Source organism: Emydura macquarii, unplaced genomic scaffold (assembly GCF_026122565.2).
Source record: "Emydura macquarii macquarii isolate MOO-44397 ecotype Brisbane River unplaced genomic scaffold, CSIRO-AGI_Emac_v2 contig_2988, whole genome shotgun sequence".
In the NCBI taxonomy this organism is placed as follows: domain Eukaryota; kingdom Metazoa; phylum Chordata; order Testudines; family Chelidae; genus Emydura; species Emydura macquarii.
Window position 1 is genome coordinate 3,395,157 of NW_027133125.1, and position 288,358 is coordinate 3,683,514.

A 288,358-nucleotide genomic window follows, 5' to 3' on the forward strand; every position below is an offset into this window, starting at 1 on the left:
CAAATGCCCTACACAACAAACCAGCTTATAATGAACCCCTCTCCCCACTCAGAAATAAACTTTAGCTAGACTGTGAACGCAAACGTTTCTGCTGGGAAAGCAGTCTGATGAAAAGTGACTTTGCGGACACTAGCGAAGAGAAATCTAGCTATGAAATATTAGGTAGGAGGCAATCCTGTACTTGTACATAATTCACAGAAATATATCCAGCAGTGTTCAGGATCTGATACGTTACATTTCAGTTTTGTATAGCTTCCTTGCTGCACAGAGCTCTTTATGCAGAGAGTGAACCAAAACCCAAAAGAGAAAAGGAAGGTTCTGTGAGAGGATTTAAACAAGCCAAATGGCTAGAAAGACAGAAAAAGAAGCTTAGATAGATAAGCAGGATAAGTGAAAGAGTAACCTTTAAATGTTATGAGTCAAGAGAAGGAATGTAGAGAAGGCCAAGACTGAAAAAGCATATGACATTATTCTCCCAGACTAGATTATAAAATCATAGCATTTCTGTTTGTAAGCATAACCTGCGTTAATATCAGTTTTGATCTTTGTCCCTCTCTGGAGGCTGGCTTATGTAATGAAGTTTGAGTCTGCTAGCGCCTTAAAGCTGATGGCTCTTTAGTTCACACTGAAGTTGCTTGTGCTTTTTAGATCAAGAGGTCCCAGGTTCAATCCTAGCCAATGATAAAGGGGTGCTGTGACAAGTGGTGGTACTTTAGCAGTAGTGTTTTGGGACCTATTTAAATACTTTTGGGTGTCCCACATATGCCAATTGCTGGGGCATTTTCTTATTTCTATACACCTGTGACACTGGTGATCAATGATATCAGACCCCAGGTGTCCCTCAGTGGAAGCTGTTCTAAGTTTAAAGAAGCTGAATGGAGTGGGCCTTGCTGACCAGTCCACTTATCCCTGAGCTCCTTCTTCTTCTTCTTCTTACTCACAAGTAACAGAGAGTTAGAATGATGAACTGCAATCTGTCCTGTTTCTCCAGCCTGTAAAGAGATCCACGCTGTAGGCACTGCTATTAGTGGCCCTGGCTGTCCGGGTTTATACTGTGTTGTTGAGGAAGTAGGTGGATATGAATACGAAGAGGCAGGGTGGACTAGTCCCTAAAGAGATTTTAGCACCAGGAGAGCAATTTCCAGTTGGATTCCAAGATGACTAGGAGATGGAAGGCTGAGGTGATTTGATTTTGGATCCTGGAGCTGATCAAGAGCTCAACTGGTTATATACGAATTGCAGCCGAACAAGACTTGGTTTAGATAACATCCACAATGAGTTTCTCTCTCACTTTAGACCAATTACCAAAAGCTGGCTGCTTCAATTTCTGAATCAGTGTACTTAGAATTGCAGCATCCCAAAAGTCTGGACAGAGCAAAGGTCGTAGCTGTTTCCAAACCAGGGAAACCACTGAGAGACCCAAAGAGCTACTGACCGATTTCTCTGCTGCGTGTTACCTACAAATTGATGGAGAGACTAATCCTGATGCAGATGAACAAGATAGTTGGTCCTCTGCTGCCATTGATGATGATGCACCCAAGATCAAGTAATTGGTCTCAATCACGACAAAGAAAACATATCTGAGTCAGGAAAGAAAGTTGGTGAAGTCCTCATTGGTCTGACGGTGGCATATGACGCTGTGTGGCACATCAGGCTGATTGCCAGAGTGCTGCAAGATATTCCTCGTAGGCCACTGGTGTGGCTCACCCACGAAATTATTAGTTATTGAACCTTCATCCTGCAAGATTGAGGTGACTGATTTTCTCCCCAACATCTCTGTAATAGCCTTCCTCAAGGGTCAGTTTTTGCTCCCTCTTTTGTTCAATATATACACTGCATGGTGCACAGCATGCACAAACTTCCTGAAATGCAGGCCAATGAGTAGGTGTGGGCTGATGACATTGAATTGCTGACACTGGAAATGATTGCCATAGGATTGAAGGGAATCTCAGTCAAGGCATGAACATTTTGACCATTTACTCCCAGCTAAGGAGATTAATTCTTGATGAAACCAAGTCAGTGGCAACTATTTTCTGTCTGAAGAATTGTCTTTGCAATTGACCCCTTTCAATTCATGTACAAGGACGGTTACTGCCATTCCAACCAGTGGTCATATACTTGGGAGTAAAACTGGGACTGTGGCCTCATGTGGCCACATACTGGCCTCACATGGAACATCTGAAAATGAAGCTCTCTTCCTGTACCACCTCGATAGGACAACTGTCGGGAACTCTGGGGGAGCAGATCCTTCGTACATCTGTATTGCCCTCATGTTTATGCTAGCTGAATACTGCTCTGTGGCCTGACACAGTTGCCCCACACAGCTTGTTAACAAAGAGCTAAATTTGGCCGCTTGTATTATTAGTGGCTGCTTGAATTATACACCAACCCCCAGTCTGTAGGTGCTAGTGCACATTGCTCCGCCAGACCTTCGATGAGATGCCATTACTGTTTAGTCTGCCTTGAGAGCTGCGACAGATGAAACCAAAGCATTACATCTCTGGTGGACTGATGCCCTGCTTTCAGACAGGAAACAATACATGGGGCCAACTCGAAGGTCTGCTCAGATTCAGGGGAGGAATCCCACTCCTACGGTCTGGGGTGTGATACCAGGCTGGATTTCTCGATACCCCTTTGCTATGGCAGCTCACACATTCCTGGACAAGAGCATTACTGGCCCTTTATTATGCACAGATGATCAGCACCACCAGGGAGCGGAAAACTACGTTCTTCCACAGTGGAAGTACCGGTGGGAAACAGAGTGTAACACACTAAGTAAATACAGGAGTCTTTTGCTGCACCTGCTTCCTTGTCCACTTGATTGCAGATCCTCAACAGAGTACTCGCTGGCTGGTCCAGAGTTGTTGCAACTACAGGCCGATCTACACTGCCGGCAAAATTCAGCAGCAGTCGACAGGGATTACTCAAGCTATGCAGAGTAGCTTGTGTAATTCCCATCGACTTCATAACTTCCCTTTAGCGTGCCGTCTCCACTGCGCTGCGCCGACAGGAAATGCGTTCCTGTCGACACAGCGCTGCGCTTTTTAGGGAGGTGGTTTTATTAGATCGACTTCTGGATCGATTGAGCATGTCTTCACTGCTGCTCAATCAATCCGGAAAAATCGATCCGACGGCGGCGAATTTGCTGCCGTCAGTGTGTACATAGCCTATGTATCAGCTTGATCTGGTTCCTCTCCATGGTGACTATGGCGCAGTGTTTCAGACAATAACTCGTGATGGAGGAGTTTCCAACTCGACATCCGGAGGGAAGTTAACACACCTAGACTTGCTTGATACAGAGGCCATCCTCGCGTTACAGAACCAGGACATTGAGCTCTGATGTAAGCACATGAAAGGATTCCTGGAGCTGAAGAGGGAGCAGCCAGGTCCCAGCATTTTGTTTGTACGTGATTTCAATACGTTATGGAAAGAAAAGGGGTATTTTCTGGCAAATGAGAAATTTCACTCAAGGAAGTAAACTTGTCCCTTTCCTCAAATTCATAGCCAGTGGCTTCTCTCTCCTCCCCCACACCATGTGGGGCAGTGCACTTAGCATGAATGTTTAATAGCAGCTTTATGTGGATCAGAGCCTTTGTGTCTTCATGGGGGGGACTCTGCAATTGGATTTCAAGCTTATTTCTTTCCTTTTGTGAGAAAGCCAGGTCTAGTCAACTGAGAATGGAACTGGGAGCCCAGATGATCAGAGTCAGGGAGCCTCAGATCATCTAATCCCAGCTCTGGCACTGATACAGTTTGTGACCTTGGGCAAGTCACTTCAAAGTAAATCAGGAGGCAGGAGCCGTGGCCAGGAGGCCAGGGGTAGAGAGGTCCCCAAAAGCAATGTGGTGCACTGATCAGAAAGAATGTTAGAACTTCTTTCAGTGTCTCCAGGAATTCATATTTGAGAAGACTTCCTTTGGTTTCTACACAGCATTATGTCCCGTGGAAGTGTCCCTCTTGTTACACTGATGTAATTTGAGTGCAACATTAGTTATAAACCCCTCCTTTCTCATGATTATAGCATGCAAAGTTTTCCTTTTCCCTTTTCCCTTTTTCCTTTCTTTCACTTTGAAAGTCTTGGGGCTAGGAGGTGCTGAGCACTGTATAGGATTGGGCCCAAAGTATATCCCACAACCTTTTTTTCTTATCGTCCTTGTCTTTCCCATCCTTGCTCCCTTTGCTGGTCCTTTATGTGCTTGCAAGTTCCATGTTCATGGAGCTTTTGGTTTAATTGTCTGTAAAGTATCTTCTTTATCTAGAATATGGGGCTAGAGAAATAACCAAAAATTAGAATTCCTTACCTTCAGGAAATATGAGAGAGACATTTCCTTTCCCGCAGCTCTGCAGAGGCCTTCTTATTCATTTTGACCAGAAAAACCTCAGTGCTTGGCCTCCACTTTTTGTTTGCTAGTTTATTTTTCTTAATTCATCATTCACAAACCACAGAGCCATAAAAGAATCAACTGACAATGTCTGTGGGAAAAAACCGCCTTGAAAAGGGTCCTAGAAATGCTGCAGCATTCACAAACAATTCCAGGGCTAATGCTTCAGTGAGACGCAGTCTCCGTTATAACTTTTCTTTCTAGGAACAAGTCTGCATCTGTTTGGCAATGCCATATTTTGTAGCGTCAAATAAACCCTTGAGAACAAACAGCCCAGCTTATATGGAGGGTAAACGCCTGGGAACAGAGCGCACTTGTTAATCCTAAAACTGTCAGCAAAGGCCCAGTGGAGAAATTATAGCTGGCCACTGACACTAACTCTGCTCTCCTGACTCTCCCTGCTTCCCGCACCAAATCAGAACAGCTGTAAAATCTTCTTTCTTGTTCTTCTAGAGCCCGAGAGATTTAAAAAGAGGTCTCCTGTTTTAACGTTGCATGACTGCATCAATGAACAGTGGCATCAGCAGCACAAGAAACATGGGAATCTATTGTATTTGCACCATTATTCTTTGGCTACAGCCAAAGAAAAAGACATAAATAAAAGGACAGTGGCCCAAGCACCTACTAAAGAGGCATATGAACAGGAAATTCTGGTTCATTCCCACATCTGATCAGTATACGGTTTCTTTCCCTTCAGTATCATTATGTTTAATGTCATCCTGTAACACAGGCAGCTGTACCTCCACTTTGGCTCCCCCATCCCCCTCCTCCCAACAGATTTAAGAAGCATTCTGTGGAAAGATGATTTGTGCACTCTATACCTAAACAATTGTTTTCCCCAGGCATTTGTCACTACCAGTAGTTATTAATGGTTTGCTAGCCAATGCCCACGGCAAAATGAACCGTTGCAAAAATTAAGTGTACGTTGAAAAATTGGTTTTAAATTGTCCCCTTTTGCTCACCAAAAAAAATGCAGGATTTGTTCACTGTATAATTAAGTTCAGGCCATCTCTTTTACACATCTCTACCCTTCCCCCCCACACAAAGACAGATGCTATCTAGTTATAAGTTAAAGGGCCATGTTGCCTTTAAAGTATCTACCATATATCACAGCAGTATAACATTTGTAATTAAAGGGATACCTCCTTTGAAAACTTTGAAGCTTCAAAATAAAGGTCCATTAGGCAAGTGAAAATATTTCATTTGACCCAAATATCACTAATTGTATAAAAATATACAAAAAGACTTTTCCACTATTCCTGGGGAATTGTGAGTGTGAAGTTAAATTCATTTGCTACATTTTCTATTGAACATCTGCTTGAATATAGACTTTAAATGGGGGTTTTGAGTGGGTTGCATCTGACTTTTGCATCCCCTTCCCATGATTTATGAGAATCACAAAGCAAAGTCTGTGCTGGGGTATTTTTTGGTTTTGTTTTTGTTTCTGAAAGAGACATTCTTAAGTAGCATAGGCCCCAGAATTTAGGTTTTGTAATTAAAAAGGGTTTCTGTAAAACGAAACTTAATAGAAATAATTTCATTATTGTTTTTAATATCAGTGAAAACTTCTTTGTTGTTGTTGGCTTGGATTTGAGGATTCCTCATGCACTTTCGGCAGCCCAGATGTTGCAATGCAATGCTAGTGCAAGAGAACTAGAAAATGAAATTGACTCTCCAAGATGAAACTGAAAAGTCTGGATGCATTGTCCTTGTTGAAGGAAGTGCAAAAAAACCCAAAAACAAAACATGAACTGCATGCATTTGGAAAAGCAAATTAGACCTTGAAAATTCTTTCACTTTTAATTATCAGAGGTGCTGTTAGTGCATGGTTAAGGGAATTTGATTTATAACATTATAGGAATGTAACAAACAGTTAAAATTGCAGGAAGAATCATGAAAAACAAAAGTTGAGTTTCCAACATGAATGCTCTCTTGGTTTCTCTGCACACTGCATGTGGTTTATGGAATATGTCTAATGTCACAGGCCTAGATCTTGCAAATGTTTATGCACATGGGTAGTCCTTTGCTTAATGTTGTGCAGATAGGTAAGCATTTGCAGGATCAGATTCATAAATGGGACACTGTATTGAACTACATATTTAATTTGAAAAATAATATAAAATATTACCATAGTGCAACACAGTTATGTTAATGTTGCTGTTGGAACTAAAAATTCTTCATTTCCTTACTTTAATTTTAACTATGTAACCTTAATATTGTATTAATGGGGGATTGGGTGGGGTGTTTGTTTACATTTAATTTATTTGTTTTTTGTTAAATAAATGGAAAAAATAGATTGCCTTTGCTTAATAATGTTACTATTTAAAAGGTCCCATGTAAACTATGATGTTTATACATCACTGAGGTGAGTGTAATGGGGATTTTTTCTGTTTTACATTTTGATGGCTGTATCTTCAAAGTGGAAAATTTGTCCCTGTAGAAGTCCCGATCCTGCTTAAAATCTTTTTGCCTGAGCCTGTCCCAACCTGTCATGTGAATATCTCTGACTCATGAGTAACACATAGCACAAACATGGTCAAACTGAAGAGCCATTTGTAATTCTCACAAATGTTCGTGAGCACTGTTTTTTTTTCAGCATCAGATCAGTTTTTAATACTGAAATCCTAGACAAAATGTCTGTTTATCCTTCATATTTGAAACCAAGATGCATTGCTTTCTCTCTTTAAGACCTGGAAATCACTGCCTGTTTGATTTGGGTTTTCAGACACCAGTGCAGACTGGCTGGATAAGGAAAGGCCTTAGAACAGGACGGGGAATTTACACCATGGGCTGTTTCATGGACACACTATACTTCATTTCTGACAGTTGGAGCACTGAGATCTCATTGACAGGAGTTTTGTTTCGGTTGTCCAGGGGGAGCACGAACCTACTAAAGATCTTGATTTAAACCCATCAGTGGAACACCAGGGTCCTTAAATCAAAGAGGACAATGATGATACAGAGAAGGGTTTTGTCTTTTCCTCTATTGTCAGAAGGACTCAGAAACACAAGACCCACTAAACTTTCATTCACCTGTGATGGTACATACATGAAGAAAAGCAGCAATAGCTTCTGAATTTGCTAGGGCCGACTGAATTCGGTAGGAAAGGATCATAGGTGCAAGTACAACTGTAACTCACTGGTTGGTGTATGTTGTGTATCCTTCTCTGTGCCTAGTACACAGAAGATGTGAGGCTGTTTAGCTCAGGCTGCAGTGATTTATGCTTTCAGCTCCAGAGGCCTCTGATTTAAGTCTGGTCTACACGACAAAGTTAGGTTGACATATGCCACCTTGCATTGACCTACTTGTGCATGTATCTACACTTACATTTGTCTCCCACTGATGTAAGTGCTCTGTTACCGTGACGCAGTAACACCACTTCCCTGAGCGGCATCGAGCCATGGTCGATGTACTGAGATTGATGCAGCACGAGCATAGACATTGCATTACTTATATTGACCCTAGCAGTCCTCCAACCACTGTCCCACAATACCTGACACTGACCGCTCGGTTCCAAACTAGGAATTCCACTGCCCAGAGGTCACGGAGACTGGAAGGCCCCCTCCTCTTAAAGCCTTGTGAATTTTTGAAATGCCTTTTTCGAATTGTCCAGTTTGGTGAGCACACCTAGCAGCTCTCCGTTGTTGTGTGCAACTGCCCAGGTGACCAGGTCGACTACACATTCGAGACGTGTTCTGGCTTGGAGTAGACAGGAGACATTGGATCTCCAGGGCCTGTGGGAGAATAGGCTGGGCAGGCACAGTTACGGACCAGCCATAGAACTGTGGACATCTCTGAGCAGATTACACAGGGGATGCAGGTGTATGACTGGGATGAGTAGCTGAGTTGCATGAAAGTGAAGGCACTGCGTCAGGCATATCAAAAGGCCAGGGAGCTGAACAGTTAATCTGGTACTGAGCTGTAGACCTACCGCTTTTACTTGGCGGAGACCCCACTATCACCCGTAGAATGACACTGATACCCCGAGGAGCCTGAGTTACAGGCCCCTAACGTGAACAGTGAGGATGACGAGGAGGATGTGAAGGAGGATGGGGGACATGCGACCGGAGGGTCCAGCTATGCTGTGAGCCAGGACCTCTTTGAGAATCCCCTGCAGACTGACTGGATTCGAGCATGGATGAGCCTGATGCAGGGAAAGGAACCTCAGACAAGTGTGTAACTATTTCTCATTACAATGATGTACTGATGGTGCCACCAACTTAACTGGACCCAGCTGTCGACTTTGCATTCATTTACTCCTGCTAGAAGAGGTAGCAGAACAACAAGAGGAAGCGTTGTTATCTGCTTTTCATTCTCCTCTTAGTTAGGCAGGGGGACCATGCAGAGTAGTTTGTTTATGTTCACACTGGTGTCCTTGGAATCCTCCTGAGATCTCAGTTTAACTTTAATGGAGGTACTCGACAATCTTCTGCCGAAGGTGTCTAAGGATGGCTGCCTTATTTCTTCCTCCGTGGTAGGACCTATCCCCACACCAGTCAGCAATAACTGTGGCCGGCACCATGCAGCACACAGGCTACCAGCGTATGGGCCTCGGTGCTTTTGGGACACCAGTAGCAGCTGTGCTGTTAGTGCCTTTGTTACCATCAGGAGTGAGAGATCAGCTAAAATCCCCACTGCCTGTGGAAAACGGGGCCAGAATTCAGTGCCCTTGCCCTATACTCATAGTCATGCAACCAAACAATTCTCCCTTCATTTCCCTCACCCCTGCTGGGCAATACTCTCCACGGCTGGGACTGGAAGTGGCGCTGGGCACAAGCACTCTGAAGCAGAAGTGTCGATAAGCATGTCTTGTTTAAAACTTTGGGGGAGCAAGGGAAAGGAGTTCTGAGTCTTAACTTCACTTTCTGTTGTGACTGTACTGATAGGGATACCTCTGTGTGTTTTATCTGCAGCTGCTGGGTATCCTGAATGGCTGAGCCAGATGAGGAGGAGAAAGAAGAGGACATGCTCAGTGAAATCCCGCAAGCCAGTGAGCAAAGGGCTTGGAGGGTGGACATGGCAGGGAGCCTGGAGAAGGAAAGAGGGGAGAGGAGAGAGGCTGAGGAGTCCCAGCAGAAAATGGAGAGGGAGATGCACCAGGACATAATGGGGCTTCTCTGGCAGTAAACACAGATACTGCAAACTCTTGTGGACCAACAGTCATGGGCTCGCCTCCCGTTGCAGTCCAGGGAGAACTCCACTGCAGCAGCTCCCTACAGCCCTCCTCAACAGACCATGTGGCATCAGGGGCCGCATCGCTACCCCTACCTCTCCACCCTGCTGGACATTAAGTACAACCACAGCTTCGCATAGAGTGAACTGTGAGAGCCACAGTTGCTGTACGTGTAGGTGTAGTGAGGCAGAGTGGCCTCCCTCCAAACCTTGCCGGGGAGGGATCACTCCACTCTCCTTGGTGGGTGAAGCCACGCCGGGAAGTGTAAGAGGCAGGCCCTTGCACTCAGTTGGATCAGAGCCAGTGAAGGAGGCTGACCTCTCTAGCCTGCTGTAGGACTCCAGACCAGACCCCAAGCCGGGCGGTGCCCTGCCCCTGTAGGAGACTGAGAGTGGGAAATTGTTGCTGGGGCTGCCATCTGCCACTTACCCCGAGGAGGCCGAGGACCCTCAGACTATGGAGCCACACCAGTGGACTGTGGTAGGAAGTAGCTTAGGGGAACCAGACATTAGTCAGTCTGTGCTGTTGCAGTACGAGTCAGCATGTTTCAGCAGAATCCCCACTGACCCAGTGGTGTGATCCGCCGCCACTGTTAGTGCCCTGAGCAGGGCCATGGTGGAGTAGGGTGGGCCTGGGTTCCCCTACCTCTCTGCCGCCAACCCCAACCCTGGGTGGTGATCCACCGACTCTTCCACAGCCACAGAGAAGTAGTCCTTTCTGTTGATGTACTCTTTAGCAAGGTGGTCTGGTGCCAAAATAGGGCTATGCGTGCCATCTATTGCTCCACCGCAGTTTGGGAACCCCACTGCTGCAATCCGTCCACTCTGTCCTGCATGTTGCAGAAAGTCACAGTCCTGTGTAGCTGGAGACAATTAATGACCATGCATACTTGCATGACAGTGGCCCCCACAGTGGGTTTTCCAACTCTAAAATGATTTCCCACTGACTGATAGCAGTCTGATCTTGCAAGTTTCCACAGTGTGATCATCACTCGCTTCTCCACTGCCAGTGCAGCTCTTGGGGGTCTCTCTGGTTTGAAGGGTTGGGGCAAGCTCAGTGCACAGATTGAGGAATGTTGCCTTGCACATGCGAAAGTTTTGCAGCCACTTCTTCTCATCCCAGGCCTTCATTGTGCTGCAATCCAACCACTCAGTGCTCATTTCTTGGGCCCGGAAGTGGCTCTCCACCATCTGCAGCTGCTCCATGATTGCTACAACAACCTTGAACTGGTTCTCGCTATGTCTCTCAGCAGCCTGTCCTCCATGATATCATCACATTCCCCGCTGATTCGGTTCTTCTTACGACTCCGCAAATATGGGAGGATCATGCATCCTGTGCTTGTAATGCTCATGACAATAGTGCAGAGCTGTGCAGGCTCCATTCTGCTGTCAGAAATGGCTGGCAGCAAGGAGAGATGTGGGCTTGGGGGATATTTTAAAAAAGTGTGAAAATTGTGAGATACAGATGACATTATGGGATGGAGACAGTTGCACGCTGACAAGTTGAACCCTGGCTCTCAGTCAACCCTGTGCGACTCATTTCTGCTCCCCCCTGCATTGCCAAAACTTCCCAAAAGACAGTGCATGGGATGGTGTGGGTTGCACACTGGGATACCGATGGTGCGCTGCACTGTGCATTGACACAAGTGCTCCTGGTGACCACATGCAGTGCCGATGCAAGTATTCACATGCGTAAGTGATACACTAACTGCAGCGGCTTTACACCAACGTAACTTGCATTGACCAAAGTTTGTAGTGTAGACATGGCTTTAGTCCCTAATATGTTGCCAGGATGGCATCCATCACACAGCAACTAGACACGTGTTGCTGCCGGCCTGTGCCGGCCAACTGAGGCTCGCAGGGCTCAGCTTGCAGAACTGTTTCATTGCTGTGTAAACTTTTGGGCTCGACTGGAGACCGAGGGTCCCAGAGCTCAGGCTCCAACCCAAGCCTGGAAGTTTACACTGCAATGAAACAGGCCCCCAGCCTGAGCCCCATGAGCCGGAGTCGGCTGGTGCAGGCCAGCTGCGGGTTTTTCTTTGCTGTGTAGACATACCTAAGGGTACATCCATAACATAGGGCCCTGATCTTGTTTGAAGCCTCTAGGTAGCGACTGCAATAGAAAGAGTAATAATATAATTGCCGTTCTTCTCTTGCTAACTTTGTCTGGCTGAACTAGGGAACGGGTGAAATTACAAATGACCGCCCCCCCCCATTGCAGTGCCTTGACTTTTCTTGGAGAAGAGAGGATTGTCCAAGAGCTAGGGCACAAGTGTAGAACTTGGGAGACCAGAGTTCTGCTCTGCCACAGATTTCCAATATAATCTTGGGCAAGTCAATTGGTTTCTGTGCCTCAGTTCCCTATCTGTGCAATGGTGATATTAATACTTCCCTACCTCAGAGGGGTGTTGTGAGGAAAAATACATTAAAGATGGTGAAGCGCTTTGAGATCTACTGATGAAAAGCACTATAAAAGAAAAAGGTATTTTTAGATCTGCTGGGTACTCATCTGGAGTAGTAACTGGGTGAACCTCCAAAGGTTTGGAGGTTTGGTTCCTTAAGAATCAATATCTGGATGCCTCTATGAACTTCTGGAGTCTGGGAAATCTCACAAGGAGAGGGTTTTGGTCATGTGGTTTGGCGCTTCCAATTTCAGCTGGATACAGCTATGCCTTTCTGTTGCATCTTGCATCTGAGAATCATTAAGTGCATTACAAACACTGAGGGACCCATGCAAAGTAGGGAGTGGATATACAGAGTATATCTCCCTTATTCAAGACTTGCTAAATCACATCTCTCGGGGAACTTATTTAAGACCACTGATATTTAACAGCAATGAATGCTTCTTATGGACTAGAGAAGAAACATGGTCTTGTGGTTAATCCAGGAACCTGGGAATTAGGAGACCAGGTTTATATTGCTGGCTGTGCAACGGATTTGGGATGTGACCTTGAGGAAGTCACTTAACTTCTCTGTGCCTTAGTTCCCCCCTCTATAAAATTAGGATACATCCCAGAGTGTTGGGTGCTTGGAAAGAAAGTGCTATTCGTAGTGGGTGTGGAAATTCAGCTTCCAAGGTTTCTTTAGGCAGCACTATGGTGCTGAGGTTTCTCATGTATGGCTCAGCCTCAAACAGATTCTGCCTACCCCTTTAGCAGTGGGAGCAGCTTTCAGTCCCTCCATCGCTGTGATCCAGACAGAAGGGGCCTGGTTTCTTTCAGCTCTGCCTGTCCCAGCTGTCAGTTTGCTCCTTCCACCCATGCTGGGCATATCTCAGCTGGTGTGCAGAAGGGGCAGCCGGTGATCCCATGCATATTCACTCTTCCAGACTCCAGAGGCTTGGCTGACATGGAAGCAAACACCAGCCGGATTCCTTGGCACAGGACTTGGAGCAACCCCCTAGCCTGGCACTCCTAGAGGGCGGGGGGACGGGAGCAGCCCCCTTGGCACCGGGCACCCTAGCCTGGCAGCCCCGGCAATGGTGGGCAGTGGCGCCACCCTAGCCCAGCCCCCCCGCACTGAGTGGGGCAGGAATTTAGAGTGGTCCCCTGACAGTGGGGTGGCTGGCAGTGGCCAGGGGGCTGGGCTCGAGGGCTGTCAGGTTGCTCCCCGAGTCCAGTCCCCAAGCACGGGGCGGTGTGTGTTTGTGTATGTGTGTGGGGGCGGGGGTAGCCTGGTCCACCAGCACTGGGCTGTGTGTGTGGGGAGAGGGGGGAAGAAGGGGATCCCGGTCCCCCAGCACTGGGCTGTGTGTGGGGGAAGGGGATCCCGGTCCCCCAGCACTGGACAGTGTGTGTGTGGGGGGGATCCCGGTCCCCCAGCACTGGGCTGTGTGTGGGGGGGATCCCGGTCCCGCAGCACTGGGCTGTGTGTGGGGGGAAGGGGATCCCGGTCCCCCAGCACTGGACAGTGTGTGTGTGTATGTGGGGGGGGATCCCGGTCCCCCAGCACTGGGCTGTGTGTGGGGGGAAGGGGATTCCGGTCCCCCAGCACTGGGCTGTGTGTGTGGGGAAGGGGATCCCGGTCCCCCAGCACTGGGCTGTGTGTGGGGGGGATCCGGTCCCCCAGCACTGGGCTGTGTGTGGGGGGGGGGATCCCGGTCCCCCAGCACTGTGTGTGTGTGTGTGTGTGGGGGGGGGGGATCCCGGTCCCCCAGCACTGGGCTGTGTGTGTGTGGGGGGGGGATCCCGGTCCCCCAGCACTGGGTGTGTGTGTGTGTGGGGAAGGGATCCCGGTCCCCCAGCACTGGGCTGTGTGTGGGGGGAAGGGGATTCCGGTCCCCCAGCACTGGGCTGTGTGTGTGTGTGTGTGTTGGGGGGGGGGGGGATCCGGTCCCCCAGCACTGGGCTGTGTGTGTGTGTGTGTGTGTTGGGGGGGGGATCCCGGTCCCCCAGCACTGTGTGTGTGTGTGTGTGTGTGTGTGTTGGGGGGGGGATCCCGGTCCCCCAGCACTGGGCTGTGTGTGTGTGTGTGTTGGGGGGGGGATCCCGGTCCCCCAGCACTGGGCTGTGGCGGGGGGGCGGAGGAGGGAGAAGGGGAGCCCGGGCTCGGCGCTGGCCCGCCTGGAGGCGGGGGCAGGCCGGGGCGGGGCGGGGCGGCTCTAGGACCCGGCGGGCGGCGGGCTCCCCGGGGGGCCGGGCGGAGGTTGCCACCTGCCCGCTCGCCCCGCCGCCCGGCACTGCCGCGATGATGCTGCCGCGGCTCGGTCGCTGCCGCCCGGCTCCGTCCGCTCCGCTCGGCTCCGGCTGCTGCCGCCGCTGCTGCTGGCGGCGGCGCTGGCGCTGGCGCGGCCGGCGCTGCCCGAGGTGCTGTTCCGCTGCCCGCCCTGCAGCGCCGAGCGCCTGGCCGCCTGCGCCCCGGCCGCCGGGGGCTGTGCCCGGAGCTGGTGCGGGAGCCCGGCTGCGGCTGCTGCCCGGTCTGCGCCCGCCTGGAGGGCGAGTCGTGCGGCGTCTACACCCCGCGCTGCGCCGCCGGCCTGCGCTGCTACCCGCACCCGGGCGCCGAGCTGCCGCTGCAGGCGCTGGTGCAGGGCCAGGGCACCTGCGCCCGCCGCCGGGACGCCGCCGAGTTCGGGGCCAGCGCCGAGCACGGCGCAGGTGAGGGGGGAGCCCGGGGGTGGGGGGTGGGACACAGCGGGGCAAGGGGCTGCGGGGGCTGGGGGCAAAGCTGCCGGCCCGGGAAGCATGGAGGGCGGGGGTGGGTCCGGGCTGCATTGGGGGTGTTGGGGAGCCCCGGGTCTCCGGTGCCCGGGGGATGCTCAGGCCGGGTGAGACGCCGCTTCCCCGCCTAGGCACCGGGACCCTGCCGGGGACAGAAAGCGGCTGGAGCAGAAGGGACTCCGCCAGCGAGCGAGGCTAAACCCGCCTGCCCTGCGGCTGGGAGGATCGGGGGAGGAAGCTGCGCCGGGGGGGCCGGTTTAACAACGTTTCCCTCCGCTTAGAAACGCTCCTTCCAGTTTTTAGACACTTTCTCCCTCCGAGTCAGACCCTGAAAGCGACCAGACCATGTCCTGGGGAGGGCAGGACGCGCTCCCCTTTGTAAACATCCCTCCCTGACTTGGGGCTCTTTTGCTTTATTATTTATTCTGCCCCTTCCCCCCCCCCCAATGAGGGGTCATGGTAGAAACGGCCCTTTTATTTCTGTAACACTTTGACCTTGTTTGCATAACGACTTTAGCAGTGCCATTTGAAGCTCCTTTCTCTCCCTTTTCCTGAAACTTGCTGTAAATCAGCCTTGAACATAGGAGCATATTCCCCCCGCTTGGTTCCCGCAGCTGGAACAATAAGAAATGATTGGTACACACAACTTTTCACTTTACAAACTGCGATCTATGTGAAAACCAGCTTTAACTATTCTAGTGTTTCCTTCCCCAATAAAGTGTGTAAAGATCTTTAGAAAGCCAAAACTCTCGAGAACACTAGATGTGAAATTGTGCTCAGCTACAGAAAACAAATGTCAAAGGTCTGATTTTTACACTCTCCAGAAAATCGCAGACATTTAGGTTGAAGGCATCTGGAGCTGACTTTCTAGTTTGTACTTGTGTTGTTAAAAGTAGGGGGAGGGGGAGAGAAAAAACCACAATAACTTCAGTACAAGTTGGAGGGTCAGCCTGGATTTCCTGACTGAATGCTGTTTTCTTGCATTTGTGGGTTTATCTCAGAACTTTTGTTACTTAGTGGGGTTTTTTGTTTGGTTTCAACTTCCTTGTTTCCTTGCAGTGTGTGTAATTACACACACACACACACATTTTTAAAACACTTTAGTGTTCTGGATGTATTACTGTGTAATGTCCATAGAGGTGAATAATGACAACAATGGCAAATCTTTAACCAGAGCCATATAGAGCGTGTTGTTGTAATACTCAGGGCTGAGCACATCTTCATGCAAAAGGGGTCTGACATCCTCTTGCACCGAAGAGAGAAGGTTTCCTTTGGAGCTACATAAGTTTTAACAGGTTGTTGCAATGATTAAAAAAAAAAGTTCCCAATAGCAAAAAACCTCTCAGCTCCCCCTAGGGTGACCAGATGGCAAATGTGAAAAATCGGGACAAAGGCTGGGGGGTAATAGGTGCCTATTTAAGACAAAGCCCTGAATATCGGGGACTGCCCCTTTAAAATGAGGACAGCTGGTCCCCCGAGTTTCCCCTCATGATTTCTTGTTAAAATTCATATTGTATCTTCTAGCTGCAACATACACCCAAAATAGGGGTGGGAGAAGATTCCCCCCCCCTTCCATTTTAAACAGTGACAGAGAACCAGGAAATTCATTCTGGGCAGTGCTCAAGTTTGAGGAGCAGGGAAGAATCAAATTCACTTTCAGATGCTGATGTAAAATAGTTTGAAACATGCTGTGTTAGGGGAACAGTTTTCTCCTGCAAAAATGCAGGTGCTGATCCTTTCTTTTTATGCATTTCAAGGAATTCGCCCTTTCTTCACCCTTCCTGTTTGAAAAGTCTCCTTTTGCTGATCGGGGATTGGAATGTGAAATACGTTATTCTTTAAATTAGGGGGTTGGCAAGTTATTTTATCTCTGATGAGAGGCAGGAAGGTTGCTCAAGTGAAACAAGGAATAAGACTGAGAATTCTCCTGCTGTGGTCTCCACCATTGTTTAGTCTTCCACTTAGGTCTGCGATGTCAATCCAGAAATGGTTGTAGGCAGAAAGAAACATAAACCACCACACAGCTAGGGAACATGCAACATTGCTCATTGCACAAGGGGTTTTGGGTATTTTGAAGATGTTGGAAATGTTGGAACACAATAACTACAGTCCGTGAAAATCTGAGTGAGAATTTATAAATTCACCCTTGGGGCCTGATGCCACAAGGTGTTGAGTGCTCTCAACTCCTACAGAAGTTGGGGTGCTCTGCACCTCTCAGGATCTGGTTCTCAGAAATAGTTTTGATGCCATTGAAATTGCACTATTTTTTACAGTTTATTTGACATCATTTTATAGTAAATTTTACACTCAACCCACGGAAACTGTGTAAGCTTGAGTCCAAAAGTTGTTACCATCCATCTAAAGTGCTTATATGGCTTCCATCATATAGTATCTGAGGACTTCACACTCTTTAATGTATATATCCTTACAATGCCTCTGGGAGGTAGGAAACATGCCGTTATCCCCATTTTATAGATGGGGAACCAAGGTACAGAGAGACTAAGCGACTTGCCCAAAGTCACTCAGGAAGTCTGTAGCAAAGCAGGGGTTTGAATGTGGGTCCCCCAAAGGCCAACCTAGCACCCTGACTACTAGACCATCTTCATTCTCTGATTGCTGTTCTAAAGCCTACATGAAATGAGTTGAAGGATTTTAGTCTATTTCCTAGCGGATGAGTTTCCAGATTGTTATTTTTATTGAAATGTCTTTAGCCTTCCAGATCTTGCAGAGTTTTCCAAAGGCAGTAGCAACTAGTCTGATTCTTATCATCTTCACAATTCTCATTTGACAATACTAATTCTCCAAGGTACACAATTTTTTCCACTTGTTCTAGTTCTTTGTCTCCAAGTTTGACTTTATCTCTTTCTTTTATCTTCTAATTGTCATAAATTTTGTCTTTTTCATGCTGATCTTCAAACAAAATGTTCTGCTTTCCCAGTCTATCTTGTCAATTATTATCTGTAAATCTTCCTTGGTCAAAGTTGTGAGGTCAGTATCATTTGTGAATCTAAAAACAAAGATCAGCATACCGTATATGAGACGACTGTCATGCTGTATGGGTTGGAATGGTGGAGTATGAGGAAAGCCAATGAATGAAAGATTTTGTCTGCAGAAATGAGTTGAGAGCTTCAAGACTTCAAGAAATAAAAAATGAAGAGATAAGAAAACAGAGCAAGAAATAACACTGTTACAAGAGAGTCAAGAAAGACGACTGCGCTGGTTTGGACACGTGTGAAGAATGGACCCAGAAATGATACCATACATGGCAATACATACCAGAGTGCAAAGAGCTAGGAATAGAGGAAGACCGAGAAATAGAGGAAGCCGTGAAGCTGGTACAGGATAGAAAGTGTTGGATAGATTTAATTTGGCCCCATTGCCGGTGTTGAGCTGATGGATGAGAATCAAAGAGAAAGGAAAGATGTGTTCCGATCACACACACAACCCAATCAAAATAATTGGCTTCCTCTTAGACAGTTTTAGAGAGCCCAAGAACTGAATGGGCCATGGAGACTATGCTTTTGCCTTTTTACCGGTAAAGGTGATCACTCCAGGGAAGGAGTGAGGTTCACTGGTAGGGAGAGGGGAGGGGCTGTTTAAGAGAAAGCTTGCTATAACAGTTCAGTGCATAGGACTATGGGGATGAGTAATACTAATTTTAAATTGTTATTGGGATACCGGTGCAGTGCCTTCACTTGCTGTGTTCCTAATTGGTGTTAGCTAACTCTAGGCAAAATCTTAGCTAGTTTGTAGTTTTCACAGGTTAGCAGGTTGAGATAAAGACTATAGGGGAGACTAGTCTTTAACTTGAGCAGCTAACTTGTGTCTTGTCTTCTTCACTAGGATTTGATGTTGATTAGTTAGTTTGAATTAGCTGACCCAAGTGGAGAAAATATCTTTTTTCCTTACTGCAGATTAGGCTTGAAGGTTAAAACATGCTTCTAATGCTCAAAAGCGGCTTTAAAGAGGGCGCTGTGCATTGTAGGGTTCCTTGTTTGTGTCTGAATTATTCCAGCTCAAATTTAGCAAAAAGACTGTTTTTCTAACTGTCAGAGCAGCACAATCAGCTTGGGATCATGGGACGTAAAAGTCAACCTATGTTTTTTCTGGCTCATGTATCATTACTAGTAATCAGGGCCTTGTGTACTTTGCCATTCCAAGTCCGTAGAAATTGTCACGGAATCCACCCTTTGCCACTGACTTATGCTCCAGAATATCAGCTTTCATTTAAAAAATAAATTTCTAGGTCTTATGATTGCAAAGAAAACCTTCCAAACATTAACTAAGCATAACAAATGGAGTGTAGTCTGCAGAGAGCCTGAAACAATATCTCTGAGAGGTGGAAACTGGCCCATTCCCCTCATTCGGGTGTTAACTTTGAAAGCTAATAATACAAATGTCAGCATCAAAGTAATTAACTGTTTCCATTGAGGATCGTTGTAACATCCAGCTATAGGGTTTATTTGACAAGCCCCAAATGCCTCACATCCTCGAGGGCCAAAGAACTCAATGTCAAAAATCTCCATCTTCCCCCTGACAACTGCTAGAAAGAATACAGTGAAGAATTTTCAATCCAGGCTTCTACCTCTCACATGGACAGTTACAAATATAGAGGCAACATGGTGAAAACCTCTGTGTATTAATTTCTCTCAAGCTGCTGAATCTCCAGTCTGTGGTGCTGAAGAGCTACAGAATGCAGGACTCTTCTCACAAAAATTAGGTTACACTTTGTGTGGACCATACATGACTTTTCTGGAAATTAATATAACTTCAAGTGGAATGTATTTAACAACAAGAGTTGTTAAAAACACAGTTCATTCTCTCATCATTGTTGCTCTGGGCTGCTTGCTGTAGGTTGGTCGTCTTCTCCGCATGACTGATATGGAGGTAGAGCAACAAATATAATTTTACATTCAGATGGTTAAGCCAGATAGTTGCGTCTGGAGTAGCAGAGTGTATCGCTGTTATGCCTCCTTTTGTATTTATGAATCAGGCATTGAGTTGTTGTAGGTTCCATGGTCTGTTCTGGGTGACCACAGTCGCACGCTGGAGAGTTTAATTTTCCATTTGTGCAGCAAGAATCTGCATCTGCCATGATTTGTGCGGATGCGGTTTAGGGTTGCCCATGAGCTTCGCAGGAGATGAAAGCCAGCGATCTTCTGCGTCAGGTCTTTCATGAGGTGTTTGTTTATGGCTTCTTGTTAACTCCCTTCAGCTTTCCAAGCTTCATCAAAGTTGAAGTTGCATTGGTGAAGGTTAAACACCAAAAGGGTGGGTCCAAAAGGGCTTACATGACTTCAAGTGGTAGTCAGGGATGTTGTTAAGGTCCTGGTGGATGGGGAGACGTTCATTTTCATGATCCGCTGGAATTCACGAAGGGTTGCGGCTTTTCCATGAATGGATGGGGGAGCAATGTACGACAGCATCAGCAGCCAAGGTGTTGCGGTCAACTTGAGGATTTCAGGGATGCACCACATTGCAGTGTTCAGTTGGACATCAGCTATTCTAGTATGGCTACTTCTGGTCCATACTGACGCACAGTATTTGGCTATGGAGTACAGAAGGGTCATCGCTGATGTTCGTAACACTGATGCTCCCCAGCTTGTGCTTGCCAGTTTCTGGACCAGGTTGACCCTTGTCTTCGTCTTGGCAGCTACCTTCTTCAGAAGGTCTTGGCAGGTTAGTGTGCGAGCCAGCTTCACTCTGAGATAGAAGTAGGTTGGTTAATCTATGTATGCTCTTTTGGAGCGGGTGTGTCTGTACAGGACCTAGCACAATGGGGTCCTAAACTGGTTGAGACCCACTGGTGTTATTGTAACAAATAAATAATTATGAAGCAATTCGTTGAATATAACATAGAATTTTCTCTCTCCACACACTTTCTTCTTATTGAGGTGATAGTGGTGGTTTGTAGGAAGGGGAGAGGACTTCAGGACGCTTACTAAAGAAAAAGAGTTTTATTTTCTCTCTCCACACACTTTCTTCTTATTGAGGTGATAGTGGTGGTTTGTAGGAAGGGGAGAGGACTTCAGGACGCTTACTAAAGAAAAAGAGTTTTATTTTTGTCCTGTCCCTTGGCAAATGTTATGTTTCCTCCTTGTCCCAAGAGGCAATTGTTTCTTTTCCTCTTGGTTCCAGTTTGTTGCTAATTGAAAGCGGTATTTGCTGAGGGAATAGTTAGAAGTTCTGGCTGAGAGAAACTTTATGTAATTTGTTTTATCCACATCCAAGAATTGAGCTCAGATAAACAATGCAGAAGAGAGAACAGTGAAAAATGGAGCATAGGGGGTGTATTTATTTATGAAACTGTGCACTAGAACTTGTCAAATAATTAGCTGTGGCTTATTTATCTGACTAGTTTAGCTATTGCATTTGCTCACAAAATATCCATGAACACAAGGTGATTTTTACAAATTTGTTTTTTTAATTTTAGTTGTTTACAGTCTCTTTTGTACAAACATTTTAGCCGATAGAGCTTCTTGTTGATGACTGTTCTGAGTATTTGCTATTTGTGTTATATGCTAGCCCTTGTAAATCAGACAATATTTTTTCTGTTCTGGATTGGCTGAGTTTAGCTTTATGAACAGGAGGAAGGCCAAATCAACCATTGGCACTTTGATTCTTTCAGAGAGATTATGTGAACACCTTGGGAGGGTTGGGGGGGGGGGGAGGAGGAAGAGAGAGACAGAGACAGACAGACACACACACACACAGGTAGAAATGAAGTTTTAGGACATTGTAAAGCTTTTCTTTCATACAAGAAAGAACATTAGATCCGGTTATATACATAGATCCCCGATTTTAAAATACCTGGGTTTCTTTCTCTGACTGAGAAAGATATAAGCCATATCTTTAGGCTTTTTAGCCGACTTTGCATTTATTTGTTTCTTTCTATAGTGGCACAATGTAATTGTGGTTGTGTGTGTAGAGCTGTTTGTAAAGGTGTTTTCAGACGTATACACCTGACTTTTTCTTGGTTGCTGCTGCATGTACAACAGTATTTAATGCATCTGCCAAGAGTATGAATTGAATCCGTTGGTCTCTTTTATGTCAGATTATCACCAGCTGTTTGCATCTGTTAATTGTTGCGTACATGTGTTCAGTTTCAGTTGCCAGTCGAGGCTTTAAATATATTGCTTTGTCTTGTTAGGTTAGCTGTATTCATTAATGCCAGATCTCTGGCCCAGGTAGTTTGGGAAAGTGCTCTATTAATTGTCCCACTCCTATACAACAACATGCTGTTTCATATGTCTGCCAAATGCATGTATTTGCTCTAGGACTCTCAGACCCCTCTCACCATTCACAGCAGTCATTTGTGTCAGCAAAACTTAATAGTGCATGTGCATGGTCAAGTGTGAGAAGAGTGAAATCTCTGTCATAACTGCCGTGCAGAGGTTAGGGGACAAACCCTTTCCCCAGTGGTATTAATAATAATAAGCAGTGTCTGATAGTAACTGCCAGAACTGGTTGGTCAATAGCACGCATAACGAGTAAACAAGGCAGTTATAGCAGAACTGGAACTAAAGTGAGGTCTGTGCTTTCCAAAAAGATATGATTTGTCCCTGAAAAAGATCCTGGGGGACAACCTTAAGATGGTCAACTCCAGTACAGCTTCGTCCTCACACTCTGGTGGGGTTTGTGGTAGTGGCAGAGCATAGCGAACTGCTCTCCAGAAATACCAGGCTTATTCGCACAGTTAGACTGTGAAAAGCAGGAAGTCAGGGGCTACGGGAGCCTTGTTTTGAGTATTTGAATATAGAGGATGTGGCAAATGTTTTTGTCTCGATACAGGAGGAGGCAGCAGGGTGTATTTGCAGCTGAGCCCAGAAGGGGTTAAATTGCTGAGAGAGAAGAAGATAATGTTGTTACTACCACAGTGCCAGTTCCTCCTAAGAAGCATGAGAGTCATCAGCAGAATGGCCCTGGGCATAAAAATTCTGGCACTTGACCTGCTCCCCTAAGAGCTTCGGGAAGTGGGTGGCTGCTGCCTCTCCACTGCGAAGGGTTCCAAGCCGTTCCTTTATTCCCTTTACAAAGGCTGCCAGAGTTTTGTCAGGATCTTTCTTGTAAGTGAGCAGTCTCACTTGAGCTGCATACAGAGGTGCTATTCCCCGCCCCTCCGTCCAGGGACTGGCGCTTCTTTCTCTGCATCGCAGCTTCACACTGACATATTTTTGCTGCCATCTCACAATGCAGAGTTCTGACCAGTTTTATGCCTGCTGTCACCTCTACACCGCCTTCGCCAAGCACTTGCTTTAGAACTGGGTAAGAAGCAAGTCAAACGATGGCTGCTAAACTTGTACAGTGTCCATATTTAGTCACTTAACGGTAATGCCCAAGAACGTATGTTCTGGCCACATACATATTAGGGCAGACTCCCTTGAAGGTGCTTTCTGGGTGACTCTCCCATTATTCATTGGCATGAGAAAAAGTGAGAGCCATAACTTTTCCTCAGAATTTATCCTCTGACCTGATGGTATGCTGCCTTTCACCACAGAGAGCTTTACAGCATGCATTAGTGGCAATTTCTTCACTCCCCACAGATCCGGGTAAATATGGTAGCTAGTTCTATTGGAGTCACACAGTACAGGCAGGTTTTTAGGGGTGGGCTCAGAGGAGGAGGATGATCTCTCCATATGAAACTATAAAGGGGATTTCAGGAAGATAGAATGGAACTTCCTGAGTTGGAATTTGTCTGGGACATCAGAGCTGCTTTCCCCTCTCTTGGTGCCCCCAGACATTTTATATCTTCTGTAGGAGTGGCCCATCTACTAGCAAAACACCAACCCTACACCATCCCCAGCGCTACCACTTCCAGCATCACATTAAGATTTTCCTTTGTAGTTTCCTGTGCAAGAACCCTGCCTAGCTTCAGAGCTCAGCTACAGAAACATGCCAAAGTGACATGGCTGCTGTAACATGATGTTAATGAGGCTGAGGTGAAGGTTTCTTTTTAAGGTTACTTAGAATTTTACACTTGCTGCTTCGGTTTGTTGTTTGAAAATCCAGGAAACATTGAAAATGACTATGTGTTATTTTATTGTATTTATTATTTTATCACCTCCACGGGCTAGCTAGGTCCTGTGTAGAGAGAGACCAGCAAAAAGCAAGGGCCTTTCTTTGTGAGACGGCAATAAAAGTTAGCTATTTTAAAAAGAAAAGAGTTAGCAATCAAGTTACTCTCTTGTGGAAAGAGATGGAGTATTGGGAGAAACAACAATGAACCCAAATCACTTTTGCAAATGTTAAAATGATGTTTCAGCATTTCAGCCATTATCAAAGCCTATTGGCTGGTAAAGTTACATATTTGCTGCCTAGTCTCCTGTCTAGTCAAAGATTCATGTGGTGGTAATTCTTTCCTGGGGAGTACTTTCTTTGTTTTTGATTACGGAGCCTCTAACTGGAGTCTGATCAATAGGCTCTTCATAGATTGTGCATGAGGGAATTGGACTATGTGGAAATTAGTACTGTTTAGTCTTGCAGTTTTCTGTGAATACAAAATCTCTGGAGGGATTACAGAAATAAAATGTTTTTCTTAGAAATTAATAATGTGTCTCCAACATACTTCTGTTGAAAGACAATTTTTCAAGAATTTTGTGTGTGAGTTATAGCTTGTTCATGTCATTCAGTAGATGTGCACATACATAGAGCAAATCTGTGGATATCCGTGGACCATGTTTACAGATCACGGATTGATGCAGACCCAAATTTTATATCTATTGTCCTGCAAATATCTGCTTTATATCTGCAGACCATGTTTGTGGATCACGGATTGGATGCATCTGTGCAGGGCTCTGTACATACAGTACAGTTACCTATTGTTGCAGATCTTTGGCCACCTAACACACCATATTTGTCAATATGTCACATATCTTGGACACTCAGAAATTTCACAGTGGGAGAGAACTCGGATTCTCCTGCTCCATAGGTACAGGCCTCTGCCACTTTAGATAAAGGAGAATCATCTTTTACTGCTACAAATATTGGATCCATCATGCACAGTTGAGCAGTTCTGATTCCATGCAGTGAACAGTGGTCTCACACAGAGAGATTGAACCGCTTCCCTACCCCAAAACCCTCTCTCCTAGACACACCAGTCCAACCGTATATTTATATGTTTCTAAACTCATCTTTGATTTAGGCAACTGTAAAGACTGGCCATTTTGAGCAGAATCACTGTGGTATTGGCAGTACTGGATGCAGAGTTTGACTTCATTCAGTTGGTAAGGAATTAAACTGTGGTGAGGTTTGTGGGGAGATGGTCTGCCAGACCCTATATCACAGAGTCACAGAACCTCGAGAGAGAAAAATCTGTTCGGTCCCACCTAGTCCATCTCTCTGGGTTCAGTCTAGGGCGTCCCTCTACCGTATATTCTGAAGTGTTCTGTCCATCTTAGCTTTCATTGCCACAGTGATGGAGCCCCCTTACTGCCCTGGTGCAGCCAGTCCACCCTACCAGATTCCTCTCACCTCAGTGGTAGAAGAGTTTTCCTGATAGCCACCCTGCATTTTCCTTTGTCATTTAACAGTAAAACAGGATGGGCCCCTAAGTTCTCAAAGCACTGAAAATATGCTTGTCTCAACTGGTAAGATGGTGCATCATGCAGTAGAGTGAGCTATCAAACTCATTTTTGTTCTTTTCTGGGTGTCCTCCGGACCCTTATCAGAACCTAAAAGGTCATGCACATACCTCTATTTTCTCTCTGCTCATACGTTCCTTCTTCATCCTCAATCTAGTGGGTCTGCATCACAACCCCTGTCTTTCTGGAGGTGAGTATGAGGCTCCCTCCAGAGCTTGTCAGTGCGGCCCTGTAAAGTGTGATTATATCTCCACATGTGACTCTAAAAATGGCATGTTTACTGGATCGATTTTTCTCAGATTCTGAGTAGAAAATATTTCTTTTTTCTAATTGCCAGCCCTGCAAATTCCACCTAATACGTGAGAGTCAAGGTTGGGTCTTGCATTATCACCAGCAATAAAAGATTCAGCAATTGGAGCGTAGCCATTTCCGATATCCAGAGTAGGATCTGGCTGCCTCATGCAGGGCTCTGATTACTCTGCAGGGTAACAGGAGTAAAGCTAGTAAAAAAACTATTTTTGGCAGTAAAATCAGCAGATGGAACTCAGACTATACACATAAGCAGCAGACTGACTGAGTACGAAGATAGCGTTCTGCATACTCACTTACCTGACGGTAACCACAGTTGAATTACCTGGAGGGATCACTGCTGACTAAGTGAGGCACTCCTTTTCTCTTCTTCCTCCTCTACCCCATTAGTGAAGTTACTATGGATTTATGCCAGCATTCCTGAGATCAGGACCTGGTTCACTGGGCCTGAGTCTCCTCTTACTTACTGAGTCACTGACGTCAGGGCAGATGCTCCTGATTTGCGTGAGCGTCAGGGAGAGGAAAATCAATCTGACTGTCTCTGAATAGGATTCAGTTCAGTGTGCCTGTTCCTTCAGAACACAGATACGGGCTTGATGGTGTTCTGAGTTTTACTGGGTGAAACTCTGTAGAATTCATTGGTTGTACCAGTGCAGTGGAGAAAAAATTGCTTCAAGATGTGCAGGGAATGTCGTTGTAAGACCTAAATGTAACTCCTGAGGCTAATGGAACTACTCTGGATTTACACCAGTGTAACAGACCAGAATTTGAACCTGTAGAGGGTTACTTCAGAGTTTCCTTCCGTTTGAATTGAAGAAAGTGTCTTCTGAGTTGTACAGCTACTGAGCTGGGAGGGCACAGAGCTGAAGGCAGGTCTCTGTGACGTGTGTGTGGCAGTACACACTATCTTAGGGGAACTGGAGAGAGAGACATGTATCAGACTCATGGTAATTCTCCCACACACCCACTCCTCCATGGATGTGCCCACCCCTTCTTTCTTTTAGTTACCGCTCTTCATCTCCATCCCAGGCCTTTCACCTCAGACCTGACACTGGGCCCTTTAAAATCTAACCAGTGAAAATTAAAGAGAATTTTCTAGTAACAAACAAGAAATGTATGAAAAATATCAACAGCTTATTCCATGGCCTTTCCTTGCAAACTAAGAAGAAGCAACAGCTGAGGTCCCTTCTTTTTGTTAGCTGCTCCTATTCCCTGTCACTTCTCCCCTCCTACTCACCAGTGTCTCTTTTCAGTCTTTGCTAAATTATCTATCCAATTTAGATTAGAATTTGTTTGGAGATGGGATGATAAGTTCTTATTTCTCTATACAGCACCAATGACACAATATACATAAAGGAGTCGTCTGTCTCTGTTGAAACTGTTCCACTGCATGAATGGTCCCAGGTTTCCTCCAACCTAAATTTTAGCAGGTTAGCCACGGCAGTGTTATGCTTGTCTAAATATCCCTTCATGCTTTTAATGAGATGTTCCATGTTATCTCACTTGTAGGAGATCACCTGTCACCAAACTAGCCATTCATATGCCTCTTTAGAGATGCTTTGTTTTTTTTGATGTGCAAGGAAAGTGGACAGGTGGAGATAAAAATAATAATGCTGATACTGCAATGTATTGAATAGTGTGAATTTATCACCATTGCCTTCTACTGGATGGAAACAGAACTGCTCTTTTTTGTCATACTCCCTATACTGCTAATGGTGATTCCCCTTTTGCTGAAGTGGTATAGATCTCTTGCTTTGTAGCAGAAGGATCTTACTTCTCTCCCTGCTATCACTGTTTGGTTCCAAGGGGTTCATAATGACAGCCGTTGTCTCCTAGTTGGCCATGGGTTTGTTTCAATATGTGACACTTATATAGAAATGTTACATAATTAACTAAATGGGGAGATCACTTTCCCCCACTCTGCTTTCTGGGATGTAACGAGTCCATCTGGTTGCCGAAATGCTCTCATTGCAGTTCTAACTGGGTAGTTAATAATACACCATCCTGCAAGATTACATGTTGTTGGGCCCCGAAGCTTAAAACAATTGAATAGCATTGTAGCTAAACACTTTTATTGACCTGAATGAACAATGTCTGCCTGGCTTGCACTGAGGTGTGTGGGGTTTTTTTAGGAATTGAGGATGATGCATTTAGTTCATTAAACAGGGACCTTCTCTGCAGTCTGTAGTCCTTAGGAAATTTAGCTACATTCCTTGTGCGGCTGATTGTGTTAAGAAATACAATTGTTTTCTTTGGATTTATTTTTAGACCTCAATATTGCAAAGGAAAGAAGGGTTACTTTGTTCAGTAGTCACTGTTATAGGTACCCATGTGGCTTTGTTGGTAGTACTCACCTCTTTTGGATCAGAAAGTCTTGGCTTCTAGTTCTGTACCAGGAGAAGGTCATACCCAGTGCTCACAGCGAAGGATGGAGGTAGGTGCTGTAATGTTGGATCTTTTGGCTAAACCATTAAACTAACACTGTCCAAGTGGAAGTAAAGTGCAGTTCAACTCAGAAAAGTGACAGCGTAAAATATTGCAAGACAAGGGGGTGAGATAACATATTTTATTGGACCAACTTCTGTTGAAAAGAGAGAGACAAGATTTCGAGATTACACAGAGCTCTTCAAGTCTAATAGAGGTATTACCTCACCCACGTTGTCTCTCCAATATCATGGGACCAACCTGGTTACAACTATACTGCTAGAGCGTGTGTAAAACACCACTTTCTTACTTACTAGACCTGCCCTCTGCATGTATTCAGAGCCATTTTTGTTGATTGTAGTGATTAAAATAAAGTGTTTACAGCATTTTACTCCTGTTACCCTGCAGAGCCTGCACAGCTAAGACAGAGTAAAAGGGATTTTATTCCTTCTGGTGCACTATTAAGAGAATATGCTACATTCCAGTTCACGGGCCAGTCATTTACACATATTCAAATATATTGGTGGCAAGGAATTGTACCGGTGTCATTGAGAGCGTAAATGGAAGACAATCAGATAGCACAGGTCTAAGTGAAGGCACAATTGAGTTTGAAGAACCTTTAATACCAGAGATGATGTGCGAGAAAGAAAGAAAGAAAACTCGGCTTGACTCTGGCTTAGTTGGTAGGGCTGAGAGTTAAAAAACACCTTTTTGCATTCAAACTGAGCGCATTTGATTTGGAATCACTGAGAGAACATGGTTAAACATGGAGCTTCAGGATGACATTTTCTAAAGAGTCATTTGGTGCCTTAGTGACACATTTTAAAACATTTAAGGTTGTGTTTAATTGCTATTGAGCAAGTAATGGCACCTCTGATTGGTCTGCACAGTCACTCACATACACAGTCTGTTTGGAGCCTGTTCTTGCACCACTGAAGTTCAGGGGAAACTTGCTACTGACCAGAGCCGGATTAATGACCAATACTGGCAGTTTTTCACTGGTGATGAAGCTTAGACATTTAGCTACTGTGATAATATAGTTCTTATGAATGGCTTAATTTTGTTATAGACTGTGAACGTCCATTCTGCTGCTCCAGTGCTGCCTGAAACATTGAACAAATTATATAGAAAAATTCAAACAGTATTAAAAATACTAATTGGTACATAAATTGTTTGTAAAAGGAAATCCAGGACACTCTAGGCACATTAAACTAGAAGCTTTTCCTTGCTCCTGGCCTTGGGTGTTAGTCACCCTTTCAAATGAGGTCCTGACCAGCTGTGGCCATTACAAATTCCATGGCATGCCCCATAGAGGTATTAGCTTCCAGTGATGTGGCTAAATCCCAGGTCAAGCAAACCCATCCTGCCTTCCTAAATTCCTCCTGGAGTTTCAGGTTGAGATGGTGTTCAGTTCCTGGCCTTAGCAGTTGGGCCATATGGCTGTGTACTGTTAAACATGTAACACTTCCCAACCCAGAGATGGTGCATTTCAATAACTCCTTGCCTACTTGTGTTGTGTGAGACTTCATCAACATTCGTGAAGTACTTTGAAATCCTCAGACTAAACACTGAATAAGTGCTTAATAATTTAGTCTTAGTAAATTGAATGCTATAAAAAACAGGAGCATGAGACTTTAGCTACTAATGTGATAACTTTGCAATTGTATTAAATTGTAAATCTGTGTACGTCTAACGCTGTAAGCTGTTGCCCAGCATTATGAACAGAGACTCTTTACATATTTAGTTTGTCTGATTAGATTTCAGTCTGTTTTTACAAATGGCAACACTTTTTTTTATGTGGCATAGTGTAGCCGTGTCACTCCTAGACAAGGTGGGTGAGATAAGGTGGGTGAGGTAATATCCAGTAAAAGATTATTAATTACCTCACTCACCTCATCTCTCTAACACTTTCTTTTGGAATTTGCATTATGTTAAGGGGCATTATGCAAAATGCAGTTGGCTTGGCCAGTCCATTTCAGTGTTTGCTGTGCTATTATTACTTCAGATACTTGTGTTTGGACAGGAGTTTTCTCCATTTGAGCCCAGCTTCCCCTTCTGCCCAATCCAGCAATGAAGTTAAAATCCATGTTTGTGATATGTCTGTCTGCCTTGGAAATGAAGGTGATACACCAAGGTCAGTGTTACGGGCCTGAGCCAAGGAGGGGCTGAACACCTGTAAGTCCTGTTGAATTTAATGAATGTGGTGTGTGCTCAGATGCTTTTAAACCTGCACTCCATGGCCTCACTGTGAGAGCTATTAGAGAGATCAGCTGAGCCGAGGAAGGGGTGAAATGTAAATCTTCAATCATTAGCAAAATGTGCCCAGAATAATAATGAAAAATAAAAGTGAAATAATGTGTCTGTTCTAAGATGGACCCATTTGTAAGTTTCCCCCTGAGTATGAAAGTCCCTTTTAGTCACTATTAATTAGATTTCCTTCATCTTTCTCTATTTTGTTTTGTTTTTTCCTGATCTCTCTCTCTCTTCAGGATGTTTTGAAGATATATCACTTAAAGCCCCTGGCCTCAGCTTTATTCTTGGAAATACTTTACAAGGACTTTAGAACAACCAAAGAGACTGCCTTCCAGAGAATGCATCCCTTTACATGGAGCCCAATGCATGCTGAGAAAGGATTTAGGGAATTTCATCCATGTTGTGTGAATGCCCGTGCAGTGCAGATATGATCAATAAAAGACAAGTTATGTATCTCATTATTGGGTCTCAGGGCTTCAATTCAGGGAGATCTAGGGTGACCAGATGCCCCAATTTTATAGGGACAGTCCTGATATTCGAAGATTTGTCTTATATAGGTGCCTATTACCCATCATCCCTGTCCCAATTTTTCACACTTGCTATCTGGTCACCCTCGGGAGATCCCACTGTCTAGAGACATAACACCAGGCAGAAGACTGCTCTTACAAGATTTCCAGTCCAGTTTTCTTGACCTCAGAGTGAGCGTCCAAAAAGATTTGTGCTTAACCAAACTTCCAAACGCTTCTACGATGGACCCATAAGTAACCTAGCATAGCTGTTTTCGTGCTGCAGTGTCCTGCCTGGAGGCAGAGCTGAATAATGTACTAGCTACCTTGACACTGGTCTCCTCTGGAAGGTCTGACCTTCTGCTTGTGCAGCAGCCTAGCTCTCTGGACAGGAGGCAATCTCTGCTCTTTCACCCCCACGACATGGGGCTTTGTTCTAAGACTCCCAAACAAAACTGTCTGCACCCGCCGTGCTTTCCTGTCTTCCGATGCGTGCTTTGGGTGCAGCAGACGTGGCAAGTGAAGGGACACTCTGATTAGCGGGGCTGTAACTGGAAGAACATAGCACCAGCCCAGTCTGTTATTCCCCTGTGTTATCAACTTGGAGAGGTTTGAATTCTCAGTTCCAAGGTGTGTTTGTGTTTAACCGTGGAATTCTTTCCCGTGAAACTAGTCTGTTCCTGCAGAGCTGAAATGTTCCAGCTGACCTCAAAAACAGCTCAGAGTTAAAATGTGAGTGAGCGCCTATAAATGTTTAACCAAGTCTGTATTTTTTCATATCTTCACTTCTCTCTCTCTCTCTCTCTCTCTCTCTGTGTATAGAATGTCAGCTGAGTGTGTAACCCTTTTGCATTTTAAGTATAAATCTTCCTTGCTTCCTCTGAGCAAAATTACCCTTGTGTAGGACTGATATCAAGCTAACTGACCCCGTTGCTCCTGGGGGAGTGTCTGTGACCTGTTGGTCTTTTCATTACCATCTAAATTACACCATAAGAGATGTGCAACACCAAACAGCTGGAATAAGCTATTGTAACTGTCTCGTTGAAATAGGCTTCCATTTTGGATTTAAAAGCTATTTAGACAAGGGATTCAGAAATCTTGACAGTTTCTAATGAGATGAAATTGTGATTGCTGAATGCTGCTGTCTGCTGTTTGAAATATAGGGTTCTGCATTATATTGTGTGTGTTGCACTGGAATAATATGATTTTTTGTTATTTGTATAGTGATGGAGGTGCTGTTTTTAGCACCTTAGCACAAGCCTGAGTTTGTAGATCTGGGCTCTGAGACAGATCTGCAGGTTTTAAAACACAGTGTAGAGGTACCCTGTTTGTCCTGGTCTAAACTTAAATCACATTGAACTTACTGTTTTCTTTGCTGCTTTTTATTTCCCTTTTTCTCTGTCCCTTTCCCCCTTCATTTGTTTTTTTCCATGGTGCTGTTTTCTTCTTTACAAGTTGCTATATTCTTTCTTTCTTTCTTTCTTTCTTTCTTTCTTTCTATCTTTCTTTCTTTGTGTCACATTTTCTCTTCACGTTACCTTTCCTTTCTGACTTTGCTTTCAGAATTATTCTGTATGTTCTCAGTAAGTCTCTGACATGGTGATTCTGACTTGCATCACTCAGTGAAGAGCTGCTCAGACCTGTTCTGCCTTCTGAGACATCAGGACTCGATGGCTGTCCTGAGGGGAGAAGGGTCAGGTTCAGTGTGCTGGGTGCATGCACATTTGTTAACGGTGAAGGTGGCCTCCCTGTTCCAATGTTTGGATTCAGTGTAAAGCAGCCCTGTGCTGCTCACACTTCTGCACAGGCAGGTGAATTTCATTCAGTGAAGTCGATGGCAAAACTCCCGTTGACTTGAATGGGAGCAGAAGATAATTTTATTCTAGAAACGTAATTGTTCTCTGTAAAAGAAATATCACCTCATTATCCTTATCACCACACTCTGCACTTGTTTAAGATGATCACTTCTTGTTCTAGAATTCGATGCGCTGTAGCTTTTACTCTTCCTACTTCTTGTTTGCTTGAGGCCTGGCCATACACACCAAGAAACTTGCACGGACCTTAAAAAGAAGCAAAGGGATGGAGAGTGGGGGTGTGGATAAGAGGAGTCGATAACCCCTGTGTTGAGACCTTGGTTAAGCGGCAGATCTGCCTCTCTCCTTCCAGTAAAACTAGTTCTAACTCCAGCTGCACGCCCAGATTCGGAGACTTTCACACAGGGATGGTTATCACACCAATGCACACCAAGATTTGTTCAAAGCATTTTACCTGTTTACAGCTGTTAGCACTCACCGGAGAGCATTTGGGGAGAACTATAGCTACATTTATCTTTCAGTTACTCTCAGCTCCCTTCCTTTAGGAATAAGCAATAGAATGAATGTCAGGAGGCTGCAGACAGATCAGATACTCTTGAGGCAGGAGATGCTGTGGGCAAACGGTCACAGGCCATATGCTACCCGATATGCATGTTTCCCAAACTGGGATGACAAAGTGGGGAAGAAAGGGACAGAACAAGTTTGTGCCGGTGTTTTTCCTAAATCAGCTGATTTCAGGACACCTGCAGGGGGCAGGATCATCCGTGTGGAAGCTCACTGGGGCGCCTAGCCACCATGGTGGCATGGCTCCCTGCTGCTCTAGAACCCCCATTCAGACAAGAAGGGTGGAAGGGTTACAGTCGAGTAAGGAAATGACTGACCAACAGGAATCCAGGGGAGCATGCTATACAGAGCAGCTGCTCCACATGGAGAGTCTTTGCTGGTGGGCAGAGGGGGTTTTCCTCTTCTCCTGTGGGTTTGTCCAGGCTTGCCCCAGTTTGCTTCCCTCCAAATCTTGCAGCACAGGGCAGCCTTTGAGCCCATATCTTTATTCCTGGATATCAGAGACTACTAAACAAAGCTCTGCCATTTAATTTTGCATGGGTTTGTCTGAACCTTCTCTGGGGTTTAGATATGTAGGAGTTTGCATTCCTCAGAGATTGGGTTCAGCCCTCCCCCCCACAATTAATTCAGTACATTTGAGTTCTTTGCAGATTTCCAGGCAGTCCACAGAAAAGCATGAATTTGGTAGATTGGCATCAAAACCACATGGATCAGTTCAAGTTCTGAAACTTATCCATGAACCACGTCTAAGTTTGTCCTGAAACCCAGCAGATTTCACGGGTGATGGATTTTGTAAGGAAAGTTTCCAGAGCTGCTGAATCAGCTGATTACAAGTGCACTCAGTGTAGAGAGAGGAAGGAGCAGTTGCTTTATCTTTAGGCTTGGAAAGATTAGATTTTTATTGGTATATGTCAATAAACATAAATTTCAATGTATACACACAAACTGATGAAAAAATATTTCTATTAATAACAAACAAAATTTACAGATAGCAAAGTCAGGAAAATGCTGCTTGAGAACTTATTCGATTGAATGAGCTTTACTTTGTATATCTTGATATGTCGTGTTGACAATTTGTGTTTTAATGGTTATAAAGCTCTAACTTTTTGAATCTCAATGTCTGCTGTCATTAAATCAATATTGTCTGACACTCCCCCGGTTTCCTACAACTGAAAATTTAAATGGATAACAAATTAAATAATGCTTAAACCCCATAATTTCATGCAACTGCAAATATTTAAATGGATAAAAAAACAAAATAATGCTTAAAATCAACATTGATATAATCAGCTGAAATTATAAAAAAAGTCATATTCTGCCAAGCCTATTTATTGTACACCCTCCTGTTAGCTTCTTTTCCTGATACGTCCTCCCACTTACTATGCCTGCAGCATATAAATTACACTCGTTTTGCATCTCAAAGAATTCAGATTGGTGCAAATTAGGCTATTCTACTGCTCATGCTGGTTTTCTGATTTACCACTTATGCCACCACTGAGTTTGGCCCATACACTTCCATGGGGCTGGCACCCACTTACACTGGCTCAGAATCTGGCCCTTTGTGTTCAAGCTATTTGCAGTGTCTTGTGAGTTTTTACTTCCTTGTCTTTTTGTTTCGCTAATGTGTCCTTTTTCTGGTGGCGAGAGATTTAGGGGTGAAGGGGAGGTGAGAGCACTCCTTGTGCTTAGAGAAAAATGATGAATGACTCTCTTGTGCTCTGAACAAAACCAGGATGTAGTTTAAAAAAAAAGAAAAGGGAAATGAGAAACAGTAAAGAGGCCTCCCCACCTCCATATAAGCACTTGCTCCACAACATCTGGAGCCCAGCTAAAGGGCGGTTCCCCAGAGAATCCTCACTCACCATTTACACAGACCCTCTTTCTTGAGAGCCATCAGGACTGCATTCATACCCCACCCCCACTGCCCTTAGGTGCTTTTGTACATAGGCAAATTGACCAGCAGAGCGGTAGCAGAATAAACTATCCCACTGTCTCTGTGGAGGATTAGCTCCCTGGTGTGGACTCTTTATTCCGGAATTAAAGGTGACTTGATTCCAGAGTAATGATGCCACTTTCAAAGTCATTATCCCAGAATGAGAGCATCCACCTGGGGAAATTGGCTGGCGTAGCCCCACATGGGGTTGCTCTTATTCCAGAATAATTACTTCAAAAGTGGCACAATTACTGTGGAATAAAGTCACCTTTAATTCCAGAATAAGATCATACACACAGGGAGTTCTCTGGTTGATTGCCTTGTGTAGACAAGCCCTAACAGCAATTTAATCAATTAATAGACTCCAAGGCCTGAATGAACCATTGTGATCATGTAGTCTGACTTCTTGTTTAACCAAGCCATAGGATTTCTCCAGAATAATTCCTAGACTAGAGCATAATTTTTAGAATAACAGCCAATTGTCAGTGATGGAGAATTCACCACAACCCTTGGTAAATTGCGCCGATGATTAATTAATTACTTACTGTTAAAAATTTAATCCTTTATATCCAGTCTGAATTTGTCTAGCCTTTGGACCATGTTGTACCTTTCTCTGCCAGTTTGAAGAGCCTGTTCTTCTTTGAGTAGAGTCCCTGCGTGTGCTCCACTTCAGGTGCGCCTATGCCTTTGGTTGGAGATTTGTGGTGGCAGTCCCCATGTACCCTGTGCATAAGTCCACACATCCAGGTTGCCAACCGGCCCTAAATTTGTGGACAGTCAGTAAAAAAAAATGTACAATTTTAACACTCAGTAGATCTGTAAATAAATGAAAATGTCCATAAAATTGGGTAGAAATAAAACATATTGTATTTTGACATTGATTGTTGTCGTTCAGAATCACTTGTATCATAAAACTACACTGATGGTGAAAATGTCCTGTTTTCTATTATTGCACACACACAAAGAACCCGATTGATCAATTAACCACAGCTAAAACAATTGCGTAATTCCAAATTCCTGTGTACAGAATATCGCGAGCGAGTACACACTTTTGTGACACAATTGTATTGTTTCTGGTATTTTTAGTGATGTCGGTAAAAAGTTTACTGTGTCAGTAAAAAAAATCAACTTCAAATCTTCATGTCAGTAAAAACTAAAATGCAAGGTTGGCAACCCTGTCAGCCGAGGCAATATGGGGCTACGCAGGCAAACTGCCCTCAGTTGCTTCTCCACCTCCTTGGGCGCAAAATGGAGTCTACTGTGTACCTGTAATCTAAAATGTATCTTTTTCTCAGATAGTTACCTTATAGTTACTTATCTTATAGCGCTATTGTTGTTGGAACAATTGTTCCCTTTGTTTTTTCATTTCTTTCTTAAAAAAAACACCCCCAAAACTTTTTATTCATAGAGAGAGTTATATAGTTAAGGGGGTTAAACTTTCATTGGTTTTGCTTGGGAATGTCAAGGTCCCTGGGATTCCAGAGGTACCTCTCCTGTCACAAGGCCGTTCTCATACATGATAGACACGCCTAGTGCCTCTGCTGTCTGGGTGATATTCGTGTCCCCAGTAAGTGCAAGATCTGCCCTTCCTTCAATGGTTGATCCTAAAAAAATAGAGACGATAAGTTTAAACTCCTAATGATGGAGCAAGCTTTACGTCCAGTTTTGGATCCAGGAGCAGAGGACCCCCCCGCTGTACATAGACCTTCCAGCACAGCTCGTGCCCCGTCCACATCGACATCTCAGTCAGTGGAGACTGGTAGAGATGTAGGCAGCACGGTAGCACCGAGTATATCTATGGTACCAAAGTCCTCATCTACATCTGCCTGTAAGTAGAAGGAGATAAGGAGTAATCTACAAGAAGCTCTCACTAGAAGGCTATAGAGACCTCAGGTCCCAAAGGGAGTTCCATGCAGGCTCTGCGTGAGGCTGGTACCACAAAGGCGAACAGGAGTTGGTCATCTGAGATGAACTTTGTACCAAGTTCAGATACCCATACCCAGAGCGGCAGAGACTGGGTTGAAAAGTCCAAGCCCATTCCTGGACAACACTCAGTACCAGTAACAAGAAAATCAACGGCATCAAAGACCTACCTAATGTACCAAGGAAAACCCGCACCAGACACTTGGTACCAGGTGCATCAGTACCAAAGCCATCCTCCACAGGTTCCCACTTGGCCCAGTCTTTGTTACTGTCAGTACCACAAGAGTTCAGGTACTCTAAGGACCTGTTAACATCTTCTAGGCTGGAGTCTCCTCTGTTAATGAGAGCTGGGAGTGGAGGCCAGTTTTAGACCTCAGGTCTCTAAACAAATATGTAAAGCAACAAAAATTCAAGATGGTGACTCTCGCAGCAATAATTCCTTCATTAGAAATAGGAGATTGGCTTGTGACTCTTGACGTAGAAGACACATATTTTCATGTCACTATTCACCTGTCACACAAGAGGTTTCTTCGTTTTCTAACAAACGACGAGCATTACCAGTGTAAAGCGCACCCTTTTGGCCTATCTTTAGCATTGAGGGTAATTTCAAAGATTCTGGTAGTAATTGTCTCCCTCCTATGTCGTTTTTGGATCTAATGGTTTCCCCATACCTAGATGATTGGTTGATCAGGGGCACATTGTATCAGGAAGTGTTGACATCAGTAAAGATCACATGTTTCCTGGGCCTTCAACCTTGAAAAGTTCATTTTGACTCCACCGCAGTTGTCTAGATTTCATAGGAACTTCCCTGGATACAGTGACAGGCAGAGCATTCCCACCATCCAGAAGATTTCTCACACTAGTGAATCTCTTCTAAAAAAATTAAATACAGTCCTCAAGTAACAGTAAGAGATTGTCATCAGCTGTTGGGACACATGGCAGCTTGGTGTCTTTATAGTTCAGCGTGCCAGATTACACCTCAGAGGTCTGCAGGGATGGCTCTGAATGCTTTACAAACCAGGCAAACTGAGGGTATGTCTACGTTGCTGGGGCTGCATGGATCGATGCAGAAGGATCGATTGAGCGGGCTGTGGAGACCTGCTCAGTCGATCCCGGAAGTGCTCTCTGTCGACAACATAAATCCACCCCGCCGCAAAAGAGTAAGGCTGCGTCAACCAGAGGGTGTCTCCTACTGACGCAGCGCAGTGGAGATGCTGCAGTATGGCAACATAAGTAAGTCGACGGGAGATATGCAAGCATCCACAGAGGGACGCATCTCAAAGAACTCCAGTTCCTGCACAAGGTGGGTAACCTCTCCCTATTAAATATTTGTTCCCCATGTAGGTACTTACAGACTGCAATCAAGTCACCCTGCAACCTTCTCTTTATTAAGCTAACTAGATTGAGCTCCTTGAGTCTATTGCTGTAAGGCATGTTTTCTAATTCTTTAATCATTCTCGTGGCTCTTCTTTGAACCCACTCCAGTTTTTCAACATCCTTGTTGAATTGTGGATACCAGAACGGAACATATTATTCCAGCAGCGTGGCACCAGTGCCAAATACAAAGGTAAAATAACTTTTCTACTCCTATTTGAGATTCCCGGTTATGCATCCAAAGAATGCATAAGCCCTTTATGTCACAGCGTAGCACTGGGAACTCACATTCAGCTGATTATTCATCACAATCCCTAGATCTGTTTCAGAGTCACTGTTTCCCAGGATAGAGTCCCCCATTGTGTAAGTATGGCCTACATTCTTTGTTCCTAGATGTATACATTTACATTTAACTGTATTAAAATGTTTGTTGTTTTCTTGAGCCCAGTTTACCAAGTGATCCAGATTGCTGTGTATCAGTGACCTGTCCTCTTCATTATTTACCACTCCCCCAATTTTTGCATCATTTGCAAACCCTATAAGTTGATGATTTTATGTTTTCTTCCAGGTCATTCATAAAAATGTTAAATAGTGTATGGCCAACAGCAGACCTGTGTGGGACCTCACTAGAAACACACCCGCTCAATGATGATCTCCCGGTTACAGTTACATTTTGAGATGTATAGGTTAGCCAGTTTTTAAACCATTTAGTGTGTGCCATGTTAATTTTTTATAGTTCTAGTTTTTTAATGAAAATGTCATGCTGTACCAAGTCAAACGCCTCACAGAAGTCTGTTATATCAATGCTATTACCTTTATCAGCCAAACTTGTAAAAATTGTGAGTTTGATAGAATCTATTTTCCTTTAAACCCAGGTTGATTAGCATTAATTATATTACCCTCCTTTAATTCTTTATCAATCGAGTCCTGTATCAATTGCTCCATTTTCTTGCTCAGAATCCCTGTCAGGCTGAATGGCCTTTGATTACCTGGGTCATCATGTGTACCCTTTTTAAATACTGGCATAACATTAGCTTTCTTCTAGCGTTCTGGAATTTCCTTAGCGTCCCAAGACTTACTGAAAATCAGCATTTAACAGTCCCGCAAATTTCTCAACCAGATCTTTTAAAACTTTTGGGTGCAAGTTATCTGGACCAGCTGATTTAAGTATCTAACTTTAGTAGCTGCTGTTTGACATCCTCTTGAGATACTAGTGGAATGGAAAAAGAGTTATCATCATCATATGATAAGACTTCATCATCTGATTTTTTTCCCCAAATACAAAACAGAAATATTGATTGAACACTTCTGCTTTTTCTGCATTTTTATTGATAATAATTGTGCACCCTCAGGACATGTACATTAAAGCAACTAAACAATCTTGTTGCAACTCTTGTCCTCTCTCCCACCAGTGTTTGTTACTATCTCCCATCAAGCCATGTCTTAATTTAGGTTGTAAACTCTTTGTGGCAAGGATGTTGGTTATATTTTGCTCTGTTATGCAGGTGTATCTCCAGAGTAATTTCACTGGATTACTCTGGATTTATGAGCAGAGCTTGTCCTTTGATTCTTTGTCTGTAAAGTGCTATGCCTGTTTATGGCACTGTTGAAATAATGTCTAACAGTACGATTTCAGCTTACACAGGTGTGGAGGACACTTTCTGCCTTCCTAACATTTTTCTGGCAGTTTTAACTGATTCCAGTATTCTCCTTCACTTTCTGTCCTGTAATTTTGTGTAGTTTTACAGTATGTGATTTACCAGCCACCACCTTCCAATCCAGAGGTGCGTGAAATGATTCTTACACCAGGGTTGTAAAGCTCGTTGGGGTCATTCAGTGTGAAAGGCACCACTGAAATGTAAGTTCTTATTATTAGGACTGGTCCAGACATTGTAGACTCTTTGGCGGGAAGAGGTATAATAGGTACTGGGATTTTTTTTTATTATGTTCAAGGCTTGTGCTTTTCTTCAAGTCATAAAATTCTGCTCTCAGTCTTTAATGACCTATTGGAATCTTGAATTTCCAGGGCTTTTGTTTTAACAAGCCCAGAGGGTTTTGTATGTGTATAAACATATATATTGTCATTCACCTCTAAGGAGATGGAGAGAGAGTTTCCTTTTGTGAAAAAGGGATACAGTTTAAATGGCTATCTAGTTTAAAAGGCTTGTTGAGGTGTGTGTATCAATAGCTAGGGGAGGGAGGGCAGACTGAGGATAGGCGGCAGAGTTGCAGAAACCTTGCTCTCTTGGGGAAGGATGGCAAACAGGATTAGATTGTTCCTCAGCAAACCACCATCTTTAGGCTTTTCTAAATGGTTAATCATGGCATTTTTTGAAATCCTAGGAATTCAGACCTCTTGGCTGGTGTGTGTATTACACAAAAGCTCACTGGGTTCAAGGGCAATAGCAGTATTGCCTTTGGGTTTATAACAGTCCCTGGGATTGTGCAGTGTAGAGCTGAGGACACTGTTGCACAATCTCCAGTTGTTTTGTTTTGAACCCAGAAGATAATATTTTATTGCTATTTCTCTTGAACCTGGTCAATATTTATTCAGTCAGCTCTTTGGATTTTTCTCAGAGCTGGCTGTGCACTTGGAAAATATTGTGGGAAGCAAGCAAAACATGCCTGGTCACAGCTAATGGCCTGTTCTCTGAACATGGACTAATGACCTGTTAGGTCAGTTTGGAAGCAATCGTCTCAATGCATTTTGGTCAAGTAACAACTTTTGAGCCAATGATAATGGTTCAAACAATCCAAAGAGTCCCTGGATGTGAGAGAAACCAAACCCCCTGTCTCTGAAGCCTGAACATGCTAGCCCTGTGTTAATTAGTTCTAGGGTAATGATTTGCACGTTGAATGTCTGGTAACTATGTGTTTTTTGGTTTGTGCAAACTTGGGAAAGAGACATGAATATACAAGAGGGACAAATGACCAATGACCTTCCTGTACCGATGATGCCCACTGCAGTCTGGTGAAGGGTGGGTGTTTCATCCCATAACCTCTCTGGGACATTATTCTGGGCAAAGTAGTTCACTTTCCAAAGGGAAATCTGTTGGTGGCCTCTGAGGGGATGTGCTGAATTAGCAGTCACTGCTGCCCCCAAATCAGACTTTAATGGGTGGGTATGATGTTGCAAACACCTAGTGACAATTTATCCCCCCAATTGACTTTTCACTGTGGTAGACCTTACATCTTGATTAATGCTGGCCAAAGCTAACATAAACCAGGGTGATTTTAGCCCAATAGGCTTAATTTATAAAGTGGATTTATGGGAAAGTTTCGTAATCAGAAATCCAAGTATCATTGTTTGGTGAATGTTTATACACTCCTATGCAAATGTAAAATGTGTTAATTATACCATGTGAGCCCTACCACGTATGTTTGGGTTGGATCACTGTGTGTGTGTGTGTGTGTGTGTGTGTGTGTGTGTGTGTGTGTGTGTGTGTGTGTGTGTGTGTGTGTGTGTGTGTGTGTGTAAAACTTCTGGGTATTAGGATAGTGATATTAAAATAGAAACATTTGAACTCGCCCTCCATGGTGATAGTTTCTTACCATACATTTACTAATCCCTTTGGAAGATTCATAGCAACAGATTGTTGTGTATCTAAATATCCTGGCATTATTAACTTGGCATTGATGACTTTTGCGAGTTAGTTTTGTTAACGGCCAAATTTCATAATGACGAAGGCTGTAAGAAAGTTGTGATTTTTTGATTGAAAAGTTGCAGCCACAGTTGGTGAAAATCATGGTCCCAGTTTGTTAAAGTTGAGGTTCGAGGCATGCAGCCTACCTTCCAAAGCCGGGCAGCAGCACAGAGGAGATGCCATGTGTCCTACTTGGCTCTTGAAGACAAACATGATGGAGGGGCAGCTAGGCTAAATTTGAGTGAGTGGCTTTGTGACCTGGCGCATGGTGCTGCAACGCCACTCACATTTTTGGCAACTATGAAAGGTTGGGGGGGGTGTTAAAAGTTGTGGGTTTTGCAACAAAATTAGAGCCCACAATTTTCTTACAGCTCTAATAATGGCTGGACACTTTGCTTAATTCCCTAAGAAGAGTAAAAGTAGCTGGGTAAGTTGATACGTTGTGAAGGGACTGGGTGGCTCCAGTAATAGAAGATTGACTTTGTTCCAGGGTGTATAGTAATCAAATGTCACCGCCTGCCTGGTCTTAAATGAGTTGTCCTCTCCATTCCAGTTCCTGACAGAAGTGTGTCTGCGTCTCTCACGCAAACCTGTCATCACAATTGCTCCCTTTGTAGACAGTCTCAGGAGGGAGGCAAAGGTCTCTCAATGGGCCATGGAGACTGAACTTCCCTGCCACCCTTAGGTCGATCCTGGTGGGTGCAGAGGTGCATTGGCAGCGAACACTGTGAGATTTCAGTAGTTTAAGTCAGAAGGGGCCATTAGATTATCTAGTCAGACCTCCTCATTGGCCATTAAATTTCACTCAGTCACCCCTCTACTGAGCCTCGATGAGCCTGAGAGAATGTTAGAATACAAGAATGGCCATCCTGCAACAGCCCATGGTTCATCTTGCCTAGTATCCTGTCTCCAATAGTCGTCTGTACCAAAGCTTCAGGGGGAGTGTACGGAACAGGCCACCCCCAGTCTTACACTCCCAGCTTCTGGTAGTCAGAGGTTTAGGGTCACCCCGAGCAAGGCATTTTGTCCCTGCCTGTCTTGGCTAATAGCCATTGATGGACCTATCCTCCATGAACCTATCTAGTTCTTTGTTGAATCCAGTTATACTTTTGGCTATCACAATATCCCATGGCAGTCCACAGGCTAGTTGTGTGTCCTGTGAAAAAGTACTTCCTTTTGTTTATATTAAAACTGCTGCTTACTGATTTCATCGGGTGACCCCTGGTTTTTGTATTGTGTGAAAAGGTAAATAAAACTTATAGTTCATTTTTTCCACACCATTCATGATTTTATAGCCCTCTAGCATATCCCCCCTTCTAAGATGAACAGTCCTAATCTTTTTACTCTTTCCTCTATGGAAGCCATTCCATTTGCCCTTCTCTGAGCCTTTTCCAGTTCCACCCCCCAGATATGGGGTGACCTGAACTGGACATAGTATTCAAGTGTGAACACACTGTGGATTTACATAGTGGTATTATGATATTTTCTGTCTTATTTTCTATCCTTCTCCTAATAGTTCCTAACATACTGCAAGGTTTCATACTGCATTTGTTGTGTGGATAAATAGAGTACTTTGGTCCTCACTTCTCAATCAGGTGCTTTTTAGCAGCACACACAATATTTTGCATTTCTGTAGTGCTTTTCACTCGATTTCAAAACTTGTTACAAGCATTAATTGAGTCTCAGAACAACCTCATGACATAATTAGGGGATATATAGAAAGATTGATTTAGCTACATCTGGGGTGAAACACAGTTCCTGTTGAACAGCTCATCACTCTGGAGCTCCATGTGTTAATTACAAACCAATACGAATTTATTTTGTGTAGGGATTCCATCTCCCACAAAAAATAAATGTTGCTGATCAGCTCTTTTCCTTTGCTGCGGCTTTAGTTGGTACAATATGTGTGTAACCACTGTCCAGGCTAATTTCAAGTGAAAAGTATCAAACTTCAGTGGCCAATAAAAAAAAATTGACCTATTTCAGATACTTATTTATATATAAGAAGCGCCTCTCCTCTCTCTCTGTGTAGAGTTATTGTTACTCTAATATTGTTGCTCTAATTTTCTTCTATAGTTTTAAAAAAATACAATGCACTACAATAAGTAGAAGGCTTGTATATCTATTTTACATTACTCAGAATAAATCTAGTTTTATTTTAAGTGTTTTTGGTGAAATTTTTCTCAGAAGCTGATTTTCCATTAAAGGTGGCTTTGGGGTTATGCTCCCAAATCTCTTTGGATGCATTGTGACAGAATTTTTACATATAGCTCTGTTTAAAAAAAAATGTCATTAATACAAAGTTTGCTTGAGAACCAAATGCAAAAATGACTAAATGTCACTGCTAGCCGTGAGCTGTGCATTGCAAAAAGATCTTGTATTTTATGATTACAAAATGTATAAAGAAATTAAAGAGAGAGAGAAAGGAAAAGTCCAGTTCCATTGTATCATTTATTGACTGTTTACCATAGTGCCAAGTGCTATTTGCTCTTGTAATGAAAGACCTGATTCATATGGTGCTTTCATCCCATTTTACAGCTGTGCCCATGCAGGTGTGTATATATACAGTTACATAGATACTAGAGTTATTTTATGCTCTCTATTAAATGGAAACGATTTTGTGTTTCATGTTAAGATTGCACTGTTAAAATCATGAAGCTAGAAAAGCAAAGTTAAGGTGTCCATGTGCGGTAACATTAACTAGCTACATTCCCCATTCTGTATGTTTTAGGGCTTAGGTTTTCAAAGTGTGGGGTGTACCCTTCTGGGGGAGTGTGATGAGGTGATCACAGGAGCGTGGGGACCTGTTGGGGCCACAGTGAAGGGCCACAGTCAGCACTGGGTGCTGTCCTGCAGGGAAAGCAGATGGAGCTCTGTGCAGGTGGTCTTTTCTGCCAGGACCAGGCTCCCCGCCCATTAGGGAGGTCACTGTCCCATCCCCAGAATACCAGACAGTCTGGTACTTCTGGAAGCAGCGTGACCCAGCCCTTGCTGGTGTGACTCCACCCTCACCAGCATGACCTCGCACACACAGTGTGTGTGAGGTCATGCTGCATGGAGGACGCCATTTGGAAGAGTGCATCAACCCGTCCCCACAGGCGTGACTTTGCACACACCCTGCATGCGAGGTCATGGGGGCAGGGTGTGTTTACTAACCTTGCTCCCGGACAGAGCCCCCTCTTGATCCTGGCCCTTTAGCATGGTACACAGCCCCATCCACTTCCCCTGCTGGACAGAGCCTGTGCAGGGGAAGCGGATGGGGCCATGATGAAGGGCTGGGCTCAGAAGGGGGCTGTGTCGGGTAGGGGGGCCAGTACTCACAGCAAACAGCCTTCCACTCCTCTCCTCGCCCAAGCCCTTCAGTGTGGCCCTGGTCGCTTCCTCTGTGCAGTGGAGGAGTGAGACAGGCGGGGTCCTGGCAGCTGAGACAGCGCTCCCGCACCCCATGTGTACTGAGCACCCCTTCCCACTGCAGCCCCTGTGAGGACAGGGCATACCTGGCCCCCGTAGGTAATGGGCATCCCTTCCTCCCACCTTCTGGCTCTCATAAATATAGGGCATCTCTTCCCCTATGTTTCTTAGAAAAAGGGGTGTGTGCATGGGACGTGAATCTCCGAAGAGGGGGTCAGCAAAAAAAGTCAGGGAACTTCTTATTTAGGGTTTGCCTTTTACAATGTAAACAGTAGCATCATAAGCTACACATTTAACTACACAGTCTTGGCAAATACTGCATATGTACAGTGCATCTGAACCAATATTGTTCTAACATTAACCCTTTGCATTTCCTGATTGTTTCAACGTTACATTAACGCAGAGGAATCTTGTATTTAATTTCTTACTTTTTTTTTAAGATCTAAGGTAGCAAGGGAGAAAAAAAGAAGCAGCAAACAAAGGCAAGAGCTACTTGATTGATGGGAATTACAGGAATCAGAAGCCAAGCCTGCAAGTTCATTGACTGTACCAACATACAGTTAACTAACTGTGTACACACTGTGCATCTGTATGAGGGCCATATCCAACCTCTAGTCAAGTCAATGGGAAACTTTCCGTTGTCTTCAGAAGGAGTTGGATTGCACCCAAAGTGTGAAGGATTTGGGAAACTTTCTACACACACATACTAGTATGCAATTTTCAAATCCATCTGATCTGTATTCTTAGATGGCACACAATACTGTCTCCTACAAGTATAACAAGGTGTCTCTGCAGTCATTCAGGACTGGACTTTGTTTCTATTGTGCGCTTTTAATTTTGCGGAGTTGGTTTTAAGTGTGGTGTGATGAAGGCCAGGCTCGCTCAGAGAAGTGGGCATTGTATCTGGCTCTGAAGACTGCTCTATTTGTGGTCATCCTGTTCTCTTCTGGCAGTGAATTCCATATTGGGAGGCCAGTTTCCAAGAAAACTCAATTTCCTGCCCGCTCTTAAGGCTGACAGTTCTGTTGTTCCAATGGAGAGGAGCTGTTCTGGACGGTTGTTCTCATGGTCAAGATAAGACAGTCTGTCTGGTAACTAGGGCCAGTCCCATGAAAAGCATTGAAGATGGGGCCCGAAACCTTGAATTTGACCTGTTACGCAGTGCAGAGATTGGGGGATGAAATGCTCATAGTGAAAATTAGACTTTTGTGTGTGTGGCTGAGCAGCTGGGGCTGCTGTGTTCTAATGTATAGCTTTTTCAGAGTTGGTGGTTTCGTACCTTCGTGCAGAGAATTGTGACAACCAAGCCTGAGGTTCTGAAGCTGTGAATCGCCGTGTCTGTGTGTGGATTTGACAGAGGATGTGGGGTACCCTGGACATCTATACAAGAAAAAGGGCAGTTTTCCTGGCTGCAGCTATTTGGGTTCTAAAAGCAGTGAGATGTCCAGGGGACACCAAGGCGGCAGATTGTCTATGACTCTATGATTGTCCTAACGATTCAAGAACAGAAGTTCCTCGTGGAGGGCAATGTTACAGACGTGGCAAATTCTTCTCCCCACCAGCAACATCTCCTTCATCCAGCTGCTGATCTCAGCCAAGCCATTGGAGAGCTCAGAGATGGTGCTGTTTGTCTGCTGTGAAAGTGATATAGAGCTGCGTGTTGTCTGCATGTAATATATAAAGTGAGTGGAATTTTTTTCAACAGAAACAGTGGGAGAGATCCTTGTTTGGCTGCCCATATAGAGATTATTAATACTCTGACGTTGAGAAGAGAAGTCAAATCCAACACTGTGCAGCAAAGCCAAGGAAAATGACCTTTCTAGTGACATAGAGCACAACCTTGAACTCCTTATGTTGTAGAAGATATTAATTTTCTACCATTGCGATATTCAGAATCTCCAGTTATCAATGCTCATGTGTGTTTGCTGTTTTGTAACCTCCAATAGCGCACTGGTAAATTGCAGTTAGTTCTATGCTCTCTGAACCTGTAATTCCAAATATGAGTGCTTAAATCTTAAGTCTTATTGACTTATGTGGGAGCCATGGGTCCTTTGCACCTTTGGGAATTAGGCTTTTTGTGTGTGCTTAAATATGGAGTAGGTACCTACTTTTAGATAATCATGTTTCAAAATTTTGGGCTAACTTTTTGGTATTCTTGGTTATGGGTCTTATTCAGAGGCGGGGGGGCCTTGAAGATCAGACTGTGATTTGATGATTAGAGAGGTAGGATATTGGGACTAGAAGAAAACCCTTACTGGACCTGCTTTCTCCTTTGTGTGTATTGGTCTTTGCATGACTTTTGAAAGAGGCAAAGTGGTTTACATTACCTTGTGCTTCTGATTTGCCAGGCATATGGGCTTCAGGAATCAACAGTGTATGAGTTTCACTTTCCAGTGGCAGGAGTTTCAGCTTCCATAAGTTGGAGACCTGGCTGGATACTGAATATTGTGGAGTTCAGTGCCGTATCTCTTCTATTCCCTGGATCATCACTTTGGTGTTTGCATCAAGGCAGCGGGGCTCTGATTAAATTCATTGCCAGGTGGTTAGTGTCTACATAAAGCAGCTCTATAAAAAGCTTCTATTAGTTTTGACTTTTCATATTTCCTTTATGATAGAATTGTAATTATTATTACTTGTAATTACAAGTACATTACAGTCATGTTCCGAGAGTTGAGGAAGAAGCATCTCTAGCCCCTGGATATCATCCTAAATAAGTACTCTATATACTGCTCAAAATTACCTCTGAAGGTTGTCCAATTTTCATTCTGTTTTAACGAGTTGGCGAGTAGGTATGTGTGTCACTGCCCTCTGTTGGACAGAATCAGAACCACCTGTGTGTATCATAGGGTTGCCAACTTTCTAATTTCTGAAAACTGGACACTACAGAAGGAGCACCAGAACCTCCCCAAATCCCCTGCCCCGCCTCTTCCCTCCAGGCCCTGCCCCTGCCCCGCCTCTTCCCTCCAGGCTCCGCCCCCACCCGCTCCTCTACTCTTCTTCCCTATCTTTTTCGCTGTTCTCCCTTCTCCCCCTTCCTCCTCGCTTCATCCTCTCTGGCTCTCTCTGCTCTGGGGCTGGGACAAAAGCTGCAGCCCCTGACTTGGAGCCTGTCTGCCCATGAGATGCAGGTAGGAGGCGGCCCCAGCTGAGGAGGGGCTGGCGTGGGTTGATGAACCTGGCGCCTCCCCCCCACCTGCAGCAGCTGGACTTTCGGTGTTCAGTCAGTACATCTGACCGGACATTGTACAGGATTTTCCAGTCCAGAACCCAACACCTGTAAATCCTAGCCATAGACTTCCTATACCGCAAGACTGAACTGTGTTTTCTTTATGTTCGGCATTACTATGCTTTAATAAGAGATTCAGATGAAACATTTGATTCCACACCTTGCATGCCGGGGGATAAACTAGAAACAGAATGCAAGGGAGTCATTGGGAGTACAGTTGTCTAGCTGAGATATGACAGCTTAGATATTTAATAGAACATCTACTACACTGGGTTCCAGAGAACTATAAGTCATGAGCAGGCCGGGTGAGTTACAGCAGGTCACAAGACACGTGCCACCTGGTTCCTAGAGGAGAGTTGTCTTTTAACCAGTGACGAAACATTAATAAGGCTGTGATTTCAGGGCAATAGCTGGGTTTGCCACCTTGCTATTTATCAGTTGTCTCCTTGGCCATTTTTCCTCCCCCTCTCTGTTGGCCTAAGAGGACCCTCAGTTTAATGGGTTTGTTTTGATTTTCTGGTAAGCTATCAGACAGGCAATGGGGCCCTCGTCCAGGAGAGCAGTGCTGGGATTCCAGGAAGGACCGTCTGTTAAGGAGCAGCATACCAGAGAGTGAAGGCAGGGTGGCCACTTTAATGAGAGTTTCTTTTTTTTTTTTAAATTAACCTTTGTTTTCTGTCAGGAAAGCTGTCCTGAGGCTTGACTGACTGAGATAAACATGCCCAGACAATCCGAGCGCTAAGCATGCATACAGGGGAGATGGTTATACCTCTAATCAGTGTGCGTGTGTCTGTAATTTCCCCCACCCCCTGTTGACTGGCTGTTGGGTCTTGAAAAGACTTGCAAGATGTATTGTGTGATTCACAGTGACTGATCAAGTTCTTAGTGAAACCTGAAGGGAGAGGCAATCTTTCTGGATTCTGGCGTGGGTTTGGAGGCTGATGGTAGGGATTAGTCAGAAATATTTAGGTCCTGAATCAGCAAAGCATTTAAGTCAGTGGGGCTACTCATGTGTTTAAAGTTAAGCACTTGCTTAAGTTCTTTGATTAATGGGGCGGGTGGGGAGGGTAGAGCGAAGAGGAGCATTGCTTTTGTTATCATTACACAGGGCCTTCTGCTGCAGCAGAAAACTGGTAGCGTGCGAGCTGCTGGGTTTTTGTTTTGTTTTGTTTGTTTTTTGACTTTTCATGAGGATGCTCCCAGATACCAAAGTGATGGGCAGAATATTGGTTCTTCACTCCTCTTTCCAGGTTCAGGCTAGGTCTCTTGGGACAGGAGGCTGCTGAAGGGATGGATGTAGGCTGGTTCTGGGGTCAGCCGCCAGTCCCAGGACATAAGTGTGCCCTGAGTGTGCTTGGGAACATGTGGAGACAGCTGTTGGCAGTGGACTCAGGGTCTGTAGCTAAGCAGAAAATGCACCTGGTGCACAGCAGAGGCAGGACCCCTAGCCAGCTTCAGCTGCTGCCCGTGGGGTCCACTCTGATCCTTCCCAGCGTAGGGGAGATTCCAGAGGAAACAGGAAAAGAGGCCAGTCAGCTAATAGCCTTCTCTTGTGCCTCAGCCCAGCTGCAAGGCGTGATGCGAGATGCTGGGCTCTCTCCCACTCGAGCAGTAAGCATCAGCCCCCACTTCCGAACTAGCCAGGCTTCCATCTCTTCGTGACTCCTAGCCCAAGGAAGGGAAGTTTTGCGGTGAGACAGTGGGTGTTGGGTTTGCTCGGGGAGAGGGGGCTGTACACGTTAAATACATGTGGGAATAAGAGATGAAAATAGCGATCAGAGGTTGTGGTGGTGTAATTAAAAGTGCGGGTTGTGGCCAGACAGAAGAGAGGGAAGGGAAGAGGAAGGGATTGTCCAGTTGGAATGGGGCTGGCATTGACTTGAAATGGGTGACTAGGGCTCGGGAGGGAAGTTGTTTGAATGAGGGGGATAGATGTGACATAGCATTCAGAGCGTGATGGAACGCCTCGTGTGGGGGCAACGATGGACACGATGTGCGGGGAGAACACGGGTCATAAAAACACTTCTGAAGAGAATATTTTTTCCTTTGGGATGCACTGGATTGGGCCAAAACTTTCTCGAAGGAGCATCACCACAAGGTCTCCTACACAAAAGCTTTCACCACCTCATTGGCTAATGCCCTGGACTCCTCGGGCCTCCTTCCCCTTATGTCTACACGTTATTCCGTGTAGAACCAGTTTGGCTGACTGCTGAACACTCTCTGTTTGTTTGTTGGTTTTTTAAAAAGTGCTGGACCCTCCGTGGTCATTGAGCTCAGTGCTGATTGAGTGCAGAAGGCACTCGGCACCTCCCTAGGATTAGCTCATGTTTAGTGGACTGGTCAAATGATATTGTCTGGATGAGTTTGGCCTGCTAGTCTGCTCTGCTGCCACAAGACCAAATACGCAATGAGTGAGCAAGGTGTGCTGCATTAGCCTGGTGGAGACAGGAGACCTCCCCGCCCCCTTCCTCAGTGCCTGAGTGTCCCGTGTCCTGCCAGCAGCTAAGATTTTGTAGAACTATCTAGTGAGCTACATTTAAATGCATCACCAGCAACCACCTGGCCCTGGGTGAGACACTTAGGGTTCTTTTTCCTCTCACCTTACCTGTCACTCCCACTGCTGAGGTCTCCTCCACAATGCCCTAGCAATTGCGGACAGGATGCTATCTGCTACACATACCAGAGGCTGTCCCAGAACCATCCTCGCTTTCCTGACAGTTGTCTACTTGGAAACTGTTGCACAACTCAAGACTTCTTCCCTTCCCTCCCTCCCCAGCCTACTTCTGCAACCCGACCTCGCTCTGGGGAGCATTAGCCACATGGGCCTGCAGAAGCCCAGGATGTTCATGAACTGGCCCTGACTCTGTCCCAGGTGTGGTTGTAGTGCTGTAGAGCCTTGGACATCCTTCTGGCTGGAGGGCGCTATATGAATATCAAGGCCATTATTGCCTGGCAGCTCATTCTGTAAACGAAATGGTAGCATAGCTTCTTCTAAATCTTTATTTAATCCAGGTGTACTCAGCACAATAGGGTTTAGTGCAAGGCAGATGAGAGAAAAGGGAACTGGAGATTCTCCTGGAGATGCAAACAGGCCCCTGTCTGACAAGTGCAGGTGCTTCCCCCAGATTTTCTGAAAGGGTGTAGGCAAGCCAACAAACGGTCTCAATGGTCCCACCAATACTGGCTAAAATTGGAAAGGTTTTTCCAAAAATCCTGAGATAACTGTTTCTGTGCATCACTTTAGGTGACCATAAATCTATGCGTGTGCGTTGGGGTGAGCATGCATGGAAAGGAACACAATGAGATGTTCCTGGCCTGAAGTTGGGTTGAATTATTATTCATAGGGTTGTAACATGGACACGAAGATACCCGTCCCACCAGCCTGAGCAAATGGAGGGTTCTTCCCTAGATTTCTAGAGCTTTATCAAATTTGCTTTTAAATGGCCTGACAGAAAGAGCTTCCACCCCTCCCTTCTAAAAACCATTTCACAGCCTGGGGCTTACTTTTGGGACATTGTTTTTTACTATTCAGGCTACATTTCTCCATCTGTTTTCCCTATTGGGAGATTATCCCAAATTCTAATAAATCTCACTTAACTATTTGAAAGAAAATATTTATCAGATTTTCTCACAGTGACTTTCTCATTTTTCTTTTTGTTTTATTACAAAGATGTAAAATGGACTCAATTAAAATAAAATGGGCATCTCGGCCATTTATAAGTAATTCCTCCCTCTGCCCCGCTGAGGAAATCTTTGTCTCCAGTGCCATTTCGTTGGCCGGGAAGAGCACTGGGAGACAAATAATGGGCGCTCAGTTGCATCTTGAAGACTGCAACCGGGATATAAGCAGTTTCTTTAGGAAAAAAGTAATCTAGAAGCCCTTTCACTCGCTAACACTGAGCAATTGCAGCAAACCTCAGCTCTTTTGCAGGAATCCCTTTAGTTTCAAAAGAATTATTCATGCCGTTACGCAATCCATGTTGAATTTTCAATTTGCCACAGGTTTTTTCCCCCTTTTGTTCACCAGCTCGACTAAGCTTCTAGTGAGTCACTTCACTGACTGACGTGCTTTAGAAACAGTAATCATCTGAAGAGTCTGACAGTCCTGCAGCCCTTACTGGGATCACTCATGTGAGTAATGGCCGCAAAGCCTGCAGTGCAGAAGCAAGCCTGAAGTCTTTCAGAAAGTTAATGTTAGCCGCACTGAGAGAAATCATTTTTCATGGCGAATTCTTTCCCTAAAGCAGGCGGTTGCCTGGTGTCTCAGCTTCTCTCTCTGGATCTGTGTGTGGAAGCCACTAGCATTTATAAGTGGGTCTTGTTCCCTGCGTGAAGAAATTGCAGAAAATGAGAATCGTTGCCATTCTCTAGAGCCAATACCAGTTCTGATCCAAGGAAAAAGGACATTAGATAAAGCTTAGGAGTCTTCCCTCCCCTCCAGTAATAATGTTGGCTTGCATGGGCAATGGCCAGGTATTGTATTTTTACCTTGATCAGGGAACTTCACACCAGGCCTAGAGTTGCTCCTTACTGACACCCTGTAAGCGAGGTCCAGATCTGGTCTACTGGATGGAAGTCCTCTGTCTGTCTAAGCAAAGTGTTTTTAAAGCCTTCCTTACCCTAGGAAATTTGTCCATTGCTGGCAGTGGGCGTCAGCAGTGGGCGCAGCTGAGTCAGTGCGGAAAATGGTTTAACTGCAAGCCTGAACCAAACTCTTTGTGGCATCATTTTAGAAGGCATTGTTGAACCATGACTGTGCTAGGAATTTTTATCAAAAGTTTCCTCTGGTGATAGCATAATTGTGAGGAGCCCTAGTGGGTTTCAGCATTGTTCTCTAGCTCTACGGGGTGCTGAAAACCATGCTGGCACCCCAAATCATGTCTACACTAGAGTTCCTAACACCATGTGGTGGTAGCACCGGAAAGACTTTTGTGTAGACAAGGCTAATCCGTTTTCAGCACTGTCTGCTGCACCTGTTGCTGACATCCTTTGCCAGCAACATGTACCTTTCCTCCTACAGGGAACCTTAGGGCATGCATCTGCCACATTAGGTTCCAATATCAAGCTCTTTCAGTGAATTCTGGCCTGTCTGTCTTGTGGCCTCCCTTCTCTGCTCTGCTCGCAGAACAAGTGGCTTGGTATTTGGAAAGGGAGGGTATAGTTGGAGTGCTGATTTTTTTTCTTTTTAAGTCCAGCCAGCCTGTGTTGATCTGGGTTGGGAATAGCTTTTTCCTTGGCACCTTTCGTTTCTTTTTGCTGTTAGAGGCTACGTACTGTCCCAAAGCACAGACTTCCACCTAAACGAAAGGAGGATTTCTATTAGCTGTGGTCGGCATAAGGCCAATGAAACACAGCTGAGCCGATTCTACCCCAAATAGACAGCACCGGTGATACACAGCCACGAGCTGATGCTTTGCAATATTTGTGATATGTGAACTGAAGGTTGAACATTCTTGAGATGGCGTGTGTGTGCGTGTTCTTATTCATCATAAGCCATGCAGTCAACACTTGGGGGAAGGCTTTGCAACGGGAATGTGTTTCAGGGAGAGTTTTGAAAGCAGAAGGGGAGGTTAACTGAAGAATTCTAAGTTGTTAAAAATGTGAGTTGTTGTTCACTAAAGTGTTAGTTTAAACACTCCAAAAATGTCCGACAGAAAATATCCACTTGCCTATTCCTGTTCCCATTCCTGTTCTGCTTTGGTGATACATAGAAGTTTTGTAACTGCAGGGTCTAATAACTTGCATCATCCCATTATATTGCCATCAGTTTTTTTGCAGCCAGGTGGAAAGAGCTTAATGTGAAATCATCTGGAAAGTGTAAAATCCAGCTCTGGTTTCCTGTAATCTTGTGCATCTTTTGTTGAGAGCTCATGGCTTGGGAAGCAGCACGGCCCAAGTCTGACACCCATCCCTCTACATAATGTTTTCTGTTAATCATTTTTTGCAGCCCCTCCAAAATGAAGGTTATAATTAGTGTTTAAATCCCAGCTGCTAGGCAGCAGGCATGGACTGTGTTTCAATCCCCCACCCCTTCACAGAGGCTGTGCTTGTATCTTTTGTGCTTGTCCTGTCTCCTGACACAGCTCTTTTCTCTCTCTCTCTCCCCCTCTTTAAGGGTCAGGATGGGGGCGTGACAAATTTTAGGCCCGTCAACCTTGACAGTGTCCCTTGGAAATTACCCTAGCAGTAGGAGAATGGAAAACTTCTTGGAGCATTTAAATTGCTGACTGGTTTGATGGCCTGCTGGGTAAATGTGACAATGGCAAATATTGCTTCTTCCAGACTGGGCTTGATTGGAAACAGCAGGTCCTTGCAAGTGGAAACTATCCCCCGAATACATGGTTTGCAGTGCAGCAAATGAATGTGTCAGTCAATCAGTGGGATCAGGCCGGATCTCGTTAGTGCTCCACTCACTCTGAATTAGATTTTTCTTCTGTCTTTTGTTAATAAAATCACTTTCAGTTTATTCAAGCTTATTTCACTTTAGACCATCTCCTCCCCTTCTCCCCCCTCTGGGTATGGGTGGAGTCATGGAAATGATGGTTATGGCCTCAAGTGACTCTTTTGGGGGATCGGGGGGTTTTGGAGGCTGAACATCTTTGTTCTGTGGGTGGAACGGAGAACCCCTGCTGCCCCTCGGGGAGAATGTAGATCTCAGGGGAGTTTCTTACCCTCTGTGTGGGGTTTTCCCAGGCAGGGGATGATCTGGACCAATGCTGTTTCCTTTTCCAGACACAGCTTTAAGGACATATACATGCACAGACAATGCCTCCTTGTTTCAGAGGCAAAGGCAACAGCTGGGGGCAGGTGGCAGACAGGCTTCCACTGTCGTTTTTGCTAGACCTAACAGTCAGCTTTGATTCTAAACAGGCCTCTTTAGAATGCCCTAACCCTTCAGCTGCACGTCTGCCTCTGCCCATTTATATCCTGAGTGAGCAGTCACTGGCATTTCTTCCCTTTGCCGCTCCAGGCCTTGATTCAGAATCACTGTGACGCTCTGGTGAGCAGAGGCTGGCGTGTTTGCAGCCTCTTTTGAGACTCCAGCTTCCCCGCCACACCTTTAAAATCACATTTAGATCCTATGCTGTGCGCCTCTTCCTCCCCCGCCCGTCCTTTCTCCATCCACTTCATTTATCACAATGCTCCTGGCTGCACTGGCGTGCAGTTGAAGACGGAGTCCTTTACAAAGAGAACATTTATTTTCCCACAGGGGCTTGCTCATTCCACTGGCAGCATCTTGGGCACTTCAGTGTTTCCTTCTCCTCTAAAAACTCTTCAATGGCCACTAATCGCTGATGGCCTAGAGGTGCCATGAAACAAACCTCAACAAAACTCGACCAGAATGTAAGGAGGAGGCAGACACATACTGTTGGAGAGGAAACAGAGCTGTTATTACTATGGCAGTCAGTAAAGATTCATATTTCAGATGAAAAACTGAACGGATGGTTACATTTTTTTTTTTTAAGATTGGTAAAGTACATTTCAATCTTAGCTGTATATCTATACGTAAAAGTCATTAGCTGCTTAGGTACCACGCTGGTAGGCACAGTCCAAAACCCTCGACAGAGGGAACCAGACCTAACTATTTATATGTATCGGTGAAGTGGATTGACTATATCACCTCCAAAGGCTTAAAGGGTGATGCTAAGGCAATAAGATCATTCACTGAAGTTACTCGTTTTATATGTGGGATGGGAAGCTCTATGGATTGTTGTTTATTATTAAAGCATTCGTGTAAAATAATGGCTGCGTGCATTGCCTCCAAACATCAGTTAGCATGTTGGGTTTCAGCGGCTGTTCGGAAGATACAGCAAATACCACTACTTTGGCTTTCTCCAGCACCTTATAGCAGAGGACTTCAAAGTGTTTCATTAATAGTCAAGTACCCGGCTTTCATCCACCTACCCCATTGCTGTCTATGCCTTTGGATACGTATATGTTGCCTCCTATATATGTTGCCAATATTTGCTGTATTATTTCTACCAACTGCATCTGAGGAAGTGGGCTGAAGCCCACGAAAACGTATGCCTGCTGAAATTAAATGTGTTAGTCTTTAAAGTGCTACAGAACTCTCGTTGTTTTTGCTGTATGCAGACGAACACGGCTACCCCTCTGGAATTAATAGTCATAGTTTCAGTCACACAGCCCCTCTATGAGACACGCTCAGAGTCTGTGGTGAGGAGTTCAGTGTACATTCTTAGAGGTCATGGTCTGTCTTAAGCATTTATTTGGCCCGCATTACTGTATTATCTGAGTTCCTCACAATCTTTAGGTATTTACCCTCACAACAGGCCTGTGGGAGAAGTCTGTGCTATTTTCCCCTTTCTACAGATGGGGAACCGAGTTACAGAGACACAAAGTGCCTCACATGACCTTTTCATAAATAAACTAGGGAAATACAACCTAGATGGAGCTACTATAAAGTGGGTGCATGACCAGTTGGAAAACCATTCCCAGAGAGTAATTAAGTGGTTCACAATCAAGCTGAAAGGGCATATCGAGTGGGGTCCTGCAGGGATCGGTCCTGGGTCCAGTTCTGTTACCAATATCTTCATCAGTGATTTAGATAAAGGCATAGAAAGTACACTTACAAAGTTTGTGGATGATACCAAACTGGAAGGGGTTGCAAGTGCTTTGGAGGATAAACTGGAGAACTGGTCTGAGGTAAATAGGATGAAATTCAATAAGGACAAATGCAGAGTACTCCATTTAGGAAGATACAATCAGTTGCACGTGTACAAAATGAGAAATGACTGCCTAGGAAGGAGTACTGCGGAAAAGGAGCTGGGGGTCATAGTGGATCACAAAAGCTAAATACGAGTCAGTAGTGTTACACTTGCAAAAAAAGCAACCATCATTCCGGGATGTATTAGCAGGAGTGTTGTAAGCAAGACACAAGGAACAATTTTTCTGCTCTGTATTGATTAGGTCTCAGCTGGAGTAACTGTGTCCAGTTCTGGGCGCCACATTTCGAGAAAGATGTGGACAAATTGGAGAAAGTCCAGAGAAGAGCAACAAAAATGATGCAAGGTCTAGAAAACATGACCCTTGAGGGAAGAGTGAAAAAATGGGGTTTGTTTAGTCTGTAGAAGAGAAGACTGAGGGGGGACATAACAGTTTTCAAGTACATAAAAGGTTGTTACAAGGAGGAGGGAGAAAAATTGTTCTCTTTAACCTCTGAGGATAGGACAACAGTGAAGCACTGGAATGGGTTACCTAGGGAGGTGGTGGAATCTCCATCTTTAGAGGTTTTTAAGCTGAGGCTTGACAAAGCCCTGGCTGGGATGATCTAGCTGAGGTTAGTCCTGCTTTGAGCAGGGGGTTGGACTAGATACCTCCTGAGGTCCCTTCCAACTCTAATATTCTATGATTCTAACAGGCAATGGGCTTAAATTAAGCAAGGGTGGTGTAGGTTGGAAATTAGGAAAAACTTCCTAACTGTCAGGGCACTTAAGCAGTGGGATAAATTTCCTAGGGAGGTTGTGGAATCTCCATCTTTGGAGATTTTTAAGAGCAGGTTAGACAAACATCTGTCAGAGATGGTCTAGAACTAGATAGTGCTTGGTCCTGACATGAGTGTAGGGGACTGGACTAGAAGACCTCTCGAGGTCTCTTCCAGTCCTACATGTCTATGATTCTATGAGAAGTGACTTACCCACGGTCAGGCAAGAAGTTCAGTGGCAGAACAAGGAACTGAAGCCCAGTCCAGGCTAGTGCCTTAACCACTGGACCATCTCTCCTTTAGGTAGGTGGTATTATACCCCTTTTACAGATAGGAAAACTGAGGCAGAAAGTGGGGAAATGACTTGCTGAAGGGCACAGAGCAGATCAGTGAAAGACACTGGAATAAGAACCCATGTTTCTTGACTTCTGGTTGGGTTCCGCACCACAAGCCATTCCATGATACATTTCTATGGAAAGGATGACAAGTTTATATAAGAGCAAAGCATTTTTAATGTTACCCAGTAAATTGTCCTTCTGCTCACAGGGAGGATCTTCATTGAAAAACAGTGAGGCTCGCCAACTCATTTTATAAGCCACCCACCCAATCAGCTGGATGCTGCGACTCCTCGAGCTATCCAGCCTCTAACGCACAGTTACTTTTTCTGTGGCATCAGTAGGGATGTAAACTGCTCTGTTGTCACAGCATAACAGTGGGTATTTGTTAATTTGAGTTTCTACATTAGGGTGAATTTTGGGGGCGTGGCAAATTGGGTAACTGACAATGAAAGAAACAGCTGTAAGTGAGGATATCTCTCAGAAGAACATCGAGGCTAAAGCAATGGATTCTGTTCTCATTGCATGTGAGCACATGGATTTATAGGGTTGCTCCCTGCTTGCTACCTGTCGTCCTTTTACAGAACAGTCTGTGTCGAGGGGACTGCCCTACGTGTGTAAATGTGTGTCCAGTTAGTTGGGGCCAGTGCATCAGCAACAGCACCATGAGCTTGTCCTGCCAAACAAATTGTTGAGAGTAGCTGCCCTAATGCTGGGGTCCCTCTGGCTGGTGATTTAATGAGTCTTTTAACCTTTTCCCCTCTCAAGACTTGGATTCTAGTAACTATTAATCTGTTGGTCTCTGTATGTGAGACTCCTGCAATATTACACTGCATCTAGTCAGCATTTTTGGTTCCTTATTTGCATGGGCAACAAATTCACAGGAAGCTTTTGGAAAAGATCAAACACTCCTTTTGAAAATAAAATGTTCTTTATGTAGGAGACAGGAAAGGTGCTTGTCCATCAGTGTCCTTTTTGAGGGGTGGAGATGACCTGGTCTGATGTTCCTGCCATAGCCAGCTTCCACAGGTAGCAGGCTCTCCGACAGGATGGTCTGACTTAGCAGCAGCTCCTAGAATGGTTTCCAGTCTATCTCCTACAATATACAGTTGTCCCCACTGAAGAATGGTTAAGGCCTGGGGCTGGGTAATCAGGATTTCAGTCCTGGCTCTGCAACAGATTTCTTGTGCCACCTTAGGCAAGTTGCTGCATCTGTGAAATGGGAATAATACTTCCCTATATTAGAGGGTGGAGTGAGGCTTGCTTGTTTGCTTGTTAAAATTTTCTGGCATGCTCCTGAGAACCTGGGCTGGAAGATGCTGTAGAAGTGGTAGGTATTGTTATAGGAATGTGTACGTAACGATGTTATCTAATTTTTCTTTTACTACATCTAGTGGAGGAGCTATTAATATTGGCCTCATAAAACTATTTCTTATGGCATTTGTTTTTAAAAAGGTCCTGGTATTGAATTTATATATGCCCTTGTCCTCTGCCCCGCACTCCTCAGGGCCACCCCTCCTCTTTCAAAGGCAACTCTTTCTTGGTGTTTGTAGACCTTTATTAGGTGGTCTCCTTTCCCAGCTATGCAGGCTTAAGTCCCTTTCTCTCCTCCCCCATCCAGTCCTCCAGTCCCTTGATCTTTTTGAATACAGAACACCCCAGAGCTAGGAGCTGATGACTGATAGGGATAATGCAGCATCCCTGTCACAATCCCCATTTGTTCTTTCAAGTGGAAATCCTTATTAGTAAATGAGTTTGGATTGGAGTTTATCTGGCAGTGAAACAAAGGGAGGGTGGGATGGAGATCTAGCATAGGTACTGGAGAGGGAAGTGAGAAAACCCCCGAGGAGAAGTTAATTGTGGTCTGAACAAGTTGCTTTGCATCATCTTTGTCAAGTTTCATTTTGTGAGGTGGAACAGTGTTAACAACTACGTCTTTCAGTGTATGGCTTGTGCTCTCTGCTAGGTCTCAGAGGCAGAGACCATCTCTTTATTCTGTGTTAGTTCAGCACCTGTCACAATGGGGCCCTGATCTTTGCTGATAATATAAATAGTAGTAAGTAAGGACTGTGCCCTCTGTGCTGTCCGGGAGATGCTCCTTGTGTGTCTCTCTTCGGGGGCAGGGAGTGTGTGAAGGCAGCATGCTTAAGTCCTGAGGTGTAGGTGGGGAATGCTTCGTGTCTCTCAACAACATCCCTTCTGTCGGATTAAGGAGGGGCACTAACTGACTCCAAAGGGATTCCTGTCTATCCATCTTTGGCTGGAAACCATCATGTGTCACCTGAAGGTTGTGGGGGAAGGCAGGGATATGTAAGAGAAGTGATGAAAAGAGGGAGGAGCCTGGTGTGCTGCCCTGTAGCTGGAGGTGAAATAACTCGCTAGATTTAACTGGGTGCCTCACATCCTTCAGCACAGAATGGAGAATGTCTGTGTACAGTAGAAGAGCATTGTCCTGGCGTAACCCACTAAGTGCAGCAGGACTAGGAGCAACAAAGAGATGCCTGGAGCTTGTCTGATCTTCATGAACTAGCTGGGAGAAGCAGGGCTACTTACTGAAGGAATTGTCAGACTAGTAACAACGGTCTGCAGTCCTTACAGAGGCAGTGACCGAAGATGCTGAGTGCAGAAACACCCTGCACTTGGCAGAAAACCTTTGTTCCATGAGGTTACTTTAGAAAGGCTAATTCTTGTTTTCCAGTCACCGATTGTCCCATGTACATTTCATATCTTTGCCTGGGTGAGAGACTGCAACATGGAAGACAAAGGCTCCCTTCATATGCAACTGTGTTGCTAATTCTGCTTCGTCTTACATGCCTTTCAGCCCCATTGCAATCCAGGCCAGTCATCGGGACGTAAGGTGAGAGAATGCCACGGTAGCCAGCTCTGAAGGTACAGATTGAGATCTGAGCTCGTATGAGACACGTTGCCAAGTCCCCAGATCACACTTTTCATTACGGAAGAACGCTCTTGTGGCTAAAAGAGCCCCAGAACAGGAGTTAGGACAGGCTTCTGATCCCAGCCGTGCCACTAACTTGACACCTGACGAGTTCGCCTGGGTGAGCTTCAGTCTCTGCCCCATGGGAGTTGTGATATTTCTATGCTGACAGCCCAGCACTTTGAAAACCATGTTAGAAGGTGATATCAGACTTGAACAGTATGATTATGAATCCGTTCTAGGAGTGTGTAGGGCTCTCTGTCTTGGCTGGTGCAAGAAGGCAGCTCAGTGATTCAGCCAGTGACTGCAAGCGTTTAGCTAGACAGAGTCTGGGAGGTTCAGAAGAAGGAGCTGGAGTTGTGAGAGCGCAGCAGTTTGAAAGTTTTGGCCTTTGGGCCAAATGTATGTGTTGAGTTGGATACTTAAAATGTGATGTTTAAATCCATGCCATCTGAAGGCTATGGGAGTTGGGCATGCCCAACATCTCCAAAAATCAGGCCACTTTTTTTTTCTCTTTGATTGTATGCTGGGATCCTCTTCCTGGGCTGGGATCCTCTTCAGATATGTTTGTCCAGCACCTAGCACAATGGCGCTCCGATCCTGGTTGCATGCTCTACAGCAAAGTTAAGTCGTAATTATAACACTTCTATTTAGGTGCCCAAATATGGATTGAGGCACCCAAATGGAGCAGCAAAACTTTAAAAATTAAAAAATTTGGCTCCAGTTCTGAGTTTCCTCAGAGTTATTCTCTTAGTGCCAAATCCTGGTCTCCCTGGTGTCAGTTGCAAAACTCCCACTGACTGAATTGGGACCAAGATTTATCCTTGTATGAATTAGCAGCTGAATGCCCTGATTACTTTTTTTTTCTGTCGGGGATTACTGCTAATGGAATGTTTGGTGACAGGCACCTTTCGTCAGATGGATGCCCTTGACATGAAAACCTGCAGTTGTTAAAATGCAGGTGGCTTTTGCGGAAATGTAAATTCCTGCCACTTCAAAAAAAATGAACCCCCAAATTCTGTTGAATGTCCTGATCCAAGGAGTTTTTGCCCCACTCGTGTTCTGTGATCAGATGACAGACAAGCTGGAGAGCTTATGGACACTTAACAAGGCGATTACGTTTGCGCCATATGTTGCTCAGGGTGCCGCCTTGCACTGACTGTGTCTGAATTTGCAGTCTTCCAGTTATTGAAGGCTTATTGTCTTGAGGAAGGCAGGTGAGGTAATTATCACAATGCCTTTCCTTTCTGATTTGCTTATCAGCTCCAGTCATGGAAAGACTGAGGCGATAAGAAACCTGCCCTTTTTGTCCCTCTATAGAGTTTTGCTTTGCTGTCTCAGGGGGGAATGCTCCATCCAGTTACCGTTTAGGTTTTATTGCAGCGATAGCAGCAGGATCACTGAAATAAAAGGGTGTCACCAAAAGTGTGCTCAGTACCTTACAGGCAGCTCCAAAGACCTACAGGTCTTGATTCTCTCTCTTTATATGGCCCCCATCACCATGGTAACCAACTGCCCTAAGAATTTATGGCTTTACCCTTTCAGTCACACTTCAGGTAGGGAAGTAGTATTATCCCTGGTTTGTTTGTTTTTTACAGATGGGGGCTGAGACACGGATGAAGTGATTGCCCAGGGACACACAGGGAGTCTGTGGTAGAACAGGAAATTGCACCCACCTCTCCTGAAGCCCTTTCCAGTGCCTCAGCTGCAAGATTATTGTTACCTTCTGATCTCACTTATACTCCTGTAAATCAGGTGTGAATCAGGAGTGAAGTTACACCAGAGCAAACTGGTTTAAATGAGCTCAGCATCAGGGCCAGAGTCCCTGCTCTGATGATCTTACAATGTGAAACAGACACAGTAACAACAAAGGGGAGTCAGAGTGGAGGGTGAGGGGGGAAAAGAAGCAACAAGAAGCAAAATGTTTGAACCAGGAAGTTTGGCACATGGTCCTGATATATCCATCTCCCTCCCACAAGGAACTAAGTCATTCTTCAGGATGCAAGGGTGCAACTTTCTCTTGGTGTAAATCTTGTTCATATCCACCTATTCCTCCACATTTCCCCCTTTTTCATGATTATTAGGCCTTGATTAAGCAAAGTATTTAGGCTTGTGTCTAACTGTAAGTATGGGACTACAGTGAGACTGCTTAGATGTTTAAAATTAGCCACATCTTTAAGTATCTTGGTGAATCAGGGCCTTTTCCCATAACCCTCTTTTTGTCTGCTCCTCACAGCTGCTGGTGCTGATGGCCACTCTTTCATTTAAGTTGATTCATCTCTAGATCCCTTTCTCTGGGTCATTTCCTTTTTCAGTCATGTCTTCAAAGCTTCCCTTTCCCTTCAGTCTTGGCGTGATTTCATTATGCTTTATTTTGTGATGCTACTTATGAAGAATATGTGTGTTTCACAAAACATAATAAAATGTTTCTGGAGTATCTTCCATAGGAGTACATGGTGCTATCAAGTGACAGAGAAACTCACTGACACCAGAAACAATATTTCTTTCATTATTTTTAAAATATCTTGTTGAAAATAGCTTTTTAATATGCTTTTCTGTTGGCATTGTGATTAGACATCAGCTCTGTGATTGCTGCAGGCGAATCAGAAAACAAAATTGAGTAGTTTAGTATCGGTGTCAAATAGGGTGTAATGTAGGAGAGTAATGAACAACAATGCAAATGAAAATTAAATTAGGTTTTAAAAATTATTTCAGTTTTACTCGTCAGTTATTAGCAACCAAAATAGGAATTTTGTAAAGACAAGATTTTTTTCTTTTTTTAAATCTTGCCGGTGCCCCTTTCAGATGTGTCTAACTCATTGGTGAATGCATTGTGGGCCCTGTCATTCTTACATCATCTCAGCTTTGCAGAAATAAATTTTGGCACCTGAGATTAAAAAGTTCAAAGATCAGTATTTGTCCACTGAATTAAAAAAAACCCCTGCTGTCAGTGTTTGGAGACTAGTTCAAAGTGCAGTCTTCGCATTTAAGTTGAAGCTACATTCATGTTTTGCTGTACTGATTTTAAAAAGGAAATCCAGTTGCAGAGATATTCAAGTTTGCTGCCTACATTGTTAATTCTTTTTTATAGCTACAGAATCCCATTCAGGAATAGGATACCTCATTCATCAATTTCTGCTTGTTTAAAAGCTTTTTTATTGCAACAAATCAAAGAATGTGACATCCCCTTTCCTAAAACAATTTAGATTATTTTTGAGATTTGAGTATCCCGCTTTCAATGTTACTCTCAGCTTTTCAGGATAATAGAAATGCTCTTTTTTTTTTTTTTTGGAGCTAGAGTTTGCCCCAAAACAAAACCAAAGATCTGAACACTCCACTCCCAAACTTTGGGGAAATTTGAATTTGGAAATTTGAACTTCTGTAGCTTGAAGACTCTCTGGTGACAGGAGAACTAGTGAAATGGTGACCCCGCAAGAGCCAAGAGAGTGAAAGTTGAACTGTTGCACAAAGAAGGGTGGTTTTTGTGTGTGTTTGTTTTGTTTTTTGTCCATCTCTGTTAAACTCCAATGACTAACATTTTGGAGAAAGGAAGTAATTGAGAGATTCAGCACCCCCATCGTTCACCCGAGGTTTGAGAGCTATCCATATACCTCCGATGTCCCCCCCAAGCAAAACCAAGGAAAGATTAGAGTTGACATTCCTGATATTTCTAATCTAATTTAATCTAAAACAAAACAGACCAAAGCAGGAAAAAACAACAACCTTTAAATGAAAAATATTCCTTTCAGCTCTCCTTCATATATCACAAAGGTTTTTCCCAATTTTAAAAAAAATTATTTGCATATCACTTTAAAATGACTTGATTATTTATGAGTAAATCAGTAAATCAGGGCAGAGCCAGGATCAGAAATCAGGAGTTTGTGGTTCCTGCCTCTAAACTCAGTCTCCGAGGGCAGGTTACCTTTGGGTTGCAGGAATGAGGTGTGCTTCAGGCACCATGTCTACACTACAAATTTATGTCAACCTATGTCACCATACAGCCATTACATTGCTTGTGCGTCTGCATACTTGGCTCCTTGTGTTGGCGGTGCGTGTCTTCACCAGGAGGGTTTGTATCAAAGCAGTGTGAAGTGTACCACAAGTGGGTATCCCATTGTGAAACTCTCCACCCTCCAGTGTGGGGGTCTTTTGGGAAGTTTCTGCAATGCCTGATGGGGCCGAAACAAGTTGCAGAGGGGTGACTGGGAGCATGAAGTCAACTTCCCATAATGCAGTGTTTCCATTCTATAATTTCATCTGCATTCCGTAATTTTCGTGCCTTCTTTTCTAAATCCCATAAACCCATGCATCCCTCCTCGATGTTTGCCTCTGACAGAAGCATGGAGCCTGAACAGCTCTGCACTGTTGTCATGACATTGCAAGCCGAGGCGCAGGATCCTGCAATATTTGCAGAGCAACAAGAGGAGCCATGAGGAACATGATGATTCCTTGGAGGCTACATTGCTGTGGGACATGGAAAGAAACAATTCAAGGTTGTTGGTGGCATTCATGGAGCAGCTGGAAATGGTGGAGCACTGGGTCTGGGCCCGAGAAACAAGCAGTGACTGGTGGGATCGCATCGTCATGCAAGTTTGGGATGATGAGAAGTGGTTGCAGAACTTTTGGATGTGCAAGTCCACATTCCTGGATCTCTGTGCCGAACTCACACAGCTGTCCAGTAAGGGACACCAAAGTAAGAGTTGCACTGACAGCTGAGAAGCAAGTCATGATTGCACTGTGGAAACGTGCAAAGCCAGATTGCTACTCGTCAGTCAGGAATCAATGTGGAGCTGGGAAATCCACCGCAGGGCCTGTTGTCATGCAAGTGTGCAAGGTCATCAATTGCCTCCTGCTATGCAGGACTGTGACTCCTGGCAACATGCAGGACATAGTGGATGCCTTGCATTAGTGGGGTTCCTGACCTGCGGTCGGGCGATAGATGGCACACATATCAAAAGGAACTTCCTGGGCAGCAGAGTTCACCACTGTGACCAGAGCAATCAGGGCATTGTGGGACAGTTGCTGGAGGCTATTAATGGTTGGCATACGTAACGTAGTGTCTGCTCTCTCACTGCATCTACCGAACTGCATCGGCTGTGGCTCTACACCGCTTGGGAAGGTGGTGTTATTAAGTTGGCATAGCGGGGCACCTGCGTTGGCGGGAGCCAAATTTAAATGAAGACACGTCTGCAGCTAGGCTAACGTAAGCTGCCTTGTGTTGACCTAACCGTGTTGTGTAGACTGGGCCAGACTGTTTATAGATACGGCACACTCTAAATTTCACACTGGAAACATCTTAGGGAGTTGATAGCTATTTTAGTATAATATTTGGCCTTCAATCATTTTCCAGTTAATTTGTCTGGGAGAGTTCTCAGATACTATGGTAAATCCTCCACAACCAGGAGTTTTGTTAAGAGTTTATTCCACTGCCCTTCTGTTGGGACACTTCATAGTACCAGCACCATATAGTCTCTTGTTTCTTATTTAAGAATCTATATTGTCACCATGACTAAAGACGCCTAAGCAAGCCATAATTTGTATTAAATCAGCATCCTGAGGCTTGTTCCCCACAGCTCCCAGCTCAGCGCTGATTTACATCAAACATTGCCTGTGTCAGAGGTTTACTCAGTTTATAAATCGGTGCATGAAATGTTGGATCTTATCATTTATGAACAGCCTCATACATTTTGAGGTTCATGTCTTTCTATTTATTGACTCATCCAGTAAATAGTTCTGTTATTGAAAACACTTCTGTATTTACAAAGGTCATAAATTCCTTTGTCCATTCTTACCAACTGGGCTAAGGTAAAGGAGAGTTTTCCCTTGTTCCCGTTCCCTTTGTATCTGATGTGAATTGTTTATGGTAGTTTCTTTTACAGTGCCCATCATAGTAGCATCTTAGCAGTGAAGAAGAAATGTGTGGGAGCCATCTCTGCATGCAGTAGGTGCTGCCTTACATCACTGATTAACAGCCTACGCTCTCCTCCACTTCCTCCTTCTCTTCAGCCCCCCATTAATAAACATTTGTAAAGCACCATCACTTTGCATGGTACTTTAGATAGCAGTCATGCTCCAAAGAATGTACGGTCTAAGTTTCCATCCCCCCTGCCATCATGATGCTATGGGAGGGGAATAGCAATGATACCTCCTTGCATTTAGGCCCAGTCTCATGGGGTGCTTGGCAGCCTTCGTTTCTGTAGACTTCAGCTGGAGTTGAGGGCACTCCCTCTCAGCACCTTGCAGGAGGCACTCTGGCCTGTGTGGAGCAGCGTCTGTTCCTGAGGCAATGAGGTGTTGATTTGCCAACTCTTGTTCCATATGGAAAGAATACAAATGGTTTGATAATTCACTTGCTATGGGACATTTCAATAAGCAGTGACCCATGCTGTATATTATCACAACTGATTTTGTTTAATGCATGCATGGAAACTGCCAACACTTGCATTTAACACCGTGCTAAGCTTTTGTTCAATATGTTTTATGCTGTTGCATTCAGAGAGACATCCAGTGAACTTTGTAAGGATTGTGTAGTTCATAATCCCACTGATTTTCTTCAGCTGAAGACAGGGTCAAGGACAGAACCTGTTTAGCATGGGGAATGGGCCCATCAATTCTTCTCCTTCCAGGCTATCAAGACAAAAATCCCATCTTTATATTTAAAACTCTCTGCAGAGTTTGCACGACGGTACTGTAAAGTGTTAAATATCACTAGCAACCATGTCTGTGGTTCACTAGCTACAAGTGTGACATGCCTTTAATGGCCACCAGGAGTACATTTTCACATTGATACATGGGAGGGTGTGGAGTTAGCGAAGAGGTCCTCGTGTTCTGCCATTGCAGCTGCTGAACTACTTTCACTGTGGACAAACAGTGTCGAATGCATCTATGGCTTTAGCTGGTTGCAGATGGACCACTCCTGCCCTCAGTGAAGGCCATGGGGATGTTTTCTTGTAAAAAGAAAAGTACTACAGTATTCTACAACAATGGTCCGAACACAAGAAAGACTCTTACCACAGTGCATTGTTTGGGGTTATTCATATAGAACCCTGTAAATATTTGTTAGAAAGGTTCCAAGTTTAAACCAATAGATACGATCACAATTTATTCGTATAAAGTATTATCCAAGAAAAGGATAAACTAAAAAAGGTTTTAGACTGCAAGGGAATGCTTACAGCAAAGCAACAATTGTGCGGCTGGATTTGCAGTGTTAACAGTAATACATGGCCAATTAATAAATGCCAGCTGATCTGTTGGGTGTTCTGGTAATTATTTCAGCATGTGCCAGACGGTGATATCGGTGAGACCTGAAAAATCCCATTACAACGTGCTTTTACGGGTGAACAGCCAACATGCTCTGCAGGCCGTTTAGAAGGAACAGCCCGTTAACAGAAAGACTCGGATAGGCTGGAGTTCTTGGAGCAATAAAGGGGGGTTTGGTGTAGGATGTCTCGAGTCTCTTTTGGAGCATTTTGCATAGGTTGTTGGGAGCTACGTGTATCCCCTACAATATTTCTGATGGGTTTGAAGTCCTAGCTTTTGAGTCAGGCTAATAGCGCTAAGGCTGTACTTCTGCTACTGCTGTTCTCCATGTGCTCTGGCATTTTTCTGTGCTCGTTGACTCGTCCAAGGCCCTACAGTATTAATGAAAGATTTGGACACTGAAAAATTCTTCGCCTTAAAAGAAAAGGGGTCCTGGCGTAAAGCCCAGAAACAGGTTGGCAGTAACTTTCAGAGGCGGGATGGAGATGTGTGGGAAACTCATTTCACCATATTCCTGTACAGCAGGTGCACGCCACTTTCTAAACATTTATTTTCGGTAACGCACATACTGATCAAGGGAAAGGCCTTTAAACCTGTTTGAACAGAGCACCGTGATTTCACTTCTGGTATTCAGACCTCTGTGTGAACTTGCTCTGCCTCTGACCAGCCTCACGTCCCAGTACTAGACCTCGTGCACTGGTGCTCTCTCTCGCTCTCCCTCTCCAGAGGGTGAGTCACTACTGCACTTGCGCTGCTCTCCTTTGCATTGGAACTCTCTCTCTCCAAGCACCATCTTCTCTTTAAACTGTATTTTAAAACCTTGTCTTTCACCTACGTTTGGCACTGAAATTATTGCCGTGAATCAGATGTGTGTATGGGTGCATGTGTCATCAGCGCTCTCTCCTGGCTTGAATCACAGCTGTTCAGCTGTGTGTCACAGGCCATATACTGCACACAGCTAATGGAGATTCCCGTTCTCAAGTACTTGGGGCGTGTGCTTCTGGGGCAGCAGGGTCTGGGTTCTGTCTTTGTTGCTGCACTGGAGTTGTGGTGCACGGCGTAGCGACAGCCAGGAGATCCTATCATGGGTGTCTGTGAGTTTGCTACAATCCGTAATGGCTCTTTCTCTGCTGATGGCTTTGAAAGCTTCGAAATATACAGGAACCATGGTTCCCATCCCTGACATGCAGCTGCCCTTTAACAGTGCACAGCGACATGGTCTGACGGTTTAGCATGGGAAGGTAACAAGAGTCCTGCACCCAACTGAGACTTCAGGGAGATTCAGGCTTGCATATTATAATAATCCTAACTAGAATCTGACCTGTGCCTTAACACGCCTCCTCCTGGGAAAAGCCCTATGAAGTATTACAATGACTGGATGGTCAGGGCCTCCATGTTATAGCTAATCCAAGAGCAGCTTAAACCTAATTTACTCTTGCTTTGGCCTCTCACCACTGCTCTCACTGTCACAGCCATGGAGGAACATCTGTGTGTACCTTTATCACTTTGTATTTCAGCTTCATCAGTCTCTGGACATCATCTGACCCTGCCCCGCTCCTCATTTTGCCTTTCGGAGTCACTCTAGCCGTTTCCATGCAGTGACTTTATATCTCCTCTCCCAAGCGCTCTCTGAAGGGACACTACATGTAAATCAACTGAACTGAGCTCCCAGGTTAACTTGTCAGGAGATTCCCAGTTTGAGCAAGGGACAGGAGATGGAGGAGTGTTGCTTTCACATTCTTGGTTTTAGCCTTTACTCAACAGGGTTTCTGAATTCTACTCTCTGCCCTCCTTGGAAGCCAGAGCTGTGAGAATCCCTTTGGTTTTTTCCATGGTTATCAGTCCCACGCAATGGAGTCCAACAAGACTCGGCAAGACAAGAATGGATTTTCCATGGCAAATGTGCCATAGATTTAATGTGAAAACGCCAAGCTTGAAGGGCCAGGTCGTGAGACGAGGTTCAGATATTGTGATTCCATTAATACAACACCCTCATCCATGCCCTACACACTGGAGATATAGGGCCTCCTTATTTACCACTGAAATAAATGCAGTGCGGTAACACCGCTTAACAGTTTAGAAGACAAAGTGAGGAATGCTGGTAGGGTCTTCATAGGTGTCACTGTTACCTGTCTGGACCTCCTGCTTCACGGTGAAAAAGGGGAGGAGGAGCAGAGCCCAAGCATAATTTTTTCAGACCCAGTACAGACTTGTAACTCGGGCCCCCTCCCACACACATACCACAATCCCTCATACCACAGATACAATCTCCAGAGCCATGAACATTTTTTTCCTCATGGTAATGGGTTTGCAGCCTGGGCTGGGCCCCCCAGAGCCTCCAGGCCCCGGTAAAGTGTACCTGTTCCTCCTGCCCCATGGGGGGGCCCTGAGGATGAGCGCTGTCATTAGCATAGCACTAGGTTTTCCAGCCTTCTCAGGCAGCAGTGCTAGTCTGCCATACTAAAACCTCAGCTGTGACGTCCAGGATCAGCTGCTTGCCATTTACCTGTGAGTGCGCTACCAGCAATGGGATATGGGATGTTTGAGAGCCTAGTCCCACAACTATGAGTGGGCCCAAGTCCCACTGCAAGTTAGCACACCCGGAGTTGAATAGGATGGGATGGTGGGGCTACACCAGGGCCCAGCAGAATGATTCTGTAGGGATACTCGTAACACTGTCCCTCCCAGTGATGGGAACCCACTGGCATGCCTTGGGAATGGGAAGACAATACTGTTTCCTCTGTGGACACTCTTCTCCACCCCAGACTCATCCCTTCTCTGCCTGTTCGTGCCCCTTAATATGAAATGCACAAGCCGTTTCAGGGCTTAAGACAGTTGTGAACATCATGTAAAGGTTTCTTCGGGCTTGAAGTTGACAAATAGACTCGCTGTTAACCCTTTCTCTGGCCACTGCATGAAGAACCTTTGCACTTACTGGCAGGGATTTAAAACACCATCGGATGCAGACTTCCTGGGTTTTTGTTCTGGCCACCTGGAAGGATGCGCCAGAGGAGCCCATCAATGTAATTGTTTGTGAGCTGTAGCTGGCATCAGCACAGAACTAACTGGATTAATGAAGGGGGGCGTGGGGACTGTGTTTTGCTTTTGCTTTTCCTGTTTGTTGTAACTTGGCAAACTTCACGTTTCAGACACTGCAGGGGCAGTGAGCTTTTTTCCTTTTTTCCTGGCATTGGCTGAGATGGCGTGAGCCAGCAACTCTGATTTTTTCCAGGGGGGATGGAGGGAGAGTGGGAGGCAGGGGAGTTAGCGTGTCAGTGCTCTGCAGATTCAGAGCACGAACTGCCAGAACACTTAGGATCGCCTTCATGGCGTAGATGGGAGGCTTTCTTCATGGCCGGCTCAGCACGCATGAGTGGGCCGTGGTGGGAGCTTTCATTCCTCCCTGGGGCGGAGTCTTTGTGGAAAAACGGGGTGGGGAGGGGGAAAAAACAACCAAAAAAAACCCCAACAAAAAACCTGTCCTGGAGACGCAGATAAAGCAACAGTAAAACCAAGAGTTAATTGCACCAGACGTATCTGTTTTTAAAGCACTAGCAGATGTGGTGGCGACAGCAGCCTTAATGAAGTAGAGTTTTATTAACTGAAGGTAATGGGGGCATGGGTGTGTGTTTTGTAAGAAGGGCTGGAGCAAGGATTTATTTGTAGGAGCTATGAAACTTAATATAGGAGCTGCAGATGCTTGTAGTTCAACTTTTCTTCCGCTGCCTAGAACAGTGTTGATCAACCTTTCAGGTGGTGGGGGTCACAGTGGAGTTGAAGATGTGCTGGGTTTCAGCCAGTGTGGTCCACCTGTGATCATTAAAGATCTCATGGTACTGTTCAGAAGAATTAGGGGCTTTAGTTACAGTGCCGTAGTCCTGTTCCAATTTGGCCACTTGCAGTTTGACATCTTAAATTCCTCCACCAGGCTCAGTTGGATTCTTCTTCACTTCCTGTCCCAAACTACTGTACAGGGGTGTTATGTGCACTTACATAACTGCCCTGTTTCATCCTAGAAATGTCTGCCGTTCAGTAGGTGTAGTGATTCGGCTGTATATCTCTTGAAAAGAGCTTTGAGATGCGTCAGGCTGAAAGGTACAGTATAAAACGTCATGGAAGATCACACATGCGCCTGTATACATTACCAATCTGTTTATCTTCAGAATGTATAGAAGTCAGACATTTAAGGCCAGCTTTCTGTCCTCTGATTTGTGGCAACACATCACCATATAACAATCAGCTGCTACTGTGGGTGGCCGTTTGCCATGTGAATGGCACCTCATGGCCCTATCTTCATTTAAATAACACCAGAATCCTTCCATCTGCAATGCTAAAACCAATGGAGAATTGAGGTGACTCTCAGAGTCTGTCTGCACTGTAAGTAAAGGTGTGGCTGTAGCATGGGTAGGCAGATCCGTGTTAGCTTCAATCTAGCTATCATGGGTAACATTAGCACCATGGGCTTGGGGACATGGGCTAGCAACCCGAGCACATACCAAGGTTCCCTGAAAGGCTTGTGTGTACTCTGGTTGCTAGACTCTGTGACAGCACTGTGTCTACACTGCGCTTGTTACCCATGCTAGCTAGATTCAAGCTAGCATCGGTATGCCTACCCGTGTGCGACAGTCACACCCTTTGTTTGAAGTGTGGTCAGACTGGCTGTGTCATGATGCAAAGGAAAGGCTAGTCCTGTGGGTAGGGATGCATATCGGGGATGTAAAGAGAGGCTGTGTCAGCTGGGATGCCTGTGAAGTAGCTGCTGGTGTAGGATTTGTATAGTCCTGCGTGTTAGATAGACATGATAACAGGTGTCATGTGAATGCTGCTCACCTCAAGGGATTAAATTGGAGCAGCGGTCCCCAGCTTCTTTCTTCTGGAGCCTTCCCTTATGACGGATTGGCAGATGGGCCCCACACCCCTTTTTTTCTGTCCATTTTCTCAGCTCTCTTTTTCCGCCTCTGTTCTTGGCCTCCCACTTTCCCCCTCATCTTTCCTTTTCCTCTCTGTTTCCTCCTTCCCGCCTCTTTCTGGTTTTGTCACTCTCCCTGTTTGCCCCCAGTCAGCACCTGCTACTTAATGTGGGGTATCAGTGACTCCATGGGTAACCCCCCAAAAGCAGGAAAATTGGAAACAGTTATTCAAAGACATAGTGCATAGCCTGGTTCTGTACAAATGCAAGCAGCAAGTAATAGCCCCGTAAAATGGTAACTGCACGCTAGCCTGATGTCTTACTTACACGACTACCTGTCTGGGAGGAAATTTCCCTCCCTGAAGGGTGAAGGACATTGACAATCCCATGCTGCAGGACAGGTAGGATTTTAGCGCTCCAAGGCAATAGCATGAAAGAAGAAATGTGAAAGGCAACGTCACAAGGAGAAGGATAGTCAGGGATGCAACATCGCGCTCTGGGTGTCCCTAAACCTCCAAGTGTCAGAACTGGGGCTGGGTGATGGGATGGATCACTCAGAATTGCCCGGTTCTGTTCATTCCCTCTGAAGCATCTGGCACTGGCCGCTGTCAGAGGACAGGATACTGGACTAGATGGACCATTGGTCTGACCCAGTCTGGCTGTTCCTAAGGCTTTGAGGCGAATAACTTCTGGCTGGTCACTCTTTTCTCTCTAGCTGATATTTGGTGAGTGGTTCCTCCTCTTACATTACTTACATTTGGAACTGCTTGAGTGCGGATAAAGTATCCTCCGATTTCAGCGAGTATGTACCCAGACCAACTGTCTGATAACATCTCACATGCATAGAGCACCTTTCATCTTAAGGGACTCCAAAGAATTTTGCAGTTTTAGGCTTGGTCTGTAGGAGAGAGTTGTACCGGTTTAACTTAAATCGTTTTAAAACTGGTTAAAATGAGCACAAGCTGCGTGTGGACACTCTTACGTCAGTTTCAGAGTGGCTTTAGTTTCCTTTAAACCAATTCCTAACTGACTTAAGCTAAACTGAAATAAACCTGGTTGTAACTAAAATAAGAGTGTTCACACAGAGGTTTGCATTGAACTGAAATAGTTTAAAGTCAATCCTTTCTTTAAACTAGTGAGACTCTCTGATGTGGACAAGCCCTTAAACGATGGGATAAGTCTGGAAACTCTTACGCTGGCAAAACTCCTCTTTACTTCCGTGGCGAGTTAGCCCGAGTAAGGGCATCAGTCGGAGGTGGGACATGGCAGTCGTTTAATAGCACTAATCGGAGAAGAAGTGTCCATAGCCACTTGAAACTGTCAGGGGATGCAGGTAGGTGGAATGAAGTGCCAAAGTCAAACACAACATTGCTGACCTCCTTTCAGTAGTTAGCAGTGCTGATCATGAAGAAAGTCAACTCACTTTGTTAAAGGAAAGTGGTAGCATGGCCAAGGGGGACGTGTGTTTCTGGGGAGAAAGCAGGTAAGAGATTAGACTGAGGTCTGGTGCACAGCCGGGGTCAGAGGAGATTTTAGTTTCAGCAAGCTAATCCAGTCCTGTAAATGACGCTAATGGTCATTGAAATTGGAGTCCGGAGTTGTTCCTGTGGAGAAGGTAGAAAGGAATTATAAGAACGTTGGATTTTTAAAAGGCAGACTTAGAGGAAATGCACAGTGAGATTTGGGTGGGTGGTGGGGGAAAACCCTGGATTAAACCACTGTCTGGAAAATCAACTGTGGAAAAGTGAGATGTTATTTAAAGGCTAATAATATAAATGGCTGGAATCCATTCCATTTGCATGCAATAGTCATAACAACAATGGAAGCCAATATGGCAGAAAAGGGCGAATGAAGCAATAAGAAAGATGGACAGGCAGACAGCTCTAAAAGGCAGGGTGGGGTGTTGCTCTGACCTTTGTAGGGTTTTTTTTCAACTTTACTCATAGTATTTTTCCTCCTATTTTTCAATCTTTATGCTTCTTTGCGGATCTTTGAGTGGAAGGTCAGTCTTTTGGCAGTGCTACACACCGTCCTTTCCCAAATGCATGCAAAAATATTCTGTTATAGATTCTGAGGGTCAAAATCTGTCGTTAGGCACCTGTATGCAGCAACCCTTGACTTCAGTGGGAGTCTGCTCGTGTGTCCAAGGGCAGAATTGAGCTTCTAGAAGTTAGAATAGCTTGCGTAACTCACGTCGACTTCCTAAATCCTTGTCTGTGCGCTGCCTCCACTATGCTGCACCAACGGGAAATGCGTACCTGTCGACGCAACGCTATGCTTTTTGGGGAGATGGTTTTACTAAATTGACTTTCAGATCAGTTGAGCGGGTCTTCACTTCCGCTCAACTGATCCGGATAAATCGATCTGACGGCAGTGAATTTGCTGCCCTCAGTGTGTACATACCCTGAGTTCTTAAAGTCTCTCCCTGTAAGGCATTTTCTCCAGCTCTCAAGTCATTTTTGTGCCCCCTCTTCAGTTTTTCAACATCCTTTTTAAAATGGACTGGAGGCAGTATTCCAGTATCAGTCTCAGCAGTGCCATATACAGAAGTAAAATCATTTCCCTACCCCATGCGCAACTCCTCTTTTTATACAACCAAGGATCGCAATGGCTGTTTTTGCCACAACATTACACTGGGACTTGCTTGTTCACTAAGACCCCTAGATCCTTTTCTGAGTCACTACTTTCCAGGGTACAGTCCCCCATTCTGTAGATATGGCTTCCGTTCTTTGTTCCTTGATGTATGACCTTGCATTTTGTTTGAAGGGGCCCAATTTACCAAGTGAACCAGATGACTGTGGTGATGGAGTCTCACCACATTCTCATGGTAAAGCCTGTTAGACTCTGGAATAGTCTCTCCAGGGAAGATTTTTTTCTAATATACAGCCTACATGGACTGAGGGTTGTCTTACTTGGCAGGGTTACAATATGGATTTCACATGTGAGCCTGCAGATTCCCCTTGTTAAAGACTAGGAATCTTTGGGTAATATGGGAAAACTGCCCAAATCGAGGAGTCAGGCAGAGAAAGTGATTCACCTGTCAAAGCATGAGAAAACATGTAACTCCTGCTTGCAGGAATTAGGGGTTAGCTGTATGAGGCTCTGATTCAGCAAGGCAGTTCACACGAGTAATCGCATTAACTTCAGTTGGACTACTCATGTGCCTAAATGCTTTGCTGAATTTGGCCCTTAATCCCCAGCAAGTTCACAAGGGAGAAGGAAAAATCAGCCCCCTAATATGCAACTCTTCCCTTTGCACCTGGCATACTACCAAGAAAAGGGAGCCGTCACCAGGGCTTACCAGGTCAGAGCTCCACCTGTCATTAAGAAACACCTGAATTGTATCTGAGTGTCTGCTCTTCATAAAGGTCTAGTTGCTAACAGCTTCAGACTCCACATAGAGTCATAGAAAGGCAGGGCTGGAAGGGACCTTGAGATGACGTCACTGAGGCAGGCTAGACCGTCTCTGACAGGTGATTGTCCAACCTGTTCTTAAACGCCGCCAATGCTGAGGATTCCACAGCCGCCTTTGGAAGCCCCTTCCAAAATTTACTACCCTTCTAGTGAGCAAGTTTTTCCTAATATGTAACCTAAATCTCCCTTGCTACAGATTAAGCCCATTACGTCTCGTTCTACCTTCAGTGAACTTGGAGAACAATTAATTACTGTCCTTTTTATAACAGCCCTTATCATATTTGAAGACGTATGTGGTCCCCCACCCTCAGTCTTCTTCTCTGAAGATGAAACCTTTTCTCATAGCTCAGGTTTTCTAAATATGTCATTTTTGTTGCTGTCTTCTGAACTCTCTCCAGTTTATCCACATCTTTCCTAAAGTGTGGTGCCCAGAACTGGACGCAGTACTCCAGCTGAGGTCTCACCAGTGCTGAGTAGAGTGGGACAATGACCTCCCATGTCTTATATATGAAACTCCTGTAAATACATCCCAGAATGATATTAGCCTTTTTCACATCTGCATCATATTGTTGACTCATATTCAATGTATGATGTACTGTGAGCCCCAGATGCTTTTCAGCAGTATTATCACCTACAGTCATTCCCCATTTTGTAGTTGTGCATTTGATTTTTCCTCCCTAAGTGAGGTACTCTGCATTTGTCTTTATTGAATTTCTTCTTGTTGATTTCAGACCAGTTCTCCAATTTGTCAAGGCCATTTTGAATTCTAATCCTGTCCTTCAAAAGTGCCTGCGACCCCTCCCATCTGCAAATCTTGTCCCTTCTTGTCATCTGCAAATTTTATAAGCATACATTATCCAAGTTATTAATGAAAATATTGAGTAGTACCAGATCCAGGCCTGACTACTACGGGACTCTACCAGATATGCCCTCCTGTTTTGACAGTGACCCATTAATCACTCTTTGTCTGAGGTCTTTCAACCAGCTGTGCACCCACCTCATAATAAATTTCACCTAGACCACATTTTCCTAGCTTACTTATGAGAATGTTATGTGGGACTGCGACAACAGCCTTATTAACATCAAGATATATCACATCTACTGCTACCTCCAACCACTAGGGCAAGTAACCCTGTCAAAGAAGGAAATTAGGTTGGTTTGGCATGATTTGTTTTTGACAAATCTGTGCTGGTTATTCCTTATAACCTCATTATCCTCTACGTGTTTACAAATTGTTTAGTATTTTTCCAGATAGCGAAGTTAGGCTGATTGATCTGTAATTCCCCAGGTCCTCTTTGTTCCCCTTTTTAAAGATACGTACTATGTTTGCCCTTCTTGTCCTATGGAACCTCACCGGTCCTCCAGGAGTTCTCAAAGATAACTGCTAATGGTTCCATTATTGCTTCAGGTAGTTCCTTAAGTATCCTAGGATTAATTTCATCAGGCCCTACCAACTTGAATGCCTATAACTTCTCTGAATATTCTTTAATGTGTTCTTTCCCTATTTTGGGTTGCATTCCTTCCTCCTTGTTAATTTTAATTGTGTTGAGCATCTGGGTATCATACACTTTTTGAGTGAAGACTGACGCAAAAGAGGCAGTAAACTAAGAACAGCCATACTGGGTCAAACCAATGGTCCATCTAGCCCAGCATCCTGTCTTCCGACAGTGGCCAGTGCCAGGTGCTTCAGAGGGAATGAACAGAATAGGTAATCATGAAGTGATCCATCCCCTGCCACCTATTCCCAGCTTCTGGCAAACAGAGGCTAGGTTCACTTCAAAGCATGCTTTTGCATCCCTGCCCATCTTGGCTAATAGCCACTGATGGACCTATCCTCCATGAACTTATCTAGTTCTTTTTTGAACACTGGTATAGTCTTGGCTGTCACAACTTCCTCTGGCAAGGAGTTCCACAGGTTGACTGTGCATTGTGTGAAGAAATATTTCCTTTTGTTTGTTTTAAACCTGCTGCCTATTAATTTCATTTGGTGACCCCTAGTTCTTGTGTTATGAGAAGGACTAAATAACACTTCCTTATTTACTTTCTCCACACCAGTCATGATTTTATAGACGTCTATCATATCCCCCCTTAGTTGTCCACTTTCCAAGATGAAAAGTGCTAGTCTGATTAATCTCTACTCATATGTAAGCTGTTCTGTACCCCTAATAATTTTTGTTGACCTTTTTTTACCTTTTCCAATTCCAATATATCTTTTCTGAGATAGGACGACCAGACCTCAGCCTTCTTGATGTCATCAGTTATTAGTTCTCCTTCCCTGCTAAGTAGAAGACCTACACTTTCCTTCATCTTTCGCTTGCTCCTAATATATTTAAAGTGCCTCTTCTTACTGCCTTTTGTGTGCCTTGCTACGTGTACCTCATTTTGTGCCTTAGCCTTTCTGATTTTGTCTCTACGTGCGTGTGCTATTGTTTTGTTGTCCTCCTTAGCAATTTGTCCATGTTTTCATTTTTTGTAGGATTCCTTTTTGGTTTTCAGGTCACTAAAGAGCTCCTGATGCAGCCATATTGGCCTTTCACTATTCTTCCAATTTTTTCCTTCGCTGTGCTTTAATACTGTCTCCTTGAAAAACTGCCAGCTGTTCTGAATTACTTTATCCTTTAGATTTTTTCCCCCTGGGATCTTACTTGCCTGTTCTCTGAGTTTGTTAAAGTCTGCTTTCTTAAGGTCCATTGTCCTTATTCCGTTGCTCTCACTCCTTTCTTTCATGACCACTTCCACATAAACTGCCTTCCACTTTCAGGTTCATGACCAGTTCCTCCCTGTTGGTCAGATTCAAGTCTAAAATGGCTGTCCCCTTGGTTACTCCCTCCACTTTCTGAAACAAAAAGTTATCCCCAATACATTCCAAAAACGTATTGGAACTTATTGCTGTTATTACTTTTCAAACAGCTGTTTGAGTAGTTCAAGTCCCCCATTACTACCAGGGCTTGTATGTTTTTCTGCACAGGCCAGCAGGCTTCCTATTACATACAACTTGCTTGAAGATTCATTTCCCATTGGCAGATTCAGCCAACGGTGTTCTAGCATAGGGGCTTGCAGTTCAGGAGATCATTACACCAGAGGGTGCTTAAGGAATATTTTTCAGAACATCATTTAGCAGTACTGAATTGCCCAGAAAAAATTGTCTCAGTGGGGCATAGAATGATAGAATCATAGGACTGGAAGGGACCTCGCGAGGTCATCTAGTCCAGTCCCCTGCACTTATGGCAGGACCAAGCATTATCTAGACGGTCCCTGACAGATGTTTGTTTAACTTCCTTTTAAAAATCTCCAATGATGGAGATTCCAAAACCTCTCTAGGCAATTTATTCCAGTGCTTAACTACCCTGAGAGTTAGGAAGTTTTTCCTAATGTCCAAACTAAACCACGCTTGCTGCAATTTAAGCCCATTGCTTCTTGTCCTCAGAGGTTATCCTGTCCTATCCTCAGAGGTTAAAGAGAACAATTTTTCTCCCTCTTCCTTGTAACAACCTTTTTATGTACTTGAAAACTGTTATCATGTCCCCCCTCAGTCTTTTCCTCTCCAGATAAATGAACCCAATGTTTTTCAATCTTCCCTGATAGGTCCTGTTTTCTAGACCTTTAATCATTTTTCTTGCTCTTCTCTGGATTTTCCCCAATGTGTCCACATCTTCCCTGAAATGTGGTGTCCGGAACTGGACACAATACTCCAGTTGAGGCCTAATCAGCGCAGAGTAGAGTGGAAGAATTACTTCTTGTGTCTTGCTTACTACACTCCTGCTCAGACATCCCAGAATTATGGTTGCCTTTGTTGCAACAGTGTGACACTGTTGACTCATATTTAGCTTGTGACCCGCTATGGCTCCCAGATCCCTTTCCACAGAATTCCTTCCTAGACAGTCATTTTCCACTTTGTATGTGTGCAACTGGTTGTTCCTTCTGACGTGGAGTACGTTGCATTTGTCCTTATTGAAGTGCATCCTATTTACTCCAGATCATTTTGAATTTTAATCCTATCCTCCAAAGCACTTGCAACCCATCCCAGCTTGGTGTCATCCGGGAACTTTATAAATGTACTCTCTAAGCCATTATCTAAACCATTGATGAAGATATTGAACAGGACCAGACCCAGAACTGATCCCTGCTGACATGCCTTTCCAGCTTGATTGTGAATCACTGATGACTACTCTCTGGGAATGATTTTCCAGACAGTTATGCACCCACCTTATAGTAGCTACGTATAGGTTGTGTTTTCCATGCATTGCTGTGCCTTTGAAATAATAGAGCTCCCTTCAAGTACAGGGATCTATGGTGGAGGGTATTTCATGATAAATATGTTAGCGGTAATCTATGAGGAAAGCACATAGTAGGTAAAGGCTGTTCCTAGGAAGCCTGCTCTAGATCAGGAGAGACAATATTATTTTGCTCCTTTAACATCTGGATTTGGGATTTGTTGGAGTCCTGCTGTCGCACGGCCAGACTTATGGACAATTGGCTTTTGGACTTTTGCAGACAACAGAGGACTGAGCATCTGCCTCTATCAGTCAGAACAGTCATTTGCCATGTATTTTCTTTGAGATGTTGGCAGTTGTTAACGCAGCGGTTTTATGCTATCTGTGGCAGAGCTGCCTATTTTCATTTTCAGGACGACAGATCTGAAAAACTCTAGTTCGCGCGATTTGTGCAGTTATTTGGTCACTGGCAAAAAATGAATGAGTCCAGCGGGATGGCGGGTGGCACAGGGACCTGTGATACCGGATTGACTTTCTAGCTTCAGGACCAAAAGCTGGGGTGGAGGAAGTTCGGATGGTTTGAACACCGACTAGTGAAATGTTGGGAATGCTGAGAAGGCAGTAGAGGTGAAAAGAAATAAGGAAGGTTATTTTGTGGTCCTTCTGAATTGCCCAGTTTGATTTTGGAAACTCCCAGGGACTGAGGAATTAAGAAATAGAGATATACTGAGAATCACCATGGAAATTTTACAGACTCTTTAATGGTACCAAAACCCCAAGGAGCACACATACATGTGATAATAACAGAAGAAGTAGGGACAGAAGCTTGACCGTGTAAAAGGTAACTGCTTGTTTGATTCAGGTGAAGCCTCCCGATGACTTACAAGTAGCTGATATATGGATGATTTTAAACTCAGGGTCAGTGGTCAAATGGGGAAGTTGCAGTCCAATTATTTTAAGTTGGGCTGTGGCAACGCTCTTAAAAGTAATTTGTTTGTTTTGGGCTGTGGAGATTGCAGCTTCTTTCAGGCTATTCAGAACAGTGTCAAGAAAGCACAGGATGGGCTGCAATGAGGTGGAAATCTTGTATGGTGTCCCTGCCAGGGAGCATGGGGGGGATTTAGGCCTAATTCAGCAAAGCATTTCAGCTCGTGTTTAAATCTCCCTATTCAACAAAGCAATTAAACAGATGCTTGCAGATAAGCACGTGCTGAAGTGCTTTGCTGTGCTGGAGCCTTTCAGATTTCACAGCATCGTTACTTTGCTTTTCGGTAGCACTTCACTTCTTCAGATCACTCCTCCTCAGAGCGCACGGCAAGCGAGGGAAGTAGCAGTGAGCTCATTTTAAACTGGTGAAAGGAGCAGCCTCACAGCCGCCGTACACTGTGTGGCAGGGCTAGGAATGAAACCTGGGAGTGGCTGATTCTAAGCTCTGAGCTCAGTGCACTAGACCGTACAACCTTTAACATGGAGTGAGATTTACAGAGGGTGACTGGCAACAGCTCGCTTCAGGCTTAAGATCTTAGCTCTGCAATTCTATGGTAGGGTGGAGATTCAGCTGACTTAGTAGAGGAGCGACAATGAAGAGGAAAAAGAGCAACTTCAGTGGTAATTTTGTTACATGAGGGGATGTGAGAATAATTTGCTGGATGCTCCAGGGATTTGAATTGGGTCCTTACTTTGTCTTTCTCTGTACAGAATAAATGATACGGGTAATGAGGTACCTCAAGCAGGATTTTCTGGTTTGCAGTTGGATATAAAAAGGTTAGATCCAGAAGTTCCCAAATGGTGATTTGTGGACCACGGTTGGTCCATGAGAGCTGAATGTTCACATGATACTGGCTCTTCTTCTATATATCCCTCTGTAAATCCCATTCAAAGAAAGAGAACTATATTTAAATCCTTCCCTAATGTTATCTTTCCATGTAAGCAATCGCCATAGGGATGTTGTGTGCCCATGAATGGGAGGAGAGGTGCCCCCAAGACAATTTCTGAATTATCTTGGGTTAAACGGTTGAAATAGCAACCGGAGCAACACAGCAGTTCAGTATAAAATAAGACGATGGAGAAGGGAGGACACGCCAGACCCTCATCTTCCCTGTCCCGTTATTGGATCTCTTTCAAGATCATGTATGTGCTCTCCCCATACTGAAGAAGAAACCAATGGGTGATGATGCGTGACTAGTGCCACCGTAGGGATCTGAAGAAGCTCTGCGTGTGGACTGCATCGCATATTCTAGATCCAGGTCTAAATTAGTCACTAGGCTGAAAGGTGCTACATCATACCGGCTAGGAAAGGGATCCGAAAGAACGGCTGCTTGTTCAGCCTACTGTGCACCTTCACTGAGGAAAAGAAAAGAAAAGAAAATAGGCAAGCAGGGCATGCTGTTAGAGCACACACTGCCTTTGCTGAACAGCCATTGTCAAGTCTGTGAGCTTTGAAGGATTTTAAACTGTTTCCTGTGGAATGCTACAGCCAAAGGAGAGCACTGGGTACCCTTTAGATCACCTCTATGCCAGCAACCCGGGACAAGAAGAGGAACTTGCTAAGCAACGACCGGCCAGAACATACCGTTCTCCTGCTTAATCATTCACTCTCTGCTTGCATAGATAGGCTGAAAAGAGCAGACAGGAGAAATAATGTCTGTTTTTATGTAGTGCCTTTCATCCTGAAAGATCTCAAAGCACTTACAAATTACGTGTCTGTTCCTCAGTTCTCACACCGGCAGCTTTTGACTTAAATGGGAGTTTATGGATGCCAAGACTGCAGCATCAGGCTGTGTGAGTGAGTGTGCATGTGTAACGAATTATTGTTGAATGAGTTCCATCAACTAAATAACACAAGGACTATGCAATCCTAGAGAACATTATGGAACCTGCCTCCAGGAACTCGCAAACTAAACTAGACAAACAGTACAGTTCAGACACAGAAATGGTGGATGAAACCTCTTCTTCGAAAGCAGTGCAGATTATGTATAATAGCCTTCTTTTTCATAGAATCATAGAGTTGGAAGGGACCTCAGGAGGTATCTAGTCCAACCCTCTGCTCAAAGCAGGACTAACCTCAGCTAAATAATCCCAGTGAGGGTTTTGTCAAGCCGCATCTTAAAAACCTCTAAAGATGGAGATTCCACCATCTCCCCAGGTAAATCATGGGACAAGTGTGCTTTAAAAGAGTTGCAGGGGACAGTTGTACTCCTCTCATGGTTCAGATTGGAGCTGATGCCCTGAAGAAGTGCTAATGGCAGAAGCCCGACCTGCATCTCGGATATGTTTGGGGAGTGATAAAATTCATAAATGTTGTTACAATCAGACCCATTTTTAACAGGGCCCCTGATTCTGCATGCCTCAGTGTCACGAGTACTCAACCAGAGCCACCTAGAGCACTTGGATTGGCATCCCAAAGACTGAAGCAATGGAAATCAGTACCCGCTTTTGGAAATTTTGGTCAGACTGTGTAATGCATTACAGACATTAGCTGATGTACATTTTAAATATGCTTTAATTGCAGCCAAATCTTAATCTGATTGAAGTTAATGGGAATTTTCCATAAAGAAAGCCGTAAGAACTCATTTTCTTGGCACGGAGGGAGGTGTTCCAGAGACTCCACATCAATGCATATTAGGTAGCACTTCTGCTATCTGCTTTGACTTCTGCCACAAGTGACCCGCCCTGTGCAAAACATTCTTGATCCAAAACAGAACAGGAGAAGTTTTCCACATGCCATATGAAAAACGAAGAACTATAAAACATAATTGTTTTAAATTTTGGCACCAGTTTGTTAGCAGTTATATTTAGTGTAAATTGTAATTGGTTGGCAGAAGGGTGTATGACAAATGGGTTGAAGCTGTATCACAAAGTCAAACCAGTGCCTACCCCTACCATTACTTCAGGTTCATTGGGTGGCATAGTTGGTTCATGGATTGATTCATAATGGTTTTCAAAATGAATCGTTTCTCTCCGGCAGCATTTAAAAATATTTGGCTGTAAAAAGTCACTGTCTAACTCAAAATCTACTTTGTGTTCTTCCAACCTTGGGTCCCTTTTCCCCTCTTAGCTTTTGCAGTTGCATCCTGATTCTTGAACTAGGGATGCTTGCTTTCTCTTTGAAATGGATTCTGTCAAATGCAATCTGAATCCAGTCTGTGCTGCCTCACACGCATGCACACACACATCTTGCACACATTACAAGTATTAAAAAAATAACAATGCTTCCCAAGCATGGGCCATCTTCTCTGCTTCCTCATTTCACTCTAATTTCTTTGTAAGTCCTTGTAGCTGACTTTAACGCAGTGTAGCAGCTGGGAACAAGGAAAGTCAGCACTATATGTCCAGCCAGCTCTCCAGAGGCTACCAGCAAATACTGCATGGACCACTGGGGTCTACCAAATAAAGTCTGAGAACCACTGATCTAGGGAATGGAAGAAAATTTGGCCACTTTATCACCTACCCTATTGGGGGAACAGCCTGTGCAAAGAAGTATGTCTCACATGGTGCTCTGAAAGAATCAACCCGAACTTTGATTATGGTGATCCCCCCATTACTCAGCAGCTGGTCCCTAGCTCAAAAGAGCATTATCCTGATGTCTGTCAGCTGCTTTATCGTGCCCCAGCCCACTTGCAGCTTTGAAAAGAAGAACTAGAAGTGGACGTGGAGCCAGTACAGAGTCTGCAGCCCTGCTTTAAGAAAAGCTGCTACTGGTTGCACATAGCCCTTGCAATCAGCCCCAGGTAGCGCATGTTCTAGGAGTCCAGTACAGACATGATGAAAGCAAGGATCACCGTGGACAGGTCTGCATTATAGAGGAAGGGATGCAGTCTCTACCAGCTGGGGATTTCTTGCCTCAGCTTCCAGCTGCAGTTTAACTCTTAGGATCACATTGTTTCCAAAACCATTCTCTCTCATCTCTCCAGCCTGTGTCTGCTCACATCCAATGTTTTCTTTGGTTTTATATTTGTTAGCTTTGGAAAAAATATATATATGAAAATTATTATCAGAAGCAGGTTTTGTGAATGAATCAGCTGATGAGATGTTTACCATCTGGCCTTGTTTTACTAGAACAATGCTTACTTGGGCATATTTATATATATTTCAGTGAGAAGCAGGAAGCAACAGATGTTGATCAGGAAAGGATTGGCTGGCCCTTCTTTAGATTTACTTGCTTTCCATCAGCTTGTGCTTGTGTGTTTTTTTTTCTGAATGAATTAGTGGAGTACTCAGGAGACGCTTGAGTGAAAATAGCACCATTTCATTTCCTCTGTTGTCTTAAAACCTGACACTGGCAGGTACACCATCATTTTCAACTGTAATTTACCAACATCTAAAGTTAATTATGTCTAGGAAAAGGGGAAAACTTGATTGTGTTTTGAGTTCTGCTTTATAACATTAAAATGCTACTTTCAGAAAGTTGGGGTTTGGCACATTATTTTTTCTTTAATTCTGTTCATTTCAAAGACAATTTAATGTGTCATCATACTCCCAAACCATCGTATGTTTCTAATTAAACTGGAGACTGTGATATGTAAACAATAAAGATTCTTATTAGAGAGTAATCTTTGTCCAGCTCCTAGGATGACACAGAGAGCATTAAGTATTATTTTCTCCCTGTGTCCTCACAGCACACTTATGTCCTGACACAACATCATGCTGTAGAAATAGGTCAATGTTTTACAAGTTCAGTCTCCCAGGAAGCAGGACAGACCTGTAAAATCAGGCCTGTTATGTGAACTGTGGTATAGCCCAGGCATCTATGGTCCATCACACACAGTCCTAATATCACTTCACTTTGTATACATTGCTGACCTCCAAAATGCTGGATTGCTTAAAATGAAATTATACCAAACTGTAAACATGAATCCCAGATTATTTCTGGCTTTAGTTACTGGTATTTGTTGACGTGTTACAGGTTTTGAGTCCTACATTTGGTCCGTTGCATGTTGAAAGATACAGCATGCATGTCTCTTTGGAGAGATGGATAAAGCCTAGCCTTTCTCAAGGTGGTAAATAATACGTGCTAAAGGGTTCTTAAGGTATGGAGAAGAATCTACCAAATATTAGACTGTTGTAATGCCTGGCTCATGCGTGTGCATACCACTACTCTCAGCTGAGCTGCTCCTTTTTGTCTCCTCAGCACTGTTCTGCCAACAGCTAGTGGAGCTTCTCCTTTAGCAGGTTAAAGTTGTCAGGGCGTGTGCCTTTGAAACAAGCAGGAGAATGCGAGTTCTACCCTCACTGCTACCCCCTAATGGCTGTGGTTTGCACAGGGAATGGATGGATCACAATATTACGCATACTGTAGTAAGAGACTAAAAGGTGTGCAGAGCTCGGGAACAAGCCCAACTGTAACCTGGACTTTTCTTCTTGCTTGTGTCTAATATTGCTAAATTCTATTTTAGGTCTCGAGGCTGACAGCAGCGGCATGTTATCTCAAAGCGCCTGCACTTGTGTTAGAGTCAAGCAAAGTAGCCAGACGTAGCATATTTATTGGAAGTGAAGCATGTGACGTGTCATGTGACAATTGATGTAAAATAAAAGGAAGTTGGACCTGTCAAGGAGTATCACTGAAATGGCAAGGTCCACCAAAAAATTCGGGTGATAGGAAAACAGCGGCAGCAGCTATTTCTAAGAACAATCTTGAACATTTACCTTAACACATTATGGAGTAAGTTTTCTTGTAGATACACTGGCTGATAATAGATAGAACCAGTGTATCATTAGTGATCTCTTCAGTTTTAAGCTTTGAAGCTGACATATAGGTGGCACCATAAACCCAGCTGGACTTCTGATGGGAAAATTACATTCCTAAGTAAGGACTTTAGAAGGACAAATAAAACCAGAAAGAATGTCTTCAGAAATGATTTCCCCCTCTGTTCTAAACTATCTTTTGGAGAGGTCATTACACCCCAGTGAAAGGATCCATTCTCACTTTGCAGATATAAGGGTTAATATGATTTTAAATTTTGCTTTAAACGTTTATGGCTTGGTAATGCGCCAGTCTTGAAACAATCCAGGAAGGAACTGTATGAATGATTGGAATTTTTCTTTCTCTTCCTTCGGTCTTATGCAGACAATGGTGATGAAGAGGCTGAAAGAGTCCTCGCAGAGAATTTTGTGGATGGCGTCACCGGGGTGGTGAGTGGAGGTGGAGGGAGAAAGCCCACGAAGACCGGCATGAAGGAGTTTGCGGTCATGCGAGAGAAAGCGAATGAACAGCATAGACAGTTGGGCAAAGTCAACAAGCACCAACACATCCATGATGAGTCGAAGAAACGGCCATCACCCATCAGGGTTAGTTGGCAAAAACCGCGTGTGCTAATGGAGGGGAGGAGGGCTGGGAGAACCACAACCATTAGCCTGGTCCCAGCCACTGCAGACTCCTAGGGGAAAAGCTGTAAATATCAAGCATTGGATTTGCAACAAGCATCTTTAAAAAAGGCAAACAAAGCAAACATTTGTTTTGGCTTGAAACTGGGCTCAAACCCACAAATTGATTAACTTGATGTGCTAGTGAGGAGGCCTGGCTTTCCTTGTATCTCCGGCTTTACACAGCAAAGCACTAAAAGGGAATCAGACCATCTACTTTGGAGGAACAGGACCTGTCCTTACTAAACAGCAGTAGATGACAACGGTGTGAATGAACTCCTTGTCCAAGGCTTGGTTTCCTCACACCCTTTTCCCTAGATGACTCTAAGAACCTCCCAGTGGGATCTTCGATTTGTCCCTGTACAGTGCAGGTTCACTGCAGCCCATGGCACTCTACAGAGTGGCCAGTGGACTGTCATCTTGCCTAGAGGGGCGTGCCCCCCAGAGACCACAGGTCCCAGCAGGCCAGGCTTCTCCTCATCTCTGCGGGCTGCAACCTCTCAGTTAGAGAGGAAGGCCGCTGTAACCTACTACATTTGGTCAGAGTCCTGTCCCCAGGGCCCTTGGCTTTAGAAGAGCCAGTGCAAGGTGCTGGGTCTGGGCTGAGGCAAGTCCTGTGTCGGGAGTGCATACCTGCACTGGTGTAGAGGGCAGGTAGGAGGAGGCCAGGGGAGGGAGGAGGAGCCTACGAATCTGAAGCTGCATGGATCCATCACTCCTCCATCCCACGCTGCAGGGTTTGGATGGAGTGTGTAGGGTTGGCTAAAGTAGCTTCTGATAAGCAGCTCTGCCTATACTCTGCCGCCTGGCAGGAGAGGATTCCTCTCTAATCCCCTTTCCCGTGCATGAGGATGTGTCCCGGAGGATCTTGACAAGTGGCCATTTCATCCCTCTAGTGGACAGTTTAGATATAGCTGCTGGACCGCGTTGTCAGGAAAATCCTTTCTAGTCCACCCTGCCCCCGGTCGGGTAGAAATGTAAATTGTGTGGCGCTTGAGGGAATAAAGGAAAAGCTGGCCACTGGGTGAGCTGCCACCTTCTCAAAGGGAAATCAGTGCAGAACAGGAGAAGCAGGGGAAAGGGTTTCTGGCGGCCACCTCTCACGCATGGTTTAGCATTCCAGCAGGCTTTGTTTCAGGAGAAGCTGATTTAAATCCACCCAAACCTTTGGACTTGTGTATGGCAAGCAGAGGGGAAATCCTGCCCCTAGGGCGGAGGGTGGTTGGGAGAAGCCCAGAGAAATCCTGCTGCAACGTGCAGGCCTGCTGATATAAACACACACAGAGAGACGGCGGCGAAAAGCAGGGGTGTAAACTGCTGATTCCTGCAGAATTTAAGCTTTCATTACAAATATTTAATTGCCGCCGTGAATCGACGAGCTGCAGGTGGTGGCGCTGAGACTTGAGTGGCATCCGCTGTAGTAGACCGAGGGCAGTGGGTTGGGGCGTCCAACACGGCAAGGAGAACGTTGGTTTAAATCCAGCCCCGAGTGCAGCGGAGGGGCACAGCAGAGAATTCACAACCACTGGACAGGGGCAAAGGTGACAATGCTGCTGCCTTTCCATCTCTCGGGGTCTGGGCAGGTCCGGGAGCCAGCGTGTAAACTAGAACAGTTCCAAGGGCAAAGCATTCCATCCACTGCCCCTCTCACCGTCGACGTGCTCCCTTCCCAACCCAGGAGACTCCTTCAGCACACCTCTGTACAGGGCTTTTGTTTGACACCGCTACCCTGCCTTGGTCCTGGGGATGTTAGCCAGGTGCCAATTATGCCAGTTTTGTGTCCTCTTTACGGTGGAATGGGGCCCTTTGTTTCGAGTGGTGGGTAGGACGATGAAAACATTTCTACTCCTAGTAGGGTCCAGAAATGCTCCATCTCTTACTAATCAAACCCCAACTTGCGGTGCCTAGCTATGTTAGTGTCCCTTTACAGCTACCACACACATTTTGTGAGGGGTAAATCCCTGCTCACCACTGGGGGGGTGCAGAGGCTCTGAGCCTGGCGGAACTGGTGCAGTTTTGCTACCGACACTTCCTGTGCGCTGTAAAGCCCAGACCCTCTGGGACGCCTTCCACCCCACTGGGCAGGGCGCTTGAGGATGGGCTTGAGGAGGAGTGAAGACAAAGCCAGCAGATCCATTGATATGCAGATCCACTGTTAGTCTCCCACCCGCATAGCAGGGTGTGCAGCATTTGTGTGTGTGTGTGTGCGCCTGTTCCTGAGACTTGAGAGTGAAGAATCAAGTTTCAATCCCCTGATCCTCAGCCAGTTCCCCTATCCCAAACTGGGTGTGCTGGCTGGGTGCAGGAAAGAGGATTTGGCCCTTAATGATCCTGGATCTCCGTTAGCTCACTTATTGCTTTAGTTCATCAGGCAGAAGGGAGAATCTGATGCAATCTCTGCTCCCTCCAGCTGGGACCTTTCTAATTCAGGTTTTGATATTTTCCAGTCTACTGGCCGCTCCTGTGCTGTGCTCACATCTTTCGGATCATCCTGGAGCAACCAAGTCACAAGGGGCCTTCCTCACCTTCTCTGTGACCATCACTGCTAGAAACGCTGGTCTGGTTGGCTCCTGCCAGCTCTGCGTGGCCTTGCACCAAATAGAGTTCGAGTCCCTCAAAGTTTTTGACATAGTCTGGCAAAGTAGAGCCTTAGCTTTGTTTTCAGACTGGCTCCGCAGCGATTGTGCTCTGGGACTATGGGAGGGAACTGGGGAGCTCGCTCCGCGCAGGTGGCCTTGCATTTTAAAGATCCAAGAGGAGGTAAAAAAGGGAAAGAGAGGCAGCACATTGCAGGCTGTGCCAAGCAATGGAAACATGCAGTTGATTAGCAGGGGCTGTGGGAAATCGTGGAGCCGGAGATCCCCTGTATAATGGCCCTTGGAACTACCCAGGAACCCAAAGAGGGAGGCCCCAGGGAAGAATCACTGGAGCATCTTAAAAGAAATACAGTCTGATTAGATTCTCCTCCAGTGCCACATGGGGCAAGGTTGCCATGTAACTACATAGCGGGGAGGTAAGTCGAGTTACTTACCAGTTCTGTGTTACAGAACGTCTCTATCTGACTTAAGATGTCTGCACAGACCATGAATTCATGTCCTTGCAAGACACGAGTGCTGGACTTTTTATAGGAACATTCGAAATATGAAAAGCAGCAATTATAATAGGATTCACATTCATCCTTCTTAGGAATCAAGTACCCGTCTTTACCATCATAAAGCTACACACACACAACTAGCAGTTTCTTTTTTTTTTTTTTTTTTGCTGAATAAGATTCCAAAGATGAAACCGTTACAGCACAGCTGTTACCATGCACGCTAGCTAGACTAACAGCACTAACTAGAGAATTGTTTTTTTTCCTTTAAAATGAAGAATATAATACAGGGCCTAAACCCTAATATATTTATATATATACACTTAAGTACAAGGATTGGGACTTCTGACAGTCAGAGATCTTCTACTTTCACATAGGCTCACCTAGATGTTATATTGTCAACTGGATAAAACATTTAGTTGTACCATATAACCAGTTGTTTCAGCAGCTAGGATATTGAGTATATACACAGCTTCAAATAAAAAAAACCCAGGCCATTGCTGTAGCTGTTAGATTCACATAGCGTCTTCAGCTCAATGATGTGATGCAACTCGCAAAGACATTTGTCCCGCAGTCTGTGATTTCTCCATCATAGTGTTTCCCTGTTTCTATCCCACTGAGTTCCGTAAAATTGCAGGAGACGGCATTGAGATCCAATCCACAGATTCAGTCTGGATTACCTCTGGCAGCTCTGTCTTTTCCCTCCAGGGCTGGGCTGGCTCCTACGGGTGTACTACCAGTCAGGACACAGGGCCATGCCTTGTGTCTCAACAATATATATATTCACTCAAATACCTCTGCCCCACTTACTTCATTCTAAGATTGCGTCTTAGAATAACAAGAGGAAGGCAGCAGCCTTTTAGGCAAGTAGCAAACTTTCCTCTCCCTTTAACTATAACCCATTGCAATAAAAATGACTTATTCCTTCTTAGAACTGAGGAGTTTACATATCACATATGTGTAACGTAACATATAACTGCTGCAGGCCAATGAGGTCCAGCTAACCTGTAAAATGACAGGAACCTAGACTGCTGTCCAGTGCCCAGATTCAGTCTGGATTATCTTTGCCAGTTCTACCTTCTCACTGCAGGGCTGGGCTGGCTGGTTCTGAGGAAGTCTGACTGGTGCTCAACACGGCCGCCCGCTTCTCACCGAGGTGTCTGCGTGTACGTGCGGGAACGTCGGCCTTTAGTAAAAACTTCCACACCGGCTTCAGAACAGCTGCTGAGCACGGTGCCTAGCTTCCTGCGCTCTCGCGAGTATGCTGAAATAGCAACTGCTTGTGGGCAGGCCTCAAGCCTCTATACCCCCTTGTCTGGGGGAATGTCCATGTCCACTCAGAGCAGCTGCTGGAAGTACAGCAATAGAGGTTTTGGCTGAACCCCAGAAAAAGAAAAGAGGGTTACACAGCGTTACCCTTCATTCGACTGGAGCCCTTCCTTCCACGCAGGGGGCGAATGCAGAGTGTTCGGAGAGAGGCGTATGTAGCGACTTCACTACGCCAGCCCCGGCGAGTGGCAGGAGCTGGTGGTGGGATGAGTTCGCCCACCGACATAGGGCCATCCACCCCAGCGCTTACGTTGGTGTTATTTATATCACTCAGGGCAGAGATTTATTCACACCCCCCGCCCCGTGTGACATGATTTATGCCGACATAAGCTATAGTGTAGACGTAGTTTAAGATGCAGATCGGTTGGTTCCTGCCCTCTTTCCTTGCCCATGTAGTAGGTGACACCCAACCTGGGGTATCAGCTTGTCCTTTGTCTTTGAGAATCAGGTTTCCCCACTCTCCACGTCAGTCACGATTTCAGCTGGTGTTCATAACTGCATGTGTAATGTTGTTACATACACCTTGCCGTGGTATTATTGACCAGTGCGTTATTAGTTTTCAAACGATACTGCAGAAGGTATATTTTGTACAAAGATTATTACAACAGTGTGTACAGCATGCGAATACAGGGGTGCATTCGGTTGCACCCACCCCCGTGACAGTCCCCCCACCTGGCAATGGATGTTCTGAATCAGGAGTCCTCAAACTATGGCCCACGGGCCGCATCCAGCCCGCCGACACATTTTGACCGGCCTGCTCCCTCTTCCCAGCCCTGCCCCTCTCCCATGTGGGCCTAGCGGCACCCTGGCCAGAGCCATGCCGCTCCCAGCCCCAAGCAGCACCAAAGACCCCCCTGTGCTAGGTGCTGTACGGACGGAACAAAAAGTCAGTCCCTGCCCCAAAGAGCTTCTAATCTAAGTATAATACAAGAGACAACAGATGGAGACAGACGGACAAACAGGGGAGCCTAGGAAACAACGAGAGGATAGGCAGTGGTCTCAGCACACCACTAGCCTAACCGTTGTCAGGTTAAAAGCATCACAACAAAGGGAGAGTTTTAGCGGGGGATTTGAAAGAAGTAGCTTTGTGGACGTTTACAGGGAGCTTTTCCCGCGCATGAAGGGCTGCCTGGAAGAGAGCAGGAAGGTGCTTGTTTGAAAATATAACAAGTGGGTAATAGAAGATGATATCACGGGTCAATCGGAAGTGAGCGGCAACAGCTCGACAGCTAATGAGAAAATGCAGCCTGTGTCCACCCTCTGCGGGGAAGACGTATGTGCTTGTGGCTTGGGACGCTGGCTTAGTGGTGATCTATTCCCCGCTCTGCCACTGCTTAACCATAGGCAAGTCCCTTTCCAGTCTGTGTGCCTCAGTTTCCTCATCTGTAAAATGGGGATGATGATACCCCATGGAGGCCTAATTTTTAAAGTGCTTAAGAGTGTTAGGCACCTAAATCCCGCTGAGATTCAGCAGGAGTTGGGCATTTCACTCAACTTTAAGTCCCACTGAAAATCGCAGCCTGCTGCAGTAATGTTTGTAAAGCGCTGGAACTTCTGTAGATGCGAAGTGCGCCCCACCCCATCTTCTCTCCCCAGTAAGACTGGCTTAAAGACAAAGCTGTTGCTGTGGGTATTTTATTGCTCGTAAAACCCACCTCCTGGCAGTTTCTGTTAATCGAGCAGGGGAAATACAAGCAAAGACTAACATTCGGATGGCTGTGTATGCAGGCTCGGTTGCTCTATGTCAGTGTACATGCCAGTATAGTGCCCTGGAACTCGGCACAAGCTGCCTGTGTGTCACAGAGTTTGGGGGGCCCAGTTTGAAGATCTGACGACCTTGACAGAAGGCCCCGATAGGGAATATCAGCTGGGCTGGTAAACGCTCCCTGGTGCTTCTAAAGGGATTTTTTTTTTCTTTGACCGTTGAGACTAACCTGAAGGCTGTGTTGAGCGAGAGTTTGAAACGATACCTCTTCCTGCAAGGTGGCTGCCAGGGGCCTTGACCTCACCCCGCATACGTCAGAGAAAGGGGAAAGGGTTTGTCCTCTCTTTTGTTTTAGCTGAAACCTGCTGTTTCCCTGATTTTCTGCTTTCTTGGCCTTTTCCAGACCCCCTGTCAGCTGGAACTGGATCAGGTCTTGGAACGCATCTCAACCATGCGTCTGCCAGATGAACGGGGCCCGCTGGAGCACCTCTACTCTCTGCACATCCCCAACTGCGACAAGCAAGGCTTTTACAATCTCAAACAGGCAAGGGTGGAGCGTGGCTGGGCTGGCTCCGCGTGTGGGCAGCCGCCAGCTTGCGCCTTTCTTCGGGTGTGATTGTTTTAACGTTGCTTTGAGGTCAATGTTCAGCCGTTCCTGCATTGGGGGACGTGAATGTACAAAGGTGCAGCTCACACCAGCCCTCACCTTGCATACAGAGACGCTTCCCTTGGAGATCGCAGGTCCTAGCATGTAGCGCCTCATCATAACCGTAGAGGCCAGGCCATACGTCTAAGTAGGAGATAGGGACATCGACTGTCTTCTTACTCTGCCTTTCTAGAAGCCAGGAGAGCTTTAGTTGGTCACAGCTAATCTTTCTCCAGGGCCCAATGCAGGATTATTCTGTAGGGTTTTGTGCAGGCTCTTTTTAAAAGTCCAGAGCAACTGAGCTCTCACCCCTTCCTTTAGGAGACTATCCCACAGCCTCCCAACTTTGACTGCCAGAAAGTTTCTCCTGATATTCAGCCTTAACTTCCTTCTTCTTTTCATCCCAGACCTTCGCGTTTATAACCTTTTATCTTCAATAATTATTCTTCCTCTTCAGAGTTTATGCCCTTCCTAGCCTTATAAAAGAGGTTATCAGACACCACTTAGTTCTCACTTACAGGCTACACACATTAACTCCTTTTGATCTTCCCTCATAAATCAACTCCTCCGGCTCCTTAATCCTAGCAGCATAGTTTGATAATTACTTAGATGTGTGTTTTAGATGTGCTGTTCTTTTACTGCAGAGTTCAACACTTACACACGTTTGACTTGGCACAGGAAAGATGAACCTTTTAGTCTCCCATTCTCCCCCAAAATCAATCCCTCCATTGTATCTGTTGCTTTGTGCTCTTGTCCTGTCTATCATTGCAGTATCTTCCTTGTAACTAGAATGGCCTGACAACGTTCCCTCCAGGCCCTGCCAAAACCTGCAGTGAGCTTTACACCATACCCTCTAGGTCAACAAACTGTCAGCAGCACTGTCATACCAACAGGGAGAGCAAACCGCACAGCCCTGCTTCCTCTCTGGAGAATGTTTGGTCCCCAGAAGGTCAAATCTAGTAAGCGGCCCACCTCATCACAACTGCCAGGCTGGTGCATTTTGAGAGAAAGGTGTCTCGTATGCAGCCAGGATCCAGATCATGTAGGACTGATCTGTATAAGCACTTTGGATTGCACCTGGACGTTCATGTCATTCCCTCAATTGTCTCCCCATGACCCATACCCATGAGATGCCTTCAGAAGACATTTCCCAATGTTCTGGTAAGGCCAGCTGATCATTCACTTTCTCTTCTCCACTCCCCTGTTGATCTGAGATCTCCACTGGCCACTGTAGATGTGAACATGACAGATGGGTGTGGTGGCTCTGAGATAATCTCAACCCCTTCCCCTTGGGGCTATGAAGAGGCACATGGCTCATCTTGATCTCCAGGGCTGTAATTATCTTGGAATGACCACACCCCATGAAGTTGGCTAATTCCCCTTCAAGGGATTATCTGTCTAAAGGAATCTAGGCTGTTGAATAACCCTCATGCAGTACAGGTTTCACTTGCATCCTGAAGGAAAAGCCTCTCTAAAGATTTCTGAGTGGAGAGCGTGGCTGGGAAATGGCTAGGACTTTGCGCTACGGGACAAATGGTTAGATACTGGAAAGAGCCACAGTCTTGTGAATCCTGCCCCCAAACTCCCTAGCGATAAAAGAGCTGCGAGAAAGGCTAGCTGCTCCACTCTGGCCCCCCATGCTCGGGGGCTGCCAATGGACCAGTCCCTTGGGGAGGATTTCTCGCTGGCGATTCTGGGCAGATCCTGCTGTCAGTGATTGTAATGGGAACCGAGAGACCCCGGCCTTTGCCGGAGACGCTCGGCTCCTTGCAAGACTGAGCCAAATGAGGTGTGATCCTGCCTCCGTGAAGTCAGTCGGGGCTTTGCCTTTGGTTTCAGTGCGTTGCAGGGGCAGCCTCTCGAAAGGTGTCGCAGCTGAGCGGTGGGCTGACACAACAAGGCTGACACAACAAGGCTGACACAACAGGCCCCGGGGCCCCGGCCCAGTCTGGACCTTTCCCAGAATGTGAACAAAATCGTGGCCCACGTCAGCACCTCTTGTTCACATTTCATGACTGAGTGCGTCTCCTCTGGCCAGCGGGGCGCGCCCGCAGGAGGACTGGCTGGAGACTGCGGGAGAAGTGTACCTTCCCAAAAGGGAGGCTGGATACAGCCCTGCGTAGAGGAAGATAATTAATTAAGCTGCTGCATGTGCTCATCAGCCCACTGCTGCCCATGAACCTGACCGTTTTAACAAGGACCAGGGTGTGATTTTCACCTGCAGTCCGCACGGGCCTGGCCTTTCTCCTAGCGCAGTCCCACGGACGCCCGTGAAAGCACGGTTCGGATAACGTGGAGCGCGCTGGAAAACCGCTCTCCAAACACCTACCTGGGCAGCCCTCACTCATGTGAACGGTGCAGCCCGACGGACTCCAGGGAGGGGCCTCGCGTGAGAGGAAGGGCTGCGGGATGGGGCCCTCGGCGCCTGCAGGGTGTTGGTTGTGAACGTCCACAAGCCCTCTCACTGCTGCGTGGTGAGGAGGGCGAGTTGAACACCACTCGACAGTTGGCCCAAATCAGAGCCTGTGCCTGGGGAAGGTTAGCCCTGCAGTTAGTGCATGGTGCTGGGTTCCATTCCTGGGTCTGCCACAGACTCGCTGTGTGGCCCTGGGCAAGTCCCTCCCTCCCTCTGGGCCTCAGTTTCCCCATCAGTACAGGTGGCCTACCAAGCAGGGACAATGCAAGGCTCACTTGCTCTTGCTTGCAAAGTGCTTTGGGGTCTTGGGAAGGGAAAGGCCGCGTGGCATTATTAGCGCTGTTACGGAGCTCGACCCGGAGAGCGTAGCTCCTTCGGGAAAGCCTTTCACCGCCCAGCCTGGAGCCCTGCTCGTGGCTGTCCTCGGGCTGCCTCTGACCCAGCAGTCCAAGGGCACCATAAAGGGCACTTTCCCTCCATCGGCGTTTCCAGAGCCAAGGGCCCTGGGGTCAGCTCCTTTTTCTTTGCTGCCCTGTGTTCGCAAGCCTGATTGCCAACAAAAGCATTTCCGGGCCCTCCTGTGCGGATGTGTCCCAGCACTCAGGAGCGGGGGACCTCGCACGAGGGACTCCCTGTGTTTGGTCCCTTAGTTCAGCTGCAGAAAGTTCAGCTGTAATGTGCACACAAACTCCACGTCTTTTGGAACGAAGCTCTCTGCCATAGTGCTGACAGTGCCAGTCCCCATGGGCTCCTGGTGCTGCTCTCCACAGCTTTTATCTTGGGGGTGTTGCCACACAGGGCAGGGCCTGGGCCTGCTGCGTGGAGCCCTCTCCGGGCAGGGACAGGGAGCCAGAGAGTTGCAGGAGCCGAGAAATATTCCCTCTTCCTCTGTACTCAGACGCTGGGGCAGTCAGCTTCCCATGCTGCTAAGGACACTGGGCCCCACAGGGTGCTGCTCGCTCTGCAGCAGAATTGGCACTAAGGGGGTGTTGTGCTGCTTCTTGGCCCTCCAGAAATCTCAGGGATGTGGGTGGCAGTGGTTTACATTGAGCAAGGATCAGGACAGGGACATTTTGCCCTGTCTGCTCTGCATAGACGCTAAAGATCCCATGGCCCTTTTTGTAAGAGCATTGTTTGACTGGTGCCCTTGGCCGGTGCTTCTTCACCAATGTGCAGTGTGCCAGCTGCCATTCTCCACCCCAGAGGTGGCTGCATTGCAGTGTGCATGTGTGTGTGCACCGGTCTTTCTCTCAAGAGGAAAGCTATTCCAGCAAAGACAGAAGATGTTCATTAGAGATGGGCCGGAACAAAAGCCCCATCTCCAAGCATCCTCTGGCTTTGGGGAAGTCAGATTGAGACGTGCCCCAAACTCCTAGCTCTGCCCTGGGTCCATCTGACAGCTGGGTTCCAAACTGCCCCTGACCTGGAGGAGTCAGCATCTGTCTGCGGGGTGGACTGCAAACTGCAGTGTTAATTAGTATTAGTGTAAGATGGTTCCCTCAAAGCAGAAGAGCCTGTCTCAGTTTCTTACCAGGCTTCTGATTTCATCCTTCAGCTGGAGGCCAAGTCTCCGGCACGCGGGCCCTGAAGCAATTTGCTGTTCATTGTCTCTTCCACCCAGTAACCGTTTCCATCCCCCCCTTCCCCCCCAGTGCAAGATGTCTGTGAATGGTCAGCGGGGAGAGTGCTGGTGTGTGAACCCCAACACTGGGAAAGTGATCCAGGGAGCGCCCACCATCCGTGGAGACCCGGAGTGCCACCTCTTCTACACAGCACACGAACAAGAGGACCGGGGAGCACACGCCCTGCGCATGCAGTAGATGGACGCGTTCCTGCTCACTGGAGACAGGGCTGGATTTTACATGGGTTTCAGCATGTCTATTTATGTTCCGAAAGAGACCGGCTTTGTGCACTGCCTGGGCCCTTGTTCTCTTGCCTTCAGCCCCTTGGGGAAGGACGGGGATGCGGGGTGGGTTGCAAGGGGAAGGGGCAGCAATCGCTTTCCTTTTGTCTTTCCTGTAAAGTAAATGAGAAACAAAGCTTTGTCTTCCGTCGGCGCGGCCCACGCTGCAGCGTGCTAGGTATTCGTGTGTCTCCAGGGTCACCTGCAGCCCGCTGGCCCCACCACAGAAAGCAGTAGCGTAGTGCAAGGGAACAGGGTTTACGCCGGAGGCACAGGTGAAAACCAGGCAGCCCTCGTGAATGTAGAGTCCTGAGCTCCCCCCATGTCTCCAGAGAGCCTGCAGGATAAAGTTCAAAACCAGATGGATGAAAATCTTTGCCCCCAAAGACCAAAGAATGTAAATAATACACATCACCTCCTGCTCGAGTCCTGCCCACCTGGCCCTGGTGCCAGGCTGCTGGTTCTGTGTGATCATGAAGCGGGTTGTGGTGGGGGAGGAAAGGAGAAGAATTCCTGCATTTCCCAGCTGGACCACGCCAGTGCACAGCTCGACTCACCCTCCTCCAGGGAGGCATGGGAGAGAGAAAGGAATTGAGAGTGTACAGCCAGCCCCATGCGTTCCGCCTGGGGAACATCCCCAGAGGTGCAGAGCCCTGTCAGTTCTCGGAGACGTCCCTGGGAGTGGGTAGTGCTCAGAATCTCTCAGGATCAGGCCCCGAGTCATAACCTAAATCTTAAAGACCCAATCCTGGGAGCTGCTGGGCAATCGCACTTCTTGGAGATAGGAGCCTTACGGATGAGGTTGTAATTAAGGGCTTGATCCTGAGAGGTGCTGAGCACCTGCCATTTCATTTAAGGGCAGGTGCTCAGTATTTCACAAGATCAGCCCCTCCGTTTTAGGTGAAGGAACCAGAGTGAAATTGCAGAGAGAGGGGGGCTCTTGTAAACGTAGGGTAACGATCCAGGGACTCTCTCTCTCTTTTTCTAAATAGCAAAAACCCATCTAAAACCCGCACTCCCAGGTGGCTGTCAACATCCCTCGAATGTGGCATGGAACGTCAGCCATTCAGCACACACGTTTTGTAAGTACAGTGCAGTATCTACGTAGTGCTTTGTGACACACACACACGCATACACACACACGCTCTTTCTTTCTCTCTTGTATAGATGTAATAAAAACAATTCTAGGAGCTGTAGGTGATGTTGCACTGGAAGATCAGTTCCCAGGAACAGCTGATGTCTCTCTGCCCTTACTTCACACTTGATTTGTTTCTACATGAAACACACAAAAGCTGAGAAGCAGCAATGAGATTCTCTTTTCCTACAGATGACATTTGCAGGTCTTTACACTTCGAGTAATTCTTGGATTTTTTTAAAAATATATTCAAAGAGAAAGATAAGGCACCTCTACCACAACACTTTGTGTTGAACTCCTCTGAGTAACTTGTGCAGCAGGCAGAAAAGAAGCAGCTCCTGCGTGGAAGTTTGTATAGTTTCTAAGGTGGTGACTAGTTGAAAGGAAAGAAATGGGATTTAAAAGCTATGGCAAAGCGTGCGGACTGCTCACCGGGAGTCTGACTAGATGGCTGGAGCCAGCAATGGCTCTGCCGGACAGGCACCCAGAAGATGGGTTAGTGGCTTTGGAAGAAGGTTCAGGTGACAGTGTCTGCTCCGTGGGGACACGTGTGGCGGTTCAATGACTCTGTGTGTGAGCAGCCTAAACAGTAAAACAATCCACTGGTGTAGCTGAGCCATGCATGTTGTATGCATCATAGAACTGGGAGAGGGGCTCAGTCTGGACGAAAGTGGGCACACTGTTACCAGCTGCAATGAAGGGAGGTTGTATGACCTGAACTTCGATCTGCCTGACAATGTAACACACTTCTGGGCTTAGACTTTCTGTTCTCTTCCTTGCTATATAGTAGTTGAACTGACGCCCTGCTTGGCAAATCCAAGAGTGCTGTCCTGGGATACGAAGTGAGACCAGGCTTAACATTTGTTCTTTTGCTCTGTGAATATTTTCTGCCCCATGCAATGTACTTTTTGGGGGATCTAGTTTGCAGTTAATGAGAATACTAGTACCAGTGCCGTATCACCTGCACTTGAACACACACACAAAGATGAGTTGCCAAAAACAGCTGCAGACTCTTCTTAAATGCGATGCTGATCTATGATGGACAAAAGAAGCATCAAGGGGAAAAAAATCGCACCCAGGTTTGGGGTTGTTAATATGAACAGAAAAATGATTTTTCTTTTTCCTGGAAGGGAATCCAGCTTTCACATTCCAACAGCAAACGACACAAAGAGAACCCCCAGCATGGGAACTGCTCTCTGAAATTAACTCCCCAACTCACCAATCTGTGAGATGAAGTACAAAGGAGACAAAAAAGGGAGGGGCAGGAGTCATCTCTTTTTGTGTATTTGTGTGTGTGTGTGTGTGTGTGTGCACGCAAAACCTAGCCATTGTAAAAATTGGTGCTACCTGTTTTCTGTTAACATCCAAGGGGATTTGTTCTGCTTTTCACGTAAACCTACTGAGCATCAGCTCTTGTCTGCAGTTCGTGCTTTTTTGTTTTGTTTAGAAATCATGATGCTTTCTTTCTTTCTCTTTTGGAAAATCTGAACTGCATAAAGTTGGAATAAATGAAACGGGATGCCAAAAAATGTCATCTTTTTTCCCACCTCTATTAATAGGACATGTGTTTTTGCCCAATGCATCACACATAAACACTGGCCCAGTCCGTTTTGTCCTACGGGAATTGTAATCATTGGACACAACAGGCTTCAAGGAGACTGTAGTCTATTATTATTATTATTATTATTATTTCATTTATTAAAGATTGATCCTGGTTGTATAGCGTTAGAGCCGTGGTATAGGTTAGCCAGCCTGCCTAATGCATTTATTCAGTGCACACGGCTTATGCCACTTCTGCTCTCCTCTTTAATACAGAGAAGTCTTTGGCCCTTGCTCTTCCCCGTACGAACCAAGTGTCACCCAAAGCAGCGAGCGTGCAGGCAGCCTTAACAATAGCTCTGAGAAGTGTGCACATCTCTGCCATCGGGACTTGCACTGAGATGTTCACTCCAAAGCGTAAGGGTGACGTTAAAGGGCAGCATTTCCAAAGTGATCATTTTAGCAGCTGGACGGGGGAAGAGGAGGAGTGAAGGCCACAGAGGGTGGTAGTTGGGAGCTCCCGCAGGGAAGAAAATACAGCCCAAAGGAATGGAGAGAGAAATACAGAGAAAGAAAGAAGAGGGGGAGGAAGAGAAACGGCAAAAGGAGAGGGGCTTTGTCAGAGTTCGGGATGCCCACCTGTACTTCCCTTTAGTGGCCCAGCAAGGGCCTCCACCGTCATGCTTCCAGCTTTCCAGCCCTTGCCTTTCTGGGTGGAGACCCCTGATGCTCTGCACAGTCCCTGCCTTCCTGGTGTTCTTCCCAGCAGAGCCCGGCTGTCTGAGGATGGCTGCTGGCCTTCTGGGCAGCGATGGTTAACAGGAGTCGTTGCTGCAGTCACAAGTGACCTCACAGCACTTCCTTCCTCTGCAAGCCTACTTCATTCTTATGGGGAAAGCATTACAGAGGAAACATCTGACAGCAATAAAAGCACCTGCACACGTGCTAATGAGCTTCCCAGCCTTAACCTCAAGCCTGGCCTGGACTCTGGCAGGAGCCGTCCTCTTCAAGGCCCTGCCCCCGCGTCGTTATGTGTTCAGCACAGCTTCAGCTTCAACATGATGGGGGCTCAGTAGGTCCAGTCCTTCCAACTCTGCCCTGATCGTTGGAGCCCTCCATGCACCGAGGGTCTGTCCAATTGTTGGCTCAAGAAGAAGGCCCTGAGCCAGTTTAAAACCAGGTTAATTGTCCATCAGCCCTTTCTTTGTCCGTCCGTCCCTGAAGAATGCAGTTTGAACTAATAGATGTGCACCTCTCCGGGGGGGTTGGCTTCAAAGGGGTGATAAGGGGGGAGCTACATTAGCCTCCTCCCTCCCTCCTAGAGACAGTACATGCAAGGCCACCGTAACATACCCAACTGCATTTTAATGCAATGAACTCCCAAAGGTGTTATCCCGAATCCCATAAGGCTTAGCTTAATTCAGTGAAGTTGATCTGAATTCCACAAGGTTTGTTCCGGCTATCACAGGCCTGCAGAAGAGCGCCCTGTGCGCTTGGAAGCGCGTCTCCCTCAGTCTGGGCCAATAAAGGATATTTTCTTACCCCCCCTAGTCTCTCTAATACAGTCGCCAGGAACAACACGGCGCCAAGGACATGGCCTATTACAGGCGCTTGATTGGCAGTCTGTGCCAGTCCTGGCCAGCGGCGTCTTTGCCCGTGAACGATGCTAAACGTGACCACAAGATACCAAACACACAATAGTGCTCACATGGAACGGTACGTGCTACGTGAAAGCCACATGCACCCCTGGATTGTCCTGTGCCCTCAATGGGATATCCACTGCCATTCATGGAGGTCTACACGGGTCCCTCATCGTTAGCGATGGAAGCGGCCCGCTCCTCTGCTGCTTTAGAGCAACGGTTCCCAACCAGGGGGGGTGGGACCAAAAATTACAGGGGGTCCATGGGGCTTCAGCAAGATTGAGGTCATTTAACCCCCCCCCTGAGCGCTGTGCTGGCCAGAGTGGAGGAGCAGGCCCACGCCGGCCAAGCGCCCGGCCAGAGAGGGAGCAGTCCCGTGCCAGTGGGGGCCTAGAGAAGCCCCGGCCAACCCACCGGGCCTGCGTCCGTTACGCCCAGTCCATGAGGGATGGGACAAGGTGGGGGGCCACACGGGGTGTGCGGTGGCGGCTGCGCCAGGGAAGGCTTAGCTTCTTACTCAGGTGAAAATAACTGGTTATTATTACTGATGGAATTTAGTGCAGTTATCATTAGCTGCGTTTATAAGGATTATATCTGTTTATGGCTGGCGTGGGGTGGGGCGGGGGGCGGGGAACGGGGGGGGCACCCCTGCTTTAACGGAGTGAGGCTGGTTATCAGACTGAGAGCAAAGAGACGCCCGCTTGTTCTCGTTGAAGGCAAAGACAAGTAATAACCGAAGGGTGAGGTGGGTGTTCTGCGGCTCAGGGCCATGACACGCTCTTTGCAGAGCACCCCCCCCCCCCAGGGGTGTGTGTGTGTGTGTGTGTGTGTAGCACTGACAGACCCGGTCGCCGGCGGCTGGGACTGAACCTGCGCGTCTGAGTCTCTACTGCGTGAACTGACAGCCACAGGCGTCTCAGCCAGGTCTGTGGCAAACGCCTCGGTCATTAGCTGGCCTGGGTGCCACAAGGGGGGGAACAGCGGGCCACACTGAGCGGGCACGGGCTGCACTTACCTAACACACCAGGGCCGACCCCACAAAGCCAGGAGCAAACCGGGGCCCTGTAGGACAAGCCTCTCTCTCAGGACCTAGCGATGCGCTGCAGGTGCTCGGGTCCGGCTAAGTGAGGCGGGAGCTTGTAGCCTCACTCTGCCTGGCCACCAGCAGAGGCCGTCAGGCGTCCCCGACACTGGGGCATGATCCTGGAGAGATTCCAGACCTACGCGGATCTTGCCGACCTGAAATAAGCGAGTCCCAGTTCAGCAGGGTTTTGCCAGATTGTGCCAGGCCGGGTCAAGTTATTGCTTAGCCTTGAGTGCAGGGGACTGGACTGGCCCGTAGGCCCCACGGCGGCCCCCTCCCGACCCCACAGGTCCCTGATGCGCTGTGCTGACTGAGCTGTTTAGCCCCACTCCAGATCTCTGCTGGCTGGCACGGCAGGACCCAGGTCTCTGCAGCCCTGGCAGGGTGGGACAGTGTGGGACAGGCAGGGGTCGGTCAATAACATGGGACTTTTAAAGGCCCTGGGGTGGGAGCTGTCGCACTGACATTAATAGGAACGGCAGCAGGCGGAAACGGTGGCCAACAGGCGCTGCTTAGGATGGGGGAGCTGAGTCTAGGTAAGATGCCTGTGACGAGGCCTTGGGGCGTTAGGAGCCGTGAAGGGGGTGGGGGAGGCACTATAACACAGTGACAGGCAGGGACTAGGACCCCCAGACTGAGAAGGGAGCCAGCAGCCCGGCCGGGGCCACCTGCCTCATTGATCCAGCGTGAGCACAGCCAGGACGCACCCAGCCACGCCAGCGCTTGTGACTTTCTCACCCGGCTTGGGGCTTCTTGGGCCGCTCTGAGTTTGGCCACGGCTCGTGCGCTGAGAGAGAGGAGCTTCTCCAGCTGCAGGGCAAGCAGCAGGGACAGGAACGGGGTCCCTCCCGGGGGGGGGGGGGGGGGGGGAGTGGCAGGAACCCCCCCTGAACCTCCCAGAAATAGCTGAAATGGTTTCACTGGATGTGATGGGTAGGAGGCTGTGAAGGGGAATATTGGGGGGGGGGGGAGGGCGTGCAAGTGGGGCAGCCCCTTTTCCTAGTGAGCTGGGGGGGGGTATAGCGAGGGGTGGCCTGGCAAATCCCCCCCACTCCCACGAGGATAGGAGCCAGTGGCCCCCCCCCCCCCCCCGAGGTGAAGGACAGCGAGGGTGGCAAAGATCCGTGAGAGGGGGAAAAAAAATCTCACACGCCGGGGGGGGAGGGAGCGTCCCGACCGGTGAGTTGTGACTGCTCGGGGCTGGCGATGCTCCATGCACAGCCATGCGTGTGTCCGCGCGTGCAAACACTAGGCAGCTGGGCTGGCGATGCCCGCCGGGGGGTCAGTGGCGGGGCGAGCGCCAGGTGGGGCCCTGAAGGCTGTAGGGGCCCCGAACCTGCGGGGCCGGCTAGGCGGGGCTGTACGAAGCGTGGCCCCCGGCAGCTCTAAACCTCACAGCCCCTGCTGGGCTTCAGGCAGGTGGCTTCAGCCCCCCCCAGCCCTCGTGTGAGGGAAGAGGGGATGTGGGGAGGGCTGCAACTGGGGGTCGTTGTTTGTCCCTTGAAAAGCAGCGTTGGGGGCGCTGGAGCCGGGCGCCGGACTCACAGCACTGGCCACGGCCCAGGGCCAGAGACAGGCCTAGGGCCCCCCCCCCGGGCCCTCACGCTTTGCTGGAGAGTGTGTGTGTGTGTGTGTGTGTTGCATGCTGGAGAGTGTGTGTGTGTGTGTGTGTGTGTGTGTTGCATCCTGCCTGGATTTGGGGGGGGGGGCGCCTTGTGGGCGCCTCTGGGCCTGCTGCTCAGAGAGCCCCCCCCGACTGGTGGCCAGGGGCCTGGGCTGGCGCCGGCGAGTTACAGCTACACGCCACCCCCACCTGCTGGCAAAGGCTGAGCACTGCGGGGCCCCCCCCCCCCCCCGCCTTTTTCTGATGGCGGGGGGACGAAAAACCAAGCGGCTCTGGCCTGTGTGCCCTCTGGCTTTGCTGGCATGGGCGCTGGCAGGGCTGCTGCCCCCCCCCGCCCCCAACCACGATGGGACGCCCGCACAGCGAACGTTTAAACACACACATGTAAAGGGGGGGGGGGGGGGGGACGGTTTGACGCCCATGGGAGGGCCAGCCCCAGGGCTGTAAATATGGTCCCCCCACCCAACCAAATCAGTGTAAGGCCCAGACCTTCTTCACAGGGACCGGGGCCTTGGAAGGGGTTTGGGGGGGTACGATTATTCCCTGGACTTGTGTGGTGGGACTCGGTCTATTTTTCATGGCACTTTCAATACGGACCTGCCCCCCCAACCCCGTTTTGGCTCCAGAACTGGGTCTTGCCTGGTCGGCCGCCCGGGGCCAGGCTGCCACTGCAAACCACGGCGGGCTGGGCTGCTCCTTTAGCCCGTGGGGCAGAGCCCGATGGCTGCATGAGTGCCGCGACCGGCCTGTCTCAGGGGCAGTGTCCGGACCGCTCCATGCGCTGTATAGGCAGGGCATTGGCCTGGGGCTGCGGGAGGGAAGACGCTTGTGCAATGCTGTGCTCAAGGGCCTGGTCGGCGAAGGCGTCGCTCCTGCGGTCCGGGCAGGATTGTTCCCTGCAGCAAACCCCCCCCTCGGTGCATCTCCCGGCTAGTTGTAAATGACTCTAGCGAGGAGGAGCACGTCGGTTCCCTTGGGCTCGGCCACAGGATGATGCAGACGAGGCCCAGGCCCAGCATGCCGGAGCGCTGAGCTAAGCCCTGACACAGACTCTCGCTGGGGCTTCAGCTAGCGCCGTTGGCCACTCCGTGCCTCAGTTTCCCCTTTTGTAAGCTGGCGGGGGGGGGGGAGGGTGGCGAATGATCCTGCCCTTCCTCACATGGGCCTGAGTTCCAGGGCACCAAGCAGCTGCAGCTCCTGTGGGAATCACCAAAGCTTGAAAAATCAGGCCACTTACTGAGGTGCCTAGCTAGGGCCTTGGCTGCCTACGCGGGACCGTTTTGGCCTGTGGGAGGGGCCCAGCAAGCCCATGGGGGACCCAGGAATCGTGCGCGGGCCACACGTGAGGGGCAGAAACACGGGGAGCTGCTCTAGCCAAAGGCTGTCGCAGCTGCTCCCGCGCTGCCACGGCCGGCAGGGGCGACCTTCCTGGGCGAGGGGGCGTGTGGTTTTCGGATGTGTGCCCGCTCTCATGTTGCGCAGCAGGAAGTACGGCCGCTAATCCTGTGACGCTGCAGGACATTGGTAAAAGCTCTCACACGGACACGTCCTTGCATGTCCGGACACCGGGCCGTTTCCAGCGCGGAGCAGGCCCGAGGTGGCCACGCGTCTGTCTTGACAGCGGCCGCTAACAAATGCATCAGAGGCCGCGCAGGAAACCCTGTAGCTACGGGAGGCACGGTCTGGTGTAACCCGCTCACCCTTTACCCTAGGGACGCCCCCTTCCAAACCATCGTCGCGTGCGTGGCTGCCACCCGGCCCACCTGCCACACGCAGACAGCCACCCACGCTAACTGAATGCATAACTTTATTAAATAAATGCTTTGCCTTGAGAAAAGACAAAGATCAAAGAGTAACATAAATTATAAGTTGAATAAATAGTATACAGCAATCGTCACCTTTTAATAAAACGTGAGATTTGGGGTTTTCTTTTTTTAAGTACAAAACAGAGCATTAAGCTCTTTATCCATTGTCAGTTTTTCACAAACTGCTTTCCCCCCCCCCCTCCCTCCCCACCGGTATGATTATGAATATGTCTTGTTTACTGGGAAAAACAACAACAAAAAACAGAGCTACTGTCTGTATGTAAAGCTATAAAGAGCTACCGTAAATGTGTAGTGAGTATTGCGAAAAGATTAACAAAAAAACCAGGCGGGAATGGCGGACTCTGGTGTGGTACCAACTGTGCGCTAATGGTAGATGACTGCAGTGTGGACGGGCTGGACCAGAGCCAGCGTGGCGGGGCGCTGGGGGGGGGCACAACTCTGCTAGCCAAGGGCTGGCTGGGAATCGGGGCAGGGGGGTGAATTGTCGCTTGTTTAAATATACACACGCCATTGAGGGGAAAACAACGAAGAGAGCGAGGAGAAATAGTGCAAAACGCTCTTGTACTAGTGGTTTTAAAATCAGACGGGCCGCAGGGGTACAGCCAAGGACTCACCCCCCCCTTCCCGGAGAGGCTGGGTTTGCTCACCGCCATGGCCTGGCTTTTTCTGGTGGTGAGGTTCTCCCCGGTCGAATCGGACCCCGGCGAGACCCTCGGTCAGCGGCGCAGACGCAGGCTGGAAACACACCGGAAGGCGACGCGCCTCAGCGCTCACCAGCGCCGCCGTTACTGCAGCGCGTCTCCCGTTCGGGTTTGCTCGCCCCCAAATTAAAAAAAAAACACCACGCAACGCCCCCCTCCCCCCCCCAAGCGCCAGCAACGCCCGTCTCAGGGCCAGGCGGCGGCAGGAGAGCCTCTTCCCAGGACAGCTCAATCCCGCGGAGCCAACCTTAGCGCCGTTTTCACGCACGCACGGCCCTGTGGGCTGCCGCGCCCCGTCTCGACGACCCTGCATCAGCCGTCAGCCAGCGGCAGTGCCTCCACCTAGTGCGAGCCGGGGAACACGCCTAGGGCAGCCCGGCGGGGGTGTTCCTCTCAGCACATCCAGCGCGTCCTCCTGGAGCACCCGGGACTGTCCCGGGCCGCTCACCCAGACCCGATGATGTTCCCTAGGGGGCAGGCCTAGTTTTGGTGTCCAGTCCCCCCTGCCCCGCTTGCCCCGGGTGTGTAGAGCGGGAGGGGGGAGGGGGATCCCATTACAGCCCCAGAGACAGTCCCTGTTCTCTGCCCCCTGACCGCAGAGTTCCCCCCCCCAGTAAAGCACTGGGAGCCGTGCGACTGCCTGCAATGGCTCGGCCTTTGACCCCGGGGTAGCCAGGAGCCACGTCTAGCCGCCCCTTTGCCCCAGCAACTTTGCAAGGCAAGGTCCTGGGGCGCGCGCTGGAAGAAAGAGTTGGGAGGTGACCCCCTCTCCCCCCACGCCCGCTCCTGGCCGGTCGCTGCCATCGCCCCGCAGAGACCCCAGCCAGCCCCGGGGCACGTTCCTCCCTCCACGGCAGACTTGCCTCTCAGTGCCGGGAAAGGCTTTCAAGTGTTGGGAACTGAAGCGAGAGGCGAAGGAAGCAGCCAAGCACGGAGCAGAGCGAGTGAGGGGGGGACCAAGGGGGTTACTGGCCTGAAAGAGACGGGAGGGGTCCCTGGGGCGGGCGAGAGGCAGAGGGTCTGGCCAAGCCAGGCGGACGGGGCACGGCTGACGCGGGCCGTTCCCCTTTGGGGTTTACACGGCCCTTGGGCGCTGCTCTCCGCCCCGTTCTTCACCCCACTTTTACCAAACTCTTAAAGCTCCCTTCCCCGTCCCCCAAGAACCCTGCGCTGTTAACCCTTTCCAGCCTGTCGCTGTGCCCGGCCACGCACACACTGCCCTCCCAAGCGAGGGGGGCTCACCCCGGGAGGGCAGAAGCTGGACCAGCACAGAGCTGAGCGGTGGGCAAACAGCCCCTCTTCTTGTCATGCCTAGCCCAGCTCCCAGTTCACGGGCTAACCTTTGAGCTTTGGCCTGTCCCAGCTCCCCCCCATCCACCGCGGGCTGGGCTCACCTCTGCCCCAGCGCTTCCGGGACACTTTGGACTCTGGCTGCCCCGTTTTGGGTGGTTCCCAGGGGTGGGGAAAGGGGGGGCGCGGAAGAGGGTTCCCAGGGATAACCGTGCCTCGTGAAACGCCACTGAGAGCCTGGGGGCCGGCCCTGCGTCCTCCACACCTGTTTGGCTGGCAGCCGGGAAGACGCGAGCAGGGCAACGGCAAGACGTCACCATGGGTGGAGAGGGGACACGTCTCCGACAGCGCGGCCCACAGGACGGAAACCCGTGGGACATGCCCCGCCAGCCTTGCCCTGGGAAGTGCAGCCCCTTGGCTTGGCGCTCCAGGCTGCTGCTGGGAGAAGGGCATTTGGGGCCGTTTCCTCTCTCCCAGCGCTACCAGTTTGTCATCCTCCATCTCCGCTTCGCTCACCCGGTGCTGCTCTGCGGGCCTGGTTCCCAGTTACACTGCGGCCCCTCTGCACAACGCTAGGAGCAGCGCCCCTGGCTGGCCCCCGGAGGAGGGGTGGCCAGGGCACACCGCGCTGGGGCCATTTGCGGGCCCTGGGAAGCAGAGTGTAAGCCAGAGCAGCCTTGAGGCTGCCCTACCTGATGCTGGGGGCTGGGCCGCAGAATACAAGGCTCACAGAGGTGGTTGATAGCCCCAGCATGGACCTGGAACACACGGACTCCCTGCAGGACTCCCACGGGGCAAAACCAGAGGGGCAACCGCCCCATTGCCCAAAGGGGAAGAGAGACACTGTCTAGCCCCCGCAATGCCAGGCTCGAGCTCCTCTGGGAAGGCCGAGGAAGAAAGCCCGCAAGTCCTGTTCCTGCAGGAGACATTCTAGGCTGGGCAGATTCCTTGGCTCCCTTTGATCTGCGCTAGTGCGGCGCGGCGCTGCTAACATCGCTGGCTGGGGGCCGAGCCTCCGGAAAGTGGGAGACTTTCCCGGCTGGCACAGGGACGAAACCGGCGTGCTCTTCGCGCCTCTAGCTCGCACGCGGCTCACAACCAGCCGTGCTCTCCAAGGCAGGCGTATCCTCCGCCGGGCTGGAGGGTTTTTTTGGGGGGTGTGATGCGTTTGGCGAAATCCCTGCTTTGGCAAACTGCCGGTGACCGTGCCGTCGCTGTATGTGGCTAGGGTGCGCAAACGCCTCGTCCTCTTTGCTGCTGGATCTCGTCTGAAGCGACCCTAACGAAGACCTTGTCGTGATGAAATTGGGGAGGGGGGGAAACGGTCTCGAGAGTTAAAAAACTACAACAGGCCAAAGGCTGCAGTGGTCTGCCCAATTCTGGAGCCGCTGCTCGAGTCCGTCAGGCTTTGGTGGTGTCAGGCACAATAGCAGATGAACTGGCCGAAGTTCTCGTGGGCACGGCCCAATTAGGGCACTACAAGGAGCTCTGCCAGGGCGTAGGTTCCTCGCAGGGCGAGAGGCATGACGTAGGAAACTTTCACGTAGTTTTTTACCATTGTAATAGAAAAAGAGAGCGGTTTGCATGTGCGTGTGTGTCACACGCTCCCGGGGCAGCCAATTATTTTGCCGGGCAAGGCGGATATCATTCGTCTTCCATCGCGGCAGAGGGTGGAAGGGCGGTAAAAAAAATGTTGAGCCCGCGCCCAGCGACAGCGAAGCACAGATGTCTCTGGGCCGGTGCACGTGAGTAAAGTTATGCCACGTGCTACACGGTTTGCAGGCTGGCGGGTGCGGGAGGGCCTTCTGTCCAAACACGGGCCCTGATTTTCCAAACACTTACGTGTGTGTGTGTGTGATTTGAAGGATGGGAAAAGTCCCATTGCTGTTTACAGGACTGGGCAGGTGAGTAAAGTTAAACACGTGACTGCTGCATTGCGGGGGTCTATTTTGCACAGCGGAAATAGACACACACACAGAACAGATTGTCCCGGAGCAGTGTCAGGAGTCTTATCGGCCATCAGTGTGCAGCACAGGGCCCCAGTGAAACTGAACGGTAGTTTTTTTTGCTTTTGGCTGTTGGTTTTTTTTGTTTTAAAAGGAGCCACAAATATTATTTCGTCGGTGTTTGCAGCCAGGCAGGAGCTGTTATCCCGACTCTTCTCCTGGAGCAATGCAAACCATCTACGCCAATCAGCCAGGCAGCGACGACCCAGAAATCGGTGCCTATCTCGCTAGGGGACCCGGCGACAGAGCTGTAAATCAAGAGACTTCTCGTGCCAGCGGAGAGGCGCTATTCGCCATGGCAGTGCCCCAAAAAAAAAAAAAAAAAAAAGAAACAAAAGCCACTCCAACGCAAGGACAGAGCGGTGGACGCGTCCCTCGGCGCGGGGCTTTGTCTGGTTCTGCTGGAGACCGTAGAGAAAGTTGCTGGCTAGGCTAAAAACCAAAACAAACAAACAAAAAAGAATTCCCCCCCCCAAATCAACAAACCAAACCAAACCCAAAAGAGAAAAGCACCAAGGCGAGTGCTTTGGAGCGATTCGTACGCTAGCGCTGGCTGCGTCCCTGCACGGGGAGCGGAGAGCAGGGTTTGGGGGTGTCTGGGGTGTGGGGGGGTCTGTACTGAGAAGGCGGCGCTGGTTTGTCGTCTGCTTTCCTCTTCTCCTTTAGTCACCACGGATGAGCCGGCGAGGCCGGGCAGCTGATCCCGAGGTCCTCAGTTTCTTCCGGTTTTTTTTTTTTTCTAAATGAAATGAGAGGGTCGGAGTCCCGGGGCGTGGGGAGGCGTGGGGGGAGGAGGCGGGGCGGGGGACGGCCCGGGCCCTTCACTCGGTGATGCTGCTGTCGAAGCTGTGACACTGCAGGTCGCCGGCCACGTAACTGGTCCCCGGCAGCTTCAGTCCGTACTTGTCCACGCACCAGCACAGGCCGCGTTTCCGCCCCCGGGAGGGCTTGCACTGCGGAGGCGAGGAGAGACGCAGGGGGGGGTGGGGGTCAGTGGCGGGCGCGTCCCGGGGAAAGGCACAGCGAAAAGAGCACCGGGCGGGGCCCAGAGCTGCGGGGCCCTAACCCGGGAACGAGCCGCCCTGGCTAACGGGGCCCAACCCGGCAGCCGCCCTGGGTCTCGCCAAAGGCGTCCCGCAGGACTCGGGAGAGCAGGGGTCGGTTCCTGGCCCTGGGGGATGTTGGGCAGGTCATTTAAACTCTCTGGGCCTCAGTTCCCACTCTGTGAAATGGGATCAATGATCCTTCCTTTCTCCCAGCCTTTGCCTGGCTTCTCCAGGTGGGCTGTAAACTCTCCCTGTCTCTTGCTCTCCGTCTGCAGCACGGCGCCGCCCCCCCGGTTCCCAAGGCTGGGGGTAATCAGTGATTCTGGGGAGACGAACGCTGCTTGACGTGACAAGACAGCCCCCAACGACCACCCCCAGAGGACCCCTGCAGGGCACATCTAGGGCCCAGCACAGCGGGAACGGCACGGCTGGCGCACACGTCTGATGAGCCCGGGGACCCCCGTCCTGACTCGTGGCAAAAGGGAGGTTGGGAGCAGTTTTACAGCGCCCGTGGCCTGACGGCTAGCAGGCCGGATGGGGACTCCGGCTCAGGTTTTAGTCCCGGCGACCTTCGACAGGTTGCAACACCGCTCGTTTTACAGTGGGGGAAACTGAGGCACAATGCTCCTGCTCGGCACAGCGCTTTGAGAGCTAGGGGTGGGACGTGCGGCACAAGAGGTAGGGGTTGTTATTAAAGTCCTAGCCCCAGACTGCTTCGACTCTGAGCTACTGGGCAGAGCACCCCTGAGGGAGGCAGACGGTTCTCCGGCGGATGGCCACCTCACTTTGCGAGGGGGAGCTCACCTGTTTCCTCTTGTAGAACCCCTTCCGGTCGCAGTTGGGAAGGTGAACGGCTCGGGGGATCATCCGCTCGCTGGTTTTGATCTCCTGCAGCGAGGCCTCCATCTGCCGGCGGCAAGGTCCCTGCCAGCGGGGAGAGAGAGGATCAGCGAGGGGCGCCGGGACGAGCCCGGGCCCAGCAAGCTCTGACCCGAGCCGGGAACCCCACACGCCCAAGGAGTCGGTGACCCGCGGGGCTCCTGGAAGGGCTGGATTGCCCCAGCGCGGGGGTAGGGGAGAGCAGGGCAAAGCCTCAGCTCCTGCGTGGCAACACGGCCCCCGTGGGCAGCCCTGCCCTTCTCGCTCAGCCCCTGCCGCTGGGAGCACCCGGCGGCGGGAGGGACGGGGCAGGCGCGGGGCCCCCGGCACTCACCAGCTCAAACTCTTGCCTCAACTCGGGCACCACCACCCGGGGATGGGCCGTGTTCTCGGCCCCGCCGATGAACTTGGACAAGGTCTGCTTCTTCCTGCGCTCCTTCTTCAGGGCCTCGGCCTTCAGCTCGGAGAGGCGCCCGTGTTTGGGCCGGTACACCTTGTGCGTGTAGCTCTCCTCCGCCATCTCCGAGGTGGTCGGTTCCTCGTGCTCTCGGGACTCCCTCTCTGGAGGAGGAAGGGACAAAGCAGAGCCACTGCTCCGTCAGCTGCCCAGGTCACACGCCGGGGACGGTCTACAGGGTCAGTCCTACGGGCAGCGCCTGGCGCCTTCCCGGCAGGCAGGAGGGTGGAATCACCTAACAAGAGCCATGCAAACGACCCCAGGTCTCCATCTCCCCAGGACGGAGAGCCCCTTCCCTCAGGTCTGATTCCCTCTCAGGGCACCCATCTGTCACCTCTCAAGATGAAGTCACATCGGGCCGGGGACTGGACCCTACAGACACAGACCACCGCCCCGCTGGGCAGCGGCCCATTGAACCCAGAGACACACCGAGAATTCGGTGGAGGTGCACACTCTGCCCGTCACAGACACGGCCAGGCTGACGCTGAGACGCAGGAGGAGACAGTGTGTGTGTGTGGGGGGGGTCTGTAAGGTAAGGCCAGGGATGGGTTCTTCACAGTGTCTCAGATTTGCTAGGCTGAAGCCACGAGCCCTTTGGGGGGAGATGGGGGGTGGGGTGGGGTGCTTCTCTCCTGCTGCTTTTCTCTTGCCCCCATGGTGAAATCGCCACCCCGTTTGGCTGGCCACGCTCAGGTGAATCCCAGTCTGTCAGGTCTGGCCTCGGGGCGGCTGGCAGGGCTACGGGGGAAGAGCAGGATATGTTCTGCCTCGGGACTGGGGAGCTTTGATTCCTCGGAGGGTAGCTGAACCCCAGGGCCCCCCATCGGAGAACGGCTCCTTTCCTAAAACCTCGCGTGTAGCGCTGCTGGTGCAGAATGGGCGCTGGGGGTCCCCCCACCCCCGCTCAGAGGTGACTGCATGTTTGTGGTGGCCCAGTGATCTCTGCACAGTATATTTCTAGTGCCTGCAGTGCGGGGAGAGCCTTCTGGATGAACGATCATTGGTATGATCCGCCTCCAGCTGCAATATTTATAGATCCTTCCCCAGGGAGAACTGCTCTGATACACGCCTGGCGGGACTGCGTCCGGGTGTGTGTGTCGGGGACTGCGCCTAAAGCAGCTGCTGTTGCACCCATACACGCTGGGAGACGTTATGAACACTTTGATCCCAGCCAATATGATCTTAACAGCTGGGATGTCAAATCAGGGCTCCCGAGAGCTTACAGACAGGAGCGAGTTGGTGACAGCCTAAACTTAGCTGGCTTGTGACCTTTTCTGCAGCCCCGGGAGTGAACGCGGGTTATTTTTGGTTCTCGGTTTGAATAAAAGCAGTGGAACCCTGGGGCATATTTCCACCAGGCCTGTCATAGCATAGGGGCACCTCTGGCACAGGCAACGGAAAGACACGGGAAATGCACAACACCGGGAAGGGGATGGCAGGAGAAAGAGTGGACCGGAATCGTTCATCCTCACACTGCCGGGAATACAAATACCTCACCCTACTTATACGTCCCCCAGCATGAGCGTATCTGACTGGAATCTGCTCACAATTAACCCAGCATGGGCAAAGGATGATCCTCACAGAAAATAATGCCTGGAATAAGCCTGCAGATAATTTGGGGCAGATGGGAGGCCAGCCCCACAGCAGCCGATTCCGCGACAAGCAGGGACATCCGTCGGTGTAAAGAGAATTATTTGCTGACATAGCGCAGGTGCAGGCTAAGCAAAGGCAAACAAGTTCCACAGGGAGTTTCACCCACACTCAATGCAGCCACCTCTGAGGTGGAACACTGTGTTTAACAGCACACAGCAACACTGCAAAACCAACGTGCAAAATAGCATGCTCCGTGAGAACCACAGGGGAAATTTTAAGGGAGGCAGAATGTAACGGGGGCTTTTCTGTTATATTGCAGAGTGTTATTCGCAGGCCCTTAGGAGTCTGTCAAGCCACATAGCAATAAATAACAGCCCGGCAATGGCAGGCCTGGGTACTCGCAGATACAGAACGGAAGCACTTCACCCGCTGGCCAGCAGGTGGTGGCACATGCCTTTACTTTGCGAGGCATCACCCTAGGAAACCATCACAGGGGGGTTCACAAAGCGGGAGGGTCTCAGCCTTGGTGTGATGGAGGGTGGCAGCTGAGGGGGGCTGTGTTCCCCACAGCTGCCATTCCAGGACCCCCTCGCCCACACCGAATTCACAAGCAAACCCAAAGCGGAACTTTTCCTCTCCCAGCTCCGAGAAAACCCAAATACGCTTCTGGCGAAGTCAAGTGTCCCAGCCTAGCCGCCCCTCGTCGCCAAAGCCAGCAGCCATGCAGCGAACCCGCTCGTTGCTGAGCAAAGCCTATTACAGCCTCTTGGGACCCGACTCAAACCTGCTGGGGGCCAACAGAGACCGACGGCCCTTCCCATCACCACAGCATCGAAGAGCCTCACAACCTTTAGCGTGTTTATTCTCACAACACCCATGAGGCAGGGCGGCGCTGTTATGCCCCTTGTACAGCTGGAGGAACTGAGAGGCTAAATGATTTGCCCAAGGTCAGGCAGGAAAGTCTGTGGCAAAATAAGGAATTGACGCACAGTCTTTCAAGTCCCAGACGGGCATCCTAACCACCGAGCCATCCTTCCCCTCTCTCCATTTGTCAGGGCCACAGCTAATTTGCTCACTCAGGTTTTCTCAGGGTGTGTGTTTTGGGACTTTGTTTGATGGAGCAGTTATATACAAGGCAATAAATATATTGATTACAGAAAAAATGAAAAGATCAGGCAGTTGGGAATCAGGGGCCCGTCAACTGCACTGTCTGTGTCTGGTCAGTTTGCAGTGACAGGCCCGCAGACATTAGCGCAAGGTGTGGGTGTTTGGGTTTCCACCAGGAAAAGGGGAGGTTTTACACCGAACTCTTCTTACCCACCGGATCATTGCAATGACTCTCCTGTCCTGCACAGCTGTGTTAACCAAAGCTAAGCCCTGGGCGTCAGTGAGCGATGTCCCTTTAACATAAACGTGCACCCCTCGTCCCGTCCACTGAAAAGCTGCGCAGAAAAGCAGCATGTACGGCAGAGTAACAGTCCCATCTTCAACCTCAATCCATCCCCCCCCGGACTGCCTGGCCATTGGATCAGGCCTACGGAATGTCAGCCTGGGAAGAAGGCACATGAGAAGCGAGGTGGTGCAACACCAGATCCGCTTGGTGCAGCAGCCTACCTCGGGCAGCCCTGGTGCTTCGGAGGAGGGATGAAAACCTGTCCCCGGGAATTGCACTATACCGCTCCACCGAAGGAAACATTCTTTCCTAAACCCCGCCAAGTGATCGGATTATGCCCCGGAGAATGAGGACCGATGGCCCTTGTCATTTTTCTCCCAGCGAGCGTCAGTGCAGAAGCTATTCTTACTCACCTGGGCTGCACCCACAGGATGAGACGGAGCTGGGCAGCGGAACATGGGGGAGACTGGAAGGCAGGGCAGCTGCTGGGACGCGGGCGCTCCTTTCTCTGACGCAATGGGCACGAGCGCCGCAGAACACAGCCTGCGTCACGACGTCTCCTGGGCACGCGTTTGAAAAGCATCGCCTGCAACAGCCTCTGCCTTTCAGCCCCCTGCTGCATCCGCCTCATCTCACTGCAAAACTTGCTTCGCTCATTCGGCCAAGGCACCAGAGCCTGGCTCCTGCTGGAATAAGATGTGAGAGCCACGGCAACCCTACAATAACAAACCAGGGTACGTAGCCCAGTGCTCTTGTACAGCCCTACAATAACAGACCAGGTGTGCAGCCCATTACTCCGGCCAGACTCCCCCCCCCACTGTCTGTACAGTGTCTGCTATAGAGATAATCTTGAACTAGAAGCCTGGGCCCTGAATCACCCCAAACTCTGGCGTGTGGGTACTTTGTTTTGTGGGATCTGGTGCCCACTCCAGAAAAGGAGATAGTCCATCCTGCAAGCAGGCTTCCTCTCGTTCCCTGCCAGTGGCACGCGTCTGACCAGAGCCCTTTACAGATCACAGCAAGTTTAAACCGTTCCGGGAACCTGGCATTTCTCCGTGAGTCAGAACGCGCGAGTGGCGAGCGAATTCACCCGGTTCTGATTCCTTTCGGGAGGCAGGAGAGAGACAGAAGATGTGCGAGCAGACGCCCTGCAAAGGGGAATGGGTGTGAGGGGTGTGCGGCTGGGGGGTTGGCTAGCTCCCCACACCCCTCCCCAGCTGTTATGCCTTTCCCGCCAGGGCATCATCTTGCTCCGATCAACACCCGGGCATCCTCCATTCTCCGCTGCCCCCAAAGCTGGGTCTCAAACAGTCACTGCGAGTGACAGAGGCCTACTCCCCTGTCTGCCGCTCCTTCCTATCTGCCCCCCCCCCCGTGGGAAACAAGGCATTGGAGGAAAAGCGGGCATGGCTCAGTTTGTAACAACTTCAGCAGCTGGGTGGTGGTTCTGCACAAAGACACCAGGCCTCGCTTCAGCCGGGGGGGGGGAAGGCGCATGTCGGTCGGGGAGAGCTGGTTCTGTTTCCAATCCTTTGCTCCATCTCTTGGGGCCTACGGCAGGGGGCTCCCTGGCCCCACAAATCCCACAACAGGCCCCTGGCGCCTGCCTTTGCAGGGGGAGCTCAGCCTCGCTGGTGCCGCTGGCGTTCCCGTTTGGAAGGGAGGGCCGAGCGTGCCCAGGGCTTGGGGCCGGGGGACGGAGGGCAAAGATAGCTACCAGAGCCCTCCCCAAACAGGAGCTCTGTGGGATCCCGCCAGGGATCATGTGTTCCTTGGCTGGAACACGAGGGAACGAGTTTGCATCCGGCGCCGTGCACGCTCCCAGCCCGGGCCGCGTTACCGACACAGCCGCTCGCTGTCCCCCCGCCTCCCCCTCCTCGCTCCAGCTGGGGGAACCTGAGCCGGCCTTCGCGCCACAGCCCGCTTGATGCAATCGGGATCCGACGCTCACGTCAGCAGCACATTAACGCCTCTGTCCCCGAACCTGCTGCATTAACCCCCACTTACCGGCCTCCTCCCCAGGCAGGGCCAGGCCGTGGCGGCTGGAGCTGAGCAAGACCCATGGTGCGCAATTCTGCCCCCAAACAAATACAGACGGCGGGCAGAGGAAACGCCTCCCAGGCCAGCTTCCCTGGGGGTACGTGGGGCTCTAATGGCTCAGGAAAGAGACTGAAGTTTTGCCTCTGACTCCATCCGGACCCAGCCCCCAACCCCTAATGCAGCAGCCAGGGCCCAGCTCTAAGTGTTTTGCCAGCCCCGATGATTCAGTTTCAGTCTAAGAAGCAGGGACGGCTAACCTCGCCCACCGTTTTACCCTTGGAGATAGCAGTCGGGGCCCAGGGCAGGAAGACGCTGCTGTGGGCAAGGACTGGCCTATTCGTTCTGAGTCGGGACTCCTCGCAAGGTCGTCCCCTGCGTGCAGGGTGTATCTGCAGCACTAGGACCCCCAGAGCCCACGGGCGGGGCGGCTCAGGAGGTTGGCGGGACGCCGATCAATGCTTCCCCCCACTCAGAGCCGGACTGGAGCTTTCATTAGCATCTCTCGCCGTGGCGGCCGGGGAGAAAAGCCTTCCGGCCGTGAGCCAGCGCGCCCCAGCGCCGGCTTGTGTGAGACTGAAAGAAGAATGGCAAGCGGGCTGGATTCATCATCGCGCGGTGTTAACGCTGCAGCCCGCGATGACTGTGTAATTAAAGGCAAGCATGGCGGACTGCTGCGGGGACAGCCAACTATTCCGAAATGTGGGTGGGGCTTAGGACAGTGGGCGGAGTTTGACTGGGGCATCACCTACTACTCCCCATCTCCACTGGGCCCCCCCAGTACACTCAACGGCCCGATTCTTAGCTACTCCTCGGGGCAGGAACGGGAGGGGGCAAAAGTTGCTTTAAGCGACCTCTGTGCTCCTTGCATTCTGGGGCTGCCCAGTGCCTGGCGTAAGTTAGGACAGCCTCAAGGCTGCTCTAACCCATCCTCTGCTTCCCATAACCTCCCCCCGGGCTCTGGGAAGCAGAGAATATTCATAGTGCCGTGCAATCCTGCGATGCACCGGCCTGCCCCCTATGCAGGGGGCTGAGCGCAGGTCCAGTTTACCATCGCTAATAATCCCTAGCTCTTCTGTTGTGCTTCACGTCAGTAGGTCTCAAAGCAATTTACACAGGAGGGCTGCACTGTTGTCCCCATTTTAAAGACGGGGAAACTGAGGCACGGGGAGAGAAGTGACTTGCCCGAGGTCGCCCAGCAGGGCCGGAGGCTGTGCCAGGAATAGAACATGGTGTTGGGTAGGATCTCTTCCCCAGGGAGGGTCTCAGGGGGCCCTTTCCACCCCCACCCCCTTTACACTGCCAATGTAAAGGAGTAGCTAAGAATCAGACCCCCTTGCTGGGGAGAAACAAATCATGCAAGCGTAAGTTACAGAGCCCCTGACAAGATCTGCTGCCCTCTAGTCCATGCAACCTGCCGGTGTCAATGGTTCTTCCTAAGCAGGGTCCAAAACTCTCTTTTCACCGCTTCTGGGCAAGGACAACAATCTTGATCTTTTGCACGTGCACGAGTCCCGCACGGGAGCGGACGTGCATGCGACTCTCTCCCCCCCACCGTTGCTGCACTGAGCACTGTGAGTTTATTCTTGATCACTAGGGAGGGGGCTTATACGGGGCTGGATTTACTTCTCTGAAGATCTCTTGCCTGCTGCTGCCTGGAGGCCAGGAAATAGGGGCCGTAAAGGGTTACACCAAGTTATAGTCCACCCACAGAAACTCACTGCCAAGGGTTTTTTTTCGGAACATTCGACAAGCCATTTGTACCTGAAAAGTTGGATAAGCAATAACGTAACGTAAGCAATTAACGGGTGCAACCCCGTGGTCGTAATAACTGATAAGACTAATGAATACGTTCAGTTTCTCAGGTGAAAGATGCTGGAGGAGGTCAGGCTGGTTTACTTAATTCAACCTACCAACCAGCCTGTCAGGCAGGTAAGAAGAAGTAAGGATCACATTACCCAGCACTGAAAGGCAGCCACCTCTGGAGTGGAATGTGGCAGCTGTTGAACAGCACACAGCAATCATGCATTACATTTTAGGGCTGGAAGTGAAGTAAACGTGTATCGAGCTGAAACCGACGGGGGGGAACGTTAAGGCAGGAAAGCGCCGTTTATTGTAACTGCATTAGTCCAGGACTGATGCAAAGGAACGGACACCACCTACTGAACTCCCAGCGCCATTCCCTGCAGCACCTTTGAAGTGTCTCCGTGTTCCCGGCTCGTCGGACGGGACCCTGGCTCAAGACGGCGAGACTGCAGTAGCAACGCTGGGCTGAGAGTGACCCCAAGATTCCCCAGAACTGGCTGAGCCGGGGCTCACAACACCCCGGTGTTTTCCAAGCGCTGTCCTGCCTTGCGATCCTTCACACTGTGATTTAATCCTGGGGGACGAAGCGCAGGCACCGGCCACGCTGGGCCCAGGGTTAGCAACATGCTGGAGTCAGGGAATAAAAGAGGCAGGGGAGGTGGGATTTCTCGATGGACAGTGATGGGGAGCGGGCTGGGAGGCGGGCTGAATTCAGCGAGGCTGGAGGGTGAGCAGCACTCAGATACAACATCCCTTGATGGGCTGACAAATTTCTGTCACTCCTAACCCCCCTGCGCTCCTGATGGGGGGAAGGTTCTGCAGCCCATCACCACGTCCCTGAGCCATCCGGTCTAACCCAGCTGCAGGCTCTGACGCTGTGTTTGGGTTAGAAGGGCATGAAGCCATATCCCAGGCCGATCGCCTGGCAGGGTTTTTCCTTTTGCCTTTCAGTAACGTGACAGCGCCTGTTGGAGGCCGCTGGGATCAGGTTGGACAGAGGGCGCTTTTGCAACCAGATAACAATGCCTTAAAATAAAGGGCTGGTTAGGAAAACCCTGGGAGGGTGGGAGGGGCCCTTCATGACAGCAGCTGTGTGAACTAATTACCCCCTTTGTCGGGGAGTTGGAGGGGAAAGGAGGGCCGGGGGCAGACAGGGAAGCGGATCAGAATGAGACCTTGCGCCGTAGGGTCCCCACTTAGGTCCCACGCCCCGATGAGGTCAGCTGCTGATCTCAGCAGAGCTCAGATTCAGCATCCTTTGGCACAAGCTGGGGTGGGAGCAGTCAGGGGCTGAACTCCAGCCAGCTCTCCCAGGCACCTCTTCCTTCTACACCAGAGCCCCAGCTCGAACGGGAGCGGCTCCAATGCGCCTTTGGCTTTTCTCGAACGTCCGTCCCTTCGTAAGAGTGAGTGGCGGAGTTCTGGGCGTCTCCCGGGGATTGCCCAGGATCGGTTGCACTCTGCGTAGAGCACGCCAGTGACGTTTGTTTGCAGGTGAGACTAGATCAGGAGGAGTTGCCCAAAGAAAGGAGGCCAGAAAAATCCACACAAAGGGGTAGATTAATAACCCAGGGCATATTCAGCTGGGATTATTGACACAAAGCCACCCAGGGAATACAATCGGAAACATAAATCCTCACTGGGCGGGAGAAAGCTGAGAAATAGTGATGGTGAAAGAATCCCAGGCTGAGCGGGGAACACAAATCAGATGCAAGTTTGCAATATGATCTGGCTGCAGAAAAGGCCAATTCACTTTAGCCTGCGCAGGCAAAGGGATGACATCCTGGAGCAGGAAGATGACAACAATCCAGTCCTCTCCATCCTGGCTGTCACTGCCCCATGCGGCATTTAGCTTTGTTTGGGGCACCTCCTGGAAAGGAAGGCTATCGATCAGCAGGAGGATGTTCAGAGAAGAGCCGCCAAAGTGGTCGGGGGCTGGAAGGATGAGCCAACGTTTTGTCTAGTTCAGCCAAGTGGTGAATCAACAGGACACATGGTAACAGCCGACAAATATCCGCCGTGTAAGCAGCCTGCAGGATCATTCAGAGTGGCTCCCGAGGCTCTAACTGGGTGTGATGGAAGAGGTAATATCAGGTTAGATATCAGAGATGCTTAGCGGACAGGGAGATGTGTTAGGCTGAGTCTAATCTCCCTAGTTGTCGTTTCGGACTATGAGAACTAGACTTGAGCAGAACTCTGGAACGTGCTGCAGGGGATGAGCCTGCCATGATTTGTATTAGCGCGTCTCCATCTCTAACTTCTCTGGGAATCTGGCATCAATATTCTGGCAGCCTGAACCCGGCAGGGGAAAACCGGCAGGAGACCTTGGTCAACTCCAGCTGGAGGAATCTGTGACACAAAAGGCTCATCCCTCCTCTTCCAGAGGGGCTTGTTGGGCCGGTGGAGAACTGGGGCTTTTTCAACAGATCAGCGTCTCCTCTGCACAGACATGCAGGAGAGAAGTTTCCAGAGTCAGCGGTGGCTCACCTGCAGGACGTGATTCTATGGGGCAAAGGACAGGCGGGCGTTTTTACACCGGTTCTACTACCTGAGCTGTTCTAAAACGAACGGGACTGATCTGAAACACAGGCCTGGGAGATCATTAACCCTTGATGCACCCGGGCTGAGCTGGAGCAGAAAGAAGTAGTACATGGGAAAGGAGCATTTAGCGCTGGATTTTTCAGTCTGCATGACAAGTGCAGGCCCTATCGGTGTAGACAGAGGTCAGATCCCTAGCTTAGCACAATCTGTCTGCGACGACCATGCGTTTCTACCACTGGGAGAGGTAAAACAGTCCCTGCAATATACTTTTGTTACAGGAGGTGTAGGGCTGCAGTGGTAAAGAGCGCTGTAGTTCCCTTATTCAATGACACAAGTATTACAACTGCCTGTAATAACTTAGCAGTCCTATAAAGGATTCCACGGGTGAAAAATCCAGGCAGACACTCAAACAGTTCCACTGACTTCCTGAGTAAGTATCCGCAGTATTGGATACCAAACTCTCCTAAAGCTGTCAAAGGCGCTAGTCCTCAATGAAGCCAACGAAATACAACCCATGTGGTGTTCCTAGTGCAAACCATTTTTGTGCTAGAAAGAGCCAAAAACATCAGACAAATAAAGCAATTAGTAAACTTTCCAAGGAATGAAAACACTGAGGCGCAAGAGTTTCCCCTGCTGTAATTCGAAGAAGGTCCATAGACTTCAGTCGCACTATGCGGATTTACACCAGCTGAGGATCTGGCCTCTAATGTGAACTCCTCTCTCTAAATTGCCTTGTCTCATCGGCCTTGCGCTTTCTAAAAGAGATTTGACTCAGGCACCCGACCATACACGGGAACGGCAGGTGGATTGGATTGGATTTGGTGAAGCTAGAGTGAGCGGTGGGGGAGGTGAGGTTTCAAAATCAGGCTTACAAGGGGAAGCTGCAGTAGCTTCAGTCTTGATGATGGAGAGATTAGCATTTCTCCAGATGGTGGGGATTTCTCCATGACCCCTGAAACTACAGAAGATGCAGAGGGATGAACAGAGGGGGAGTAGAGAGGCGGCTAAATTCAATATTGTAGGGACCTGTATTTTTGTTTCCATGCTCAGAGGTTAAATTTTCCCTTCCACCAGCCACAGATCACTAGCTTCCACAGATGGCGAAATTAACATGTCCTTCTTCTCTTAGCCAGGAGGGAGGTGGGAAAAAGAGAGAGACACTCCCTTCTGGAAAATGATTTGTAAACAGCCCCAGGAATTGCTTGATGGCAATGGAAGGCTGGAACCGGAGGTGCCAGCATCTCGTCTTGGCTGCGTGTATTGGTAACAAAAAGGTTGCAAAACGCTGTGTAAAAAATGGGAACGTGAGATCCTTTTGCATGAGGGTGTCCTAGCACTCCAGGCCCGGAGCTGCCAAGGATCTGGCCCCGGGAGACAACGCCAGAGCAGGAATGAGCTCCCCTAAGAAGTCGCAGCTGCATTGCTATGAAGGCCACACGGCGGGCTGGAACAGGACCCTACTGCATGTCACACAGCCAGGGTCAGAAATCATTCCTGAGGCCCTGGTGCCGGATGACTCAGCAGGAGAGGCATTGGGAGGGGTTGTCAGTTTAGGACTGTTCGTTACTTTGCTCTTTCTGGCGATCTGGACAAGCTCAGCGAGAGCCTGTCTCAGTTTGTTGCAGCCCGCAAGAAACGTGCACGTACGTTCTGCTGAAATGACAGCACGGTTAGGACATAAATCAGAGTTACCAGAAAAAAACCAGGCACCACGAAGCATAACAAGAACAGTCCCAGAAGCTAAGGGGAAGAAGCAACCTTTACAGCGGGATTCGGGCGTGAGGATCCCAGACACTAGAGATTCCAGGAGTGACACAACAGTATTTTGGCCGTCTATTGCTCTAGAAGATGGGTGTATTTTTCCCCAAGGGCAATAAAGGGGAGATCTTTGTTATTTTCCAAGTGGTTAGAGTAGGGGACTTTGGAGTCCAAGCTCCCTTTTGATGACAGCTGCATGAGACGGAGCCACAAAAGTCTAGAAAAACTCCGGGGCTTGGTAATGAGATAGGAGGCCTTTCACCTCTAGGACGCTGGTTCGACTCCAAGGCAGGCAAGGAGTGAGTGAAAGCTGTTATCATCTGACAGCTGTTCAGTGGCCTGGTAGAAGGGGGGTGGGGCATCTCAGGCCTGTTCCTGGTGGGCAGATTTCTACATCACAAAATCCACCACGTCTAATACCAGTGGGGGCCCTCCTGAGCAAAGAAGCCAAGCACTGAACTGACCATGGAGAGAGAGTTCCTGTCTCATCCCTAAAGGGCGAGGTGCATTGGGAGTGGACTGTAGGGAGGAATCTTGTGCTGTTTTGGGGACAAACCCGGGCCAGATTTCAGTCTTTTGCACTGCCCGTCTGCCACCTCTCGCCGGCACCATCAACAAAGCGGGCAAAGGGAGGAGAGCATGCAATCGTTATCCACCTGCAAAAGCAGCGCTGGAAGAGGCGACGAGAAACCCAACAAGAAGCTGAACCTAGCGGCTTGTCGCTTCAGCACTGGAACCGCACAGGCCCCCAGCCTGATTTTCAAGGATCGCCCTGGAGTCAGACGGAAAAGCCCTGCTGGATCATCCACTACCATCGCTGCGCGAGCGCAGGATTGTTTCCCACTACACCGTTTCTAGCGCACCCTCCAGGCATGGCGTTAAATGTTCCATGCTTCCTTTGGGAAAGCAGTCTGCTCTCTGAGCGATCTCATCATCTTTCAGCCAAGTTCGTCTCTTTGCGATTCACCATGCTCCTGGCTACCACCATAAGCAATTCCTCTGCCCGCCTGCTGTTTATACCCTTCATGTATTGGCAGACGGAAACCCCTGCCGTTCAGTTGGTTGCAACATGACCACAAGAAGCTGCATCGCTGGGCTGATACGTCACTGCAGGGTCACAACACACAGCTAAGTGTGCAGCGTGTGCTCTGATAGGAAAGGCTCAGCAGGAATGCTCTAACTAGCGTAGAAGTGATCGCCCTCTGGAATAAACCTCAACGCCCCCCCATGTGATCCACAGTTTGTTCTGCAACCCAGAACCCCTGACTCCTTTCAACTCGCTCCCAGACACTAGATCTCAGCCCCCGCTTTGGCCCAGCCTCCCAGCTCTGCAAACGTCAAAGTAGCAACACTGCGGGAAATCTGCCCCAGGAAGGAGAAGACGCTAAAGACTTGCATCATTTTCTCCGGCTTGCTGTATTTGATAGTGTTACCTCCCCTTTATACAGCGCCATTCATCCCAATGCCAAGAAAGCTTCACCGCAGCAGTGGTGCAAGGCAGACTTCTCCGGGGTGGAGTGCAGCCGGCGTTTAACCGGGCACAGCAACGTTTAGGGGGGTGCCAAAGAATACCTTAGTCACTGGAAACTGGAGGGGGAACATAGGGATGTGGAATGCAATTATTAGGCGAGAGGGTTCAATTGTGAGAGCGCTGGCCTATGACATGGATTCTCTTTCTCTGACACAGACTGCCTATGTGACCTTGGCATGTCACTTACCCTCTCCATCTTTCTGCTCCCCAGTGACAACAGCCCGCCCCTACCTTCTAGGGGTGTTGTGAGGATGAATACAGACACAGAGGCTCAAGCCGGAAGGGAGTCCATTGTGACCGTCTAGTCTGTCCTCCAGCATGGCCCAGGCCATAGGGCTTCCCCGAAACACAGCCTGTTCGAACGAGGGCAGATCTTTTGGAAAAACAACCAACCCTGATTAAAAAATTGCCGGTGATGGAGAATCCACCAGGAGATCAAAGACTGGGAGGCGCTCCCAGGCTTTGGCGATAGGGTGACCCTAGATGGGGGTAACCCCGGTACGCAGGCCACATTTCAGGGCCCACACCCCAGTTCTTCTAAAAAAAGGCTGAGGGCTGACAGGGATGACCCAACCCACCATCTGGCCGTGCGACTGCAGAGGCCATGTGGATACAGGCAGGTGGCCGGCTGGATGGAGACCCCCCAGGGGTTGAAAGGGAAAGGAAAAAAAAATCCATGGTGTTGATTTGTCCTTTACCAATCACAGGATATTTTTAATCACTTTGTGGCAAAATGTATTCCCCTTCCCATGCTGGACGCTGGTCACTCCATGATGGTTAGGATGAAAGCTGGAGCCAAAGGGAAATACTAAATTTCCTTCACCAACAAAACCCCGCTGGTTGTGGGCGGGTTGGGGGAAGGGGAGGAATCGCTTGCTCCCGTGATACCTGCAAAGAGCGATGGCAGGTAGAATGTCACATGTGGCAGAAGAGCCAGTGACAGACGATACATCTGGTCTCTAATGCCCTGCCTCTCCTGTGACGTGGAGAGAACCATCATCCTGCCCCCTTTCTGTCCCTTCTCTGGGATTTAGAGCACCACTGTAGGCCCCTGGCTAGCGACCCCACACAAGGGTGGCCATAATTTGGCTTTAAGCACATGCATTCTTCTGTTATCCCAGCTAGGACAATGTCTCAATAAGCTAACGTTGTATAACACAACACATTGTTTGGCCAATCAGAACACAGGAGAAGTAATACTAGAGGAGATTTTTGGTCCAGCAGACCAGCTATCTGCCTCTGATAATGACTCATACCTGACATTTCACAGCAAGTCAACACGGGCCCCACAAAAAACCCCAACCCCCCAATAATCCATAATGTCTGTACCAGGCTGTATATTAAGGAACAACTCTTTCCTGATACCCAGAGGCGAACTTCTTATGCCCTGAACCCTGGGAACGGAACACCCCGATATTATCAGTGGTCATAAAATTATCCAGTAGAATTATTGGAAACGGCACATTTTTCTGATACCGCTCCTCCAGATAAAACTGCATAACTTTGTGGCATTAGGAAATTGTTTTATGCTCAAACTTTGCCTCTCTCTAAGACCTTCGAGGCAAATTTTTGCCTTGAAGCAGTTTGCGTGACTGCATCTGTGCAATACAAGTGTGTACAACAAACGTATCCATGTGCAGTTTCTAAATCAGATAAAAAAACCAGATTACAATAACTGATTTCACCAGCAACCCCTACCTTTGTTAAAACCACTAGTGCAAAGTCACTTTTGTTTTAAAATCTCTAAGATTCTTGTTCGCTTTTTGCATTTCCCACGGTTTAGAAAATGAAAACCAACCAGTCAATTTCACTTTTGCTTCCAGACATTTTCAGTTTTCACTGCCTGGCTTTCATGCCTGAAGGCCAGGCAGCCATGTCTGGGTTATTAAGTGGGAGCAGAACAATTGTTTATTTGTTTAAAATCCGAGATTCCCTTTGAATTAAACAAACAAATGACAAAACCGGAACAACACAGACGGAAACGTTTCTACTGGTTTTAGCAAATCAATATTCTTTTGACCAAATTTGTCCAAAAAGAGTCTATGCTGTTAGCTCAGTGAGTACCGCACTAAATACCTATCAGACTGACTTTTTCACTTTAAATAACACCCAGACTTCGTCAGCAGAGCTAAAACAAACAAACCATGCTCAGTTCTCTTGGGATCTGCGGGGACAGTACATGCACCCCTCATGGGGTATTGTGAGCCTTCATTAATTAATGTTTGAACAGTCAGTTGAAATCCTTGTTAGGGACAAGCCAAGTATCACTATGAGACTATTGTTTGCAAGTAGGGCGTGATCCTATAATTCCCATTGACTTCCACAGGAATCACCTATAGGTGGCACCAAAGGAAGTGAATTAAGTTTTGAGCCCTTATCAATCTACTGACATCCAGCCACTAAAGGGCTGTATTTTCCAACAAACCCCCTCCCTTTAAAAATGTCGTGGTTGTGCCCGTTTGCACATAGATTAATGGAGTCCGAGACCAGAAGGGACCAGGTGATCCCCTAAGTCTGACCTGTTCCATAGCACAGACCAGAGAACCTCCTCAGACTGATTGCTAGAGCAGATCTTTTAGGAGAGCAGCCAGTCTCGATTTAAAAAGTCGCAGAGCCCCGGTGTCTGTGGGCACAGAGTGGGGCTTTGCATGAACAAACAGGTCGGCCTGCAAATTCTACACATGCAAATTTTCGAGGTCTAGGGTGAACTTAACCCATCACTGGCATCTGTCACCGGGTGGCCAGATTCTTCTCATCCTTGCAGTTGCGGCTCAGATCTCCCTGTCTGCTTCAGCTTGAGTCTGTCGAGCTGCCTCAGCAGGGAACTGGGGACTGCGTAACAGGCAGCCCTGGTCAACAGCACGCACTGATGAAAAGACAAAGCGAGGAGGAATTCAGAGGCATTTTCTGACCGATCCCCCTCCCTGAGGGTGACTTTGACCATGTAGCACCATAGAGGGTCCTGGATTTCAGCAAGCACCTTATCCTGCCACCTGTAGGACCAAAGCACGAGCTGCTGAACTAAAATAAACGCCGGCGTCCCCTTAGATCATCAAAGAGCCACTTAAAAAGCAAGGTCTGACTGAGATTTGTCCTGGCCACTGATGCCTACTGAAGATATATGGCCCTGGACGGTTCCAGGCGTTGGTGTGTTTCACCCTCCGTGTGGCTGGAAGGAATGAAGCCCGTGACAACAGCGACTGCAAGTCCCTTCTGTCTAATGGCCAGTGTTGAAATAGCTTGATGGGGTCAGTGACTTTCTTACAGGACAGGTATTCACAGTAGCTGGCCCCCTTGCTGGCACTCTGAACAGTGACGCCTGGGGTTAGACCCTCATCCCGGGGCTAGATGTGGTCTCTCTAGCTGAGAGGGCAGCAGATGCTTGCCTCGCTGCTGTCTGTACTGGACCTCACCTGATGGTAAAGGACCATTTCAATCTCTAGGTGACATATTTTACCTGCATTACGTTCCCTGATCACTGCTTATAGAGCCACACGTTATCCTGGCTGGCAAACGGATCTTTGATTCCTCCAGGCCAGCTTCACTTCCTCCTCCGCAGCACCTCCCCGAGCTGTTTTTTCCTCTCTGGTCTCACCGCTAAAAACCTCATCCAGGCCCGCATCGTTTCCTGCTCTGACTTGGACACCCTCCTCTTCTCACCTCTCCCGAACACCCACTGCCTTCTGGTCAATAGAAAAATGCCAACTGCTGGGATCATTACATCCCTCCGCTGGCTTTCCCAGGTCGAGTTCAGGCTCCGTGGCTTCCCTGTCTAGGCTCTTGACAGCTTGGCCCTTCCTTCCCTGCTCTTGTCTCCTGCTGCAGCACCTGGCCTTCTCAGCTCCACCGCGGAGCTCAGGATTCCCTCGCCCCAGCTCGCTTCACGTTTTTTGCCTGCCACCCCTTCTGGGTGGAACAACTTCCCCGTAGGTGTCCCTACAGCCCTACCCCTTCCACTAATCCCTCTCCAAGACCCACCCCTACTGTCAGACCTCCAAACTCCCAGCAGGAAGAGAGATGCCAACAGGGGACCAGTGATATTCATTTAGCTTAGAAAAAATCGCATATGATTTCAGGTCCATCCAGCACACAGCCAGGCGACATAACCACAAGGGCTTACTGCTGCTGGCTTCAGCCTCTCTCCCCCTCCCCTCCCCTCGTTTGCTGCACTCACTTGTGTCGTGTCTTGACCCAGACGTGTAAGCACACGAGGACCCCCGTCCCGCGGATAGTAATGATACACAGAGTGCTTCTTGCTTTGCATCTTATTGCATAGATGAGTGAGGGTTTATGTGCGCATCTCTATAGTGTATTATCTGAGTATCTGTACATATGTGTGTGTGTGTCCACACATGTTTATAGCTGTAATAATACTAATAATATATATGGATACACATTTGCATGTGTGTATTCCAAGTCAGCTCGGGCTCCCTTTACACCTCCGTAGCTGCCCGTTGACTTCAACGGGGGCGGACGGTGCTTTGTGAAGGGGGGCAGAACATGGCATGTTTGTCTGCTGTGCTGTGCTGTGCTGTGCAGATCGGTCCCCTCGAGAAATGAAATGCTGCTGCCCACAGCCTGTCCTGCTCAGCAAAAGTAGGGGAGACCTCCCCTGTGTGACTCCTTTCTTCCTCTTTACGCCCTAACAGAACAGTGAGTTTGAGAAACCCTCCTTAAGAACATAGGTACTGCCCTGGGCCTCTTAACCTGCTCTGCTGCCTCTGACAGAGACTCTGGAGGAAAAGGGAAAAACCCCATAAAAACAACCCATTGCTGCAGGCAGGGAAAACTTTCAGTGGACGTAAGGAGAAACCAGAATGCTGTGCACTGTTAGCCGTGAGCCTGGCTGCCGGGGACCAGATTAGGTTATCTCTGGGCTTCTTTTCTCTTTATCAGTGCAGACAGGATAGAGCCAGACCTTCACCAGTATTCTGCAGACATAGCTGGGGAAGGTTTCAGAGGTGAGTCTAAGCAAGAACCTACAACAGTGTCTATTGCCCCTTCTTCGGATCCCCAGGTATGTTTACCTGCACCCTGATCCCACAAACACTTAAAGCATATGACTGACTTTATTCATGTCAATAACACCACAGCTAGACTGCTGGTGTGGTTAAAGCATGCATGTGCTTAATGTCTGTGCATGACCAGGGCTCCAGACTTTCCTCTACATTCCCTCAAACTTGCTAAGGCTCACTTAGACAGGGTCTAATTCTGCTCTCAGTTGCAGTCGCATAAATCTGGGGTAACTCCACTGACTTCAATGGACTTATTCCAGATTAATGGTGGGTGCAAGACAGATCAGAATTTGGTCTATATAATACACACACAGGCAAGCATCTTTTCTCCGGTGAGCTTTGCTGGCCTTAGATAGAAATTTCTTTTGGATCAACTCCTTAATAAACTTGTTCCGGCTCTAAAAACTAGGCTGCTGCCGAATCTGTCCGTGAAGAGGCCCCCATCCCTTCCCGTTTGATCCACCCCCCACATCACAAAAACCAACTTTCTTGCTCGCACCTGATGGATTTCACAATTTAAAAAAAAAAAACTTTAGTTCAAAACGAAAAATGGAGTTTTTCCGGTTTCTGCAGCTCCAGGCCTGTTGCTTCTACCTTTAGCTTTCACACCTCCAGGGTTTTAATAGTCTCAGCTTCACACAAAGAACTCACCACTCAGCACAGATCACGATGCTGTTTTTTCCCTGGCCGGCACATGTTAGTAACTGTAGTGTGTACACAGTTCCCTGCTCCCATGACCCTTGCCCTAACCCTGACCCTTAGATCTAACCCCAATTCACCCCAACCCTCCAGTCTATAGCTGCACACCTGCCCCTCTTCCATCCCAGTCACTCATTTACAGCTGTTGTGTGTCTATTAAACCCAACCCCATGTTAAAACACATTTAAACAGAGAGCGTGAAAGAAGGAGAGGAAAATATGTCAAGGGACGGATAAAGAATTAAACCTGTTACGAGCTGCAGGGAATTTCAGTGCATCCACAGCTTCTCCTGTTTTGTTTAAGCTGACATAGCAAAACTCATTTTCTTAAAGCTAGTTCTAGGTTTCCCCCTTCTCGCTGCAGTTATCATTGGCTCAGAGTTTCATAAGGAAACTTGCCAGAGATTTTTTTTTTTTAATTTTTTTTGAAAGAAAGGAGGAACAAGGGAGAGAAAATTTTGGCCACATTTGTTTTTCCATGAACTTTTTCAAGTCAGTAGACTTGTATTTGGCCAGTAAATGCCACTCTGCTTCTTGTCTCTGACCCCTTTGTCTCTGAGGTCAACAGGCGGGGAGCTTGGTGGTGTGATGTGGCAAACCGTGAAAGAAAAACGGAAAGTGCAGGCCCAGTTTAAAAACTGAGTTACATAAATGATACTGCTTGTGTTTTTACAGTCGTGTAAATTTCACTGGTGTAAGTGACAGTTTTGACACTATCCATCTGATAACAGAGAACTCATCACACTGGTCTCTAAGCACCAGTAATATTAATAATGAACAACATAATAATCCTTTGCAATTCTGTAGCTGCTTTCATTCAAGACACCCAGAGGTCTCTATAAACATGAATGAATGTAGCCTGTACATAGGTAGATTAATTTCCCAATATCATTATTTCCAATTTACAGTTGGAGAAACTGAGGCACGGTGAAAGCCAGTAAACCTGTCCCCAGATAAAACAGCTAGTCTATAGTAGATACCCTGCCTTCCAGTCCTGTGCTTGAATTTCCACTCATTAGCTGTCTATCTAGCATAACAACCAGGAGAAAAAAATATTTCTGAGAAGTGGATTTAAACAGACCTGCTGCAAGAGCATGAATAAATAAATATGCCGCTTAATCCATCCCTCTCGACTGTCACTTAAGTATACACTGTTGATTCTTTTGCAGCTCAGGGCCAAGTTTGGACATCGATAGACAGTAACCCAGGCCAGCTTCCCTGACACATTGTCCCTGGATTTCTGGCCAAACTGGCAGAGGCCAGCGAGTTCAAATCAAACTTAATTTTCTTTCCTCACCAGTTGCCTAGTAACATGCCTATGAAAATATACTTCTCTGTTCTCACACTTTACCACTCAAAAGCCAAGAGGGGATTTTTTTGTTTCTCTCTGTCCTCAGAAATTCCTGATTTTTGCAGTCTCACAAGACTAAGGGTAACGCTGCCAGTCCTTTCCAATAAAACCCATGCAGGTCTTGTCTCAAGAAGGCGGGTTCTTTCTTCTAAAGTGCAATTAAGACTTCCAGAATAATTCACTTAAACTGAGGAACCCAATGGGGCGGCCTGCAAGATTCGGGAGGAAGGCCATTAGGGGACCGGCTAAACAACTCCTCAATCCAATTTCATCCGATGCATTCCTGACTGAGATACAGCCAGAAAGTACCTGACAGGAAGAAAAAGCAAGGGGATTAAAGGAGGCCTGGCCAAGGAGTTGCACTCTATGCACCTGCTGTAGGACTGGATTCCTTGGGAAGGATGAGGAGAGAGAATAATCAGACTTGCTGAGAATTAGGTGGAAAGCCGAAGTGTTATTGGTGCCATCTCTCTGCAAGGGGCACTGTTGTTACACGGAACTGTGCGGATCTGGAGCCCAGCGCAGCACGCTCAGTGCTGTCTGTTGCATTTCACCCACATCACTGGGTTGCCCTGACCACACTGCCTGCCTCTTGCACTGGGCGCACACACACACACAGACACACACAAAGAGTAAATACTGCTCCGGATGACAGGCCCGGCACATGGGGATATTTCACATAGTTGCAGCGTTACCTGATCATTACTCAGTTATTGGGTTCCAAGACAGAAAATTAACTCCTCTTTCATCACCGTCCTGTCTTAACAGACCCAATCCACATTTCTGCATGACCCCAGCAAGTGATCTGTGACTTTAAACTGCTCCAAAGGCAGCCCGGCTCTGCGGTTTTGTTTTTTTTTGCAATACATATATTTGGTTTTGCTTTGAAGGAAGACAAATAAAAAGCAGGGGACGCCTCCAGCAGCAGGGGAAAATAATAAAAAAGGCAAGATTGATTGGGTGTTAGAAGGGCTAAACTGCAAAGCTCGATGCAGGGATCCAGGAAGCAACTTGGCAAAAGGAATTTTTTTTCTTTTGCAAAAGCATTTTGGGTTTGTTTGTTTGTTTAAATGTCCCCCCCCCCCCTTCACCTTTGGTGGCTAAAAGTACCAGAATGGGATAAATAGAAAGAAAGGACACTGCCTCGTGGATTTTTAGATAGGGTGCCTGGAAATAAGGGAAAACCACCTGAACAATAAGGGACAATGCTTGATTTAAGGGTTGCTTTGGGGATTTCCCTGAGCACCTCAAGTATTTTCCTCCCAGGTCTGTGTTGCTGCTGCCCTCAGGTATGCAGTGCAATTCTCACCAGCTTCATTTTCATGTTGAGAAATGGCACCGCTGACCCGTTTGCCCACATTGCAATACATCTGAACCCGGGGGACGGGGTCAACCTCAGGCACAATCTCTGAACGAAGGGACAGGGGGTCACTCGAGGGAGGATCCTGACAAGGCAGATAATCAAAGGAAACGCAGCTTCCTTCACCTTTTTGCCTGCGCAGCCGGCAGTGCACAAATGCTGAGCGTCCCTGGCTTGCTTGGATTTCTTTGCATCTGGGGTTTTTCCTCCCCCACCCCCCCGTGCACCTGCTCCCCGTCCCTGGAAAAGCTGGTCTGGAAGTGGCAGGAGGTGGGGGACCGGGGGGGACGCGTGTGTGGCGTTTGTGGGCACTGGAGGCTTGACTGAAGGGAGGATGGGGGGGGGTGGGGGTGGGATGCGGGGATTTTGCAGGGGATTTTGCAGGCTCTGGCGGGGGGGCAAGGGGGCAGCAGTGGGGCAAGGAAGCCGAGAAACTCTGCGGCCAGGGGTGCCTTCCAACCCTGACCTATGACTGCACCATGCAGCGGGCCAGGGAGCAGAGCCAGGGGATGCAGCGGGCAAGGAAGCAGACAAACTTGGTAGCCAAGGGTGCTTTCCAACCCTGATCTTCTGCGGCCCGGGGATGCAGCGGGGAAGGCAGCAGAGGAACTCTGCGGCCAGGGGTCCCTTCCAACCCTATAACGTGACTCTACGAAGCAGCGGGCGAGGAAGCGGAGGAACCCTGCGGCCAGGGGATGCGGCGGGGAAGGCAGCAGCCGCCCCACCGCCGGGGGACGCAGGCGGGCGGCCCAGGAGGGGTGTGAGGGGCCGGGGCGGGGGGGCAGATGCCGGGGCCGGCCCCGGGGCAGCACTCACCCAGCTTGGCTTGCTCCCGGGAGCTCTTCTCGTGGAGACACAGGCCCCGGCCGTGGAGCAGGGCGTGCAGCGGCTTCTCCTCGCCCGGGCGCGGCAGGCAGCGCAGCCCCTGGGCGCAGCGCTCGGTGTAGACGCCGCAGGGCAGCCCTTCGGCCAGGGCGCAGGTCAGGCAGCAGCCGCAGCCGGGCTCCTTGACCAGCTCGCAGCCGGGCGGGCCGGGCGGCGGGCAGACGGAGAGCGCCTTCTCGTCGCAGGGCTCGCAGTGCACGAAGGAGCCGAGCCCCCGGGCCGGGGCCAGGCACAGCCCGGCCAGCAGCAGCAGCTTCTGCAGCAGCATCGTCGGCTTCGTGCCCCGGGGCAGGAGCAAAGTTTGTTGTTGTGTTTTTTTGGGGGGGGGGGGCAGAGAGGAGGGTGAACCCCCCCGGATAGATCCCCAAACGAAGCACGCGCTCGTGCACCCCCTGTTCTGGCCCCCCCCCCCACGAACAAGTGTGTGGCCCGGTGCAGCGCAATGCAAAGGGGGGGCGGGTGGCCGGGCTCAGAGCTGCTGCTCTGACAGGTGGGGGGGCCGGGGGGGCGGCCGGGGGGGTCACCAGCCAGCGACGAGCCGGGCGGAGTGGGGCGAGGCTAGCAGAAGAGGCACCGGCTCCTGCAGCCGCCTGTGCCCGCAGCCGTTTGCAGAGCTCGGGGAGGAGGAGGGCGAGCGGGGAGGCAGGTGGTTTGCAGGGGGGGGGTCCCGGAGTGATTGCCGCGGGGAATCAGGGCGACCGCCGCCAGCCACCGAGCCGGCAGGTTTTCGGCTGCGGGCGGCACGTTTTGTGTTTGGGGTCGGGGCTGCCGCTGCTGCCGCTGCTTCTGCTGCTTTCCTCCCCCGTCCTGGTCCGGGGCTGGCCGGGGAAGTGCTCGGCCGGGGGCGGCTGCAGGTTTTGCAGGAGGAAGAGTTTAAAAAAAAAAAAAAAAAAAGAAAAGAAAAGGAAAAAAAAAAAAAGGAGGAAAAAAAACCCAAACCAAACCAAAGTCCACTTTGTAGCTCTCCCAAGACTTTCCCCCCGGAGAAGTTCCTACAGAGACTGAGCAGAGCCGGGCAGGCTGTCTTTTAAATAGACGGCCCTGGCCGCCCGCCAGCGCCGAGCTGCAATTTGAGATCCCGGTGACACCTCGGCTTGACTGGGTGCCAGGCGCAGGGCAATGTCAGAGCACACTCGGGATGGGAGGGGGCTGGAGCTGCAGCTTTTGACTTCTTGGCTTCCAACCCCAGGCAATGATCAGCGATAATATTGGGGGGGGGGGGGGGAGAGTCACTGAAAGAAATTGTTCTGATCTTCCCAATACAACTGGACGGTCAGTGAGTGCAGCTCCGGGTAACCCCCCGTCGAAGCTGGACAGAGACACACAGAGAGGAGTTGTCTGGGAAGCTCTCTGAGATATTGCAGAGAGCTTTGTCCTTTTCCGTTTCTGCTGAACTTCGAATGGCTTTTTAAAGTCACACTGGGTCCCATCCTGCAAACGGGCTATCGGGCATAGGGCTTATCACCAAGACTTCATGGGATGGCAGCGAAGCCCCAGGATTGGGCCCTAACTCTATAAGAGAGAATGTGCATAGGAGTCCATATGTTATAAATATGGCATGTATGTCCCGCCTGTTAATGCAATCACTGGTACAGAAGGAGCAGAGAAAATTCCTAACTGTGCATTGGTGCAATCACACAGCTGTACACCTGGCCAAAATATCTCCTCATCTGCATGCACACGTGTGCCCCTGGCACAAGCTGATTACATGGAAAACACAAAGAGTTAATAAAGCTGAAGCAGTGACATGACATAAGGCAGGGATAGGCCGACTGTAAGAACTGTCTTCGATTCCTCCTGGGAAAAGTTAGCTGTGCCTTCCAGGACGCCAGAAAACAAGGGGAATTTTGCCATGCCGAGCACAATTTGTACATTTTATCTCAATCCTGTTCTGCCCCATAAATCCTCCTGCTCACCCCCTTCGTGAGAGCAGAGTCTCACTGTGGGGACTCAGCATTCCTAAGCATAAATGTTCAGGCCACAGCCCTTCACACTAGAATACAACAAAGTCCTTCAGTGCTTATTAATTATTTGTAAAGCTTAACTTTTGTAGACCTAAATCTCTGCTAATACATCTCCCAATCCCCTGACACTCTAAAATAGCTGTTAACAGACACAGCACACCTTGAGCAACAATGGCAACAACAAAAACCATCTTTAGGGACTTGGTTCTGCATTCCCTAAGTCAACTAAGTGCTGCTGCCTTCGGACAAAGGGAGAAATTGAAAGGGCTCAGCCATTTCTGCATGAAGTTTAAATGACATACCAGAGCCCCCCCCCATGCCCGCACCTCCTAGTTCCATATTCCATAGGTTGCTTCTCCACTCCTCATGAATGTGACTGCCTGCATTGCATGGATTTTGCCACTAGAATGCAGCCTTATCTATGATAAGACATTGGGTCTTCTGCTTAAAAACGTTAACGCTTTTTTTTTTCTTTGCCAACATTGCCTAGTCTTAAGCCTTCTTTAGTCATCTCGGGGGTTCATTCTTTTAACGCCTCTCTCTTGTTTTCACCATAGACCTGGATTTTGTATGAAAGGTGCGATTCCTTTTTCTTCTTAACAATTATACCAAAGTTTACAACGTTGACAATTTTCATAGATTTTTCATAGGTTTTATTATAAACTTTCTGTTTAGATTACACTTCATGATTTCTAAGGTGACTGTCCCTTTGATTGATTGATTGATAGATAGATTTAAAAATACATGTTTAAAAATAAATTCTACACTGGACACTGATCATTTTTGTGGAATATTCGTCATATCCTGTCTTGAGACAGAAAAGGAGGGTGAGGTAATAGCTTTTATTGGACTGGCAGAAGAGCCAAGCTTTTGTGCTACACAGAGCTGCTCCTCTTCAGCTCACCTCACCCGCCTTGTCTCTCTAATATTCTGGGACCAACACAGCAACAGGCAACACTGCCTTTGATTTTCATGAGACTCTCCCACTGATTTTAACGGGCGTTTCGCATGGAATAACAGGAATGCTGTGCAATTATATAGCACTTGTCTCCTGAAGTTCTTCAGGTACTTTGCAAGCGTGGTTAAGGTGGGCGAGCATTCTGTCCCCCTCATTTTCAAAACCAGGGAAACTGAGGCATAGAAAAGTTAAACGGCCTGCCTAATATCACATATCAAGACATGGACAGAGACAGCAATACAATCCAGGAGTGAGATTTCACCCCCTGTTCCAGACCCTGCCCAGTGCACAAAATGGGCAGAGTGGCAGCGTCGAGGGGCACGTAAAGCTCCAGTTCCACTCACAGGATGACGCCCTGGGTGCAAGCGTTGCGGAAGACAGCTGCCTTCCGAGGACTCCTCCGCAAGGCCTGCCATCAGGGACTGGGCATGGGTGGGATGTGTCAGGGTGGAGATTCCAAGCAGCCCTGTGTGGCTGCCCTAATCTAGACTGGTCCCTAGAGCTAAATTACACTGGGGGACCATGTGGAGAAAAGTGGTCTTAAAGACACCCTGGCTTCCTTCCTTCCTACTGGGCTGCAAGTTCTATGCTGTGTTTCCCTCTCCAAGGCCCAGCACAGAATTTCCTGACTCTCAGTTATGTCCTCTAACCATGAGACCAAGGCAAGAGGCAGACTTAAATCTTAAGACAGTAGGCTGTAAAGCTTTAGCCATCAGTTGATCCTGTCTGTAGCCTCTGGACCGAGGACTCTTTCCGATCTGTACAGTCAACTGTACCGTACTGTCAATTTAGCATCTTTCCCCGGCACTAAAGAAACCATTTCACTTTAAAAGAACGAAAAAAAGAAACCAGCCTGTTAGCAGCATATGGTTGTTCTTCAGATGCAAGAGAACCTGTAACTAGCAAAGATCACATCTCTCCGTTTCTGTACATTTTAAGGGCATATCAGGGTAATATTTTAAATGTATATAATACTGTTTCTTATCTGGGTAGTGACCAGAGAGCATTCAGATGAAATCTATGTTTCTGTTAGCCTCTTCTGATCTACTTTCTATATGCTGCATGCTTTACACATGGCTCTCTGTTACGCAAATCGCTTTGGAAAATGGTTCTTTACTTCTTAGCTATGTTACACTTCATTATGATCCTCTCTGTAATGTGTAAAAGCCCTGGCTTTCAAGGATGTGATAAAAGAGATGGAGAGTATGCTTTAGTCTGGCTTCATCAGTAGATTTTGTTGCCACTTGGAACAACCAAGAAGTTCAGAGGTGACTCACAAATATGGATGCGTATTCTTCTCAAGGAACACTGTCAAATTAGTTTCAGTCCAAAATGTAGGCTTTGTTAAGGAGCATAAAGTTTTATAAACATGAAAAGCAGTGTTCTCATGCAATTAAAGGAAAGCCAGTTGCAACAGCTATTTTGGAATCTGAACATCTCTTTGCAGGGTTAGAAAGCTCAACAGTGCAGCATGGTGTTAGGGCATAGGAACCAGAGACAGAAAACTGACCAGTAACAGAAGACTTAGCCAATCAGAGAGAAGTGAAAAAACTAAACAGGAAACAAAAAGGGATTTTGATTTCTAACTTATTTTCCCATTTACTATAAGGTGTATTTTTTGTATCTTGGGTAAAACATTCTTTTTTTTTCCTTCCAAAGACATCATTTTTCTCTTGACGATGTCCCTTTAAACGGTATTCTGATTTGTAATCATAACAATAATTTAAGAAGCCACTTGTTTAAAACTTTATGACTAGCCATATGCAAATATACAAAACGCAATGGCAGAGTATTCTTGGACTGGTGAGTGTAATAGTGGTTGTGAGGGCTAGGTGGCATAGTGGATACATTGGATGTTTACCTCCCAGGACATCCTTTCACTCACACTGCGGGCCAATGAGGAATGAAATTCTCTCTTTGCAAGCAGTTTTCTGTATCATGAAAGAAACCAAACACACTGATGCTTTTAAGTGAAGGCAGCATCAGTGTCTTGGTTCCTAACATGCATAGTTTTAGTATGCCCAGCCTGAGTCACCTTAAACAGGAATGAGTTTTAGAAAATGCCTCTGAAAATCAGGCCCCTGTTAGCTGTCTCTAATGGGGCATCCCAAAAACAGAGGCATCCAAAATCACTAGTCACTTGAAAATCTTGTCCAAATTTAAGTCTAACAAGGGTGCTTAAATTCCACTGGCAGAAACTGCAGTGGGGCAAAATTCCACAATCTAAGTTGAACAGTGATCACAGAATTTGGCCCAAGTTTCTTAAATTGACAGGAAAACAAGTGATTTCATAATCTAAGTGCTACAGAGGTTTTTCGTTACTTTGTTTAGTGCGTGGGACTGGGAAGCAAGATACAATTCTTCCGTAGCAGGACAGGAGGCAACACCCGTCAGACTTCAGTGGGAGTCACATGGTGGAGAACAAGACCTCGGGGTTACCTGCTCGTCCCTGAACTCACTCTACGACCTTAAGCATGTCACGTCATTGCTCTGCACCTCAGTTTCCTTATCTATAAAACAGGGCTAATGATACCTACCTACTCAAAGGGAGTCCTGAGGCTTAACCAATGAACGTCTTCAAAAGTGCTCTGAGCCCCTCAAACGGTGGACTGTGAGTTTAAAATATCTCTTGATTTTCTCTCTTCTCTCTCTCCCTCCCTCCCTCGAGCCCAGCTTTTCACAGCAATTTGTTTTAGATTCAGGCAATGCCTCTTTGGCCCCAGCCAGAAGCACTGACTGAATCTCTCAAACACTTTAACATGGAAAAGGTGGGCTGCGAGCATCTGCTGAGGCAGCAAAAAAACCAAACCAGCTGCTCTCTCAGTATCACATTCAAAGGTGACCAAGACACAAACTAACGCTGGAGTTGGCTGCAAAGCGAAAGCGCTCCCAGCTGAAGTGTAGAAAACACCTGCGTCTAATAAAAACAAAGAGAACCATCAGCAATATCCAGCAACGAGTATAAATAAAAGGAGTATAAATTCAGGCTGTCGCTGGGAACCTGGAACACATGCCGTGGCCTTCTGCATTCTCTAGGTGTTGTGCAATTATTTACCTTGCAGTGCAATAAAATACAGGGAGTTTGTCATGCCGACTGGTACAAAGCCTGCTGCTTTTGCAGCCTAGTTACGCAGCTAGATGCCATGGTGATGGGTGCAAAAGAAATACGTAGGGTCGTTACAGTAGATGGAATCAGAGAACAGCTTCTGGATAAGCACGCTTCCTTAAAGGAGCTTGGAGCCTTCTGGGTTTTCCTTCCTGTTCCTATACATTTGTACAGATTCTGAGACGTGTTGTAGTAATGTAAGCAAGAGGGGGTACATAAGGAGTCAAGAGAGAGGAAGGGTGCTGATCTCATGAGTGCCCTACCGTTCATTGAGAAGTTTGAACATAACATCTCTTCCCTTGCTGATTTTGTCTTTTATCCTTTAACAAACGTGCAGCCTTCCTCTCCCACCTTCAGTTATTACGGCGCATCAGCTGTGACATAGAATCATAGAATATTAGGCTTTGCCTTTTTTATTTCCTTGTTGCTTGAAGTCAGATTAGGGGGGGACTGGCTTTGTGTGGGTGGGGTGTGAAAGACCTGGTTAGACATGACTTCGAAGTTTCGATTGCACCCCCTGCTCCATTCCCAGGAGCACATCGGATCAGCACTTCAACTGAGGGGTCACTGAGGGTAGAGATCTCCCTACGGAAGAAAGGTAGGTGGGTATCTGTGGACCGAGAAGAAGAGTGAGTAGTTTGGTTGGAGAACGTCCTGCATTGAGGAGGAGACGTGTCCATTGAGGTGTGTGACTGCAGAAGATATCCTTGCTTGAAACCCAGCCAGTCAATTCTTCAGCATGGCTGTTGAAATGCTCAGTGATGGCAGCATAGTTTTGGGGCCAGGCTTTGCTAGTTAATTTGGGCTTCCTTTGATGGCCTCTTGCCTGGCTCCGTGGCACCACTGCCTAAATACTGTGGGTCCATGGTAATTAGTGGTCAATCTGCTTTGAAATATTCCACAGCAGAGTGACAGCGGATTTGACTTTTTTAAATAAAAATGTCCATTAGGGGAAACATTCTTCACCTCATTTCAAGAGAGGTTACAATTTTATCCTGCACGCAGACATGCTTCTTTCTTCTCTTTCTTATCGATTGCTCTATTTAATTGTTCTCTTAGAGTTTTCTGTAGTGCCATAGGATCTAAGTGCCGCTTCACAGCATCTCTCAATCCTTCCTTTATTAAGTGTAAAAGAGGAGGAGTATTGTCTAGTGGTTAAAGCACGTGAGTGGAAATCAGGAAACCTATTCCAGCCTGTGTCATGGATCCCCTTTGTAACCCTCAGTTTCCCCATCTCTAAAGCGGGAATAATAGTTCCACATCTCAAAAGGCAGCTGTGAGGCTTAATTATTTGTCGGGCACTTTGTGATTTGAAACAAATGTCGCCCTCATGAATGACATGGATTGAAAGCCCCAAAGGGAAAAGTCCTATGTAGAAGCACAACATGTATTTTGGGACTGCTTTGGTCCCAGGATATTAGCAAGACAACGTGAGTGAGGTAATATCTTTTATTGGGTCAACTTCCGTTGGTGAAAGAGACAAGGTTTTGAGCTACACAGAGCTTCATGTCCTGAAGAAGAGCTCTGTGTAAGTTTGAAAGCTCCTCTCTTTTACCAATAAAAAATATTATCTCACCCATCTTGTCTCTCAAATACAACATGGGCAGTGGCCATGGAATCTCCCCCCACGTTCCTTAGCCCTTGCCAACGGGGACCACCTTAAGAGGAGAAAGAATGGAGTTTAGTCCCCGTGGCCCATTCAAATCCTGGCCAGTTTGCTGAGACTGCCCCCAAAGGTCCAGTTAGCACCAACTAAAATGCTAGCTTCTATGATGTGGACACATACCCACTCGGAACTAGACTGAGACCTACCAACTCATTTCAAATGGGAGATACCAACTCCTTTCAGTCCCTACTAACTCAGGCTGGGCGGGGGCCCTTTAACTAATTCTCAGAGCCCTCCATGCCCCACATCTCTCAAATTCATAGCAATTATTTTCTAAAGACAATCCTGCCACTTATTTTCATTACTCAGGGGAGGAAGGAGACAAGAAAGAAAATATGACTATGGTATTTTTCCAAGAGCAGTTGTTAAGCAATTATCCCTTCTTTGCCCCTCCGTGTTTGAAGTATTTCAAGCTCTGTTGGATTTCTGGCCAGCATTTTCACTGAGTTACCTTTTTTGGTTGCCAAAAACGCTAAACCAAAAAAAAAAAAAAAAAAAAAAGTTATAATCTTCCAAGATTACTATTAATTAAATGTACAATAGTCACCGTTTTCAAGCCAGCTGGGACACTGACAATTTGGAGGGTGCATCCGTGCCTAGAAATCTACCCATGTAGCTCTGCTTTTACTTTGTTTCAAAGATTAAAATCTCAACTCGCAGTGTTGACACGACACTTGGGAGGGACTGCTACCATTTCTCCATCTACTTCAGTCACCTGGCTGGAATCAATAATGCAGATGTCTTGGGGTGGGATACCGTTATCAGCTAATATGCATCTTGACTAGGAAGCACAAATAGGCCCTAGCCATATGTTCTAAACGATGTATTTTCTTTTCGCTGTCTGCCACCCGCGCTGCCACGTTTTATTAAGCAGGTCACGAAACCCGGACCCTTACCTGGTTACACTAAACACTATGTAGACATACCCAGGCAGCAGCTTTTTTTCCACTTTTGTGTGTCTGCATTGTCCACATTGCTTGACTGTATTTGTAACAGTGCATTCTGGGCTGCTATCCCAAAGCACCTCAGCAGGGGAATAGAGTAGCCTGGAGAATATGGACAAGGAGCACCAGCAATGCATTCTGGGATGTCCAGGGAGCTGGATGGAAGGAGACTAGAAAGTTTTCACAGGCATGGCTAGGAGGATTGTCCATGCTACAAAAATACTGAATGTGTGACAGGAAGACACCCTGTCATGGTTACTGGGCTAGCTTTCCCTTTGCCCCCTCTCAGATCTCTCTCAGGTGGCAGGTCCCACGCCTTCACTTCTATCTTGGTGGAATCCCACAGTTCACCCCACTGTTCGTGTGGGTCTGCAGCACCCTTGGTGTAGTGACTGTGATTGCTCCTCAGGCATGAATTCCATGTGGGAGCAGTGACCAACATGTGAGACAGTGACCCTAAGCGGCTTCCTCAGAGCAAGGCTGGATTTATTTATCCATAGGAAAATGTCATTCTGAGGAAAGGGTTAAAACAACAAATGGCCCACATGCATACACCCGACTGAAAATTTAGCATTTCTCTTAAAGCCTAGGCTTTGTTAAGATCCAGTCTGCAGAGTCTGTCCTTGGGTGTCAGGCTGCTCTACTTCCTGAGCAGCTCCCTGAAAACCCACTCTCTCTTCCCAGGCCCAGTGCCCAGGTTTTTATCTCCTCTAGGGTTTTTTGTGTCATGTTTCCTGCCTGAAGGCCTCCTCCTCTGTCCCAAGCCAGGGGTTTTGGGCCCAGCATGGGCAGGGGCAACCTTTCAAAGGCGTTGACACTTTTGTACTGGTGATTGGGTTATCTAAAGCCATCATCTGCCTTCCTGTGGCAGTGAGGTGAGCTCCTGCAGGAGTTAACCCTTTGAGACCACGTAACAAACAGCATAACAACAAATAAACAGAGGCACATAATAGTAATAAAAATAATACAGATATCTCTCAGGTTCTTCACACAGCTATGCTGGCAGTAGGCATGACACAGCTGGCTACCTTGGTGAGTATTAACTATATTGGCACAAGCCAACTTTAGCGCCTACCAGGAGGTCGCTAACTGGTTACAAACTCAGTTAAAAGTTGCAGCACAGCCAGGGTCTTCGTGAGGGAGGCTTTGTGTGATCCCATGGCAGGTTCAGAGATTGATTTTTGTGTGGTGTTTGGTCGGTTTGATCTTGCACTGCATTGTGGGTTCACGTGAGCCTCGGGGAGTTTAAATGAGGCGCCAGATGCTTGTCATATCAACCTGTTGCAAAACCTTTTACAGCTAGTTTTACAGTATGTTTTTCTTTACTGGAAACCTCCCATGGGGACTCTGCCATCCGGTGATAATTTGTGCCGTAGCTGGAGCCTTTTGCAAGTCAGTACGTATGTCCAGGGTCCTGCGCTTCTCAAGGAGTCTGGGGATTTGACATTCAGGTGGGTGAAGGGACACGACTGAAAGGACAGGAGTGATGTCTGGAAGGGTGGGCAGGGTTCAGGGGAAACCATGGTCTCCAGGCTGGGTAAGCTTAGGGGACTCAATCGCTGGAATGAGATGGGGGTGGGAGGGGGTGAGTGGGATCAGGGGAGTTACTTGAATCAAACCCCTGTTTTACATTCTGTACAATTCCTCTGAATTCAATGGCATTTCATGGGGTGTTAAATCAGGACAGAATCTGGCCCTTTCTCCAGATACAGTAAGTGTGCATAAGGGGTCGGAGCAGGAGTCAGGACTCATTCATGGAACGGGATGAATCACTCTTTCACTGGTGCTGCCCCGTAGACATAGAATTCTCTCCTTCCGCCCCAGACAGTTGCCTGCTCTCTAGGTGAAAACCTTCCTTCTCTCTGGAGCTTGCAACCAGGTCCCTCTGTGAAGCCTTGTACGGTAGCGCGTACGGAAGAGCGCTATAACAGCACACTGCAGTGGGTTGTATTGTTCGTCTGGCCCCAGCTAATAGCCCCTTGCAGCCTCGTCAGCACTGAGAATATAGACCCCGATACAAGCAAACCCTGGAGTGCATGAGTCTAAAAAAAAAAAAAAAAAGAAGAGATTGGCCCCTAAAATTTCTCATTGTTTCATTTGACAAAAAACCCCAAACCCCAAACGACACCCCCCTGGAGAAGTAATGAACTGAAAGGCAATCCAAGTTCAGTGAGAGAAGAAGGAGGCTGCGCCAAGCACAGAAACAGTGGGGCATTAAACATACAATCGTCTCTTAGGTTCCAAGACGCAGAGCACACATCAAAGGCCTGAATTCGGTCCAAGCCTTGGGTTTGTTTTTTTTTTCCCTAGGCCCATGAGAAAAGAGTTTCACAACCTGGGGCAGGCGCAGTGCTCTCTCTCAACTTTTCTCCTTTGCTTTCAGAGCCATCCTGGGCCCTGAGAGAGAAACTCCTGTGGGGCAAGTTGGTGCCCGGTGGTAACAGCACTGACTTTGCCAAAGCCACAGGCGGGGTGAAGGGAGCCTGAGATGCTTTCAGTCAGGGATTTGCACCAGGAGAGCACTGCAATTCTTGCGATGTTGTGTCTCTGAGTGGGTCAGTGCAGGGCAGCTTTGCACCCTCGTGGCACCGTGCATGTAGTGATGCAATATAGCAATGTCTGAAATTAATCCAGGAGTCTTTACTTTCCAACAGTCTAGTCCTGCAGGATGCCAGACAGACTGAGAGCATTTCAGCACAGGCAATGATTGTGTTTTCTGGGGACTGTTCACAAAGTGTGCATTTCCCAAGGTGGCAGTGTTGTCTAGTGACTAGAGCACTGCCCTGGAACTCAGGAGACCTGGGTTCTTTAACAGGCTCCCCACTTGTCTGCTGGGTGACCTTGGGCAAATCGCTTCCCCTCTCTGTGCCTCAGTTTATCCATCTGTAAAATAGAGATAATGATATTGCCTTCCTTTGTAAAGCACTTTAACAGCAACTCAAGAAAAGTGCTATGCAAGAGCTAGGTACTACTATATTGGTATTACTAAGAGACCCTAAAAGATATGACAAAAATGTAGTTCCCACTTCTGCTGACTAAAAAGATTTATGAGAGCTACTACTGTGGAGATGTCTCCTGCAGGATATAACAAACGTGATGCCACAACACAAAGACATTGCACGAGCATAACAGTATGCTGCAACATTACAATACTGGGAAGAAAGTAGGGGTTTTTCCTCCCTATGCATACTAAATTCAAGATTTATTTGTTTTTATGCCCAGGCAAATAGCTTTGCAGAATGCACAATATGCCCAAGAAAAGTAAGTCCCCTCCCAAGAAGATCAGGGCAGGTGGCCATCCCAGATGTATGACTCACGGTATTTCGGGAAAAATTAACTGTCAGTTTGCTCAGCTGGTAAGGGAGGTCTGTGTCTCTGGAGGTTTCGCTTTGATTGATCTGCTGGGGTAAGAAGAGGGATGATTAGGGTTCATAACGTTAAACCCTTCTTCAGGAAAGGAATTTTCAAAGGGCTTCTCTAGAGCCATGGTTCTCACACACTGACCGATGGATCACCAGCAATCCTCAGCATGAAATACACCGAAAATAAAGCCGAGCAAGATTTCCGTGTTCTTTGAAGCATATTCCGAGGGGATCTCTTTCTTACAAAATGGCCTGTAGAATGAGACAGCTGGAGAGCCCATACTCTGTAGGGAAGCTGCACTTTGGGAACGTTGCAGACTGAGCAAGTCCCCCGGGAGATCGTCAGGATTATGCTACTTTCCTGTCATCGAGAAGGAAGCTTTCTTCCTGATCATAAGCCCACATGCAATTTTAAGCAAAGAGCAAGTTCATGCATCCCAATCTGCCTTCGTTTCTATGGTTCATTTTAATTCCCCCTTCCTGATTTTTCACTAGCCTTCCTTCAGTCCTCCTGCTCCAGAAGTCCATTAAGCCATCCTGGTCTCATTTATATTCTGTTTCAACTGGCTTCCCAGGTAACTGATTCTTGTCAATACTCTCTCTGATATAGTTCTGCCTATGCGTCCCATTTACTGCTAATGTCTCCATTTTTAAATTACGCCCCTAGCGTGCAGTCCCCTCAATGTTAGCAACATGGCTGTTGACTTATTCCATTTCTTGCCTGAATCAGAAAAGTTGCATCTTTTCAAATGGTGAGCAAAGCTTTCCGAACTTCACAGAACTTAATACCACGTCTGAAGAAGAATCTGTGCATTTTGGTCTCTAGTGAACTTTTTACAAATCAGTTACATCCTTTTTATGGGATGGTGCCCTCCACTGCACATAGAAAGAGCCCAACAAGTGCCTTGTACAGTCACAACAGCTCATGTCTTTGTGGTACTCGGTGTGTTGGTCACCGGGTGTTTATCAGTGTAGGCTGCGTGCGTGTGTCCCTGTGTAGATGCTGTCCCAGCTCTGGCCAGGGAACTGAGACGGCTCTCACGATCGAATGAGTCGACACGACCACAGATTAGCTGAGTAACGAAGGCGCCCAAGCGAGGTTTATTGCGTGCGGCACAATGAGAAATGACTTACAGAGTATCTCTGGGTCAGTTTCATATTGGCGGCGTTACAATGGTCTCTGCCCAACGGCGGGACTTTCCGTTATCCCCTAGACCGGACACCGGTATTCCCTCTGACACCCTCTTTTATACACTGTTACATACACTTTCGGTCTGCCCCCTTTCACGTAGGTAGTTGCCACCCTCCTGACGTAGAGTAATACCACCTTTTTCCGTTGATTGGCTGATTTGGGCACCACCACTCCATGTATCATTTCTACCCATCAAAGTGTCATTTCAGAGAGTTAGTATCTTGGTACCTCTTATACCCACTACATATTTTAGTAATATTTTGGCAGTCTTACAACCTTGCAGAATCAGCACTTTCCTATACCAGTCTCAGTTAACTTGAGTGACCCCTTATACTTCTGTTCACTCGGCTTTTTCCATTTAGGCCTTAGCCTGTTTTACAGGCCTTAAGCTCTCACTTCTTACTACATTCTTGTTCTGTATTCAGCCCCTCTTCCAACACAACCTAATAACTTGTTCACCTTGTTTTACTGTAGGTGCGCACTGAGCTATGGGTTCAGTAATTTCTCCACTATCGCACCCGTTTTCTTTCGTTTGGGCAATATTGCTGGATGGCGATCATTTCTTTCATCACATGCTCATGAGTTGGGATCCTTCCTCTCAAACTAATTAAATCACATACCAATATGTCTACATTGTTCTATATTTATCATCTGCTTGTCCAGTCATTTAGATGATCCCTGAGTTCCTCCAGGGAACATGTTATGGGAACATGTACTATTACCCTCTGCTGAATGACATGTTTTAGAAATACTCAAGTATAAATCAGTTCCCTCTAGTGGGAGACCCCAAAATAAAGCAGGCAGGAAAATGGATTTCCTGTCTTGGGAAAATTTTCAAGATTTAAAATTTTTTTCTGGTCCTGAATTGGGACAAAAAGCCAAAATCTCAACCTGTTTTGCAAATGGAAAATTCTAAAAAAAAAAAAAAAGAAATGCAGTGGGGGTCAATCAAAACGTTGTGTTTAGATAATTTTGAAATGTTTTGCTTTGATCGTGACCTCTTAAAATGAAAAAAAATATTACTACAAATTACATTTTAAAATGTAAAGTCACTTTGAACAGAGAAAAGGAACTTTTTGTTTCAACAATTCTGATGTCTTTGTCCAAAACTTTTTCAAAATGGGACATTCATCCCAACGACCCTTTCCTGTAAAAAAGTTTCAGTTTTGACAAATCAGCATTTTTGATGGAATAACATTTAGTTGAAAAATCCCCATCCAGCTCTAATAAGAAAGATTTCTTCTTTAGCCCGGGGATAGCTGGGCTGCGGTTCTGGCGGTACATGACTCATGAGTTCTATTCCCAAGGTTGCCTGCATGTGGTTTAGAAAGACAAGGTGGGTGAGGTAATCTCTTTTATTGGATCAACTTCTGCTGGTGACAGAGACAAACTTTATGTGGTTTAAGATAATCACCTCAGGTCCGGCTGCAGAGTTATAATTCATAGCTTCTTTCTCCTCCAGCCTGAGTAGTTTCCATGAACACACTCAGACCAGTCAGAACTTCAGTTAAGGGAATAGACTAGTTAAGAGAATACATTTCCTTCGCATCTCATACTGAAACAGCAGGTAAAGGAAAAAGCTGATAGAAGAATAAAATTCTAGCATACCACGACGTGAAATACAATAGAAGTGGGACCAGATATAAGAGGAAGGGGTTCACACTCTACTCTCAATTTTGTGAGTGCAGTTCCTCTGAAGTCAATGGGATTACACTGAGAGCAGGCCTTGGATCTGGTAAACGAAGACTTTTCCAGGGTATTGGGTGATATGGCAGAGTTCTCCAAAACAACTCCCATTAAAGGAGAAAGGACCTGTCAGAAGGATACAACGTCAGGGAAGTGAGATTATTTCTTTAACAGGCTCCTGTTGTATTACAGAATGTAGCTTCTTGGACAATGGCAGGAACAGCTCTGCCAATCATTTTGCTTCTTTGGGTTTATTATTTAAGCAGTTGGCAAGGACCAAAATTGGATCTCCGTCTCATTTGCTCTGAGAGAAGTGTTTGCACGGGCCGTCTCTTTCTTTTGTGCGTGATATTTGCCCCCCTCCTCCAAAACCAAATGCTCCAATCTCTTTTTTCTAAATAAATTAAATACAGCCATGCAAACACAGCCATAAATATTAGCAGCTCAGCAAACCCGAGCCAAACAATAAACCATTGTGTAGGTAGCCCAACTCTGCAACAACCAACCAGTATATTCAGCTCAGTGCTCATGAGCAACCCTACCAAAACAAGCCAGTGTACAGAGCTGGGTAGAATGGATATTTTTCTGAAAGATATGTCTAGTTCAATCATACCTATTGGAATTAATGGGGAAAAGCCTATGCTCTGTTTTATGCAGGAGGTTACATTAGATGATCACAGTGGTCCCCTTTTGACCTTAAAATCTATGTCTCTAGATAGTGAGAAAAATTATTTTGCAATCGCATAAGTTTCCAAACAGAATCTTGCTTTGATCACGTTCACTGCCATTTTCATTTCCTTCCTTCCTGAAAGACTGTGTGAGCAGAGTTTTATTTGTGGAAAGAAGGTCTCTGGCCCAGAAGTGAGATTAATATAATCACGAAACGGAATTAATTTAGCGGAGAAGCAGAGATCATTTTTAAAAAGGTTGGGTCGTCCGCTTGGCGGCAGAAGCAGAACCTTGTGACGCCGGTGACCGATGACGGGTCACATGTCAAATAGTGAATAATGAATACTTTGGGGGGCTACTCAGCGGAAACAACGCTTGAGCTTCGCACAGGCTGCCACGAGGGCATGTGAAACAGTCACCGAACCATTTTTGAACAAATGAGTAAGAACTGCCGGCAGTTCATAAACAGGGAATGGGTCGCCTCTTCCAATTAAAGTGTTCAACCTACTCTTGGGAAAACCCCCTCTGCGCCTCAGCAACCCGAGAGAAACCCAGCAGCGAGTGCAACTCAGCAACCATAAGGATCCCTGCTGAAACAAAGCACCCCCCGCCCGTGCGCAATCACGCAATAACAGATCAACATGGAGCCCTGCGACAGCCCTACACCACCGGTCAGGGCGGAGCCCCCCCTGCTTCAGCACAACCCTGCTATGGTCAGGCAGCGGGTGTCAACGGAAGAGTTGGTTCGGCGCGGGTGTGCTCCCTTGTGGCTGGGTGTGGCATAGCCGCTCCTTCCACCCTAGTGCCGACCGTCAGTCGGGTCCTGTTGTGGTCTCTCTTCTCATGACTTGGCCCTTTGGTGATTTGGTCCCACCCCCTGCTGGGGTAAGAGAAAGTCCAGCAAATAACAGTCTTAATCCTCACGTCTGGTCTTCAGTTCCATCTGGGCCCCATGGTCCTCATACCCTTCTCTCAAGGTTCTCAGTTGGCTTTATCCCCTCATCTGGGGCCTCATATCACCTTCCCCAGTGGTCAGTTGGGGAACCCAGACTCCTCTGCTACAGTGGGTTCCAGACCACAGACCCTATAATCAACAGCCAAGCTCTGCTCCGTCAGACACCTTGCTGCTGCCTTCCTGGACTTCTTCCTATCCTGGTCTGCCAGCAGGCTCCTCCCACAGCCTCTCTACGTTCACCCTTCTCTCAGGGCTGGGCTTCTCCGGCTCTGCACTGGAAACCCTCATGAATCCTAAATCAAATGGACAGACTTCAACCAACTTCTGCATTCCTTGGGCTGGACCTTCCATCCCTCTAGTGGTCCTCCACTGAACACCTCCCAGGGCCATCTCCCTGTATGGCCAGATCCTGCCCCTTTATCAGAGCCTCCTCCACTCACAAGGGCCAACTCTTCCCCTAGGCTTCCTCCTGCTCTCTCCACTGTTTATAGTGACTGCCAACTCTCCACTGCCTTCCGGCAGCCTTCTGCTGGGCACGCCCTTTCTTTACAGTCACCACCCAGCTCCTTCCCTAGCTGGGCTTCATTTTTAATTAATCCTGGCCCACCCTCCAGCTGCAGCCAGGTAACATAACTAGCCTCCCAGGCCCACCTGAACCCTCTCCTTGCCTGTGTGGCGTAATCCCTCTCCCCCCCATACAGCCATGAGCATCCCTACAATAACAACAAACAAGCCGCGTACACACAATGGAGAACACAGCGTTGGTGATTGAATAGATTTGAGTCTTGTGAGTCCTGAGTGGCTTTTTTTAATTTCTTCACACCATTGTTTATAACAAATAAAAATCCAACAAGTACTACCATCAGCGGCATTTGGACCTTTTCCGTCTGAAAGCTCCACCAACGTTTTAGCCTGGAAAGTGGTTTGCTTCACCCGGGTCTTGAGTTGAAACGTACATTGGAGCCAGCGGACACCGTGCGCTGGAGTTGGGGTGAGTACAAAGGACTGGCACACAAAAAGGAGCCTGCTTCTAATCTCTCCGGAGTCAGTGACTCATTCCAGAATCTTGGACAAGTCACTTGACGCACCCGAGCGCTGTTCTGCACAGCTGGAGATTTGGGGAAAGAAATAGGATCCGGACCAAAAACCCAGATGCTGAGTTTTCCTGGGTAAACAAATGATCAAAAAGAGGGAACACCCCTTCCCCACCCTCAAACCTCTCGCCCGCTCCTTTGCCTCTCCCGGTTCAAGCGAGGGCTCGTTTAAAACATGCAGTTTGGAGCTGTGCTTGCTTACCCCGGCCCAGAGCCTATTTTAACAGTGAAACTGTTCAAAGGGAAAAGCTTGACCTGGCAGCGGTCTCCGAGTGACCTTGCTTTGGCTGTGAAATCTCCCCAGCTTTTCAGGAGCAGGTTTTTATAGTCTTTCCTGGTGGAAGAACAAAGATATATATTTATTTTAAAAGGAAATTTTACACGGACTTTGCATTACACTTTCTTCTGATGCCTGATATCTTTCCACTGCTCACTTTATGTCACTCAAAAAAAAAACCCAAAACCCATCCCAACTTCTCTTCCTCTCTCTCTGCAGTGATGGAAAGTTGGATGATTGTAAAAGGGAAGCCCTGTTTTCTGGGCGGCTTAGTGCTGAAGCTGCCGCGGCACAGACAGACTATGTAACAAATCTGTGGATATACACGGACCCGGGGCAGGGAGTTCTCCTCTCCTCTCCTCTTAGCTCAAATGTTTTGGGTTGCTAATCCTAACTAATGGAGAATCACGGCTAGCGCTGAGGCTGTAGAGGGCGACACAATCACAAGGGTTGGTGCTATGCTGGTAAACCACATGGCAAATATACCCATTAGCTGGCCCAGGACCACACGCACTGTCCAGGCCTTTAGTTTTTCTCTGAAAGAGCGTGGGGATGGCATAACGCCGGACCTCGCAGGAGACATCTGCCAAACTTTCTGCCACTGCAGTTCTGCAGCTTTGACAGTTTACCCGAGGGTCAGAAGCCACACCAGCACAGCAGCTTCCCCACTGTTGTATCCTTGCGAAGGGGTCTGGTATTTAAAACTCATTATTATGGTAAAGAACCAGCAATTGTGATTGAATACGCTGCGCTCAGTTAACTGACTCCTCCCAAAGCGTCCTATCCTGGGAGGTCTTTGGGTGGGAGTGGTGATAAATTGGTCCAGTGCTACCTCTGCGATGGTTGGTCCAAACGGCCAGCGAGGATATTCGGTCTACCTGCAGAAAAGGGCATTTGAAATCTCATTAAAATTCTTCACTCTAGATTAGGGTGACCACCCATTACGGAAATAAATATCCACTGTCTAAAAAATATACGACAAAGCTTACTTCTAAGGGACACAAGCCCACAGTGTTTTATTCCTGATATAAAATCAGTGTCTGGTTGTTTGCATGTTTCTTGCTTGAAATCAGTCTTTTTTCCCCACCAGTAGCTAATACTGGGGATTGGAGAACAAAAGGCACTAAATAAGGGGCATTCCGTACCGACAGGAGGTTGGACATGCTATCTTGGAACAGAAGTAAGAAAGAGATGAGTGGTTTGTGCCCAGGCCTGAGAAATGCCAGAGTTATAATGTCATTTCTGTTCTTGGGCAAGTCACTGTCACCTCTTTACCTTGGTTACTCCATCTATAAAATGGGGAATGGGGATAATTAACACTCCCCTACTGCACTGGGGGGTGGGGCTTGTGTGGATTAATGAGTTAATAAGTAAAATAGGAAGGACCAGTTCCCCAGCTGCTGCATAATTCCATTGAAGTCAACAGTTCTGTTCCAATTTACTCCAACCAAGGGGCTGGCCCTAAGTATTATTTACTTTTCTTCTTCTTCACTGAGAATGTCTCTGGACCTCTTAGAGACAACACCGGACACCTCTAGCTGTTAATGTCTATGGGGAGAAAGAGGCAGGAGACGAGGAGAAGCAATTTAGAACCTTGAGTCTGGCCAGCTTTGATGTCTGTGTTTGAATAAGAGGATTCGTCAGACCACGATCTGTACTGGGTTTCCATCATTTTTTTTATGTTGCTCCTTGATAATGATAAAAAAAAAAATCTCTCTCTCCAGCCGAGACATTTACAGATTCAGTGGAAGCGACGAAATGCAGTTCTGCCTGGAGCGCTTGCTCCTGATCGGCGTGAGGTTTATCACGGCCACGTCAGAAATGCTAGCACCATCTATTGCAGTTGGAGCATTCATTTCCCCATGCAGAACAGCCACTGTGCTCAGAAATGCTCACCGCATGCACAGAGTTCGCGGCACCGGAGGCCTTGGTTCTGGCGGATAGCCCAAAGGGATGTCCCAGCAAGAACAGACAGCAGTCTTTGTAAAGCAGTGACTGCTAACTGGTTACGGGGGGTGGCTACCTCAGGTGCGGGCTCTGTTTCTCTGCGAGTAGCCCGGGGTGTTGCGGAAACCAGCCCCACAGCCATTGTAGACTTCCCAGGAGCCAGCTAGCAGGCTCTTAATCCAGCCACGAAGATTACGTTCAGTGTTGCGATCCATACGCTGTTAAAGGATATTCCCAGGAACGTCTTTCCTGCTGGGCTGAGGAGTTTTGGAAACGTGGTCACTTGGCTAAGTGAAGGGTATATCTGAGCACTCAGCGCATGGTGAAACATGGCAAAACCTGAACTCGTCACCTTTCCTCTGAAGTCCTTCTCTCTTTCTCCCTTCTCTGTTGGGTTAGATAGCAGCCCACTCAGCCCGGCTTGGGACCTCGCTGGCATTTTAGACTCTTCTCTATCTCTCTCATCACCCCCACACATTCAGGCCCGTCACTAAACCCTGTCAACTCTTCCTCCATAACGTCTCGAGAAAGCATCCTGTCTTTTGTTAGGTGCTGCCGCCACGACACTCCATTCCCATCTCGCTCTGCTCCGCTCTATCCTGATTGCAGTGGCGAAAACCCTCCTCCTCACCCGCTGCTTGGGACAGGTTACTCTCCATTTTGACTAACTCCATTGGTTTCTTCTCACCATTTTTCATCCACTCAATCAGGGCCCTGCACAGCTCCATCCCTGCCTGTACCGCTGCCCGGGTTTCTTACCGTTCCCTTCTAACCCAGACCTATTCAGCAAACAGATTTACCTCGCAATTTCCCTCATATCTTTCTTTTCCCACTCATCTCCAGCCCTTCTTCCATGCTGTCTATTGCCCAGATTGACTTCCCAATCCCAGTATCCTCACTTTCTCCTATCAACCCACTTCTTCTGCAGAGCTCGCAAACCCTAACTCAGGCCAACGCTGCATATTGTCGCTAGCACAGTGTACGAATTGGTGCAATGTAAGCACCAGTTCTTCTCGGTGCAGCTCCCCTGACGTCCGTGGAATGACTCCCGCTTTATACTGGGGTGGGCCGTAGGATTTCTCCGTCATTTCTCCACATCCAGTTCTGATTCTTGTTGTCTTGTTGATGGGTGGTGCCTTTGGAAAGGGACCATTCTTTCAGTACATTCTCCAGGATCCACCCTCTTGCAGAAGCTTCCCCTTTTCCTAGGGTCGCTCCCCAACCCTTCTGCTCATCTGACTGGTCTCCCCAAGAGCTTTTTAGTCAGAGATCCAAGGTCAGAAGGGACCATTCTGATCATCTAGTCTGACCGGCTGTATAACACAGGCCAGAGAACTGCCCCCATAACTTTCCTGCAAGCCCCTCACAGGCAGGTCACTGCTCTCCTTCCAAACACAGCTCACGCCCCAGCAATGCCTACCAGCTCCTCCGTGCTGCTTCTTCTCTGTCTCTAAGTCCTCAGGCTCTGACACTCCAGATCGCTGCGTCTCCGGGTTTCAGACAGCTTTCTCCTGCCAATCTCCTCCTCCTAGCGTCCTGGTGCCCTCTTTTAAGCTAATTTGGAAGTCAGTTGACCAGACGCAGGAGCCCTGACCTCTGCCTTCATAAAGGGCCGGTGCCACCCTGTGACAGGCATTGATTGACCAGCTGCTAAGGGACGCACTATAATAATGCAATCACAAATAAAGATCCAGCAGCAGAGCCCTCACCAAATACATGGGAGCCATCCCCAGTTAACACAAACAAGGAGGACAACTGTGTGACCCTCCTCTCTCACTCACAGATTTGTAATACAATCTCTTTGGAAATATAGCCCAAATACTGTGCCCAGTGCAACAGAAAGGACAGAGCCAGCCTGCCTCAAGAACACAATGAAGATAGTCCTGTCTAGACACAAACTGGATTTCCTACTACACCGCTAGCTTAGTGGACTAAGGCAGCATTTGATTAATCAGGCTTAACAGGTAGAGCAGAAACAGTGGGAGAATTAATGCTACCACGATTCTGGAATTGATTCTGGGAATCCAGAGCTGAAAAAGCTGCCATTCTTATTCATGAAGCAGAGAAATGATCTGTTGGTTGGTGTAACGGAAACCTGGGCATGGTAAAGTCCTTCAGAACTATGGAAGCCAGAAAACATTTATACATGACAGAGAGTGGATTTGAAAAAATCTCCATCTTGAGCTCAACTTGTTCAGGTCTTTCAGAAAGAGCCCGGTTCTGTTTGTCCCCAATTCTCTGCGGCTAGAAACGATCATTATTATGTATTAATTATATTGCAGTAGCGTCTCAAGGCTCCATTCAACGCTAAGGCCCTATTGTGCCAGGCACTGTACAGGCATAAAATAAGAGATCGCTCCTGCCTCAAAGAGCTTGCCATTTAAACAGACAACACAGACAAAGGGTGGGGTAAAAGGAAACAATATGCATTCAGGACGAACAGAGTAATGATTTGCAAATGTCATGTTAGCGCCGTGATTTTGTGTGTGGTTGCTTTTTCCATTTATTATAATTTTTGTGGGGGGTTTTCTTTTCTTTTTTACTTTATATAATATACTACACACAAAAGCTACATTAAAAGAAAATTAGTAAGGTTGCAAAGTTAATTCGTTACAATTATGAAAACAATAATAAAAATGAACTATTTGTTAAATTAAAACCATTAAAAGACTCAGTTCACTCTCTCATACCTCATTGCACTAGACACACTGAAAACAAACGTTTAAAACATGCACGGAAGAGCCTTGGTTAGGAGGTTATAAATGCTTATATTTATTAATTGCTAGTAGACAAGTGCCAAAATATGCTAAGCAAAATCAGTCACCATTGTGCTAGGTGCTGTACAAATAGATATGAAGATTTAGTACCTGACCCAACAAGCTAACAATTGAATTTTAAACTAGATGGAACAAGTGAGTATGAGGCCCTGATTACATCACGGGCGCAACTGCAGCACAGCTAGAGCTCTGTAACTATACCAATGAAGATGCTTCCTACAGTGGCAGAAGGAACTTTTCTGTCACTGTAGAGGATCCACCTACTCGATCAACAGTACCTAGGGCAACAGAAGCATTATTCCATTGAGCCTAGCTGCGTCTACCCCACAGGTTAGGTCAGAATAGCTACGGCTTGTGGGGTGTGTGAATTTTTCACATCCCTGAGGTGACATAGCTATGCCAATCTAAATGTTAAGTGTAGATCAGGCCAGAAAACAACATGAAGAAATAGAGAAGGGAGGAGGAAAGTAACAGTAATGAAAGAACACAGTCACATAGGTTTTGATATAGCTTGATGGCTTTGAAATATGTGAAAAGAGGTTTTATTAGCGCTGGTCATAATTTTTTCAATGGAACATTTTTTTTCCACCAGAAAAGGCTGCCATGTCAAAATCAAAGCTATTTGTGGGAAAGCGTTGGTTTTGACCAATTTCCCAATTCAAAAATTAAAAGAAGTGTTAAATGTTTGAAACAAATAGTTGTGTTGCACCAAACAAAATGAAACTTTTCTTTCTGAAAATATCAAAAAATCAATCATTTCAAAGGCCAACATATTTTATACTAAACGAGGTTTAAAAAAAAGAAAAAAGTTGACACTGAAACAAAACATTTTGAAATGATCAAAATGAAATGTTTCTCTGAGTTTCTCCAATGTCTACACGTCTATTGACTGCTACCGAAAGGATTTTGGTTTGTCGGTCCGTGAAAATTTTGAGATTTCGACTTTTCAAACTGTTTTGGAACGGGAATTTTTTTTTTTTAAACATCAAAAATTCTTGCAGAATGGGAAAAATGTTTCCTGCCCAGCCCTAATTTTTATAATGGTTTTTGGTAACCTACCAATAAATGAATAATAGCTATCTCCACAGCTAGCCATTGTCTGGTTTCTTGTAGATGCCAAGGCCCCTACGTCTCAACTGCACGCTGACAAATGCATGGTCTGGCTCAACTGTGTGCTAGGCTTGTTAAAACCGCCGTTAGAATAATAAGAATGTGTTTTGTGTTTAAATGCTATGAAATTCTTGTAAGTTGCTGCATGCGTTGGTCTCAGGGATTGTCTACTAGGGACAATTACTGTTGCTCAAATGTACTGGCTAAGGAGATTTTGACCTCTGCTGCAGGACCTTCCCCCCTACATCTTTTCATCCCCTGTGCAGCAATTCATTCTGCCCCTATCCAACCCCCCAATTCCATTAGGTCTGAGCCCCCCCATCTCCTACCCCACATCAGTTCAGTCCCCAACATCCTCCTTTTTGCTCCTCCTGGAGTTCTTCACCCCCTTGCCCCAGGCCTGGGGTGGGGTGGGGGCCTTCAGTGAGGTCCCCTCTGTCCCTTTTAAGCTGGGGGTGGGAAGCTCCGGGGGCTCCTCATCCCTCTGTGCTCCTTCCCAGGGAGATGTGGGGAAGCACATAGGCGCTGTCCTGTCCCCATTGCTCACAGGAGGGGATGGGGAAGAAAGAAGAGGAGCTAGCATGAGCTTGCTGGGCCTTTTGGCTCCCTCCTTCAGGTTGCTATGGGGAGGGGAGAGAGCGGAACCTACCCCGGCTCTGGTTGGTTATTCTACCTCAGGAGGAGGGCAAACCGGCTGGGCAGCCAATCAGAGGGCTCAGAATTTGCTAGCGGGCTGGGGCTTCTCGGTCCCAGCCAGACTGGGACCAGCCCCGATCAAGATGGGGGGGAAGGGGGAAAATCGTGAGAGTCACCAATGCTGAAAGCAGGTGTCAAAAGCGCCCAGTTGGATCCGACAGTGATCCACTCGCCCGGGGCACAGGAGAGATGACCACCCAAGGGACAAGGCAGCGAGATACATTCAGACTTTGATCTTGTCTCCTTTCCTAAAGGCATGTGCTCTTCCCAAGGAGCTGTTGGCTGACGGGCCTTAGGATTTTCTAGGCCTTTTAGCCAGTCTTGGGTTGAAGGGAAAGGGGGTGGCTTTTTTCGAACTGGCATAGAGGACAATGGAAAGAAATAGCAGCTGAATACATAGCAATTCTACTATGCTTTGTTTACAGTCATTCAGTCAGTTATCAGTCTTCATGATAGCAATAAATCTCCAATCTGAACTGAATCAATCTGGTAAACTGTGAGCGAGCACACAGTATGCGTTTTAGTTGGGGCTAAATGTAAATGTATGTATCTAGGAATGAAGGACATGCGGCATACTTACAGGATGGGGCACTCTGTCCTGGGAAGCTGTGACTCTGAAAAAGATTTGGAGGTCATGATGGATAATCAGCTGAATGTGAGCTCCCAATCTGACTGTGCAGCTAAAAGAACTACTGTGATCCTGAGATGCATAAACAGGGGAATCTTGAGTAGGAGCAGAAAGGTTATTTTACCTCTGTATTTGGCACTGGTGCAACCACAGCTGGAATACTATGTCCAGTTCTGGTGCCCACAATTCGAGAAGGATGTTGATAAAGTGAAGAGGGTTAAGAGAACTGCCATGACTTATAGTGATAGATTCCAGAAGTTCAATCTATTTATCTTGACAGAGAGAAGGTTACGGGGTGACTTGATTATAATCTATAAGTATCTACATGGGGAACAAATATTTAATAATGAGCTTTGCAATTTGGCAGAGAAAGGTCTAACACGATCCAATGGCTGGAAATTGAAGCTCGATAAATCAAGACTGGAAATACAATGCAATTTTTTAACAATGAGAGTAATTAACCATTGAAACAATTTACCAAGAATTGTGGTGGATTCTTCATCACTGACAAATTTAAATCAAGATTGGCTGTGTTTCCAAAAGATATGCTCTAGGAATTATTTGGGGAAGTTCTCTGGCCTGTTTTATACAGAACGTCAAACTAAATGATCGCAATGGTGCCTTCTGGCCTTGGAATTGATGAATTTTCATAAGAGAGACAGCATCACATGTTTATTGTAATCAGAACCTGGTACAACTACTTTCCCTTCATCCATTCATTTTGATATGATGTAATTATTAGTAATACTTCCATCCATCCGAGAGTCACCGTTCAGTAATCAACGGTGAAATTACCGTTCAGTAATCAACGGTGTTGTAACAAGGCAACACTGGAGAATTTGGTTCTAAGAGGCACTAGTCAAATAACTAGACTACAAAGACTCCACATTTTGGTAATGCTATGAGATTATTAATGGCATGTTCATAAGTGGAATGGGGGAATCTGAGTCAGTACTGTACCAAAGATGCAGCATTGTAACAAGCAACACTGCAGCTGGAGATACTGAATTTCAGAGATTCAAAATTGTGGTCCTAACCACGCACGGTCATTAAGATGCCTTGATTAGAGGTGTCGGCTAATGTTCATTTTGCTGGAGCAGGGGTGTGAATCTTAGTCTTCTGGCCAGATTCCAATTAAGGGATCATCATCCTGCCTACCACAAATTTATTTCATAGATTCAATTGGATGTTGGATTTTTTTTTTTTTTTTTGGCATTTCCCTTCCTGTGAGGTACTGTTGTGTGAAGTTTACCAGTTGCGGATGTGACCTGTGAGGTGGCCGCATTTAAATTGACCTCTATGTATATTTTGTATATCACTTTGCAAATTGCTTCAGGAGGAAAGAGAAACTATATGAAGAGAAGATATTAATTAGTGCTACCGGATACCTAAGGAATTGCGAGACAGGAATTAGGAGCAGCAAAACTTTGCTGACTGGCCAGTATCTATTCTAGTCACGTTCCTTCCTCAGCCCCCACCCTAACACTTTTGTTTTGTTTTGCCAGGTGGTAAATAAATGCAGGAATGGAAGCAAAATCAGGAACCAAACTCCTTGTAAAATGGCCCAGAAAACGCCTCCTTTTTGTTGCCATTTGCGGGGTGGGCCATGTGTTAATGGTATCTGTTTTGGCTGGATCAATGGGCAAACCCTTCTGGAGAAATGATGTAGCCAAAATACTGCACCTGGGACCTTAACAAGTCACAGTTGACTGGCTTTAAGTTTTCAAGCCAGTTAAACACCTCCTCCAGGCAATTTAAGTATTCCTGGAAAGTCCTCTCCAAAACAATCACATCATCCAGATAAACCAAATGTGTAGCCCACGGAATATCTGCCAAAACCAAATCCATTCATCGTTGAAAGGTGCTGGGGGAATTGCAGAGACCAAAAGGCATCACGCTAAATTCAAAGAGGGAGACGTATAGTCTATGGACAATCCTCTGGGTGTGTTTCCACATGCCAGAAGCCACCAGCTAAATCCAATGTTCCGCAGAATGTCCTCTATGCAGGGGAATGGCTTTGCAGTTTGCTTGTTTGTTTTTTCAGTGCTTATGAAAGGTGCTGGACCGAGAAGCCATGGAGACTGAAGTCCTCTGTCCCTCAGATAGGTGCGGCATACACTTTGGCAGTGCAGACTTCCTTCAGACCACCCAGCTAGCATGCCTGGAGAAGCGGAAGGGGAATTTGGTTTCTATTGCTTACTTAGGCTTATTTCTTTCTGTTGTGTTTCTCTTGCATAATGAGGCCCTGATCCCATTTGGGGCCCTGGGGTATTACCATAAAAATAATGAATAATAATAATAATAATCTGCTGAGACTGTCGATGCATATTTTGGGATGTGCACACTTGTCCACTAGGAACTGGATTTATATTCGCCAACTCATTCCCAACTGGCAACCTTAACACCTTGCTATGAGAATCACCTGACCCGTTCAGGTCCCTCTTATCCATCACTTGTAATAAGTGCATTAAGCTACCAGAAACACACAGGCCATTTTAAAAAATAAATAAGGATACCGGAGTTGCTCAAGGACATTTTGAAATGTATAATTGTTGCATCATGTTTTGTGTAGCAGGGTACCACCCACTAAAACCCTCTAATTGCTTGAACAGACTTTTTCTTGGTGACTCTCTGAAAACGTTCATTTTGTTTTCTTAAAAATACCTGACTGATCCTTCCAGCGACGTACTTGATAAAAATCTCCTGCCGCTGCCAGTTTGTCAAACTTTCAACCCAAAGGAATGCTGGCAAAAGCAAAAATGGACCAGGTGCCACCCACCCTCCCTCCCCTCCTTCCCTAACATCTGCCAGTGCGAGGCTGGACTCAGAGAAAATAAAAGAGACGACTGCCAACCAGTTGATGGATAGTGGCGCCATGATCAAAAACGGCCAAGGCAGATCTGACAGCAACCCTGGCTCCGGTTCCAGGGACAGGAACTTACGTGGCTGTCTCTGGTTTTAGGATGCAAAGTGGAATATTCTTTCCAACAGCCAAAGGACCTGAACATGGAAGGAGCTGATGTTCCTCTACCCTCATGATTTAAATAGCAATTGAGGATGCTGAACTGCCCAGAGTAACAAGCCCTACACCCTTCAGGGTTTGTTGTGGTTGGGCCCATGGTGCAATGAATGGAAAGTTTAGTGCTTACCATGCAGCAGTTATGGAGAAAGGTCAGCGAGATCCTTTCTGGAAACCGTTGTTGAAGTGATACACACTCCCTCCGCCGGCCTGTACTCTGTGGATCCCTGCCAGGTGGGAAGACGTTAGCTTTCATATTGGTTTTAATTCATTTCCCTGTGATCAGCACGTGGCTTAGTCGGCGTGTCTGTTGCACTGGGAGACTCTGCAAAAACAACCCCTTTCAGGTACCTAAGCTATTCACACCCTTTCTTTTAAAAAGCCAAAAGAGCATATCCCCTAATACACAACAGGAGAAGAATCACAACCCTGGCATCATGTTCTTACATGTTTGGCTGACTCCTTCCTTATTTCACTGCAGCTTCCCTCCCCCTAAGGCTGCGCATGGGGAATTATTAAGAATGATCACTCCCAGTTCATTTGTAACTCTGGGGAAGTCCGTCAGCTGGTCACTATCAGGTCTCCCATACCTGTCTAGCAAAGATCAAGGATGGAGCAGTAATCCTGGGAAGAGGGATTATACTACTGGGGGATACTTGTAGAGGCACCGGGCTTTAACTCTTTCATTGTCTCCGCCGTGCTGCCTTTCTGCATTAATGTCGTATGGGAATCGGAACTTTGCGACAAAGCTAGAACGTGTTGCTCAGTGGTTGCATGGTAGGTGGGACCACCTGGGGCATTCTGCAGCACATTCTACCTGGGCATACCTTGAATGATCCGCAAATGATCATAAATCCATTCCATTGTCAGAAAAATAGCATTAGAGAAGAAGTGTAGTCTGACTGGGAGTCAAGGCTTCTGCATTCTATTCCCAGCATTGCCACTGATTCACTGTATGACCATGGGCACATCACTTAAGAACTCGGGGGTAGATTCTGAGAGACACAAATGGCTGTTAGGCATCTAACTCATCAGGGGGAGTCAGGCACCCAACAGCCATTCATGCCTTTGAATATCTTACCTTCCGTGCCTCCATTGCCCCATCTATAAAGGAAGTATTATAATACTACCTACAAAGTTGTAGGAGGCTTAATTAATCAATGTTTGTAAAGTGCTTTGAGATCCAAGGGTTAAAGTCAGTATAGATGTGCATAATAAGTGCAAAGTATTGTTGTAATATGTTTGGGATTTTTCCTGCTATGTATGCTATCTGCCAAAGCTTTATGGCTAAGATTTTCCAGCAATGGTGTGTATTTCAGTTTTGGGGTGCTCAGCCTGAGGCACTTTACAAGGGCCCTGATTTTCAGAAAGCGCTGCACACCTGCCTTCTGCAAATTAACCCCCGTCAGAACATCTCATAGTGGCTGCTCAAAAATCAGAGCTTCCAAGACCTGTCTTCCCCTTTTATCAATATCTCACTGGCAAGGAGATACCTAGAAAAGAACACGTTGCAACACAAAGATCAAGATTTTCAAAGGAATTCAGAGAAGAGGAATAAAAATGATAAGAGGGTTGGAGAGCTTGATTTACAAGGAAAATGTTAAAGAACTAATTATGTATCTGTTTATCCAGATTCCTGTATTGGGTGCCCATAATTGTAACATCTGAGAGCCGATAGTGTGGTTATGCGTCAATTACAAAGGCACATGACAAATCTGCTAACGTTTCAAAAGGGTAAATCCTGAGGAGGGAGAGAAATTATTTAGCCCAATAAAAGCGGGTATAGTGAGGAGGAGCAGAAGGAGGTTAAGAAAGGGAAAATTTAGGCTGAAAAGTTTTCTGACAGTGAGAGAGTTTTGTCTATGGAATAATCTCCGAAGGGAAGTGGCAAATATCGCACAGCGCTCTGATAACAAGACTTGGGGGTAGGGACTGTCTTTTTGTTCTGTATTTGGCCAGCACCTATCACAAAGGGTTCTGGTCCATGACTGGATCTCCTCGACACTATGATAATACAAATAAACAACAATAATAATAACAGTGGGACATATTAATTAATCAATGTACACAGCAGGGGTCCTGTCCATCTCTATGTTCCGTAAACACGGTAAGATACAGGATCAAGAGCTTGGTTTTTTTTTAATTCATTCATTCAGGGAAGTCTGAAGGCCTGGGTTATGCAGGAGGTCAGGCCAGATGATCGCAGTGGTCTCTTCTGTCCTTATGAGCTACGAGTCTCTCTCTTTATCCAGGTTTTGGAAAAATGGCAAGATCATTTTCTACGTGTGAAAATCAATTCAATGAAAATGCTGGGAAACCTGTGTGTAAGATCGTGAGGCCTCTCAGCTATACTTTAGGTAATGGCATTACCAACTCCTAAAGCAGAATATTTTAATGCGCCCTCGGCTGCTTGTAGCATGGGGCACTATACGTGGCAAACATCAGAAGGTGAAACTGATTCTCAGGAATTCTGTGTTAGTAGCAGTTAAGTCTACACTGACACTCTTTTATGGATTTGAGATCTAGACGTTCAGCTGAAAAATACTCACAACTAAGAGCTGGAGCATTGCATCCAGGACAGCCTCAAGCAGCTCGGGAGACAAGACAAGGAAAAGATTAGCTAATACGGCAGTTTGTGCTAGATTCGTACATGCACCATGGGGAGCAGGGTGGAGTCCGGAGCTGCTTTATGGGAGGCATTGAGTGAGTGCTATTGTTTTGGAACCGTAGCATTTTCTTAATGAAAACACTTTGCACTTACACACGACACTTTTCATCCATCGTCCTCCAAGAGCTTTTCAATGTAGGGTAGATATGATTGTTCCCATTTTATACATTCTGGGGCTAATCTTGATCTCACTTACCCAGATCTAACTCCAGTGAAGTAAGATTAGATTTTGGTATATGGAAAATGAGACTCAACCAATTAAGGTCGCATATGAGCCATCAGCCAATCTGGAAACAGAATCCACTCTATGACTCATTCCCTTGCGGCTGAATTTAATGGGACATCCCAGTGCATTGATCACAAACCTGTTTGAGTCTGATTGAGGAAAGCCCTGAAGCAACGGCCTAATTTTAAAGCACCGGGATAGTCCCATTAAGTACCATGAAGACTTTGAATGGAACTACGCGTGTGCTTAAAGTTAGGCATGTGCTGAAATATCTGGCTGACAAGGGGGCAGACTGCAATCACCTAGATTCCTTAGATTATGAGAAGTATGTAGGAGCTCCCAAATGACCTTTCCTAAACTGTTCACTGTTCTATATTCTTCTGTTTGCTTCTTATTTGTCTCCTCTCTAAATTACAATCCTCATCTTTTAAATCTCTCCTACATGGAAATCTTTCCATGTCCCTTCTGTGGAACCTTTTCTATTGCGGCTCTATTCTTTGAGAACTGGGGACCAAAACTGAACACAGTATTGCAGGAGAAGGAGTAACATCAATTTATACAAAGGCTTTATAGTGTTTGCAGTACAATTCTCTAAGACTTTCTTAAAGACGGTTATGGAGCCGTTGTTGGTCACAAAGGCCTTGAGGCTACAAACTAGTTTGGCATAAGACTTAACGAATGGTGCAACCCAGCACCTCTGACTCTTCCTGTAGCCGTTTCCCACTCCCAACAAGCCTTGCATCTGTCTTAATCGGGTCTGCCTTCACTTAGTCTAAAACTTCTCACAATTTCCCCTACTGGTTTACATATGCATTGAACAACAAACGTGGCCACCTCTGCAGCAGAATGTGAACCAGAGCAACGTTACACAGCAGTTTAGGATCGGAAAAGAAGAATACCACATCTGCAAACGTAGGATAGGGTCTTTCATGATCACAAGTGGACATGACTTCAGTTTAATGTCTCACCTTAAAAATGGCACCTGCAGTAGCATAGTCCTCTCTAGGGCATTGATGGAACAGTATAGAAGAGAGAAGAGTCTATTCTATCAACTGCACCATTCCGTACAGCACTTGGTCTCCTTTTGGTGGCTGCCTGTCTAATCCTGGTTGGTTTGTGAGATTGGACCCTACCGAGGTGAGGTCTGATGAAGGAATCTCTCTGGGGTTTTCTCCTCTGGTAGAAAAGGATGTCTTGAGCTCACAGCTGGAATCCCAGTTCAACGATGTTTCAAATTTGCTTCTACCCTTGGAACCGAGAGCCAGAAAATGTTCATCACGTGGTGCTTTTCCCTCCCCAGATCTTTTTGCAGTCCTGCCTGAGGTAGGGGTGAAGTTGGTGGGAGAGGCAGCTTTTTTTTCTTGTCCGTTTTTATAGGGATATGTACAATTCTTTCAGGACAACTCCACTCTGACTCAGGCAGATTAAGTTATGGTGCCTCTGAGGAGCTGAGATGAGGTATTGTCAGTGACAGAAGATATTGATACAGAATGTTTTAAATACAATCAAACTGTATGACTTAAGACAACAAGCATTATTCAGAACTCATGCACAGCCAACTGGCAAAGCCTGTTAATAACCAAAGAGCATCCCAATGCAGCTGGAACTTTTTCAACCATCCAAAACATGAGAGAGAGAGAGAGAGAGAGAAGAAATGGCCGTTTCATTTTTTATTGTGTCTGCAACCAACATATGAATTCTTATAAGGACCAGTAGCATCCCTTAGCGTATGGAAACTCATCGTGTTGCCCAGGGAAGATTTCAGCTTTCCAGCAGAGAAACAGCCACACCAATAATGGGGGACTGGGTGTATCTGTGTTTATGAATCTCCCATATGTAGCCCCCAGAAGAGATCTCTCCACAGCCTGTGATGGAATGACTCATATTTCTGCTTCCCGCACTTAGGGGAAGGTTGATCCCAGGTACGCAACTGACTTGGCAGGAAGCAAGAAGAAACAGGGATGGGCAGGGGAAAAAAAGCTACAAGGTGGAAGGGAAAACACTGCAAAAGTGGGGAATGTAAATAAAACTGTCCAAACATCATAGATCTGACATCATTAAATTCCTTTACTCGAGTCTTTTGCTCCCAAACTGATAAAGTAATAAAAAAGACGCATTTTACTACTCCCTCAGCCTTATAATTTAATTAAAATCAGTTTTCAGCTGGCCGGGCCAAACACCGAGATCTACTCCAAAAGTTTGTACACAAGGGACTCTCTTAGTGCACGGTGCGGTGAGCTTTGTCATCGGAAGAGCAGATTTTTACTGGCAAAGGGAGAGAGAGAAAAACAAAGTGAATTTTGTTCTTCTCACAGTCGGTTGCAACACTGGTTTGGGCTAGCATTGAAACGCCTCTTCACAATCCGGAATATTGTCAGCATTTTTATTCTGCACCGTACGGACAAGCTGGCGCCGAATTGACGCACAACCCAGCCAACTTGTATCTTTCATTTTTAGTCTTTTTTACTCTCTTCTTTCTGTTCTTGGCTGGAGGATTCTTTTTTATTTTCTTTTTATTTCTCTTTGTTGCTGTCTGTGGCACCTGTCTTTGTAATAAATAAAGCATCCAGCCGCCTTTGATGCACCCCAGAGGGAAAGCATTGGAAGGTTACAGCATGATGACATCTCCTGTTGCCAACAGCTATGCTCATAAAGTGAGCGCTCATTAAAATCTATTGGTTTTTATGATGGAAACTGATCCATGACTCCCAGCCATGAATTTTTACAGCCATTTTTCATTTTCCATCAAAAACCACTGACCCTGACAATATAGGGTCAATATGCTGGATATATTTAATGATCTTTAAGTCTCAGGAATGTTTACAACAGCTCTTCAAATTGCAAGTAACCGTAAACACCCTGTTGTAGTCCTTCCTCTGCTCTGGTCAGTTATACTATGTACTTGTCAGTGGGAGTGGGGGGGTGTTATTGTTAGTGATGTGAAGACCACTAAACGTAGGCAGGACTGGCCTGAACTGACACCACATGAAGATGCTTCTGAAATATTTTCAATATTCCCCTCTCTGATTTCACCCTCACACACTTACTAATGTGCTTTTACTACCAGTGGCCTGTAAGCACTTGAAGACAGAGGTCCTCTCTTTATCTACAGACCGGCACAGGCAGTAGCAATGGCAGCTTGCAAGTCTCCTCTTGCACCCAGCTCTGCAAGAATGGTTTTCGGATTGAAAGTGCTGCTCAGAATGCATGTCCATTCTGTCCGGGGCTCATGGAACCTCATCCTGTTTCTTAGGGAAAGCTTCAGCTTTTCCACAGAGGATAAGACATGCCGAACGTTAATAATAAATTAGGTTGCCTCTGTCATCTTTATTATCTATTATTTGTATTACCATAGAACCTAGGAGTCCCAGTTATGGACCAGGACTCAGTTGTGCTATGTACTGTACCAACACAGTATAAAAAAGACCGTCCCCTGCCCCAAAGAGTTCACACTCTAAGTAGTGTAAGGCAAGCGACAATAGGTGCAGAGAGAGGTTGTTGTTTGAAGACCAGGAGAGGGGGTGCTCATCATCAGAAGCAATCTCCCCAGGAACCAGTACACACCAAATCAAAACCGCACCCAGGCCCTCTCAGAACAACCGATGCAAAACCTGCAGACATATCTCCACTGCTATGATGATCAGTACCCCGCACCACACGCCTTTCAAGATCCATGGGTCCTACACATGCCTGTCACAACATCTGGCGTGCCTCATCCAGTGCACGAAATCCCCCAATAACCACTGGACAATCACTACGCTGCCGACTGAACTCACACAGAAAAATTATAAGACTAAAACACCCTATCACCCATGAATGAACACTTTTCACAACGCGATCGCTCCATTTCCCACCTCTCAGTCCTCACACTCAAAGGAAAACTGCACAACACCTTCAAAAGATGAGCCTGGGATCTTAAATTCATGACTTTGGTAAACACTAAAAATCCTGGACTTAAGAAAGACACTCGATTTATGGCTTATTGCAACACTCTGTAACCCTCTTTTTTTTTTATCCTACCACTGCAGAGGCGTTAACTGGCTGTTTCACCTTGAATGGTCTCTTCCAAGATGTTTTAACTCCTTATACTGAATAATCTGCCCTGCCTTGTATTTAGCTGTGACACTTTAGCTGAGTACCTTTCCCAGACCTGAAGAAGGGCTCAGTGTATGCTCAGAAGCGTGTCTCTTTAACCAACAGAAGTTGCTCCAATAAAAGATATGACCTCACCCACCTTGGCTCTCTAATATCCTGGGACCGATAAGGCCACAACAACACTGCAAACAAAAAAGGACATTTTTTTTATAGGCATCACGACAAAGGAGAGTTTTAAGGAGGAGGTTGAGGTAACTTTGCAGATGTTTATGGGTAGCTCCGCTGAAGCGTGGGAGAAAGCGGGGTGGTTCTTGTTTGAAAATTTAAGAAGTGGGCGATGGAAGCTAGTATCCAAAATTTAAGAAGTGGGCGATGGAAGCTAGTCTCCAGCTGAAACCAGACTTTGCTGCTTTCTAAATATATTTGCAGGCTCATCTGGCTCGTCCCAGATGTGACTGGCCACAAGAATGCCAGTTCTGTGAAAGAGCAGTACACCAGACAGCACTCCAGGACTTTCACTGCTAGAGCCGTGTCCACACAGGACGTTACTGCACAGCCAGCTGGTGGGCTGCAGATTCATACCCTAGCTTGCTGCACAGTAACTTGCCATGTAGACACACCCTGAAACACTCAGGGGAAAGGACACAGGCACTGAGATGGCGACATTGCAAAGTCTGTAATAGACTGAGATCCCAGGATGGTGCAATGGCACCTACTGCGTGAATGCATTCATTATTACAGACTGGCTGATGGTGACAAAACGGATCCCAGCCTAGACTGGTTGGGCTGACACAGGAAATGCAAGTCAGGGACACATTGTTTGGGGGAAACATTGTAACCACGGGAGACAACAGAAATCCAGGTTTCTGCTGCCTGCTAAGAGTACAACCCATGAACAAAGTAGGGCTTATTCCTAGGCATAGGGCCTAAGATCTGGGATGTGGAGCATAAATGACACGCCAAGAACCAGGAGCTTTTGTGGAGATGGGTAGGTACTTATGGACTTGGGGTTGGTGACTGGGCTTGGATGGGATCATCCTGGCTTCCAGTCTTGCGATGCAGCCATGAGTAGCTTTGCCCACCGTTGATTGTGGAGTCCCCGCAAGTGCCTCGGGAGATGCCCCGGCATTCCTTGTTTAATACTTGGCTTTCACTTTGGGTTGTTGAAGGTTTTGCAGATGGCAGCAGACACCTGACGGTTCTCTTCCCAATCTCTGGCTCAGAGAGGTGGCTCCGACCTGTCCAAAAGGTGGCAGCAGAGACGCAGAGGATAGATGGAGAGGAAGGGCTGGAAAGAGTTGGGCTGTGAAGGGGGAAGACTGAGGTTGCTCTTGCAAGACGTGAAAAAAATGAGATCTTGGAAAACAAATTAGCCTGGGATTCTGTGCTTTCAGCAATTTGGTGCTGATGAATGATGCTGTTTTGGCATCCCTGGAACGGATACTGCACAGGCAGCAGCAGGGCTGGCTTCCCTCCAGTTCCTTCTACCAACCAGACTCAGGTGCGCCCTGGAGGAATCACCTGCAACTGGGGCTGAGAGGAGCGTTTCCTTTCCATGGCTTCTCTCTGACAAGATGCCAGTCAGCAATAACAGTGCTGTTGGTCTTTGCCATCAATTCTTGTCCTCTCAGAAGTGCAATGGAGACCGACTGCTTCATGTCACGTACGGCCATTCTAACAGGGTAACCACTTTCATTCCCTGCTGACCGGGCCTGGACTCAGATGGGGATAACAGGACTAGGAACAATGGTCTCAAGTTGCAGTGGGGGAGGGCTAGGCTGAGGAAAAACATTTTCCCTAGGAGGGTGGTGAAGCACTGGAATGGGTTACCTAGGGAGGGGGTGGAATCTCCATCCTTACAGGTTTTTAAGACCTGGCTTGACAAAGCCCTGGCTGGGATGATTTAGTGGGGGTTGGCCCTGCTTTGAGCAGAGGGTGGGACTAGATGCTTCCTGAGGTCCCTTCCAACCCTCATCTTCTAGGATTCTTGAACTGGAGGAGAAATGCCAATCCACTGAGCCAGCCAGTACCCAGGCAGCTTTCCGCAAAGCACCCATGGACTGCAAGGAACAATCCTGCACAAGCTGGGAAATGGACTGGGTGATATTACATGCCTTTCCCATTCCCAACATCTATGATTCCATGACCTACCAGCCTTCTAACCTACACCTGGGACAGGAACATAAATTACTGCTGAGAAGAGTTATGTATATAAGCATTAAGACTGCCTTCTGAGCATATTGGCAGGACCATGTGGCCTATTAAAACTGCCCTGAATTAAAGTTATCTAAGTTTGGCTTCAGGCAGAATTACAGAGGGGACTTTTTTTTATTGCCTTATTTAACTGGCCTCCGTAGCCTGAGATGGGCTTTGCATTTGCCTCCCGTGGTTTTCTGGTGTTTGCATGAACTTTGTGAGCCCCGTCACATGTGCCAGTGTTTAGATTTGCACAGCTGCTTTGCACGTCTCTCTTTGTGTAGCCCCTGCATCTACGCAGCTTGGTAGAAGGAGCCCTGCCGCTTCGTTTCAGCTGCGTGTAAGTCAGCTTTGCTTCCATCTCTCAGGGTTTCCTAGAATCATAGCCATGTAGGACTGGAAGGGACCCGGAGAGGTCTTCTACTCCAGTCCCCTGCACTTATGGCAGGACCAAGCATTATCTAGACCATCCCTGACAGATGTTTATCTAACCTACTCCTAAAAATCTCCAATGACGGAGATTCCATAAGCAATTTATTCCAGTACTTAACTACTCTGACAGTTGGGAAGTTTTTCCTAAATCCAACCTAAACCACCTGTGCTGCAATTTCAGCCCGTTGCTTCTTGTCCTATCCTCAGAAGTTAACAAGAACAATTTTTCTCCCTCCTCCTTGTAAGAACCTTATATGTACTTGAAAACTGTGATCATGTCTCCACTCAATCATCTCTTCTCCAGACTAAGAAACCCAATTTTCCAAACTTCCTTCATAGGTCATATTTTCTAGACCTTTAATCATGTTTGTTGCTCTTCTCTGGACTTTCTCCAATTCGTCCACATCTTTCCTGAAATGTGGCGCGCAGAACTGGACACAATACTCCAGTTGGGGCCTAATCAGCACAGAGTAGAGCAGAAGAATTACTTGTGTCTTGTTCACAACAAGGCCTGCTGCTCTAGGCCTGCTAATACCTCCCAGAATTGTGTTTGCTTTTTTTTTTTTTGCAACAGTGTGACACTGTTGACTCATATTTAGCTTGTAATCCTCAAGTTCCCTTTCCAGAGTACTCCTTCCCAAGTAATTTCCCATTCTGTACATGTGCAACAAATTTCCACCTCTCTCTCTTTTCTGATCTCTCTGAAATGCTACAGGACACCTCTGTTAGCCCGTTGCTGAATTCCTCACGTACAATTGTGACATGGCTAAATTTCTAAGTAGGAGTACAAAAGAATAGCACAAGTGTGTAGAGGCAAAATCAGAAAGGCTAAGGCACAAAATGAGTTACACGTAGCAAGGGACATACATGGCAGTAAGAAGAGGGTTTTTAAATATATTAGGAGCAAGAGAAAGATGAAGGAAAACACAGGTCCCCTACTTAGCAGGGAAGGAGAGCTAAGAACGGATGACATGAAGAAGGCTGAGGTGTTTAATTGCTTCAGTCTTCACTAAAATATTGTTGGGGACCAGATATTTAAATTAATATTTACAATGAATATTAATAACGAGGGGAAAGGAACACAAGCTGCAATAGGGAAATAACAGGTTAAAGGATATTTAGATAACTTAGATGAATTCAAGTTGGCAGGGCCTGATGAAATTCATCTTAGCATACATAAGGAACTAGTTGAAGCAATCTTGGAACCATTAACAATTCTCTTTGAGAACTCCTGGAGGACAGGTGAGGTCCAGAAGACTGGAGAAGTGCAAACATAGCACATATCTTTAAAAAGGAGAACAAAGAGGACCCAGGGAATTACAGGCCAGTCAGACTAATGTCAATACCTGTAAAGATACCAGAACAAATGATTAAACAATCAGTTTGTAAGCACTTGGAGGATAACAGGGTTAGAAAGAGCAGCCAGCATGGATTTGTCAAGAACAAATCATGCCAAACCAACCTAATTTCCTTCCTTGACAGGTTTACTGGCATAGTGGATGGGGGAAAGCAGTAGCTATCATATATCTTCATTTGAGAAAGGCTTTTGCTGCAGTCCCACCTGACATTCTCACAGGCAAACCAGGGAAATGTGGTTTAGATGAAATGTCTATAAAGTGGATGCACAATTGGTTGAAAGACAATACTCAAGAGTGGTTATCAATAGATTGCTGGCAAACGGAGAGAATGTATCTAGTGGGGTCCCACAGGTCCGGTGCTATTCATTATTTTCATTAATGACTTGGATAACGGAGTGGAGAATATGCTTATAAAATTTATGGATGACAACAAGCTGAGATGGGTTACAAGCACTTTGGAGGTCTGGATTAGAATTCAAAATGACCTGGACAAATTAGAGAATTGGTCTGAAATCAACAAGATGAAATTCAACGAAGACAAGTGCAAAGTACATCAGTTAGAAAAGGAAAAGGAAATTATGACTACAAAACAGGGAATAGCAGTCTAGGGGGTAGCACTGCTGAAAAGGGTCTGCAGGTTATAGTGGATCACAAATTGACAAAGGTCAACAATGTGGTGCAATTGGAAAAAGGGCTGATATAATTCTGGGGCGCACTAACAGGAATGTCGTATGTAGCACACGGGAGGGAATTGTCCTATTCTACTCAGCACTGGTGAGACCTCTGCTGGAGAATTGTGTCCAATTCTGGGTGCCACAGTTCGGGAAAGATGTGGACAAATTGGAGAAAGTCCAGAGGAGAGGAACAAAAGTGATAAATGAAGAAAAACTGACCAATGAGGGAAGGTTAAAAAACCCTGGCTTGTTTAGTTTTGAAAAAAACCCACTGAGGGAGACCCTATAACAGCCTTCAACTGTGTGAAGGGCTGTTATAAAGAGGACTGTGAACAGATGTTCTCCATGTCCACTACAGGTAGGACAAGAAGTAATGGGTTTAATCTGCACCAAAGGAGATTTAGGTTGGATGTTAGGAAAAACCGTCTAACTCTACGGGTAGTTAAACTGTGGAAGAGACTTCTAAGGGAGGTTGTGGCATCCCCATCACTGGAGGTTTTTCAGAATAGGTTGGGCAAACACCTGTCAGGGATGGTTTAGGTTTACCTGGGCCTGCCTCAGTATAGGGGGCTGGACTTATTGACTTCCCAAGGTCGCTTCCAGCCCTGCATTTCTATATCTCTGTGAATGATGACTATTTTTGTTGGTGACAGTTTCTATTAAAGAGAACTTTATGTGGGTGAAAAGTAGTGAACGGCAGGCCCCAGAGCTCTAACTTCTCTAGGACTGGTATAGCATAGCCTGTTAATGTCAGTTTTGCTGGGTCAAAGTTCCAGTAATTACCTTATAAATGTCCTTTCCTTACATCTCCAGGGGCCTAAAACATGGAGATTTTCTTGTTTCCTTTGGAGAATGAACACCAGCTGCAACCAGTGTGGATTATTTGACCTGAATGCAGCAATTTTGGTGACTTTGATATTTTTGGTGCTGAGACACAGCCCAACTGTTTTCTACAGCTTTCACCTCAGAAATGGTCCACAACTGAAGCTGTCAATCTGGTAAAGACATTCACAAATCCTGGAAATAAAGGCCAAGCCCCTACACGTTCCTCGTCCCTGGGGACTGACTCTTCATTTGTTTCTTTTGTGCTAAATGAGAAAATTTCATAAGGAACAGATTCCTTCACTCAAATGATTAACTTAATGGTGAAAGGCTCATTTTCCGTTCTTGATCCCCTGAGATGTATTTGAAAGCAGGAATGATCTGATGGCTTCCTACAGGTCTTCGTGAAATTAGACAATGAGATGAATTCACTTCCTAAGGTCCAGGAGGCCCATATCACGACAACCACCTCCACAATTGGCACTAACCGAATAGATCCTGGAAAGTCAATTCCCCTCTCATTCACAGACTTAGTCCTTCTAAATAGGGATCGGCCAAAGTTGGTTGGTTAGTATCTGGATTCGGATCTGAACTCAGGCTTTCCTAAAGCTTGGAGATATCTGGGTTGGGTGTTCTACCTCTGCTTATACTATCCCATAGGATCCAGATTTGAACTCCCCCTACATCTCTGTAGAGTTAAATCTGACATTTCACCCTGGCCCCATCGTTAATTTTCATGATGATCGTCCTCCAGGGAATAGGGGTGAATGCATATCTGGAAAACTAATGAAGTCTTGGTAATATTAGCCTTCATTCCAGGGTAGGCTCTGCTATTAAACTTTTGCTGAGATGTGAGCTGAGACTGCTGGGTCTTTCGTGGGAGAATTACTGGGTCGGGGAACTAGGGATGTGCTAATATTTCTGTGATTTTAAAGCCACTCTCTGTTTCATTTCCAGATGAGGAGGCAGAATCCCTGAGCTATTTCTCAACATTGTCTGTGTCCCAGCTGCCTCTCCCCATGTTTCTCACAGGACAATAGTGGTTTTAACATTCACCAGATCAGTCTCATCAGGATGCCTAATATTCCAGTAAAATAATTAACTGACCACAGCAACAAAGAGAAAAAAGACAAATAAATAATATTAAACAATGATTTAAAAAAAAAGAGGCTAATTTGGGATCAAAATGAGACACACATGCACAGAAATGCATTAAGACTGGTGGGAACTTTTAAGAACCTATTAGTCTCCTGTCCCATAAAATAATGCTGGAAATGGGCCTGGTTGGCAGCAGTGAAATGATCTGGAATAGGTGCACAGCTTGGATTAGAGGGGAAGCAATGTAAGAGAGCTGGGATGGTTTCCTGGTTACTCTGGACAGGTGCTACCTATCTAGGAGTCTCCTCTGAGCTGCTTGTTTTACAATTCCCCTCGAAGATGGGGGCTCTGTGGAAAGGAATTTGGTACAGTGCCCGTTCATCCACTGCCTCACATCCCTTCTCTCTACAGAAACCTCTCTCAGAGCGGAGCCGTGTTGGCTGGTGACATGTTTATGGCTTTTGACTTATTGATGTTTGCGCGCTGTGTAAAGCAGCTATCGTATATTACTGAGGTATTTTAACAAGGCCTCCCATGCCTAGCACAAATCCAGCTTGGGGGGAGAGAGCGAGACAGAGAGAGCAAAAGAGAAAGATCGAGAGAGACCAAGTGAGGCACACGCCAAGACAGAAAGAGACTGAGGCAGAAGTAGAGCGACAGCTACATGCAGAAAAGTCTGCTTTGCCAGCAGCTGAGAGCAGACAAGCAGTGGCCAAAGCTACTCAGCTGCAGCCGTGGGACACCCTGGCTTGGATCATTTGAAGTTATTGTTCAAAAACCAACCAACGGAACGAAAAGGAGAAGAAAGGATAACCCAAACCGCCACCACCAGACTCATCCAGAGCAGGCTGGCTTTGGAACCAGCCCCTCTGAGCAAGAGGTGCCACAGAACAAGAGGAGATAAAGCCCAGATCTCTAAAATAACGAGTGGTCCAACGAAGGCCAGCTGGTTTCCCATTCTGCATGGCAATGGGGAGAGGATGGGGGGGGGGGACACAATACAATTAAAAAGGCAGCAGGAAAGGAAGGAGGTTTACTTACCATTTATAATCAACTCGGGGAACTCACTGCTACAGGTTCATATTGAAAAAAAACTTTAGAAAAGGGATTAAATGTGTATGAATATGGATAACATCTACAATGACACTAGTGGGTTTAATAATTACAGGGACTCTCAATCCTTAGGGTCAGGAGAATGGACTAACCCCCTCTCCGGTGGGGGAGGAATTTCATCATCTATGCAGAGCATTATATTAAGAGGGTATTTTGCCTTTTTTTGTAGCATCACATATAGGGTATCTCTGGAGGCAGGACACTAGAGTGGATGATCAGTGGTCTGCTTGCATATCAAAATTCATTGTCTAGTGCATCGAGGCCACTCTAGTTTGGATGCCTTCCTCTGCTCTCTCTAAAATTCCTTCTTCCACTTTTAAGCAGCTCCAATATTGCCCTTTGCCACCTGTGCTAATCTGCTCTGCAGGATTGCTGCTGCCCTCCAGAGACTGCAGCACTTCAACGGTGGGCGAACTGCTTGCTGGGATGTTGGTGAGGAAAAATGCTAAAGGAAATGTAGGATATTCTCCATATCCTAGGGAGGGGGTGGAATCTCCATCCTTACAGGTTTTTAAGGTGCTGCTTGGCAAAGCCCTGGCTGGGATGATTGAGTTGGGGTCAGTCCTGCTTTGAGCAGGGGGTTGGATTGGTGACTTCCTGAGGTCCCTTGCAACCCTAATCTATGATTCTATATTGCTTTTCAATGAAAACCTTTGGCCTGAATCACCGATATGCTTTATTAAATCAGTTACATCAAACACAAATGGTGAGTGGCTTGGAAGGAATCCACAAAGAATGGGGCACCGGCTAGTCTGGCGTCTCTGCCAATTTGCCATTCTGAAGATAGATCTATACGGGCAGGGAACATATATGGTATCACCGTGTTCTTGTGTGTTTGATACGGTCATTCATTCCCCAAAACGAGCAATAGGGCGACCTGTTTATGTGACCTGCAATGCAGGTGTATTGGGAGAGTGCAGGACACCCAGGACAGGTACCCAGTTCTGCTCTGTCACTCCACTGGCCTCTACAGAAAAGCCTTCTGCCATTTCCTTTGGCTGGCTAACAGCGTTGACATGTTCTGAATGGATTCCTGGAGCTGTACCCAGCAGGTGCCATGCCGGGCAGTGCTGTGAGGGCACCAAGGTTAAAGAAAGGGGGAAATGAAAAAGTCTAAGAGGCCTAAATCAAGCAAGAAAGGAAAAAGAAACAAACAGACCGCATACAGCAGCCTGGCTGCTCCCGCTCTCCCATCTCCGCTGGAGCCGTGGTTTTTCTCAGCCTGAGTGAATCGGTGAGAACCTGGAGGCTGCCGTGAGGAGGCAAGAGAGATGCGGCGAATTACAGGATTTTCGTGGAACTGGCTCTCCGTTGGCTTCCTAAATTCTTGACCTCAAAGAAAGAAAACCATGATGATTTCAGAAAGGCTTCCTGAGGGTGGGAACTACTCAGAGCGTGTCCCGGCCCATCACAACCAGGTATGGAAACACGTATGTGCTAAGGAGGAAAGGAGGGAAAAATTAGTTTCGGGGGGGAGGGGGCTCAGCTCCAGCTCTGCATTCTCCAGTTTCTGTCGCTGACCACTCCTGTAGTCGCCCTTCCTCTCCTCACCCCTCTCTTGTTGGCACCTTTGTGCCAGCAGCTGGCCGACCGGATGGGCGGTCTCTCCTCGTCTGAGTCAGATGCAGCATGACCTTAATCCACTGAACTATAATTCCTCCAGGACTGGAGCCTAGCAAGGGAATAAAGGAAGTCGTGCCCTCCAGCTGGGATGAAAAGGAAACGAAAGGTGAGACCTGACGCAGACCACAGCCCTACCCATGCCGGTGCTGGATAAGAGGAAAGGGGAACTCACACCCACCCTGCTCAAGCCAATCAAAATGGGGTTTGGTTTCTGGATATCCCTCTTTCTGCCTACACATCACAGCGACAGACATGTTAGATTAGAGCAGACAGTCAGAGCATGGCCAAATCCTGCCTCTCCTCCCTGAAAGGTTTGAACTCCAGAGCTGGGAAATCTTTTTTAAGCAACTGGGAGAGAGTGGGGAATCATGCTGGGCAGCCATTCAAAGGCCTTTCCTTCCACTCGTTCTGCTTACTGAAACCCTGCCAGGCAGGCAGAAGTTGAACTGATATAAAGGCCAGGGGAAAAAAGAAAAGAGACCCTCCTATCTAGCTCTGATCCCCGAGAGATGAACTGGAATCATTTTCAATGCTAAGTTGCCTGCGGACCAGGAGTTGTCGCCATGCCACAGAGGCTGGGGTTTGGCTGCACAAAGAGGCACAATGTTTATGTTCTGGGGTCAACTTTGTCCGCTCTTTGCGAGCCCTTTCATTAACACCCCGCTTGTTCTCCCTGGCTCAGCGCACCTACCGTGTCCGAGATCAGCTGGGTGCGCACAGGGGGCAACGGTCCAAACCGAATCGGGTTTTGCTTAGGTTTGAGTTTGATGACTCAGAAATCTCCTTTTTGGTCTATAAGTGGCAGAACTACCATCGTTCGGGATTTCCTCCCGCTTGAGCTGCGTGGGAGCCATGTCAGCTCCTGCCTCTGCTCTGCCAGGGGCCCCAACCCCCTTGTTAAATTTCCAAACAAGCCCCTGCATGCTTTTCCCCATGCTGCCCCCCACACTTGGGAGGAGCTCCCCATAAACATCTGCAAAGCTCCCTCGCTCTCCTCCTTCAAAACTCTCCTCAACGCTCTCCAATGCTAAAAGTGGCGATGGTTAGCTAGCCAATGTGCAAAGACGACTGCCTATCATCCTGACCGATGCTGCCTCATCATTTCCTTGTTCTTCTCTGTCTGTCTGTCTCCGTCCGTTGTCTCTTGTCTGATCCTTGGATTGGCAGCGCCGTGGGGCAGGAACTGTCTTTTTGTTCTGGGTTTTGATCTCTCCCCTCTGCATCTCATGGGATGCAGGAAGGGGCTTGGATCTGAGGCTGGAACCTCGCCTGGCGTAAGAACACACATGATTACGGCAGAAACATCCTTCCTTCTCTTGCACGCCCCTGTGCAGGGGCCAGGCGTGGCCTCATCTTTATGCTCCCTGGCAGGGCGAGGACCAGGGCGGTCTAACACAACCCCTGCCTGTGCACTCCCAGCGGAAAGCGGCCAGCCCTCTCTGTGCGCGTAGCAGTGTTCCTGATTAACCCAGAGACACCGAGCCCAAGTCATCCTTGCCCCCTCCCTCCCTCCCTCCCACAAAGCAGCCGCAGGAGGTGGACCCAGGGAAGGAGGCGACAGGGTCAGTCTGTTGCCAGCTGTTACCATGGTAGCACCATGGCCTATACCAGCCATGGTGGGAAATAGGGTACCTAATTGGGCAGCCAGCTGGCCCGCTCTAACTTGCACCCTGGGCCAAACTGGCCCAAAGCAGCCCCAGAATCGGGGATGCACATCTGTCCCGTGGCAGAGCCCCTGTGCTTTCCTCACGCACAATGGCTTGGACACCCCTGATGTCCCATGCTGTAACGCAGACTGTGGCTTAAAGCCACCCTCTTGCTCGACCATTTCCCAGTGGCTAGCGGCATCCCTGCACCTCTGTCACAGCCACAGAGGGGAAAGCATCGCTGCTGCAGATGGCTCTCTTCCTGCTTCCAGAGTGGAAACAAATCTGGCTTTAGCCCTTTTTGCAGAGGCTCTTCTCGTGAGGGCGCCGGGCAAGAGCAAACTCCAGAACAGCCAGGACTTTGCTTTTCCAAAAGGAAAAGCCATAAACTCAGCCCTCGGGGGAGGGAAAAAGCAACAATAAAGAAAGAAGCAGAGCGGATGAAAAAAAGGCAGGTGCTATTTAAGCAGAAGGCCCGACTCAGCAGTTTTCTTTCAAACTTCTCCAGCAGGGCTGTTTGCTTAGCTCCTCCGGTCTCAGCGGCGAGGCAGGGCCGGCGAGTGTGCACACAGGACATTATTTTTATGCTGGCTCCGAGCGGGCTCTGAACACACTTGGCCGCTGTGGCATTTTCCGGGCCTCCCGACGGGCTCCCGAGGGGACCTCTGTTTGCGGTGCCACATCTGTTTGAAATTTTGGCACCGCTCAGCCAAAGAAACAGGGTTTCTGGTGTCATGGCAACCAGTTTTCCCTGATCCTATAGACATTTTTATTGTAAAGCAGGGCGAGGTTACTAAGGCCTTTAACTCTTTGGCTTTCAAGCAGAAAATCCCATCATAATCCGTCATGGCTCCTGTAGGGTCCCCTTGTTGTAGAGAAGAGACAAGTCTCAGCTGTAATGAATATCAATGGCACTGAGATTCCTTGACACAGACTAATCCTGGGGTTCTCTCTGGCTCCCTCATGTCGTTACACGGGGTCTCCTTAACTCGTCACGGGGACTTGTCTTGAATACATCACAGGCCCGAACTAGAACCTCAGAACTTTGAGGGAGTCCAATATAACTTTGTGATGAGCCGGTTTCTCTGTAAAGGGCCAATTCAAACCGAATTCCCCACGTCAAAACACTCCTGAACTTTGGATAGTCCAGATCTGGATCTAGAGAGGAACTTTGCAGCTCAGGCCCATCTCAGTTCAAAACTGGGTGTTTCACAGACAAAGGACATGACTGAATGTGACTGAGTTCACAGTAAGGAAGAAGCTATGAAAGTCCTCTCCAAGGGGGAATGGATGACTAGACCAATGGTGAGTAAACTCCAGAGACTTTCCTCTTTAGGCTGCTCGTTTGAATCCAGTCCAGGTTGGTGGAAATAAAAGTTGTCATTATAGACACCATTTTGTAGCTGATATGAAATGAGTTTGGTGGGGCTCTTTACAGAAGAAGGTGAAATCCTCAGGCATCAGAGATCTGCACCCCTTTCCTGTGGGAGCATGAAGGGCACGGCAAAGTGCTAGTTAAAGTCATTCCAAAATTCCAGTAATACTGGGACCCATGGAAGAATGTCCCTAGGGAAAGCACATTTTCTTTACAAGAAACCAGCTCCCAAGTGTGACCACGGGCAGCTACGTTACACTTGTATGAAATAAGGCCAAGTGACGTGAACAGCTAGTGGATGGACTGACTAGAGACCAAATGATATGTCATCTGTCTGATAAGCAGGTCAAAGCAAGGTTATCCCAAGGAATAGACTTGGCTTTGCAGAAAACAGTGGTCACTTGCCAGGCTGTTGAAAACTGTGCTTCCCAAATGAAAGCATTAGTAAGCCACGAAAGAACTGAAGTGCATCCAATTAGAATACAGACCAGGGCAGAAAACAAGAATTAAAAACAAGGCAAGAAACCCAGTTTGTTTGCACCCGAAGGTGCCCAGCCCCGGTGTGCCGTGCAATGAAAGCAACCCTGACAAACGCTACTGGCCGGTGGCTATCCTTAGAGCGCTATCGTGTCCTTATATAGCGGCATGGCCTCTTGGATTCAGTCCATGCCCGTGTGATGAAAGAAGCACCGTTTGCCATATAAAATGTGGACAATCGCTAATCACTGTGCAAGCGCTCAAACTGCCAGGAAGGGACGCAGCTGTTGTGGACACTCGCCTTTCCTTATGCAATTCCTTCCTCAGGAATCAAACCCTTCCTGTAATCTCTACAAGAAAGCAGCCAACCCATGATGGGCAGGTGATGATCCCGCAGGGAGAGCTAATGTCACGTATTTATTTAAAACACCACAAAACAGCCACCTTTCTGATGGTTTGGGGCTATCAGTTTGCACCACAGTTATCTACGTAACAGTGTGACCTTATTGCTGTTCCCCTTGTTCTCTCATTTGCCTCTGGCACTTTCTGTATTGTTGTTCCAAATAAGACGGCCGGTCAGTTCTGCTCAAACTTTTTCAGTCGCGCCCCTCGCCCCCTCCATTACTACACAGCCAAGGCTTCCTCAGCAGCAGAACCTGGGCTGGAGGTGGACCTGGAGGCGGAGCTGGGGATGGGGGAGGAGCTAGGGCTAGAGGCGGAGCCGGGCCTGGAGGCGGAGCAGGAGTAGGTGCTGACTGGGGTTGGGAGAAGAGCGAGGCTGGGGGTGGGGCGGGTCTGGGGGCAGAGTGTGCTGGAAGCCTGGTGCTCCCTCTATGCCACCCGGAGGGACTGGCCCTGGCCACGCCACCTCCAAACACTGGGGGCGCCCCACAGTTTGGGGACACTGAGGTATGCCCCCTGGGGGCAGAGACAGTGTGTACTGATGTGTTTGTACACCTAGCACACTGGAGTCCTGATCCCGAGTGGGCTGTTGGCTGTCACCATTAAACAAATAATCAATAGCAGTTGTCGGATGAAATGTGATAACAGGTGGATATTTTCTGAGCTGCCCCAGGTGGCCAGGGCTGCAGAGGAGAGGGTGTTAGGCCAACAGTGATGGGACCCTGAATGCACGGAGAGAAGGCTGCAGAAGAGTATTTTGAATGAGAAGAACATATTTTACCATTGTATTGGTTGGAATAAACAGAATCATGTCTCTCAACCCTCACGCTCCAGCTGGGATTGTGCTACAGCAATGAACACGTAGGTGAGTACGGTGTGGGTTTAAAGGGCAGTATGGTGTGTTAGGGCTATGCCTTCTTCCGAAGCATCTGACATCAGCCACTCGCCAGAGGCATGCAAGATACCGGGCTCAGTGAATCATGGATCTGCTCCACCACAGCTATTCCCATGCTGCTTTTTAGAAGTTGGGAAATTTCATGATCCATTGCCAAGAAAAAAAAAAAAAGCTTTCAATTCAGAGAGGAAAAGATGCATGCAGCTAAGTCAGGGCTTGACCTATGGGGCGGGGAGGGATCACGTGGGCTAGTTGGACAAGGACCCAGCCGGATGGTGAGTTCTCGGAACACCTGACTCTGCATGTGACCTTCAGTAAGTCACTTGACCTCAACCAACACAGCTGGAAAACTAAGTAAAACACAGTCTGGCAGGAAAAATGGAGATGCTACATCAGAGCTGCTCTTTCCTCCTTCTGTAGTTGGGCAGGCTTTGGTTTGAAGGTGCGCACTCTAAATTGATAGGCAGATCTCAGAAAGTTTTGTGGGTTTGGATTAGGCCCCTATAATTTAAATGTAAGAAGCATTGAATAGGCCTGGGAAGCAGGTTCTATGGAAATTACACTTAAAACATATAGAATTTAACAGAGAGCAGGTTTTTTTTAAAAAAAATCATCCTATAAAATTCTGTAACAGGGAAATAACTATTCAAATTCCATAGGAATGTCCAAAAATTTATAGAAAAGTTATTATTTTGTATTAAATTCTATAGAGGACTATTCCATAAGGGACAAAAGATGGGGGAAAATGGTGTGAGTGAAGCAGAAAACAGAACCAGGACTCTCTGATTCCATTTCTGGCTTTGTTGCCAATGTCTTCCCTGAACTTGGGCAAGCTACTTCCCCTGTCTGTGATTCAAACTCTCCATCTGTAAAACTGGGACAATTCTATTTGCCTTGTAAGGATGATGCTGTGAGACTCCAATGCAATCATATTTGGGGCTCAGCTGCTACGGGAATGGGGATCATCTGACCCAGACAGAAGATTGTAAAGGAAGGCAAAATATCATTATATCAGTGTCCCTTTCCCACTTCTCTCTCCGTGTGGAACTGTAGAAGGGAAATGACGAAACTCTGCCCCTGCCAAATATCCAGTTTCAGTTTTAGGTGAAGATTTGGATCAGTTTTTATTTGAGCCAAACCCATTTGCCCGTCCTTGTTCGGAAAGGACCCTCCACACACAGAGTGATTTCTGTGTATCTTACTAAGGGATCTTGTCTTGAATGCTGCACAGTTCTCAGTTCTTCTGGACTTCATCCTAGGCATTATTGGGCTGAGCAGGGATTAATCACCTAGATGGACAGACAGATCTCTCAAGGCTTTTTCAGTGTCATCAGGATCAACGTCCATCTGGCACTGGTTTGGTCCATCAAACTTGAAAGGGGCTCTCTTTTCTGAAAGTCTCTATTGACCCTTTAAACAGTTAACAGCGTTCTATAGCTTCCCTTCGGCAGAACTAATTCCCAGACATTGAAGCATTTTCATTGCAAAACACAGCTTGGACTTCTGGACTCAGTTATTTGTTTGGAAGATGTAGACACAAATGAAAGTGTAGCAAACTCATACCAGATTGGATCCACTTTTGAAGCTGCCAAACAGCTGCCAACTCTGTCTGGTCTGGGGATCTAGCCAGGTTACTCTCTAGGGGACAGGTTTTAGGGGGAACCTGGGTTCCGGTGTCAAGCTCTATAATGGTCCTGGAATAAAAATATATGCCACCCACTGCATCTCTCCACCCGCAAGTATATACCCAGGGCCCACCACCTGCCTAGGCTGAAATGCTGTTGATCTGCAGTAGGACCACAACAAAATCAGCACGAACAATCGGCAGTTGTTGTAGCATTGTGCAGACAACAGATTTTTGCAAGTAGAAGAGCAAGAGATGGCAGGACTAATCAGACGAACGGAGTAAGCCCCTAGGGCAGACCGTGGAAACACGATCACCGCCATGGTTTAGGATCTGGTTGCATTGTTTCTTGTCGAGCACTGCCCGTGTGCCTGAGCTGTAAGATGCAGAGAAGCCAGAAGGAGCTATATTAGACAAATTACTGCATTCATGTTAAACGGGAGGGGACTGAGCAGAGGAAGGGAGGGGGAGTGAATGTAGCTGGAGCGGGTTGGACAGGGGAGAGGAATTGACTTGTACAGTTCTTGAGACGTTCCCAAAGGCTCAGAGAACCCTGAATGCAGCGCTCCCAGCACCCTAAGAATTAGCTACCCCTAAGCTGCTGATTGTTCATCGTCAATCTGGCAAATCATCACTTAGCCTCTCTCTAGCCAAAGAGAGGGAAGGACAAGGCTTTTGTCTCGGTAAGTGGCAAAGAGATACAGTTCCCAGCTTGCACGTATGCTCAGTTTCAGGTTTCCATGGAACAGCATCTGATACGTCCCATTTTCCATAGACGAATTAGCCAAGCAGCCGACAAACAAAGGAGGCAAGTCTGCTACGTCAGCTAACATGCTCAAAGGGGTAACGAGTGAGCTGCGGTGAAGAGGAGTGGCATGAAGGGGGGGCTGACTGGTAAGTGATCTCTTCCTGGCTTTCTTATCTCTGTTCCAAGTATGCTTGGGAACCAGCGAATGAACCCAACAGCTTCTGAGCTTGCACACCGGGACTTTTTCACAACAGATTACATTTTCTAAGACCGTTTACAATGACACCTGCACAGTTTCATTTCATTCTGCCCAGGCTGGTGTCTATTGTAGTGGGCTTTCCTTCAGCACAAATGCATGGTGCTTGCCTGGCCTGTCTTTCACGGGAGAGAGATGAAACAAACGAGCAGGAAATTAGCTTCATCTTTGTTGGAGAAGGGCCTGTACCAACAACCCAAAACTTTGGGGAACCTTGGATCAGCCTCATGCCTATTTCTGATTATTATTTTGGACAAGTGGTGGCATAAAGGGCCCTTTTATCCCCCAGAGAAGATAAATGGAGACACATATACTTTTCTTTATTATTGTGGCTGTATCCTACAATCATCCCATGCACTGGACTCTCCCTGAAGTCAACCGTCGCTCTGTTTGTGGAATGATTGCAGGATTCAAGCACCTGCCCAGGCGGTGCCCAGACGCATCAGATGTGCTGCGCTCTGGAAACAAAAGAGAACGAAGACATTTCCTTATTCTGAGCAGATGGCTGTTTGGCACCAAACTACTTCTGCCACCAAAGACAACAGAGTTACACCAAGGATGAATGTGGTTCACCAGGAACAAGTAACCTACAGTGACAGCTAGAACCTCTCCGGATCATATATCAATAGAGCCCAGAGCACATCTCGACTACAGTAAGGCTTTTGATATGGTCTCACATGACTGTCTCATAAACAAACTAGAGAAATACGGCCTACATGAACCTCCTATAAGGTGGGTGCACAACTGGTTGGAAAAGTGTAGTCAGAGAGTAGTTATCAATGGTTCACAGTCAAGCTGAAAGTGAAAATCATGTGGGGCCCCCCCCAGGGATCTGTCCCGGGTCCGGTTCTATTCAATATCTTCATAAACTATTTGGATACTGGCATAGGGAGAACAATTACAAAGTTTGGGGACAATGCCAAGTTGGGGAGGTGAAGGGGGGCTGCAAGCACTTTGGAGGACAGGATTAGAATTCAAAATGATCTTGACATTCTGGAGAAATGACCTGAAATAAATAGGATGAAATTCAATAAGGACCAGTGCAAAATACAGCCCTTCGGAAGGAATAATCAATTGCACACGTACCAAATGGGAAATGACTGCCTAGGAAGGAGTGCTGCAGAAAAGGATCTAGGGGTTATAGTGGAGCACAAACTAAAGAGGAGTCAACAATGTAATCCTGTTTCAAAAAAAGCAAACATCATTCTGGGCTGTATTAGCAGGAGTGGTGTAAGCAGGACAGGAGAAGTAATTCTACTGCTCTACTCAGTCCTGATAAAGCCTGAGCTGGAGCCATGTGTCCAGTTCTGGGCACCACACTTTGGAGAAAGAGGTGGACAAATTGGAGAAGGTCCAGAGAAGAGCAACGAAAATGATGAAAGGTCTAGAAAACAGGAGCTATGAGGGAAGATTGAAAACACTGGGTTTGTTTAGTCTGGGGAAGAGAGATTGAGGGAGGCATCATGATAACAATGCGCAGTATATAAAAGGTTGTTATAACGAGGGGGTGTGGGTGATAAATTGGATAAGAAATAATGGGCTTAAATTGCAGAAAGTGAGAGTTAGGAAGTGTTTCCTAGAGTCTAACCTCACTGCCAGGGGAGTTAAGCGCTGGAACAAATTGCTTAGGGAGGTTGTGGAATCTCCATCACTGGAGGTTAGACGAACCCCTGTCAGGGCTGGTCTAGATCAGAGGCTCTCAACCGGGGGCATGCATACCCCTGGGGGTACTTCAGAGTATCGTAGAGGGTATGCAAGAGGATTGGGGTGACCGCCCCAGGGCCTGCGCTTTGGGGGACCCCTGTCCAGACCTGGCGGGAGGCGGGCGGCTGCAGTCTGCTTCCTAGCTCTACACTGGACTGGGTGGGAGGCGGGCCCGGCCCTTCATGATGTGCAGCTGGGAGCCTCCTGCACCCCCCGTCCCCACTGCATGTCATGAAGAGCCGGTCAAGTGCCCACCCCAGGCCAGGGGGTGAGGCTGCCCTGTCTGAGCCAGCGCCGGGCTGCAGGGCTGGAGCGGGAGAGGCGGGTGCTGTGCAGTGGGTACGTGCGGGGAGGAAGGGGGCAACGGAGCCCAGCCAGAGCCGGGCGCTGCGTGGCGGGTAACTGCAGGGCGGGGAGGGGGGCACAGGAGGAGGTAAGCAGCATGTTCCCCCCCACAGGTACAGACCCCCCCTTCCCAAGGCAGCTGGGGGGCGGCGTCATCTTCTGGGAGCTGGGGAACCCTTCTGCCCTGCGTGCGGGGGGGGGGGGGGCCTGTGAGGCTGGGGAGGGGGGGTGTCCAAATGTAGGCTTGGCCCCTGGGCACCGGAGACCCAGAGTATGCCACCGGAGCCAGGTGGGAAAACCCTGAAGGGGAACTTCAGGTGAAACCTTGAGACCGTCGGGATACAGTTTCTAAAAAAGGCGGAAAACCCCTGGTCTGGATAATACTTAGTGCAGGAGACTGGCCTAGGTGACCTCGGGAGGTCCCTCCCAGTCCAGCGAGTCGATCACTCTATGAACTTGCGCGGTTGGAGCTTGCTCAGAGATGGGCCCTTAGCGGTGGAACTTGTTTCTGCCAGAAATCTGGCTCAGCACCAAGTCGTTCAATTGTCTAAGATCCACTTCTTCAGGTAGAACCACCTCAACAACCAGGACGGGGTCACCCTGCAACAGCTTGGGGTCAGGCTCATCGAGGTAGAGGCTCCGAGGGTGACCAAAGGGGCGCAATGATGGATATTTCCATAGTCCCAGAGCTGTTTGTAATGTGACCGTATTCTACAGCGATGGGTGCTTTGGAGACGGACGTACCAGTAACGATCAGGGAAATAAGAAACGGAGGCCGTCTGCTAGGCTGGCTGCAACTCGTCTCTTCCCAGAGGCCAATGGAGGACGGTTGCATGTGATATCTGCTCCCGTGCGTTGTCCAAAACACTTTTAAAATGCAGAAAGCGAAGGAGCTTCCTATGGGAGACTATTTCCCCAGCCGAACAGAGCTCAGCCAAAAGAAGATTTTCCTGATAGTCAACTGAAACGTCCTGTGCTATCCTTTGCGTCACCCTATCTGATTCTTCTCCCTCCTTTGGGTTCACACCCTTCAAACTCTCGTGGGAGGTGTCTCGTCCCCTTCGGATAGCACTTAGCAACCCTGGGGTCTTAGAGGTGCTCAACACAAATTGGGGGAACGGGCACAGGCCCGAGGACTTTCAGCTAATCTACTGGGTCTGCCTCTTGCCCTGCCCCACCATCTCCATCTGAGCAGCCCATGCAAGACTTATTGGCCCCCGCAGAGGTGTAGGCTTCCACCCTTGTGCTTTCTTCTGAACTGAGTTGTGAATGGCAGACGGGAGGCATATTGGGCCATCATGGGGGCAGAAGCAGTTCAGGCTCCTACCAACATCGTTGGTGTAAGAAAGCAGGAGACACCGTAACCCATAGGGGGCACTGAGTGGGAAGAAACTGTTGCCAGAAGCCGCTTCTCCAGTGGAAATTAGTTTGCAATGCAAATTCCTGTCTCAAAAAACCAAAACCCTCTGCAAAAAACCAAGTAATCAGTCGAGTGTCTGGTGACTGCTTATTCCTCAGTGGAAGGGCCTGTTTCAATGCCCGGTGATGGCTCATGTCCCAGACTCACGTTGCCTCGAAGCTGAAATACTGGTTCCTTATTTTGAAAGATCAAGTCTCTTGGGCTTTGGTAATATTTTCCGGCCTTCCTAGGTGCCTGCCTGAATGAATAAGGAAATCTGACGACAGATGAGCTCCATGCGCTGGGCGATTGCTTACCACTTACATCACTGGGACAACCCAAACAGAATGAGGAGAAAACGAAGCAGGGATTAAATCGGACCAGACTGCATTTGTAAACAAAGGTGGGGGGGATCAGGTAACGGTTTCCCAAGCATTGTCCAAGGAGGAAACAAACAAGCAGACTTAAAATAACAAACACCGGAGCTCTTATACCTTCCTTAAAATCAGCTCTGCTGACTCTTTTCCCCAACCCTCCCACGCTTATTAACTGCTCGAATTAAACAGACTGAGGGGCCTGTCCCCATAGAATCCAGGCACCTAGATTGCGGTGCTCCAAGGATGACTGAGGTCTATCCACCCTACCGTGCTTTGCTGTCTCTCAGGCCCCATTCCCCGCCCTTCTGGATCCCAGCAAGAACCTCTTTTGCACAAACTTCTTTTTCTGCATTGTTCAGTTCCGTTACTTCCTAGTTCTCTGGTTCTTTTCTTTTTAATGTTCTCTCTCCCCCCAATAGCTGTCCCTTAATCAAATTATTGTCTGTCCTCCTCACCACTTCTCCTCTTAGCCCTGGTCTACCCTTAACATTTAGATTGACCTGTCTATGTCACTCAGGGGTGTGAAAAATGCACACCCCCGGGGGCCAAAGGGAAGCAGATCTAGCTCCTGGAGTAGACGCAGCAAGGCTGATGGAAGAATTCCCTTCCATTGATGTAGGAAGCATCTAACACTACAGGGGCACAGCTACAGCTGTGTTTCTGTAGCGCCCGTAGCATAGAAAATGCCCTGAGTCAATGGAGGCTGGCTAGCACCCTCCGTGCAAACATCTTCCTGGCAACTGAATTTAGAGCGGAGGGAGGTTCTTGAAAGCAGCATGTTCCATCCTAGAAGGTCTTAATCCTCCCAGGCGCTTGGTCACAAACTGTGCTTTTTATGCAGCTGAACTTTTAAAGGCAGCCAGACCGTGGGCAGAGCTCAGAGCCCGGAGCTAAGGAGGAAAATTCGAAAGAGCTGTTACCGGGGCTTTAAACCTGCTCTCAAGTTGAAGTAAACGGGTGAAGAAATGGGCTAAAGAGCAGGGGTGCTTAATGCTGCTGCTGAAATCGCTAGCCTTGAGCAACACCACGTTGTGCTGCGAACCTGTCCGATCTCGCAGGATCCACGCAGGTCAGGACTTGAGCCGTTGAAAGAAAACAGAAGTGAGAGCAATTCAGCAGGTGGTGCTCGTCCTTCTGAGTCGCTTCTAATTCCGTGCCCCAGAGAGGTGGTAGGACCCACTGCGGGAGGAGCTGACTTTCAGAGAAGGCATAAAAAGCACTATGATCTTGACTACCTGCGGTTATCACTGAAGCTCCTGTGTCACGTTTTGCACGAATAGGGTGTTATCTTGTGTCCAGTGATGGTCATTATATTCTGATTGTCTAAATCCCCTCAGTAGTCTCAGCTGCATTCTCCCTGCGTCCTGTCACGAGCTGTTGTTTATCATTGCAGAATGGTTATAAAACAGCTGCTACTTTTCACTTCAGAGGTGGCTGCATTTCAGTGGTGGGCAACATCTTTGTGACTGGCAGATGTGTGTAAGCTATTTTGGAATCCTTCCAGATGAATAGTGAATAATAATAATAGCTTCCTCCATGGAAGGATCGCAAAGCGTTTTACAAACATTCCCAAATTATGCTTTGTAATCTCCTGGGATAAATATGATTATAACTCCCATTTTACTGATGGGAAACTGAGCCACAGAGAGAGAGTAGGCCACAAAGGGAATCCACTAATTGTTTGTTTATAGGCTTTTCTATGGCTCTCAACATTGCTTCACAAACATTAACGGATTTATCTTTACAATACCCCGTGAGGTAGGCTGCTATTATCATCCCTAATTTATAAGCGTCAGACAGAGACACTTGCCCATGGTTTACACAGGAACCCTGGTTAGAAGACAGAATGTTGGATTCCCAGGATACATGTCACTAACTATAAATATGCTACCCAACTGCTGAAGTAGGACTCAGCATGGTTTGTGGAGTGGAGGTATTCACAGGGTTGCGAGGGCGATAAATTATCCGGTGTTTAAGAATGACTTCCTAGAACCTGGGCTTTACAGCTTTTATTTATAGCTCCCACTCTGACTTTCTCAGCCTCCCGTCTTCTTGTGCCAGGGGAATGCCAACCCTCTGGTCTCTTCTATAAAGGTACATGCCCTCCCACCCTTCCTTGAAAGCAGCAACACCGGCAGTTTGGAGCAGCTTTCTGTTTATGGAAGCAGCCTCAAAATGGCGAGGAAGTGGATGGTCAGGCTCCAAGGGAAGAAAGGCGCTCAGAGAACTCCCTTCGAGCACAGCGCTGCACAAATGGTCCCATGCCGGGAAAAAAAATCTCTTAGCAATATTTAGCATTCCAGGAGTAAAAGTGACAGCGAGCGTTGGGTTCATGAAGATGGAAGCGGCACTGGTGAACGGGGGGGAAGATCTCCAGGAAATGAGCGACGTTGTGCTTGTTCCCCGCTGTTGGGGCTGCCTATTCTCACCATTTCCCTCAGCTGCTCAAAATCGCAGCGACTCGTTGGACCCGTTGCTACAACTGTCCCTCAGATAGTGATCTTTCTCATCGGACATGTCACCTCCCATACGGACCACTGTAATATCCGCCACTTCAGCCTGCCTTTGAGGACCACTTAGAAGTTTCAGCTAGTGCAGACTGCCCCTACCTCTGCCTCCAAAGCAGAAAAGGAAGATCTGAGTGTGTCAGGCTTGCATTCTGCAATGGCTCCCTGCTTTGCTTTGAGTGCAATCACCTGTGTGCATTATCACTGTGACCATTCGCGGGACAGCCACAACTGTCATTACTCCATCCTCCAGCATGAGGAAGTCTTGCTCGTGTTTAACTGGATGTCAGCTTCCTGACACCACCATCCTGTTAGCACTCTCCTCTGGATTATACCAGCCCTTACTTTGCCTTGCAGGTTAACAGTAAGTGCATCCCAAGTCCCTGAGTCCCTTTGAAGCATTCCTCCTGTAGTGTCTAGCCCCTTATCCACTAAACACTCACCGAAATACCAGGCTTCTTGCTCCCAAAGGAACAGAACACATGCCACCTCATGTGCTTCAACTCAGAATCAGCACTATGCTTAATATCACAGCACTGAGATATATTTACAGAACACATTTATCATCAAAGATCCAAGAGATAATGAGGAAAGACATTGGAAACAAATGATTACATCCAAAAAAGAATCATAACACACGTCCTAGAGACTAAGCTTAACTAGTTAAGCCTGCCTAAAGATATTCTCTCTCACCCAAAGGCTTCCGTGGTTTTTCCACAGAGGCTGGCTGAGATCCCGTTTTCATGAATTTAAACACACTGCCTGTTTAATTCCTAGGTGTGGGATGAAAGGGTGTCTTCTTTCCCTTATACTTCCCACCCCCCCAATAATCTTATTGTCTGTACTCATAGACAGGAAAGGCACCAGGGCTTATTTTTCCTGCGTGCTGCTTCCCATCCCTCCATTGATTTTGCATGTAAATGGACACCCATTGTGTTAGTTTACAATGCTTAATTTACATCCCCACAGAGAGAAGTGAATAAACATCTCTTCTCTGACAGAAAACCTGGTTTTTTTACCTCTGCTGGAGAATCATGCTGTGATACGGACTCTACAAATATCATTTCAGTATCTATACATAACTCCTTACATAGTGTCTGCATGTACATTTCACAACAACATTAATGACCAGTGTGACACCAGCTTTCATGTAAGCCCTCATATGACATTCTTTGGTGAACCAGAATGTGCATACCAATGTGCAAACTTCTTTGAAGCCGAAACATTTTTGCAGAGACATATCGATTTCAATCAAACGGAGTATTTCAACACAAATACATTTTGTCAAAAATGTTGCAGCTGTAATCTGTACTCATTGGCGTTGGGCATTGTAAGCAAGAGAAAGGCATCTTGGCAAAAATATGCCAGAGTCTCATACACACATAGCAGAAGAGAGCACGTGCAAAGAAAATTCAGCTTGTACCTGTACTAATTTTCACAGGGGCCTGAATTTCCCCTCTGGTACAGGGTGTGCTAACAGAAAAGGGTACTGTTTTTCACCCGGTCCTCTCAGAAAGATGGTAATTCACCCCCTAAAAACCCACTCTGTGTCTGTGTGGGGCTTGGGCAAGTCATTTCACTGCCCCATGACTCAGTTTCCCCATCTGTAAAAATGGATAATGATAAAGCACTTTGTGCTCTACTGATAAAGTGTGTTATGTAAGAGCTGGGGGGAAAATATTGGAGCAAAACTTCAATTTTGCGACAGCTTCTGAGGTTTTGAAATTTGTTTCATTCCACAATGGAAGGGAAATCAACCTTTTGAACATTTTTTTGAAACAGAATTGTGACAAAATGTCCATTTTCTATTTGAAAAGATCAGCTTTTCAATTCTCGTGTCTGTCTGTCTGTCATCAGAAGTGGCCAGAGACCTCTGAATCTCAGAAGCCTTCTGGGCGAAAACTTCTTCGAAATTGATATGTCTCCGCAAAAATGTTTCGGCTTCAATCAAATGGAGTAGTTCAATAAAAAGACATTTTGTCAAAAATGTTGCAGCCAGCTGTAGTCTGTACTCATTGGCGTTGGGCATTGGAGGCAAGAGAAAGGCATCTTGGCAAAAACATGCCATTGAAATCCTGGGCAGACGAGCTCCATTTAACACCCACTAATTGTTGCTCAATAGTTACAGAAATAAAAGGAACTTGTTAGTTAATTAGATGCACTCCAATGAGTAATCCAAGATAGAAATAATTATTTAAACCTATCTTCCCTATATGCTGCTGTGCTGATTATCTTGCTGGCTGTTTCTCGTTTTTCTGCTTAGATACAGGGGAAGTATTGGACACCCACGCTCTGGAACGTCACCAGTTGCTGAAACCATGTTACTAGGATGTTGTGAGATTTTCTGGACCCTTATTACTGTTGATTCTTAAAGCTGATCACAAAAACATCCGGGAAAGTTAGATGGTTTGCTTGTGAACGTTGCATGAACTATTCACCAGTGAAGTTAACATTTCTTTTGGGGGTATGTAATTCCTGGTGGAAGATGCAGCTTGACAATCACCCCACAGATGGAAACCCTCCATTTAACTGCAAACACAGAACAGGTACAGTCCAGGCTGGAGCACAAAATTCCCCGATTCTCTCACACAAAAATGTCATAGACTCAAAGAAACGTAGGGTGCAAAGGGAGCTCAGTGTTTCATCTAGTCCATCTCCCCATGCTGAGGCAGGTTTAAGTATACCTAGACTATCCCCGACAGGTGATTGTGTAGCCCATACTTGAAAACCTTCAGTGACAAGGATTCAACCATTCCTCAGAGGTCATGTTTTCTAAGTCTCTTATTGTTTCTGTTCCTCTCCTTGGTACTTCTCCAAGTCTTTCTTAAAGTGTGGTGCCCAACACTGGACATAATACTCGGTCTGCGGCCTCAGCAGTGCCAAGTAGAGTGAGACAATTAACCCCTGTGTCTTACCTACAACACTCCAGTTAATACACCCCAGAATGATATTAGCCTTTTTTGCAGTGCATCACATCATTGACTCATATTCAATTTGTGATCCACTATAACCCCAAGATCCTTCTCAGCGATACTACCGCCTACCCAGTTGTTCCCCATTTTGCAGCTGTGCATTTGATTTTTCCTTCCTAAGTGAAGTACTTTGCCCTTGTCTTTATTGAATTTCATCTTGTTGATTTCAGACCAATTCTCTAATTTGTCAAGGTCGTTTTAAATTCTAATCCGATCCTCTAAAGTGCTTGTAACGCCTCCCAGCTTGGTGTCATCTGCAGATTTTATAAGCATACTCTCCACTGTGTTATCCAAGTCATTAATGAAAATATTGACTAGTATTGGACCTAGGACTAACCCCTGTGGGGCCCCATTAGATATGCCCTACCAGTTAGACAGCATTGATAGCTACTCTTTGAGTACAGTCTTTCAGCAAGCTATCCATCCACCTTATTGTACTTTCATCTAGGACTACATTTCCCTGGTTTGCTTATGAGAATGTCATGTGGGACTGTGTCAAAAGCCTACCAAATCACAGATACATCACATCTACTCCTTTCTCCCTATTCACTAGGCCAGTAAACCTGTCAAAGAAGGAAAATTAGGTTGGTTTGGCATGATTTGTTCTTAACAAATTCATGCTGGCTGTTCTCTATAACTCTGTTATCATCATCATCATCCAGGTGCTTACAAATTGATGGTTAATGATTTGTTCCAGGGTCTTTCCAGATATCAAAGCTAGGCTGACAGGTCTATAATTCTCCAGGTCCTCTTTGTTCCACTTTTTAATGATAGGTACTATGTTTGCTCTTCTCCCATCCTCTGCCAATTCGAATACATTTAAGTTATCTGTATATTCTTTAGCCTGTTATTTCCCTATGTTGGCTTGTCTTCCTTCCCCCTTGTTGTTAATATCTGGACACCATTAACTTTTTTAGTGACTCCTGAAACAACAGAGGTATTAAACACTTCAGGCTTCTTGTCATCAGTTATTAGCTCTCCTTCCTCGTTAAAAAGGGACCTACGCTTTCATTCAACTTTTTCTTGCTCCTAATATATGTAAAGAACCTCTTCTTATTGTCTTTTATATCCCTTACTAAGTGTAACTTATTTTGTGTCGTAGCCTTTCTGTTTGTGTCCCTACATGTTTATCCAACTCTTTTGTACCCCTCCCTGGTATTTCGTCCATGTTTCCACTTTTTGTAGGATTTGTTTTTGAAAGAGTTCCTGATGGAGCCATGTTGGCCTCTTACTATTCTTCCTATCGTTTCTCTGCATCGGGATAGTTTGCAGTTGTGCCTCTAATACTGTCTCCTTGACAAACTGCCTGCTCTCCTGAACTACTTTTCCCCTTAGATTTCCTGCCAGCTTTTACCCTGGTCCTTGCAGCTGTCTGGCCTCTCTGTCTCCAGTTTAAGTGCAATGCACTAATGCAGTTGCATGTGCTTCAGCAATTGCACCAGTACCATAGTGACATTTTGAGGATTGATTTATGCTTGCTGTTGAGGGGAACTCCACCCATCATGGGGATCTTCCACCTGAGACTCGCCCCCACCCCCAGGAATTGTTTTGGATGAGAAGAAAAAACAAAATGCAGTGTAAATATAAAGTACATTTTTGGCTAACAGCCCAAATGCATTCAGAAATAGGCTAAAGCTACACACACATGTCCCAAATAAAGCAAGAAACAAAGCTTGGAGGACAGAGGATTAATTCGAGGTCAACAGGGCTTAGCTTTCTGTCATAACATTGCCATAATGTAGGAGCAAACTCATTACTCACCGTGACATGAAGCTAAGAGGCGAAAGAACAATTTAGAGCATTTCAGCTCATGATCCCCTTCAACAACAATCTCTTCTCTTAAGGATGGCAGCAGACAATCTAAACAAGATCTTGTGTGTACAGAACAATTTAGCCCCTATACAAACATTACAGGGACATCATGGATTTCAGTTCAATGTTATTTTTTAGTGGTATCCAAAACACCCAGCAAATTTCTGAGCCTCCTTTTCACATCCTTTTACATAGTGTCATATATTAAGAGGCGCTGGTCCTGGTTCCATAATTAAAGTTGAGTTGATTATACTGAGTATTAGATCAGGACAAATAACTCACAATGTATAATTGGACCATTTTTGCCTCTTTGCTGTTGCACAATTTGCTGCCAGCAGTTTCTGAATTTGTCAAAACGATTCACTGTTCAATGGCTCACCAAGGATTACAATAAATAACTCTAGGTCTGTAGTCCTCCCGTTAAAGAGCAGTTCACAGGAGTATTCAACATTCAAAAGTTGAGCTCTTTTTGACAGGATTCTAAAGGCACTCTGCTACCATCTTGCTCGTTGACTGTCAGCAGGCGATTTCACGTCATCTGTCGGACTCAGTTTTCCCATCTCTTTGGTGGGCTTTCACATCCGGGCCGAACGGGTGTAACTCTTAGAATCAGGCTTCCCGTGCAGACCCCTGAGATTACAAATTTCAACTGTTCTTTTTCTCAGATATTATTCGGAGCATCTGCCCTTTCTGCAAATATTCCTGCCAGGAGACTTGCTTGGTAAAGCATTCCGGGCATGCAGAAGGGGCACAAACACAGCCGAAGCGGCTTCATTTGAAAAGAGCCAGACAGCTCTTTGTGCACACATAGAACCTCTCTCCCAGGTGCTGACAGCAAGCTCCGTGTGTCAATATCAATTCATAGACAATCATGCCCTGCGATGGGGCATCTGCTCCACACTGGCACTTAAGGGGTTAAAAGCAGCCCTAGGGAGGCTGTGCAGGAGGTGGCCAATAGGAGAGAGGCTGGGAGGAACAGCCAATCAAAGGCTAGTAGGCCCATATAAAAGGAGCTGCAGGCTAGTGCAGAGGAGTGATTGCCTGGAGCTCAAGGAGGGAAGGCTGTGTCTCTCACAGGCTGAGAGGCCTGTGGCACCTGAGACAGTGTTACTGGTGGGAGGCGGTGGTAGCAGGCCCTGACGATGGGCAGAGAAGGTGCTAGGGCTGGGGGAAGTGGCCCAGGGAGACAGCATCAGGGAAAGAAGTTTGAGGCGCAGCAGGAAGCTTTGATTCACAGGGTCCCTGGGCTGGGACCTGGAGTAGTGGGTGGGCCCAGGTCCCTCTGCACCCCCCCGCCCCCACACTTGCCACTGGGAAAGTGGCAGAATAAGTGACTGCAGGTGCCACTGAGGATTGAAAAACTGCAGTGGCCACTGGGAAAGTGGCTGGACTCCTGAGGAGCCAAACATCTGCCGGAAGAGGGGAACACAGATTGTGGCTTGGCCGGCAGGCCGAGTCATGAAGAAGATGCTGTGGGTCCTAGCAGCTGTGTGAAGGGCCACAGGTGAACTGGGAAGAAAAGTGACGGTGTGCAGAGCACGGACATGGGTGTCCGCTTGAGGCTAATCCCCAGACAATCAGCAGGAGGTGCCAGTCCGGGGGTGAGTGATGTGAACCCGTCAATCCAATAGGCAGCCACGGAACAGACAAGAGCCCCTGAGAATCAGGTGACAGCTGAGTAAAATTTAGTTTATTAAAAAATGGAAGTGATGGTGATGTTACACGGGGTTTTTTTTTCCCCAGGAGGACTGTAGGTGAAGAGAGGGTGTAGTTTAGTGCATTGTGTTAGGGTGGGGAATGTCTGGACGGGGTGGGCATTGAACATGGCCCTAGACAAAAAGGGGAGAAGGCAACCAAGGAAGCAACATGGCACAAAGGGAGGTGGGATGGCATTTGAAAAGAAATCAGAGCAGAGATGTAGGTTGGGAAGGAGCCGGGAAGGCCACGTGTCATGGGAGGAGCTAGTGAACGCAACCACGGAATGATGTGGTGTGGTCCTAAACCCAGGGTACAAGAGACGGACTCGGGCAACCTGGGTTCTATTTTCTATTTCATTCACCTCTGGAGGCTGGGTATGATACTGCAATATTTATCCCTGCTCCTGGCACCCCCTGTAGGTTACCAACCTTGGTAGAGGATCTTCAGTGGCTCAGCCTGCTAGCCAAGTCACACATTCAAAATGGACCCCTCTCGGGGGTGGAAAAGAGGTCACCAAACTATTTGCCGTCACCAGCCCCATCTCTGGGCCCTTTTAATCCATCCCTTTGCTCGGATTTCTAAAGGTGCCCTGTCCCCCCACTTGTAGCTCAGGCCATTTTGCCATTGGGGGACCCCAGGTCCATGCACCACAGCAGTCACACACAGCTCCCTTTAGTTACTACTGCATTCCCTGGGCCTCTTCCCACCTGGTCCCTTTAGCTCAGAGTTACAGTTCTTGGGCCCTCTCGCTCCCAGGTTTAGTAAATTTGGCCTGTCAAGCTCCTCCGGCCAAAGCGGAACCCGCTAGCCCCAGCCAGCAACTGACCTCCTCAGCCCCTTCAGCTCCTTTTATCTGAGCCTGCTGGACTCTGATTGGCTGCTTCCATGAGGCCTCTCTAGGCAGGCCTGGAGGACCCATCTTCGCTGCTTCTTTCTGGGGCGGGGTGTGGTAGGACCTCAGGGCCTCCAGTGGAGGGCCAGGTACACCCCATCACCGACCTGAACTGCAGCTGTTTTGAGACTCTCGGGCCTAGCTGCTCTCGCAGTGGGATTACGTAATATGCTGGAACAGGACCTGATCCAATGCCTACAGAAGCAAATAAAGACTTTTTCTGTTGACTTCAATGGGCTTTGGGAACAGGCTCCTCATGTGAGTGCATGAGAGAGAGATCATGTCTCCCACTAGTGGCTGGCTCCTGTGGGAATAAGAGCCTTCTAGTGGGGTCACAGGTTCACAAAGTCCAGGCTCCCAGCTATTGCACTGATAGGTGTGAGCCAAACCCTGCTCTTCTCCACTTCAGCTATCCCTGAGCCAACACTTTCTAGGAGCTGATTTCCAGATAAAAGGAGATTTTATTTTAGGCTTTTCCACACACCGTTGACTTGCAGTTTGATTACATCAGTAAAGGCAAAATATCAGCAGTTAGTGCAGATAAAGAGCTAGGACTTTTTTTTTTAAGCTGGGAGATCTATCTTTGTCACTTCCTCAGTCGGGCAGGTTATCAAGATGACCTACAAAAGGCAACAACTCACCCTGCAGCGAGGGAAGGCCAGCCGGCTGGTGTTTATGGCTTGCCGCCCACAGTCAAGGGCACCTTGGACAATACCCTTTGATTCCAAGGGGTCGTCTATATTGCGGTCCAAGGTGTGACGGCAGCTTGCATAGACATACCTGCGCTAGCAGACAGTGGAGATCTGGTGACGGGGGCTGCAGAGGTGTTGCTGAAGGGCCGCGGCGCACTTCTGCCCTCAGAGCCCACGTGTGTGATGCTGGCTGAAAGCGGTGGAAGATGACCGCACCACGCTGAGAGCAGAATTTGGCCATAAATGTAGATGTGGCTATTTCCTAATACAGATGGGGCCAAGCTGCAAAGTTTGGATCTAGGTTGCCCTCAATTCAGGGGAGGTTTGGATCCCTGATTCATTTTGGGCCAGGGCCATTCGGTGGAGCAGAAAAGGAGAGGTTTTGGCGTACAATCCACCGCCGTTACAACAGGGCTTTCCTCTCACTGCAAGATGAGCTGGGAAGCGGGTGCTGCAGGGGGGGCAAACTGGCCGGCCCTTAGACGGCAGGCAAGCATGGTATGGACACAACCAACACAAGAGTGTCAGCCTGGAACACCACCTGTGCTTAGGGGTGAATGAAAAGCTGGGCATACACTGCAAATGTTTCCTTTCCTTCAGGGGTGGAGGCTTTAAGGATCTCCCTTGTTCATCTCCTTCATTTACTCCTCCACAGGCCCTGTTTTGGATCCGTCCACCCTACTGGCTGAAAGAGGCTGCTACCTCCTATCCCTCTCCGTAATAATTTCTGTGTCCGCTGGAGTGGACCTATACGCATCCTCCCAGCTCAGGCAGTGAAGGCCTGAGATTGGTCTCCGGCATGTACCTTCTGCTGGGAGTGCTCTGCGACCCCTGGGGCAGCCAGCAGTCGCTACCTGATTTGTGAAGAAGCAGAGGGTGGCCTGGGGTGAGTTCTCCCTCCAGAGAGCCTCATGCTGGGCAATGCGTATAGCCTATACACCTACAGAGGTACCTGACATATGGCCCATAGGGCATTTACAACATGCATGGTGTAATATGACCCACATGACATATTCAGATTGTCTAGAATCTAAGCTCTGATTGTTTAATGAAAGTAACTTTCTAACCCTCATGGCTGCAGAGATCTCACATTACACTCAGTTGACATTTAGATGATCTTGCTGTCTGCCTGAGTCTGCCGAGAGCCTCGAACATTTAGTCAGAGGGGTAAACTTCCTTGCCTCGTATTAATCTGATTGGCGTGTCAGTGCTGAAGCCTAGTGACAATGCTGTAACGTGAGCATTAACTGATCATCCTAGAGGGCGGAACAAGGCGTGGAGGGGGAGCACTGGGAATTGCTGCAGAGAAGGAAATGACTATAGAAGTTCAGTTGTTACATAAAGACTGTATTGTACTCCTGGATCTCAGTGTGAACTTCCTGCTGACATGAGCACAGTCTCCAGGGTGGAGTAAGGGGAGTATGTCATCCCAAATGTACGCTTCAGTTCATGGGTCATGATTAAACATGGAATCTGGCCCTCTGCTCTGAATGAGTGTGAGACCCCTGCCCTCGATCGATAGCGAGCACGCTGAGAATTGCTTGGAGATTTCCCCTCCAACTACCGGTGCAGTCCAGCCCCACTCTGTCACATTGGTTCTGTTAGCCCTTACGATTGTCCTTGGGAAGGGTGTGTGTCTTGTGATACTTGTGTACATAACATGCCCACCCTCATGGTGCTTCAAACCTTTCACTCAGGGACTCTGGGTTCAGAGACAAATACGGACTAGGCAGCACTGAAATTCCGGGGACTTCACTTCTGCATCCCGGCTTTACTGCCCCGCAGACTGCGTGCGGGAAAGGGTCGTACACGGTGCGAAGCATCTCGGGCTGTCCTGGGGGCAAACACGGCGCTCCGTAAGGTGAAGCTGGTGACATTCCACAGAGCCTTCCCTGCGGCCCTAGTCGTTGTGAGCAGTGAAGATAACCCCTCTTCTCCTCCCCCGTGAACAGTAAAACAAGCGGACAAAAGACAGTTATTTATATCAAAGAGAAGAGAGCATCCAATCTGTGCCAGATAATACACGCTTCCCCCACAGGCACCCTGGACCTGACCTCCCACATGGATGTATTGCTGCTCGAAACCAGCTTCCCGTTCCTCAGAAGACGCATCCCCAGTTTCCAGCCTGCTTTCCTTCCTGCCGGCCTCTCTTCCTTCTCCGTTGAGCTGCATGTGTCCTTTATGAGCTGCTCAAGAGACAGCCCTGGCCTTTCTTTTCCTCTGCCACTGCTTTGCAAGACAGGCTCTTCCCTGAGGAGTCAGCCGCGCGGCACAGACCCTGGACCAGCAGTCCGGGCCTCGCAGCAGGAGGCTGCATGACAGAAGAGGTCTCTGAGGAGAGATGTGAAGGAGGAGAGTGCAGGCACTTGGCTCGTGGAAGTGGGAGTCAGCGGCAAGCGTGGGGGCAGCGTGGGAGGGGCTGCAAAGACAAGACATGTGAGGTTAGAAGAGGACGAGATGAAGGGGGAGCTGACAGACGAGATGAAAGCAGGGATTTTCCCCAGTTTTTCCTGTCCTGACCACACACGGTGCAGGGCAGTGGGGAATCAGGATCGCGTCTCCCTCATAGCACACACTGCCCTCCCCAAAGCAGTACATACATGGCATGTTTCCAAAGCCCTGTTTGTACAGAGAGGCATTTTGCTTGTTCAACTGGCTCTCTGCACAGGGCCCACTCCGCTGGCAAGGCAAGCCACCCTGCTCTTGCACGGGTTGCTGGCAGACAAAACCCGAGTTCAGATGAACAGAAAACGCCAGCCAGAACAACTGCGCTCTCCTGCTGCCTTGGCCACAGTCTCTGCCTCTCAGTCCCTGTCAGCGGGCAGGAGGACCGGCCTTCAGGAGAAATCCCACCCTCTTCCCCACCATCCGAGAAAAGCTGGATGAGATCAAAGAACCCCCCTTAACTCACTCCTTGAGGTCTCTGCTGGGACACCACAAGCACATCTGTTTGTGGTTTGCCTGTGAACGCTCTGGGTAGCTCTGTTATCATCCCCCCCCGCACAGAGCCCTTCCCTCCCCATCTGCTGTCACAGCATTATTAACACTCCCATTGCGAAAGAGAGCTCAGGGCGCCAAGAAAATGCTGAGTCCTCTCCTCTGCGCCTTCCACCAGCGGAGCTGTCGCCGTCAGCATTCCCGCCCCGAGCCCTGCTTCCCTCGCTTCTGATGATGGCCAGAGGGTTCATCTCTAGAGCTTCTGATTTCACTAGATGAACCACATGCCCCCGAGGGCACAACCATTCCCAGCTGCGGCTGAATCGCTGAGCTACACATTTAGCAAACTGTCCTCCTGGACTAGGGACTGGGACCAGATTGAAACGGGGAAGGGGGGGAAGTCTCTCTCTGCTTAAGTTGCATATTGCTGTATAGTTAAAGGGTTTAAAGGGAAATAATCACAGACCTTGCCAAAGCCTGGATCCATATCAGAGAGAAACAAAGGGCCACTTTCATCCGAGGGGGTAATTCCATTGAGGCAGCAGGTGGGGAGGCGTTTGGCCCAAGATGTAGAAGGCGTTGGTGGATTAAATATCATAGAGCCACAAAGTAAAGATGGTGCTTTGTGTTTTCTCGAATGGCCTGGCCAACAGGAATTTATGACACTCCAGAGCACCCCTGTTAAGTAGGTAGCACCACCATCATCCCTATTTTACTGATTGGGAAACTGAGGCACAGAGCAGGTAGGGGACTTGCTAGAGGTCATGCAGTAAGTCAGTGGGAAGGCCAGCAAGAGAATCTGGAGACCCAGCTCCCATTTCCCTGCTCTAACCACAAGAGAAGACCTCTTAGGAAAAAGTGATTTGATCTTTAGCTCCCTACCTAATTCCCCCTGCTGAGCACAATAGCATTTTGTTTTCACCTCTGAAACCCTGAGTTGCACCTCTCTTGGGTCACGGGTCAAAGGAGTCTGCTGCCTTCATCTTGTTTCTCCATGGTCCAAAACCCACGGTTTGTGGCTCTCTCTGTGCAGGAGATTTGGCTGTGGGTAGTCAGGACTGAGATGCATGGGTAGAGCTGTATGTGGGACTAGAAGAAGAACAGCAAGGAGTGTTACAGGTCAGCATTTAGGGGCACTGGCATAGTTGTGTGGCGGTCTCAAAACGGAAATAGCAGGGGGCAGTGCAGGTCTAGAGTGAGATGCATTGGCAGAGCTGTATAGAGGTCCCAGAGCCGACAGCTATTGAAATACGAAGGTCTCTGGGCTGACTCAGAGTCCACAGACTTACAGGATACAGGTCCTGGTTTATTACCTAAATAAGCTGCTGCCTAATAAGAAACTTCAGAACACAGAGCAATGGTCTCAAGTTGCAGGGGGGGGAGGTCTAGGTTGGATATTAAGAAAAACTTTTTCCCTAGGAGGATGGGGAAGCAATGGAATGGGTTACCTAGGGAGGTGGTGGAATGGGTTACCTAGGGAGGGGGTGGAATCTCCATCCTTAGAGGTTTTTAAGGCCTGACTTAACAAAGCCCTGGCTGGGATGGTTTAGCTGAGGTAAGTCCTGCTTTGAGCAGGGGGTTGGACTAGATACCTCCTGAAGTCCCTTCCAACCCTCATCTGCTAGGATTCCTCCACATGCAGTTGTAAGGTTACACAGTTATGCCACAATCCTTTCTTGTAGCATCTCAGTGGCCCCCATGGTTATGAACTGAGGTGTCATCCACTCTAGTTATAAGTTCAGTGAATCACCAAGGCTGGGGGCAGGAGAAAGGAGATTTCTCTTTAGTCCCAAACATCCCAGTAGTCAGCAGTGCCGTGAAAGGAAATGCAGGGACGGCGTGTGAGTGAGTTCGGTGAAGCATGCGGCTCGTTGGAGTGCAGCAGTGATGCTTTACTGGTAAATTACAATAGGCTTCACGCTGGAATTCCTAGAACGTGCTCCACAGTCCATCCATTAGTTCAACAGGACGTAACGACTTCCAAGTAAAAATACCATGTTGGCTCATCCGTCTAAAGTGGTACCCAGAAAAGCATTGGCAAAATCTGCACATTTTTCCTGAGATCAGTAATTGCAGTCTGCACCCAGCCATCCCTGGGAGTCTTCCTCGTCTGACTTGAATAGAACTTTTTTTTTTACTGGTGGGGGAGGGGCGGGGTTGTCATTTTTATCGCTGGGCTCGTTTTATGGGAGATGTGTCAGCTGGTGTTGACAGTGCCAATTAGGACTGCGTGCTTTCACGTCCGTTACAGAATCTGAGAAAGCAGGAACGCATAACAAGCCCAGCTCGTTAAAGGATTATCTTGTGCCCAATCCTCTGGCCCTCTTTTACCTCCTTCGTGCCCCACCGCAGGTCTTGAGCACAATCCCAGGCTTTGTGCTCTTAGTGTGCAAGGGACGGGGGGAGGTTTGGGGCCCAAAGAGAGCAGAACAGAGGCAGGAGCAGGTAAGTCTGCCAGAGAAGAGGTGAGCACAGGATCCTGTATTCCTGGCCTGTTTTCTTCACCAGGATTTATACTCCTGGACAAGGAACCTGCAGGCAACAGGAATGGCAGATAGAGAGAAAGCTCCACTTTCAGAAGCCCAGTAAGAGCAGCAGTGTGCGCTCCCCATCAGAGTGTCAGCAGACTTTTCTCCCTCTGCTGTTTCTCCCAAGACAGCTGCGTATCTCTTCTCCCCTCTCCCCCACATTAAATATCCTCTGTGGTAAGGCTGTCACCAGGTGGCATGTGAAATCCGCGTGGCGGGCCAGGGGCTGATCGCATGTACAGCGGCGTAAATCTGGAGTAACTCCATTGAAGTTGATCTGGATTTATGCCTCTGCGCATGGAAGGAAAAAAAAAAAAAAGCATCTGTTCCCACAGGTCGAGCAAGCCAAAAAGTGCCTGTGTCTATACAGCTCTTCAAACAGCCGTCCGTCAGTCCATGCTCAACTCATCACCACAGTATCGGAGTGTCTAGGTACGTAAACAAGTCTCCATGCTCACTTAGTCATGTGAAAAAGCCCTCTGTGCCAAGGGCTATTCAGATACCTCTCCAAACCACCTGCTAATGATATTGCAGCTGCAGTGGTCATGTCCTTGCTTTGATTTCAATAGTTATGAGCTCCATTTCTTTACTCACAATGCTATTTAAAGGCCTATTTTATTCACCCCCGGCCCCTTTTCTTCCAAGGATCTTCTCTGTAGCTAGCTGCGGGACTTAGAACCAGTTGCATGGGGGCTTCCCTCGAGCTGGGACATGGTGTGGCTTTCGGCAGTTCACCGGCTGCCCCTGACCTGGATTGTCTCTTAACAGCTACGCTGGGTTCCACCCTGAACTGCAGAGCTCCTCAGTAGGTCGTAAAAAGTCGTTGGGGGCATAGAATCATAGAATATTAGAGTTGGAAGGGACCTCAGGAGGTATCTAGTTCAACCCCCTGCTCAGAGCAGGACCAACCTCAGCTAAATCATCCCAGCCAGGGTTTTGTCAAGCTGCAGCTTAAAAACCCCTAAAGACGGAGATCCCGCCCCCTCCCTAGGCAACCCAGTTCCGTGCTTCACCACCCTCCTGGTGAAAAACTTTTTCCTAATGTCCAACCTAGACCTCCCCCACTGCAACTTGAGACCGTTGCAGAGTCCTCCTTCAGCAAGCCTTCGGTGAAGGCTGTTCACATCACACCCTTGGCTTGGCCATGGTCCCTCATTTCCACCGGCGGGCGCTATTAATAGCCACGTTGCAAAGCAATATCAGCATTCCCAATGATTTATGGAGAATTTAACGACGTGTCTGCCCACGAGACGGGCGGCTGGTGGGGTGCCCTGAGCAGGAATTTGAATGGGGAAATGAGCAGAACATAGAGTTTGTGATAGGGATGCGGGGCTTCATTCGCCCCTGTATGACCACCATGTCCACTGCAACCTAATTTGAATGTAAAACAGACAAATCAAGTGATTGCCCCAGGGGAGCGGATGGTTTAATTCTGGGCTACGTTGGCTAATCTGAATCTAGCCTGAATTGCCAACTGACAGTTGTGGCTGCCCAGGGAGCCATACGAAATGAGGTGATCTCAGGCTAACGGCTCTTACTGGGCCAGATCCTCGGCTGGTGGCAGTGAACATGGTTCCGTTGACTTAGTAGAATGACCTGGATTCACAGCAGCCGAGGATCCCGCGGTGGATGGTCCCGGTACAGTATGGGTATAAAATAGGTGCATCCAAATCGCAGCATTGCCATCACAGTTAGCACTGGCTGGCTCCTTTGCTGGCAGAGACTCCAAGCGGTGAATGGGGCCATAGAATCCTAGAAGATGAGGGTTGGAAGGGACCTCAGGAGGCATCTAGTCCCACCTCCTGATCAAAGCAGGACCAACCCCAATTAAATCATCCCAGCCAGGGCTTTGTCAAGCCGCAGCTTAAAAGCCTCCAAGGAAGGAGATTCCACCAGCTCCCTGGGTAACCCATTCCAGTGCTTCACCACCCGCCTAGTGAAAACGTTTTCCGAATATCGAACCTAGGACCTCCCCCCCCACTGCAACTTGAGACCGTTGCTCCTTGTTCTGTCATCTGCCACCACTGAGAACAGCCTAGCTCCATCCTCCCTGGATCCCCCCTTTTCAGGTAGTTGAAGGCTGCTATCAAATCCCCCCTCACTCTTCTCTTCTGCAGACTAAACAAGCCTAGTTCCCTCAGCCTCTCCTCATAAGTCTTGTGCTCCAGCCCCCTCACCATTTCTGTTGCCCTCCGCTGGACTCTCTCCGATTTGCAGAGATGGAACTGCCTTCTCTTTCTGTGAAACTGTCAGGAGGCACAGGCAGTGGGAGGTGGGAGACTGCCTGGCTGTTGACCAAGCCCCACCTGTTCTATATATGTAAGGGAGTATGAGAGCAAAAGTTAGAAGAGATGTCTTAGGCCATGGGTAGTCAATTATTTTTGGTCAAGGTCGCAATTTCTTGGTCAAGGCCTAGTCAAGTTCCAGACTCCAGAGAAAATAATAATGAAAGAGAACGATAATATTATAATCATGACAATAATAAATAAATAAAAAGATGTTGAGGTCCGTTCAAAAGTGTATGGTGGTCTGGATTTGGCCAGCGGTCCTCATATTGATGATTCCTGTTTTAGGCCAATAACTTATGATAATCCGGGAACAAATCCAGTCACTTATGTCTTCATGGCTGTCACAGTCCTGCACACCATGGCAACGGTAGAGATGGAACGCAGAGCTTCCAGCAACAAAGACAATGGCTGCTACCTCTGGAACAAAAGGGGAATTCCCTTGCAGGAGAGGGTCTGTGAAGACACAGTCAAGCAGTTTTGATTCCATCCAGTGTGACTCTGGTGCTCTTACACACTCATAGGCCTAGTCCACACTAGAAGAGAGTTGCCGGAATAGCTACAGGTGGTATAGTTCTAACAGCAAACACTCCTGATGTAGACACAGCTTATGCCAGTCCCCGAATAAAAGAAGCTATTCCTGCAAAAGCCCCTGTAAGCAGCTACAGCTGCACCCACACCAGGGCTTTTGCCACTATAGAAATGTCATTAAAAAAAAAATCACTCCACAAGCAACACTGCTGTACCAGCTAGAATTTCTGGTGTAGACCCAGCCTCAGGAACTCCAGGCATCTTTACAAACTTTAAGCCTTACTACGTGTCTGTAAGGCACAGAGAGGCTAAAAGTGACCTCTCCAGAGTCAGTTTCAGAATCACAATTAGAATCCACCCCTCCCGACATCCAATTTTAACAAGGTTAGCCTCTGCACTGGCATGATGGCACCGTTACAGTGCTGTGACAAAGACAGTGATGACTGAAATCCATTTCTTTTTTTAAAGAAAGGGCCACCGCAAGCTTTTATAAAGAAAATATCCCTGCCTATATTAAAAAAAAACATCTCCTAGACTTTGCAAACAATCAAAGAAAAAAAAAAAAAACCAGAAGCCAACACCTGTAAGACTGGTCAACTCTTGGGCCTATAGCAAGCCCGCTGGATTTTATTCCGTAAGTTTTATACAGTTGGGTATATTTCCTTCAGAAAGATGGAGCGTATGCACACGCACACGCACGCACACGCACATGTGCTCTTAAAATCTGCCTCTGGCCATATTTGCTGGCAGAGCTCCAGTGGCGAGACTCTTGCTTTGCTTCTCGTGTCCTCATGCAGCGTGCAAGATGTAATTGTTTGTTTGTTGCTGCTTCGGCTTTGTTTGGGCAAACCGACGCCGCAGGGACTTTTTCCGAGGGCATTTTTCAGCCCAAGAAGATTACCCTGTATAAATACACTGAAATAAATAGATTCCTTGCTGGAAGCGTTTCAGGCTCATCGGTCTATCTCTCTGTCAATCTAGCTATTATAATTATAGCGTGCCAATCGCCCTCTTCTCTATGTACTCAGCACTGACTAATGCAGACATCTTTAAATATACATTAACAGCTTCGCTGCTCAAAGGTAAGGCACCTCTGCATGTCAGATAGCCTGGCTCTCCACTGAACTTGAGAGCAAGAGTTAAAATGAAAGCTGGGCTAATTGAGATAGGCAGACATACGTGGCTCATGTAAGTCTTAGCCACAAATTTTTAATGCACACCATGCTGCTACCTTGAAAGGCACCAGCCAGAGCAAGAGGGAAGCAATATCAAAAGGAAGAAGAATGGTCCGTGTGTAGTGTGGTAGCCTGAGTTGTGGGACTCTGGTTCAATTCCCTGCTCCAGCCCTGTGTGACTTTAGTCAAGTCATGGAAGTTAGGGACCTAAATACCTCTGAGGTACTAGGACTCAGTTCCCCATCTGTGAAATGGGGATAACAGCAGTTCCCTACCTCCCAGGGATGTTGTGAGGATAAATACACTGCAGAAGGTGGAGGTGCTCTGACAGTACGGTGCTAGGGACCATACAAGTACCTTAGCTAGAAGGCAGTTCTTCCAGTATGTTTAGTCAAGAAACGAGAGGGGAAAATTTCGCAAGCAGAGGATTTGGGCCTCACGAAGCCTGCAGCAGCAGAGCCCCTGATGTGGGAGAACTGTGCATTTAAAGGAGAACCCAGGCTTCCGGTGCTGATAAAATGAGATAATAAGTTTCAAGCCTTTTTCCTGGTAAAGGCAACAGGGAACATTTTAAATGGTGCAGGCCCACTGCTAAAAGTTAAAAGGAGCAAGCAGCTGGGCTCAACATCAGCTAGAGAAGACCGGAGGGAGGGGAGTCCTATATAGCCATCCTCTTCCTCTAATTCCCTCCCCCCAACCCCGCAATCTGCACGCTTTAAGTAAACCAAGTCAGTTAAGTAGAGTCTCTATGGGGAGTCTCCCATAGCATCATCTTGCATGTTTTCTTTGTGCAGGTGTGTATGGACCATATTAAAGATCAGGCCCGTGACCATATTAAAGATCAAGATTAATGACCATATTAAAGATCAAGATTAAAGACCATATTAAAGATCAAGCGCACCTTGAAAAAAAAGCCGATATTGACTACCCAAAATGGCCAATGCTGCGATAAATTGGCTGGAACTCTTTACCATTGCCCACTCCTGGGTGGAATGAGAACCACTCACATGTGTTTCTTAGGTGCCATTCGGATTTCAGAGAGTCTCTTTTAGCACCAGTGGCAGGTCTGGTATTATTGCTCATCTGAAAGACAGCAAAGTGGCCGGGGCCTGTGTTTTTTTTGGAGGGGAGGAAAAAAAAAATCAACGTTCTACTACTGTTAGAGGTATATTGTGATCCAGCATAACCAGGAAACTCTAGGTCCTGTGTTACAATATTTTCCAGATTTGAGGCTTAGGTTGTCCTTGGCCAGGTCACCTTAAGATTGTTTTTCCTGGCCCACTTTTTGTGCTCCTCATTGATTGCAAGAGAAGAGATTCACACAAGAAGCGGTTATAGCTCTTCTTACAACATCCGCCCCCATCAGCCTCCTGCAGGTACAGCTCAGTCGGAGATCCCAGAAGCGATTAGCTATTGCTGATGCCGCTGAAGTAAAGGAGTCTGTTTAGTGCACGTAGCTTATCTCGGTCATTGAGTTGGAGCCTGAGATGAAGCACCAGATAAGGGCGGAGGATTTGTGCAGGCGTAACTGTGCGTTGGCATGGTTAATAATCAGAAAGGAGGAGCTGAAGTTTATTTGCTCAAACATTCATAAACAAGGAATTGTAGGAATTGGTCGTTTTCAAAATGAGCCATGGAATGGAAAAGGCAGCTGAACCTGGGGTAGATCACAAACTGGATAACTAGAGTCCAAATTAGAAATCCAGACATTGGGGCCAAGGGGCTCAGAATTCAGCTGGTCAAGCCAAGAGATTAGCCATTTGCTGAACTCTCTCTCTTCTGTATTGGGCAGGAATTTTTTTGCTCCCTGATTTAGATCACATGGGAAAACGATGGTAGTGGCTTCATTCCAGTCTCTCCAGAGCGTTTCCCCATATGTTTCTTCAGGGGATTCCCTGCACAAGGAGGGGGCCTGACATGAGGTGACCTGGCAGAACTGCCTGGGGACCCTAGCTCTGATGCTACAGTTCAGGACCGAGGGGCATCTGTGTCTTAACATAGTTATAGCAACAGCAGGAAAACAGTTACTCAGAGGACTGGACAGGACCCAAGAGGACTGGCAAAAAAAAAAAAAGAAAAGCCAAAAAAAAAGCTTTGATTTACTCCTGCTCTTTGTTCCAAGTTTTGCTCTGCAGAGAGAGAAAGAGATGGGTTCTTGCCTTTGTGCAAAATATAAAAGCGTGTTCATTTCTGCAGAGCCCTCACTGCGGCATGAAATAATGGCAGCTGTGCGGCCCATCAGTTTGTGCATGTCCTTAGAACCAAAACCCCGTAGACAACTTCTTTGGTGTAAAGAGTGGTAGGACCAGTGATTCACAGTTCATCCAACACAGGTGAGTGTGAGCAACCTGCTGAGTACTGCATGTTCATTGGTGACCTGTTGCTGCAGCCATGGGATGTCGCCTGGGGCAGCGAGTTTGTCAGCTATCACAAACTAAGCAGGATCAGACCCGTTTAGCCCTTTGGATGGAAACCCGCCAAAGAAAACTCGAGTGCTTCAGGAATGGGAGTAGGGGAACCCTCTTCTCTCCAGGGGCGGACTGGCCATCTGGCAGTTCTGGCAAATGCCAGAGGAGCCGGTGCACTTAAGGGCAGGTGGGCCGCATAGGCGGCCCGTATTAAGCATGGGGCCGTGGTGGCCCCCTCTGTTAATACTGAGCCAGTGCCCCAGGGAAGGGCGCTGTCTTTCAGATGAGATTGAAAGCAACATTCGGATATCTGCTGATCGTTACGCTAAGCTCTGTGATTCCGTTTCGTTTCAGCAAAATGCCTTAACTCTATCAGTATGCTGATGCACTTAGAAGGCCCAGTCCTGCAAGTTCTCCGTGTGCAAATCTCCCAGATCTCGGTGGAAATTCCAGACATAGAGGTTTTGCAGGTTACTCTCTCAAAGTCATAGGTTTAAAAACAATGATGAGCCGCCCAGATCTAAGCAAGGGAGAGGGAACAAATCACACAATTCATGTCGACTGCAAGTTCTCCTGTAGGCTCTTATTTAACATTAAATGGAGAATTCTCTGTTACTCTTTGGATGCAAGTCTGAAAACTGCATGAAACATAAAAGACAGTTGTAAAAGGTTATATCATTGCGTCAATCCCACTGCAAGGGCAGGAGGTAAAGGGCCAGATATACAAAAGTCTTCAGGCATGTAAAGATGCAGATAAGCACCTAAGGGAATTTTCAAGAGGTGCCTAACTTCAGATGTTAGATGACTAGATATTAAACTGACCACAGAATAACAGATAACATTTTCTCCTGGTATCCGGAGAGAGGGATTTTGACGCTTTTTTGTTTTTTAAATATAGCAGTAGCAATTAAACTAAATGCCTCTTAGCGCTGTTGTGCTTCAGTGTAGATACTACTTACGCAGACGGAAGAATTCTTCTGGTGATCTAGCGTTGTCTACTCGGCCATTTGGGGCAGTTTAACAACACCGCTCAGGAGTGTGGAATTTGTCATACCCCCGGCCAACGTAATAACCAGCCTAATTTTCTAGTGTAGACCAGGCCAAAGTGAGAAGCCATATTCCTCAGTAACCTTCATGCTGCGAATGTCCATAGACGTCAATGGAGTTGCATACAGAGTTTGAGTACAGAGTTTGGTCCAGGCATCTGAATAGTCAAACCTGAACTAAAAGCTACTGCTATTGATTTCAAATGAGAGGCTTTCCTATGGGTCACTGCGAGGCCTCAGTAGAAACTAGATGTGGTCAGAATTTTTCTGATGGAACATTGTAGTGTTGGCAAATGCCAATTAATCAGTTGCAAGTGAAACATTTTGTGTCGATTTAGACAAAAAGTTCGTTTTCAAAGAAAACTGAAGTGAAAAAAAGCATTTCAATCAAGTCAAAACATTTCCTTTTGGAACAGCATGTTTCCACTTTGAAACAACTTATACTACTTTAAAACCTATACAATATAGAATAAAAAAATGTCAAAATCAGAATGAAATGTTTTGAACTAATTGAAATGAAATGTTTTTTTCAATGAAATTATATTTTCCACCCCAAATTTTGTGTTATGGGAAATTTCAAACAATTTTTTGCTTGCATTTTGTTTTGGAATGAAACATTTTCCCCCCGAACTTATGGCATTCCCTGGCAAATGAAAAATCCAGTTCCCACCCAGCGCTCTATAAAACCCCTGAGATATAAAATGTCAAGTGGCCTTTCTCAGTGTTCATGAAAGCACCATTATGTAGAACTCAAACAGGAATATTTCCTCCACCCCATTACATGAAAGTGCTTACATTGCTTTTAGATGAGATAACATTGCATGGAATCATTGTTCTAAAAGCTTTACGTAGGGAGGAGCATAGAATCTTTTAAAAAACTATTTGACTGATGTGATTTAAAAAGCCACCAGTTTAGGTGAAGCTCGAAGCAGCAGAGATGCCGTCCTGATTCCATTTGGGATATCTGACCGATCTAAAAAGATGAAATCACAAAATATATTGCAGTGACCCCAGTCTTTTTCCTATCCCAAGCAAAGCAAGAAAAACAACCATAGAGTAGAAAGACTTTACAGTAGCAAAAACTAGTTAATACACCAACAGTGTCACAAGATCAGAGTTAAGAAATTGATTGCTCTTTGCTGAGTGGTATATCTATGCCAAAGACATTGTGTCAGCAAGTTCACTGGTGTTAATCCTTCAATACTGAGAGCTGAATTTATCCAGTACAAAGTACCACCAAGAATGGAGCACTGGAACTGCCAACATCAGGAAACAAAACCTATTCTTGCCCTCACATCTATTTTTGTGCTGTTTGGGGAAACAAAGTCACACACAGGTCACCTTCTGCTATGGTGCTTTTTGTTTTCCTTGTGTGGCATCTTTTAATTTCTCAGAAGTCTCTTTATGTAGAAATTTCAGTGGTTGTTTTGTTCTCAGAGTTGCTACAGCCTGTAACAGAGACACATGTCCTGTGTTGCCAACAGAGACTTTACTTTTGTTCTTTTTTGTTGTTTTCTTTCATCTTAAATTACAGCCTGACCATGCCTAGGCTACTCTCTGAATTTGCCCATGTAACTGTGATGGTTCTCGGGGTATCCAAGGCTGAGAATCAGTCTGTTATCCCCTGTCTCTAGCAAGAGGGAGTCTTTCTTGCAGTAGATGGGCATCATCTCCCTAATGCCACCAGCCTTTCAGCCACTCAAGCTCTCTCCTCTAGGCTATGCCAGCCCTCTCTTTGTCTTGCAGATTAAGAAGAGATGCATACCAGTCCCTGTGTCCCTTTGAATCATACCCCTGTGATATCCAGCCCCTGACATTGCCTACTCACAGAAAACCCAGATCCTCTGCCCCCAAAGGTGCAGTGTACCCCAGTTTGACCTTAAACCACCTGTAAACCACACAGCACTTGTGAGCACTTAATTAAATCTACTTTTGTTTATTATAAGTGAGAATAAATATTTTACTAAAAGTGAGAGAAAGTGGTGGAAACAAGTGGTTACAAGACAAAACAAAATAGTAAAATGCAAAGCTGGTTTACACACATTAGTAGTTACCTTTCCTATATAATAAAGTATACTTCCCCCAAAGTTCAGTCAGTTGTAGAGCTAGCTGGCTTCCCAGGATCCCAGTGTTCATGAAAGCCCCCCGTTCCCAGAAGGGTTTCCTCATTGAGTGGATACAGAGTGCCTTTCTATATACCAGTATACCGAAACAACACAGTCTTTTGTTTCTAATCACAGGCAGGGCAAACCCCTGTCTTGCTGCAGAGTTTCTTTTCTACCTTTAAGCCGTTTTGACTGCCGTTGTCTCTGATAGTTTTCCATCGACTGTGGCAAAGTTAGACAATAGAACCTTGCATTTCCTTGCACCTGACGAATGAGGGGTGATGACACACTCATGCTTGAATGGGTCATTGAGACACATTACTGCCTGAAGACTAATTTCTACTCCAAGCCCATAAAGCATACTTTCCACTTAAATACATTATCCCTTAAATATTACCCAGACATATCTCTCGCAATGACTATGAGTCTTGACAAGTTATGAGCTTTCTGTAGACACCTTACATGTTACTCTTTAGGGATAAAGATCCTATCATCCATGTGTTTGGTGTAGTTAGTTTGTCAGGTCTTAGGTGAGAGCTTTTTACAGGGAATAGGGGATCATTTGACAAGGGGTCTCTGTAGCACAGTAACACCTATTAGCTGATGTTTTCTTGAATACTTGAGATATATTCTGGGGTTTTTTAGATGTATTTTGGGGTTTCCCCCCACATTTCTCTGAAGCATCAGGGATTGTCAATAGCTGGAGACAGGGCACTGGATTGGGTCGACCAGTGCTCTGCGGTGGTACAGAGAATCCTCTTTCTTAGATTCCTAGCTGGTGTGTCTTGCTCACATGCTCAGGGTCATACCGATCATCAGATTTTGGGTTGGGAAGAAATGTTCCCTCAGGTCAGATTGGCGGGGTTTGGAGGGTGTTTTTGCCTTCCTCTGCAGAATGGAGCATGGATCTCCTGCTAGGGTCAGCTGGGCACCTCTCACCTAATACATTCCCTGCCATTGCCAAGGCCTTGAGCACTGGTGACTTCTTGGTCTTTCCTGTTCTCTGCTTGTGGCACACGATGGCTGAGCTTCGTGAGGCCTGAGGTGCTGAGACTGTTCCAAGTGATTAGGCTCAGTACAGGGGAACTGGGTGAAATTTAATGGTCTGTGGTGTATAGATCAGACTAGGTCGTCTAATAGTCCCTTTGGGACATAAACTCTATAAAACTATACTGTTATAAAACCAGTGCACTGTACACGTTATATTGTAGGAATAAATAGTACAATAAACAATAAAAAATTACAACAATAAAACCCAAAGTCCAAAGGGAAATGTAGGTATGCAAATGGAATTATCTGAGTTAGAACTATGGATCTATCTATCTATCTTCATGTTGCTTCTAACATTCGGATCTTTAGATACCATTTACTGGTGGGTTGGATATTCAGCACCCTGCTGACCCAGCAGGGACTTCCCCATTAGAGAGAAATAATCAGGAAAGCCGTGCCGGGGACAGTCCTGTAGCAGATCACTGCCTGCTAATGCAGTGATAGCCCTTCTGGAAGAGGATGGTTTTGTCTCTGAGGACATCAAGCAATGCTGTCTGCCGGAGTGGGGCAGGTGTAGAAGGAGGAAGACAAAACCACAGGGCATCGGATGGCTGGTCCATTTCTAATTCATATTGTGATCCTGATTTAGAATAGCTAATTGGGTAGGAAAGGAATTTGGCCAAGGTGAAATGAATCAGGATTTTGGGCTAGTTCCTTAGTCAGTTTAGCTTATCAAAAAGGACTTGACAAAGCCCTGGCTGGGATGATATAGCTGAGGGTTAGTCCTGCTTTGAGCAGGGGGTTGGACTAGATGACCTCCTGAGGTCCCTTCCAACTCTAATATTCTATGATTCTATGATAAAAGTACCTTAGAAGGAGTAATTATACTAGGTACTAAAGGGCTCTTGATCAAAGGCAGATAAAAAACTAATAGCTGGAAGCTGAAGCCAGAAAAAGTCAACTTAGAAATACGGCCCAAATTTGTAACAGGGAACGGGGTTAACCACTGGAACACACTGTCAAGGGAAGGAGCGGATTCTCCATCTTCTGAAGTCTTCAAATCAAGACTGGATGCCTTTCTGGAAGATTTAGGCTTTAGTCAAACACAGACCGGGCTCGGGACAGGAGAAACCAGATGAAATTCCTTGGTGATATACAGGATGTCAGACTAGATGCCGTCTGGCTCCTAGAACAGCGGTTCCCAAACTGTGGGTAAGGGTCACACCATCAGCAGACCAGCTTGCGGTGATCCCTCATGCACGGAGGACATCATTTTGCTTCGCACAGCGAGACCTCGCCTCTGTGGTGTGTGCAAGGTCATGATGTACGGAGGATGCCATTTTGCTCTACCTTACGTGCGAGGTCACACTGTGTGAAGGAAGCTGTTTTGTAGAGCTGTTGCCGTCTGAGGCTTCTGTTGACACAATCAAATCATTCACTAGTGGAAAGCATTTTGCCCTGGCCAGGTAGTATTGATAGGGAGAAAATGGAGCCGACACATTGTCAGTGAGGAAAGAGTTACTAGGGTATGTTGAACTGGACTGGCTTCAAGAGGTTCCCAAAAAAAAGGGTCCTTGATTTACTCCTACTAGCCATGTTCCAAGTTTTCCTTGGAAAACAAAGAGAAATATATGGGCTCTCAGGTATTATAAATATAAAAACATTTTCCCTTCTGCAAAGCCCTAATTGACGGATTAAATAATAGGAGCCTTGTGAGCAATCAGTTGGTACATGCTCTTAAAAATAACTCCCAGACAAAACAAGGAGCATGTACTGCAATGTGAGCAATCAGTTGGTACATGCTCTTAAAAATAACTAAATTCCAGACAAAACAGCTTTTGTTCAGAAAGCAGGTAGGCCACCATGTACTGCAATGCTTTCTAGAGGAGGAGAAAGTAGCATTCATCAGGATGCTTTCACTTGGAAAGGTGAAGAATCAGTTGAAGTATTTAGATCATTAATAAAGATTATGGGGAAGTGGTGGAGCCATTGAACTCGTTGAGCCCTATGCTCTGCCAGTTCACTATCCATTTTATAGTGATAAGAATACTGTGAGAAACCGTATCAAAAGCTTTGCTAAAGTCAAGGTATAAGTAGAAGTATTTAAGATTATGGGAGGGTGAAAACTGATTATTCCCTGCTTTTTACCTTGGGAGAACAAGGGTTCACATGATACAACTTGAGGAAAGTGTTACTCTTGAACACTTCATAGATTCATAGATTCTTAGGCCAGAGTGGACCATTTTGATCATCTAGTCTGATCTCCTGTCTAAAATGTCCCCCAAATAATTCCTAGAGAATATTTTTTATAAAAACATCCAATCTTGGTTTTAAAATTGTCATTGATGGAGAATCCACTGTGACCCATGGTAAATTGTCCAATGGTTAATTACTCTCTCCATTAAAAAGGTATGTCTTATTTCCAGTCTGAATTTGTCCATCTTCAGTTTCCAGCTATTGGATCGTGCTAGACCTTTCTCTGCTAGATTGAGCAGCCCATTATTAAAATGTGTTCCCCGTGTGTGTACTTATAGACTGATCAAGTCACCCCTTAATCTTTTCTTTGTTAAGCAAAATGGATTGAGTTCCTTGAGTCCATCAATGTAAGGCAGGTTTTCTAACCCTTTAATCATTTTCATGGCTCTTCTCTGAACCCTCTCCCATTTATCAATATATTTCTTGAATTGTGGGCACCAGAACTGGACACAGGATTCCAGCAATGGTTGCACCAGAGCCAAATATAGAAGTAAAATAACCTCTCTGCTCCTACTTGAGCTCCCAGTGTGATGCTGTGGCCAAAAGAACTCGTGTGATCCTGAAGTGCATAAACAGGGGAATCTCATGTTCAGCCATTTATTTACCATGACCTCCAAATCTTTTGCAGAGTCACTGCTTCCCAGGATAGAGTCCCTCATCCTATAAGTATGGTCTACATTCTTTGTTCCTAGAAGCGTATGTTTACATTTAGCTGTATTAAAATGCATATTTTTCTTGTATCCAGTTTATCAAGTGATCTAGATGGCTCTGGATAAGTGATCTGTCCTCTTCATTATTTACCACTTCCTCAGTTTTTGTGTCATTAGCTGACTTTATCAATGATGATTTTATGTTTTCTTCCAAGTCATTGATCAAGATGTTAAATAGTATAGTGTAGGGCCAAGAACCCCTGAGGGACCCCACTGGAAACTGGCCCTACTCAAAGACGATTCCCTGTTTATAGTTACATTCTAAGACCTATCAGTTAGCCAGTTTTTAATCCATTTAATGTGTGCCATATTAATTTTATATCATTCTAGTTTTTTTTTAAATGAAAATATTATGCAGTACCAAGTCAAATGTCTTACAGAAGTCTATTATATCAATACTATTTCCTTTATCAACCAATCTTGTAATCTCATTCCAAAAGAATGATATCAAGTTAAGTTGACAGGATATATTTTCCATCAAGCCATGTGGATTTGCATCAGTTACATCACCCTCCTTTAGTTCTTTATTAATCAAGTCCCCTATCAGCCACACCATTATCTTGCCCAGGATCAATGCCAGGTCGACAGGCCTATAATTACCTGGGTTATCCCATGTATCCCTTTTAAAAATCGGCACAGGATTAGTTTTCTTCCAGTCTTCTGGAACTTCCCCATGCTCCAAGACATATTGATAATCAATATTAATGCTCCAGGGAGCTCCTCAGCCAGTTATTTTAAAAACTTATTTAAAACTTTTGGTTCTCAGAAAGGTCTCAACTGGAGCAGAGTGAATAATTTGCAGTCATTTGTTTGCCAGTTGTAGCTTTCTTCTGTTCCTGTGGCATATCTGTAAGCAAATGATGACTCCTGATTTTTTGCATCTATTCAACTGACACCTCTTTGGATTCTGTAATCTGTGGGTTTATTACAAATGCTCAAAATGGGAGCTGTGCGGGTCGTTGTGGCCAGTGGCATAAGTCACAAGGAATTGTTTTTGTTCCCTAGTTCGGTGACCGCACAAACACATCAGGCCTGGATTCCTGCATGTGCACATTTCCCATTTGGCTTCCCTAGAAATTCAAACACATGGCTTTGAAATTTGCTTTTCTGCAAATGTTTGTGCCAGTAACACTCCAATTGCTGGAAAACCTGGGGACAGCGAGCACAGAAGGGACATGAGCATGATCAGAGGGAATGCAAGGAGAAATTCAAACACGGTGTGTGCACTACTCACCCAGCTCTGGGACCAGCACTGTTTCGTTGGCAAAGGCCCACCAAACCTTTCCACACCAAAACTTGTTTTACTAGACTAGGTCTAAATGTATTGGAAGCCGTTTTCTACATCATTGGTTGGATCGTCTCCCTAAATCTGCCGGACTGACTGTAGCTATGTATGTCTCTGCCTGATCACATGGGACGGAAGATCAGCTGCTGTATATTATCCCTCAGGAACCAATGGGGAATCTGCTGTGAAGTGAATACAACCTCAGGCACTACCACTGCTTAGCTGTTTAGCTCTGCTTAATGGGTAGATCTTGGGGGCAGATCGTGACGAGGGAATATGTGTGAAGTGGGGGGAAGGTGCGAGGGTCAGGGAGGCAGTCCGGACACACAGAGGCCCTGATGCTTCATGAATCTCAGAGGAGCCACGTTTCTGCAGCCTGCATTGCCTGCGAGAGAGGAGATCTGCATCTAGGTTCCAGCCAAGATACCCATGTCAAAGTTTATAAAATAATAGCAAACAGAGGGCTGCCTAGTCTATGTGTGTTAGGCCTGGTCTGGTCTGGCCAGGGAACTGGATTAATTAAGAACTGTTTTTAGATGAGCCCAGTTCTATCACAGAGAAGCCAGGCCCCGGTAAATAACAATAACCGTGGCTTTCATCCCTCGCTCTCCAGTTGCTTTAGGAAGGTGGGTGTTAATTAATAAACGGCGTTACTTTCTGCCCTGTGTGTAGCTGACGCATTAGCCCAGCAGGTCGCAGAGTTAAACATTCTCCGATGGCCTTTAAAAGGAGCCTTGGTAATTTTATGACCAATAAGGACGTGTGCACAGCAGTTACCGTATAATTGCTAAGATAGGGGTAATCACAGCTCATGCCTCAGGGCACCAATTGATGATGATAATTAGCCCCCATAGAAGGCTTGGCCCGCTCAAGCTGCTCCACACAGACATGTACTAATTAATTAGCTGATTGTCTACAGGGGAAGATTCCTCGCCATGCAGCCGTGTGGCAAGGCGTGCATCACTGGCCCGGTACGTTAAGGAGGTTTTCACAGGAGTGTAGAAAGCAGCCAGAGCTGTGGGGAGATGATCGGGGTGAATGGACTAATTGGTCTGATGAGACATGGCTAGGCTGCAGCGCTCAGCCCAAGGTGCAAACCTCAGACCTGGGTCCAAATGCTGCTAGGATTCAGGGGCTTGTTTTCCAAATTGAGCCCGGATCCCATCTCTTAATCTAACTGGAAAAGTCTCAAAAGAGGCGTTGCAAAAGCAAGGTCAGTGAGTCCTGTCCAGGCACTCCAATTCTGGAAGCATGAAGACGTGATGAAACATGGGATTTAGCTTATGGGGGAAACGGTTCGCCAGCAAAATAGTTTCCAAGAGCTTCAGCAGCAGGGCAGTTTAAAGTCAGCGGCAGCAGCGGCAGCATTACCGAGCGCAGGTTCGTAGTACACTCAGAGGAAGATCTGAGCATCAGAGATGCTCCATTCTGATCTGCAGCGGTGCTGGCTGCCTTTCCCACACAACGGGCACAGCTTTGATGAATCCAATGTCCCGACCCTGCAGTGATCAGCTTTGGCTCCGACGCTTCGCTCAGACACAGGCGTTGGAGTCCGGCAGGGGCCCAGCGGTTTTCTCTTGCTGGCATTATATTTCTAGGAGACTGTTGGATAGGATCCCAAGTGATATAGCTGGCTTCTTTTCCTGGCCTTTTTTGTGCGTGCGAGAATGTGACTAAGCAGAAAATATCCCTCTGTTGTTATCCAGGAAAAAGGGGGAGAGAGAGAGCTAACTAGCTCCGTTTAAAGGAGCAGTGTGATGTCTGATTAGTTTTTTTTAAACAGTGGAACAATCGTGTGGCCACCCATGCCTGCATGATTGTCACTCTATTCCCCACCAGAGCTACTCAAAGCTTCACTGCAACAGCAGGGACAGACTTCAGATCCACCTGCTCCCAAGACATAACTGTTAACACCTACGGGAAAGGAGAATCTCCCGTTACTTCTGCCAGGGAATGGACCATGACACACAGATGAATAGATGCCAAGTGGCCGGGGAAACTGTAGGTCTTGAAAGAAACACTTAAAAAAAAATTAGTCTAATTTTTTTATTCCCTCTCAACCTGCCAGTTTATGTCTGTAATTCAGATCTTACCAAGGCATCTAAATAAATAGCCGGATTTTCACAATCTCAGGAGCTGCTCAGCATTTTTGAAAAACTGGCACTTATTGATGTGCCTATCTCCAGTCACTTCTTATTTTAAAACCTGTCTTTCCAGTCTAAAGGAAATTCTCTTCCGGAGTTGGTTGGAACTGTAGGCAGGTTCGTATTTTCCCCTCCACCCGGGCTAGCTACCTGATCGCACGCGGGTTGCAATTAACCTGCTCCTTAATTGTGGTTTCTCAGATGGCAAGATGCATTCACCCGAGACAGCTCGCTTTATCACTGGGGCTTCCAGTTCCAACCCGGCTTACAGAGGGGAAGAGAAGGATGGCCCATGAGGCATACAGCATATCTCAGGTAGCCACTGGACTTGCTCATACGTAAGGTCAGGCTAGTCGTTAAATGCCAGATGGCCACACTACAAACATGGCAACTATTACCGTCACCCAGTTAGCATAACTAGAAATGTTATCATGGTCATAAATGCTATCCCCTCTCTTAAAAATTCCAGCCCCTCTATTTGATCCAGTGACCTCCTGCAGAGGTGAGTTCCACACTTCCACTACATGTGAAGCTGTATTTTTTCTACATTTCTAGGCCATTCATTTGATTGAGTGTCCCCTTGTTCTCGAGTTAGGGGACAGAGTTTACAATTCTGCATTGATGTGTGTGCGTACAGAGCAATTATTGTCTTGGAATGAAACATTGGAAAATAAAGGAGTAGGTAACACTTGAAAAGCATCTCAGAGTCCTACTGAAAGGTTTGTCCGAGCTGTGAACCTTGACTTTATTTAGCTTTATGTTTTTTTTCTGGGAGTTGATAATATACCAAAAAAGTATCCGGTATGTTGCTGTGATAGAAAATATAAACCATGATAGCATTCATCTCAAGGTTGTTATCTTGTGGTTTGTAACCTGGGGTCATGGGAGTATTTCTCCAAGGAAATACAGTGCGTGTAATTTATTGGTCTGTCAGGTTTTAACTGTTTCATAAGGACACAGCTGTAACTATACATATAAACTACAAAGGTACAGTTGGTAATATAATAATGAACCGGCTGGGCTTTGTGTGTGTATGCCACTACCTCTACTGGCTAGAACTGCTCAGCTCTGTATCATAGGCACTATACTGCTGACAGTGATTCTCCATTAACCCAAGTGGTAGGGGGCCTAGGTCTTTTTGCAACTGGAAAAGTGGGGTTCTGGCCCCCCTGTCACTGTAACACTCTGGGGTGGCAATGGTGAGCAGCTCTAAAGCTCCATAATAATATTACCTAGATCTTACATAGCCCTTTTTATCATTGGATTGCCAAGTGTTTTTTGTTGGATTCAGGTGGAGGTGGTATTCTTCATTTCCTGGGCATTCAACAGCCTATGTGCAATTAAAGTTTCCAAGTTCAACCCCAGAGGCATCTGCATTCAAGTTCTAGGTGAAGGGGTCCCTGTATATACAAGTTTTAAAGTACTTTGGGATCCTTTGTGAGGAAAGATGCAATTATAAACCCTGGTGAGCACATTTTATAGGTCGCCTTCAATACTGATCTGCAGATGCTCTGAGGTGTTATAGGGCTGTGGTTAGGAAGCAACTCTGCAGAAAAGGACCTGGGGGTTACAGTGGACAAGAAGCTGGATATGAGTCAGCAGTGTGCCCTGGTTGCCAAGAAGGCTAACGGTGTATTGGGCTGCATTGCCAGCAGATCGAGAGAAAAGATTATTCCCCTCTATTCAGCAGTGGTGAGGCCACATTTGGAGTACTGTGTCCAGTTTTGGCACCCCTCCCCCAACAGAAAGGATGTAGACAAATTGGAGAGAGTCCAGAGGAGGGCAACAAAAATGATTAGTGGGCTGGGGCACAAGACTTATGAGGAGAGGCTGAGGGAACTGGGCTTGTTTACTCTGCAGAAGAGAAGAATCAGGGGGGATTTGATAGCAGCCTTTAACTACCTGAAGTTAGGCTGTTCTCAGTGGTGGCAGATGACAGAACAAGGAGCAGTGGTCTCAAGTTGCCGTGGGGGAGCTCTGGGTTGGATATTGGGGAAAAGTTTTTCCCTAGGAGGGTGGTGAAGCACTGGAATGGGTTACCTAGGGAGGTGGTGGAATCTCCATCCTTAGAGGTTTTTAAGGCCCGGTTTGACAAAGCCCTGGCTGGGATGATTTAGTTGGGGTTGGTTCTGTTTTGAGAAGGGGGTTGGACTAGACACCTCCTGAGGTCCCTTCCACTCTATGATTCTTTAGCTCAAGCTGAGCTGTCAGAGTTGATGCTTTTAGCTCTGGGGGTCGCTAGTTCGATCCCCAGTGTGTTAGCCAGCAGGGCAGCCAGCAGACTAGCTACAGTAGAACTGAAAAGCATTTGTCAAATAAATTGAAGGTAGAAAGTGTTGTTGTTAATAATTCCTGTGTTAGCCTCAGACCAATCTCCTCTCAGAAGAGAAATCTCCTCCCCGATTACCTTCATTTAAAAAGCACAGCTCTGTTCTCCGGTAATCACCTGGTGAGCGCTGGAGAGCTGAGCCATTCACATAGACTAAAGTGAAAGAGCAGCATGGATGGGCTCTAGAGAGAACCTTGGCCAGTCCACTTCAGTCAGAAGGCTGGCGACAGAGTCCTAGGATTCAAAGAGCCACCCCCGCCCCCTGGCTTTATACAGGGGAGGAAAAACAGGGGCTCCAAAAGGGATGTGGCGAAAGCCAGTCTGGAAGCTTATAGAACATCCCTCGGACCATCAGGCTGGCCTCTCAGGGTCTGGCTCTTTGCACGGTGTGGGAAAAAAAAATACAAAATTGAGATCTCTGACAACTTGGCCAACCTCCAACTTATTCCTTGCGCACTATTTCCAGAAGCATAGCCGGCTTCAGCTATGGAAGAACTCCTCTAGTTTTCCCACAGCAAACAGACGCCCTTGCTTTCTCCTCTTCCCACCAGGAGTGAGTCATAAACCAGGAGACAGTGCCCTATGCCTCAGAGATCCTTGCGTTGTTACAAAGTGGGGATATTGAAAGCACAGAAGTTATTCGTTCACCCGTGAGTCCAAGCCACTGACGTGCTGGCAGGGGTTATCAGATAGGAAGCTAGGAGGAATACATGTGTACAGAATTAGGCTAATGGGCTCAGTGTGAGAAAACCTGCTGACAGCCCTTCCCAAACCACAGGATCTGGATGCTCTGAGAGCCATTTCCTGAATGAGAGATTGAAACTGTGAGCCTGCTAATCCATGCATATTACGGACAGCATCCGTCTACACTGTAATATAAAAGGGCGGCCCACCGTAAACACCTCCTTGTGGCTAGATGGGGCACTACAGGTGAGTCCTGCCTTGCCTTCCCCCAACCGGCACAGATCGAGGTAATGTAAAGTGTGTCTCCTTTAAAGAAGCCCCAGGGAAGGAGAACGTGTAAGAACAGCTCAAAGGCCCTTAGCACAGGATCTCAGTTCAACTCTCCCAAACTAAATCTCTGTGCCTGGGGAGGCTAAGAAGGGAGAGATAGAGACCACCTCTTGCAGGCTGTTCCACTTCTCGCCCCCTCACATCTGTGCAGTTTCCTCTCCCCGGTTAAATAGGTCATTAGGACAGAGCACCCAGGCTGAAAGCAGCAATACACCCCTTCCCAGGTAAGAACACACCTGCAATCAACATCAGCTGGAGATATTTGCACCCGTCACCACGGGATCTCAGTGCTTTACTGGGATATCGGAATGCCGCACAATTGCATCCGTCAGCTGGGGACAATGCTCTCCAAAGGGGTCAGAGCCTGAGATGGTGGCAGTTCGCGGGAGACAGGTGGTATGGATGCTGGGTGAAGATGTTTACACCTGGGTAGAAATATGAAGCCTTCGTCCTGCATGGAGATCAAAATGGCTGGTGAAGCCAGGATCAGATGTACTCGCGACCACACTCCTGTTTGACCTGGAGAGTCTCTCTTGCAAGCAGGTGCACACCCAAACCTCCGTGGCCTGTGCCGCCAATGGCTAAGTGCTCTCTGCCACTCCGCCTTCTCCTTACAGAGCCGTTGCTGTTGGTATGACTACGCCAGCAGCCCTCCCAGTAGGGCCGCAGCATGAACTGACAGCAGGAGTTCTGCTGCACCACCTCCCCACGTGACATTAGCTAAGCTGACAAACACTCTGTTGACATGGCTGTATCTCGACTCGGGGTTTTGGCTCGGAGTTTTCCCCACTCCCAGCTGACAGAGCAGTTCTGGCAGAGCTTTGTAGTGTAGACTAAGCCTTCGTGCAACTCCCCTGAAGTCCGTGGAATTTCCTCAGGGATGAATCTGGCCCACTGTATCTTTGCTTTCTGGGCTCCATGTCAACCACTGCTTGCTGAGCCTGCTAACTTGACAAGAAGTCTGAACTAATAACGAGTGAGCTTGGTACGAAGGGATTCTACCTCCTCCTTACACCTGGCTCCCAGACTATTACAGACCCCAAAGCACTTTCTGAAGACAACTGTAATAACATTTTGCCCGTCTGTCACCTCCCATCCGAGGACAGCAAAGCACTTGACAGACAATTAATTCATCCCCGTTATTCTCCCCGCCCCCAGTGAGTGAAGTATGATTTTCTCCATTTTACCTATGGGAAAACTGAGGCGCAGATGAATCAAGGCCCAAAATTGTCACAAGTGCTTGCACAAAAAAAGAAGCACACTTACTTTTGTGCCACACCAAAGGACGCAAAAGTCACCCAACCACACGTGAAAGTCAGGGCTGCATGAGCACAAATTGCTTGTACATCAGGAATTTGCACACAAGCATTTCTCTGCATGCAACCCCTAATGTCATGTGTATATTTGGTGTTTTGCAGATACAACTTGTGCACATGCATTTTAAAAAATATGGGCTTAAATGACTTTTCTAAGATCACACTGAAGTCTTTGGAAGAGCCAGAACAGAACCCAGATCACTGCCTTAACCATTCCACCATCCTTCTACCTTAGGAAGTAGAGGGATATAACCCCTGATTTCCCTGCAAACCTTCCGTTAGTCAACAGGTTTTCATGGCCACGCTGAGCATACAGCAGCTGCCACCTTTACATGCACAGTTCTTACAGTAACAGTGATACGCTCAAACACCCTTGGAGACCTGATCTTTCTGAGTTACATATTAAAGAAATCGAGTGCTATTTGGTGTTTCTCTGGAGTTGCTGCGGGCAGTGGTTTCAACTCTTTTAAATTCAAAACACTGTTGCAGAAAAGCAATTATTTACAGCAAGATTCTTCCCAAGAAGCCATACACAAAATCTTGGCTTCTCAGACAAACCTAAGACTGCGGGGATAGCTTTGTTATTAATAAGATGGCGGTGTTTATGTAGTTTTAAGTGATGTTAAAATTAAAGTAAAGTTATGGTTCAGCTGACTTAGACTTTTCTTGACTCCCTTCGCTTGCACACAGCTTCCTTGCACTTGTTTGCCTTGGCAGACGCCAGTCTCAATAGTAACAATTTCATCTTCCATTTATAGGCATGTGTACCCCATGTTACTCCCTTAACCCACGACGCTGCTCCGAGCTGAGAGTGACATACAAGCTGTGCTAAGAGACTCAACATTACTAAAGACCTGGGACGTTTAATGCAAGCGATGGCTTCACCCCACCCCTCCAAGCAAAGTGTCTCGTTGCCTGCTCCTGGACCTGGAACAGCCCAGGAAAAGACATAAGCCTGCAACATTTTATATTTGACTGACCCGGCTTGGCACAATCCCAGGGCAACTGTCGGAAAGAAGCTGTCGACTGGTGGAGCTGGGTAACTGGTCCAGCAACAGAACAGAGTCTTCAACAATAAAACTCTTTCTCTAAGCCTTTATTCTTCAGGCTATAACTAAAATAGACTCATAGATGTAAGGTCAGAAGGGACCATTATGATCATCTAGTCTGACCTTCTGCACAACGCAGGCCACAGAACCTCACCCCCCCACTCCTGTAATAGACCCCTAGCCTCTGACTGAGTTATTGAAGTCCTCCAATCATGGTTTAAAGACTTCAAGATACAGAGAATCCACCAGCAAGTGCCCCATGCCCCACGCTGCAGAGGAAGGCAACAAATGTGTCTCACATGAAGCCAAACAGCACAGCCAGACGAAGGTCCAGCCTTCCAGCACCTGCGTGTGGAGTTCTGCCTTTTAAGGGGTACCGCAGCGCCTCTGACTACCCAGACGCTTTTCCCATAGGTTTTCTTCCGAGTCCTGGTTAGGCTTTTAGTCCCTAGCCCTGCTTTTTATTCTATCCTTTTCACCTGTGGGACATCTAAACAGGGGCTTGACAACCGTGGCAGCTGGGATTCAGGCAGGGTCTTTGCACTTTGCTTCAGAGATCTTCAGAATAAAATAAAATAAAATAAAATTAAATTATTGGGTAAAATCCTGGGCGACAGAAGCTGGAGTCTGGATTTCAATGAATGGGTCTGACTCTTAACTCGTTGACACCAGTTTTTATCCTAGCGTAACTCGGTTGATTTCAAGGGTTAACATAATTGGGAGTGGAGAATCTTATGTCTCTGTGGTGCCTTTCATCCCAGGAGATTTCCAAGCCCCTTTATACATTACAGCCCTGCTCCTCCAAGCACCTACTGTAGTAACTCTCAGTGCAGGATCACAAAGGATGTTGCCAAGATTAACTAGCTCAACCTCATCATGAGGGAGGAGTTATTATTTACCCCATTTTACAGACAGGGAAATAGAGGCACAGAAAGGCAACATGACCGCCCCAAGGTCCTGCAGTGAATCAGCAACAGAGTCGCTGAACTCTCAATATTACACATTGTTGAGATGCAGCCACTGCTAGGGTGAAACTCAGGAGCTGTTTAGCAGCCCACAGCAACACCCCAAACACATTGTTTAGACAAGGGAAAGGGGTAAAATGCAGTATCTAAATGAAACTGCAGGGGAAATTTTATACCAGCAACATGTAATTGCCCATAGTGGAGCCTGGCCAGGCCACTGAGTTTATAAACGTCCCTTCATTTCAGTAAGTACCATGGGCACTTTAATGACCATGAGTTGGCAGGACCTCCATTTCATGGTTCATGTGAAACACAGACTTTCTTCCCCCAGCAACATCAGCCTGCCTTGCCTCGTGCACTAGCACAGTGATGACCAGGAGGGAAGAGAATCATCTCCGGAGTCACCTATGCCACTTCTCCCAGCACCCCGTTTCCCTTGGAATCCTCCCAGTCAAGTCCTGAGCAGATGCCAGCTTCTCTCACAGGACCCCAGCCCAAGTTGTGTCCAGTTTTGGGCCCCCCTCCACAGGAAGGAGGTGGACAAATTGGAGATAGTCCAGCGGAGGACAACAAAAATGATGAGGGGGCTGGAGCACAAGACTTATGAGGCGAGGCTGAGGGAACTGGGCTTGTTTAGTCTGCAGAAGAGAAGAATGAGGGGGGATTTGACAGCAGCCTTTAACTACCTGAAAGGGGGTTGCAGGGAGGATGGAGCTAGGCTGTTCTCAGTGGTGGCAGATGACAGAACAAGGAGCAATGGTCTCAAGTTGCAGTGGGGGAGGTCTAGGTTGGACATTAGGAAAAATCTTTTTCCCTAGGCGGGTGGTGAAGCACTGCAATGGGTTACCTAGGGAGGTGGTGCTTGACAAAGCCCTGGCTGGGATGATTTAGCTGAGGTTAGTCCTGCTTTGAGCCAGGGGTTGGACTAGATACCTCCTGGGGTCCCTTCCAACTCTAATCTTCTATGATTCTGTGTTGAATGGCTGCAGAATAGGCCATGTTGAAAAAAGACTCTCTTGCCACAGGCAAATTGGACAGAAGAGGGACATTTCAGACAAGCAGAACAGCCTGTTAACGGCCTGGAATGGTCTGCCTCTCTCCTGTTGTACGTCTTTGGGTCTGAATCCATGCACTAAGACAGAGAGGCTCAGAATGTGGTCCTCTGTAATCCTGGCTTGCTGAGTTTATGGAAAGCACTCCCTGGGCCCACAAAGACATGCTCAGATCTTTCATTTCAGTCAAGAATTTGGAGCCCACAGCTGCCATGAGGCAGCCATGAAATCACAAAAGCATTCTGGGTAACAATATGCAAATAGATGGAGTCTGGGGGTGTGGGCGGAGCTTAAGTACTATTACTTCTCCCACCAGTCTGACTTCTGATATCTGTGTCTTTAACTATGTGGGTACATGTTTATGTATCTCTGGGTGTGTCTGTCTCGGGGGATATGGATCTGCTTGTGTGTTTATGATGTGACGCTCTGTGTGTGTGTGTGTGTGTGTGTGTGTGTGTGTGTGTGTGTGTGTGTGTGCGCAACTTGCCTTTCCCACATCGGCGACACATCTGCCAGGAATCAGACTCCTCGGTGTTTCTGGTTGACCTTCCCTGGGCCGTTCAGCGGTGACTCTGCTCTGAGGAACACTGGATTGCAGCTTGTGAATCTCAACTGCCCACAAACTGAACATCTTCCAGTGGAAGATTTCTCTTTGTAAGTGCGTAACGCTCCCTTCCCAAAATTACTGGTTATCCAGTCACTTATGCATAAACAGAAGCTTTGTCCCTGAACAGCCCATCTTCTTTCCAAGTGCTCGTTAAGCCGCTAGCTGGCTTCCCACCCTATCATCTTTAAGATGGTATTATCCCCTGGACATTAGAAATGGATATCCCGAGCCCGTGCTCTCCAACAACCATATTTGTTTTCACTCTAACGTTTCATCACCCAGAGTTAACCCACCGCTACACTCCACATTCACGAAAGAGGCAACACCCTGACCTTCTCTGCTCCGCTACAAATCTACAACTGTAGATTACATTGGTACTGAATTGCCGGAGTCTACATTGTAAGCTCCCGGGGCAGGCTTTGTGAGTTTTGTACAGCCCCAAGCACTAACATTGGCTCAATGTCCTAACTTTATCCGGGGCACAATAATACGCCTTGCCAGCGGCTCTGCGTGTGCTTGTTGAACCAAGTGCTCTCCTGTGGTTGAGACGCGCCAAGTTGAGTCTCATCCCTAACTGTTATCACTGTGGCGTGGGTAATATCACTGGCCGATCATTTTGTTTCAGGCTCCGGCTCTTAGAAAGGAATATGGGATGACTGCTGCCTCCAGGTCTCCTCCAAGAAGGGGGCTGAGTGGAGCTCCCGGAGGATGCTGCTTCATAGATCAACCAGCAGAGAGCACTACCTAGCGTGGGCACCCCTTCCCCCATCGTCAAAGCCTCCTGCTACACAAGACCTGGGAAAGGGGTGCCCTTGACTTACAGTTTCCCCTCGTGCTGGGCCTCCTCCTCCCACGTATCTGCTGGGGGCCTGCCTCACTTCCATTTTACATATGGGGAAACTGAGGCACAGATAAATCAAGGCCCAAAATTTTCACACGTGCGCTCTCTTTCTCTCTCTGCTTCTTTTTGCGCATCCCCATTTGACCTCAGCCAGGATGCAGGGAATACACTAACATCCTCGGAGCTGACTGGCCATGTCAGAAAGTCTTGCCCATGGGAGGCATTTCTGACACACTGATTTTCAAAGGGGCGCTGTGTTTTTTGGGGGGGAGAACAAGGGTTCGGGCCCTTGAAGGGATTTCCCTTCCCCACCCCTACAGCTCCCAGACCCGTCTTTGTCATGGCAAAGAATTAGGCAGACATATGATACTGCACTCAGAAATTGAAAGCTGCCTTCCAGAACCCAAACCCAAAAGCACAGGGTCAAAATAATAGGAAGTGGAATTCAAAAATTCCTTGCCCTGGGGAGAGAGTGAGCTGCATGAGCTGTGGTTTTGAAAAGGATTAGACATGCTGTTTATTACCATAGAGAAAAGTGACAAATTGTGGCTAGGAAGCTAGCTATACGGCCCAGAGCTCAGAGGAGAAAACAAATAAAGGGATAGGTAAACACACCAGATCTACTGAATGCAGGGAAGAAGAGCACTGGACATCACCAGAGGATCTGGGTCTAAGGAAGAAACACAAGAGATTGTTGGCCCTGGTCTTAGTTTTCCTTCACCAGCTGCAGGGTGAAGGTGGGATGAACAATGTGACAATGCAGAAGGCCCAGGCGTTGAGGTCTAATGGTACCTATCAAGCGTCATCCTGACCCCGAGCCATTTCTGTGCTGCTACAGTTAGAAGGGCTAACCGAAACAAAAGGTTTAGGTTAATCTCACTTTGCCTCTCTCTGCGAGGATCTCAGTTCGCTTTGAATTAAGCCACACCAATCCCCTCACTGTGAGTTAGAAAAAAAGCGTCATTAGTCCCCTTTTACAAGGTGGGGGAAACTGAGGCATGGAGACCTGTGACCTGCCCAAGTACGTGGTAGAGTGGGGAACTGAATGCGGGTCTTGTGGCTCTGAGCGCTGCATCTCCAGCACAAGGCGCGCCTTTGTCTGTGGGTGCAGTCTTTTTCCAGCCAGTCTGTGGTATCAGTAAAGAGGGGTTGGAGAGAGAGCAGTTCAGTGTGGGGCACCTCGTCGCAGGAGGGGTGAATTTAGGAGGCAAGATGCACAGAGGTAGCTCTGCCGAGCTCAGCTAAGGAGCAACTACGGGAGTGGAGGAGTCAGGATAAACCTTCCGATATCTGGAGGGTGCAAACACCATGTGGACTTGCCCAAGGCTTTAGCATGGGTTGAGGACATCATTGGAGGTCTTGCCCCTCTACCACGCTCACTGGGTGAGAGGACAACCAGGCCGTACCCGGGTCCCCTGACATGGTTGTCATTCAGCACAGATTGGTCCTCACTGGTCTCCTTGTCCATCGCCCAAGGAAATGCTCAGTCGGAGTCCAGCCCTCAGAGCACACCGCAGGACAGGAATGTGCTGGGGATCCAGAGCACGTAGCAAAAGAGAACGCCATCACCCGGCGTCACAGACTTCAGGCCCTGAGTCAAACGTGTCTGAGCTGTATCGTCTGGGTCTGGGAGTGTGAAATCCTGGGGGCAGGCACAGTGCCTTCCTCTGTGTGTGTGTGAGCAGAGCGCCCTGTCAATCACCCGCTGTTCATTATACCGGCGTTATAATGACTGCTACTATTTCCCGATGGTGATGAAACCCGAACGAAGCCCATCGGAAGCTAGTTAATAAAGTCAATGAACAATAGCGATGGAATCAGTCAGTATATTTTATTCCTATTGCTAATAGGACCCAATCCTGGTGCACTCCCTTTGGCTGGAGTAGAGGGTGGTTGACACCTTTCAGGAGGCACTCAGCACCTTTAAGGATCGGGCCATGCTTACAGCAAGGGAGACACAGCCGAAGGTGTTGGTCACAACACACTCCTCCATAGTCTAGTTATATAGATTCTTGTCGCTTTCAACTCCTGTGTCTGATCACCAGTGCCAGGCAGTGAGACAGCAGCTAGCCAGAGCAGAAAGATCCACGCAGTGCTGTGTTTCCTATTCCCCGGGCTCACTGTGTGTGTTGAACCAACGGCGGGTCTATGTTCTGCCTGCTGAAGTGGGACGAATTCCTGCTGCTTAATATAATGGGACCTTTATATCCCGCCTCCTGATACTGCCACTGCAAATTCAGTTGAATACATGATTCTGTTACGGCTTAAATCCTGGTGCCTTTGCCCAAAAGACGGCTCTGTTCTAGTGGTGGGGGAGTGGATCGATTTCAGTGCATGAACTATAACACCTTTGATAAAGAGTTTTGGGATGAGCTGCGAGATAAAATAAATGTAGGGTGTTTTCAGAAAACATCATACCCCATACAAAAAAATAGGTGTGTCATGGGGTGGTTAGGGGCTGACACTAAATATTCAGAGCCTCTTCCCCTCCCACACACAGTCCTCTGCTGGGGCCTCCAGAACACCGTTCTGGAGCTCCAAAACAGGCTTTTGGAGCAAACTCTGCATTAAGATGCACGGGGCAGGTCACTCTTTGCTGGGTTTTTATTTCAGGCTCTCTGCAGACTCTGGCATTATCACTGTATTGGTTGTGTGCCGTTCACATTTTCAGCCTCTCAACTTTACGACCATGAAGGCTGGAAGCTTAGGGCTAGTCTACAATTAAAACTGACAGCGTGACAGCTGTATTGGTACAGCTGAGCCGCTGTAAGAGCGCTTGCGTAGCCCCGTTATGTCGATAGGACAAAGCTCTCCTGCCGACATAATAAAACCACCTAAACGAGCGGCGGGTTTTTTCCACACCCCTGAGCGACAAAAGTTTTGCTGGCATAAGTGCTACTGTAGAAAAGGCTGTAGTTAAAAAAAAAAAAATCTTGAGATTCTGATATAATCACATGGCTACAGGAGCTGGGGCTCTAGAGATGAGTTTGTTTCACCCCACCTTAATCTTGCCCTAGGTGCTTACTGACATGAATTTTCCAATGCCGCTACCGAGATCCAGAGCCATATTATCGATCACCTGAAGTCCCTGGGGAGGCAGGGGTTTTGTACAAACCCAGCGCTGCGTTCTCTGCTGTGCTGAAGTTTGCAGGTGAAGATCTCATTTCTGCAGCCCAGCACCCCTCTCTCCATGCAGCTGCCTTATATCACTGCAGGAGCACGGTTCAGAGTTGGCCTTATAAACCGGGTGGTGATACTGTGCAGACGGGGAGAGCTGACTTCAGAAACATTGGAGTTTCTAAAGTGTCTGGTTTGATGAGCTGCGTTACCCAATGCTACAATGCAGACAGTGAACACATGGTATTAGACACTGCTGCAACCATACCAGCATTCTGTATTCGCACGAAAACCTCACCCTGTCTTGTCTCAGTGCAAATCACAGTAATAAATGGGGCAACTCAGCTCACCGGCTGCAGGCTCAGCTTTATGTTAAACCTGCCAACACCTTGGAGAATGGACCTTTGCTGGCCCCAGAACCAGAGACATTTTAATGTACTTCCCTGTTATGCACGTGTGTGCCCTCTGTGTTTCAAGCGGTGAACATGCGTGAAAGTGAGAGCAGGACTTGGCTCTTCATAGCCCATACTTTCCAGAGCCTTCTCTTACAGGCCAGTAAATCCCTGCGAAATGTTCTACAGATGATACTGATACAGGCCACAAACCCAAAGCGTCTCCAAGTTTACAAAGAAGAAGACATTCCTGTTTATTTTCTTTAATCTCTTGTTTGCACGATTACTAATTTTTCAATCAGACTTGCAATTAAACCTTCCCCTAGCATCAGTGCAGTCATTATTAGACTTCTAGCATGTCTCCCCCCACACCAACCCACGATATTTATGGCATCCATTCAACCTGGGAAAGCGTGGGAGAAAAGGGGAATCTTGCAGACTGGCTTGAAGGGCATCAAATGTGAGACGTAGCGTGACAGCAAACCAAGTCAGATGACCTTCAAGCCATGTTGCGAGATTCACCTTTTCTCCCAAGTTTTCCCAACATGACTGAGTGGCCTGAATAGCTGGTACTGGGGGGGAAAGACATGCTGGAGACCTGTTCTCGGATGAAGACTGTGGTTGATGACTAACCGTGCTTCTCTGGCCCAATGGAGCTCTCCACAATAAGCGTAAAGTTCATCTGTGTGGGAGACGGAGCTTTCCTGGGCACCGGTCATTATAAAATAATTCAAAACCAAAACACTCCACACCACACACTTCGCCCCCTGTGGAGAGGATGAGAGAACAAACACATGACAGATGCATTATCACATCGCTTGATGGATGACTTGAAGCACTCGGATGCTACGGTGATGAGTGTGCTATAAGGACCTATATAGAATTGAACTGCTTTTGCTCCCTCATTAGCAAATTCTAAATCTCCCTGCCCAGATGATTTGCCAGGTATGTTTTTGCAGATATGCACAGACTAAAGAAGGAGCTGTAAAACCTGCCCAGACTGTGGGAATTTGGAAATCTTCCCTCTTTCCAAGGCCCCTGCAGTTCCAGCAATTCACTACCTGTGCACCTTGCACTCCAAGGATGAGAATGTCTGGCAAGCGTAGAAGAGGGATTGGTTTTTCTGTCCTAAGTGTGGGCATCGGTTGAGTGCTACAGGCTTGGATGAAACCAGGAAGCATACACTGTAGGCATTAAAATAAAAACAAGTAAAGAAGAGTTGGCTAAAGGGTCTTGAACCTCCGGTGAAGTTTTAGGCCCATTATTTTATCTGACACAGGTTTGCTCATTCCTGGTTATTAACCATGATAGTGCTTGACTTGGCTTGGACAGTAAAGGAGCCAGTTCAGATCAGGTTTATTTTGCTTCAACTGGCATAAAACCAAGGTGCAGGGCCATTGAGCGGATGTCTTTGAAGTCTTACTCCTCTTCCTTGTGGACAGCGTCCACAACAGAAAAGCAGCCATCCCAACTGACCTTCTTGTTGGCAATCTCAGCAAAGAGGCCCAGGATAAACTGTGCCAGAGAGTCTGAACTTAACAACCCACATAGCGGGTCCCTCCATGCAAACTGGGAAGAGGCAGTCCATCCTGAGCTTGTTTGGTGTACGTCAACAGAGAGGGAGGTCAAGCAATCAGCCACGTGTCACAAGCCTTAACATTCTCCTGAAATTAAAGAAACAAAACCCTTGCAAGTGCAGCAGAGAGAGATGGGCTGACAGCGGAGTCGGTCTCTGGATTTGGAACCAGGTCAGAATTCAAGGGAGGGAGAGTTTTAATCAGTGATGCAGATCTCAGTTCTGGGTCTGCATGTTGCAGATGCACCACCCAAGCTAAACTGATGCATCAGCCCCGGAGATCAGGGTTGCCTATCAGAGGGCAAGCTCTGCACTCCTGCAGTGCACCCAGCAGGTTTGCCACCTTGGGAATGGTACAAGTGGAAGCTGATCATGGACTTTGGGAGATTTCTGTCCCCCTGGTTATTCCTAAGCGTCTTCTCTGATCCTGCAGGTGTGCACTGTATGTGTATTCAGGAGGAACCAGGGGACTGGGAGGAACCAAACCAAACCTTGGGACCTTGTTCGCGTCACAGTTTAGTCTTTGCTCTTAGGGCTGCAAGCTGGGCGCTGCCTTTTGTAGTAACCCACATGACAACAGCAATAACATCAGGGATAATTAGACAAAATGATGGCGTAAGTTCAACCCTTCCCCCAAACTGCTCAGCCCCCTCAACTCATTTGGAAACAATGCATCTTTTGTGGGCTCCAAGAAACATCTAAAAACACAATCGATTTCTTTCTTCGCCGTCATAGAAAGGAACTTGCTGCTTGGCTAACTAATGTTGAAATGTCTCGTAGAGTGGGAGGGAGACAACTCTGCCCCCCTTTATGGTGTCCCCTGCCAGATGACCCCCCCGGCCATGAAGATATTCACTCCATCTTGCTAGCACAACTTTAAATGCTCTTCCATTCCAGCCCTGCCGCCCACAACAGTGGCTCCTATTGTCCAGCTGATGGAGGTGCACGTGATTTAGACATGGGCTCTGCCTGTTCCAGGGCCTTGTCAGGTTATGGATAATTGGTCATGCACCAGATCAAACAAGTGCATGAAATTTCCCCACTGCCTCCTGCCTCAGAGTATGACTGGTGGGTGAAGGCACCGCCCTGGGTTTGAATGGAAATTATCTAAGTGTGTGGTGCTTTTTTTTTTTCTTTTCCTTTTTAAAAATGAGTTTACTTTCAGATTAACTTTAATGAGGGGGGACTGAGCAAATGCAACCCGTGAAAAAGGACTTTGTGGGTGATCCATTCTGATCCCTCACCATAAACAAATTCAAGTCAGTCTGTATTAGTGTACAGAAAACTTAGAGACAGAAAGAACTCTGTTTATGCCCTGCATCTATTTACTGCTTTTTCTTTAACACATGTATGAGGTGTGGTGTCTACACTCCACACCACGTGTAGATATAGGCTTCCCGTGGGGGGGAAGGAAGGTACAATTTAAGAGGCAGCTGAAAGGCAAAGAAAGACAGGTTTCAGGATGAGCCAAATTCAGTTTGTCCCAGTTCAGGATGCATTTACTGAATGTAAAATGTGAGCCACTTTAAAACGACCAGATCAGTACTCAATTGTAGATTTAAAATTGATTTAAAATTTAAAAATGAAGCTGACCATCGGGGCAGTATTGTGAAAGCTATAAATATTAAAAATCTGCACAGCACACCTCTCCATTTATGGCTAAGGAAAAGAATTGAAAGTTCATTCACAATTTGGAAACTGCTTTATAGCCACACTGAGTTTTGTCAAGTTTGGCTTTGGTTTTAAGTCCGAATGAGAGCCGCGAGCAAACCAAGTCTAAAGAAACTCAGCACAGTCATTTAAAGGTGTTGGATTCTTCAGGTTGGCAAACCAATGAAAAGTGTGCTCCTATATAACATACATATGCTCCGCAACTCCCTTTAAGTGAGACCCTAATGGAAAAAATCTTAAGTGCGTGCTTAATATGCAATTTTCAAATGCTCATAACTTTGCTATATGAAGATCAATTCTTTTCCAAACAAAGGAGCGTCACTGTTCCCCCAGAAGTCCATGTCTATGTCTATGTCATGACCAAATTTCAAGTTCCAAACGTGTTGCATTTTTCTTGTATCTCTGTCTAAAAAAAGGGTGAGTAGAATTATTTTTGTAACGGTGTATTGTTTCTCTGACGCAATTAAAAAAAGCTGAAGCGATTTAGCTTAAACTTTTCAGAATTAATCATCTTTGCGAGAGAGAGCAAACATAGTTTCAGGGCGCAAGCTGAATGTCTCAGAAAGTTATGAGCTTGTGAAAACAGGGGATTACAAACTGTTTTACAAACTTAAATACCACGTTAATTGTATGTGGAGTGATACCTGGCACCCACTAGAGCATATTTTATCGAGCTCAAATTCATAAGTGGTTATGTTGTGCATAGATATTGAAACGATGTGCTGATTTTTCCTGTTGAAGCCCATCTCAGCCAAAGCACACTACAACCCCATGGCCTAGCTGTGTCCCATCGCAAGGTAGCTGCATTTTCATGGTAGTCTGAATATTCATAGGGTAGCAAATTCATAAAGCACTTTGGAATCCTTTGGGCTGGAAGGAGCTATTATAAAGAGGATGGTGAGCAATTGTTCTCCATGTTCACTGAAAGTTGGACAAGCCGTAATGGGCTTAATCTATAGCATGGAAGAATTAGGTTACGTATTAGGAAAAAATTGTTCACCAGAAGGGTAGTAAGCTCTGGAACTGGCTCCCAACAGAGATTGTGGAATCCCCATCATTGGAGGTTTTTAAGAACAGGTTGGACGAACACCTGTCAGGGATGGTCTAGAAACACTTGGTCCTGCCTCAGTGCAGGGGGCTGGACGTTCTGACTTCTCAAGGTCCCTTCCAGCCCTACCTTTCTATGCTTCTGAGTAAATATGGACAACAATTCTTCATCCTAACTGCCTTACAAGGAGGCAGAGAGGATTTTTGTGCAATGCTTTGGATAGGTTAAGTGTTGAATGTTATTAAAGAAGTGTTTATATACTGAGCTCTGTGAAATGCCAGGACAGCAGATGCTGTATTCCTGCTGAAGGCCAGTATCATTGCCATAAGATTAAGTGAGGGGGAGGGGAGAACACAAGGAAGCTGTGCAGAAAACTCAGTGTTATCAAAAGGTAAACAGGAATAATCATCTGAGAGACATTAGAAAAGCTAAAGGGAAGTAAAGGACAGGCTCCGCTCCAAAGAACACCCACTTGTTTCCCGGAAGCAGGTGGCGAATACTGGCAAAAGGGAGGATGACATTTAGGGCCGTGGTGGTGCTTTTGAAGCCCGCGCTGCATGCAGGAGGCCGGCCAGCCACCCACAGCGGTTCCTAGAACTATTCTGCCTACAAGGTCAGCAGGAGCTGGCATGGCGCTGGGGGCACTGTTGACAAATTGCGTTGTGCGTCACCAACCCCTGCACCCTTGTCATGCGCTCCCCATAGCACCGGTATCGGCGGGGCGGGACACTGGTCATGCCTCTCTCTCTGCCCGTTGGGCATGGGTATTCCGGTGAGGCGGTTTGCCTGGGTGAAAGGGGGCTCACCCCGTGTCACACACTGTGCTCTCAGGCGGTTGCATATTTGGGCAGGTTGGCCCTTTAGCGTTTTTTGCTTTTGTTTTCGGGCGTGTCTACGCTGCACGGGGCGGTGTAATTCCCAGCTCGGGTGGGCGTAAACGTGCTAACACAGCTTACGCTCGTGTCCTAAAAACGGGCCGGTGGCCATGGCCGAATGGGCGGTGGGACGGATTAGCTGCCAAGTACAATACCGTCCAGGATCGCACGTACATACTCGGCTTGCCAGTCTCAGCTGCCAGCCATGCTGGCATGGACCCACTGCTCCTTTTAGTGCGCTAGCTGGAGCAAAGCTGGGGTGTTTATGTCTACGGAGCGGGGAATCACATCTCCCAGGTGCAGGGTAGACAGCCCCTTACGGTACGATGCTTAGATGCCCTGAGAACGGAGCCTTATAAATGTATGAACCGCAGTTATCCAAACGTTGTCTACACGCTGCATGAGAGGAGCAGTGGAGCGGAAGAAGCGGTAGGTGAGCGCTGGCTTGACTGACTTCTACTGTCACAGTCCTTGTGCTGGGAGAGAGGAAGACAGAGATGGGAGGGTGGTGACCGGTGGACTGACGTACGTCGCACTTCTGACCCTTTCATTCCAGGGCTAATTCTCCAGGAACCATTTGCCCAGCTCTTCAACGCTGCGCCTGCTCTCAGGAGAATGAAGCCAACCGCGCCTTCCTCCAAGCCCCACCATGTGTCGCTAAAGGCCTCCCAAATATTTTTTACCCCCCCTCTATCCAAGACCCTTCGCTGGTCCTTCGGGCTCACCAGTATGCAGCCCGCTCTGCAGGAAACACCAGTCTACCTGGGGTTCTGTTAAGAACGGCTCCATTGTATTCCAGCAGGATGTACAGACACATGGATGCAAACCATTAGCTGAGTTCCCCTGTGTCAGGTTGAGCGCGGCTCATGTCGCCTAGGAGAGCTGTCGGTCTATTCCTGGAGCCGAGCAGCCTGAAAGCCTTTTCCTTCACTCCCAAGTCCAGCAAGGTTTATTAGGGACACCCAGGTCCGCCCACTCCACTGGGTTCCAGCCCTTACGCTAGAAAAGCAGGATCAGGGTCCCTTGACTCTGGAAGTGCTCTGAGCTCTTTCCTACCTTCCCCTGGGTCTCTGCCGGCTCTTCAGCCTGTCAGTCAGATCGTCCCCTTCTGGGCTGCGGCCTCCGGGTGGCTCTTTCGTAGCTTGCGGGCAGGAGCCCCTTTCTCCAAGCCTGCTCACTCCTCTGGTAGCCACCCTGCCCCTCTTTTATCCCAGCCCTTTTATCTTCCCAGTTGCTGTGAGCTGCCCATCAGCAGTGCCCGTATTAACCCTGTGGTTGCTGGGTTAGTTGTGGGGTACTTACAGGCTAGAACATCCCAGTTTGCATGTGTGTAAAGCTGTCCCAAAGAGCTTACAGCACCAACAGAAACGACGCACAAAGCAAGCATTATTATTCCCATTCATAGAGGGAGCAGGGGGGCACCGATGGACTATGTGATTTGCCCCAAGGTCACACACGAAGTCTGTAGCAGAGGCATGATCATGCACGCCCTTTCCACCAGACAATCTTTCCTCTCTGCTCCACAGCCCTTTTGTTCTTGGCTTTTACGGCATCGTGCACACAACTCCAGTTTTCCACGTTTTTTCAACACGATTTTTACCTCTGTCGTCACCCTTTGTTTTTATTTCCCTCCTCACGCCCGTTCCTAGTGGGGAACTGTGAATCTAACGTCAGCTTCAAGTTACACGTTCAAATTGATGATCTTCCTCTTGATCTGCCATTAGCAAAAATACATTCACCCATCCTTCTCAGTGACCCGTGATCAAGATTTGAAACGCTACGCTCTGGAGCCCCTGGCACTGGCCACCGTCGGAAGACAGGATATTGGGCTAGATGGACCATTGGTCTGAACCAGAATGGCCATTCTTAGGTTCTTATGTTCACTAGAAATGTTACCTGGTGCCATTTCTAAATCCGTAGTTAGGCCCTCAGAAAAAAATAGCTCAGATTTACTCTTTACCCACACGTATAAAAATCGATTCAGATACAAAGCGGTGCATTTCCCCCCAAACCCGAACTTGTATTTTACCCTGGCATCACTGAGGAAACTAAAGCTAGATATTTCAGAGGAGGGCTGGAGCTGTCTCACATTCACTAGCTAGGGACAGCTCCTTTCATATTTTAGGACTTCCCAGAGACAAAAAGGGATTTAGTTAAAGACGTCAGAAAATATTAGCAAAAGGTACAAACAGGAGAAGGCTGAGCAAGCTCGATTATACCTATCCCAGGGTCTGGCTAGTCTAATAACTGAGAATTGAACGTACAAATGAACTTCATTTAGAATCCACAGCAAAAGAAATCCATTTCGTAACCATATGTTCCATGATAAAGTTCATGATAAAGACCATAAAGTTCATGATAGTTGGTTTAGTTGATAAAAGTTTCCCAAGAACATTCATCAGCTGTTGCCAGTGCGTGTCATCGCAGGAGGCGGACCTTCTATGACATCACAGTAGCCAGTGCCTTTAATTGCATGAGTCCAGGAGGGTCCACCTCACAAGCTCATACACCATCGGAGCAGACAGGTTGGCTTGGCTCATCCAAGAAATGAAATCTCTCCTCCTGGAGCCTTCAGCCAACTGAGCGGAAGCAGAGATGGCGAGATGCCCCGGCCAGCACCGCCGCAGACCCAGACGTGGGAGGCGTGCCATCAGAAGGAGAAGGAGGAATAGGAGGCGGTGCAGCTGTAGAACAGTACCGATGAAAAAGAGGAGGGGTAAAAACCAAACCAGTTGCTTACTTAATTCGTTCTTTGTAGCTACTTGATATGAAAGAGAGGGCATGAGGGTGTGGTAAAGAGAATTATATGCTAATCAGAAGTTAATTGGTCAGTCTGCAGCACATTAGATAGATACATTTCTATCTGCGTTGTTTAATTTCTTGTGCGCTCATTAGCAATCTCTTTATTTTCACACAAGAATTGTGTTGTTTGTGGTTATACATTCTTTGGCTGGTGGGAATTGCAGCGAGTGTCATGTTCCCTCTTTGTGTGGCAGGGTACGTGCGTGTTATGACCACCTACTACTACAGGAAATGATCTGTGAGGGCTGTCCATGGGCCTTTCTTGGAATGTGCATCTCATCAGCATTCCATAAGCCACCTGCTTCTCGAGCGTGAAAACCAGCAACAACCATCACATAAGACACCAAAGAAACAAGCAAGCCAACAGGTGACTCTGCAAGTCCCAGGAGCCCTCCCGCTGTAGGAGAAATGCCACCAACCTGCCAGTAAAGTTGTAAAATGCAGCTCTTGTGTGGTGCGTCATCACATCCTTGCAACAGCGCGGGCCATCCTGGCATGCCCCCTTGTGGCCTGATGTCCACCCTGCCTCACTTTCCCCCATTAGACGTCGATACATTTACTTTCACAGATTGGGGCAATGAGAAGCCAAAACAAATTAATCAAAACAAGTATGCAAAACTGCATGGAAGGAGCACTTGGAATAACAGTACAAAGGCGCTCACTTCAGTTCAGAGCTCCCAAACTCAAAGCCCAAAAAGTCTCTGTGTCTGATCACACTAATCTTCAGGAGCCAGAGAGAGATTACCAACCCTTGTAACTCCCCAGTGCAGCTTCCTGTTCCTGTCTAAATAAGCCAGCCCTCTGGAAAGGGGCGGGAACCTTCTTAATTGATCCCAGACTGTTTTGGTTGTGAGTTCTTGGTTGTCTCTTGACGGGTTAGTACACTCCTTCACAATCCTACAGACATTTTCCTGTGTATGTATGTGTGTGCAAAACAGCTACAGAAAAACACCCTGGGCTCCCTGTTCAGAATGTTGCCTATTTACTCTGCACAAAGTCCCGGCCACCTAGACACACTGGTAAGTGATGGAGTAAGTGAGAAACTGTTTTCTTCCTACAGAAATGGACATCTCTGTCCTGGATTTAGCCCAGGTTACTGTTTTTTGAGAATAATTTTTAAAAATTACTATCCAAGTCATCTTCCTCAAGGACACCATTATTAACAGTAAAATACAAGAAAGTTTCAGATGCATAGAAAAAATTGACACACATGAAATAAGCAATTTAAAAGAATTCGTCCTCTCTGAATTCAAAGGGGAACTTCCCCTAGCATTGCTATTTGAACTGGTGTGTACTGGACCATCACTGTTGGCAATGAAGTAACTAGGTTTACGAGAATGTAAGTGAGAGAAGACGCTGTTAATGCTGATAAATTTTCCACTATTAGCAGTTTAATAACTGTGCAAGAGGTAAGGAGATCTTTTAAATGTACTTTATGAACCAGGTTTTCTAGAACAGGATACCATCATGTGCCATGCAATCTTTAGCATCTTTTTTGTGTTCTCTCTTCACATTCAGTCTCTCAGATTTGTACTACCTAATCCAGATGAAGAAAATGATCTCTCTGAAGAGTCAACTGCTCACTGGAGCTGGTTTCATATGGCAACCAACTCCACCTTTCAGTGCTTGTCCAGCAACTTCCACCCGTTCAATGGTTTGACTTTGGAAGCAGGCAGGCACTCTCGATTCATAGATGGTAATGCCCGAGGGAACCACAATGATCATCAACATGAACGGTTTTGCCTAATTCATTCATCCACACCCCTGGAATAGGTGGTTGGACTGATTGTTGGCGGACTAGTAGGACTTTTTCTGTGTGTAAGGGGTGTTGTGTTAAACTCAGCTGTGTGGGTCAAATTCCAACTTTCTGTCATAGGACGTAGAGCTGTCTATGGACATTGAAGCTCAACAAATTCAGACTGGAAATAAGGTATCAATGTGTAATGGTGAGTGTAATTCACCATTTGAACAATTTACCAAGAGTAATGGTGGATTGCCTCATCACTGATCATTTTTATATCAAGATTGACCGTTTTTCTAAAAGATCTGCCCTGCGAATAATTTTGGGGAAATTCTACCATCAGATTAGATAATCACAGTGCTCCCTTCTGGCCTTTGAATCTATGTGTATTATAGACATGATTGTGAGAAAACAAATCAACCCTCATGCCGAACTGGGCCAAATGCGGTAACTACATGGTTTTTCCAGTTGTGGCTTTCCCATACAGAAGAAGATGAGGAGAACGTGTGTGTAAAACATTATGAAAATGTACCGGAGGGATCACAACATCCTTTCACACCAGTAGAACATGTATTCCTTATGAGGAACACACTATGGTCTTAATGACAGAACTAATGAAAAAATATATCTGTAACAATTGTAGTACGTGTTTGATCTATTCTTTGTAAAATAGCTATTCAGTGAGTGAGAATTATGTTCTCATCACCAGACACAAATAAAGTCCCTGTTTATCTATCTTCATTACTAAATCAGTCATCATTGCAGTATCTATGAGGTGACATAGTCCTTTGTCACAGTAATTGTGACTGCCTAATACAAACTTAATATGAAATTCAATCCAGGATTGAAAATGATAGAATTAACTTTCTGGGTGTTTAGTTTTTAAGGGCCAGATCCTACTTCCCTTCACAGGTGCCTCAATTCACAAAAAGGTGTCACAGAAATCAATATTAGGGCTGGCTGGAAAACAGCAATTCCATTTGGCGAAAGAGATCAAGGTTTCAAAATTTCTTTCCAATGCAGAATGACAAGACAACGTTTGACTTTTCTGTGTGTGAAAAGACAGATGCTGGAGACTCCAGAATAGCCAGTATCCCAGTGCTTATGGCACTCACCTAGAATGGGGGAGATCCAGGTTCAAGTCCTTGCTTTAGAGCAGAACATGAATCTGGGTCTCTCACATAAGCGCCCTAATCGTGGGGCTCTTGGCTATTCTGGGATTTGCCTCTCTCTCTCTCAACTTTCCTGATGAATTTGTTTTTCAATCAGCCTAATCAATACGGCTATTTGTGGAGTAAATGACTACCCAGTGCAATCCAAATGATTGATCAGCTGAGAGTGGCGCCTGTGGGAGACAAAACTTTCAGTCAGACAGAAGGAAGCCCAGGAGATTGGACACAAAAGATCCAGCCTCCAACTGCATTCTGGAGTGATCTGAATCGCTCAGTTCAATAGGCCGATTTTTTCCCAATGGTTCTGCCCAAACAGCCAAACCTTTTGGTGGTGTCAGAGCCCGACTGGAAACGACACCTCCTAGTGAAGCTTGCGGTGGGAGGAAATCAGAAAATGTCTCATCTCCCAAGTTCACTAAGGGAGGCCGTAGAGAACATCATTAGTGTGCCACGGTGTGACCCTGATGTGGTCACTTTAATTTCCATGCCGGCCCCGTAGACTTCGGGGCCTCTTCAAGACTTAGGGGGCGGTAGGACTTGGTGCTCCTGTGGCCAGTTTCATCTCCCTATGTGATGTCATAACAACTCCCCGGGTAATTGTTTTCACAGTGTGCACATGGGCCCTGGAGCCTGAACCGCCAAGAGACCAATGCACTGAACAGTCGGGAGTTTGGTTTTTATTGATTTCTTTGGGGGTTTTTTTGAGGGTGGGGGGTTGGTACCTGATCTTCTTCAAGCTGAATGGCTACTCGGCAGACGGCTTGCTTTGATGGGGAGACACGGTTACCAATTAATTAGTTAGAAACCTACACCTCCTCGTTTTCACGCCTCGATACTCACGCCTGTTGTCAGTCGTGCTGCTTCCCCTTTCCTTTTGTGATGACTTTTCCTTTCAGTCTCCCACCGAAGAAGAGCTGACTAGGAGGAGAGGCACTGCATGTATGGCCCTATAAGTATTGTGCTTCCCTATGGGCTGGAGATACCAGGGCTTGGTTTCCGTGTGTTTTCTTCCTCCCTCTCCAGTGGGGCAAAGCAGTTTCTATGGCAGTGGAAAAGCCAGTGGCTGTACAGGGTTATTTCCATATATAGCCAACCCATTATGATGTATGGATCACAAACAGAAGCTAAGCCTCGTATGTCATAATTGTTGGCCTCTTAAGATACAGGCCAGATTTGCTTCAGCTCACCACCTGAAGCAGGCCAACACCTTCAACCAAGACAGGCAATTGGCTCCATCAAGAGGCGGTGATCCAGCTGCAGGGATCTTGAAAAAAGAAGATGGTGAGATACCGGCGATACCACAGGCATCGCAGCAGGAGATGCAACCGTTTTAGAGGACATGCCAGGGGCAGGAAGCAAGGAGGAAGGAGATACAGGAGGAGGAGAAGCAGGAAAGGAGGTAAAAGCTTATATAGGATTTAATATGATAATGACTGGCTACTGTGTATTTGTACACCCTCTGCTGGAAGGAATCAGAACTGCTGATCTGACTGTCATAGGCCCCGTACTGCTAATAGTTGTGAGAGACTATCTTCTAGCTTGAGTGATAAGGGTCTGTGCTTTTAGTGGATCTGAGATTCTATTCCTGCTGCCCCTATGAAATTTGCAGTGACCAGGGTCTGCAGTGCTGCGACAAGCACAAAGTCGTGGGCGGCCACCGATGTGTTATAACGTTTCATTCTTTTATTCTAGCCGTTCAGTATGAGGCGGGGAGCCTGGGGGAAAAAAATTCACCACCACAGAATCTCAGCTCCCAGCTGCCAATTTCTAATCAGCAGACTGGATAGAGAACGGTGCTATCTGGACCATCTGGAGACAGCCTGATTACGCACAGAACAGCGTGCAGCCTGGGCACTGAACAAGGAGATGTTTTGATTGCCTTTGCTAGTCATTGAGTCGCCATGTCCCACGAAATCCTTCATCTCTCAGGGGCACTTCCAGCAAAGGGGCTATTTAACAGCCGCTGGCTAGAGGTCTTTACGGTGTGGACACCTGCCCACCGCATAATTAAAATACTCAGATGGTGCAATTTAATTTTTGCCACTGCCAACCTGGGCAGCATTTGGCCCATGTCGGAGCCAAATTGACTTTACTTATCTCTCCTTTCTGTTTTCTTATCTGCAGGTGAAAACCACTACCATTATAGGAGGCGTGTGACGTATTAAACCATGAGCTGCATCCTGTCCTATATACTGTAACATAGAAACAAGCCGCCATTGCAATGACCTTAGACTCGCCACCTCCAGCCTGTGAAACAATCCCATAGGTACCGTCCTGATTTCTGGGAGCAGAAGGAATAAGTGCCACTGGCCATAAGGGCCGCCTTGTAGTAAACTTGGTTGAATGATTTGTGTACTGGGATTTTACTTTGTATCATATCCTCCCCCAGAGATCTTTCCCCTAGATGCCCAGGTAACGTTTCTAGATTTTTCCAGGTTTAGCATTATTTATTCATCTCAGGAAGTGTTTTTCAAAAAGCTGCAATCCTAGAACGGTTTCTGAGAACAAAGGAGGAACCACCCTTCTTGGTAGGCAAAGAGAGGGGGAAATAATTGTTAATATGTGGTTCCAAGGGTTACTGTGCGGAATGTAAATAATAATAGTTGCAGCTTCAATTACACTAAAAACACACGACGAGCGGATTTCACTTGTTCATGTATAAAAAGCATAATAAGAAATTAGTCCTACTAATACTGAGTGTGGCAACTAAATATTCATGAACAAATAACATCATCTTCTCACTTTCTGCGATCACTGGCGATCAATAACCCCTCTCAAGGTTCAGAACTTCCATTCAGAATCTGTAGAAGAGAGGGATCATAGAATCATAGAAGATGAGGGCTGGAAGGGACCTCAGGAGGTCATCTAGTCCAACCCCCTGCTCGAAGCAGGACCAGCCCCAAGCCAGGGCTGGGATGACATATCCGCTCAGCTAGAATGACATCAGTGGAACTAGTCTTCCAGCAGATACTGTAAACTAAGAAGGATCACCGCCTGGGTGGAAGACCACAAAGGAAAAGCAAATAGAGCGCTCAGTGAAGATACAGCATGTGTGGTACTAATGAAATGCTCCCGCACTGTTCTATGGGGTATTGTGCACTTGCGGGTGCTATGCTGGATGAGGTATTAAATGCAGGTTTAAGATCCCATGGTACTTCCCTTAGGAATATGGACGTTATTTAGCCAAGAAACTATGCTTGTTTTGAAGCACAGAAACAAGTCCCAGGCCTTTTGGGTTTGAGTCTCACCATGTCTCTGTTGCTCAGTTTCCCCACCTGTATAATGGGGATAATAACACGTACACCTGCCTACCTCACAGGGCCAGGTGGTGCAAGGTGCTGAGTGGGTCCTATGAAGAGCTGAGCTCCTTGAATGGGTAATGAAGACATGGTTGTCCATCAATAATTTTTTATACCACGCTCGCTCCCATAGACCCTGCGATCAAAGCCTTCCGTGGGCTTTGCTCTGGTTATTGAAGACGAAAAGATGTGGAGATGATGACAGTCCTCACACATGCCAATGATTCAGTAAAAGCCCTGTATGAAATCTAAATCCAGCCGGATGTGGACCTCAGATCTGATGCTGTGTTCTTCAGCTGTGTCTCGAATGCACATATATTCTGCACTGCTGTTGCGGAGGCTGCTTAAGAAGTGTAGGACATGGAGAACAAAGACGCTTGCAAAGAGGAGAGAACGTTTTGACCATGTGTGTGGTGGAATTGTAATAATCTCTCCCAGTTTAATAGTACTTTGCAATTGAAAGTGCCTTACAAACATTAATGAATTAAGCCTGATTAGGTACCATTTTACATTTGATTTGCACAGGTGAAAATGATTATACAAGGTGCATGACAGCAGTGGAGAATCAAGTCTCTAATGTTGCTAATTCAGTAAGTAACACCCTTCTGAGGGAACCAAAGTGCCAGCCTGGTGTTAGACTCTGCTGTGCTACTAGAGGGATCTGGAACTGCTGAGCAAATAGCAGATTCTTCAGTTCACTGGCGATCTTGAAAAGAAAAAAACAATCATTTTTTTCAAAAATGATTTTTTTCCCAATCTTTTCCGTGAATTAAAGTCAAAACCAAACGTGGGTCAAACGCAATGTTCCAGTCCACCCAAAAGGTTTTGTTTTGATTTTGAGCATTTTAAACATTTTTGAATTAGAAAAATAAAATACAAATCGAAGGTGATTTCAAAACGAAAAGCCGTTTTGAAGAGAAAAATGGAAACGGTTTGTTTCAAAACCGTTGAAATGAAACGTGTATTTCGTTATTTAATTAATTTGTTGGGGGGCATTGTTTTCATTTCTTTTCCTACATAAACAATTCTACAAAATCAGCACGCGTTCCTGAAATGTTTCGACACTGCTGAATCTACTTTTTTGGGTCAGAAAACGTTGTCCAGCTCTAGTACGTGGTGCACTGTTTCAGATGAGACATAAACCCACCAACCTCCTTCAGGTTACTAAAAATCCCCTGGCAATTATTACCTGAGGAGGATGTTAACATTGGTGTCCCAGTCAAATGCTGACGGAGATCAATATATTCTGCCAAACTAAATTCCCTCTGCAGTTCAGCTGAATATGTGTCCTGCACTGCGCGTCCTAACCTACTGTTTTGTATTCCTGAGCTATTGGTTAGCAGTGCTTCAGCAGCTGCTGGGCCAGATCCTGTGCTGTAAAACAACACCGTTCCAGGGACTCCAATAGAACTAGATGCTGATTTATGCCAGATGAGAATCAGAGCAGATATGTTCCACCCCAGAGGTGGCTGCATTGAGTGCGACCTGCATATCCCTTCCCTGCTTCACAAGGATTTGTGAGGCTTTCTTGGAACAAGGAAGCACTTTGGGGTGAACGACGCACTATAAAAGAGCAAAGTGACTTATTTTCTGTGCTATTCCTTTCCCCCTTGACTCAGTGTGAAATGCACAGCCGTTCTCCGACTTCATTCCTTAGTTCTCTGCCCCCTGAATAGTTCTCCAGGTCTTCCTGTTTACCCGACTTCCAGAATCAGCTGTAGGAAATGTTTCCTCTGCTAAGTTCCCTATTAGATCACCCCCAGTGGGTCTGTTTTCCTAAATGGTCCTTTTACCTTCCTGTTGTGGGGTTCAGAAAGGGAATCCGTGGATTAAAGGAGGATGCTCTTAGGTCAGTTTATCCAACCAAACTGAGAAACCCCGCCAGGAAATCCCTTTCCAACTGGAACAGCGGGGCCTTAAAGTACTTACAAGGCATAGTGACCCTGGGCTGTTGTCTGCTAAGATATCATACCCGTCATTTCAAAGAATATCGGCTTGGACACGTTCAGTGTTTGAACTGAAATAACGGTGACAGGGGGAGGGGAAAGAGCAACATTTCCCTTCTACCATGAAGCTCATGCTCTTCTCTAGATGCTGAAGAACAAGTGCAGCCAGGGGGAACTGTTCTACCTGGCTCATAAAAATAATTTGGAAGAGCACGTTATTTTGATTTCCCTCCGCTCCAGATTGCATGCATTTCCCGCAGCAAAAATCCCCAGCCAGTAAAGGCTCCACTGCAAGGGATAAATACTGTGTTTTGGTTACACTTGGCTGCAATAAAAGGCTTTAATTTGTCATCTCTGGAGCGCTCGACCCCTGGATAAAGGAAATTACAATACCGTAGCACCAGAGTGAGAAACACATGGTTTAAAATGCTCCAGGTCAACCTTAAAAAGCAGAGGGAGGGAGACGCAGTCTAGCAGTGTTCCCCTCAAACTTGGGAAAAGACACAGACTCGCTGAGAATAAGAATTCAGTTCCTGGAAAGAAAGTTTTCAGTGCCAGGGATACATGGGGATGTATTAGAGGAACAACCTCACCCAAGCCCAGAAAGGCAGAGAGCCAGCAAAATGGACCTCTCTGGCTAGCTAGGCGACTTAGCTAATGTACTGGGGAAGGTGCTGCTACATTTTTAATGAAGGACACTCACAAACATGGTCCCCTCGGTTTATGATAAAGCCACTGCCCCCAGGGCATGTGTTAGCCGAAGAGGGAAGTGTAAGCAACTGAATCACCGAATGACAATCAAGGGAGGCATTTCTTCCTGGCCGACAAACTTCTTTTAAATCAGCTTTGCTGGGAAAGTTCATACGTTGTTCCTGAAAACTAGACTGAGCTTCCAGGTAGCAGAGCCTGTCCAAATTATGTGGTTTGGCGAGCAAAGGAGGGGATCCCTACAACTCCACTGAGATGAAATCATGGCCCAAGAGATGGGTTTCCAATGGCATGTATTTCCCCCACTCACATTTTTAAAAAGACCTGCCATTTTCTATAACCCAAATTCCAAAGCGATACCTTTCACCATAGAATCATAGAATATTAGAGTTGGCAGGGACCTCAGGAGGTCATCTAGTCCAACCCCCTGATCTAAGCAGGACTAACCTCAGCTATATCATCCCAGCCAGGGCTTTGTCAAGCTGCAGCTTAAAAACCTCTAAAAATGGAGATTCCACCACCTCCCTAGGTAACCCATTCCAGTGCTTCACCACCCTCCTAGTGAAAAACTTTTTCCTAATGTCCAACCTAAACCTCCCGCCCTGCAACTTGAGACCATTGCTCCTTGTTCTGTCATCTGCCACCACCGAGAACAGCCTAGCCCCATCCTCCCTGGAACCTCCTTTCAGATAGTTAAAGGCCGCTATCAAATCCCCCCTCATTCTTCTCTTTTGCAGACTAAACAAGCCCAGTTCCCTCAGCCTCTCCTCATAAGTCCTGTGCTCCAGCCCCCTCATCATTTTTGTTGCCCTCCGCTGGACTCTCTCCAACTTGTCCACATCCTTTTTGTAGTGGGGGGCCCAAAAATGGACACAATATTCTAAATGCAGCCTCACCAATCTCATTAGAAGCCCTCTCTCTCTAGCAAGGGTGATATAGCAGCAACAGGAAACTCCCCAGCCCCAAAGATTTTACAATCTGAATGGACAAGACAGAAGAAAGGGTGGAAGGGGAAACCGAGGCACGGAGAGGTGAAATGACTTGTCCTATGTCACACAGTGAGTCCGTGGCTGAGACGGGAATAGAATCCAAGTCCCGGTCCTATGAGCTTTTTACTGCATCATGATGAAATAACAGGAGGCAGCTGGATTATGCGCGAGGTACAATAGAGTTACCATAAACTTGCATCTCTCTATTCAGTTTCCCCTATAAAACTGCAATCCTGTTCTTGCCTCCTGCCTTTTTATCTGGTTTATAAGCTTATCCAAAGTACATCGATGTGTTCCGTAACAAATCATGCCAGCCTCTGAAGGCCGATATAGAAATCTACCACCCATGGTCTGATTTTCAAACAGTCATTTCCTGATCTTCACTGGTTTTCTCCTTTCCCCATTCTGCCTGCAGCCTGACTCAGAAAAGCAGATTCCTAGGCACTGCCACATGTGGATGCGTCTTATTCAGCGATGAAGCCATCCCAAATAGGAGCCATTTTGCTTTTAAAAGGGCAAAAGTTGCCATTCTTAGGCAGGATTTGGCCCTAGGATCAGCACGTGCGTTGTTTTCCTCTGTCTTTTGCTACAACTTCCTTTTTGTTAGCTATAATCCCCCGAGAGATGCAGAAAGAGACACTGAGAATGCACAGAGATGTGGCCTACTCTGGGGTGGAGATCTCACTGGTGTGAGTTTGGCTTTACTCACTAGCGGCAAAGACCAAGATCAGTTTATGCTCACTACCATGAGAGCTAATGACAGTTTTAATTTGACCAAAGCTAGCTACAGAAGCTACTGCACCTTCCCAGTGGGACTGTGTGAAGGAACCTCTGAACAGATGAGAAACCAGCAGGTGAGACCGGGCCATAGCCATCCTCCTGTCCCCATAGTTGCACACACATTTTAGGATCAACATCCCTGACAAAATGAAGCCTTCATTGGCTGCAAAAGTCAGCAATTAAAGCACAGTTTTAGAGCTAGAGATGGTGTGAGGAGAGTCCATTAGGTTTGGTAACATCTCGAGCTGTCTAGCTCGCTATCTGTTTATTTATCTACTTTACGGTCCTCAGCACAGTTTGCTTTTGCGAAGCACGCCCAGTTCTGGGTTTTGTTTTTGCATTTGCAGCCTATGGGAATAGGGAGTTTTTTTTAAAATCCCAAGTTCTCCCTGTTGTATTGTGATACTCAAACTTAAATAATCATTTCCGTCTGCCCCTTTAAATAAGTGTTCCCTTGCTTCTACGATCTGAAGGCAGAATAAAGAATAAATGCACAAAACCTCATTATTAACACAGAAAAATGCATATAAGAACATGTAGCAAGCCAGGCTTGCCGTAGCAAAAGCATATATATGAGTGCACGGGAACCAGGCCTCAGAGATGTGCAAGATAAAAAGTGATATGTCGCGGAGGTGGTGAGGAATTTTCCAACAAAGCCTGTTTCATTGGAAAATGTTGATTTGTTGAAATTGAATTCTTTTGCGAGAAAGACTCAATTCTGACAAATGTCCTGACCGGAAATTTTTTTGAGGAAAAAAAGTTTGTCCAAATGTCCCGTTTTGACATTTATTAAATGAAAAAAATTCATTTTTTTAAATTCAAAATGACCTTTTGTTTTGTTTTGACCTTCATCTATGCTAAAAAATAAAGATTTTAAAAGTACAAACGAAGTAGAAACAGGAAAAAAAATGAAACCCCTCATCCAATTTTATTTTTCAGATGATCATTTTGTTCATTTGTTTTGAGATTTTAATATTTCGTCCCGTTTTGGAACGGGAAAAAATGTCAAAAATCTCGAAAACTCCCCCAGGAGAGAAAAAAACCCATTTCCCACCTAGCTCCAATACGTAGCACTAAATCAGAATTCCTAGCCACACCGGGCAGCAAGGGGCAACAGAATTGCAACTGGCCTTGGCATGCCCCAAATTCAGGAGTCCCAGGGGCGTGCCCAGGGAAATAAGAGAAAGGCTCCAGTTTTCCTAAGGAATCCCATCTGCTGGGCTAGAGGAAAAACCGAGGAGGAAAGAAGCAGTGAGGGGAACCCATCCACCCATGGGACTGTTTTCGTGGGATGCCGGCTGAAATACCAGACAAGAAACTCCCTGCATTGACTTGAAATTAGACACCAGATAAAGGACATCACTTAACATAAGGGAATAGGTAGGTCTCCCAAGGTTGGGGAGAGGGTGGGTAAAACCTCCTAGTTTTGTAGTCTTTTGGGGGGTAACCCCAGGTGCCTTTGCCCCCATGTCCCCTGTCCTCCTCAGGGAAGGCAGCTTTTCACTCCTCCATCTTCTTTCTTCAGGGGAGTGGCCAAAGGTGGGGACCACTTCCCCCTAAATCTGTCAGGAAGTTGGCTCTGCACCCTGCCAAGTGAGGGCCGCTCCCGTCTAGTGCCGTGGGTTACTGGCTGGCTTCTGGGAGTCCAAATGGGGTCGGGCATGACCTTTAATAGGTGTGACCACAGGAAGCTCCACCTCCCATGTGGGCGGGGTTTCTAGGTCTCTCCCTGGTCAGATTTTTCCCATGTAAAGGCAAATCTGGATAGTCATTATTGGCCCCATGAAGCTGGCTCTCTCTAGGGGTGCTTCTGAGAGGGCCATGTGGCCATTCTAGTCTAGTCTACCCAGGTTCTTATCCCACCCTTGTCACATTACAGTCACGGTGTTCCGATATTTAAAAACAAATACATTTGGGGGTCTTTTGATTTGCCTTCTGGGTTTTGAACCTTTAGGGGGTCACATTTTCACGCTGTTCCTGCAATCCTGTGTGCTATGAACGTGTTTCAAAAAATGAAAACAGAGGTTTATCATCTAATAACATGACTCCAGGAGCTGGGGCTTTAAGAAAGTCACCCGATATCACAAGAGTTGGCCACACTACTGACCCCTGAAGCAGCTTCAGCCCAGAATAAAACGTTCATAGCCATGTGAAAACGCCCAGATCAAAGGAGGTTTACAGGAAAAATGCAGACTCGAGCTCAGTCGTTGCGTTGTAAGGGTGCCGAACGTCAGCCATGTGCTAAGCGGGTCATGTCTGTGGCGCTTCAGATAAGGCTGGTCTGTGCTTTCACTGTGACTCTTCTGTTATGAACTCTCCTCTTATGCTGGGGCTCGAGAATGCCTGGGAGAAGAAGAGGGGGCGGGAGAGAGATAGGGTCGCCAATCCTCCAGGATTGTCCTGGAGTCTCCCAGAATTAAAGATGAATCTTTAATTAAAGATTGTCATGTGATGAAACCTCCTGGAACACATCCCACCCAAACTGGCCACCTAGGGAGAGAGGAAGGGGCAAAGGCAGAGGGATGGACAGGTTGCAAGGAAGAGGAGGAGGGCAGAAGGGAAGAATGGTAAAGGAAGGGAGATGACAGTGAGCGGAAGACGGTAATAATGGACCCTTCCTTTCACGGCCCAGCTCATCCTCCTGGGAAACAGGAACCAGTTCCAGTTCTGGAATGCCTCCAGTTTCATTGGCTTTTCGTATTTCCAAGGCTTTGGGAGCTGCCGCTGATTTACAGGAACCGAGCTGCCTGTGTCTCCCCCAGCCTCGGCTGGAACGGCGTGGAGGGAGGAGCTGGCACTTGTTACCGCCGAGAGAGCTCCACTTATTTGGGCCATGCTGGACGTGCGTGCCGTAACTAACCTCTTCCCAGCCCACGCCTGTTGGGTGGTTGTTGGGGTTTTGTTGTGGTTCCCAGAAGCGTCTCCAGGAGGATTCCAGGAAGCTTCTGGTGCAACTTTGTAACTGAATCCCCTTGGGAATGATTCGGGCTGTGTGTGATCCCCCTCGTGTCCTTGACTTATGCAGAAGGCTCTTTGATTAATGTGATCAAACCTGTTGTTGTGGGTAATCCAAAAGGGCTGCGTTGTGTCTTGGCAAACCGACCCGAGAGGACAGCCCAGGTGCCTGCCTTGTTCTCTGTCAACCCTACCCTGAGAGACAAGGTGGGTGAGGGAATATCTTTTATTGGACCAACTTCTGCCGGTCAGAGACACACGCTTTCCATCTTACACAGAGCTCTCCTTCAGGACCTGAAGCTTGTCTCTTTCCCAACAGACATTGGTCCGATAAAAGCTATTATCTCACCTGCCTTGTCTCTCTCATGTCCTGGGACCAAAGTGGTTTCAACAGCATTGCATACAACCGTATCCTGGGCGTGCCTGTTCATGCCTGGTTTTTGATTGCTTTGCAGTCTAAAAAAACCCCAACCCCTGCACTGTCTTCTTGGGAACGTGCACAGCTGCTATTCAATAAACCTCCTGATGTTGCATTGTTGGAGCCCAGGACCAGCTCTGCATTCTCCATAAGAAACACCCCTTATTTCATGGGCAACAACCATTTTACAGATCTCATTTGTACCCGGGGCCTCCATTGCCTTTGCCTTTGCCGCCCTCTTGCCTTTCCCCACCTTCCTTCTTCCAGCAAAGTCTCACCCTTTCCAGGCTGCCAGGAACACACCTCCCCAACCTTACAGATGAGCTTGTGGCCCGGCCCTTGGAGGGAACCCCAACAAAGCTGTTGTCTGCCTTGTGCTCAGCCGCATGTATCGGGTGGAGCATGTGCTCCAAATAATGGAGTGTGCCAAAATGCACGGTCTGGGGCTTGGCAAAGTCCATCTACTTTGGGCCGGGGAGACTGAAAGAGTTGGGGTAGCAGAACTCATCACACAGACTTCATAATTGATAAAGGGAGGGCGGTTGGCCTATCACGCATGAAGTACCAGTCAGGACTAATGCATGCACCCATGGCTGGGAGCCATTCCTCTGTTTGCAGTGACACTGCTGGAACTAGGACTGGGTTTTCTATTCCCCTGAAGACCAAAAGGCTGCAGACCAACCCCAGAACTGCACTGTCTATTACGCAGAAGTCCCTGGGGCTGCTGAGAAGAGCCGGGAGTGCATAATCTTAACCACACAGTAATATTTATTCATGAAACACTGTAGCTTCATTGGCCTTATTGTATGCCTGCAGTATATTTATATGTTGGCAATGTTGTAACTCTGTTGGTCCCAGAATATGAGAGAGACAAGGTGGGTGAGATAATATCTTTTATTAGACCAATTTCTGTTGGTGGAAGAGACAGAGATAAGCCTTCAAGCCACAAGAGCTTTTCTTTATACATTGATATGGACATAGGTATTCAGGTACGATAGGCAACGTGCCCAGAGGCACATATATTTTAACCTATAATGCCACAAAATGTTTGGGATATTAAATGGATTAAGTTATTTGACAAAAAATGTGTTTCGTGTTGCTGTATAAACCTCCACATTCCAGATATATAGTTAAATATATATAGTTATATATATATATATAGTTAAATATATATACAGTTAAATTTTTAATAATAATAATAGTAATAATAACAAAAAAATCAAAACCACATTGGTGAAATATTTAGTTCATATGTAAAGTGATGAGATTTCCCGCCCCTGCCCCCCCGATGGGACAACACAATATAATAAAAACCTTTTCAGACGCTAAGGAAGTAAGTCCCTAAGGCAAATAATACATGGGAAAGAGATTGACTTTTACAAGCTGTTACCATGTTCTTAACCCTCATCCACCAGCCCTGTCCAAATACATATTGGAAACATCCTCAGCAAGGAAATACAGGATCAGTCAGGCTTGGGCTTGAGAGATGTGCAGGGGTGAGACAAATTATCACTGTCTGAAATTAATCAAACTTTCCTGGGGACTGATCCAAAACTTTTGTGGGACTCTGCCCATCAGCTATAATGGATCGTGGGCTTTTGGGACAACTGATTTATTTCAGCCACCTGTTTGTAAAGTGCCTCGCACGCTTTTGATGCTACGCTGATATATTAATAAAACAGCTGGCTAATTGTCAGTTTGTGTGTCGGGCTGGGTAGCAACTATACAAACGTCAGTGTGATATAATTTATTTACCATCAAGTGGCTTCGCGTTGCTGCGTTGTGTAATTTGCGCTATCCCCACCGGCTAGTAGCATTTAACCCTTTAAAGCATTTTGGCAAGTAGCGTTTTGTAAAAGGATCGCGCCATGAACAAGAAACACTCTTTATTCACAAGACTGCAGGCTGGGAACATGCTTGCTTTATTCAACTACTGAACAAACGGGAAGTGGGAAAATTCTCACTAAACAGGAAGTGAAGGAGAAGAGGAGTCTGGTGCCAATCCATAATAATCGGAGTAACACAATTAACCCTTTGTTGATTACTTTAGCACATGCTAGATATGAAAGATGCTTTCCAAAACAAAGTAGAGCTGGATCCCCTTTGGTACAAGGGAGAGGCAGTGGCTAGAATAGGTGATCAGATTTGTGCGGAAAAAAGTAAATAAATCATGAAACTGTGGGTTTTATGATGAAAGCATGAAATTTGCCGCAGTCTTAGGACATGACTTAATAAAGATTTTCAGATACTGGGTCATCGCCAGTTCATACCGTGTTGGCTGTGGCAGCCATTTTAACAGCCTTGTCATAATCAACAAATAGCATTGTTCGACAAGGGATGCATTCTTGGTTTTGCCTCAACGTGACCTTGGTGTAAGGACACTTTTGATTGTCAGTGTGGGCTAGGCAGAATTTAATCCCATCTCTTTTTTTCTTGCAGATGCTACTGTGTATAGTTAATATTACCCAATCACCAAGCCACAGTAGCGGAAGGTATTAGGTTGCTACTGGCATAACTAGTGCTTCAGACATGTCAAAAATATACAAGCTTGTTCAAGAGCCAAGTCCATCAATAGAGGCATCCCATTCCTCTGCTGACTGGGGCAATGTGTGCTTTGTCAGGAAGACACAGGTGCAGAGGTGATCCATCCAGCAGAATCAAAAAGAGAGCATGGATCTGGTTATCAAATGGGAGCAGAAAATATCAGGTGTTTCCATAAGCTGAATGCACTTCCCCCGAGCCATAGACATATGTCGATTAGATGGAGGTAATGGTATTGAAAAGACTTTACAGAAGAACAATGGACTTGGGCACAAATCGTGCTACATTAAGTTTAACGGGACCAAATTTAAGAGGGCTGAGAAGAAAAAACAAGAGAACGGAGAAAGCTGACGAATTGCAGAGAAAATACGTATGGTTAAACGAGCGGCACAAAGGATGATCAGAAAAAGAAGCATGCTTTATTTGTGAAATGAACGTACCATCAGAAGAACTCCCTGAAGCTTCTACCCTGGCACTGATAACTGAGTTTGCAAGCGTGCATTTGAGCCGCAAGACTAGCGCTTGCTTGCAAAACTCAGCGAAGGGGACTTCGTGGCCCATGAGGCAAAGTACTGGGCAAGACGTTTGGCATCTCCGTACAACCAAAGTTAGGGAAGAAGAAAAGTGAGCAAAGCAGCACAGAGAAGAGGTCGCATGGCACTGCCTCTGCTGAACTGACAGCATCTGTGAGGAGACAAGACTGAAGGACGACGTGGCTCCAGTCTTTAACCTAGCAGAGCTCACAGGACTCTATACAGCCTGGTTAGAACCACTTGGAGTGACACTGAACTCAAATCCCACATCCTTCCGTGCATTCCAGATCTCCATGCACACACAGGACGCGATGTGCTCCTTGCTTTCATCCAGGAGACTGGCTGTGCCCTCCAAAAATTGTGTGAGAAAGACTGCAAGAAAGGAGCACTTCACCTGTCCCGAACAGCAAAAATTAGTGGAAGAGAGATGTTTAAAATGAAAACCCACTTTACTGGATCGTTGGACCCAGGATGCCAAGCAAAATCTGTCCCTGAGTCACCATTGCCCTGACGTCCATGATATTGGATGGTCCAAACATTAAAACTCAGGCTCAACAAGTTTCCATTCATCCAGCTGCCCTTACTTGGGCGCAGCTGTTGCAATACAAGAGCTACATCCGCCAGCCCAGTGTAGGCTGCTAGATAAGAGATCAGAGTCCAGGACCTCCATGGTCGCATTCTCTGAAATGCCTCCAAAGTTCCACACCCAGTGCGCATTAGACAGGCATCACGACAGGGTCTTCATGTGTGGATGAGACAACGGTATTTGGAAGAGGGATTTAGTTTTATTAGGAACTGGGGAAGCTTTCAGGAAAGGAGGAGCATGTAAACTGTGCAGGAAGGATGGGCTCTGCCTACACCGAAATGGAATGAGAGTGCTGGCTGTACAATTAAAAAGGTTGGGGAGGAGGAAAGGCTGTCAGGGGAAAGCCAACAGACACGAGGAAGCACACAGTTTGAACAGAGACATCCTTAGGGCAGCATTTATGAAAGGGGATCCTCTATATCCTAGTAAAAAGGAGAGGATAGAAGTTGATAAAATACAAGTAGGAACAGAACAGAAACAGTCCAATGAAAAAACAACCAGAGTCCTGCAGCACTTTAAAGACTAACAAATTACATTTCTGTAGGCATAAGCTTTCATGGGCTGCAGCCCACTTTGTCACTGACTCTCGTTGTTTTTGCTGTATACAGATTAACAGGGCTACCCCTCTGAGTCAAGTGAAAGTATCCCCTTCAGTCACATCACATACAGGCAGACAACTAAGTATTGAGAAACGTGTACGTTTTGTATACAAATGCTAGAAGTCTAAATACTAAAGACTGGTGAACGTGAGTGCCTGGTTTTAAATGAGGATACTGATATAACAGGCATCACAGAAACTTGGTGGAATGGGGATATGATAATCAATGGGATACAGTAATACCAGGGTACAAAATATATAGGAATGACAGGGTAGGTCACGTTGGTTGGGGAGTGGCACTATATGTGAAAGAAAGCATAAAGTCAAATATAATAAAATCTTACATGAATCAAACTACACCATAGAATCTCTATGGCCAGAAATTCCGTGCTTGAGTGATAGGAATATACTACCGACCACCTCCCCGGGATGGTGATGGTGATTATGAAATGCTCAGGGAGACTAGAGAGGCTACAAAAATAGAAAACAATAATAATGGGGGATTTCAACTATTCCCGTACTGACAGGGTAGATATCACCTCAGGATGGGATGCAGAGATAAAATTTCTAGACACCATTAATGACTGCTTCTTGGAGTAGCTAGTCCTGGAACCTACACAGGGAGAGGCAATTCTTGATGAATCCTAAATGGTACACAGGATCTGGTCCAAGAGGTGAATCTAGCTGAACCACTCGGTAATGGCGACCATAATGTAATTAAATTTAACATCCTCGGAGGGGGCAAAATACCAAAGAAACCCACCACAGTGGCATTTAACTTCAAAAAGAGGAACTACACCAAAATGAGGACACTCATTTAATGGAAATTAAAAGGAACAGTCACAAGAATGAAATGCCTGCAAACTGCATGGAAACTTTTAAAAAACACTATAATTGAAGCTCAAATTAAATGTATACCCCAAATTAAAAAAAAAAAAAAAAAGTAAGTGGACCAGAAAAATGCTATCACAGCTAAACAACAAGCAGTTAGAGAGAAAAAAACATACTTTAAAAATGAAGTCAAATCCCAGTGAGGAGAATAGAAAGGAGCATGAACTCTGGAAAGTCAAGTGTAAAAGTATAACTAGGCTGGCCAAAAAAGAATTTGAAGAGTGACTAGCAAAAGACATGAAAATCAACAGCAAATTTTTCTGAAGTACATCAGCAGAAGGAAGCCTGCCAAAAAATCAGTGGGGACACTGGATGATTGAGGTGAGAAAGGAGCATTCAAGGAGGACAAGGCTGTTGTGGGGAAGCTAAATGAATTCTTTGAATTGGTCTTCACTACAAAGGATGAGGAGATTTCCACACCTGAGCCATTTATTTAGGTGACAAATCTCAGGAAGTGTCCCAAACTGAGGTGTCAGTAGAAGGCGTTTTGAAACAAATTGATAAGTTAAACAGTAAAAAGTTGCCAGGCCCGAGTATTCACCCAAGAATTCTGAAGGAACTCAACTATGAAACTGCAGAACTACTAACTGTGGTGTGTAACCTAGTACTTGAATCAATCTCTGTATCATATGACTGGAGGATAGTTAATGTGATGCTAATTTTTAAAAAAGGCTCCAGAGGAGATCCTGGCAATTACAGGCCAGTAAACCTAACTTCAGTACCAGGCAAATTGGTTGAAACGATAAAAAAGAACAGAATTATCAGGCATATAGATGAACACCATATGTTGGGGAAGAGTCAAAATGGCTTCTGTAAAGGGAAATCATGCCTCACCCGTCTAGAAAAACTAGAAAACCCAGTATTCCACTTCTGGCATACCACACTTCATCTGGAGTGTCTTGTGTTGACCTAAGTGCTGGTAATCCACCAGGCAAACTTCCCGCTCTACATTAAAGGCCTTGGAAAGTTGTTAGCCTGTTTGTTTGCATTAGATCATGCTAATTATGCTGGTTTGGTGTCTGTTCACCTCCGAGTTATGGTAAACCTTGACACAGTGCATCCAGACACAGCTAGAGAGTTCTTAAAGAGGTTCCCAAGACAGCATGTTTTCTTTGCAAACGTGCTTGTCCATGCCATGAGCAAAATAATGCCGTAATCAATGCTCTGGTGGAGCTGTTGTTCTAACAAAAAGTCCAGAGACTCTTCAGGGATGGATAATAGAGGGACCAGAGGTGGCCAGGTTCATAGGAGAATTTGAAGCTGCAGCCGAGAAAGGAACTACCTGAAAAAGGTCTAACACACGTCACCAGAAGTGAGTGAAGGGTGTCCAGGCTTCTTTTGCATAACGTCGAGACACTTGTTGAGGTCATAGAAGACATGGGCAACCTGGGCATTGCAGATTCTTTCGTGATTGTCCTGCTTAGGGACGTTGAGAAGATTGGGAACAGCAGCACACTATGTTTGTAAAGGAGAGAGCGCAAGACAAAAGCAAGCCATCATCCGTGCCTATCCAGCGAAATAAACTTGTTCAGCAGACCTCCTGCAAGGGAGATCTCCAAAACCAAATTGCCCGTTATCTCCTTGAAGATGGTGGGGAATGTGATGAGTCAATACATTGCAGACTGTAAAAGACGTTCTTGTTTCATAATTTGTTTTAGGCTGCCTCTTTATTTAAACTGCCTTTTCAGACTGTGTGAGGCACAGCAATATCCTGTTACGCACAGATCAAACCTGGATTGTTGTTCTGAGCAAGGAGAAATATAACTTTCTGTTCATAAACAGAAACTTGTAAGCTTATGGTGTGATTTTCCTACATAATTAATATTTTAGCAAATGTTCCCTGGTGACATGGTACAGCGCATGTTAATTCTTAACATTTTTATATGATCCCAAACCATCAAAATTCATTGCTTTTGTTTTTAGGACACCTAAGACAATAGAGATATAAACGTACAACCCCTTTTCCCCTGGGATGATTTAATATCGCAATCAGTATGAGAAAAACATCAGTAGAAAAAGTGCATTCAGAATTTAAAATGGCTGGCACAGTCAACATGGTAAGTGTTGGTGATGGCCCCATAGCTGAAAATCTTTATTAGGTTCACGCCCTAAGACTGGCAAATTTCATGCTTTTATCAAAAAACCCACAATTCTTGCTCAAGTCTGATCAGCTACAAGGCAGTAGCCTTTGGAACGTGCTTTCCTTCCCTTGATGTGCAATAACTCAAGTGAGTTAACTTACTGATTATGCTACAAAACCCATGTTTTCTCTTTCACCAGTAGGGAGATCAGTGAAGGGTTGGGTTGGGGAACAGTGTGTGGAACTCTGGTGGGCATTCAAATGTGGGTGTTCAAATGAACTGGGTTGGATCTGTGCTGCTGCCAGAGTATTTGATCGATCTGGGGGTAATTGATGGCTCATTTCATTTATTAGTTTATTTATAAAACGTTGTCAAGGGTGCCCAGGGCTTTGGAGAGCCACTCTTTTATTGTGGAGGAGTGAAAATAGAAATAAACGAATGGCGTGTAAATGAGGGTGATCTTGGGGCGTGTGGATGGCTCGTGGTGGAGAGTTAGTGATGGATTGTGGTCCTTCCATCGGCTCAGACTCATAAACAGTAGAGAGGGTGCCACCCAGCCAGCAGGTGTTTGCCTTTGGTAGAGGCTCTGGACTGACCTGAAGATAGAAGTACCAGCCGTCCTGGTCAAAGGAGCAGGGTGGTCTTGTGATGAAGGCACAAGACTGGCAGTCAAGACTCCTGGATTCCTCTCCAAACTCTGTCACGGGCTCTCTTTCTGGATGACCTTGGGCAAGCCAGGTCACTGCTCTGTGCCTCAGTTTCCCCATCTGTAAAATGGGGCTAATACAAATCCTTACCAGCAACTGGTCTCTTTTCTTCCTTCTCCTGCTCCTGGCTCTGTGTCTCTTTCCATGTTGCTCTCTATACATGGAACAACCTCTCAATGCCAGTGTGCCAGGCTATTTATTGCTCACCTCAACCAAATTTTTCCTAGGGACCCACTCCTTCTGTAAAGCCCCCTAACACTAACCAGGCCCAAATCCCTGCTCCAACTTCGCGCTGTGGTCCAGAAGCCGTGAAGTAGAACAGACTAATGCATATATCCCTCCACTCACTGAAATCTAGGTTAACTCTCCTGAACTTCTCAAGAGCCCCTTGTCTTCCGGGTGCCTCTCTTTTAGCCTGCGGGCCCTTCAGGGCAAGGACGGCCTTTAACGTTGTTTCCTGGAGAGCACTGGGCACATGGTAGATGCTTAACAAATAATAATAATAATAATAATAATTAGGGTGTCATAAGGCTAAATGAATTAACTGCCCTGAGCTCTGTGGATGGAAGTGGTGCTAGAAAAGTGCAATTAGTATTTTGTTCGGCACATAAAGCAACATATACGAAACCGTAATTAATTATTCTTTAAAAAACGAACTCTGGCAATTTAAGGTTTTGTTTGTTTCCAGATGGTGCACTTTCAAATGGCATGTACAATGCCTCTGCCATATGAATGGCCCATGCATTAGCCCAAACAGATTGTTGAACCATGTCTCAATGTGCCCTCTGGCTTATAAATAGTAACATCATGGTACTGCATTGCCTGACGGGTCCTGGGCCGTAGGCATTCACAATACCAGGGCTACACCGCATTCTTGGGCACCACAGAACATCTCCACACCAGTTAATATTCTGGTCATTAACCCCCTGGGACTCTTCCAGACTGTCTTGGCTCACGGGCCATCGACTATGGTGGCAGGCATGTTTCACTCATTCTGAAACCCTTGCTAATTAATTGCAGCTGTCAGCCAATGAACTGAGAGATTTCCTTCAAAGTTGAGTAGATAAATCCCTTGGTAACTCATTGTCCTTTTATAGTACTGTCCGTCCAAGGAACTCATAGTTTTTTGAAGATGTAAGTCTCACAACAGTCCTATGGGACAAGTCACCTTTATGATGCCCATTTTACAGATGGGGCAAATGAGGAATAGAGAGGTGAAGGGACTTGCCCATGGTCACCCAGCCAGCAGAACCGAGCTCCGCTCTTTGGCTTCCTGATGTGATTCGGGAACTAAGGTTCTTGAAATGCCACTTTTCACCCTATGTCCAGCCAAGGCAACTGAGGTCACCTGGACGGACCTTACTCACTACCCCAAAATTCAGTCCCAATGGGGCAGGTGCTTCTCCAAGGCAGGGGGTGTCTCCCATGGAACAGCCTCCCTAGAAAGGTCCATTGGCTGTTCCCAGAATTCCCTGCAAGTCCCTCTCCTTTGGGTTAATTTAATCATGAGCAGTTCATAAGCTCTGTTTCCACCATCTCTTCTGTGCAGATGGGAGGTGGGGGCTGGGAAGCATAGCTGGGCTATTAAACTTGTTTTATGATGGCGTGGTTGAATTGTTTAAAATGCATAACTTCCAGGTGACTTTTGGAGCTGGGTCCTTGTAAAGAAAGTATTTAAATGCTGTGGGACAAGGGAGGCGAGTGGGGAGGGAAGGGGGACTGGAATACAGCGAGATTACTAAGGTTACACTTTATAGGTCTATGTACTAATTTTACTGAGCTGGAACAGAGCTATTTTAAAGCAAAAACACTTTCCAAAGAAGCCAAAAGCCATGTGGGTTTTAATTAAGAACATAGGAATTGCCAGACTGGAAAAGACCTGTGATTCACCCAGTCCCAGATCCTGTCTTTGACAGTGGTGAGTACCAGATGCATCAGAGGGAAGTGCAAGAACCCCACCGTAGGTAGGTGTAGGATAATCTGCCCCTCATCCCAATTCCTAATAGTTAGAGCCTGTTGTAATGCTTGAAGCATGAGGTTTCCTGTCCCTTCCCAAACTTCCATCTTAATTATGACAACTCTGGATATTCCTGAGGGGTAGCCGTGTTAGTCTGTATACAGCAAAAACAACGAGAGTTCTGTGGCACTTTAAAGACTAACACATTTCATTTCAGCAGGCATAAGCTTTCGTGAGCTTCAGCCCACTTCCTCAGATGCAGTAGGTAGAAATGATACAGCAAATAGGTAACATATAGGATGCATCATATACATATACAAGCGCATAGAGAACAATGGGGTAAGTGGATAAAAGCCGGGTACTTGAGGTCTAATGACAACCATTGAGTAGGAGGTGAGAATGGGTGATCAAAGCAATTTACCTCTTGTAATGAGAGAGCCATTCCAAATCTCTGTTTAAACCTAGTTTAGATGTGTCAAGTTTGCAGATAATTTCTAACTCAGCAGTTTCTCCTTGAAGTCTGTTTTTGGAGTTTTTTTGGAGAAGTACAGCAACTTTCAGGTCAGCGACAGAATGCCCTGGGAGATTGAAGTGCTCTCCGACTGGTTTATGGATGTTATTATTTTTTATGTCTGATTTGTGTCCATTTATTCTTTTGCCTAGTGACAGTCCGGTTTGGCCAATGTACATGGCAGAGGGGCATTGCTGGCACATGATGGCATATATCACATTAGTAGATGTGCAGGTGAATGAGCTCCTGATGGTGTGATTGATGTGGTTAGGACCAGTGATGCTGTCATTAGAGTCAATGTGTGGGCAGAGCTGACAAAGGGGTTTGTTGCAGGGGTAGGTTCCTGGGTTGGACTTTTTGTAGGGTGTATGGTTGCTGGTGAGTATTTGCTTCAGTATTTGGGGGGCTGTCTGTAAACCAGGATGGGTCTGCCAGTGGGCGGCTTACACATGATCCTATGCTGTGTACCAGCTGTGTACCTGCGCTTGGGTTCAATGAAAGGACTTCAGTCAGCAGCTCTGACAATCTGGCACCTTTTACCAGGACTAAAGAAAATGATGTACATGAATTTTATTCTGCTGTCTAAACAGTATCATAGGAAATCCCTTGGGAACGAATTAGAAAGACCGGCCTTCCAGCTGCCTGACCAGGACTTCAGAACAACCAAGAAGGGACAGTTCCTAAATAATCTCTCCCAGATTTTCCATGAAACCTAGTGCATGCTGGGATAGGATATTTGAACTTGCTCAGTCACGTACCTTGTAGACCTCCTGCCTCGCTGGGACATATTCCATAAAAGCTGCTTCGTTTTTGTTACCTTAATGCCGAGTCTTGGAGTATTAGCTCACGGCTCCTAGTAACCCAGCATCACAAGAAGATGCTAATTTCTTTAGTTCACTTTAACTGCGTGTTTATATCTTTGGGATCCGAAAAGGTTCTTTTGCAAGTTGAAGAGGCTCATGTGTCCTGTAAACTTTTTAATACCATGTGAAAACTGAAAGACTTAACAGGAGAAGCTTCGCTGTACTATTTCACGACGTTTGGGCATTCAGTGAGCTGAGTTTTATTAGTCTGTTTTCAGAGAAATAAAAAGGATTAAGCACAGGGTTAAAGTTGGCAAACTGGAGTGCCGATTATCCTAGTGGCATCTCTCTTGAGCATTTTCTCAAGGGAAGGAAACCTTGGGTCTGCAACCATGGAGCATCCTCTCCGACGTAAAAAAGAAGAAAGAGGGAGAGAGACACACAGCAAAGAGCTTTGTGCAGAATGGGAGAGTTGGACAGAGATAGATGGGAAGACCTGTTGGCAGGCTTGTGTCACCTGTCTGCTTCAATGCATGAAAGAAATCAAAAGGTGTTGCTCTGATTTTGTGGCCTTTATGCCCTTTTTCCCCTTCTCTAGCAATGTTTCCCTTCCTCTTATTTCCTGCAATGCCAAGGAAGCGTTTGGGTTGCAGCGTGCTTTGCAAGGAGCTATTCAGTAAGGTTTGGAATAACGGGGCTAAGTCCTGGCCCAGACAAAGCCAGCGGCAGGACTCACTGCAGAACCACCATGGCCCAGAATACTTAAAGGCGAACTGCACCCATATCACGAAAACTGATTTCAGCCCAGAGCTCTGTGTTGAATGTTCCCACCAATGAAGCTGCAGGGGGCATCTGCAAAGCACAGAGATAACTTAATTAAATCTTATGAAAAAAATCCTCCTCATCCTCAAACCATCTGACATTCCTGGTTCACTCACGCTATCCCTGTGATTGTGTCATTCAGCAGCTTCACATACACTGAGGGTTGCAATGAGCCTTCAGGTATTTGCAGCTCTAACTCGCCCTAGCAGAGAGGGCTTACAAACTGCTCCTGTCAGTGTGGTACTTAAGGAGGACAGGCACATGCTTTTAGATCCAGAGGTCTCAGGTCTCTTCCCTGCTGCTCACGAAACCGGTAGCATCATTCCACCATGTTGCACTCAGATATCTCCTCAGCGAACTTGCACCTACACTGAGGATGTTACAAAGGGAGAAAGAAATGAGTTTACGTTTATTTCTGGGCTGAATGAGCTGCCCCCAGCTCCACCCACTCCGGTTACTGGAGACAGGCGGCACAGAAATCTGGGATGAAATTCACTTCTGCTTTTTCTCTGCAATTGTCGTGTCTGGAGGCACAAGCCGAGAAGACAAGCTCCTGGCCCTCTCCCCTGTGCCAGTTTAGGACTAGCACAGGTATGGATCTGCGCTCAGTCTCTGAGGGTGTTGGTGCAGCCGGCACTGAAAACCTACTAGAAAGGCAGAGTGTCCTGGTTTGAACTATAACTGCATCTCTCCTCTCCAGGGTGAGCCGTCAGAACAGGACACTTGAAGGTGGCAAGACGCCAGTACCTTGTGAGCCCTCTCTTAGTTTGTCCCTGCCTGTGGTTTGGTAGCATTTAAAACTGATCTGATCACCAAGCCAAATGGGACAGCATGATGCCATTGCGGAGGCTGGAAATTAGACCTTATGATCCATCCAGACCTATATATATGGTCAGTAATGAAGGTGAGGGCAGCATTGAAACCAAAGGGACCAAAATAAAAGGTGGGCGGGCGCCTAAAACATGCTGCTTCATAGATACTCGACCCTCCAGGAGAAGGATGTAAGGAGGATTTTAACCACTGAGCTGCTGGGGAAGCTTTCAGGTGTAGCCAGGAGCAGAGCACACCTGCTGTGAAGCTGCTCTGCCCTAATGTTTCACTGATGACAAGCACCGGCAGTGAACGTGCTAAAAGGCATGGCTGGGAGGCGGCTGTGCAGACCAAGCCAGGCGGATAAGGCGGTTGTGCTCTTTATTGCTCTTTCCTCCACCCACCCCAACCTGCTCTCTGTCTCCTGAAACTGCTTTCAAGGTCAGTCGTTCTTTAGTTACGGGTATGTTGCAGGCGTCTGGAGCTTTCCCTTGTGCCAGCCGAACTGTATTTCTGCATGGACAATAGAAACCTAAGACTTCAGGTGGTGTACAGAGTACTGGGTGAAAATCCTGGCGACTTCTTGAGCCGGGCTTACGTTGCTGCTAGATTCCCCCAGATTTCTCCTCCTTGGCGACCTCAGCCTTGTCATAGACAGCCTCAATGACACAACAGTGCTTGATCTCCTGGCCTACAGGAAAATCCTGGGATTCTCCCAGGCACTCTCTAGACCAACATGTGCAGCTGGACATATGTTGGATCCTCTCTTCAGCCTAGGACTATTGGAGACATCATGCCAACATACCACTCTTCCGGTCCGATTACACCTCATCCACGCAGAGATCAGAGATTTGCAGCCTTCCCACCCGGGCAATGAGCAACCAAAGTTGGTCCTGCCCCCAAAGATTCATCAACTGGGTAGGTTTCCAGCTTGCCCAAGGAGAGCAATCCACCTAAATTATTCTGTGGAAGTTTGGTGGCCTGTGTAGCACAGAATTTCAAACATCAGAATGGTTCCTTCTGGCCTTAGAATCTATGAATCTATGAATATGGGCAAGGCGCTGATGAGTTAGTCCAATCACAAAGTGTCAAACTGTTTAATGACAACTCAAACAGCAGGCACGTTGATCCAGAAAAGGAGGTAAAATGTTTCCATGTGTACTAAGCAGCAGCTGCCCTCAGTGATTTAAAAAAAAATAAAATGAAATAATAGAATATTTCAGCGTAAGTTGTGTTACGGCAGGGCAGTCTTACCGGTGCATTTCACACACAAGCATGATGGACATGTCACGGTATTATGTAAAACTAAGCTAAAATGGAGAAACAACATAAAGTAAAATGCTAAATGAATTTAGAAATTCTAAAATGAAATTTCTCCAAATGATCTTTCTTTTGTTTTTGGTTTCAAATATATTTTCGAGGGGGGGGAGTGGGGGGGAATTTTTGTTAATTTTGACACAAAATGGTTTGATTTGGACAAAAACCATCTTTTCTGTCGACAAAATATTTTAACAACAAATTTCCAGTCGGCTCTCGTACCAGTAACACGCCTACATGACATGGCAGGACTAGCTGAGCCAACGCTTAGATCTGTTGGAGAGGAACAATTGCAGTCACTCTGAGAGAGGTTGATGGCTCCTTTTCTCTGAAGGCCCTCGCTTTTGCCAAATCACACAGGGATCCATGCTGTCCTGGCTTCTCTTTTAATATCTATCTGAGACAACTGGGAGAGAGGGAAGATGTCAGGGGGTTAGATGCTAACAGGCTACTGATGGCACTCTGTTATCTATACTACTCATGCAACCTGATGCACTACTAAAATGTCAGAAGTCCCACAGGGAATCAGCTCTTGGATGAAGAACAGTTGCTCAAGCTGAAGTGAGGTAAGACCAAAGTGTAGCTGGTCAGAAAGGGGGATGACGAGCCTTCGATGAGAGCTGGGATAACATCTCTTTGAAGCATTTCCCCATTTGTCACAGCGGTATGAACCGCCAGGGTCCTGTTTGACTTCTCACTTATCTTGGATTATCAGGTTGCGCCAGTCTCTAAAATGCCTTCCTTCACCTCCAGCTTGCTAGGAAACCCTGCCCCTTCCTCCTGGAGGAGGATGCGGCCACAGTGATCCAAGCATTTGTCACCTCCAGGCTGGACCATTCTATCTGAAGCTGAAGTAGATGCTCAGTCTTTAGTGGGTAGCCACAAGCACAACAGGTCCATGCTCCAGTCCTGCAGACTGCAGCTTCCGAAGGCAGTTTAAGGCCTTGGCCCTAATTTTCAAAGCAGTCAAGGGATCATAGAATCATAGAATATTAGAGTTGGAAGGGACCTCAGGAGGTCATCTAGTCCAACCCCCTGCTCAAAGCAGGACTAACCTCAACTATATCATCCCAACCAGGGCTTTGTCAAGCCTCAGCTTAAAAACCTCTAAGGATGGAGATTCCACCACCTCCCTAGGTAACCCATTCCAGTGCTTCACCACCATCCTAGTAAAAAACTTTTTCCTAATATCCAACCTAGACCTCCCGCCCTGCAACTTGAGACCGTTGCTCCTTGTTCTGTCATCTGCCACGACCGAGAACAGCCTAGCCCCATCCTCAAGGGATCATGCTCCAGCTACCTCAATCTATGAATGACCATGACCGCTGTCCTCCTGGGGGACAATGCGTTCTCTCATGAGGGGATCCAGTTATGGGACAAACTTCCAGAGATCAGACAAATCCAGACTTGGACCACCTTCAGGGAACAGAGCAATGACCTTGGCTTTGGCCTTCCGTTATAAATGACACAATTCACACACCCCTTTTATTCCAAAACTTCTCCCAAATCCCCTGCCTACCCAGCCCAAAAAAAACCCCATACTCCAACCCCAACCAGAGTTTGAAGTTCCAGAGCATCCAAGAATCCACTAGGGAGTTCATTATTGCTATTGATTTGACGTGCGAGCTGTTCAGATACTGTGCTGATAGGTGGAAGGATCAAACCCCCAAACAGCTAGATACATGCATAGGAATACAGACCCCATCTCACAGGGGAAGCTGACATTCTTAGGGCTTTGTGAGTTTGTACAGCACAGAAATAAGAGTAACAGCTGCAAGTGGAATTAGCCTGGGTACAATTACAAGGGCCATCGATCCTCATGATTCAGGGTAGATACCAACCACAAGCAGGGGTCAGGTAGGTATAGTGTGGTATAGAGCGGCCAGTTATGGAGGGCTGATGTCTTCTGGTGGAGCATTCAGCATTGGCTACAGTGGGAGATGGGATCCTGGTTGGGACACTGATTTGCTTCTGAGCAGCACTTCCTATGTTCTTACACTCAGTTGCCGAAACATTTTTGACTTTGACATTCAATCATGATTATTTGCAGTATGGTAGCAAGAAAGGTCCCCAGCCAAGCACTGGGCCTCACTGTGCTAAGTGCTGTCCACACACATAGCATGACACAGTTCCTGTTCTGAAGAGTTTACAATCTAAACAGACAAAGGCGGAGGTGGGGGTGGGAAACGGAGGCACGGAGTTGAAGTGACTTTTGGTCCAAAGTTAGTCTTGGCAAGTCAGCTTCCTGAGTCTTAGCTCGGTACTCTATCCATTAGACCACACTGCCTCTAAGTAATAATAATAAAAATAAACCATCTTTATAGTCCCATGGTTTTGTAAAGGATCTGCTCAGTGCGACAAAAATAAGTCTTCTCACAGCACTGCAGGCTGGGAACTTGCTGCTTTCTTCAGCTGCAGAACAGCGTGGCGGAAGATACCCACTAACGAACCAGGAAGTAAGAGAGGGGTGACTCCAACTGATACTACTCCGAGGCCATGTCTACACTGACTGCGGTGTGTAGAGTACAGACACCACTTTCCCCCCTGGCACAGGTTTAAATAGCAGTGTAGATGGTAAGGCTTTGCTTAGTGAGTAAGCACCTGAACCCTTTGGGTGTGTATCCTCCATGGCTCTCTACACACCCAAGCAGTGCCTCCTTGTCTGCTCTGCTCCTTTTAGCAGTAGAGTGTCCTGCTGCTGGAGCCTTTCCCCGCTGCCTCCCCATGCCAGAGCCTTTCACTGACGCATGCAGCTACACAGCGCAGTGTGGACACAGCCTGCTTTCACCGTGGCGTGTCACCACCAGTGTAGACAAGGCCTGAGTGACCCCATTCACTCTGGGACGAGCACTTTACTACTACCGGTGTCTATCGTCAGGTAGGAGACTAAGGCCCTGCAGGAAGACTCAGCCACTGCCTGTGTGCTAGGGTTGGGGAGGCAGCCATTATGAACAGCACCTCAGGGGACATCCTGGAGGCCTTGCACCAGGCTCAGGGTGCACCTCGCGCGAGCACAGGCTGCAGCAGACACGATGCAGGATGTGCTGCTCTCGGCACTGGCTCAGTTCCACTGACAGGGGAGGAGGAGGCAGCAGACCCAAAGTCCTGCCCTCATGTCAGATCCAAGGGAAGAGCTGTGCTGAAAAAGCAGGGCCAGAGCATGAGGTTCGTCTGTGGCTGGTTGGCGGGACATGAACCTTTCAAGGCGAGGTAACCAGCTCACGTCTCGCGCAGGTGAACCAAACACATTCAGCAGCTTCTTTGTGAAGTGAGCTGGTTAGTTCTCAGGTCACTCCCGAGGACAGCTGGCACGACGTGCACTAGCGTAGTTGGCATCAATTGACGTCCTCACTGGCAGGCTTGGAAAAGAGACGCCAAGGACTGGTTGGGCAAAACAATTCTCTCTCGTCAAGATCTTCCTTCCTTTTGGGGGGCAGTTTATCCCACATCTGCTTTCTGTGGGGGTTCTTACGCCTTCTTCTGGTACCAGCCACGGTCAGAGACAGGATTCTGGATTAGACAGACCGTGGGTCTGATCCAGTCTGGCAGGTCCTGTAATCCCAGTCAAGACTATGTTGGCAGGGCAGTATGGGAAGCTAGCTTCCCACTGTGCTGTACCTACATGTAGAAAACACCTAGATCTCCAAGGCTGTCACCCCAGCACTTGTCACCCACATGACGAGGAAACAAATCCATCCAGAACGGTCTGCATTCTCGGTGCCCGGCCATGGCCACCCGCTTTAATTCCACTTCTGATGCAGCAATTCATCGGTTAAGAAAACAAAGCTCAGATTAAAACCTTGCCACTGTAAAGATAACGGGGAGAGAAGGGGGAATGCAACTGAAGTGAGATAGCGCGAGGCGCCTTGCAAAACTATGTTCAACGTCTGGTCTTTTTTTGGGGGCTGAGATATTTCTTTGTTACTTAACTTGCTCTGCAACAGCGGCCTTAGCAGGGCGTGAGAAAGATCAGCAATGAGGACCGAAGCCTCCAAGAGCCCTGGGGGACCCCAGAAGGAAGCTGGATCCTTTCTTTACACGAGGAAAGTTTTCTACCCACCCTCCTTTGAGGATTTAGCGACTTCTCCTCCTCTCTCTGTGTTAAAACGTTATGAGTGAGCTTAGTGCTTGTGAAACCTGAGGGGCTGACAGTGCTGGACATGACCAAGAACAGAGCTGGGAGCAAACTTCCCTTGTTCATCTCTGCAAATACACCTTCATCCTGACATTCAGCCCTCCTGCTCACTCTTGACCTCCAGTCCTTCCCTGCTAGTCAGTCCTGGGGCTTTGCACCTTGACTCTGCTGAGATGTCTCCTTCTGGCCTTCAGCCCCTTCTCTGCGGTTCCAGACCTGGATCTCACACAGCTCTGCCAATGCCCTGCAGTCCTGACCTGCACTCTTCCTGCTAGTCCTGACTTGGCCTTTAGGTACAACATGGTCTCAGAGCAAACATCAACCCTAGCTGGGCCACCCAGCTGTGAGTGGCTCTTTCAATTACCCTTCGGCAGATGATTAAAGAGGAACCCACACTGTGTTTTGTTTGTATGTTGCATGTTTCTAACTGTAAGGGACAGTCTCCTTCATCTCTTGTGTCCTTGACAGGAATCATAGAAGATCAGGGTTAGAAGGGACCTCAGGCGGTATCTAGTCCAACCCCTGCTCACAGCAGGACCAACCCCAACTAAATCTCAAGCCGGGACTTAAAAACCTCTAAGGATGGAGATTCCACCCCCTCCCTAGGTGACCCATTCCAGTGCTTCACCACCCTCCTAGTGAAAAAGTTTTTCCTAATATCCAACCTAGACCTCCCCCATTGCAACTTGGGACCATTGCTCCTTGTCCTGAGAAAGTTCCCACCAAGACTTGGGTGAACAGTTTTCCTTTTCATTGGTGGCTTTGAACACACATCCAGATATTCACCAGACTGTGGAGGTTGCTTAATATAACACTTGGTGCCCTAGGTGCTGGGCATGATGTCCTCCCTTGTGACTCTGCACCTGTGCCATGAAGCTTCTCATTCCACTGAAATGTGTGTTACACAGGGCAGAAGTGACTTTATCATTGTGGAAAGGTCTGAACAAGAGCATCAGATCCGGTCCCACTCAGACGTTGAAGGAATTTGAATCGGGAGCTGTACTTCACACTTTGGGGCCATCTCTATCATGGCTCTGAACCAGAAGTCTGACCCTTTAGACTCTGGTGTGTGATCTGAATCTGAACTCCTCCAATGTTCAGAGCTGAACCCTGGAGATGGGGCCTTTTGCTAATGGGGGCCTATTGGGTCTGGAGAACTAGGTAGGTGATCTTCTCGGAAGAGATTCTCTCATGGCATTTAGTCTCCTGACCTCCATTTGGGGCAGAGCAGGAAGCTGAGAGGTGCATGAAAAGGAAGAACAATGGGGAAGAAAAATTAACAGAATTTTTGGAAACTCAGAAAGGGGTTGGGTTCCCCTTAGAGCTGAGAGATGGAGGTGAAAGCTCTGTGCCTTGGGGGTTGCCTCCAAGGTGCTGTGGTGGTTGGTGGCACCAGAAACTGATAGAGGGATGGATCTTTGTGGAGCTTTTATTTGTTATCAGAACCACCTTTCCCATCCATCCCAATTTCTTATGCTGGTGGATAAGCACAACACAGAACGACCTTCCCTGCGATTCAACACATCATTTTTGAACAACCCCGTCCTTCCTGTAAAGACTCCACAATGCGTCACAAGGAGCTGAGCTGATTCGCTCAATGAGCTGTTTGTGGAGCACGACTCCCGTTAAAGGTGATGCTGCTACAGCTGTTGTTTCTATTGCAACTGTTCTGAGTTATAAATACACGGGAAATGATTAGGCAGATGTTCTCTGCAGGATTGCCCCTTACCCCTCGCTTTGCACAGAGGCCCATTATTTAACCCCTTAGCGTCTGCAGGCAGGCAACCCTTAACAGGTCTAAGGGAAACTTTCACAGCACAGACGGTGGCAGCTGAGGTTAGCAGCATTGAACAAGTGCTTGACTGGCTCAAGAGCGTCTCCGCTGATGCCAACAGCTCTTCCCATTGGTATACCCTGGAATTTACCTATGGCGCCTACGAGCAAGAAGCATCGCCTGCCAGCTGTCCGTCTGGGGGCACTCTGCGGCCCCCTCGTGGCAGCTGCGCAACGGGGGTCACTGCAGCATCTGGAAAAATGAAACCCCAAATACAGAGTAAAATAAAACGGGCAATGGGCAAACAGAAGGTCCCAGTGCAATGGAATAGTTTTCAAGTGTTTGGGGAAACTGCAGGTGGCTACTGGCGCAGGCCCTTGTGACCAAGAAACTGAGCTTGATGGAGTTCGATTTTTTTTTTCTGCATCAGCCAAAAATGCCAAGCGTACAAACTCCTCCCCCGCGGCTTCCTGGGTGTGCGTTAAGTCCCATGGTGACAAACTCTGAATTAAACCTTTGAGAGAGGCTGGGCTTTAGTTTGGCTGAAGGAGGTGGAAACTGGGTTCCTTTTATTCTGGATCCCCCGAGTTCCAGGGGATCTGACAACAGGTTGAGGCTGAAACTTTCAAGCCCAGAGACCCAGAGTTAGGCACCAAAACCCACAGCTGAGCACCTACAACAAAGCCACCAGCTATGAGTATTGTTTTTTATTAGTAAGAGAGTAGGACATAGAGGTTCCGAGCATGATCAGCGTCCCCCATTGTGTTAGGTGCTGTTGGTACACATAATAAGCTGAATTGGCAAGCAGACAAAGGGGCAAGAGAGACAGAACTTAGAACAGCTCCACTGAGGTCCAGGGGGCTCTGACAATCTACACCCACGGAGGATCTGCCCCCCAGAAACTCCAGACTGGCTTGACCTGTACTTGGTGCCAGCCGAACACACTTTCGTGGCTCCCTGATTATGGTGCTGCCAGGTGCTGCCCGAGTCCCCAGTGGAAGACAGAGAAGTTTTTAGGCTGCTCTGTCTTACTTACAACAGCAGCAGCAGCCAGCGGCCACTCTCAGGAGCCATCAAAGCAGCTGGGAATCACAGCTGGGTGCAGAGATGCCCCCTGGCTCTAAGATTTCTCTTTTATACCGGGGACCATGGGAAGAGTAGGAGCCACTACCACTACCATGGATCTTCACTGGAAGATGATTCCCCTATGCAAGGAGAATTCTTCGGTGGCTCTTTAAGCTAGGCTTAAGGTTGCTTAGCCCTGGAGTGATGCAAAGTGGCCTTAGCGGGGCCAAGCAATCTGCCAAGTAACATTAGGGAGTCAATTTCCCAACGTACACGTCTGCAAGTGAAAAAGTGCACGCAGGCATACGCGTCTGTGCCCTGCGCAGGCGCAAGCCCCTGCGTGTGCACTTCAGGAAGTGCAACACCTCCCCTGGGCGCGAAGGTTGGCGCTTTCACCCACAAAACCCACCTGCCCCAAAACATGGGACCTCAAAGTCAGTTTTAGTCTCCCATCTGACTGCTTATGGTCCGGAGCTGGACTTGCCAAGTCTCCGTAACGTGCTTATGCCGGGAAGGGTTTCTTGCCAACAAGTCTGGATATTGTAAATTATCTATTTGAAGTATAGGTAGGTGGAGGGATGAGTAACTTTAGAACAATCAGAAGAGTGTGTATATTTCAGCCCAGGAGTTAGAAAAAAGAAAAGAGAGATGGAGCAGTCAGAACAAGATTCAACCATGAAATTAATGATGGGGGTGGGTGTGTTGGAGTGAGATTCCAGAGCCATTTATAGCTGAATAATAACTGTTTTCCTGTCACAATTATTTAGGGCGAGGAGAATAGAACAGCCCGGTCAGGAGGATTTTATTTCCCACCTTCAGATTAAATTAGAGCTGCTCCAAATCCACATCACTTTAGAACTGACAGATACATTTGCTCCCGAGGAAAACCCAGTGTGATTCCTGGCAGGGAAAGGGCTTTTGCTTTGTCCACAAAAACAGCTGGGGGGAGGGGTGTGTGTCCTGGATGGTGAAGGCACCGAAAATGGTGACCCAGCTGGTACTGAGGGAAAAGGGTGGAAATTCAGATCCTCCCAGTGTGGAAGGTAAAGCCACATGTCTGGATCACATGGACTTTGCATTTCTAAACAGCACTAGCTGGTGTCCCAACGTTGCTAGTCAGTTTGTTTTGTCTGTTGATGACTCACATCCTTCCTCTTATGTGATCGTGAAATTGTAAGTTAAGCTCGTGTTTAGGTCACCGGCATCTCTGCACATATATCTAATAGTTCAATAGGCAGTCATTGACACTTATCTTGAATTACTGGTTTATACAAACAGCCGTTAGATACCCTGGTTGCGGACATGGCCCCTGGGGCATCTCAAGAGGAATGCCAGGCAAACTTCAGAGCAGAGGTCACTTTGAGAAAGGGGGCTAAATGCATCCCATTCCCAGAGCATGCAATGAGAGTGCAAGTTCTCAACATAGGCTCATCATGACAGTGCACATCAGTTCTGCTCGACGGGTATCACCTCGTGAGTTAAGAAGGGAATTTGATTTCTGTGGTCCAGCCAGACCTGGGGTCTCTCGGCCTGTTGGCGCCTTTTACGTGATGGACAATGCACCCTGTACTTTATGGGCCGTATACATTGCCAGGACCATTGCATTACTGCCTATACAGTGCTGTGCCTGGAATTAGTAACACACGGTGCAATGAGCTGTAGGTAGTAGTGGCCATGATTGGCAGTGGTCTTGCTTGGACGTAACCTTTGGCAGGTGGTGGGGAATTTTTTAGGAAGTCAGAGAAAGGGGAAGAATGGCTCTGGAGGGAGGCTGGAGCGAAGCCTATGAAGCTGTGTATGCCCAGCTACCCACAGCAGCGCTCGCTTTATCTTCAGTGTTCCTTGGAATTCTGTCAAGGAGGATTTTGCTCTTTTTAAACCCAAGGGCAAACCAAACATAAGATTAAAAATAAAATGTTATCAAGGCGGGACGGGGCTCCGAGGACTAAACAGCTTCCTATATTTAGTTAGTCTAGTGTAATCTAAGTAGGACTCCGGGCTTTGTTCAGGACTCCGTGCAAATGCAACAAAAGTGGATGCCGTGCATACAGCACAGACAGTTCCTGCTGCTGCTGTTCTCAGAGCCAAGCCAAGTTACTGAGGTTTATCAGGAAAAAAACCCGAGGACTCGGGGGGAAGAGATGCAGCTGAAAGTCCTGTAGCAGAGACACCTTCTGTGAGGCCCTGCAGCCATATTATCTTGGGCTGCAAATCCTCAGACCAAATTCTCTCTTCACCCTGCTGCTAGAGACCGTTGTTCAGGAAAGCCCATGCCTAACTCCGAGCCCAGAAAGCAGAAGGTGTTTTCCTGAACCGTGGCCTTAATGCTGTTCTGCTTTGGATATTTTATTCGTAAATGCCATGTACTCTAGATCTGGGACTGGATGGAAACTATAAGGGGGGAGAGGTTTTCATGTCTGGGTCACCACTGAACAATTTCTAAGGAAGGCAGGCTCAGATTTCCAAAAGCGTTTAGGTGCCTAACTCCCCTCGGTTTCAATAGGAGTTTGGCCCATATCCTCAAACATATTTAGGTGCCTCATGACCCCATTAAAACTAACTATTGCTTTAGGGCAGCTCAGAGAATTCTCTGAAAGTGTGATCGTATACATATCACCAGCTCTGGATGGTTTGCATCCCTGGGCGTTCTGAGAATTAGCTAGTGAATTGACTGTGTTGTGACAAGACGATTATTTCTGAAAAGTCACCAACTACCTTTGTGGCACCCAAAGACAGGGAAGAGCAAAATGCAGGTCTACTTTTCACACAAAAGAGAGAGAGAGACCTTGTAACAATTCCTGCACCGTGAGTCTAACTTCCATCCTTTGTAAGATAATGGATTAAACACTGGCAGAAAAATGTCACTAAACATCCTAGCAGGTAGCAAAACCAAGAGCAATAAACAGTAGTGAGAGGTTTATAAAGAAAAAATATTATTAGGCTAACTTGATTGGTTTATGTTTTGGGAAATGGGTGGAGAAGGGGCACCCATTGGTACGGGGATGGACAGTGGCTGCATTGACACAGCTTTTTCTTTGCATCCTCATGCAATAGTCATCAGTCTTCATCAGAAGCAGATGTTACTGTGTCCAGATTGCACCTTCTCTCCAGGAAGCAGGAGCACATCACCTCTCTCTTGCATTTCCTTCCTCCTATCCGGTTCCAAGCAATGATCTGGACACCTGAAAGGCTAGGGGGAAAAGACCATAAAAGTGGGCTTTGCAGTCATTGAGATGGGTTTTGATGACTGTCCCTCAGGGACAGCTATTTCGGCAGCATGAAAAGCAACGCAAGAGTCAATTCTGGCAGCATTCCCGAGGTGGTGATAAGTGACTTCCAGACAAGGGAGATGAGGGAGGAAAAGAAAAAATTCAAAGTCAAGGATGACGGCAAGATTTCTGGCCTTGAAGATCCAGTTAAAATCTGAGCTAAGGGGACTGATAGTGGAGGCAGAGACTTTGGAGGCAGATGACTTCTTACCCCAATCCTGTGTCATGTAGCGTGCTAGTCAAAGTCTGCAAAACAAGAACTCACCGACATCTGTTTGAATTAATCATGGCTCTTTGGTTCAGTTGTCTCCATGCCCCTTTGCTTTCATTGCTTGTGTTTACACAGACGAATTTGTGTGCTCACAAGTGTTTAGAGAACAGTTGTTCTTCACACAAAGAGCTATATTTCCATGCCAATAAGGGTCTTCATTATCCACCCTTCATTATTCCTCGTTGTCCTATTGAAATGTTTCAGTCATCCGATCAGACAGGAGCAACAACACATGTGGTGCAGGTGTCTAGCCAAACTCCACAAGAAATGACTAGATCAGGGGTTCTCAAACTGGGGGTCAGGACCACTCAAGGGGTCGCCAGGTTATTATGGGATTGTCGCAAGCTGTCAGCCCCCATGCATGCTTGGACACTCAGATAAAACAACAACAACAACAATAGTAATAATAATAATGGTCATGAATGGAATAAAATAGCCTAGATAATGGGTTCTCAACCTGAGGGTCAACCCCCACCCTCCGACGAAGGTCGTGACCCTGTCTGTGGTCACAACCACCTTGTCTTTCCCTTCCCTTAAATGGGAAAGGGGGTGATCCTGTCTAGATCCCGGAAGGGGAATCCCAGAGAGTCTGTGTATGGAATCACTGGCCTAGATAGATATATAGGTAAATAGACAGACACTAAAACTATTCCGCAAATACTGGTGAATAAAGAATACGTTTGCCAGAACTGGGTAAGTTTCGTGAACAGAAAACCAGGGCTGAATTAGTGGGGCCATTTATTTTAAATGAATTATCTGATGGATTCAATTGTATCGCTAAATACTCACAGCTGGCTTATATTTCCACCCCAGGTTAATGACCTGAGGTTACTAAACTCAGGCGTTTGTGGCCCAGACCTGAGTTCATCTTTTGTTACAATGACATATTGAAAAGACAAAACATTGCTGGAAAAGTAGAAACTCCCCTTCTGTGAGGAAAGCCCATGTCCTTTTACATGTCTTTGCTAAGGAATAAAATTGATGGCTTGGCTGTCAGGGCTTCCAAGCACACACAAGCGTCCATGGGTGTCAATGGGAACTTCATGTACTGAGTCCCCCTGCAAATCAAGCCTCTATATCTGGATTTGGTCATGTAACTTCAGACACCCTTTATGTGTGGCTGAATGAGATTCTGATCATCTAATAGCCAATCTGATCCTTCACTCCAAATTCAAACTCAGACCTGGCTGAATTTCCTTTGATACGTGAAAGCGTTTGACTGCCTTTGGATTTTAGTTGCGTTATTTCTTCTCGTGACGCTAAATGCTGGCAGGAAACACAAGAGTTGACAATACAGCACTGAAAAAAGGGGGTGTTTCCCTATGGGGCGGGAAGACGTAATGCTCAAACCCTCGAAAGATTCCTTCTTCTCATCAGCTTCCCAGCCCCGGTTTGCTAACAGCGAAGAGGTGGACACTTTGGAGAATCTCTCCTTCTTTTGCGGTTCCCACAATACTAACCAGAGCGACAGTAGTTTTGGCTGAAGTTAGGAGGAGACAATGAGAAACCGCTGGTTTCGGCCGCTGGTGAAGACCTATTAAAATCCAGGGCTGGTGCAATCTCTCTAGATACTTTTGCGGTTCACCTCACTGGAGTATTGGGGCATCTCCTTTCTTATTATAAGTGTCGTGACCCCTGTTATGTAAGGACCTGATCCAACGCCCGCTGAATCAGTGGAGAGACTCTCATTGACTTTGATGGGCTGTGAATGAGGTAATCATGAGGCAATGGCTATCTCGAGCAGCCACCTGCCAATCCGTGTATTACTTTGGATGATTAATCGCCTGATTTTGGCCTCACCTCCGTGCATAAAGCAAGGGCGATGCCACTGAAATCAGCGGAGATACGCTGCCGTGAAAGCCTGCTTCGCGAAGCCAGTCTTGGCCCCCTTCGCAGCTGGCTCTGTGGCCATTCAGACGGGCGCAGCAATGGCGGGACAGAACGAGGCTCCCTGAGCGAAAGGAGAACCTCGGCCAGCGGCAGGGAGCCTGCGGCAGGTCTGGTCCCGTTCAGTCCTGGGAGATGGTGACCCGTGCGCATGTGAGCATGGGGACAGTTCTGTGGCCAGGGCCCTGGGCCGGCACTCAGGAGACTCAGCTGTGTTCAGTTCCTAGAACGGTGGCGGAACCAGGAGGGCAGAGGGGGCTAGCGACCCCTCAGAGGAAGTACTAAGGGGGTGGGGGGGAAGTGCCTCCCCAGTGTAAATGCACAAAGTGAGAGTGGGATCCGGAGGGGCCCCGGCATCCGTGATCGGACCAGGGAGCAAGTAGGAACCACTGGGACGCCTCTTCCCGGCTAGCTCTGCTCCTGCCTGACGCTAGCAGTGGGTCTGTGGTGGCACAGCCGGCAGCTCGGGCTCGCCACCCACGTGTGTACACGGGCAGTCGGGCGGGGTTGTATCCAGGCGGCTAACCTGAGCTGTCATGGACACACCACGGCAAGCTCACCCGGCTACGTCTACACGAGCTGGGAACCACACTGCCCAGTAGCTCCCCTCACTCCCCTGCCTACTCCTCTGTCTCTCTATTCTTGGCAACTTTCCTGCGTTCCTAGCTCCACCACTGACGCCCTGTGTGTCTTTGGGCTAGACACTTAGTCTCTCTGTGCCTCAGTTCCCCATCTAGGGCGGTGTGGAGAATGATTGAGCCCTGCCTCACATACAGTAACAGGGCCACAGACAGAGACACACCGGCCAGTTCAGAGAGGGCCAGGAACTGCTATTATTCTCCCCTACTCACTGCCAAAGACAAGAAGCCCTTACAAGCTTTTGTACCGTTGCCCCCGTTTCTCTTCTCCCTGACCCAACCCAGCTCTGCCACGCAGGAGCCGTCACCCCCTGCAGTTAACCTAGGTTCTGAAAACCCAGCTGCTCTTTATTTCCAGCAATCTCTTCCACGGATCGCCAGTTGCAGTGGTTCGGTGTGCACGCCGCCGCAGTGAACAAGAAGCGCACGTGGCATGGCTGGATTGTCTATTGTCTATTGCTGTCATTCTCCGGGTCCTGGGTAGGTTTCTGGAGGACACATTTCCCTCTGGGGGGCATTGCACCTCAGAAGGGCTGGGGAAAGGCACCCGCTGTAGGACGCGACACAGTCCAGGAAACGTAAACCTAGTTTCAGTCCCCCGCAGAGGGATCTCAGCCCCCAGGGACATTAGAATGGCTTAGTGGTCAGACCAATGGCCCAGCTAGCCCGGTATCCTGCCTTCCGACAGTGGCCGCGCCAGAGGCATCAGATGGAATGACCAGAACAGGATAATTTATCGAGTGATCCCTGTTCAGTCCCAGCTTCTGGCAGTTGGAGGTTTAGGGACACCCAGAGCCTGGTTTTGCATCCCTGACCATCTTGGCTAATAGCCACTGATGGACCTGTCCTCCAGGAACTTCTCTTATTCATTTCCCAGCTCACTTATACTTTTGGCTTTCACAGCATCCCCTGGTAACGAGTTTCACAGGTCGACTGTGCGTTGGGTGAAGATGTACATATTTACATGTGTTTGAAACTTGCTGCCTACTAATTTCATCGGGTGACTGCTGGCTTTTGTGTTATGTGACGGGCCAAATTACACTTCCTTATTCACTTCCTCCACACCAGTCATGATTTCACAGACCTTCATCAT

At 47.2% G+C, this 288,358-nt stretch overlaps 2 protein-coding genes across 2 annotated transcripts; one reads left to right on the forward strand and one right to left on the reverse strand.

The window, feature by feature from the left end:
• Positions 1-14,244: 14,244 nt before the first annotated feature.
• On the forward strand, positions 14,245-102,300 carry IGFBP2 (insulin like growth factor binding protein 2). The gene is given in 6 exon segments (XM_067570049.1): positions 14,245-14,280; positions 14,283-14,423; positions 14,426-14,651; positions 88,251-88,471; positions 95,075-95,215; positions 99,386-102,300. Coding segments are annotated over 6 exon segments (933 nt in total). The 3' UTR covers positions 99,554-102,300.
• A 5,988-nt stretch (positions 102,301-108,288) lies between these two features.
• IGFBP5 (insulin like growth factor binding protein 5) lies at positions 108,289-137,130 on the reverse strand. Its single transcript, XM_067570098.1, has 4 exons — positions 136,763-137,130; positions 114,741-114,967; positions 114,332-114,451; positions 108,289-113,434 (listed from the first exon to the last, which is right to left on the reverse strand). Exons 1-4 carry the CDS (start codon positions 137,097-137,099, stop codon positions 113,303-113,305), a joined length of 816 nt encoding a protein of 271 aa, XP_067426199.1. The 5' UTR covers positions 137,100-137,130; the 3' UTR covers positions 108,289-113,302.
• Between the last annotated feature and the right edge of the window lie 151,228 nt (positions 137,131-288,358).

What these genes read in the sequence shown, in the direction of transcription:
- IGFBP5 (XM_067570098.1), bottom strand. Translation starts at nt 137,099, where the DNA reads ATGCTGCTGCAGAAGCTGCTGCTGCTGGCCGGGCTGTGCCTGGCCCCG. An exon ending in CCGGGAGCAAGCCAAGCTGG is followed by an intron (nt 114,968 to 136,762) that starts GTGAGTGCTGCC and finishes TTCCTCCTCCAG; the next exon opens with AGAGGGAGTCCCGAGAGCAC. An exon ending in TGAGGCAAGAGTTTGAGCTG is followed by an intron (nt 114,452 to 114,740) that starts GTGAGTGCCGGG and finishes CCCCGCTGGCAG; the next exon opens with GGACCTTGCCGCCGGCAGAT.